This window comes from Onychostoma macrolepis, chromosome 04 (genome assembly GCF_012432095.1).
Source record: "Onychostoma macrolepis isolate SWU-2019 chromosome 04, ASM1243209v1, whole genome shotgun sequence".
In the NCBI taxonomy this organism is placed as follows: domain Eukaryota; kingdom Metazoa; phylum Chordata; class Actinopteri; order Cypriniformes; family Cyprinidae; genus Onychostoma; species Onychostoma macrolepis.
Genome location: NC_081158.1, coordinates 34,158,924 through 34,447,281, shown reverse-complemented (window position 1 = coordinate 34,447,281; position 288,358 = coordinate 34,158,924). Strand labels below are relative to the sequence as shown.

General features: G+C 35.9%; 20 protein-coding genes, 1 long non-coding RNA gene and 1 other non-coding gene across 36 annotated transcripts in view; 10 read left to right on the top strand and 12 right to left on the bottom strand.

Moving 5' to 3' along the window:
* The window catches only part of LOC131538696 (zinc-binding protein A33-like), a 5,956-nt gene extending 1,151 nt beyond the window's left edge, over positions 1-4,805 (top strand). Inside the window, exons 4-6 of the mRNA XM_058772728.1 lie at positions 1-17; positions 107-222; positions 560-4,805. The exon at positions 1-17 is cut by the window's left edge and continues 6 nt beyond it. Coding sequence (XP_058628711.1) covers positions 1-17; positions 107-222; positions 560-1,092 — 666 coding nt within the window. The 3' untranslated portion in view covers positions 1,093-4,805. The remainder of the gene's footprint in view (positions 18-106; positions 223-559) is intronic.
* The window catches only part of ptn (pleiotrophin), a 63,832-nt gene extending 58,894 nt beyond the window's left edge, over positions 1-4,938 (bottom strand). The window contains exon 1 of the mRNA XM_058772733.1: positions 4,805-4,938. The gene's annotated coding sequence lies outside the window, so the exon portion shown is untranslated. The remainder of the gene's footprint in view (positions 1-4,804) is intronic.
* A 4,637-nt stretch (positions 4,939-9,575) lies between these two features.
* On the top strand, positions 9,576-12,251 carry trim35-14 (tripartite motif containing 35-14). Its single transcript, XM_058773454.1, has 6 exons — positions 9,576-10,150; positions 10,231-10,326; positions 10,569-10,799; positions 10,889-10,911; positions 11,001-11,116; positions 11,722-12,251. The coding sequence occupies exons 1-6, from the start codon at positions 9,755-9,757 to the stop codon at positions 12,243-12,245; spliced, it is 1,386 nt and encodes a 461-aa protein (XP_058629437.1). The 5' UTR covers positions 9,576-9,754; the 3' UTR covers positions 12,246-12,251.
* Positions 12,252-18,444: 6,193 nt separating this feature from the next.
* On the bottom strand, positions 18,445-24,741 carry LOC131539585 (zinc-binding protein A33-like). Of its 3 annotated transcripts, none has more exons than XM_058774209.1 (6): positions 24,704-24,741; positions 22,161-22,849; positions 21,682-22,080; positions 21,520-21,542; positions 21,317-21,432; positions 18,445-21,151 (listed from the first exon to the last, which is right to left on the bottom strand). In XM_058774209.1, the coding sequence occupies exons 2-6, from the start codon at positions 22,554-22,556 to the stop codon at positions 20,622-20,624; spliced, it is 1,464 nt and encodes a 487-aa protein (XP_058630192.1). In that variant the 5' UTR covers positions 22,557-22,849; positions 24,704-24,741; the 3' UTR covers positions 18,445-20,621. The 3 variants fall into 3 exon arrangements, with proteins under 3 accessions (XP_058630192.1, XP_058630193.1, XP_058630191.1); XM_058774210.1 differs by lacking the exon at positions 24,704-24,741 and having other exon boundaries at positions 21,682-21,912; positions 21,985-22,080; positions 22,161-23,041; XM_058774208.1 differs by lacking the exon at positions 24,704-24,741 and having other exon boundaries at positions 22,161-23,042.
* A 2,575-nt stretch (positions 24,742-27,316) lies between these two features.
* On the top strand, positions 27,317-34,383 carry LOC131538869 (zinc-binding protein A33-like). The gene is made up of 6 exons (XM_058773002.1): positions 27,317-28,118; positions 28,199-28,294; positions 28,398-28,628; positions 30,156-30,178; positions 30,266-30,381; positions 31,044-34,383. Exons 1-6 carry the CDS (start codon positions 27,723-27,725, stop codon positions 31,565-31,567), a joined length of 1,386 nt encoding a protein of 461 aa, XP_058628985.1. The 5' UTR covers positions 27,317-27,722; the 3' UTR covers positions 31,568-34,383.
* Positions 34,384-36,627: 2,244 nt separating this feature from the next.
* Positions 36,628-62,658, bottom strand: tulp3 (TUB like protein 3). Of its 2 annotated transcripts, XM_058773000.1 has the most exons (12): positions 62,534-62,658; positions 55,705-55,746; positions 55,235-55,286; positions 50,821-50,983; positions 48,454-48,639; positions 47,131-47,264; positions 45,865-46,056; positions 45,670-45,782; positions 44,544-44,661; positions 44,369-44,467; positions 44,109-44,280; positions 36,628-38,609 (listed from the first exon to the last, which is right to left on the bottom strand). In XM_058773000.1, exons 1-12 carry the CDS (start codon positions 62,548-62,550, stop codon positions 38,476-38,478), a joined length of 1,422 nt encoding a protein of 473 aa, XP_058628983.1. In that variant the 5' UTR covers positions 62,551-62,658; the 3' UTR covers positions 36,628-38,475. The 2 variants fall into 2 exon arrangements, with proteins under 2 accessions (XP_058628983.1, XP_058628984.1); XM_058773001.1 differs by lacking the exons at positions 55,235-55,286; positions 55,705-55,746; positions 62,534-62,658 and adding an exon at positions 53,909-54,165.
* Positions 62,659-74,336: 11,678 nt separating this feature from the next.
* slc38a4 (solute carrier family 38 member 4) lies at positions 74,337-108,565 on the top strand. Of its 2 annotated transcripts, none has more exons than XM_058774359.1 (16): positions 74,337-74,484; positions 87,457-87,581; positions 87,770-87,857; positions 87,940-88,055; positions 90,687-90,760; positions 90,839-90,931; positions 91,017-91,098; positions 93,091-93,173; positions 93,247-93,305; positions 94,619-94,876; positions 94,977-95,056; positions 95,638-95,738; positions 95,900-96,024; positions 104,730-104,874; positions 104,977-105,074; positions 105,791-108,565. In XM_058774359.1, the coding sequence occupies exons 2-16, from the start codon at positions 87,478-87,480 to the stop codon at positions 105,893-105,895; spliced, it is 1,611 nt and encodes a 536-aa protein (XP_058630342.1). In that variant the 5' UTR covers positions 74,337-74,484; positions 87,457-87,477; the 3' UTR covers positions 105,896-108,565. The 2 variants fall into 2 exon arrangements, with proteins under 2 accessions (XP_058630342.1, XP_058630341.1); XM_058774358.1 differs by lacking the exon at positions 74,337-74,484 and adding an exon at positions 82,353-82,503.
* On the bottom strand, positions 90,233-90,307 carry trnaa-agc (transfer RNA alanine (anticodon AGC)). The gene has a single exon. It is a non-coding gene; the product is annotated as a tRNA-Ala (tRNA).
* A 6,961-nt stretch (positions 108,566-115,526) lies between the features above and the next one.
* On the top strand, positions 115,527-130,014 carry LOC131539673 (uncharacterized). Its single transcript, XR_009270939.1, has 4 exons — positions 115,527-115,578; positions 115,847-115,987; positions 116,068-116,199; positions 128,218-130,014. It is a non-coding gene; the product is annotated as an uncharacterized LOC131539673 (long non-coding RNA).
* Positions 130,015-133,828: 3,814 nt separating this feature from the next.
* slc38a2 (solute carrier family 38 member 2) lies at positions 133,829-146,364 on the top strand. Of its 2 annotated transcripts, XM_058774356.1 has the most exons (17): positions 133,829-134,699; positions 135,994-136,122; positions 136,990-137,118; positions 137,210-137,294; positions 137,376-137,491; positions 138,516-138,589; positions 138,671-138,763; positions 139,677-139,752; positions 140,165-140,247; positions 140,996-141,054; positions 141,187-141,324; positions 141,402-141,481; positions 141,593-141,693; positions 142,774-142,898; positions 142,983-143,127; positions 143,931-144,028; positions 144,111-146,364. In XM_058774356.1, exons 2-17 carry the CDS (start codon positions 136,022-136,024, stop codon positions 144,222-144,224), a joined length of 1,617 nt encoding a protein of 538 aa, XP_058630339.1. In that variant the 5' UTR covers positions 133,829-134,699; positions 135,994-136,021; the 3' UTR covers positions 144,225-146,364. The 2 variants fall into 2 exon arrangements, with proteins under 2 accessions (XP_058630339.1, XP_058630340.1); XM_058774357.1 differs by lacking the exon at positions 135,994-136,122 and having other exon boundaries at positions 133,832-134,699.
* Positions 146,365-149,671: 3,307 nt separating this feature from the next.
* scaf11 (SR-related CTD-associated factor 11) lies at positions 149,672-160,081 on the top strand. 6 transcript variants are annotated; one of them, XM_058773515.1, is made up of 15 exons: positions 149,672-149,902; positions 150,249-150,309; positions 150,484-150,629; positions 151,797-151,874; positions 151,963-152,045; positions 152,118-152,188; positions 152,343-152,377; positions 152,506-152,567; positions 152,669-152,785; positions 152,925-152,998; positions 153,794-155,872; positions 156,165-156,490; positions 157,190-157,348; positions 157,429-157,548; positions 157,837-160,081. In XM_058773515.1, exons 2-15 carry the CDS (start codon positions 150,288-150,290, stop codon positions 157,945-157,947), a joined length of 3,483 nt encoding a protein of 1,160 aa, XP_058629498.1. In that variant the 5' UTR covers positions 149,672-149,902; positions 150,249-150,287; the 3' UTR covers positions 157,948-160,081. The 6 variants fall into 6 exon arrangements, with proteins under 6 accessions (XP_058629498.1, XP_058629496.1, XP_058629497.1 ...); XM_058773513.1 differs by having other exon boundaries at positions 152,467-152,567; XM_058773514.1 differs by having other exon boundaries at positions 152,340-152,377.
* A 6,307-nt stretch (positions 160,082-166,388) lies between these two features.
* Positions 166,389-186,353, bottom strand: arid2 (AT-rich interactive domain 2). Of its 2 annotated transcripts, none has more exons than XM_058772583.1 (21): positions 186,213-186,353; positions 186,024-186,117; positions 185,277-185,374; positions 179,641-179,774; positions 177,521-177,739; positions 177,370-177,437; positions 177,224-177,293; positions 176,833-177,083; positions 175,782-175,878; positions 175,483-175,692; positions 175,167-175,331; positions 173,780-173,855; positions 173,562-173,696; positions 173,238-173,434; positions 169,723-171,953; positions 168,734-168,876; positions 168,511-168,649; positions 168,297-168,379; positions 168,090-168,216; positions 167,909-168,000; positions 166,389-166,981 (listed from the first exon to the last, which is right to left on the bottom strand). In XM_058772583.1, the coding sequence occupies exons 1-21, from the start codon at positions 186,302-186,304 to the stop codon at positions 166,870-166,872; spliced, it is 4,833 nt and encodes a 1,610-aa protein (XP_058628566.1). In that variant the 5' UTR covers positions 186,305-186,353; the 3' UTR covers positions 166,389-166,869. The 2 variants fall into 2 exon arrangements, with proteins under 2 accessions (XP_058628566.1, XP_058628567.1); XM_058772584.1 differs by having other exon boundaries at positions 168,734-168,873.
* Positions 186,354-187,448: 1,095 nt separating this feature from the next.
* gas2l3 (growth arrest-specific 2 like 3) lies at positions 187,449-210,743 on the bottom strand. 2 transcript variants are annotated; one of them, XM_058772587.1, is made up of 10 exons: positions 210,525-210,743; positions 205,129-205,229; positions 204,669-204,724; positions 202,105-202,282; positions 200,261-200,370; positions 200,028-200,166; positions 197,281-197,344; positions 196,156-196,291; positions 194,884-194,991; positions 187,449-193,014 (listed from the first exon to the last, which is right to left on the bottom strand). In XM_058772587.1, the coding sequence occupies exons 3-10, from the start codon at positions 204,693-204,695 to the stop codon at positions 192,025-192,027; spliced, it is 1,752 nt and encodes a 583-aa protein (XP_058628570.1). In that variant the 5' UTR covers positions 204,696-204,724; positions 205,129-205,229; positions 210,525-210,743; the 3' UTR covers positions 187,449-192,024. The 2 variants fall into 2 exon arrangements, with proteins under 2 accessions (XP_058628570.1, XP_058628568.1); XM_058772585.1 differs by lacking the exon at positions 205,129-205,229 and having other exon boundaries at positions 210,525-210,742.
* Positions 210,744-211,727: 984 nt separating this feature from the next.
* Positions 211,728-214,704, top strand: fgfr1op2 (FGFR1 oncogene partner 2). Its single transcript, XM_058773474.1, has 6 exons — positions 211,728-211,879; positions 212,235-212,371; positions 212,443-212,560; positions 212,648-212,790; positions 212,870-212,983; positions 213,963-214,704. Exons 2-6 carry the CDS (start codon positions 212,237-212,239, stop codon positions 214,098-214,100), a joined length of 648 nt encoding a protein of 215 aa, XP_058629457.1. The 5' UTR covers positions 211,728-211,879; positions 212,235-212,236; the 3' UTR covers positions 214,101-214,704.
* Positions 214,705-215,867: 1,163 nt separating this feature from the next.
* tm7sf3 (transmembrane 7 superfamily member 3) lies at positions 215,868-229,275 on the bottom strand. The gene is made up of 12 exons (XM_058773812.1): positions 229,058-229,275; positions 225,426-225,580; positions 224,297-224,447; positions 224,064-224,184; positions 223,265-223,436; positions 220,919-221,096; positions 220,629-220,715; positions 219,360-219,440; positions 218,054-218,206; positions 217,813-217,910; positions 217,566-217,728; positions 215,868-217,104 (listed from the first exon to the last, which is right to left on the bottom strand). The coding sequence occupies exons 1-12, from the start codon at positions 229,128-229,130 to the stop codon at positions 216,851-216,853; spliced, it is 1,686 nt and encodes a 561-aa protein (XP_058629795.1). The 5' UTR covers positions 229,131-229,275; the 3' UTR covers positions 215,868-216,850.
* Positions 229,254-234,517, top strand: med21 (mediator complex subunit 21). Its single transcript, XM_058773813.1, has 4 exons — positions 229,254-229,412; positions 230,546-230,660; positions 230,740-230,840; positions 233,094-234,517. Exons 1-4 carry the CDS (start codon positions 229,371-229,373, stop codon positions 233,271-233,273), a joined length of 438 nt encoding a protein of 145 aa, XP_058629796.1. The 5' UTR covers positions 229,254-229,370; the 3' UTR covers positions 233,274-234,517.
* Positions 234,518-240,479: 5,962 nt separating this feature from the next.
* pmpcb (peptidase, mitochondrial processing subunit beta) lies at positions 240,480-248,979 on the top strand. Of its 2 annotated transcripts, none has more exons than XM_058773801.1 (13): positions 240,480-240,638; positions 240,902-241,018; positions 242,195-242,281; positions 242,363-242,492; positions 242,571-242,769; positions 244,843-244,922; positions 245,019-245,125; positions 246,358-246,501; positions 246,577-246,737; positions 246,809-246,894; positions 247,647-247,735; positions 248,605-248,680; positions 248,808-248,979. In XM_058773801.1, the coding sequence occupies exons 1-13, from the start codon at positions 240,558-240,560 to the stop codon at positions 248,870-248,872; spliced, it is 1,422 nt and encodes a 473-aa protein (XP_058629784.1). In that variant the 5' UTR covers positions 240,480-240,557; the 3' UTR covers positions 248,873-248,979. The 2 variants fall into 2 exon arrangements, with proteins under 2 accessions (XP_058629784.1, XP_058629785.1); XM_058773802.1 differs by lacking the exon at positions 240,480-240,638 and adding an exon at positions 241,887-241,920.
* Positions 248,921-258,958, bottom strand: dnajc2 (DnaJ (Hsp40) homolog, subfamily C, member 2). The gene is made up of 17 exons (XM_058773800.1): positions 258,707-258,958; positions 257,371-257,561; positions 257,214-257,289; positions 256,339-256,437; positions 256,104-256,245; positions 255,946-256,026; positions 255,784-255,849; positions 255,154-255,245; positions 254,959-255,080; positions 253,529-253,678; positions 253,362-253,450; positions 253,185-253,254; positions 251,874-252,058; positions 251,184-251,284; positions 250,994-251,104; positions 249,931-250,091; positions 248,921-249,113 (listed from the first exon to the last, which is right to left on the bottom strand). Exons 1-17 carry the CDS (start codon positions 258,759-258,761, stop codon positions 249,045-249,047), a joined length of 1,860 nt encoding a protein of 619 aa, XP_058629783.1. The 5' UTR covers positions 258,762-258,958; the 3' UTR covers positions 248,921-249,044.
* Positions 258,959-259,632: 674 nt separating this feature from the next.
* nudt4b (nudix (nucleoside diphosphate linked moiety X)-type motif 4b) lies at positions 259,633-269,933 on the bottom strand. Its single transcript, XM_058774271.1, has 5 exons — positions 269,517-269,933; positions 263,323-263,433; positions 263,147-263,191; positions 262,947-263,034; positions 259,633-261,905 (listed from the first exon to the last, which is right to left on the bottom strand). The coding sequence occupies exons 1-5, from the start codon at positions 269,610-269,612 to the stop codon at positions 261,706-261,708; spliced, it is 540 nt and encodes a 179-aa protein (XP_058630254.1). The 5' UTR covers positions 269,613-269,933; the 3' UTR covers positions 259,633-261,705.
* Positions 269,934-273,619: 3,686 nt separating this feature from the next.
* ube2nb (ubiquitin-conjugating enzyme E2Nb) lies at positions 273,620-277,997 on the bottom strand. The gene is made up of 4 exons (XM_058774255.1): positions 277,875-277,997; positions 276,574-276,820; positions 275,600-275,740; positions 273,620-274,409 (listed from the first exon to the last, which is right to left on the bottom strand). The coding sequence occupies exons 1-4, from the start codon at positions 277,902-277,904 to the stop codon at positions 274,363-274,365; spliced, it is 465 nt and encodes a 154-aa protein (XP_058630238.1). The 5' UTR covers positions 277,905-277,997; the 3' UTR covers positions 273,620-274,362.
* Positions 277,998-278,921: 924 nt separating this feature from the next.
* Positions 278,922-280,236, bottom strand: mrpl42 (mitochondrial ribosomal protein L42). Of its 2 annotated transcripts, none has more exons than XM_058773704.1 (5): positions 279,930-280,236; positions 279,627-279,687; positions 279,382-279,466; positions 279,132-279,295; positions 278,922-279,042 (listed from the first exon to the last, which is right to left on the bottom strand). In XM_058773704.1, exons 1-5 carry the CDS (start codon positions 280,108-280,110, stop codon positions 278,997-278,999), a joined length of 537 nt encoding a protein of 178 aa, XP_058629687.1. In that variant the 5' UTR covers positions 280,111-280,236; the 3' UTR covers positions 278,922-278,996. The 2 variants fall into 2 exon arrangements, with proteins under 2 accessions (XP_058629687.1, XP_058629686.1); XM_058773703.1 differs by having other exon boundaries at positions 279,627-279,690; positions 279,930-280,233.
* Positions 280,237-280,933: 697 nt separating this feature from the next.
* pwp1 (PWP1 homolog, endonuclein) lies at positions 280,934-287,209 on the bottom strand. The gene is made up of 15 exons (XM_058773341.1): positions 287,051-287,209; positions 286,897-286,955; positions 286,568-286,743; positions 285,676-285,761; positions 285,484-285,580; positions 285,287-285,397; positions 284,056-284,183; positions 283,823-283,887; positions 283,646-283,742; positions 283,262-283,323; positions 283,065-283,176; positions 282,898-282,988; positions 281,809-281,930; positions 281,632-281,737; positions 280,934-281,547 (listed from the first exon to the last, which is right to left on the bottom strand). Exons 1-15 carry the CDS (start codon positions 287,114-287,116, stop codon positions 281,465-281,467), a joined length of 1,461 nt encoding a protein of 486 aa, XP_058629324.1. The 5' UTR covers positions 287,117-287,209; the 3' UTR covers positions 280,934-281,464.
* Positions 287,210-288,358: the final 1,149 nt, after the last annotated feature.

Below are 288,358 nucleotides of genomic sequence, written 5' to 3'. Positions count from 1 at the left end.
AGGGATACATTAAAAAGGTGAGTCCCTCCCAATTAGCATTTGGTTACAGCTGCAACCCCATTTTACCCAGTGAACACCAAATATCTTACTGTTTGTTTATCTACAGACTCCAGCACCCATCAGCACCAAACGTGACCCCTGAGCTACAGGAATATCAGCACTGTCCCATTCAAACAGTGATCTTCACCACCTGGGCCAGAATGCAGAACCTTGTGCAACAGCGTAAGTAACAACGCCTGCTTAGATTGTGTACGTAATTCATTTACACAAATGTTTTTCATTGGTAGTAGTACACTGATACTGACTGATGATTGGTTGGTTGGTTGGTGTTTTGGCTATTTTTATGACGTGTTAAAAGTTGAAAACCTTTATAAGGTGTTTATATATAGCGGTGTATGTCATTTGATATTATTAACAAATGATATGTGATTCTGTAATTTTCCATTCGGCATCATGTATATGAACTGATCCCAGCGATTACTGAAAATAAATGTGACTTTTACCCCAAGTAAGGTTGACTTCTGAAAGGCTCTGTAGTTTACGGTCATCTGTGTTTCAGCTGCTGTGACTCTGGACCCAGACACAGCATCCAGTACACTGCAGGTGTCAGAGCATTGCACCAGTGTTCAGTATGTAGAAAAGAAAATGTACGTGTCTGATAACCCAGAGAGAATGTATGTGGGAGTGCTGGCCTCACAGGGCTTCAGCTCAGGTGTGCACTGCTGGGACGTAGAGGTAAGAGACAACAGCAACTGGACTCTGGGAGTGGTGGGGGAAACGGTGAACCGCAAAAAACATTACAAATTGTATCCGAAGAAACATTTTTGGTGTTTTCATTACATGAATTCTACATACAAGCAAGGAAATAATCCTGTCAGCGATATTATATACAATGAGAGGCCAAAAATCATCAGACTTCAGCTGGACTTTGATGAAGGAGAGCTAAGATTCATCGATCCCCTCAGAAACAAAAGTTTGTGCACCTACACGAATGGATTTCCAGAGAGGGTGTTCCCATATTTTTGCACTGGAGATGTGAGCACACCACTTAAAATTTTCACATCAGATAATCAAAAACCAGAATCAGAATGAGCTTTATTGCCAGGTATGTTTACACATACGAGGAATTTGTTTTCGTGACAGAAGCTTCCACAGTGCAAAAAAATGACAGCGACAGAACAAAAAACACAGATAATAAAAAGAAGAATTTAAAAAAAAGAATAAGTAAATAAGGAATGAAAATATACAAATTGACGATTGTATGTACAGGTATATTATGTGCAAATTGAAATGTAGACTAAGTATGTGTGTTAAATAAATAAGTGTATAAATGGTGTGTTCCACAATTTTTGTCAAAATTGAGTTATTCACATATTCTTATTCTGTGACAACTTATTTACATTGTGTGATCTACGAAGTCGAACTCTAACTTGGTTCTATAAGGTTCTATCTGTGAATCAGCCAATCAGCATTTCGAATGCACGCAAGAGGACCAATCAGGATCAACGTTCTTTGTCATGTCACCGGATTGCTCCGTAACAGCAGGAAAGATTAAACATTAAACAGCAATAATTACGTGTATCAATAAGTGCAATTCACCTTTATTCCACAAAGCGGCACAGTTTAAAACATAATGATGATGTGATTTTTCACTCATAATTAGGGCATGCATAAAACAAATAATCATCTGCAAAAATTGAACTGGCTTGAATGGCTTTACTGCAGAGCAATTACTGTACATAATGAAATATAGGTGTCACTGTCGTTTGATGGTGGATGCGGTGAAAAGCGATCAAAATGTTGTTTTTGAAGATGCTGAAAACGATAGTTTTGAGAATATATTGAGATCATGAATACGAGCCAGATGTTGAATCACTGGGGAAATGAGCTCTGACGATGGCAGTGATGGTAAAATCATCTGCTCAAATCGAACCCTTCTAAGTTGTAAGGTCTTAATTACAACAATAAACGTCAGCATGTTATCTCGGCCATACTGATCTAAAGAGAAAGCCATTTTCCCACTTTTTGTGGAATAAAGTCCTGGTCAGATGGATTAGAGTAACAGCCTTAACTGTTCCCTCAATAATGTGTGTTTAATTACCCAATAATCCTAGCTAAAATTAACATTAGCACTGAACAAAATATTTAGTATTGCCCTTTGTGCCTAACTTAACCAAGAAAAAAATATTTGTTCTAAAATATGGAATAAATGTGATTAAGAAAGCATTAAATTTACCTTCCTCATACATATTGACATATTGTTACAACACTAATTTTATGTTTTAAAACAAATTATAAAAAAAACTATTTGTATTTCTTGAAAATTGTTGCTTCAATTAATGTTTTGCAAGATAAAACCTTATAATTCCAAGCGGAAAATGACTTTTTAGAATTAGAAGGTGGCTGCTGGCTCCATTTTCCAAAAATCCCCATTTAAAAATTTGAGAGGATTTTGATATTGTACATTTAGAATACATTTAGTTAACACTTGTATATCATTTTTGCTATATGGAATGCAAAAACTTTGAAGCTCAATATCTCAAAACCACTCATGGTGCGTTCACACCAGACACAAATGAAGCGTTAAGCGCAAGTGATTTACATGTTAAGTCAATGCAAATACGCGAATAGACATCCTGCAGCGCGAATTGAGCGTTTCGGGCGTTTGACGAGCGTGATTCGCGCAAATCTCGCGAGTTGAAAAATCTGAACTTTGGCGAAAATTCGTGCCACGTTAACCAATAAGGAGCTTGCTCTAATAGTGACGTGATTACGACGTAGCGAAGGAGGCAGAAATCCGAAACAACAATGGAGGACAAAATCATCGTCTCTGTATGTGGATACCCGGAGCTGTACAATACATCTTCATACTTTTTTAGAAACAGGAATAAAAAGGATCTTGCTTGGTGTGTTACTTTGTGCACAACATAGTAAATCATAATTTATAGCCTATTTGTTACATAAAAATATTATTTCTATGTTAAGACTAGAATAGGCTACTTACGGCAAACATTTGTACATTCATTATAATTATATCCTATTGCAAATACACTCACAATAGTATAGTAAAAAATAGTTGTTTGTGATTGGACCAGTGTAGTGTAATGAGACTGGAGCCTCCTGGCAGAAGCCCCTCCTTGACGCGAATTCGTGTCTGTTGTGAAGTGAATTTCACGCGCGAATGAAGCGAGTAAACTCAAAATGTTCAAGCGTCCAACTATGTGCGAATAGTGCGATTTATTGATGGATTGCCTGAGGGAAGAAACTGCTCCTGTGCTGGTCGTTCTGGTGCTCAGAGCTCTGTAGCGTCGACCAGACGGCAGCAGTTCAAAGAGGGAGTGTGCTGGATGTGAGGGTCCAGAGTGATTTTGCCAGCCCTTTTGCTCACTCTGGATGAGTGCAGTTCTTGGAGAGCGGGGAGGGATGTACCAATGATTCGCTCAGCAGTCCGGACCCCCTTCTGTAGTCTTCTGAGGTCAGATTTGGTAGCTGAGCTGAACCAGACAGTTATTGCAGAGGACGGATTCAATGATGGCGGAGTAGAACTGTTTCAGCAGCTCCTGTGGCAGGTTGAACTTCCTCAGCTGCCGAAGGAAGTACAACCTCTGCTGGGCCTTTTTAACAATGGAGTCTATGTGAATGTCCCACTTCAGGTCCTGAGAGATGGTGGCGCCCAGTGTAGGGAGTGAAATTATTTCCTTATGAAATTAACTCCTCATAAAGTCAAAACTCAGGAACAGATGCCATGCAATAAAACCATAAAACTAATCTGGGAAAGGGATCTCCAAAGAAAGCAAACAACACCTCTCTCCATGCTCATTTACGACCCCATTCTCCCGCTTATCCTTTCTAAATTGGCTTCTAATTGTTTCATTATGTAATTGGCATGATACAACTTTACCTGATTAATAATAAATTCTTATATTTGATTTATTCTGAACTGTCCTGAAATTATTCTGACTATTAGACTGTGAGGAGGCTTTTGTTACCGCAAATCTACGGCAGGGATAGGTCAAACTGAAGGCTCATGAATGAACGTAGGCATGTCATCTGAGATCTTAGATTTCTGTCTATCACTGGTGCTAGCAAGTTGTACGGGAAAAGACTAAGTAAACTACACTTTTTGTCATAAGCAAGCAGTTGGCGGCAGACAATGATCACTTGAAATCGGTGTCAGATTGAACATGGCGCTAGACTAAAATTTAAACTAAATCCAGAATAAATCCAGATAAATTCAGAAGCACAAGTAAAAGACCGAACATGCATTAAACCTTCGACCAGGCCACTGGCTTCAAACAGCACCGCTGCTCTGCCAACTACAACGTTCAGCAAAACATCCGAATAATCGAAAACCGGTGAAATATCGGGTGGTGTGTACTGCCGAATGTCCAGCAATTTGTCTCTGGTGAAACTGATTGCAGGGATATAACTAAAGACAGGACAAACTAACAAAAACATAAAAACAACTGTGGACGACACTATGGAGGCTGCCATCTTGGATCAAATCCAAGTAAACCACAACTAATAAGACTTTTTTTTTTTTATATATACACGTTGTGTTTTGTACATGTGCCAAGATAATAATCAAATGCAATGACCTTCATGCAGTGAGTGTTCAAATACTTTTAGGGTACACTGTATATAAACCTATTGTTATTATTTTATCATGTAATGTTTAAGTGTATAGGGTGAAGCATTAAAAATATGGCAAATTTTAATGTGATAATCAATGTAAAAAGCAATAAAGACTATTTGGTGTACCTGTGTGATATTACTAAAGTGAAATACAGTGTGGTGACGTCACCTCTGCCAGCTGATTGGTCCAGGGTAATGTGCTCAACCTCATTGGGTGGTGTTGATGCTCCGGTGGAATTCCTCCTGATTGGACTGTGGAGGATGACACACACCTGCAACACCTGCTCTGTTGAAACTCTCAGGTCATGAAGACAATTAAATGAGCTGTCAGAATCAGAAATATGCCTACCTGAGACTGTATATCAATATAATCATCTTCTCATTCTCCAAGGCTTGCAGATACTTTGTGCGGCTTATTTATCCAATGACTGTAAGGAATCTTTAAAGCATATGTGACCCTGGACCACAAAACCAGTCTTAAGTCGCTGGGGTATATTTGTAGCAATAGCCAAAAATACATGGTATGGGTCAAAATAATAAATTTTTCTTTTATGCCAAAAATCATTAGGATATTAAGTAAAGATCATGTTCCATGAAGATATTTTGTAAATTTCTTACCGTAAATATATCAAAACTTCATTTTTGATTAGTAATATGCATTGTTAAGAACTTCATTTGGACAACTTTTAAAGGTGATTTTCTCAATATTTAGATTTTTTTGCACCCTCAGATTCCAGATTTTCAAATAGTTGCATCTCCGCCAAATATTGTCCAATCATAACAAACCATACATCAATGGAAAGCTTATATTCAGCTTTCGGATCATGTATAAATCTCAATTTTGAAAAATTGACTGGTTTTGTGGTCTAGGGTCACATATGTTAAGCAAGCTTTACTTGCGACAATTCATATGTAGAGTATTAATCAATCCAACTAGTAAGTTTGACCTGAAGGTAAGTTAAATGTTCATTCATGAACTGAAATCGTTTGCCTGAAGAGGTAACCATATATATGGTTAAGTTAACGTTACCTCTTATGGGTATGTCTGGGACAATCAGAGCATTACATAACCTTACCTAAATACGGTCATTGTTTGTAACTTTATTACATGTAAATATCACAAATATATGGCCAAAAAACGTTAGTGGTCTGTAAATAAAGTAATCTTTAGTAACTGAAGTTTGGCTAACTATGCTAGCAACACCGTAAACAATTAAGATTGCGCGGGATGAACAGATTACTCCAGAAAACTTCCTATAGACATTTCTAAATCCACATTTTATATCTCCATCTTATTGTATATTTTCCGAAACACCATGATATAATTATTTAACCGTCAGGTAGAAGTGACTCACCTCAGAAAGCGCGCCAGACTCCTGTTACGTCACTCGCCGCTCCTGTCAGTAGTACGCATGCGCAACTGTACTGCGCAAAATAAAATGTTTTCCTAAAATTTTGTGTTTTGTGACATTTAATTTATCTTATTAAATGATTAATACACTCCACTAGTATTACCGTGCTTAACAGATTAGAATGAAGATTATATAGACATGAAAATTGAGTAAATTTTGTATTTTTAATAGAAAAGTAAGTTTAGTTTCAAGCCCATGTGTCACATGATCAGGATCCAAAGTAATGCATTTGTTTTTTTATATTTATGAATTTGAATTACTGTATTTTTACCAACAGTGTCATCATAAACAGGTTATTGGTTTAAAATGAAAACAAAAATGTTTTGCTTTTTTAATAAATAAATAAATATATATATATATATATATATATATATATATATTAGTATACTCTTGGCTGACAGACACACAACATATGATGAATATCAACACACACATCAATCATATCAATAGGAAACACACTAAACAGGAACAAATGTGCTTGAGCTTCCCTTTTTCTGCAGTTTCTCAGGATGTAAACGCTCTTCTGTGACCCAGCATTCAGACGCAATTAATGAAGGAGAGTAAGTTTTCTTTTTTTGAGTGAACTAACCTTTTATGCATATGAGCAACTGCAGGACCCCACTGTGATTAATAAGTGCCATGCAATGAACTGATCTTCTTTAGCTGTAGGACTCTCAGACACCATATGCAGGAGAAAAACAAGCTAATGAAATAAAAAGAAACACACACATGAATGTCTTTTTGCACACCATCAAAAAGTGCGGTTGTTTGGGAACCACTTGTGGGTTTTTAATCTTCTTGTGTGAAATACCTTCTGATGTCCCAAGGTTAAATTACATGGATGCATACTGCCATCTAGTGATAATTTTATACAACTCTGATCTTTACCCTGTGGTCACCGCGGCCCCAGCTGATTTGAAAAGAGAGTTCAGAAATGAAAATTCAGCCATCATTTGCTCATCCACAGGGCTTTTGTCTAGCTGAACCATGGTCACTAATGCATTACTAAATATTGGTGCATTGCTCTATTCATTTTTGGGATTTTTACTTACGCAACCTGACTGTTGCACTCTATTACCCTGAACCGATCAACTGGTGACAGGGGTGAAATCAAAATTTAAAATTAAATCATATCACACTGCTAGACCAAATAAGTCTTTATTGCTTTTTTCTTTGTAATATATTTACATTAATAATTACAATCAAATCTTAGAATTCAAACATTGTAATCACATAGCTTGAAATACAGTGAACCCAAAAAGTATTCCACTACTAAGCCAGACTCATAAATGTATACGGCCATAGTATCTGATAATTTATCAAACCAAACCGTCTTTGTTTAAAGAAAGATGGTACAAAACACAAAATACTGATGTCCATCTATGGTGGGGTTTTTTCGGCAGGGCCGTCAATATCAACAGTCACTTACTTTATTATGCAGGGAAAAAAACATCATGTTATTAATTTTGTTTGTTTGCCGGAAAAAGATTTAGTGGCTTGAGAAAATCTCCAGTCTAAAAGCCAATAAATTGTACTTTGCTCTCCTGTTGGAGATACTGTGAAACCTGCTTTATCTTTCCCCACACACAAACATTTCTGTTCAGTCTGGTAACTTTAGTTTCAGTAAAAGCTTCAGCTAACAATTCCTCTCTCCAGGATATCACATTATAACCAATAAAAACCAGGACATGATCACATGGGACGGCTGCACCTGCTCAGCATAAAGTCAAAGTGGGGCATACATTTAACAGAGGATTAGCGAAGACTAGTTAGTTTGTAACTAACTTGTTTACCTAATTTGCTTGACTCTTCTTTTAAGGCAAGATTTTTATCAAGTAATGTGTAGTCCCATAATCACATCTAATTTTATGCAATAAACTTGTATTTACATTTAATCATTTAGCAGATGCTTTTATCTAAAGCAACTTACAAATGATGGCAATAGAAGCTATCAAAACAACAAAAGAGCAACAATATATGTGTTGTGACAAGTCCCAGTTAGTCTAACGCAGTACACATAGCAAGTTTTTTTTTATTATTATAATAAATAAAAAGAATAAAAAGTAGACAAGGGTGTATGTCAACATCATCAACTTCATATTCTCCAAGGCCTGCAGAGACTGTGTTGGGTTTGTTTATCCAGTGACTCTAGGGAATCTTTTGAAAACATTATAGCATCTTTTAATGCAGTTGTTCAAGTTTTCCTTCTTGTTAGATAATGACAGGTTAAGGAAACGTGAAAGTATAGAGATTTTTATTTCAGTGGTCTCTTGTTGTCAGGGATTTGGCGTTCCGAATGGGGTTGGGAAGATCATCCCACCAGCATTGAACAGTAAACGAAAATAAAGTGCAGCGTGCACTGTTAGGAAGGGCCTGATCTTCCTTGATGCTATGCAGTGCAAACTTGGATGATCAAGCTGATCAGCTGGTCATCAAAGATTTCTCCAAGGTTTCTGGTGGAACTAGAAGGGATAACTCTAGTGAAATCGTGCTGTACAGTATGAGTGGCAGGAAAAACCAGAAGCTCAGTGATGTTCTCTCAGTCATGCCGAGATGTTGCACAGGCAGTCTGAGATTTGTGCGTGAAATGAAAAACATGTGTCATCATGTAAGAGAGGAGAAACCATGTGCCTGTACGTCAGTAGGTCCCAGTGATGTAGTGTATATGAAGAAAAGGAGGGGTCCTAGAACTGATCCCTGAGGAATCCCCTAACCAGTTGAAGTCCTTTGAATACCTTCCCACTCCAGGCAACCCTGATAGACCTACCTGTGAGATAAAGACTTAAACCAGTGAAGTGGAGTTCCTGTGATGTCCATTGATGAGAGGGTGACAGAAGAATCTGATGATCTACAGTATCAAAAGCGGCAGATAGATCCAACAGAATGAGAACTGATGATTTGGAATAAGCTTTCGTAATTTGCAGGGCTTCAGCACCCAACAGTAATGCAGTTTTGAATGAGTAGCCATTTTTGAAACTTGTTTGGTTAATGGCCAATTGGTTATTCTGTGAAAGGAAGGATGATATCTGCTTGAAAACAACTCATTTAAGTGTTTTGACTATGAATGGGAGGAGACAGGTCTGTAACTATCTACAAGTGAAGTGTTTAGTGTGGGTTTTAAGGAGGTGAGGCAAGGCTAGTGTACCGTCAGCAGATTTTTATGTGAAAAGCAGCCCCTGCTGGCGTTAAAGAAATTAAAACTCTATCATCATTTACACAACCTCAAGACATTTGCCTACTTGTATCATATCATGAACAGTAAAAAATTACTAAATATTGGTGCACTGCACTATTAAACTTTAACACATATAATCAGTGCAAGTGACTAGACATCATTACATGTGCATTCTTAGATTATGAGAGTATACATTCAGCCAAATTAAGTAAACAAGTCAAATGTATGCTCTAATTTAAGTAAGACTCCATGCTGAGCAGGTCCAGCTGCACTGTGTGATCATGGTTGTTATTCTTTGTAATCTGATATCCTGGAGGGAGGAGATGTTCACTAAAGTGTCTACGGAAACGAAAGTTAACTACACGAAATGAAAGGGTTTGGGTTTAGAGGGGAATGGTAAAGCAGGTTTTGCGGTACAATAAAAGAGTAAAGTAAATTTATTGGGTTTTAGAAGTAAACGAAGCAACTATTACTACAGTTCCTGTCAAAACTTTAAGCGGTCGAGTGTTTCTACAGAGGATTGTTTACAGTCATGGCAGACGCTCTGTCCTTCCTGGAAGAGGATTTCACATGCCTCATCTGTTGTGATATCTTCACCGATCCGGTCACTCTGAAATGTAGCCACAGTTTGTGTGAGGAATGTCTCCAGCGTTTCTGGAGAACTCAGGACGTGCCGCAGTGTCCGGTCTGTCGGAAGAAATGCTCACAAGACGAGCCCACCAAGAGCCTGGCGTTCAGAGCGCTCTGTGAGTCCTTCAAGAAGAGAAAACCCACAGCTGTTTCAGGAGATGTTTGTCCAGAACATAAAGAGGCTCTCAAACTCTTCTGCTTTGAGGACCAGCAGCCCATCTGTGTCGTCTGTTACACATCAAAGAAGCATGAAAATCACAAGTGTTCTCCTCTCGAGGAGGCTGTAGGGAATTTAAAGGTATGAGGAGTTTGGAATCTGATCTGACTGACTTTTGGCCTCTTCATCCTGATTATTAAGAGTTTATCCTGTGATTCTAGGAGGATCTCAAGACAAAAATAGACAGACTTCAGGCAACCCACACTGAACTGAAGAAAATTCATGAGAGCTTTGTGAAAGTGGCTGAAATCATTAAGGTATGTATGGTTATGGCACGTTCAAGTCCTCCTGGGAATTTGTATTCAGGAGTCGGGAAATCGTAATTACTGTGTCAGGTGTATTCAAGTTACTTTGGTTGGAGCAAGATGGTGGATTGTGGTGGTGTTTATGTGGTTTCAACTTGTAAATACAATCTTTCCAACGTCACTTGAATGCACCATTTGTGTTGCAATCAGTAGTGAACATTTGCATTTTAAAAGAAAGGCTTAAACTATTTCAGGAAGACACCAATGAGGAAGAAAACCAGATCAAGAAGGAATTTGAGAAGCTCCATCAGTTTCTTAAAGACGAGGAGGAGAAACAGATCAGATCCTTGCGTAAAGAAATGGAACCTCAAGATGAGAAACTCAAGTCCATAATAGACGAGTTGTCTGTACAGATATCGGATCTGTCTGAGCGTATGGCAGCTGTCTGGCAGGACATGGAAGCTGAAAACATCTCATTTCTCCAGGTACAGATCAAACACTCAACGATGTCTGGTAATCGGCATTCATGATGTTTGTTCAACTGAGCGCTAATTGCTTTTTATTTCTCATTCAGAATTACAGGGATACATTAAAAAGGTGAGTCTTTTTCCCAATTAGCATTTGGTTACAGCTGCAATCCCATTTTACCCTGTGAACACCAAATATGTAATTGTTTATGTGCACAGACTCAAATGCCCATCAGGACTGAACACAACCCTTAAAACAGAGGAATTTCAACACCAACCCACTCAGACCGTGATCTTCACCACGTGGGCCAGAATGCAGAACCTTGTGGAACAGCGTAAGTAATAGCATCTGCTAAGACTGATTGCTTCAATAATTTGTTTATCTAAATGTTGTTCCAAATTGTATGCTGTTGTGTTTTTCCATGGAGTACAAATGGAAATGTCATTCAGCACTTTTACATACAGTTCATATTGACTAAGGTCCAACGTGGACCAAAAACACCTTGAAATGCCATGAAATACAGTTTACGGGCATGCCGTAATTACCTTAATTACGGGATGATAACATATGACATACTGTTTGGAGCTGTTAACGTTCTCAGACTCTAATTTATCTATTCAATTATCAATTATTCGATGCCAAAATTAATCTGTGTAATCAATAGACACATTGTACTGTATGTCTTATTTACAGAATATACTTGCATTATTAAGACATTAACAATAGTGAATTATATTATTAAACAGAAATGTTACGAAATAACTGATCAACTACATTTTACTACTGAAGCCATCGCCATATTAAGTTGTAATAATGAGTTCTATGATAACATGAAAGCTTTTTACAAACCGGAATCTCATAATTACGATGATTCTCATAAGTAGTGCATTGGTACTGACCGATAAAAGGCTCTGTAGTCATCAGTCATCTGTGTTTCAGCTCCTGTGACTCTGGATCCAGACACAGCCTCCAGTAAGCTACTAGTGTCACAGGACTGCACCACTGTTGAATATGTAGAAATGAAAATGCATGTGTCTGATAACCCAAAGAGGCTGTATGTGGGAGTGCTGGCCTCACAGGGCTTCAGCTCAGGTGTGCACTGCTGGGACGTAGAGGTAAGAGACAATGACCACTGGACACTAGGAGTGGTGGGAGAAACGGTGAACCGCAAAAAACTTTTCAAAATGGATCCGAAGTGTCGTTTTTGGTGTTTTCGTTACGTGGATGGTGAATACAAGAAAGGTAATAAACCTGGCAGAGATATTGATGATGATGAGAGGCCAAGTATCATCCGGCTGCAGCTGGACTTTGACAAAGGAGAGCTGAGATTCATCGACCCGTTCAGAAACAGAAGTTTGTGCACCTACACGGGTGGATTTCCAGAGAAAGTATTCCCATATTTCTGTACTGGAGATGCAGACACACCACTTAATGTTTTCCCAGCAAATAAACAAAAACTGTAAACTGCACCTAACTTTTTTTCTTTTTCTTTTTTTTTTTACACACTGAATTTTTTGCACTTGCCAAGATAATAATCAAAAGAAATGCTGTTCATGCAGTGTGACTTGAATGTGTACATAATTCTTGGGGCCACTGTGTGTCAATTTACATGGCTATGTGATTACTTAATCATGCAATGCTTAAGTATAAAGGGTGATGCATTAATACTAACGCAATTTTTTTTAATGTGATTATCAATGTAAAAAGCAATAAAGACTAGTTGGTGTACCTATGTGATTTAAAAAAAAAAATTTCTTTTTATTATTGTTTAAATCAAGAACATACAAAACTGTACAAAATGCAAAACATCCACATAACACTTGAACAGACAACAACAAAATAAAACAGTAAAAAAAATACACAAAATAAATAAATAAATAATGAAAGGAAAAAAAAAATAATAACAAAATTTAATAAAAAAGTAATAATAATAACAAATGCAATAAAGGGCCATTGTTTGACATAAGATTCCCTACACTAAACACCTGACAGTCTTCATAGCTTTCTTATTATTAAATACTGAAATCAAATTAATATAATTCTCAATGTCTCTTAAAAAGACCACAAAGACAGGTTTACAATTTGAGAATTTGCATTTATGAATATAAACGTTGCTTAAGAAAAGAATTAAATTTAAAATAAAACAAATATTTTCTTTTGCAGGGTCTGAGTCAAAAATACCCAAATATAATAGTTCTAATTTTTATAGAAAATTCTGGCAAAAGCTTCAACTTAACAAAAGCACCAATATCATACCAAAACTCCTGCGTAAACTCATCAGCATTCAAACAAAAATAGCATGATAGCTCTACATCAGCTCTAAACTTTTGTATAAATGTCTTGACAGGATGAAACCTGTGGATCAGTTTAAAAGACACTTCTTTCACCTTATTTGTGAGAAAGAATTTTTGCTGTAGTGACCGTACTTTTTTCCAGTTGAGATTATCAAATAAATTATTCCAAAAAAAGTTCTCAAGAAATAATGATCTTATTTTATAGTTCTTGTTTCTTGATGCAGAAAAGCAAATTTGACCAACAGGAGTGTCACAGGGATTGAGAAAAGATGCAGAAACTGTTGAAGAGTACCTAGTTTTTAAGAAGCATGCACAAACCAGAAGGAAGAGCTCCCATAACTACAGCGAATTCTTTTGGAGTTACAGGTATTTCGAAAGAAATTCTGAATACCTGAGCAAAAGACCTTGATTGTTAAACAACTGCTGCACCAAAACCAAACCATTACTAAACCAATTATCATAATATAATTAATTAACCGTCAGTGAAGTGACTCACCTGAGTCACCTCAAATAGCGTGCCAGACTCCTATCACGGCATGCGTCGGCGCCGCTCCTGTCAGTAGTAAGTTAATATAGAAGAGTTTTATGGAGCGAATTTTGTGCCAATATTCATCAAACAAATCCAGTGTTTTGCAAACAAACGCAAACTGATTTGCAAATACAAAACTATCTGAGAGAAAATGCAGATGTATGGACAAATATGTATTGTGTGTTACAACTGTGAGACTCATTTGCCTTTTTATGACGAAATGTGACTTGATTTTCTCACAAATGCGGCGGATGCAGGAGACACCCCTCGCTGCAGACTGTAGCGCGGTGACGTCAGGTATCTACGTCAGGTATATGTTTACCGCGCATGCGCAAAGTGACGTATGGTATGTCTATGACACGCATGCGCATTGCGTGTGTAATTTGCATTACGTGGTGACGGTAGGTGTTTTTGCGTCGTGCGTGACGTAACACGTCATAAAAACGCATGCGCATACTTAACAGAATACTCTAATAAAATGTAAAAGTATTAAGAACCCTAAGGTGGAAAAAAAATAAAACAATAAAATGTAATACAGCACATATCCATGATTTTAACTATGTTTCATCTCAGGTAAAATGATACGGAATTACAGAGTTTATTCTGTAATATCTGTGTAGTATTTTATTTACAATTTATTAACATTCTGTTGCACTTTACTTCACTGTGTATTGTAATATTACCCTTTAACGGCGCCTTATATATTTCTTATTAGGCTAGTTAAGATCACTCATCAGCTCTAGTGGTGCAGATGGTAAAACGTATGATTTTCACATTTTGAAGCGATCGATGCAGGTTCGAATCCGCCTTTTAGCAAAGTTTTTTCTCCCTTTTCAAATTTCAAATCACATCAAAAAAGCATTTATTTTCAATAAAAATTAAGGAAATAATCAAAAAGTTGTGAGGGAGGGCTTTATTGTCCCAATAAGGTGATATATCCATTTAATAATTTGAATTAAAATTATAATTTACACTCAATACGTTATTATTGCATAACGTTAATGTTTTATAATGTACTACAATACTGAGGTAAAGGTAATTACCACTGTTTGCAATAAGTAGTTTAAATAGCAGAAACTCCTGCTATCACTTAGTGCAAATAGCTGCTGCCTTTCTTATTTTAATCTGTCCTCTGTCATGGTTCTTGTTTATTTATTTATTTTGGATAATTTTGGACATTTTCCTTTTGCATTGGCAATTCTGCATGTGAAATATTTAAGACAATAAAGTAGTTTTAAATTCAATTGACTACATACAGTATATTTTCAGTGTCTGCATCCCATTTTATGCATGGTGCCTCCAAAAAACCCAAACTGATAACAGTGATCTTTTTTTAAATTATTATTTCAAAGAACAAAACAGAAAATATAATTGTATATACAAATATAGATTAAGACTATAGACTATAAACATGACACAGGAGAAAGAAAAAAAAATTGCATCTGCTCATTCTGAAATTCACCTCCATCACTGATAAAACAATCAACCGAGCAGTAGCCCTCAAATTCTTTGAATGAATAAAACCCACACAGGACTCCCCTCCTGTCAGTCCTGACATACCTAGGTGTGCAGTCTTTAAATACAGAATCTCACTGCACCGTAGGCACTGGGTCACTCCTGTCTGTATTGTGCAGAAAATGCACTCCAGTTCACGACACCTAATTTACATAAAATAACAAACAATATTAAATCATTTTGAGGAAAGGCAAAAGAGCCATACAAGGAAAATATTTTAAATGTATTTTTAAATATTATAGGATGGTGTTAGAAAAAGAGTGTTGTTTGCTTTGTCTGTAAAGTACCTAAGAGATTTAATTTATAATCATCATTAACCAACTCAATTAAAAAAGTTTGTCAAGTCAAAATTTAGGTTGGCTTGGCTTGAGAAAGCATAGCCTGAAACAATTTGAAAGTTTTACAGTTGAGGGCAATACAGTCTATCAGGGAAAAAAAAAAAAGTTTAGTATAAACTTAAATAGTTGAGATGAGACAGACAGAAAGATGAGAAGAGAGACAGACACTCAACTACTTTTTACAGTATTCACTACATGTTAAGGAGTTAAAGAACGATCTGTCTAGACATATGAAGTGGGCCTCTTCTCTGAATTTCGTCTCACTGATAATGTCCCTAAAAAGTCATATGAACATGAAGGTAAATTTAAGAGGTTACACTTTACAATAAGGTGTCATTTGTTAACACTAGTTAATGTATTAATTAACATGAACTAACAATGAACAATAAATTTGTTACAGTATCTATTAATTTTTGTTAATGCAAAAGATGACAAATATGAGAAACATACATACATACATACATACACACACACACACACACACATATATATATAAATGTATGTATGTATTTATTTATTTTTTATTTTTTTGCAATGCATGCAATTCATTACTTTATTAATATAAGTATTTCTGCTCTATTTTAATACATCTTTAAAGGCTAATTTTAGGCGAAATAAGACTTTTAAAGACCAGCAGCAGAATCCCTGTCGCGTCGAATACTAACACATATCATAAAACATGTCATAAATGTTTGAAATCGCACACATTTGCAATGACACTCTCTGTGATTATGACCAAAGCATCCTTACAATTAAAAGCCAACACAAACACACATTTTAAGAAAACAAAAGTAAGTAAATGTTCTGGAAGTGAATGAACCATTATTGAACCTGCGATTTCACGGTAAATACATAGGTAACGTGAGTGCGTGGCGTCACCGCGCTACTGCGCCTGCGTTTTATAGATATACCATACGTCACTTTGCGCATGCGCGGTAAACACATACGTGACGTAGGTACCTGACGTCACCGCGCTACAGTCTGCAGCGAGGAGTACTAGCACATTTTTGTGAATATTTTATTATATCTATTCATGTGACAACACTGAAGAAATGAAACTTTGCTTCATTTCAAACAATGTAAAGTAGTGAGTGTACAGCTTGTATAACAGTGTAAATTTGCTGTCCCCTCAAAATAGCTCAACACACAGCCATTAATGTCTAAACCGCTGGCCACAAAAGTGAGTACACCCCTAAGTGAAAATGTCCAAATTGGGCCCAATTAGCCATTTTCTCTCCCCGGTGTCATGTGACTCGTTAGTGTTACAAGGTTTCAGGTGAGAATGGGGAGCAGGTTAAATTTGGTGTTATCGCTCTCACTGTCTCATACTGGTCACTGGAAGTTCAACGTGGCACCTCATGGCAAAGAACTCTCTGAGGATCTGAAAAAAAGAATTGTTGCTCTACATAAAGATGGCGTAGGCTATAAGGAGATTGCCAAGACCCTGAAACTGAGCTGCAGCACGGTGGCCAAGACCATACAGCGGTTTAACAGGACAGGTTCCACTCAGAACAGGCCTCACCATGGTCGACCAAAGAAGTTGAGTGTACGTGCTCAGCGTCATATCCAGAGGTTGTGTTTGGGAAATAGACGTACGAGTGCTGCCAGCATTGCTGCAGAGGTTGAAGGGGTGGGGGGGTCAGCCTGTCAGTGCTCAGACCATATGCTGCACACTGCATCAAATTGGTCTGCATGGCTGTCGTCCCAGAAGGAAGCCTCTTCTAAAGATGATGCACAAGAAAGCCCGCAAACAGTTTGCTGAAGACAAGCAGACTAAGGGCATGGATTACTGGAACCATGTCCTGTGGTCTGATGAGACCAAGATAAACTTATTTGGTTCAGATGGTGTCTAGCATGTGTGGCGGCAACCAGGTGAGGAGTACAAAGACAAATGTTTTGCCTACAGTCAAGCATGGTGGTGGGAGTGTCATGGTCTGGGGCTGCATGAGTGGAAATACCTTCTGATGTCCCAAGGTTAAATTACATGGATGCATACTGCCATCTAGTGATAATTTTATACAACTCTGATCTTTACCCTGTGGTCACCGCGGCCCCAGCTGATTTGAAAAGAGAGTTCAGAAATGAAAATGAAGCCATCATTTGCTCATCCACAGGGCTTTTGTCTAGCTGAACCATGGTCACTAATGCATTACTAAATATTGGTGCATTGCTCTATTCATTTTTGGGATTTTTACTTACGCAACCTGACTGTTGCACTCTATTACCCTGAACCGATCAACTGGTGACAGGGGTGAAATCAAAATTTAAAATTAAATCATATCACACTGCTAGACCAAATAAGTCTTTATTGCTTTTTTCTTTGTAATATATTTACATTAATAATTACAATCAAATCTTAGAATTCAAACATTGTAATCACATAGCTTGAAATACAGTGAACCCAAAATGTATTCCACTACTGATGCGAAATCAAATCCACGTCAGACAATTGGGTTGAAGGAATATGCAAAATTATTTTAAAGCTTCAGAAATAATAAATGTAAAACATAACTCGAAAATGAAACATTAAATATTAATAATCATATGCAAAACAACATATGCACTTGTTAGTACAATTTAGTAAAAGACAATCATAACTTAAACTAAACATATTTAAAACCAATTGAAAGGATGATAATTAATCTAGAATTAGCAATATGTATTAATAATGAATAATTTCCTCTTGAAAAGACTACTAATATTCTAAAAAGAAACAAAATCTTAATAAAAGAGTAACTCAATCTGCAATGAATAAAAACCATCATAAAAAGTTATAAGGTGCACTCCAAGTATTTGAAGAGTATGGAAGTTTTTTCCTAACAAAATTAAAATGAAAATTCAAATGCCTGAAAAGATCAAATAATAAATCAAACTCTCAAAACAACTACTCAAATGATAAATCAAATGCTCAAACTATCAAATGATAAATCAAAATGGCTTCTCAAATGAGAAATCAAATGCTCAAATGTATTTGATATTTAATTTTCATGATCAACTCAGTATAAACCTGTCATAATTAAATGATAAATCAAATGTTCAAACTATAAATCAAATGCTCAAACCAACATCGCAAACGGCAAATCAAATGCTCAGATTGTTTGCTCCAACGGAAACCGAAAACGGCCACTGATAAATCAAATGCAAATGACGAGTGCCAATCAACTAGCGTGGGCGGAGCTTTAAGGCAGAACTGGGTACCTCATCCACTGTTGAGTAACTTGCTTTCTCCTGACTCTTTGTACCTGCAGTTGCCTCAGTAACTCGTTCAGGTTTGCAACCGCCACCCTTTATTTTTTGCCAAATAACACATACTCACAAACATGAAAAGGTTAAACTGTTATATTAAGCCTCAATAAGCATGCTTACAGAAACAGACACACACATACAAAGACATACATGCACACACATTTTGTTGCAGATATAGATATTTGAAATAAATTATAGTTGACAATAGTTTTTGCAAGTCTTCTTTTTTTAAGAGTCTATATTTCTTTGATCATAATATGGCAAAATTGTAAAAACTGACAAAATGGTAAACTTGAATTAAATGTGATTTTAAATGTTATAACAGTGATTTTATAATATCTCCATGAGAAAAGCTATGAACAGTTCTGTTTGAGAGTTTAATAAGCCCATTAGTGGTCTTCCGCTGCCATCTAGTGGTTATAAATAGCAATTTCTCATACAACAGTGTTTTCTGGGTATATTTGGCTACACCCTTTTATTAATGACCCTGTTACAGCTTACCAAATGACAACATTCAACATTTTTTTTATAATTATTGATCTAGAGAGTCCAGAGAACATTACTATAGTGGTTTGATTGAGATCGAGCGAGAAACCAGGGACTAGTTCGCAAAAGTAGGTTTTCAACATCATTGAGAATAACTAATGAACGATTTGATTGACAACATTAGTCCTAGAGGCAAAGTTGTTCACAATGAGGAGCTCTATCATATGTTATGAAGATCTAGTGTTAATGTATGAACATGTTCTACAATTTGAGGTCATTTTATACAGAAATATTGTGTTTTTGAGGCCTTTTTAACTGTTATAGCGCCAACTAAGGTCAGATCTCCATGAAACGTTGCATGGCTGTTCAGAGTCATCTGACACGTTTTCACCAAGTTTTGAGTTTTCGTTTAGGTTTTATAGGCTTAATTTATCAATGGCCATTTTCGGTTTCCGTTTGAGCAAATCTGAGCATTTGATTTGCCGTTTGCGATGTTGGTTTGAGCATTTGATTTATCATTTAATTATGACAGGTTTATACTGAGTTGATCATGAAAATTAAATATCAAATACATTTGAGCATTTGATTTCTCATTTGAGAAGCCATTTTGATAGTTTGATTTATCATTTGATAGTTTGAGCATTTGATTTATCATTTGAGTAGTTGTTTTGAGAGTTTGATTTATTATTTGATCTTTTCAGGCATTTGAATTTTCATTTTAATTTTGTTAGGAAAAAACTTCCATAGAAGAGTGAAGCCTGAAGTATCAAAGAAGACAAGAAAAGAGAGAGCGTGCACACTAACTAGGAGGGGTGCAGTACATCTTTTATACCCTTACAAAGTCTAAATATAACAATTAACATAAAGCTGTTGCCACGCATTAAAAGGGCAGAAATCTATCATAGTCCAAAGTGTGACTGCTAACTCAGCCTAAACATACATATGGGTAGTTTCACATCCCCTTTTCTGTTATTTACTGGCCGCTCGCTTTTGGCTAGACAGAAATATGAACTTGGCTTTAACTCCAGACAGTGGTTAAAAGAGAATAAAGGTTTTTCTGTAAAGGCCATCTCACAGAGCCAAAACCCCTAGACCTTCTGCATAATATATATTATTACAAGTATATGTAAAAACATAGGATATGCATAAAGTCTGACTACTTCAGTTATTTAAAGACAAATATCATACACATAAGCATAAGTCATATTTGAATGTGTCAATCATCCTTATTCAAGACACCAACTACTAAGCCACTCATAAATGTATACGGCCATAGTATCTGATAATTTATCAAACCAAACCGCCTTTGTTTAAAGAAAGATGGTACAAAACACAAAATACTGATGTCCATCTATGGTGGGTTTTTTTCGGCAGGGCCGTCAATATCAACAGTCACTTACTTTATAATGCAGGGAAAAAAACATCATGTTATTAATTTTGTTTGTTTGCCGGAAAAAGATTTAGTGGCTTGAGAAAATCTCCAGTGCAGAAATATGGGAACACCTTCTCTGGAAATCCACCCGTGTAGGTGCACAAAACCCTGTTTCTGAAGGGCTCAATGAATTTCAGCTCTCCTTTATCAAAGTCCAGCTGCAGTCTGATGACATTTGGCCTCTCATCATCATCATCATCATCAATGCTTTTTACAGGTTTATTACCTTTCTTGTATGTCAAATCTACATAACGAAAACACCAAAAACGACTCTTCGGATCCATTTTGTAAAGTTTTTTGCGGTTCACCGTCTCTCCCACCACTCCTAGTGTCCAGTGGTAATTTTCTTCCACCTCTACGTCCCAGCAGTGCACACCTGAGCTGAAGCCCTGTGAGGCCAGCACTCCCACAGAAAGCCTCTTTGGGTTATTGGACACATGCATTTTCGTTTCTACGTATTCAACAGTGGTGCAGTCCTCCGACACCTGCAGTTTACTGGATGCTGTGTCTGGATCCAGAGTCACAGGAGCTGTAAACACAGATGACTGTAAAGTACAGAGCCCTTCAGCTGTCAGTACCAGTGTACAGTAAGAGCTGCATGAAATTCCTTTTTGCATCCCATTGAAAAAAACAGCATATGGTTTGACATAAGAGTAAGCAAGGAATCAAAGTCTTAGCAGACATTATTACTTACGCTGTTGCACAAGGTTCTGCATTCTGGCCCAAGTGGTGAAGATCACGGTCTGAGTGGGATAGTGCTGATATTCCTGTAGTTCTGGGGACGTGTTTGGTACTGATGGGTGCTGGAGTCTGTGTAGATTAACAGTGAGATATTTGGAATTCACAAAGTAAAATATGATTGCAGCTGTATCAAAATGCTAAATGGGAAAGACTCACCTTTTTAATGTATCATTGTAATTCTGAATGAGAAATAAAAAAAGCAATTAGCACTCAGTAATGTGGTTGAGCAAACATCATGAACACTGATTATCAGACATGTTTGCTTTAGGTTACAGCTCTCTGATGGACTTTGGTCCCTTGCATGTGTTTACTCTGTACCTGGGTAAATGAGATGTTTTCAACTTCCATGTCCTGCCAGACTGCTGCCATACACTCAGACAGATCCGATATCTGTTTGGACAGCTCCTCCAATTTGGCCTCGAGTTTCTCATCTTGAGGTCGCATTTCTTTCTGGAATGATCTGATGTGTTTCTCCTCCTCCTCTCTAAGAAACTGATGGAGCTTCTCGAATTCCTCCTTGATCTGGTTTTCTGTCTTACTGATGTGTTCCTGAAATAGTTTAAGAACCCTTTTTGTTAACATAATCTTCACAAGTCTTACAACACTAACCAAATACAGCACCTTAATGAGCTCAGCCTGTTTGACGCAGTTCTCACGGGCTTTCTTGAGGTCAGCGAGTGTTGCCTGAAGTCTGTCCATTTGAGTCTTGAGCTCCTCCTAGAATCGCATGCTAAACTCTTAATAATGAGCTTAAAGATGCCAGAAGTCAGTCAAATCAGATTCCAAACTCTTCATACCTTTAAGCTCCCTGCAGCCTCCTCGAGAGGAGAACACTTGTGATTTTCATGCTTCTTTGATGTGTAACAGACGACACAGATGGGCTGCTGGTCCTCAAAGCAGAAGAGTTTGAGAGCCTCTTTATGTTCTGGACAAACATCTCCTGAAACAGCTGTGGGTTTTCTCTTCTTGAAGGACTCACAGAGCGCTCTGAACGCCAGGCTCTTGGTGGGCTCGTCTTGTGAGCATTTCTTCCGACAGACCGGACACTGCGGCACGTCCTGAGTTCTCCAGAAACGCTGGAGACATTCCTCACACAAACTGTGGCTACATTTCAGAGTGACCGGATCGGTGAAGATATCACAACAGATGAGACAGGTCAAATCCTCTTCCAGGAAGGACAGAGCGTCTGCCATGACTGTAAACAATCCTCTGTAGAAACACTCGACCGATAAAAGTTATGACAGGAACTGTAAAGAACCAGTTGCTCTACTTCTAAAGCCCCATATATTGTACTTTGCTCTTCTGTTGGCAATAAAGCATGTTTTGCAGTATCTTCCCCAACACATTTAGCTATCATTCGTTTCAGTAGAACCAAACAGCTCCTCCCTCCAGGATATCACACTAAAGCCAATAGCAACTAGACAGTTCTGTTCTGCATGAAGTTTTGTTTACTTAATAGGGGTTATGGGCAACACATTTCCGCATTCTGTTGATAAAAGAGAAATAGAAGCTGTTTTACTCACGATTGCTTTAAAGTATCATAACCAATGTCCATCACATATAAGGATTGGTATCTAAAAGTTTTATTTTTAATCTTTTCACTGACATTTAGATATTAAAAAAAAGGAATAAAACGTCAACAATGATTTAACCTTAAAAGTCTATAGATATCGCCATTATTTAACACGGCTATTTTAAATAATAGCGACTTTTTATATATATATATATATATATATATATATATCAGTGGCGGCTGCTGGTCTTTCAAAGAGGGGAAGCTCATTTTCGGCCTACATCATAAAAATTGTCCATTTATTTATACTTAAATTCTGCCCTATGTTCCTTTTCAAGAAAATGCTCTGTGACACTGTCGTATCAACTAGGCGTCTTTTCCAGTGACGCTAGCCTAGCCTACTGTATGAATGAATGAATGAACAAACAATCTAAAAAAAAAGATATTAAACTCGACGGAGGAAATGTGGGAATTAGGTTTAACTGAAACAAGGAATGTGGTGTATAATAGGGTTGTCACGATACCATAAAAATGTCTTACGATACTATACCAACTTAATTTATAATTCAATTCTACAAAATTAATCCAAAATTAATAAATAAATAGATGTAAATGAAAATAGACAATATTATTCTATGAATACTTAATTAATGTGAATGAATGACTGGCTATTGTTATCCATGAAATGATCTAAACAAAACTCATCTTAGCACTGCACAGAAGCTGCATGAAGTGACATTTAGATGTGGCATTTATTCATTTAGACTGTATTTATAATTGCATAAATAATGTTATGAGATTAGTGTTTTAAATACTAAATTCTGAATATAGAAACATGTTGGAAAATAATGTAATATGCCTACTTTTAGACGGGAAACTTAAAAACGGCCAGCAGGTGGCAGAAGTTCGTGACTGAATCACTGAGTCATTCAAATGATTCTTTCAAAACGGCTGAATCCTTCAGGAGTGAATCAAATGACTGTTTTTATGAATGGCTCAGTGAATCAGTGATTCGCCCAAGACAACGCAGATTTGGATTCGAACACAAACGAAACAAAACAGCACTCTTGCTCGTGTCCTATTGTGTCAGGAGCATTTTTTTTTTGCTCGCATATCTTGAAATTTCCGAGTTAGCAGCATGTATATTAAAACATAACATCATAAATGAATAAAAAATATATATAATGATTGACAAGAACCAAGTGCAAAGCAGCGATGGGACTGAGCTCCAATAGCTTCAGCGTCAGCGACTTTTTATAGAACAAAATCGCTGTCAATCAAAAGGAGATATAGACCCTCCAATCATCACGCAGAAGCCCGGAGTCCAGGCTTCTGGATGTATTTTATGAACATAAAATTCATTAAAAAAAATTTTTTTTAAATCATGTTTACCAATGATTTTTTAGCAAAATATACACCAGAGAATGTGACAAGCAAACCACGCCAAACACTGTTTTACATACATAACGTTAATCATTGTGTTTATGATAATTCATGTGGTTGTAGTTATTTCCCTCATTAAAGCTGTCAATTATACGGTCTTGAACATTTGCCTATTTTGAGAATTGAAATGCTGTGGTTCACCTAGTAGCTGAACTAAAAACTTTAGTGGTCTGTATCTAAAATTTTACAACTGCCGCTTGGCTAACCGTGCTAGAAAAACAATTAAGAAAGCGCGGGATGAACGTTAATGTTACTCCAGAAAACTTTATATAGACACGTCAAAGTAATTCGCATATTTTATAATCCCCATTTTATCGATGACATTTCATAACTTCTCGAAACTCTATTATATATTTACTTCATCGTCAGGTAAAAGTGACTCACCTCAAAAAACGCGCCAGATTCCTGCCACGCCACGCAGCGGCGCAGTACGCATGCGCAACAGCTACCGTACTGAGAAAAATATAATAAAAAAATAAAAAATAATAATTAAAATTGATATTTTAATTAACACGCTCCACTGATTTTATAGTTTAACAGATTAGATAATAAAAAAAAATACTTTTGAATAAAATACTTTTGTATTAACTAGAAAAGTAAAGTGTCAAGACAAATGTGTCATGTTTGCTTCAGTAAGTTTAAAACAGTTTGAAGGTTTTATGGGCCTTATACAACTTAAATACATTTGAAGGCTATGTGGGCTTTGTTAATTGGTTTCTAGGGTGCTCTGGGTGGTTGCTAGGATGTCAACATTTTTAATGGAAAAGATTTGTGGGATATTTTATCTAATTATCTGGTGCAGAAAACTTTAAGTCCAATCAGTTTGAAAAAATAGCAACTCAGGTCGAAAAGGCTAAAACAAATTACAGCTTAAAAGCTATGTGATTTTTTTATATATAGTTATAAAAATATATAATTTTTTATATAACTGTGGAGCATGTGTCACATGATCAAGATCCAAAGTAATGCAGTATTGTTTAATGTTTATGACTTTTTATTACTGTATTTCTACCAACAGTGTTATCATAAAATACAGTTCGTGCAAACAGGTTATTGGTTTAAAACAAAACAAAAATGTTTAGTTTTATATATATATATATATATAGTATATCAGTATACTCTTGGCTGACAGACACACAACATATGATGAATATCAACACACACATCAATCATATCAACAGGTAACACACTAAACAGGAACAAATGTGCTTGAGCTTCCCTTTTTCTGCAGTTTCTCAGGATGTAAACGCTCTTCTGTGACCCAGCATTCAGATGCTATTTACACTACAGCAACGTGTTAAGGCAAGGTTCACCATTCAAGAACCGGAAGTGTGCGTCAGTTTTTAAAGGTTAACAAAGAGTCCAGCGCTTCTCCTCGTTTATTAACATGCAATGTGTTTCCTCAGGGACTTTTGGTGAGCAAAGACTAGTGAAAAGACAAATAACGGACCACGTTTAAAAACAGAAGGTGTTAAAAATGTCATATTTGAACATGCAGAATGCAAAAAATACATCAACATCATCCAAATAAAAAATGTAAATCTCATGAAGATACATTTAGGACACATATCACCTTGATAACAAAAAAAAAGAAACTATACTCTACCTGAAGAAAATGAAGCATATTTTTAGATATGAAAACTTTCACTACCATAATGCATCTGGATAATTTACTGTAATTCCCAATTGCTCTGTTACATGATTCTTTTGTTTAATTTTCTTAATGCACAATATAATTTTTTCTTTTAATTTCAGTGGTGAAGTCTATGGAAGTTTGTTTCCTCGGGATTAAAAAAAAAAAAAAAAAAAAAAAAAGTAATTCTGAATTTATCTAGAAAATTCTGATAGAAAATCAGAATTGTGCGATATAAACAGATATTGTGATATAAACGCAGAATAGCGAGATATAAACAGAATGTGAGATATAAGCAGAGAATTGCACAATATAAATGCAAAATTGCATGATATAAACTCAGAATTGTGAGACATTAATGCTGAATTGTGAGTTATAAACTCAAAATTTTGAGAAGAAATGTCCAAATTGTGAAAGTAATGCAGTTTTGAATGAGTAGCCATTTTTGAAACCTGTTTGGTTAATGGCCAATTGGTTATTCTGTGAAAGGAAGGATGATATCTGCTTGAAAACAACTCATTTAAGTGTTTTGACTATGAATGGGAGGAGACAGGTCTGTAACTATCTACAAGTGAAGTGTTTAGTGTGGGTTTTAAGGAGGTGAGGCAAGGCTAGTGTACCGTCAGCAGATTTTCATGTAAAAAGAAATGTCTTCAGGGTGATACAAGACCCCACTGTGAAAATATCTTACTTATTATACGACTATTTGCCACATATGTAAATAATTGAACACAAAATATGAATTACATCATATTTTATTACCTCAAGACAGCTGGCAGTAAACGCTCAAGAAGTCTGTTATCAGTTGTAGCGGTTCTTATCATAAAATAACAGACCACTAGATTGATGAATCAGAAATGAGTATTGCCACTATGTAAAATTGTGAATGAATGATGCACAGTAGTTCTGCTCTAAGCAGTGCTCGAAGAGGGCCGATGTTCAAAAGGAAGTGATTTTGGTCTCGATGTTGCCCAGACGCTCTGAAGGGGAAACAGGGGAACTGAATTCTCCAGAACACATGGTACACATGTCTAAATCACCTGAAAAATGCAACAGAAGTCGGTCTACCACGTTAGTAAAAAAAAATGTAGTAATTATTGATAACTAAATTGAATCAGTACATAATAACGAAAACAATATCTTAAATTACTATTACTACAAACATGACAAACCTTCCAGAGGCAAATGCTATCTATTGACAATTTTATACAACTCTGCTCTTTTCTCCTAATCTGCAGTCACAGCAGCCCCATGCTGGCATTAAAGAAATGAAAACTCTATCATCGTTTACACAACCTCAAGACGTTTGCTTAGTTGTATGCACTATTAAACGTAAATGTATGTAATCCGTGCAAGAGTTGTGACTAGACATCATTACTTGTGCATTCTGAGATTATGACCAAATTTGCAGTCAACCAAATTAAGTAAACAAGTAAACTCCAAACTAACTAATAGTTGCTAATCCCCAAATGTACAATGTATGCTCTAATTTAAGATTTTTTTTTTGCTGAGCACATGCAGCATTTCCTGGCTGTTATTCATTGTGACATCCTGGAGGGAGGAGCTGATAAAGCTTCAAGTGAAACGAGAGTTAACTAAAAGACATGAAAGTGTCGGGTGTAGAGGGGAACGGTAACGCAGGTTTTGCAGTATATCTCCAATAAGAAAGTGAAGTAAATTTATTGGGTTTTAGAAGTAAAGCAGCATGCTATTACTACAATTTCTGTAGGAAATTTTATCGGTTGAGTGTTTTTACTGAGAACTGTTTTCATGGCGGATGCTCTGTCCTTCCTGGAAGAGGATTTCACATGCCTCATCTGTTGTGATACCTTCACCGATCCGGTTACTCTGAAATGTAGCCACAGTTTGTGTGAGGAATGTCTCCAGCGTTTCTGGAGAACTCAGGACGTGCCGCAGTGTCCGGTCTGTCGGAAGAAATGCTCACAAGACGAGCCCACCAAGAGCCTGGCGTTCAGAGCGCTCTGTGAGTCCTTCAAGAAGAGAAAACCCACAGCTGTTTCAGGAGATGTTTGTCCAGAACATAAAGAGGCTCTCAAACTCTTCTGCTTTGTGGACAAGCAGCCCATCTGTGTCGTCTGTTACACATCAAAGAAGCATGAAAATCACAAGTGTTCTCCTCTCGAGGAGGCTGCAGGGAACTTAAAGGTATGAAGAGTTTGGAATCTGATTTGACTGACTTCTGGCATCTTTAAGCTCAATATTAAGAGTTTATGATGTGATTCTAGGGAGACCTCAAGAAACAGATGGACAGACTGCAGGAGACCCTTGATAAGCTCAAGAAATCCAGTGAGAGCTGCATCAAACAGGCTGAGCTCAGTAAGGTATGTGGTTATGGTGTGCAAATTAATGATTAGAACACACCATTAGTGTTGTAATCAGTAGTCAACATTTACATTGTTAACAGAAAGGGTTAAACCATTTCAGGAACACACTAGTGTGGATGAAAACCAGATCAAGAAGGAATTCGAGAAGCTCCATCAGTTTCTAAGAGATGAGGAGGAAAAACAGATCAGATCCTTACGTAAAGAAAAGAAACTTCAAGATGAGAAACTCAAGGCCAGAATGAAGGAGTTGTCCAAACAGATTTCAGATCTGTCTGAGAATATGGCAGCCATCTGGCAGGACATGGAAGCTGAAAACATCACATTTCTCCAGGTACAGATCAAATACTCAAAGATAAAGATGACTAGGGTTGGGTAAAGGAAACGCGGTGACCAACTTCCTGGTTCAGGTCTCTGCTCCAGATGTGATGGAACGACCGCAGCAGATTCGCCGATTCTGCAAGCTCAAACTGACGTGATATTAAACAAATATAGACGGTTTCATCGGGCGCACGCGCCTGGACCTAAGTTAACTTCCGGTCTGTGTTTGTTTATCGGTCTCGTTAGTGGCGCCGGCTACAAACACAGTTAAAGTTAAAGTGATGAGTAATGAAGTTGGGCTCAGGTTGTTGTGCTGTTGGATGGGTTTCACATACATTTATTTATTTGTGGCGACCTGCAACGATATCAAAACTTACCGATTTTCTTCTTTTTTTTTTTTTTGAAACCGTCTATATTTCATACTTTTAGAATTAATCGGCCAGTGAACGCAATTCACAAGTTTACAAAGTATTGCATTTATACAGATTTTCGATCACAGAATAAAGTTTATATTTTACATACTTGTATGATCAAATAAAACACCAGCTGGTGAACTCAGATAACAAGTTAACACGTTTAATGTAATGTTCATAAGCATTTCAACTAGAATTTTTCGATTCACTACAATAAAGAAATCATTTAAGTGACATGCTTCCAAAGTGTTTCTGCGAGAAAATAACGGCAAAACAGCGTAGAAATAACGTTTAGTTTTTATATTAATCAAACGAGCCATCAGCTAGTCTCTGAGGAAAATGTACCATGTTTTTACTATAGTATTTGCTCTGAGGCAGCAGTTAGCCCTCCATTAACTAGCTAAGCTAAACATTCTTAAATTAAAATGCCTAAAGCTAAAATTCTCTTGTATTCACGTTTTTAAACCTGTTGTCCAACAAAAGAGAACATTATAACCTTTTTAGTCCACAACACGAGTTAAATGCTTCCTTTTGTGATCTGATGTAGCTTCTTGTCACAGAATGAGGCAGAAAATATGTTCCATAGGCTACTAATACATCGATTGGCAATGGATTATAAATATACTTAATTATTATGAAAATACCAGAGATGGCTTGAATAACACAGATAAACTATACATTGTCGTGGTCGAGTGTTTATTGTATTTGTTTTATCATTCAAAACGTTTATATCTTGTTTACTCAGTTACATCCATAGCAATGCATTTGTCCATATTAGGGATTTCCTGGAGCTTCATGAGTTCTGCTACTTCTGTGACTGGATATGTGGATTTTTTTGTGCGAGGGCGCCCTCTGGCATCCAGTACGAATAAAAAAGACATCATGTGTTTAGTGCTAATGGCCAATCCAATTATTAATTTTTATTATTTAATTTTTATTATTTAAAAGTATCGATTTGGCACCGGTATCGAAAAAAACCCAAACGATACCCAACCCTACACATGACGCCATAGACAAAAGTCCATCAGAGAGCTGCAGTCTGATGCAAATGTGTCTGATAATCAATGTTCATGAGATTTGCTCAACCACATGACTAAGCACTAATTGCTTTTTTATTTCTCATTCAGAATTACAAGGATTCATTAAAAAAGTGAGTCTTTCCCAATTAGCATTTGGTTACAGCTGCAATCCTGTTTTACCCAGTGAACACCAAATATCTTACTGTTCATCTACACAGACTCAAACGGCCATCAGTACCAAACACAACCCCTGAACAAGAAGTAAATAAGCACCATCATATTCAGACAATGATCTTCACTACCTGGGCCAGAATGCAGAACCTTGTGGAAAAGTGTAAGTAATAACGTCTGCTTGGACTCTGATTACGTACATAATTTGCTTACCCAAATGTTTTTTCCAAATCGTGCTATGCTGTTTTTTTCCCCCATGGATTTCCCTTGGATTATTTCCCTTGGAAATTACACTCCGTGCAGCTCTTTTTCATACAGTTCATGACATGACATATACTGTAAAAGATTTTGTGTGTGTGTGTGTGTGTGTGTGTTTTTGGACCAATCCACTGGTCAACATCCACTTTCATTGTGTGGAACAAAAAAACAGCATACAGATTTGGAAAGACATGATGGTGAGGAAATAATACTTTCAATTGCAACACAAAAACATATTCTGACACTGGCTGTAGTACACTGGTACTGACTGATAATTGGTTGGTTGATGTTTTTAACGTCATGCCAGCTTCCTTGGCTAGTTTCATGGTGAGTAGCAAGGTGAAATACTATTAAAAGAGCAATTTAAAAAAAAAACTATGTAAGATTTTTTTTATACAGTATAGTGGTGGATCTTCATTTGATATTAAGAACTTGAAATGTCCTATTTGGTGGTGTTTATGTATATGATCTGATCCCAGAAATTATTGAAAATAAAGATGCAACTTTTATCAAAAGTTAGGTTGACTGATGAAAAGCTCTTTAGTTTAAAGTCATTTGTGTTTACAGCTCCTGTGACTCTGGATCCAGACACAGCCTCCGATAGACTGCAGGTGTCACAGGATTGCACCAGTGTTGAGTACAAAAAAAAGAAAATACATGTGTCTGATAACCCAAAGAGGCTGTATGTGGGAGTGCTGGCCTCACAGGGCTTCAGCTCAGGTGTGCACTGCTGGGACGTAGAGGTAAGAAACAACAACAACTGGACACTGGGAGTGGTGGGGGAAACGGTGAACCGCAAATATCTTTACAAAATGGATCCAAAGAGTCGTTTTTGGTGTTTTCGTTATGTGGATTATGAATACAAGAAAGGAAATAAACCTGTCAGCCATATTAATAGCAATGAGAAGCCAAATGTCATCAGACTGCACCTGGACTTTGAAAAAGGAGAGCTGAGATTCATTGACCCGTTCAGAAACAGAAGTTTGTGCACCTACACGGGTGGATTTCCAGAGAAGGTGTTCCCATATTTCTGTACTGGAGATGTGGACAAGCCACTTAATGTTTTTGCAGCAAAAAAACAAAACTTATAAACAACTTTTTTGTTACAAATGTTGTGTTTTCTGCATGTGCCAAGAAAATAATCAAATGCATTGACTTTCATGCAGTGTGGCTTGGGGCCAGTCAAGCTACTGTATGTGACTGTTTAATCATGCAGTGCACATATTGTGATGCATTAATAGTTAATGAAGCCAATTTTTAATGTGATTATCAACATAAAAAAGCAGTAAAGACTATTTGGTGTACCAATTTGATATTGAAATTCAAGTAAAACCAAAGTCTCTTTAAGACAAGTCATGCCACTCGGCGGCCATCTTTAAAACGCCTCTGGGGCATGCAAGTGCAGCTCCTATCTCTTTTTTGTTTTTGTTTTTTTACAGATTTTAAAACAAAGAACATACAATAGCAAAGCTCCTATCTCTTTCAATGGGGAAAAATAAAATTCTCAAAAACTGTTCACTAAGCTTACGATTAAATTTCATATTTGAAATCACCAAAGAAATCTGACAACAACTGTATCATCTTTTGCTCAAATAGCGTTATAAAAAGCTTATTTCTCAGGCTAGATCAGCCAGTGCGCATGCGCAGTCCTGAGCGCACGTCTAAGAACGCTGACTGTTTCTATAGCAACCGGGACTTCTTACTGCAGCTGCAGTGACACGCTGACTTTACTGATTAGCCATTGGCTCTTTCATCCAGAAGGCGGGGCTTCCTGCGATTGAGCGGCTATATTGTATTGGCAAGTGATATCTGCCACATCGAAGACTTGCCCTGCGTCCCAGTGTGCATACTATCCACCCTATCTGCCCTAAATAGTATTGAAAATTACTAATATCACATAGAATTTAGGGTGGATAGTATGCACATTGGGACGCAGGCTTGGAAAAGGAGCAGTCTACCCTTCCGTCGCCGTCAGTCCGTGTCGATTTTTGAATGGGATCGATAGGGAGGGCAGACGACAAACCCGCGGTGACATCACTGTAGAAACCAATCATAGGCGGCGAATGTAAGAAAATTACGTCTGAACTAGGTACGTCACCTGATGTGTACGTATTGTCTCCATGTACGTCGCTTGAAACGAACTTTAAAGTTTGCAGTAGTAGATGTATTTGTTATAGCTATTTCTTTTAGTTATTTCCTAACAAATGTTAATAGTGAATAATAATTATAAGTTTATTTCATTTTAGATAACTTTTCTTTTTTGGCTGTTACATTGGTGTAGGACCGCAAACTAACTGTTCTTACTATTGTGTTAAAACACGTGTGCACTGATTCTTCAGCAGACATATGATTTTGGGCATTGTGCAGTCCCCACATTTTGGGGTAGCCTGACGGGTTATTCATATTGTTGTTGTTGTTGTGTTTTTTTTTTTTTTAACTTTTTTAAACTTTTTTATTATTCATGTTGAAATGTTATAAAATGTTTGACAACATAGCCTTTTTTTAACTTGTTCTGGTGCTTTTTGTTATTCATGTTGAAATATTATAAAATGTTTGACAGCAGTATTTTTAATACTAACAACAGTATTTTTTTAAGTCTTCGAATTAAATGTTGGATAACAATCCAAATGTACTCTGAATTTTATTCTTAATATTTTTAGCTGGTATTGTGATAAACCAAAACTTCAAATGAATTGGTTGGTAATGATGATGAATTTAAGACATAGACAACTTGATTCAACAACATTCAATAACACAACAAAGCAATGCCAATTTATCATTACTATTGTACTTTATTCCTGAAAATGAGCAAGCAGTACAAACAGTGGCTTGAAATGATGACAATTACCAAAATAGGCAACAAGACAAAAACATAAATAAATGACAGTTTCACTGGAAAAGAGACACAATAAAATGGAAAAATATGAGTTGTATTCTAAATGTTAATGGTTTCAGAAGTTTTCAAAATTTTAGTAAAATAAACCATTGTGTTTATCCTACAGGCCAAAAGTCATATTTTTAAGGGACATGGAAAGGTTTTGCGTCTCCATACATTTTTATGTTCTAAAGAATAAAGAAAGAAAGAAAGAAAGAAAGAAAAAAAAAATGTTTGGAACAACATAAAGATCACTATTCCTTTAACACTTTGGTACTGTTCATTTTCAGTTCATAAAAAAGGTAAATTCAGGGTATCCGCGAGGTCTTGACGAGATCTTGAGCCTCACGATATTACAATGTGTGGATATTTCTTGTCGAGGTGAAAATGTGTCTCGCGATATCAGCATAGTTTGTGGCTAAACATTTTACAAAGCTTGCATTATTTTATTCTGAATTGTACTGTTATCTGTTTGTTTCTACATCTCCGCAACTCAGTCAACAAACTCATCTCTGCATATGCTAAGAGTTTGGGTTAAGTTCATCTGTGGACGAAAGGTGGGCTGTTGAAAACATTTACTGTATAACAAATATTGTAACGCCAACACAAAATATTGCATCAATATAGTTCTAAAATGCAACCTGTCGCAATCACTGGGCCGCTGGCGTCCTCTGTAGGCATTTTAATAATACATATTGTACATATGTTTATTGTTTATATGTACCTTTCTTTATGTATTTTAACAGTGTTGTTCAATGAAACCATGTGATTACTAGCTTTTGATGTTTTATTTAAACCAATTATTATTGCCTCATCGTTACAGGTATTTTAAGTCTATTTTTAAAGACTTAAAGTTTAAGCTACTGTTCATTTAAGTCTATCTTTATTACATAAAAAACCAAATCATCAGTAGATTGCTCATTTAACAAAATAATCGTTAGTGACAGCCCAATTTAAAATGTTTCAAAATGCGCCTGCATTGTTTATACACTTCTTTAAAAAATTCTATTAAAATACTGTTTCATCACCTTCTCTTGACCAACATGATGTATTGTATCATCTCCTGAGCTAATGTATTTGCACATTTTATGGTCAACATGACTCAGCAAACAGGACAACTGTGAGCACCATACCAGAGTGTTAAGTAAAATTATTAACATATACCCAATATATCAAATGTAAAACCTCAGAATGGCACATATCAGAATAATATGTTAAATAATTAATGAATTTATGTGTCTGTAAAGTTGATGTTATTGAGAAAATACAATTAATTTTCAACTCTGTTGATGGTGTATAAATTGTAGTAAAATAATTACCAAGTTAAGTCTGTCATAACTTAAATATATTGGGTTTCTTCTGCGTGTATGTGTATATATATGTGCATGTGTGCATATGTGTATGCATATATATATATATAGTAAAAACTTAATTTCCTGTAAAGCTGCTTTGCAACGATTGTATCATAAAAAGCGCTATACAAATAAACTTGAATTGAATTGAATTGAATTATGTAAAACCGAAAATAATTGAATTGAACACTCCCACTAAACATTGGACGTCGGATAGACGTGCAGATCATGTCTATATTGGGTCCGTCGGTCCATGACCAATTCTGGACATCTATTCGACGTCCAAACTAGGTCCTCTATTTGGACGTCTAACCATGACCCAAATTGGACGTCAGATTGACGTTCGACATTTGACCTTTGAACTGGGTATTTTTTTGGACGTCATTTGGACGTCTAGGTGTAGGAAATTTACATGATTGTATGTAATATTTTTTTTATTTACAAATATCAACATTGTTGTTATCAACATGATTGATACATATGAATACAGATTTTTTTTTAATAAACAGTCACGATTTATTATGTGTATGCCAAATAGGCCATGTTTTTTTTTTTTACATTTTCCTGTTGAATCTAGCTGCTGAGCCAAACAAAACATAGGACTACAGTTATAGAAGTTAAGTCAAAATTATATATAAAATAAGTCTAAATTTGACGTTGAAAAGACGTCCACAAACGACCACATTTGGACTATAAATAGCCCTTACACGGAAGTCCCACGGACGTCAATATATGATGTGCTGTAGACGTCGAAAAAAGAGGTCGCCTGGCGTTACAAAACAACCCCTTCAGTGGACCTAAATTGGACGTCCAAAAATAACATGGAAAAGACGTCACATGGCGCAGTGGGTATTTGAGGTATTTGGCGCCACAGTCTGTGGAGGCGAAATACCCTTCTATGTTCTATCTTTACACGTACCAAATAAAGGCGGCAAAAATCGCCGCCTTAACACGGCCAAAATGTGCGTGTCTATATGTACAAAAGAAACACGTTTAAATTGGCCGCGTTAACGCAGACAAAATGTGCATGTCAACACGGTTCAATTTCACCGTTTTGTTTGAAGTCTTTTGGCCCCGTCGGCCTTCCATATTAGACGGAATATTTAACATACCTAAATACTGTCATTATTTATCACTTTATTATATGTAAATATCACAAATATATGAAAAAAAAAACTTGGTCTGTAAATAAAATTTAATCTTTAGTAACTTACGTTTAGCTAACTATGCTAGCAACACCATTAACTTTACTTTACTTACTTTAAGTCATTTAGCAGACGCTTTTATCCAAAGCGACTTACAAATAAGAAAAAGTAACTAAAACTAAAAGTTAAAACTCTATAAATACTATATATACACATTTAATAAAATAAAGAAATTAAATAAAAATTACAAATGCATACAACATTTCAAAACATTGCTCCTGAAAACTTCCTATAGACATCTAAATGCACATTTTATGTCTCCATATTTTTGTATATATTTCTTAACTAATATTCTTCATAACACCATGATATAATTAATTAACCATCAGGTAACGTTACAAGTGACTCACGCGCCAGATTCCTATCAAGCAACGCGCCACCGCCGCTTCTGCGCATGCGCAACCGCTACTGTACTGCGCAAAATAATAATTAAATGATTAATACACTCCATTGGTTGTACTGTGTTTATGAAAGTTAAGATTATATAGACATGAAAATTGAGATCAATACTTTTGTATTTAACTAGAAAAGTACGTTTGTCAATTCAAGCCCATGTGTCACATGATCAGGATCCACAGTAATGCATTTGTTTTTTTCATATTTATGAATTTTAATTACTGTATTTCTACCAACAGTGTCATCATAAAATACAGTTTGTGCAAACAGGTTATTGGTTTAAAATGGAAAAAAAAAATGTTTTGCTTTTTAATATGTATGTATATATATATATATATATATATATATATATATATATATATATATAGTATATAATCTTGGCTGACAGACACACAACATATGATGAATATCAACACACACATCAATCATATCAACAGGTAACACACTAAACAGGAACAAATGTGCTTGAGCTTCCCTTTTTCAGCAGTTTCTCAGGATGTAAACGTTCTTCTGTGACCCAGCATTCAAACGCTATTTACACTACAGCAACGTGTTAAAGGGATAGTTCACCCCAAAAAGGAATGAAATGAAATGTTCCCAGGTCCAGAAACGTAGTAAATACATCAGTATTTCAGTTGTGTTGCTCTCTATGGAGGGTCCGAGAGATCTCTGATTTCATCAAAAATATCTTAATTTGAGTTCCGAAGATGACCGAAGGTCTTACAGGTTTGGAACGACATGAGGGTGAGTAATTAATGACAGAATTTTATAACTATCCCTTTAAGGCAATGTTCACCATTCATGCAGCAGTAAGCAGTAAGAACCGGAGGTGTGCGTCAGTTTTTAAAGGTTAACGTAGAGTCCAGCGCTTCTCCTCATTTATTAACATGCAATGTGTTTCCTCAGGGACTTTTGGTGAGCAAATAACGGACCACGTTTTAAAAAAGAAGGTGTTAAAAATGTCATATTTGAACATGCAGAATGCAAAAAATACATCAACATCATCCAAATAAAAATGTAAATCTCATGAAGATACATCTAGGACACATATCACCTTGATAACAAAAAGAAGAAACTATACTCTACCTGAAGACAATGAGGCATATTTTTAGATATGAAAACTTTCACTACCATAATGCATCTGGATAATTTACTGTAATTCCCAATTGCTCTGTTACATGATTCTTTTGTTTAATTTTCTTAATGCACCATATAATTTTTTCTTTTGATTTCAGTGGTGAAGTCCATGGAAGCTTGTTTCTTCGGGATAAAAAAAAAAAAAAAGTAATTGTGACAATTTTTACAATTCTAAGTTTGTCTCACAATTTAGACTTTTTTTCTTGCAATTCAGAATTTTGAGAAATAAAAATCTGAATTACGAGATATGAACAGAATTGAGAGATATAAACTCATTGTAAGATAGAAAATCAGAGATATGAACTCAGAATTGTGCAAAATAATCAGAATTGTGCGATATAAACAGATATTGTGATATAAACGCAGAATAGCGAGATATAAACAGAATGTGAGATATAAGCACAGAATTGCACGATATAAATGCAAAATTGCATGATATAAACTCAGAATTGTGAGACATTAATGCTGAATTGTGAGTTATAAACTCAAAATTTTGAGAAGAAATGTCCAAATTGTGAAATATAATCTCACAACTGTGAGAAAAAAGTCAGAATTGTGATTCACAATTACCTTTTTTATTTTTTATCCCATGGCAGGAACAAGCTTCAATAAAATTCTGAGCAGAAAATGTTCTCAACGGTTTGTGAGATTCTCCCTAACAACAACATACTCTTCAAATCCATCAGACACTTACAGAACATCACGGAAAACATCATAAAAAAGCCTAAATAAAATCTCTCTCATTTCAGAATATTCCTCAGTCTCTTTTCTATCGGTCCATTAAAGCATAAATCCTGCGTATATTCTCTTTTTTGAGAAAAAGTTGCAGGATCTTCTTGTCAGTTATTCCAGGTAGTAAAAGGTTAAATGATTTGATGCGTTTCCTTTACAAAACGATTAATTTGGTCCTTTTGTTTCTAATTATTGTGATATAGCACAAATCCTCTTCCTGAGGACGACTGTGCTTTAGTGTCCTGAGTGAAGAGCCGTGTGTGTGTGTGTGTGTGTGTGTAGGGGTGAGGCGTGTCACATGGTCACTCGCAGGCCAGTTTGCTGTCGAAGCTGGACAGGCCGATAGCGAAGGCCTGCAGGGCACACATGGGGTAGTTATAGTCCAGAGTGAAGATGTCCTCCGCCACACGGCCAAACTGCATCACGATGTAGTCAGCTGAAAACACAATCACAACAACAGAACAAAACGTAAAGACAAACCTTAAATGTAAAGTCCGTTATATGAAGAGAGCAATATGATTTTGATTTGATTTATTATTAAAAAGAAATGTACAAGAAGAAAATCATCCCATACTATATATATATATATATATATATATATATAGTACAATATACTATACGATGCTGTTTCATGCATTCGGAGTTGTTTAGACCAGTGCAGGGTTCCCACACCTTGGTTAACTTCAAATTCAAGGACTTCATGTGGGGACACAGTTCAAGTGAGAGCAAGGTTACATCTCGTCACCTTGTAAGATACATTGTTACAGCTTTAATGTGTCAAACACAACTATGCAAAAAAGCTTCTTTTTTTTGCATTTATTTTTGGCCACATGACAGAAATCTGATATGCTATTTGTCGTGTTTCTGTTTTGCACAAAACTGAATAATACTTTGTACACACTATACTGTATTCTAAAATGATCCGATATTAACTTTTGCATGGATTTTATTGAAAAGAGCTTAGGCTCATGTAACCAGAAGTTTTGAGATATATGAATATGCTTAAGTTTTTCTTGCCTCATGGCTTGTCATTATTTTAACAAGCAAAGCAATTCAACATTACATCCTTTGGATCTCTGGCAAGTCATTCTTTGTAATCTTCTTTGGTGAGCCAAACATCTTGAAACTTGCATTTTCCAGGCATCACGTTTCAGCGGTTTCAGCCTATTTTTCAAAGTTTCACGGTGTGTCTGTGACGCGTTGAGGTACCATCTTAGTAGTTTCGTGTGCGTGTGAACGTCATGGCAACGAACAACACAAAGTACCTCACATAGGAAACACTTAACGTAACGCATAAATGTGCATAACTAACGTAAATCAAGCAAGCTAGTATGCATATGCCACAAAGTGTTGGTGAAATAACACATTAGCGGACCGGAGGGAATAATATGGAATTTTCAAGGACCTGTATCTATGTTTGTTTATTTTCAAAAACTTTCCTGGCCCTTGAAAATTTTTAATCAGATTCACAAACTTTCAAGGATTTCAAGGAGCCGTGGGAACCCTGCCAGTGGTTTTCAAACTTGTTCCTGGGGACCCACAGCTCTGCACATTTTGCATGTCTCCCTTATCTGACACACTCAATAGAGTTCATGGAGCCCTGTCCTTATGAGCTGATGATCTGAATCAGGTGTGTAAATTATGGAGACATGCAAAATGTGCAGAGAGTTCCTCAGGGCAGGGGCTCAAATGTAAAAAGGGGAATAAAATTATAGGTCAAAAGTTTGGATACATTAGAGGTCACTTATAGTCATCAAGCCTGCATTTATTTGATCAAAATCTTTAATATACTTTATTAATTTACTTTATTTACTTAATGCATTTTATGCAATGCTGATTTATTAATTTGAATAAAAAGTTAAATAAGAACAGCATTTATTTAAAATATAACTTCTGTAACAATATACACTACCGTTCAAAAGCTTGATGTCAGTACTTTTTTTTTTTTTTGAAAGCAATTAGTTTTTATTCAGCAAGGATTTGTTAAATTGACAGAAACAGTGATATTAAAGATTGATATTGTTAGAAAACATCTCTATTTTGAATAAATGCTGTTCTTTTTAACTTTTTATTTATCAGTGAACCCCAAAAAAGTATCACAGGTTCCAATAAATATATAAATAAAAATTCCAACATTGATAATAAATCAGCATATTAGAATGATTTCTGAAGGACCATGCATTGAAGAATGGAGTAATGATGCTGAAAATTCAGCTCTGAATCACAGAAATAAATGATATTTTATTAAAATAGTATAAAAGTATATTAAAATAATAATAATAAAAAAACAAAAAAAACAAATTCTATTAAATTTTAATAATATTTCACAATATCAGGCTACAGTTTTTTTTCTGTATTTTTGATCAAATAAATGCAGGTTTGATGAGCATAAGAAACATTCATAATGCTGCATAAATATAAAAAAATGGTAATATTTAAAGTCCTTTCACGTCACCGTTTCACCAGCCTGCACTTCACATAACAGGCCTGTAGGTGGCACTTGGACTTAAATAACTATGATGGTTTCATCAAATAGTGAACGGTGTATGTCTTACATAAATATAAGTGAACTGAATAGCCTACTGATTATTGCGACTTTTGGCGCTGCACGGTTTTGTGCAGTGCTTTTGTAGTCATCTGTTTTCTCAGCGATGTAATTTGATCTATAAAATTAGACAAACCACAGATCCAGATCGCTCCATAAATAAGCTCGTCTGTCACATGTCATTTTCAACCGTTTATGAATAAAAACGGAAAATAACCGCTCCACTTCACATGACTGTCCAGTGAAATGTGAACTTCTTGTGTCAGATCATGATTGGTTGGTGTATTATACATAACAAATGGGCATTATTGAATTAGGCCTATGTGATAGCTACTCTAAAATATATAATATATGGATTATTAATTAAAAATGACACACTAGCTTTGATTACTGATGAAAAATGTTTAAAATATTGTTTAATTTATTTAGAAAGAACCATATATGTCTCAAGAGCCTGGAACAGACTGGAATATCAGTCAGTCGAGCAAAACGCACACAGCTACGCCTCAGATTGACAGATATGTAAAAAATACACAGGAATTTTCCGATTTGAGCGATTAGTTACTGTTTTGTACAAATTGTCATGTTAATTAGAATTCAAATGCATTTTGTTTTATTGACCACAATATCACTGCTATTTGTCCGAGAGGGGCACTTTTGAATAATTTTGAAAAAGGGCAGGGGCTCGAGCCCCCGAAATGGATTTGCACATGGTTTAATACTGAAAGATGAAGCAGTCCCAGCTATAAAAGATCTCGGTCATGATCTGGAACTGCAGACGGTAAGTGAAACAGCATCAAATGTCTGTGTTTTGTTGGCGATCGGCACTCAAGTGCTCATCACTCTTTAAGCTCCGCCCACGGCGCGCCTCCAGGAGCTCAGCTTTTTTCGGAGAGAATCGTAAAGCTCTATATTTCTTTTGTAAATATGATAAAACTTTTTGGAGATATGAAGGATGCAGTACTACTCTATAGGTACTCAAGATTAACATGAGATTGGGTGAAACTGTGTGTGTTGTGTCCTCGTGATGTACTATACTAAAACTAAAACCGAAATAAAAATTATTTAAAAAACTATATAGACAATAAAATATTTTATAAAAAATAATACAAATTATTAAAACCACTTTAAAATTACAAATACTTCAACTAAAATGAAAATGAAAACAGACAATATAAAAATAAAAAGGCAACATTTCTAATTTTCATTTCATCTTGATGTACAATAACTAAAACTTATTATTATTATTATTTTAGGTAAAGAATTAGTCATTTTGAAGTTGTCATTTTTATTTTTAAATATGTATTTTATTTTTTATTAAGTTTTAATACACAAACACACACACACACACACACACACACACAAAAGACTTCAAAATATTATCTATATGTGATGTTCTAAAATAACTACAGGTGCTGGTCATATAATTAGAATATCATCAAAAAGTTGATTTATTTCACTAATTCCATTCAAAAAGTGAAACTTGTATATTATATTCATTCATTACACACAGACTGATATATTTCAAATGTTTATTTCTTTTAATTTTGATGATTAGAGCTTACAGTTCATAAAAGTCAAAAATCAGTATCTCAAAATATTAGAATATTTACATTTGAGTTTGAATAAATGACCATCCCTACAGTATAAATTCTGGGTATCTCTTGTTCTTTGAAACCACAATAATGGGGAAGACTGCTGACTTGGCAATGATCCAGAAGACGAACATTGACACCCTCCACAAAGAGGGTAAGTCACAGAAGGTCATTACTGAAAGGTGTGGCTGTTTACAGAGTGCTGTATCAAAGCATATTAAATGCAAAGTTGACTGGAAGGAAGAATTTGGGTAGGAAAAGGTGCACAAGCAACAGGGATGACCGCAAGCTTGAGAATACAGTCAAGCAAAGCCGATTCAAACACTCGGGAGAGCTTCACAAGGAGAGAACTGAAGCTGGAGTCAGTGCATCAAGAGTCACCACGCTCAGATGTCTTCAGGAAAAGGGCTACCAAGCCACTTCTGAACCAGAGACAACGTCAGAAGCGTCTTAACTGGGCTGTGGAGAAAAAGAACTGGACTGTTGCTCAGTGGTCCAAAGTCCTCTTTTCAGATGAAAGTAAATTTTACATTTCATTTGGAAATCAAGGTCCCAGAGTCTGGAGGAAGAGTGGAGAGGCACAGAATCCATGTTGCTTGAAGTCCAGTGTGAAGTTTCCACAGTCAGTAATGATTTGGGCTGCCATGTCATCTGCTGGTGTTGGTCCACTGTGTTTTCTGAAGTCCACAGTCAACGCAGCCATCTACCAGGAAATTTTAGAGCACTTCATGCTTCCTTCTGTTGACAAGCTTTATGGAGATGCTGATTTCATTTTCCAGCAGGACTTGGCACCTGCCCACACTGCCAAAGGTACCAAAAGCTGGTTCAATGACCATAGTGTTACTGTGCTTGATTGGCCAGCAAACTCTCCTGACCTGAACCCCAGAGAGAATCTATGGGGTATTGTCAAGAGCAAGATGAGAGACACCAGACCCAACAATGCAGATGAGCTGAAGGCCACTATCAGAGCAACCTGGGCTCTCATAACACCTGAGCAGTGCCACAGACTGATCGACTCCATGCCACGCAGTAATTCAGGCAAAAGGAGCCCCAACTAAGTATTGAGTGCTGTACATGCTCAAACTTTTCATTTTCATACTTTTCAGTTGGCCAAGATTTCTAAAAATCCTTTCTTTGTATTGGTCTTAAGTAATATTCTAATATTTTGAGATACTGATTTTTGACTTTCATGAGCTGTAAGCTCTAATCATCAAAATTAAAAGAAATAAACATTTGAAATATATCAGTCTGTACAAGTTTCACTTTTTGAATGGAATTAGTGAAATAAATAAACTTTTTGATGATATTCTAATTATATGACCAGCACCTGTATACCTGAAACTGAACTATAAAGTAATATAAATTATAAATTATATTAAAAATGATAAAATGACTAATACTTCACCTAAAATTAAAATGAAAACATCAAATATAAAAATAAAAACCATGAAGTGCATTCAAATCGTTTAATGCACAGCTAGCCGTTGATTATCCCGTTTATGCCATGGTCATTTCCCAGCATTCACATATTAAAGATGTTAATAATAGTCGCGCTGCAATATTTGACCGGAACGATAAACCATGTTACTATGGTTACCAATGTTTATAGGAAGCGCATTAATATAGAACGTGATTAAACTGACCTGGAACTACCTGTGCAGTTCAACGAATTTAATCAACATCTGCCAGCCAATCAGAATCGAGTATTCAGACAGACCATGGCATAAATATATATATATACACATACACATATACCTCAGACTGGTGGACGTGTGACGGATCTGAGGTGACTTACGGTCATTGTCGTGGACGATCTGGAAGTTCTTGACGGAGGCCTGTGTGACTCTGCCGTGGAAGTTGAGCACGTAGGACTGTGTGTCGTCGTTCCACACCGGCGCTTTATTGTGCAGCTCGATCAGATTCTCCAGCGAGTGATTCTGCCATTTAATCAGCAGAGACTCCTGCTCCTGAAACACACACACACACACACACACACACATCAGCTGCTGCGCTCACAGTGATGATCAGACTGACAGCTCCAGAGGAGACACTCACACACGCGGGCCGAACCGGAACCCGCTCGAAGTTCATGTTCATGCCGGGAATGATCACTGTCATCTTCCGCGGCCCTTTGAAGCCCAGAACATTGGTCTCCTAAAAACACACACACACACACAATAAGAAGTGGGCAAAAGCACTCAGAAACAGAGAGAAACAGAGACACACTTACGTAGCAGATGGCGGCGAGCTCCTGTCGAGTGTTGGTTTCCTCCAGCAGTGCTCCGGGGGTTTTCGAGGGGTTCGTGCCGTTATCGTACACAGTAAACTTGGTTCCCATCAGATTAGACCTGCGGTGAACAATGAACATCATCAACTCATCATGTGACGAACGGCAGAACATCAACTCACACAGACTCCAAAACAAGCTAAATGTGATTTCAGTCATGGAGTGGGGCAGCAAAGGCTAAAAGCTTGTGTTTTTAATACAGCACATTAATCATTCGGTAAAAATGTTTATTAACTAACTTTTAATCTTTTAGACACTATCATAAAATTCAAAAGGCCGCTATATATTTTCATGTATAAAGACCCAATTTATATTTTGAAAAACTCATATTGGAAATAATGTGTAAAATATTATTTAGAAAATATTTAGTTCCTATTACATTAATTTTTATGCTTTTTTCTACTTACTATAATACTTATAGTTGGCTGTATTATTTATCTTTTGTATTTTAATATTATTTTTAAAATACTTTATTATGCATTCAGTTTAATATTGTATTACATTATTTATTTATTTATTTTAATCTATGTTACAATTTATTTATTTTAATACATTTTTATTTTTAGTTATTTAAATATAACTTTTAATGTTTATTAATTTTAATACAATTTCTTGTTTTTAAATATTTTTATTTATTTTATTACAATTTTCATTATTCATTTATTTTAATACAGTTTTCATTGTTTATTTTACTATATTTTTATTATGTAAATTTAATTATTATTTATGTCTTTTAATTGTATTTTTATTTTTCAAATATTTCAATATAATTTTTTCTTTTTAATTATTTAATTAATTTATTAATTTATTATACGTGCTTCTATTGTAAATACAGTATTGAAAGTACAATTTGTGCTTTTAAAAAAAGGTGGGAAATTGTTTCCTGTGGTAACTGACTGGGTGTCACAAATGCTGTCAATGGTGTCTTGATTTCATATTGAACCGGAAACATCCCATCGATCGTAAGTTCACAGTGTCAGATATGATCCGAACATTTGAAGGTCACTTGTGACTGAATCTTCCGAGACGAGACGAGTTAATACCAGATAAAAAAACACCAGAGAGGCACCTCAGCTTTCCTATGAAGCTCTCGCCCTCACGGGACAGATCTGTGGCGTCTACAGAGATCAGATAGTTGGATGTTTTGCTCTTTTTCCTCTTGCGTCCGGCCAATAAGAACACCTGAGAGAGAGAGAGAGAGAGAGAGAGATGAGCGAGAGAGCACTAAAGTGAGCAGAAGTGATTGTGAAGGATCAGATCAGACCTTCTTGCCGTCTTCTCTCTCCAGGTGCATGAAGTACGTGGGATAGAGGCCGCGGTCCATGCCCTTCTTATCCCGCGAGATACGGCACTTGACGGTGACCCCCCGCGGAGCCGGACGGAGAACAAACTCCTCCAGATTATCCACCTCAACGGAGGAGCCCTCAGCCGACGGAGAACCCACCGGGAGACACTCCTGACGGGACAAGAGACAAAACTCACACATTTAGTCCTCAGACATGACTGAGTGATGAAAACAGAATGAAATACCTTCCCGTATCCCAGTTTAATATCCTGAGTTTAATGGACTCTATGCACAATTGCTTCCAATGCAACGCAGTGTATGGAAATTGTGAGAAAATTAAGCAAAAATTAAATCTTGTTGCAGTGTTACACAACAGCATTATTGATATGTTATTTTATTTTTATTAAACAGTTTTTTATTATTTATTTATTTTATCAATTAAATTTTTATTTTTTATTTTTAATATTTAAATTCTTTATTTATTGTAATCAAATTTATAACATAATAATTTAAATGTATTATTAAACGTATTATTTATTTAATTTAACTATTATTTATTTTTAATATTTTATTATTCATTTATTTGAATTACTTTTTATTTTTAATCTAATATTTTATTCATATATATTAATATTTTTCCATTATTTATTTATTTTAAGCAATGTTTTTAACAATTTTTATTTTTGTATTAAATTGTACTAGTTACATGTTTAAATATTTTAATCTATTTTCCCATTATGTATTTATTTCTATCTTTTACAAATATTTTTTATTTTAATTTGTTTCATTATTTTTAATCTATTTGTATCATTTATTTATTTATTTTAATTGTAATATTTATATTTTAATCTATTTTTAATATTCATTTATTTTAGTATATTTTCCCATTATTTATTTATTTATTTTAATCAATTTGTTTTATTTAGTTTAGTTTTTTATTTATTTTATTTTTATTTTTTTTATTTAAAGCTTCTGAAACTCATTTCTGAAATGTTTATGGTTTAATATAAAATAATGTTATGTTTACTGTAGTTATATAATAATATATCTAATATATTATATTGTAATGTAATTATTTATGAATCGATAGTTATATGATAAGACAGAAAGAGTTTGCAACCATTTATACCAATGCTTGTGGAGCACTGAGACTTCAGCAGAAATACACAGACAGTCAGTGTGCATAGAGTCCATTTGCCTCAAACTGTGACTCTGTTTGTGTGAAGGTTGTTGTGTCTGTCTGACCGTGGTGGATTTGGTGCTGGAGGCCGACGCAGGACGAGTGCTCTCTGTGTTCGGCGACAGCGATCGGCTTCGCTCTTCGGCTTCATCATCATCTTCATCGCTGACCTCGTCGTAGTTCATGCTGCCAGACAGTCCTGAGAGAAACAGAGTTTAAAGAGCTGGAGATGAGAAACAACAGCTGCTGCGCCGAGACCAGGACTGCCATTTACACACAATCTCCTGAGACACACACACACACACACACACCAGACTGTGTGCTCTTCTTGACATTTTTAAAAATGTCCCCAGTAGACATTCAGTAATATGATTTATAGTAATGAACTCTATTATTGTTCTTTATAGTTTTGTTCTTTTTGCAAAGTTAAATTGATACATTTTGTGTACTGTTCAGCATATAAATGTCCAAAGTCCTTTTTGTTATATAAATATTGTTTTAGTATCATCGATATACTATTATAAATTTTGTTACAATTTTTAATTAGATTTAATTCTTCTATTTTCTTTTTTCACTTTAATTTTAATTAAAGTTTTGGTTATTTTGTTGTATGTTTTTATTTTTTATTATTTTATTATTAAGTATGTTTATTATTATTAAAATAAGTATTCATTTTATTTTATTTGTTGTAGCTTACGTAGTTTCAGATTTTAACAAAATGAGAAATTATTTATTTAACTGAAATTATTTTTAATATTTTATTTTTAATATTTTATTATTTATATATTTGAATCAAATTATTATTTAGTTATTAATTGATTTATTTGAATCAAATATCGTATCTTTTCATCTTTTTATTATTCATTTATTTGAATAAATCTTTTATATTCATTATTTTATTTCAGTTAACATTTCTTTCAAGTAACATTTTTTAAACATGAATGTTTTTATGGTTTTAGTTTCGGTTAACGTCCTCAGAAAAGAAAGAAAAATCACAGAACTTGAAAAAAATGTCCTGAAGTCTGTGCAAATTAAATAAATATAGCTAAAAATGCCAAATTGTATTTAATGTTTTAATGTATTAATTTGATTTTAATATACATTTTTATAGACCCCTTTTTATAGTTCCCTTTTCAAGTATTATTTATTTATTTTAATAGTTTTTATGTATTTTAATATCTTTTTTAAGTATTTATTTATTTTAATCTCATTTTTAATTATTCATTACTTTTTTATGTTTTATTTTAGTTCAGTTATTTATTTTATTTCAAGTAACGAAAATGTTTTTATGGTTTTACTTTTAGTTACCGTTACCCCAGAAAAAAAGGTGCATTATAAACAGCGCTCGCCTGCATCGGTGTATGCCTGTGTGTGTGTGTGTGTCTTACCACGTCTCTGCAGTAGTGTGTGTATGTCAGTTTTGGGCTCCAGCAGTGTGTCGGTGTCAGCGTCTGTCTCCGGCTCTTCTGCGGCGGGCGGCGAGGGCTGCTGCGGTGGACTGACCGACAGAACCTGGATCTTACTGCCCAGATCTGGAGCTTCTGAACCCAGCAGAGCCGCGGGGCCGTCGATGCCTGATGGACAAACACACACACATTCAATCATTCACACACAAAACACATACAGCCGCAGGGCGTGGTACTGAATGCAAATCAAAGCACAATATTCAATTCTAGATCTATTCAGCAGGCGGAGATTTCATTTTTGTTTGATAGAGGAAACTAAAAAAGTCTGACTGCAAATGAACGAAAAACCTTCTCAGAGAGAGTGAAGGACGAACAGCAGATATGAGTCCTGAGAAACAGATAAGAGAAGGCAAAACTATTACACAAATGACACTGAAGCAAAACAGAGGGATGAATAATAAAAAGCATAGTGAGGAGTGTCAAGATTTAAAGGCATAGTTCACCTAAAAATAAAAAAAATTGCTGTTAATTTACTCACCTTCAGGCCATCCAAGATTTTTTTCTTCAGTAGAACAATAAAGAAGATTTTTAGCAGAAACTGTGCTCCTTGGTGTTTCATACAATGCAAGTCAATGGGTACCGGCACTTTGAGAGTCAAAAAAAGCAAATAAAGGCAACACAAAATGAATCCCTGTGGCTCCTGATGATATATTGAGGTCGTATGAAGCAAAGCGATCGGTGTGTGCAAGACACTGAACATTATTTACAACATTATTACCTGTAATCCAGAGCCTCGGGGGGCAAATAGGAAGTATGATTCTTTTCAGTGAACTGCTTGTTTCAGACAGTTCATTTCAATCAACTGGTTCAATTCACTAGTTTGTTTATATGATCATGCAATGATGTCACATATATGCAATTACATTATTAAAGCACCCAATACTGATGTGAAAAGTGGATGTTTTACATGTTTAAAGCATATAAAGTGAATAAACTAGTCTTCATCAGCTCACCTTTTTACCTAAAACGTATTAAAATGTTCATTTCACTGGAGCGCTGAATGAGTTCATTCTTCATAGCATCAGATATGCCTCTATTTTGGCTCATTTCGAGTCGGAGTGACTGTCAGGCGTCTGAAATGAGTTTTAATTGAGTAGATCTGAGCTGCTTGAGCTGTGAACTGATTCAGACGATTCTGATTTGATGAACTGCTTCAACTAGTTCACTAAAAAGAATCGGTTCAAAAGAATGATTCGTTTGTGAACCAGACATCACTCAGGAGACTCTGGATTACAGGTTGTAAATAATGTTCAGTTTCTTGCACAGACCAATCATTTAGCTTCATAAGACCTCAATATATCATCAGGATATAAATTTTGTGTTGTTTTTTATGACTCTTAAAGTGCCATTGACTTGCATTTTATGAATCACCAAGGACCAGGGTATCAGCTAAAAATATTCTTTACTGTTCTACTGAAGAAAAAAAAGTCACCTGCATCTCGGGTGGCCTGAGGGTGAGTAAATTAACTGGGCGATATGGCAAAAAAATTAAATCTCGATTTTTTTCAGAACATTTGACTGATTCCCGATTTTTTTAGATTTTTAACTAGTCAACTTGAAAATGTAACTACAACATGATTCAAGTAACTTTTTCTTTATTAACCCTCGAGTTAAAGGAAATTCTATTCCGAGTGCAGCACACATGAAGTAGTCAACATGATGTAAATGTTAAACAAATCACAAACAAACTTGTCTTATACATATTACATGTTCAGAAATAATGTGAGGAAAAATGATTTAAATAATTTGAAAAAAATCTCAAAAGTCAAGGTAACTATAAATATTCTGTAAAAACAACAGCAGCTTTCAGCCTGTAACCATGATGCAAACATGAAATATCAGACATACACTAGTAGCGCTGCTTTTCCATTGTTTTTTCTATGTAAACATGGACGCATTTGACTGTTGCGCTCGTGTCATGCAGTCTAAAATCGCGGTGCTCAAGTTGAAAGAAGTTCACTCCCATCTTCTTGCATATTTTTCCTATTGCACTGCCTGAGTCGCATCTTTGTCAACACAAAAGCGAATTCTGTGTGATATGAGCGCGTCACACGTGAGCGTTTAATCACGTGCGCCGACTTGCGGTTGGATCATTCTTTTCTCTTTACTGTTATCACCGGCATATTGTGTCTAATTTTAACGTTTGGTAATATTTCTATTCAAAATCCCGATTCCTCGATTTCTAAAACACGAAATCGTGGCAAAATATTACATTCGAATGACTCGATAAAATCTGAAAAATCGCAGCAAGTCTTCATTTTTGGGTGAACTGTCCCTTTAAAGCCTCACCGTCTAGGATGATGTCACTGGCAGTGCTGAGGTGCGGCTCCACGAGCGGCGCTTGTTCTTCACTGCGGCGGGGCCGAGAGCGCCGCGGACGTCCCTCTGAGTTCGGCTGGACCATCAGCGGCTCCTGACGCTTCCGCCGCTGCTTCTGCTCCAGCAGCGCCCTCTGCAGACACAATAACACACACTCACATCATTCATTATTCATCACTAACTAGATGCATACAGTGCATTTAATAGAGGGTCAAACCATTAGAGCAAGTATAAAACGAGGGTGTTGTCTGTTAATGTGGCTTTTTAGAGAATATGCAATCAGATCATGAGACACATGGAGCGACTTACTGTACAGGAATCATCATTCTGCTGTAGTGTTTCTTTTCCAGCGTTGTTATTATTAACTACTTACTTACTAATAAATCATTTTCAGTCATTTAAATGAAGATGTTTTATGTTAGATGAATAATTTTTTTATAAATATATATATATTACAAGAAAAACTTCAACTTTAAAAAATGAATGGGAACTTTTTATTCCAGTGTTACTTTTGTTAACTAATTTTGGGTAATTGAAATAAAATAATATAAATATTATTTAAATATATATATATATATATATATATATAATCATGATTAATCGCAAATTTAAAATACTAGGATTTAACTGTAAATGTGTTGCAAAAGAAATGCATGACAAACTAGTTTAAGGAAACAGAACCTTTCACACTTCCGCCAGGTATGAGACATAATCATCATTATTCTTTCGTTTTTATTCAGCCATTATCAGCCTTTAAACTGGCAATAAAGATCTGAGGTCTTATATCACTGTATTAGTTCACTGAGGCGCGTTACGCGTCGTTGGGGAATCCTGGAGTGTGACGTATGAGGGGAACCCCAGTATTACAGCACAGCGTCACACAAGCCATGATACAAAGTTACAACCGAGAGCAATATATGTCTTCCTCAGATGTAATATTAGTTCTGTACTTCAGCGTTGGGTATAAGAGCATTATAATCTCCTTTGTGGTAGAGAAAGCTGCTTGCATGTATGCTACGGGAAACAGCGAAGATGCTGAATTAAACATACACACAATCAGCGTTTCCACATGTTTATACTGGCCCCGATAATCAAAACTTCTAGCGCTTGCTCCATTTCTGCAAATCAGTTTTTGTAAATGAATGACTTGATCCACATATGGCCTTCATCAACAGCTGCTTGCGCCACCTGCTGGTGAGAGGCTGACATCAGCTGGAGATCATGCATCGGTGCTCCACTGCTATTCCTGCGGTTCCCGGATGTGCAACGCTGAATTTTCTGCCAAATTTTAACCACTGAATTTGTGGCAGCGAATTTGGAAAGTAAAATAAAATGACTGAAATTTGCCTGTCGAATATTATACATCGTATTTTTAAACAGATTGAATATTTTGGAAGTGAATTCTGGAAGGTGAATATGAATTATTGAATTTTTAATTATGAAAATGTGTGTGAAATATTTTGAAATTCAGGACCTAAAAATGCAAGCCCTGGAAATACAAGGCATTAAAATGCAAGCACTGTTAATTGCAATGCATCTTTTTTTTTATTTGTGGAATTCAGCATGCTTTATGTTTCAAAAACTATTGTCATTATTCTGCTTCCATACGGCTGAAACTCACGTTGTTTGTGATGTTCTTAAGTTGCCAGGGATACATTTCAAGTATAATACACATTAGTAAAAGGATCTATTTTAATTTTTATTTGTCTATATACACTTTGGGCGGCCGCGGTACATTATAAAAGTAGCCCAAAAAACCGTAACTCACGTCTCTATAATTTTTCCCGCCACTGTATTTTCAAAATAGCCCACTTGTGCCGTTACCCTGGCAACACTGGTGCTGTACCCTCATCACACAATGATAGATAACCTTCCGCGCTGCGATGACGGGAAGAAGTTGGGGGTCAAACCATATCAAACGATTAATTTGCGTTAAAAAAATATTAACGCGTTAAATTTTTTTGATTAATCGCATGCTGTTAACACGTTAACATTGACACCCCTAATATATATATATATATATATATATACTGTATATACATATACATATAAATAGACATATATACACACATATACACACACACACATATATAAAAACTTGAATGAAAACTTGAAATGTTATTTCTATTCCAGTATTGTTATTCTAAACTTTAACTATTAAAAATTATTTGTCGTTAATTGAAATGAAGCTGAAAAAAATGTAAATATTACATAAAAATTTCAACCTATAAAAACATGAACATAAACTTAAAATGTTGTTTTTATTCAGTGTTTTTATTGTCAACTCAAACAATTAAAAAATGTTTCTGGAAAATAAAATAAATAAACCTGTAAAACGTAAAATGTTTTTTCTATTCCAGTATTGTTATTGTTAGCTAAAACTACTAAAAAGTATTTATGGTAGTTGAAATGAAGCTGAAATAAAATAAAATATTACATAGAAAAATTAAACTTATAAAACTTGAATGAAAACTAGAAATAATGTTTTGGCAACTAACTGATACAGGGGTCTTAAGACTAGTCCTAGACTAAAATAAATGTTAGAGATGTCTAAACTGAAAAAAGCTCGCACTGACATATCTTAAAATACATCAGTGCCATTGTTCGGTCTTAAAATGCACAGAAGTAATGCTTTTTTTTAAGGCATGTTTGTAAAAACTACTTAAATGTCCTAATTTAACAAAGGTCTAGTCCTGGCTTAATCTCAAGTTCAAGTTGAAGTACTAAAATTACTGAAACTGAAAGCAAAATTAATCAAATCTAAATGCAAAAAAAACTGACAATATAAAAAAAAAGCCAATTCAAATGATTAAAAAATACTAGTACATTAACAGTATTCATAGTTTTGATGATTATAAACTATGAAAAACAGTTATATGAAAGAGCAAGTAGGAGTAATCCAAACATGTGACAGCTATTGTGACACAAAGATAATCTACTAGAGCTGAGATAAAAACAGCGAGAGCTCTGTATGGCACAGGAAGTGAACGATAACAGACAAGGATCAGGAGGATGAGCAGAAAACACACACAATCCTTCCCAGAAACAAAACACTCACAGAAAGATGAAGAAGTTGACGCATACTCGCTAGAATCATCCTTTCAACAGCAGAACCGAACAGTGTGTGTGTGTGTGTGTGTGTGTGTGTGTGTGAGAGAGGGAGGATGAAATGACAGCAGTAGGCAGACAGGAAGAGAAACGAGGGCTGATGACACAATGAGAGTTTCACTTAAAGTCAGATGGTGACGATAAGCTCACGCTGAGGGGCGGAAACACAGAAAACAATCAACTTCTTCACAATGGAAAGTAACATCCATACTGTGTATTATTGTGTGCTATTGCGTTTTATTGTGTTTTTATAATGCTTTGATGTGTTACCATGTACCATGTACCAAGTTATTGTGTATTACTATGGTTTGATGTGGGTTTTGTGCTTTATTGTGTTTTGACGCATATTATTATGCATTTTTGTGTTTTGAAATGTGTTATTGTGCATTTAATTTTTGTGGTTTGAGACATTATTGCGTATTATTGTTTTATTGTGTTTTTGAGTTTCGATGCATGTTGTTGTGTATTATTCTGTTTTCACATGTGTTACTGTGTATTGTGTTTTATTGTTTTAATGCATATTATTGTGTATTGCTGTGTTCTGAAATATGTATTTTTGCGTTTTATTGTATTTTGATGTATATTATTGTGTTTTGGCATGTGTTATTGAAGCATGTTATTGTGTTTTGACAAGTGTGATGATAAATTTAGTTTTATTGTTTTGCTATGTTTGATTGTGTTTTCATGTGTATTTTTTGTGTTTTGTTGTGTGTTATAGTGTATTATTGTATTTTGATGTGTTATTGTGCATTATTGTGTTTTGATTCATATTATTGTGTATTGTTTTGTTTTGAAATGTGTTATTGTGCACTGTATTTGTTTTGTGTTTTGACACATTATTATTGCGTTTTGATGTCTTTTCGTGTTTAGATGCATGTTATTGTGTATTACTGTTTTAATAATAATAATAATAATTTGTTACGTTTATATAGCGCTTTTCTGGGTACTCAAAGCGCTTTACATGAAGGGGGGGGAATCTCCTCAACCACCACTAGGTTTTCACGTGTGTTACTGTGTATTGTGTTTTATTGTTTTAATGCATATTCTTGTGTTTAATTTTTTGTTTTAATGCATATTCTTGTGCTGAACTTTGTGTTGTGTTCTGAAATGTGTTTTTTTTTTATTGTATTTTAATGCATATTATTGTGTATTGTTGTGTTCTGAAACATGTTTTTTTTGTGTGTGTGTTTTATTGTATTTTAATGCATGTTATTGTTTTGATGTGTTTTTGTGTTTTGATGATCGTATTATGTCTTGTCGTGTAAATGTGTCTCACCTGTTTCTCCAGTTTCTGCTGTCTGAGGTTCAGACTGTCGTCCTCCAGCGTACTGAAACACAACAAACAACATTAAAAACCCATAAACACATACCATCCCATTCAGTAGATATAAGTTCATTATATTCACCAGCGGCTGAATCAGAATCTAAAACACATCTTTTGACATGTTGAGACTAGAGACTGAATGCTGCAGTGTGAGTGTTTTAGCCACCATCAGTCATCTGTCAGTCATTGCGTTGCTAGGCAACTGATAAGACACCCAAACGAAAAAAAATCAATTTCTCGTAAACATCCTCACGTACACACATCTATACATGACTGTGTGTCTAAAAATACACACACACACCTACATAAACACTCACACCGCAGAGACTGGAGAAACATTTCAGATCTGCATTAAAAGAATAAGTATAAAGCTTGTTTTTTTGTTTAAAGCATCACAGCATACAGTAGTGAGTTTGTTGTACCTGGTCATGGCGGCGGATGCGAAGCTGGAAGAACTGGAGGCTCTTTGTTTCCATGGCGATGACAGACGGAGCGAGAGGAGAGAAACACAAGAGGAAGAGTCAGTGATGAAGATGACGAACGAACACACACCTGAATGAATGTTTCATGCTCACAAGGGTAAGGTGACACAAAAGCTGTCTGATGTGACACCTGTGTTGCCGTGGTTACCAGGGTCAACATGACAACCTGAGGTAACACCCCCCCCCACACACACACACACACACTAGCAGATGCTCTCCAGTACAAAAGAAAGAACATTAAAAACACACCTATTTCTTACATGAATTGAGTAAAATGAAGTTCATTATCTACAACAGAGCACAGCATCCCTCCAAAACACCAAACATTCACAAACATTTCAGTACAGGACGCAGCTTTATAAAAAACTAAAATCAGTCAACAGTGTTGACTTTACAATGGCATTAAAAATTGATACAAGATTACATTCCTGATTTTATCTCTCCTACTCATGCATGCATATTGCCATTTTTCTTTTAGCCAAAACTAAATTTAACAACAGATAATCTCTCTGTCGTCTTCTCCAATATTTAACACCAACAATAAAGGTTTGTGCTGGAAATTTTTCACGAAGCAATTCAAACAAATTAGAAAGAAATAAAAGAAAGAAGGATCAAATGGATGAAATGAAGGTGTATCTATCCATCCAGCCATCTATCTATCTATCTATCCATCCATTTGTACCAAATGTAATATTTTTAGGAATCAATCACAGCAAAACATGTTTTCCCATCAATGTTTATGATGTCAATAAATGTCAATTAACCCTGCATCCGTCCATCCATTACTTTATACTCATTTACTTAACATGCTATCTTTAATTACAGAGGAATCAATATCCATATTTGGAAACAACAGCAGCATCATTCAAGAACTGAAACACTGAGTGCAAACTTAATCAGTGCAAACACACAACAGAGCGACGGTCCTCGTGTGAATCCAAACCACACACTCCTTTATACGAAACACAAACTTTCAACACTAAACCTCTGTTCTGTCTCTCGTGTGTGTGTGTGTGCGTACCTGTATGACCAGCGGCTGTAAGCGGGCTGAGAAGAGCTCTTCACCATCTCCATGTCGAGTGTGTGTGTGTGTGTGTGTGTGTGTGTGTCTGGGTTTGGGGCGTCTCTACCTGTGCAGGTCATGAGGGAACACACGCATGACAGCCGCAGGTGAGCCCTCAGGGCTGCTGCTGGTTACTATGGCAACAACATCCCACAGACGCCCTTTGAAAAGTATGACGCTGCCGAGCGTTTGGTGTCACTCTGAAGTGTGAACTCTGCTCCACGTGAAACCCACCAGCTGACAACTACACACACGACTGCAGAAATGTTTGACATTTGCAGCATAATATACAACTATTTAACTCTAATGTGGTTTTATTGTTTTCCTCAATCGAGTTGGCTCATGTTTTAAAACAGTCCCAACCTTCTCTAAACTGTAAATGCAATGGTCACAACTGTTTTATGGGACATCACATCTCTATTGCATGTATGCATAGTAACTCACCTAAAACATCTACAGTTTTTCTCAGTTTTCCTCGCTTTGGCTCAAATGAGAATTTTGTTTCTCAAAACAATACGTTCAGATTTCTGAACAATTCATTTATTTTTCCAGCTAACTTTATATTTCTAATGCATTTAAGCAAATTGCATGCGTTTTGGCACAAAGGTACATTTGTCTACAATTTACATAAATGCACACGGCATCAAAACCGATGAGTGCAAAATTTCTAAACATTTTTTCATCATGGGAGCCATCAAATGCAAATGATCAAAATCTGTCCGAAATACGTGTATATTTCATAAATAAGCAATTATGATTGTGATGTCTGCTAAATTTACAAATGTTTGTGTGTGCTACAGCATTGCTTTTCCCAGTAAACTTTTACCTACTGTTAAAATCTGGATCTAAAACGTTGAACATCCAGACAACTTCATTATAGACTAAACCTAAGCAGTCAGTGCAAACAAAAGAGAAGATATTGTTATACAACAAACATTTCCAGAATTGACTGCCATGCTGAAACAAACATCAAAACATTCTGAACATTTATAGACCAACTTTTCATTTTGGTGGCATTGGCCAATTTACTGACACAATAACCAGGTTATTAAAGCATGAGTTTAATGTTTTGGTTGAGTAACTGCATTTTAAAGACATGCAATTTGGCAGTTGTGACAAAAATGACAAATATGGCCAAAAATGAGCCAAAGCATTTGAGAAAAACTGAAAAAACTCCTTGCTTGAAGTGTGCAAATAGTAGAAAGTTGTACTTGCTTTTTTGCACATATGGGCCAAAATATGTTCAGAGATGTGAACTTTACTGGTTTAAGGGGAAAAAATAGAGAACAGAGTCAACACAAATAAGAAAAATGAACTTTTTTTGTGTGATGTCTCATAAAACATTTGACAATTGAACTTAAAGTTTGTTGAAACAGTTTCAAAAAATAAGCCCAAGTGTTTGAGAAAAACTGGAATTCATGCTTCAAAATTGTGCAAATTGTAGAAAGATGTACTTGGCCTTTTGCACAAACGGGCCAAAATGTGCAATTTGCTTTAATTAATAAGAAATTCAAATCTGGTTTGAACAAGAAACTAATTGTTTAGAGATGCAAACACTGTTTTGAGAAAAACATTGAGGTGAATAGAAAAACTATTAAACAATTATTTTGCATGCTCTCTCTGAAATATTAATTTTAAAAGTTTTGCAGTGATCTGAAAAAATCTGTATGTCGACTTTATGCATCAAATTGTACATAATTGTCATAAAACTATCAGACTAAATAACGGTCTCTATTTTACTTCCTCCTTTTTAATCTCATTGTGTTTGGATGGAAGTGTCATGGATTATCATGTAGATATCATTGACATGTAAATGTAACGGTGTTATTGCTTCTGCTGTTTAATTTCAATCAATGTTTTTTTGGACTGAGGAGGAAGTTCTTAGGAAGTTCTGAAACTCTTATTTAAAAAAAGAAGAAAATGTGCTACTTTAATGCTATGAACAAGTATTGAAAATACGCTCTAAAACCCAGACTGCTGTGTAAGTAGCTTTGGCAAGCAAACATCTGTTATGTAAATTATTATGAATGTAAATGCAAACCGCAATTGTGTCATCTGCAGCGTGTCATTTCCTCTCACGGCTCTGATAATGATGCCAATCTCAGGCTGTGCTGTACTTCCACGTTCATCTAATGGCTACCGAACAGACCGTAATTGCGCCATAATGACACTCTCAGACTTATTCATCAGGTCTGCGAATGGATGGACCATTTTCAGGCTTTGTGAACGAACTCCTTGAAAATGCACGCTGCAATATGTGAATTCAGGCCAGCTGCACTCATCAAAAGAGATTTAGGAGACACACATGTGCAAATAAACACGCCAACATGCATGCAAACCTATGGTGGAAACACACTGCAAGCCCAATGCATTCTGCGTCTCAGTGCTGTTGGTTATAACAGACCACAACAGTCGGGGTCCAGAAGTAAAAACCATTCATTTTACCAATTATCCCGAAAATTAAAGCTTTCAAGACAGATCCAACATGTGACAATTTGACAATATACAGTGAATGGGTGCCGTCATACAAACAGGCTGATAAAAACATCACAATAATCCACACCACTCCAGTCCATCAATTAATGTCTTGCGAAGCCAAAAGAAACAAATCCATCATTAAGACGTTTTTAACTTTTAACTGTCGCTTCTGGCCAAAATATGAATCCATAATTCATAATAACGCTTCCTCCAGTGTAAAAAAAGTCCATCTCCTGCTGTCCTCTCATATAAAAATCCAGCCACATATTTGTTTAGAGCTATTTTGGCTTGATCTGTGCAGACTTCTCTCCTGATTCAGACCAGACAACTTTTTCACTGGAAGAAGCATTATTATGGATTATGAATTTATATTTTAGAAATTAAGTGACAGATGTGGTTCTTACAAGCATGCAGCTTTTGTCTTCTCGAGATGTTAATTGATGGACTGGAGTGGTGGGGATTATTGTGACGTTTTTATCAGCTGTTTGGACTCTCATTCTGACGGCACCCATTCACTGCAGAGCATCCGTTGTTGAGCAAGCGATGCTAGATTTCTCCAAATCTGATGAAGAAACAAACTCATCTGCATCTTGGATGGACTGAGGGTGAGACATTTTAGCAAATTTCCATTTTTTGGATGAACTATTCCTTTAATCTTGAAGCAAATCCACCAATTACAGAAGTCATAGTAACCATAGAAACAGGAATCACAGCAGAAACGTTGTGCAATGATCGCCCACTCCAATGAAGCAATGCAAATGATGTAATAAATTCAGTCTCCCTTCACTCTCAAACAGCTTATATCTTTGAATGCTTTTCATTTTTGTGCTTACAATCTATAAGTTAGTTTCATATTGTACTATGCATAATATGCAGATGAGCAGTTCATTACCTCTAAAAAATATATTTTACCTTTAACTCTAAAACAGTTTTAACTTTGAATCAATTTTGTGGCTTATCTCAAAGCTGGCTGGTTTGAGAAAATGTAAACATTTAAAAAGCCACTGTTCTGACTCTACTGCTCAGAAACTCAAAGGGCACAAGAAAATTGCAAACAAGAGGACCAGATCAGATAAAACAACCTCATCAGATCACAAGAAACAATCCAGAATCCCATCCATCCAAACCGAGAGATGAAATTAGGAGTCAAACACAAGGCAGAAGCCAAAATAGAAGCTGGTTCATCATTATAAGAGATGTGACTTCAAGAAAACTGCGTCAACTCTTCTCAGAAGGCGGCTGAAAGTTAAACAAAAGCTGCAGATAAATCCAAACCACTTCCTGTCCTTGTGCATCAGACCAAACCACACCGAATTCCAGCTCAGGAATCGTGGGAGGGTGGTTCTGATAGGAAGAAGCCCGGTCACGTCTGGAGGACAAAACTTACACAAAGAAACTGAGAGCAGATGTCGAACATGATCTGAGTCCTGACAACACACTCGACTCAGGACAGAGTCAAGGACGGCCAGAGATTCCAGCTGCAGCGCATCCTCACAGCTGTCAGAACAGATTCATCAACAACACTGCTAAACGATTATAACGAGAGACTGTCTAATTAATACCTCCATATGAGAAGCATTAACAGCAGAACAGTAAAGAACAACACTGAAAAAAAAAAAAAAAAACTGGTGCACGACTGACTTTGAAACAACTTTCATTTAAAAATTGCTAGTAAATTTCACAAACTAGAAAATGTAAAAAGTATTTTTGGAAGCGCAGAGAAAAAATAAATCATCATCTTCAAAATAATAAGTATAAATATATAATCAATATATTATTAACACATTTTAAAAATGCAATTAAAAATAATTTATAGGCCTGGTTTCACAGACAGGGCTTAGACTAAACCAGGATTAGGCCATAGTTCAATTAGGACATTTAAATAATTTTTATAAACGTGCATCTTGAGACAAAACAAAGGCACTGATATATTTTAAGATCAATCAGTGCAAGTGATTAAGCTCAGACTTACATTTTAGACTGGGACTAGGCTTAAGCCTTGTCTGTGAAACCAGGGGATAAAGTTATAAAATAAAATAGATTTTATTAGATTATCAGTTCGTGCTAACATATTTTATTTTTTTATACTATTGTCTATTTATAGAAAAAAAAGTCTACATTCATAAACATGTGAATTGGTCATTTCACCTACATAATCAAAAGAAAATAAAGTGAGTAGTTTGCATTTATGTTATAAGTGAAAATATTTAAATGAACACCTTTAATAATAATTTACTATATTAATACTTTGCTAACATCAATATCACGTTGTTTACTATATGGTTGTCCAAACCTAATCTTAAAATTCATGTGAATTTGTGATGTGAAATTATTTGTATAACATTTAAGCAATTTCCCCCCTCATATTCTAATGATTCTAAATTATGATGTAAAATTTGGACATGTTATTATTATTTTTAAATCAGTGAAAATGTAAAGGAATTGCAACAAATACCTGATTAGTGCATAAATACTTCACAATTAAAATAATAATAAATTATTTTGGCATTGCAACAATTAGAAAGGGGGCTTAATTGTTATGAAAACAATGTAAAAATGGCAGAAACCTTAAAGATATGTGTAAATATGTGTAAAAGCGCAGTTTTCCATATAGTAATTACGTACAAATTACATCACATGACCACATCAGAAGCGTGAAACCACTGGCAATTTGATGATATATATATATAATTATGCATACTCTCATCTGAGTGATTGTTAATGAATTACAGCCTGTTGCACTGATTGATCAAAGATTTTTCCAATCATAAAGATAAATTCAGCCATGATGCGTTTGCTGTGATTTACAGATGAGTAGCTGATCGTCATATTTATTCATTTAGCACTATAATGTCGATCATACAGCGATATTTTCATCTGTTTTCCCTGCTATTATCCTCCAGCTAACCGCTGCTCCACCGTTACACGCATCAAATCCAGCTGACTGCGTTCATTCGCACTCTCCTGCTTCATTTTCACCTCATTTCTGTTCATAATTCAGCTCTTTGATTGGGATTTGTGTGTTTGTTCAGAGTCTGCGTGTGTTGTTTTGTGTTTTTAGCTTGGGTTGATGTTACAGCACGCGCAAAACGCAACAGGACCCACCGAAAAAACACAGCAAAGTTACGAAAGACACGAATGTAAGCACACATGCACGAGCGCGCAATGCTCCCCAAACGGACGTCGCTTTTGGATTATTTCTAAGAATTGTTTCCATCGGTGTCTTACCTGCTGTAGTAACTCATGTTTATCCGCCGTTGCTATGGATTCCTCCGCTGCTGCCGCGTCGCGTGCGTCCCCGTGCGCAAAACCCGCAGCGGCCGCAGGCGCATGCGCACACGGTTACGCGTCAAATGACGATCCTTCCTCAAGGGGGCGCGTGATGGCCCAGAAAATCTATTCCTCAACGTACGATAAAAAAATTATATACTTTTAATCTATATATAAAATCGATTGGTATTTAATTGCATACAAATGGAAAGCCCCCTCTGAAATCTCTATAAAATCATCATCATCAAAAAAAAATTTTTTTTTTTTTAAATCCACTCACCATAAACGACTGTGATTGGTCCATCTTTGAAATGCGCTGTGAAAGTAACATATATTATGTGGCAGCGCCGCTTATTCTCTCTGAACAAGATTACACTGGAGTAATGACACTAACAATATTTCAGATCCACTGAAGATATAAATCATCAAAGTGAGAGAATTGTTTTTATACCCATTTTATGATAATTAAAGTTAATTTTCTTTCCAACTTACGCTTACGCTGACCAAGTCACATAAAATCCCCGATTTACTGTCGTTATAAAGCAAGCTTGATGTGACAAATGTCACAGGTACCTTCAATGAACAATATAAGATAATATTTAGGCCCGTTCCTCAATTATTGTGGGAGGTGTACGCCCTCTTCTGGTGACTTACTTTAAACACAACTGCTTTGGCTAGTCACCGGTCTCCAGCTAACTCAGAACTTTAGCTAACGTTCTCCACAAAAATTGAGAAAAAAGTTTTTCCAGTAGCGTTAATAGAAAATTATCTGGTTTTTAATAATGTTCTCAAAATGTTAGCACAAAAACGTGATTTATCATTTTTCCTGAAACATTTTTCCTGAAACGTTTTTGTTTTTTAATTTAGTTACTAGGCTACTTGTTCCAGAGAACATTTAAAAATAACATTCCCATTTGTTGCTAAATTATCAAATGGAATGTTCCCTTAACAAACGTTCATATAGGCCTATATATATATATATATATATATATAAAATATTTGGAATTTTTGGAATTTCAGAGAACATTTCCCTGCTAAAAAAACAAACAAACAATAGAAGCCCAATAGAAACCATCACAGAAATTCTAATGGTTTCCATTAAAATGCCATTGTAAACCATTAACTTTTTCCATTAAAACCATTACAAAATCCCATTTTGTAGTGTGTTTTGGGCATTTTTCCAATAGGATTTAACATCCCACCAATAGAATCCATCACATACCAGTAGACACCATTATAGTTTCCATTAAAACCAATACAATTCCCATTATAAACCATTAAATCCATTACATTTTCTATTGGTTTTTTCAGCAGGGTTATTAATATTATTTTCGTAACTTAACTTAACTTAACGTTCTTAAACCAGAGCTGGTTGACTAAGAAAGTTTTACTGATTGTGTTAAAATAAGTACGTACACTTTAACAAATGAATGACATATTATGTTGAAGTGTGAACGAGGTGAAACTGCTGTTTGTGCCAATATAAAGAACAGACAGCCCTAGGATATTTAAAATAGGCCTAAATTATGATCCTAAAATCTCTGAGTGATTTTTCCTGTTCATCTCAACTGTCATTAACCTACACTTGCTCTCATCTGTTATAAGGTTTGTAAGTTCTGTGATGGTTTTGAATCTTAAACATATGAGTATACAGGGGAAAGAGTGAATGTGAGAAAACAGGCTGTCATTTAATAATTTGGTCATCTCACCACTCAACAACTGTTGAAACTGCCTTTACTGTACACTACTTTTAAGTACTTTGATTAGCAGTCGATTCATATATATTTTCTGAGCAGCACCTGTGTACACATATTGCTTGCAAAATAGCCCAAAAATAGTGGCACGCCGGGGGTCTATGGCGTAGGTGTTTTCTGAACCCTTCATTCTCCATCAACCACAAGAACATGAGAGAAGACATGAAGGTGGACGAGGTTACGCTGAGAAAAACACAGCTGCTCATCCATCTGACCGCTACGTGGACATACATGAGATTATTTATACAGATCATCTAAATGAAACAGCCGAAAAAAACCATCCCGCCTCCACAAACAAACACAATCTGACTGTGAACAGGAAGCGCGTGATAAAACGAGGCGAATAAAACCTTTGGGAACATCATGATGCTTGCATTGCACATTTTTTAGATGCATAAACATAATTAGTATAAAAATAGTTTTGACTGAGCAACTCTTACAGAAAGCAACATATATAGACTAAGTGTGTCATTTAGGAGATGTGTTTTGCTCTAAACACACAGTCAAATGATATGATTAAAAAGTCAAACTGCATGTTTTTTCTATTACTCTAACTATTCAAAATCATTTAACCCATTTCAACTTCATTTGTTAAGTTATGACATTCAACTCAATTTTTTATATCAGATTAACATGATTTAAATTGAAGTGACTTCAATTGGGGATAGTTCACATAAAAATAAAAACACACACATTTATGGAATTTTTTTTACAGTAGATTTTTGTCAAATGCAGAAATCGTGCATCTCATTAACTGCACATTTTAATAGGAAATGCATAAAAAAATGAAGAAAGAATTGTGCTCATCAAACTATTGCATGAGTTTTAATCCCATGAGACGAGACGCTGCACGTCTGATTTGTGGCTTTGCCTCGGGCTCTGTTTCTCGCCGCTGTTGATTCAGGGCAGTGTGGATTGAGACGCTGGAAATAAAGCAGTGAATTTCTCGGCCTGAGTGCCAGAAAGTTGTTTTTGAAACCATTGTGGGTGGACGGTGCATGAAGTCTCCGCTGCTCTGTGGAAAAATACAGGGAACACAAACAACAGCAAATGAGTGTTGTTTGTGCATCAGGAGCCGCTTGGAAAATGACTGGCACATGACGGCCTCCATGTGAATCACCTCTGCAGCGCAGAGAGCCCGTCCACTGCTTCAGATCCTGCCGTGCTTAAATCCACATCAATTCATTTACAGAAGTTTGTGGATCTCAACATGACATCAAAACTGACCCAATACATGCTGTTCTTGGTGCGACTGATTCAACAGTTATTCTTCATAATCTTTCATCAAAAAGAAATATGTTTTTCCACCTCTTAGGCTGCTTTCATTATCAGCCATTACTTAAATATTCAGTCATGCATTTTGCAGATTCTTTCATCCAAAGCAAATTACATCACATTTAATGTATATGAGCAGTTGCATTCCCTGGGAATCGAACCCAAGGCCTCAGTGTTGCTAGCACCATCACAGGTAACAACGTTGTGGGAACATTGTTTTGAAATGTTTCTAAAACATTAAAACGTCCAGTTTTCTTGTTGCGATTAGAACATTATTTACATTATTTACAACATTCTACTAACTTTATTTTCACCCAAAATATAACGGTATTTGAACAGTTACTTTTAATACTCTCACATTTTAAAATATCAAGTTTTCTTGCAGTGATTGTAATGTAAGGTTACAAAAACGTTTCAGCATTATGAGAACATACAGTATATCAGATATTGATAAAGTAACGTTCCATAAGCATTAATTTAAGAATGCTTTGTCCTAACTTTAAAATACTTTCCCCTCTATTTTAAGCCATAGTCAGTTCAAGACAATTGTATTTGCGCTTTTCACAATCATGATTTTAATGTTTTTATTATTATCTTCACGCCTTATAATTACAATTAGCAGATCAGAGCTGGGTGACAATACAGTTTTTTCATTTTGATATGAACAGTCACACAGTTACGTGCTGTACTGTATATACTATCTATTATGTTTTGCGACCAGAAGCCACATTGAGGACGTTTCTAATGAGAGCTTCTCACTGTATTTGAGATGCATTTGTTGAGTAAAAGACAATGTTTATGTTTTCTTTGCAGTATATGGCATGCTCTTTGATATTTTGCATCAATGACATTCAGATATTTTGAAGTGCCACTTAAGTGTCTGTTGTTTGGGGATCACTGAACGTTCAGTTCCAGCTCTGCAGTGTTTTCACGAGTACATTCGTTGTGCCATCACACTATCAGGTGGGCTCTGTTTTGGATGTGATGCTTGATGAATCAGTGTGTGTGTGTGTGTTTGCGGGACAGTATGGAATGTGAACAGCAAAATTCCCGCTGTGCAGGGCATGATGGGACGGCTGTTTTTACTGTCCGGTGTAATTATTACTGGACATTCAGTCATCCAAACAGCCAGCAGCAAAACCTGATTATACCAGATCTCCCATTCAAACCATTCACTGATATCAACCCAGCAAACAAATTCAGCTTATTAAGACGTTGTGGGAACAATGTTTCTAAAACGTTCAGATGTCCAGTTTTCTTGTTGTGATTAGAACATTATTGAAAATGTTTCTACTAGGTTTATTTCCTACCCAAAATATAATGTTATTTGAATGTTTATTTTTAAAATTCTAAGACTGTTAAAATTTTGTTGTGTTTATAATGTTATTTATAAAATCACCCAGCTACCAAAATGTGTTCTAAGACCGTTTTGCGAACATTAGGTTATGAAAATGTTATTTCTGAGTGTTCTGTGAACGTTCAAAACTCCTTGTTTTTTGAATGTTTAAAAAAAAAAACAGGAAGGAAACATTCCATTTGATCATTTTACAAATGTTATGGAAACGTTACTTTTGAATGTTCTCTGAACATTCCGAAACAAGTAACACGTTAGATGAACGTTCCAACTAAAAGGTTTCAGGAAAACATTCCATGCCTGATGTATAAATTGCTGGTTAATTTCACAAATACAAAGAAATGGCAAGTAACACACTGAATTAAACATGAATTTTTGATACTTTTTGGTACTTTCTTGTAAAACATACTCCAATAATCTTTGTTTTATTTGCAGCTTTTTTGCAGTGTGTCCATGACCACTGTTGAGTTGATGTTTCTGGACTTCTGCTTCATCTGTGTTCTTGAAGACTAACGAGCTTCACATGCCAGCGTGAGAGTGGCTTTTCTTCACATAGGCAGTTAATGAGGCTTTGTTAATGGCAGGCGAGGAGCGTCCGTCTGTGGCCATCAGACCAAAACACCCCTCAGAAGACACCCACAAACGCTCTAAACATGTTACATAAGCAGTTACGTAACGACTATAAAGACATCAGTGGAGCAGAAGAATCTGACAATTACATGAGACAAAACGACACACTGTAAGATGATCCATAAATACCCAAATATCTGATTCATGACTTGCATTACACTGATTGATTACCTGCTGCTGGTAATTAAAAACAATCAAATTATCTGATTAAAATTGGAATGTATTTTCAATGCAAACTCAAAAACATATCCGGTCTCATGATACACAGAAATGTGCACAAACATGCTGGTGTCTCACCTGTGAGAGATATTTCACAACTGGACAAACAAATCCTGATGCATGGGAAGTTCATCGCACAAACACACACGTGATTTCTGGGCAAAAAAAGTCCAATTTTTCACAGCCATTCATATGATGTACATTCTATCATTAGCATTTCTCCTTTACTGTTTCCGTATGAATTATTGATTAGTTTGATAGAAAGTGGGTTATATTTATAATATTATAGCCTATATCAAAATAGTTACTGCTATCAATTAGTGTTATGTTTTAGATGCTATAGTTTTTAATAATATTTTAATTGTGAGTTTTTATTGTTACATTTTCTGTTTATATTTTAATTTTAGTTAAAGTTTTAGTCATTTTGTTTTTGTCTTTTTTAATTCATTTTTTAATATGTCTATAGTTTTTATTAATTTTATTTTCAGTTGTATTTTTGCCTTCTAAATGTTTCTGTCATGAATTATGTCCATAGACTTCCATCCGACTGCCACAAGAGGTCGCCTCTTCATCATATCGACTCTTGCACCACACTAACTGTTGCACTTCACTCCGGACTACAGTTCCCATCATCCATTGCACTGATTACACATACACAGCTGAATGGACTGAGTACACATACACAGCTGAATTCAATCAGACATGCTACATAAGCCATGGACTTTCTCTTTCTCACTGCCGAGTATTGTCTAGTGTTTATCACTCTCGTAGTGTTAGCTGCCTTACCGAGCCTAGTTTCGAGTTCTAGTTTAGTCTAGTCTTTCCATGTTGCCTTGCGAAAAAAATCCAGAGGGTTTGACAACATAGGTAATCCAGAAACATGAGCAATAGTCCAGACGAGGTACAAACAAAGTCCGAGCGGCGAGACAAGGGTTAATCCAAGATACACAGGCAGGAATCAGGAAACAAGGCAACATGAAAAGACTAGACTAAACTAGAACTCGAAACTAGGGTCGGTAAGGCAGCTAACAGTAGGTAACTGGACAGACAGTTCAAAATTAGACTCATTAGGCGATATGGAACAGACAGACAATTCAAAAACTGATTCATAGGTTGATCCTGGACAGACTGACAGTTCATGATCAGACAGATTGACAGAAACGGGCAAGACAGAGAGTTCAAAATCATCATCTAGACAGACAGATCAGGACGAGGATTCATAGGTGGCCTCCATAGCCGTGACAGGACAGGCAGAGAGTTCACAGACGCCTCCATAGCCGTAACAGGACAGGATTCACAGACTGATCTGTCTGTCTAGATGATGATTTTGAACTCTCTGTCTTGCCCGTTTCTGTCAATCTGTCTGATCATGAACTGTCAGTCTGTCCAGGATCAACCTATGAATCAGTTTTTGAATTGTCTGTCTGTTCCATATCCCCTAATGAGTCTAATTTTGAACTGTCTGTCCAGTTACTATCAATGAGTCAGATTTTAAACTGTCTTCCTGTCCAGTTCCAGTCAATGGGGCTCTGTCATGAATTCTGTCCATAGACTTCCATCCGACTTCCACAAGAGGTCGCCTCTTCATCATGTCGACTCTTGCACCACACTAACTGTTGCACTTCACTCCGGACTACAGTTCCCATCATCCATTGCACTGATTACACATACACAGCTGAATTCAATCAGACATGCTACATAAGCCTTGGACTTTCTCTTTCTCACTGCCGAGTATTGTCTAGTGTTTATCACTCTCTAGTGTTAGCTGCCTTACCGAGCCTAGTTTCGAGTTCTAGTTTAGTCTAGTCTTTCCATGTTGCCTTGTTTCCTGATTCCTGCCTGTGTATCTTGGATTAACCCTTGTCTCGCCGCTCTGACTTTGTTTGTACCTCGTCTGGACTATTGCTCATGTTTCTGGATTACCTCTGTTGTCAAGCCCTCTGGATTTTGTTCGCCGATCGATGACCTACGCCAGCCTTAGGAATACTCCTTGTCTTGCCTTATACATATCTGTTTGCTGATGCTCCACCCTGCCTGTGTATGACCATGTCTGTGAATAAAGCGTTGCGTATGGGTCAGCACGCCTCACGTCTCGTTCACCCTGTTACAGATGCGTTGGCAACTATTTTTTTTACATTTTATTTTTAAGTTCATTTTAGTTAATCCTTCTTTTTTTCTTTTTTTTATGGTTTTAGTTTTAGTTAAATAGCTGAAATCAGGGACACTGAAAAAAATTGTAGGGATTACTTTTTGCTTTAACAAATAATTGCAAAAGAAGCAAGTAACACCTTCAATTAACTGACATTCTGAAGTAGTATTTTCTTGTAAAACATAGTCTAATAATCTTTGTTTTATTTACAACTTCAAAAAAAAAAATTTTTTGTTAGTGGATTTAGCACAGATTTGCTAATAAATGATGTTCTCAATATAGCTTCCTCAGGTGAAGAGGACGTGGTCCGTCTGTGTGTTTTGCTCCAGGATCTGTGATTGTCTTTATGTTGTGCTACAGAACATGTTTTGCATCCATCTGTGTCAACACCCTCCCATGAGCGGGACAGGGCAGATGTCTCTACACTTGTTATTCTGCTCCAGTGTCCTAATAAAACAAGGAGCAGGAAAATACATGCAGCTGCAAACCTTACAGCTGGAGCATCACCTCTGGACCTGACGAAAACACGTTCAGCGCAGATACAGCGCTTCATCTGTCCACGAATCTGCCTTTATCCAGTGTTCAGATTTCATACCCTCAGATTTCATCAATGGTTCCACAAAGAACCTTTACCTTTTCATTCCACAAAAGGTTCTTTAGATTATTAAAATGTTCTTCACACTACGAAAAAATGATTATTTTAAGAACTGTTCACTGAAAGGTTCTTTGGAGAACCAAAACTGATTCTTCTATATGGCATTGTTGTGAAAACCCCCTTTTGGAAGCTTTATTTTTAAGTGAATATACAAAAAGAATGCATATTTAATTATATAATGCCACATGTCCATATTTAGACACAACATTTCAGAAAATGTGTAATAAAATAAAAATACTTAATGCATTGTAATTAATCAAGTGCTATAGTTAAAACTTTGACCCTATTCACCTGTAGTGTCTTGCCTTAAAAATAGTTAACCACAATTAATCTCATGTTAAACAACAAAGACAGATCAGATTAATGTTTACAATTATGTACAGCTTGATTTATGTTTGACCCATTTTCTTCAATCAAACCTATGAAGTGTATGTTGCTGAAGTGTGTTTTGGGACTGAATTGAACAACTGATATGGCTGTGATGAGTCATTTTTAACATATTTTTGATAAATTATTTGGAAGAGAAAGTGGGAATGAGATCAAAACAAATCAAAGGCCAGTTCAAACATGAGCACCACGACTCAACATGTCTGGACGATGAGCGCAAACACCAGACCAACACAAAAAAACACATTTATACTAATATATATGGTGCATTTATAACAGTTTTCCTCCTGGAAGATGAAGATAAAGATATTATTAGATCAATCAACTGCCCTTATATATGTTAAATGTTAAATAAAATCATTGATTTGCACCATCCCAGCTAATGAAATATATTCTATATTCTATTTCTGATTCAAAACGTCCAGTTTTAAAAACGTTTACTCTCGGTTATATGAACGTTAAGAGAACATTCCATTTTATTATTTTGCAAACACTATGGGAATGTTACTTTGAATGTGAACGTCCAACTAATAAACAATTTTGAGAACATTATTAAAGACCAGATAACTTTGAACTTTGAGCTTTCTATTAACAATTACTGAAAGGATGTTTGTTCAAGGCTATTATATAACAATAAAAGGCTTTTCAATCAACAGCACTGAATGTTTTACTGAATGTTTTACTCCAATCCTGCTGCTCTCAGCCCGACATATGCAAGTATCTAAAGGGTAAATCATTTGTCTGCTGTTTGTTTTAGTAAACAATGTGAGGAGTTGAAGGTTGATCTCATTATATAAGAGAGGCATTACAAAATGACCACAAAACTCTGACCTCATTTTCTGTAAGAACTGAGGAAAACTGAGCAGAATCCCGTGTGTAGAGATGGCTGGCGAGCGCATACCTGTGCGGTGAGATCAACACGTTCACACTCACACTCGTACACTCACATAAAGCCTGTCAGCCGCCTGATTGATGGCTCTTCACGGCAAAAATGGCAGTGTAAGAACAGAACGTACCAGAACCTTAAACAAGCGCCGGGAGAATTCGTTACTGCTGAGATTGATGATGATATTGTGGTCATTATATCCAGCATTAAATGTAATCCTTCTAAATACACTAGAGAGAGAAAGGTCAAAGTCATCAGACTCTGTTCCAATAACCAAAAGTGCTGCCTACCTAGAGAGATGCCTTATCAGGGAGCACTGGAACTATACTTAAAGTTTAAGACAATTCATAGCTGCAAAAAAAGAAGAAAGCTTTACTAATCTTTACCCTTACGTTAGGAAAACATTATTTCTGAATGTTCTCTGAACATTCACAACATCCAGATTCTTATATGTTTTATAAACGTTTTTTCTTGGTTATGCGAATGTTAAGAGGACATTCCATTTGATCGTTTTGCAAACATTATGAGAACGTTACTTCTGAATGTTTTCTAAACATTCTGTATCAAGTAGTAACATTTAGACGAACGTTTAAAACTAAACTGTTTTAGAAAAACGCATTCCATGAAATAATGTTTGAGTGCTAACATTTTGAGAACATTATTAAAGGCCAGATACTTTGAACAAATGTTCTATTAATGTTACTGGAAGAACGTTTGTTCAACCTTGAGAGAACGTTCCCTGTTAGCTGTAATAATGCAACGTCATGGAAAAATTCATCCAAGAGCAGGTGAAATGTTGATTTTAAATATACAATTAGTATATTGAGTTGTTGTCTTCAAAACATTGGAATGTCTTTTTTAAATGTTTGTTTCAGAACGTTCAGAGAACATTTAAATGTAACATTCCAATAATGTTCTTTGCAAAACCAAGAAAAAAATCATTTAAAACATTTTAAAAACTGGTCATTTTGGAAGTTCAGAGAACATTCATTTTAAAGAACGTATTGGGAACGTTAACAAAACGTTCTCAGAACACATTTAGGTGATTTAGGATCATATCATAGATGGTGGACACTCAGTTTGATCCACAACAGTCATGTCAGTCTGCTGTCAGTGCTTAACGCCGAACAAAGATCTATTTCTGCTATGTGGGTCACTCACTAATGTAACATCCATCCAAAAATACCTGCAGTCACTTCCAGTATGCTGTCCACTGACCTTCTGCTCATCTCAACACTTCTGCGTTCCGCTACGTTTGGAACAGCATACTACTGTATATTGCCATTTATGCAGTATGTATTCTCGCATCGAAAATGTGCTTGATGTTCATTTGCCAAAATGTGCAGTATGCAAAGAGAGCACACTGCATCCCACAATGCAATGCACTCAACCTCACACTGCATTTCCAAATCTGTTCATTAGCATGATTTGAATTTTGAAATTTTTGCATTCTATCTCACTTCGGGTGCAGAAGCTTTGCATGCACTTCAGTCAGGAGGAGTGTGTTTGATTTCGCTCAAGGACACGCACATGTATTCACATGAGTGAAGCTGGCGGAGAGATCAGTTCACTCATAGAAATGCGAAGTCATCTGAATCCATTTGGCAATGTCCTTCTGTTAACAAACTAAACATGATCATCACTCAGCAATTAAAAAAAGATCGCAAAAACCTTGTGATTTATGAATATGACACACTGATGAGACTCGAGATTGATAAATTGGATCAGTTAGTTCTGGCCTGAAGCTGATCTACAGCTGGTCGATGAAAGAACAGAACAGAATTAGAATTTATAATCAGATAAGTTGCACCTGTGATCAGAGATAGTTCAACATTAAACTAAATAAATAATAGTGCAAGAGTATTAACCCCATCAATGAATCAATGAATTTCTTAATAGTACCTGTTGGAATTAAATTTTTACATTACCTACAATATTGCTAAAGCATGCAAAATTGTGATTATTTGTGAAATTTACTAGCAATTTCAGAGTAAAAATTGTTTCTACAATTTTTTCCAATGAAAGTAATAAAAATAAGACAACATACTTAAAATAGAGAAAGTAAAGAAATAAAAAGGCAATGTAAAAAATAAAAATAAAAATAATAATAAATCAATGTAAAATAAAATGTGAGGTCAAATAAAATAAAAGATAAAAAAATAAAAAATAATAAAGCAATTTAAGGTAAATCCAATAAAGAAAATGTATGAAATAAAATTAAGCAAAATAAAATAATAAAATTAAATATAGCAATCTAATTACAACAAAGAAAAGTTATACAATAAAATAAAACAATTTAGTTGCAACAAAGAAAAGTTAAAATAAAATAAAGCAAGAACACAAACTGCCCAAACACACTTGAGGACCACGTACACACTCACGCAGCCCCTCATGAGGACCTTCTCTGGAAGAGACCCCAGACCATTACCGTGTGTGTGTGTGTGTGTTGTTGCTGTAATTTGATGCTCGTGGAGGGTCTGCCATCATCACATGGTGGAAATTTCCACGCGCTCCTCCCAGTCAAACGGGTTTGATCTCGAGGAGCGACGCCAGTTTCTCTCCATCCTGCGAGCTTTCCGCTGATTCCTTGAAGGATCCAGGTGGGTTCAAACACACACAGACACACATTTATTACCAGAATGAAAGTGAAACATTGATGTTGCGCCTCTGCAGCATCACAGTTTGGCGCTGGCGCGAGGTACAAATGATACATTTGGAAGCATCTCTAAACCGCTCTGAATTGCTATTATAATCACAGAATGATTGCTTTAAAAAAATATCTATCTATATATACATGCAATTTAAACATACTAATTATTTCAAGGCTGCTAAACGACAAAACGTAGTAACGTTTGCATGTATTTTTTGCGCAAATCACAAACTGAGTTACTTTATCAGGCACGCGCGTGCAAACGTGAGAGCAACATGTTTGGAACATTGATTTTAGTGCTTATTTGAACGATATACGTATTAAAAACTGCTTTTGAAACGTGCATTTTGAATATTTTGGTGAACAGTATTGTGGTGGTGTCACGCACACAAAGCGTTTGTGTTTGGCGCGCGCTCGGAGCTCGTGAATCAGTCGATCAAACCTACAGCTTTAAAGGCTTTAAACACACACAATGCGCACTTACACTCACATCAAGTGTTTAACAACATTTGTATCATTTTACGAGGTCTGAGGCTGGAAGAAAGGTGGTGCATGTCGTAGTTTGTGTATACTTGCATGGAGGAAGCGGCATCCAAAACAAACGAGCTTCATACAAGGGACACGTGTGAACTTTACTATTGTTTTCAGAGGGATATATTATTCCTGTTCCATTTACATGTACACATTTAGCAGACACTCTTATTCTTTATGCATTTAGCAGACCCTTTTCAAAACAGGAAGACAATCCACCTATTCATTGATGAGTATTTCTGAGAAGTTTTAGTAAATCCACTCTCTTGATTGCAAACTACATTTAAACACTAAACTGGCGAAGTAGCAATACATGAGAATGAGTGACTCCTGTGCTGCAGTTGTATTGTGTATGCTAATCCAGAACATTCTATAATGTGTGAACCGCCCACCAATGCTCAACTCATTCTCTCTCTCTCTCACACACCCTACACTGAATAATTATTGGTATTTCATGCATGCATTTAACTGGTATGTTAGTAGGTTTATTGTGTTCTTTTGATTGTCTTTCAATGCGATGAAAACATTTACTAATGTGCATCAAAACATATTTTAACAGAACAGAACATCATGAACCTCTTATGACTAACAGGGAAGTGTTTGTAAAGTTTTTTTTTTGGATGTTCTAGATGACAACAACAGTTTATGATCAAACTCCCAATTCATACACATCATGGTGCCGCGGCTGTCCATAATATTCCTAAACGTTTTGTGTGTTCGGGTTGTTTGAGGCCCAGCATAGTAAAACTGGTAAAAGTAAACTTTCCCTTGTTCACTTACACAATTTAAACAGTGACTCTACAATGTCACAATTCTGAACTGTAATAACCTGCTTGCCAGGTTTCAGTCAGAGGTGAATGATAACCGTCAATCATTTGAGTCAGATAGTGTACTCTGTTGTTCAGAATATTAGAAATAACTCTTCTGTTCTGATTTGCTGCTCAAAAAACATTTATTATTATTATTATGTTGAAAACAGCTGAGTAGATTTTTTTCAGGTTTCTTTGATGAATAGAAAGTTCAGAAAAACAGCATTTATCTGAAATAGAAATCTTTTGTAAGATTATAAATGTCTTTATCATCATTTAAAGCATCCTTGCTAAATAAAAGTATTAATTTCTATAATTTATTTTCCAAAAATAAATAAATAAATACATTATACTGACTCCAAGCTTTTGAATGGTATAGTGAATAATGTTACAAAAGTTTTTTATTTCAGATAAATGCTTTGGATGTTTCTATTCATCAAAGAATCCTGGGAAAAATGTACTCAACTGTTTTAAATATTTATAATAATAATAAAAGTTTCTTGAGCAGCATATCAGCATATTAGGATGATTTCTGAAGGATCATGTGACACTGAAGACTGGAGTAATGATGCTGAAAATACAGCTGCGCATCACAGAAATAAATTACATTTTAAAATATAAAAATATTTCACAATAAACATAAAACATTAAAAATCTTGCCGTTCAAAAACGTTTGTCTGGTAGTGTATGTCACATTTTCCCAAAAATATGTTCTAAGAACATTTTGCTAACGTTACATTTAAGTTATGAGAACGTTATTGTGATGTTCTGTGAGCATTTTAATATTTAAAAAAAGGTTTTTTCTTGAATATATGAATGTTATGAGAACATTCCATTTTATCATTTTGGAACCGTTAGGGAAACGTTTCTTTTGAATGTTCTCTGAACATTCTAAAGCAAGTAGCAACATTTAAAATGCGAACTTCCAGCTAAAACGTTTCAGAAAAAAATGTTCCATGAATGATGAATAAATAATGTTTTTATGCTAACACTTTGAGAACATTATGAAAGTTCTAAAAAATTAATCAAAGTTAATTATCGAATTTATCAAAACTTTGAGCAAATGTGCTATGTATGTTACTGAAAGAACATTTGTTCATAACTTTGAGAGAACCTTGCCAGAATGTTCTGAGAACATTCCCTATTAGCTGCGTTATTTTTACATTCAGAAATGTAGCTTAATTTTATTTCAAGTGAAACTGAAGCTAGCTGTGTGTGAAATGCGCTGAGCAAATAAACTCAGGCTCATAAACTTCTGTCATTCTGCATGAGCCTTAAAGTTTGGGTCCTTGATGTAAGTTGCATTATAATGTCGTGGAAAAGTTCATTTATTTCAGTAATTCAACTCAAATTGTGAAACTCGTGTATTAAATAAATTCAGTGCACACAGACTGAAGTAGTTTAAGTCTTTGGTTCTTTTAATTGCGATGATTTTGGCTCACATTTAACAAAAACCCACAACAAATCTCAACAAATTAGAATTCTTCATAAGACCAATAAAAAAAACATCCTACTGGAAAATGAAATCAGCATCTTTAAAAAGCTGGTCAGCAGAAGGAAGCATGAAGTGCTCCAAAATTTCTTGGTTGATTTCTTGGACTTTGGTTTTCAAAAAACACAATGGACCAACACCAGCAGATGACATTGCACCCCAAATCATCACAGACTGTGGAAACTTAACACTGGACTTCAAGCAACTTGGGCTATGAGCTTCTCCACCCTTCCTCCAGACTCTAGGACCTTGGTTTCCAAATGAAATACAAAACTTGCTCTCATCTGAAAAGAGGACTTTGGACCACTGGGCAACAGTCCAGTTCTTCTTCTCCTTAGCCCAGGTAAGACGCCTCTGACGTTGTCTGTGGTTCAGGAGTGGCTTAACAAGAGGAATATAACAACCGTAGCCAAATTCCTGGACACGTCTGTGTGTGGTGGCTCTTGGTGCCTTGACCCCAGCCTCAGTCCATTCCTTGTGAAGTTCACCCAAATTCTTGAATCGATTTTGCTTGACAATCCTCATAAGGCTGCGGTTCTCTCGGTTGGTTGTGTATCTTTTTCTTCCACACTTTTTCCTTCCACTCAACTTTCTGTTAACATGCTTGGATACAGCACTCTGTGAACAGCCAGCTTCTTTGGCAATGAATGTTTGTGGCTTACCCTCCTTGTGAAGGGTGTCAATGATTGTCTTCTGGACAAGTCTTTCTTCCCCATGATTGTGTAGCCTAGTGAACCAGACTGAGAGACCATTTTGAAGGCTCAGGAAACCTTTGCAGGTGTTTTGAGTTGATTAGCTGATTGGCATGTCACCATATTCTAATTTGTTGAGAGTGAATTGGTGGCTTTTTGTTAAATGTGAGCCAAAATCATCACAATTAAAAGAACCAAAGACTTAAACTACTTCAGTCTGCGTGCACTGAATTTATTTAATACACGAGTTTCACAATTTGAGTTGAATTACTGAAATAAATGAACTTTTCCACAACATTCTAATTTATTGAGATGCACCTGTATATGTTGCTTTAGAATAGAAGTCGCAGCACATTTTAGATGATAGAAAATAGTTATATCACAGTGCAGTTATTTTTTATTTCAATTCAAAGAATGAATGGTTTAATATCATGGGAATCATTGGGTTCAGTGTTTTTTCCAATAATGAAAGCGCTTCAGAAAAAGAACTGATTCTTGGACCCAACTGTAATTTTGGCGCAAACTCAAAGACTGAAATAACCTCGAAGAACAAACACAGATGAAGCCACGGTGTTCCTGCCATACACCCAGAATGTCACCTTTTCAGTATCGTCCTCATCGTCTTCGTCAGCAGCTTCAAATTGGACATGATGCTTATGCTAATTATGATCAGAATTATCAGGAGGTATCTTTGTGAAACTAGATTTTTTTTAAAGAACAAGAGTGCCCATGGAAAACCCACCGCAACGCTACAGTGTTCTGGATGGTTGTCAGAACGTTGATATATGGTTACTTATTGTTTTTTAGCACAACACTAGGGTTGTCTGGGTGTTTTCTGACTGCCTCACGTGAAAATAGTCCATCTTCACGTCTCTAGATATGGCTTTGTCGTCATTCATCCTCATCTTTCGTTATTTTCAACGTGAGCAACTCAGGTCAGTCCATTATGTGTTCTGCAACGAGCAAATCAATAGACTGATAAGATGTTGGACAGAGAGATGAAACCAAGGACATGACAACCAAAAAATAAACATTAGAAACTCTTTGTCAGGCTTTTGTATTTGCAATCTATTTTTTAATTCAGTCAAGCAGTTTTTGTAGAGGGCAAGCACCTAAGGTGTGTAGCAACATATTTTCTTATTTGTTTCTATCATTTCTTCTGGCGGTAAATCTGAGGAGGCCCAAAGATTTTACGATTAAAAGTTGTGAAATTTGGCACGTTGATAGAGCAGCATTTCAGCTACTCTTATGCCAAATTTGGGTTTTTTATCTCAAACTGTGTAGTGCCACCATCAGCTCAAAATTGCAATCAACATTTCTGTTAACAATGCCTGAATCTAGGAACATAATGCTTTTTATTATTCAGTTCAGTCTCAACGATGGTTTAACTTCTAAGCCAACTAGATTTTTCATCATTTTGAAGTCAAAAACATTATTTTAAACATTTCCTATTGGATTATTTAAGAATGTATCAAATCCGTCAAAAGTTACTCACTGGTTTTTGATACTCAATCCGTTTGCATGTGATGCATTAACAAATTTATATTTGTAAAACTTGCATCGAAACTAAACTTAGATGTTATCATGGCCAACAGCACCTAAAAAAATTAAATTTTTATATAAATCAAATTTATATATAATATATATTTAACGAAATAATGTAAAGAAAGAAATATGTTGAAAATGCAAGTATGAGAGTCTGGTTTCAGATTTTATGGAGCAAAGGTGAAACCGCGTTGTGAGATGGTGGAGGTTCCTGGTGTCTTGTCTTTCTGCTGCTTGATATATTTGTGTAATGTAATCTAGAGCTGTACGGAGGGTCGGGCTGGATAATCTTAGAGCTGAAGGCGAACATGAATCCTGCTACGAGCGCTCCAAGAAATAATAGCGCTGTTGAGATCTGAATGTCACACGAATGTAAATCGTGTGTTGTTTGGGACGGTTTGTCCAATTTTTGGGTTGCTGGTCTCAGGCGGGAGTGTGGAATGTTGCTTCCCAGTGTGGCATCTCTCTCATCATTCCTCTGTTTCTATGGCAACCACTCCCACATCGACGACAGCGCAGACGATGATATTTTGCATGTACATGCTGCTCCAAGATACCCTGTCCTAGAAGCCACGATAATACCATGAGAGTTTGAGCCATGTTTCCCATCCCTGTTCCTGGAAGCACATCGGCAGTACACATTTTGGACGTCTCTCCTATCTGACCCGTCTATTTCAGGTCTTGAAGTCTTTACTAATGAGCTGATGAGTTTGAATCAGATATGTTTGATGGACGCTTTTCATATGTCTAGGGTTCTCAGAAGCGGAAGTCATTCTAAACTGTGGGTAGCACAGGTTGGGTAAACTTCTATAGTGTTGAATTGAAACTACACCAAAAATAATTTTTGTGTGCCAATTTGCAATTTGGAAAAAATCTACGATAGCACTTCTGTGACTCTTCAAAAGAGGAAAAAATATCAAGAGATTGATTATATTGGTCAGAGGAGAGAAAAATGTCAAATTTGAACATTTGGATGTATTTTGAGGTTGAAGGAACTAGATTTTTTTCTGTAAAATTAGAATGTTTAGCTGCATTTTTAGCAAATTAGTAATTTAATTTTTTTTTATACAGTTCTCTGTGAGTGTGAGGTAGAGGTGTTGTGTTTCTGTGGAGCGTTGTGTATTTGACCCTTGAGCCAGAGCTGCTGATTGGCTCGTGTTGTTGAGAGTGTTGAGTGTCTCCGTATAAGGAAAGGCCTGTCGGCACAGGAAGACTCTTTCTCCTTGAGATTGGAGCACCTGCATCAAGACAGTAAGATTGGCTTTTACTATGACTAGCATTTTACAGTCAATAACGTGACGACATTCAGACGCAGTCATGTTGTAGGAGTTTATTGATTTATTGGATTCTTACTTGCAATGAAAAAGTAACTGTCTGTAATTTGTCTTTTTTTGTGTTAAATGCCTCATCTTGAATGGCTGGATTGGTTTGACTGGGATTATTTGTTTGGGAGGATGTGGCGTACTGGTTAAAGGTTGTTGGTTAGATCTTCCCAAGATGCAAATTATCACAAACCCAGCTTCAGGGTGGTTTAGCTGGTTTACCACTTTGCATAAAGCAGCTGTTAAATGGCAAGTTACAGTACTACTACTACTAAGAATGTAGCACACAATTATATTGGTGGTCAGTATTTCAATTGGGACTGGTGGATTTTTTGATCAATATTGATATCTAAAGATTTGGAGTGTTGTTATTGGATATAATGTTGATTTATAACTATATAACATACAAAAACATTATCTGAACACACATTTTACACAACATTTACTTAAGTATTTACCAAAATTCACCAATAATTGGGAATGCAGAACTATTGATGGCCAGTATTTCAGTTGACACTGATGGATTTTTCAATGGCCGTTATTGATTTCTAGAGATCTGGAGTGCTGGTATTGAATATAATATTGATGCTGTAGACATATTAAGCATGGTTATTACCATAATTATTACAAAAACTTCACCAATAATTGGGAATGCAGTACACTGGTATATTGGTGGTCAGTATTTCATTTGGAGCTGGTAGATATAATGTTGATCTTTAACTACATACTGTAATACAAAAAGATTGGCTGAACATGTATTTTATGCAATATTTACCAACTTAATTGGGAGTATATCACACTAGTATTGTGGTCAGTATTTCAGTCTGCGTTGATGGATTTTTCAGTGGTTGATATTAAATATCTTACAAAATTCACCAATAATTTCATTTGTTGGTAAATTTTTCCAGTATTTCAAGTGGTATTTCAATGGCCGATATTGATATCTGAAAATCTGGAGTGAAGGTATCTGATGTTATGATGATCTATAACTACTTAATAATAATAATAAAAACATGTATTTTACTCAATATTTACTTAATATTTTACAAAATATCCCAATAATTGTGAAAGTAGCATGTCTTTTAATCTGTCAAGTGGACGTGGTTGTTGGCTGATATCTGCAAATTTGGTTTCTGATCAGAGTTGAGTGAAGTTTCTGTTCATCTTTGGGTTTTTGATCATTGACCCCGGAGTGTGTGTCTGTATGTGTGTTTGCACATGCCTCAGTCGCGTATGCAGATTGGCGGCTGCTGGTCGGCGTCCCAGAGCGGGTCTTCAATATCTGCGTCCGTGAGGCCGAGCAACCCCAGATTCTTGCCCCAGTGCAAACAGAAGTTGATGCAACGCGCCGCCTTATCTCAAACTCATTTCTGGAAGCCTGTGTGCCCTTCAGTGACGCAGGTGGAGGGGAGAGGGGCGGAGCCTCCAGCTGAGTGGTTGACTTAGAAGCGTCCTGATTGGCTGAGGTGGGCCCTCCCAATGCTCTTTAAAGCTTCCACTCACCTCCAGGGCTAAAAACCGAAGCTCATCCTTGATCTGTGAGCACATCTAGTGTCCTGCATCTGACTGACTCTCATTGTGAGTAACCAAACCACCATTAACACATTATAATCGGGTTAAAGCTAGAGGAGATCTGTGGGTTTTGCATTTGGTTGCTTGGTGTTGGTGCTTCTGTGTGTTTGTGTGTGTGGTCTGCGTCCAGCCGACAGCTTGAAGAATGCTGGTTCAAGCACAAACACAGACATTCCCTTTGAAGAGCGAGTGTTTCTCGTCGTAAAACACTCATGTCAGCTTCAGCTGCTTGGAGGCATTCACGAGGACAGCACAACTAACTTGGACCGGTTTAAAGCCAGTCCGCACAGGTTTCACTCAAATTGCATCTGAACAGTTTGGTTTAGATGGTTTATGTTGTTGTTACTCCAAAATGCTGCTGAAGCTCTAGAGGAGAGATGCATGAGATTACCGGAGAAATGTCTGAGATGCAGAGGTTCTCTGTTTAATGTCTTTGCTGTCAAGGACAGCCGGTTGAGGTATTTCGTCTACTGTTTTTCTACTTCTGCTTTTGGTTGTAAATCTAAAAGAGTTTTATTGTGTTGAGAGCTGCTGCAAATCAAGCTGCATTAGTCATGTGTGTTATGAGACTGTCAGATCTCAGTGTTTCTCCATGTGTACTGAAGTTAAAGGTGTGGTCGTGTTTCAACAGGGTCTGTTTGGGTTTGTTGCTCAGGTTGATATGCTCTCTGCTGGTTAGGCTGGTTTTACAAGGCTGGAGTTTGTTCTTAGACTTGATGTCTAACAGCTGAAGTTACATGAATGGTGTTTAAATGCTTAGTTCAGGATCTTCTATCATGCTATGCTGCACTCTGTGTTATTTACATTTCTTCATATAGGATAAGATCTAAAGCTACCTGCAATTGAGGAATGTTGATTAATAGTTTAATAAATAGTTGTAATAATAAATAGTTTTGGTTTTCATTGGAAATGTAAACAAAAATGATAATTGCACATTAAAAGAGAATGATTATCAAAAATGCCTATTTTTGATAATGCAGTAATTAAAAACTTGGTACAAATAAATGGTGCACTGAAAAAAAAGGTATAAAAACAGTTTCTAGTACATTTCATAAATCATTGCCAAGAAATGGCAAGTACGTTGAATTACATGACATTTTGAAGTCTGAAATAGTATTTTCTTGTAAAACATACTCCAAATCAGGTTAAATAAAATAGGTCATAAAAGCTATAAATTGTCTAAAAAAGTATCTTGTATATGAAAAGTAATATTATTATGTCTCTGAAATTATTCTAACAATTGTTTTCTATGATTTTAGCTAATAAAAGTTGTTAACATTGCAACAACAACAACAAAAAGATTGTTTTTGGAGTATTTTGACATTTCTAAAATATTAAAATGTCCAGTTTTGTTGTCACGATTATAATGTTATTTAAAGGTTACAAAAACTTTCTTACAGTGTTCTACTGACTTTAATTTCACTCAAAATTGTGTTACTATAACGTGATTATTTGAAGGTTACAAAAACATTACTTACAGCATTCATCAAGTACAATAACATCATAAGGATGTTTTGGGAGTGTTTTCTCTCTCAAAGTTAAGTTATAAGAATATTCCATAAACATTACTTTAAGAACAATTTGTCCCAAAATGTATATAACTTTTAAAAAATGTTGTGAGGATGTTCCCTGTTAGTTTGCTTTTTTAACAACTTCAAAAGTTTATTTTTTAAAGCGTGCTTCAGTAATTCGATCGGGTTATTTGGATGTTGGTGGACACAGACCAGCATCAGATTATTCTTTTCAAATGAATGATTAAAAACAGTTTCACATTAAAAAACTCAAAACAGTCAAGCTAAGATTATACAACAAACATTTCTGACTTAATGAGATGAATTGCTGTAAAATCATTCTATATTAATGCATTGATTTGCAACATTGCATGAGCAGCCAGATAAATTAATTATTAATATTATTATTATTATTAAATGAAGCATCGGTGTGTTTAAACATTATTGCTGTTGTTTTAAGAAGCAGTAAGTGTCTATATGTCTAACAGTCCAGCCGTAGTATGAATGCACACAGTAAAAACAGTTTACTCTCTGTAAAACTCTTCTCATGTGTAAATCCAGTAAATTTATCTGCGTTTATTCCCAGTCCTGTGGAATATTTCCATGAGTCTATAGTTCAGCAGTTTCTCTGGCCACGTTTATGAATCCGATCAATGAGGGCTTTGTGTCGGTGAAGAGGAGCATTGTGGGTAATTGGGTGTAAGAATGGTTTGGCGGTGTTTTGGCTTATTAACTGGCTCATCGGAGTCTTATGTAATGTTCTCCGTCCTGCTGGACGCTCAGGAAATGGTTTGTGCCTTGCATGGGCTGGAAATAGCTGACCTGAGGCCTGTGTGCGGTGTGCGCTCGTAACAGGTGTGTGCCGGAGCGCGGCTAAACACGGCTGATTCCAGAGCTAGTGCGTCATGGAGCGGATCAGACACAGATACATGAGTCCTCAACCCAAACACTGAACAAACACAGCCTTTATGTGGAGCTGGAGCAAAACACTGAGGCCTGCAGTAGCACTCAACAGGGAATAAACGCCGAATCCAGCAATAGTGACGTGTGTGATTTGTTAAAGATCTGAGCTGCTAACTACAGACTGGAGTTTTAGTACCATTGAGAAACTGTTATAGTTTTTATTAATATAAAATAGTCAACATTTTATATAGTCATAGTCATACACCTAAAACCAAAATGTGCTCTTGTCTACTTTGATGAACTTTTTTAGTCCACTTCAAATGTTGACTACTGTATTTTCTGTTTTTAGTTAAAGATTTTGTTGTGTTTTGTCATTTTTATTTTTTATATGTCTGTATAGTTAAATTTTTTCAGGATTTGTTTATTTTAGTATCATTTTATTATCAACTGAGAATGAGAACTAGCTGAAATAAAATTGTTTATTTTACGTTGTATTTTATTTCAGTTAAAGTTTAATTTCAAGTTGCAAATAACAAAACAAAAAAAGTTTATAATCATAATAGCCCACGGAAAGGCCAATTTATTACTGTTATTGTGCATTTTTCAGAGTTGTTGTGCTGTAGTAAACTGTACTATATATCTTATATATGAAAAGTATTATTATTATGTCTCTGAAATTATTCTAACAATTTTTTTCTATGATTTTAGCTGTTAATATTGCAACAACAACAACAAAAAGATGAAAACTTAAAAAGTTCTAAACTAAAATAATTGGATGCACTGAATCATGACTGAAACAGTCATGGAATGAAAATGGAAATAGTGAATAAAAATTTGACTAAAAATGTATAGAAACAAATATAATATTTTATATAATATATATATATATATATATATATATATATATATATATATATAAATATAGAACCAAAAATATAGTAAGTAATATATAATATTATATAGATAATAATACAATATAGAATATTATATAGAATAAATTAATATATGATAAAAATAAAAGAAATAATAAAAAAATTATTAACCTTGCAACTGACAATAGTTCAGTGTTTCTCTCTCTATTAATGTGCAATTAACATGTTAGCTCAAACTATAGGTTAGGGTAGGGTCGAACTAGTGACTTTCTGAGCCTGAAAATAGAAACTGATAAAGACAGAAGATCTACATGTTCTTTTATGAACCACCATGATGTTGGAGCCATGGCTTATCAGTTGTTGAGCTCATGCAAGCTCAAATCTGGCTTGTAGCATTAATTCATTTTGTTTAATAAAAATGTCAAAATGGCCAAGTGCCATAACAGTCCGCTCTAGACGGAGAGTGACGTCGAACTGTGTTCACTGTCCATGGGTGAAAAATCGTGTTGCTGGCGGTCCTTGAAACTGGTGGGCAAAGAATCAGCAGAATGTCAATATTGTAGCACTAATTTGTCTGTCAAAAATATGTTTTTGCCCAATTTGTACTGTCAAAAGACAACGACAGCAATGGACCCAGTATTGTATTGCTTGTTGAATGTTAAAATGGCAATACGTTTAAAAACAACCAACCCTGAAATGGGTGGAAAACAACATCATGACGTGTTTTACGTCTAGAAAAGGCCAGGTTTGTGTTGTGTTGAGGTTATATTGATTGATTTATCACATGCTCAAGAGTCCCAGTCAGTACATTTGGCTCCAAATGTGGTTGACTCGTTTTTCAGGGTCAGATGGCGTAAACATATGAATAGTTAATCTGCCAGAATTTGGACGTATAAACTCATTCTTCATGATTAAAAAAGAAGACACTGGGAATAATGTATCAAGATTATATGTGAGCTGCTTCTTGGTGCTGATTCTAGCTAGGGGCGGTCGATATACTGGTAGACACTATTAACCAGTAGAGATTTTTGACTATCGTCTTTATCGCGGTTATGCACTCACTCACGTTGTGGTGTGCCATGGTCACGGAAATGTATCATTTGCACACATTTTTAAGCATTGCGGTTTAAAAATTAGTGATTTGAGCATTTTTAATGCAAACAACATTAAAGAATGAATGAATCCACTGCTCATAGAGCGCATGAATATTTTTGTTGCTTTATTGGCCGTGAGTAGTTAAATACACATACTTATATGTTAGAAAATGCCCATCTTTGTAAGTATCCTCATAAACACAGTCATTTAAGTCTTAAGTGAATGTAAACAGCTGAGAAAGAAAAGCATGTGTAACAGTGTATTGGATCCGGATATTCAGTCTTAAAGTGACAGCAGTCTAATATTTATTTTCTCTTTTTTCCTTCTTTTTTTTAAGCTTGTATTAGTTTTTCTGTGATATTGACAGTGGTGACAAGAATTATGAAAATTCTATGGTATCAAAAACTTTGATATCGTAAAAACCTTATTAAAAGCAAATATAACTATATTGTGATATATGTCGTTATCGTGATATAAAATTGCTCATATCGTGATATAAGGTTTTGGTCATATCGCTTACCCCTAATTCTAGCTCTAACCAAACTTCTCTGGTTCTTCTTCCACTTCTTTTCCCAAAGACGAAATCCTTATCTGTAAACATGGAGCGTATGGAGCTGAAGAAAGTGATCATGGAGGCGGACGATGAAAGCAGCGTGGACGAACGCTTCACGCCCATCGATTCAGAGAAGGCCACCATTAACAGGTCAGAGTCACTGTTGTGTGTTTAACCCTGAAGCTGTTTGATGTCCACATCTAGAACATTGTGATGCATAGTTTGACGGGAAATGACAACATATGCTGACATATTTATGCATCGATTCATCATGTAACAGCAAACATACAGAACCTGCGAAATGTCTTAACATGGTGTGTTTGTGTCGTCGACTGCAGCTCACTTCTGGATGAGGATGACACAGAGAGTCAGAAGTTTCTCACCAATGGCATCATGAAGAAGAAGAAATATGAGGAAGAAGAATATGTAAGATCCTTGTTCTGAAGCTCATTAGCATATTCATTCTCTCTCTGGAGCTGTTGGTTAACTCTGTCTCTCTGTCTTGCAGCACCCGGGTCACGCGTCGTTTGGGATGTCCGTCTTTAACCTCAGTAACGCCATCATGGGCAGTGGTATTTTGGGACTGTCTTTCGCCATGGCCAACACTGGCATCGTACTGTTTGTGTGAGTATCTGTGCTCAGAATGATGTGGAAAGTGGGAGGGGCATGTATCAGCTTGGCTCATGAATATAAATGATGTGCCAGAACTTTCAGCCAATCCTAATCCTAGACGTGAAAGGCACTGGTTAGCGTCATTGCTTCTTTCTTCACTAAATAGTTAGTGTAATTTAATGTAATAAAATAAAAATAATACAAATTTTAAAAGAATTAAAAAAAAATACATATAATAATAAAAATGTATAATGATTTCAAAAGTTTTAATAAACTTGCTATGGCCTGAAAATGTTATTTATTTATTTATTTATGCATACTACAATAGTTCAAAAGTTTTAACTTAAAGCAGTAAATAAAAATGTAAATAAAAATACATAAAAAATAAATATATATATATATATATATATATATATATATATATATATATATTTAGTTAATGATATGATCATTATTTTTACTGTCAGGACGTAGCAAAAAAATGTTTTTATAAATTTTACACGGTTTTAAATTACCCAAAACTGAAATAAAAATAAAATAAAATAAAAAGAATAAACACCACAGCCCTGTTTGTAGCCAAAGTGGTACTTCCAGAAACCCCTGGAGTGGTTCTTATCAAAGAATGTGCTGGCGATCTCTCTGTCGGGACGGCAGGATTTCTGTGACACACTACACTGCACATATCATTAATAAACTATATGGCTATATTTAGCTCAGCGTCTGATGTTCAGTGAGGGGTTAAAGTGAGTGTGTGCGAGTGCGAGTGTGTGAGTGATGGACAGCAGTCAGCTGTGAACGGCCAGCAGGAGGAAGCACCTGAGCGTCACCTGAGCGTTCAGAGCTAAACCTCGCATCGCTCATTCATTCTCCAGCGCTCGTGTCAGACGGTTATTTCTGTTCGGTGAGCCGCGGGAGGCCGGTGTCGAGTGACCGGACCATCATTAACCGATTCTAGAGATCCATCTTTCTTTCGCTCAGTTTGTGTCTCGCTGCAGCTGAGCGTGAATTAGACGTGACAGTGCTTTATGGGTTTATATGTCATTCAGACGGTCTCTTCCTGTCCAAGCTGGCGGTCCTTGGCTAAAATAAGCTGAATTGTGGACTAGATTTGCTGATAATTAAAAATCCTGCTTTAGAAAAGCTATATGTTACCAATGCATATCTTCGACTTTAACATCCACTGTTGTTGCGCAATATTTCGAGTCTCGTCTGTAAGTCAGATGTTCTTCAGCATGTCTGGGATCGTCTTATATCGTCTGTAACATGTTGTGACATTAACTGAGGTTTATTTTTGAAGCGCTTTCTAAATGCAGACTGCACATATGTGTCTATGCATTGACCACACACACAGTGCTAATGCTAACACGCTAATGCTAACGATCCTCTCAAAATAAGGTCAACAGATTTCTGCAATGGAAACCATCAGTTGTTGAAATATCATTGAAATCTGACTTGTACTGCTATCAAAATGAATAATTGTTATGATCTTTGTGGTTCAAATTGGTTTTAATGCAAATCACTAAAATAGAAAATAGTAACCACTGCAAATAACAAACACATCAAAACGGTATTTTATGAAAGCAAAATTATGACCGTACAAAACTGTAACTGTATAAAAAATTGCATGATAAATAGTTTAACATAATAATAATAATAATTTAAAATATTTAACATTTTCTAAGAACGTTAACATGTCTGTGATTAAAGGTCACAAAACAAACATTTCTTACAGCATTTTATTAATTATTTCTTTATTTTTACCCAAAATATAGCGTTATTTTAATGTTTATTTTTAATATTGTGCAAAAATGAGATTAGAACGTTATTTAAAGGTTACAAAAACATTTCTCACAACATTCTACTAACTTTATTTTTACCCAAATTATCATTTATTGTTCCTGTGGCTCAGTGGTAGAGCATTGTGTTAGCAGCGCAAAAGGTTGTGGGTTCAATTCCCAGGGAACGCACATACTGATTAAAAAAAAAAAATGTATAGCCTGAATGCACTATAAGTCGCTTTGGATAAAAGCGTCTGCTAAATGCATAAATGTAAATTTATTTTCAATATTCTACAAACGTTATAATGTCCAGTTTTACATTTACATTTACATTTATGCATTTAGCAGACGCTTTTATCCAAAGCGACTTACATTGCATTTAAGTTACAGTTTTTACATTTGATCAGCTCTTGCTTTCCCTGGGAATCGAACCCATGATCTTGGCGTTGCTAGCGCCATGCTCTACTATTTGAGCTACAGGAAAGCCTAAAATAGAAAAAGTTTTCATGTGATTATAACATTATTTTAAGGTTATAAGAACGTTTTTTACAACATTCTACTAACTTTATTTTTACCCAAAAACAAAATGTTATTTTTTATGTTTATTTTTGCTATTTTAAAATGTAATAAAAATAGAACATTATTTAAACGTTACAAAAAAGAATGTTCATCTGATACAAATAACATCATTCCGAGAATGTTGTCAACGTTGTGAGAACATATCAGATATTAATAAAGTTACAAGAATGTTTAGTTGTAACATTGCTATAACATTTAAAAAGCGTTGTGAGAACGTTCCCTGTTAGCTATGCATTTGAACACATGATATTTTAAGTTTATTTTATGTTTCCTTCTGTTTTTCCAGCATTCTGCTGCTTGGAGTCGCTATCCTGTCGCTGTACTCTGTTCATCTGTTACTAGTGACGGCCAAAGAAGGAGGTGAGCTTGTCGAGAGATCATAAACACACATCAATATATGAAACGTGCATTTGATGCTATAATATCCTCTGGCTACAGGCTCGCTGATCTATGAGACGCTCGGGGAAAAAGCGTTTGGATGGCCGGGAAAAATGGCAGCTTTTGGATCAATAACTCTGCAGAATATAGGAGGTAATGATGCTGTATTTAAAAGTAGCTTGAATCTTTAGTTTTTAGTGTGAGTGATGTGATATTAATGTGTTTGGCTCGTCTTCAGCCATGTCCAGCTACCTGTTCATAGTCAAATACGAGCTGCCGGAGGTGATTCGAGCTTTTCTGGGGCTGGAGGAGATCTCTGGGTAAGACTCAGTGATGATTAATGAGGGTTTGTGTCTGCATAACAGAAGATAAAAGCATAAGAACTGATTTATGATGGAAATTTGTAGCAGTGTGAGTTGATTGGACAGAAATATGGATCGACGCATCAATCAAACGTGTAAAAAAACCCGCTACATATATTTAAATTATAATTTTTTTAATTATTTGACTATTATTTAACAAAAACTAAAATGTGTTTTTGTTGTGGATCTCTCAATCGAGATACATGATTTGCACTTTTCAATTAAATGTTTGTGAGTTGTTTAAAACTACGTTGCAAAATTGATATCTTCCTCAGTGTTTGCCATTACAAATATCTAAACGTACTTAAATCAATCAATCATCCTGAAGTCTTGATTTCTGAAAAGTGTATTAAAATGAAGTTTATTTTTTTTAAGATCAGATTACTTTTTAAGAATACACTTTTGTATGTTAATTAAATTAATATTTACATTTTATATTTATTTTAAATAGATTATAATAATTTGTTTATGTAGTATTGTTCTACTTTAGAATATATTTTAATAAATATATAAAATTTAAATATATTACGACTGAAAAATGCATCAAAATTAACTAAACTAATTTATGCTTAAATATTTTTCTGACCCCATTGGCAGATATTTTGTCTTGTTTTAATCATAAACTCACTCAATTCTGATGCATTTCTAAGAAAACTGGACTTGCGGTAATATCTGATGTCATTTTGCTTCTCACTTAAATACATCTTGATTTAAGGATGTTTAGATATTTGTATCGGAAAATAAGACAAAATACTGAATAATGACACTTTTGTCTTTTGTAGAGCTTCTTTAAAGCTGAAACTGAATCATTGTATAATTTTTGACATTTTACAACAGTGCTTTTTTACTGAAGCAGCTTTGAAACAAGCTATGGTGTATAAAGCGCTATAGAAATAAAAAGCATGATATCAATACAATCACAGACCTGAATCTACATTGTACAATGTATTTAAAATACATTTGTGACCCAGGACCACAAAACCTTAAGTCTTAAGTGTAAATTTTTCAAAATTGAGATTTATACATCATCTGAAAGCTGAATAAATAATCTTTCCGTTGATGTATGGTTTGTTAGGATCTGACAATATTTGGCTGAGATACAACTATCTGAGGGTGCAAAAAAATCTAAATATTGAGAAAATGGCCTTTAAAGTTGTCCAAATGAAGTTCTTAGCAATGCATATTACTAATCAAAAATTAGGTTTTTATACATTTACGTTAAGAAATTTACAAAATATCTTCATGGAACATGATCTTTACTTAATATCCTAATGATTTTTGGCATAAAAGAAAAATTGATCATTTTGACCCATACAATGTATTTTTGGCTATTGCTACAAATATAACCGTGCTACTTAAGACTGGTTTTGTGCTCCAGGATCACATTTATTTCATACTAAGTACAGTTCAAATCTATTAACATATTTACTAACAGATAACTCGAGACTTTAAAAATTATAATGAAACTTTACTTGGCATATTACTTGTGCACAATGCACTTTTTCTTAATATTTAGTCTAAAATGTGTTTTAATGTCACTTTTGAAGAGGATCTTTAAATAATATCAGACTTGCAATGCAAAATATTTAAAGTGTACCTGAAGTATACTTTAGCACAATCAAATGTACTAAGTATATCTTTAATTGGAGCACTTCTGCACAATTAAAGTGCATTAAGTACAAAACTAGTTGTTCCGGTTTAGCAGACTTTAAGTATACCTATATATAATTGCAGGAGATTTTATTAAGTATGTAAATATAAAATGTATTTGTAGTATACTTGGCATGAAATAAATGCATTATGCATATTTATTTTTCAGTAGTGTAATCAAATCGCAGTCGTATTGCGGCATGTTTTGAGATATCGGCAGATATCATATTGCTGACTAAGAGCATTGATGTGGGATTGAATGGTGTCATGCTGAAAGGCCTGTTCTGGTTCTCTGTGCAGTGAATGGTATCTGAACGGGAATTACCTGGTGGTGTTTGTGTCTATCGGCATCATTCTGCCGCTGTCTCTGCTGAAAAACCTCGGTAAGACTTTGCTCTCAGAGTTTGTGTTTGTGATGTTGTAAAGTGTGTGTGACTCTCGTTCTCGTCTCATCAGGGTATCTCGGGTACACCAGCGGCTTCTCTCTCTCATGCATGGTGTTCTTCCTGGGAGTGGTACGTTTACTCAGCTTTACATGCCATATGATTTACAACGTTTCCGTGTCAGTAAGAATAGTTCAGTAAAATTGAAAATCATTTACTCAAACCAGTGCTCATTTACTATTATTGAGATATTATTGTTTTTTTAATTTTTTATTTAACTTTTTTTAGTGCGAAGCATGGCAGATTAGAGTTCACTATTAAACATCACTATTAAAGTTTAGAAATTAGTTTTTCTTTTGATTTTTTTAATGTTAATTTTAGTTGACATTTTAGTATTTTTTATTAGTTTTTATTTCTATGAACGTTTTTTATTTTAGTTATTTTAGTACATCAAGTTAAACTAAGTGAAAGTTTTTATTTTATTTCTAGTAATGAAAATTATTTTTATGCGTTTAGTTTTAGTTAACTGTAATAATCCTGCTCAAAACCATCAATCACTTATTTTAGTTAACATTTCAGTCATTTTGCTGTTTTTCATAATAATAATAATAATAAAGTTATTTTAGTACATCAAGAAGCTAAATTTATTTTATTTTTTTTCAAACAACGAAAATTTGGTTTTAGCTTTAGTAAAATATGTTTTGAGTTTTAGTAAACTATAATTACTCTGTTCAAAACCTTTAATAACAAATTTTAGTTAACATTTTAGGATTTTTGTAAATATTTGTAGTGTTTTTTATGTCTATGTATTTGTATTACTTTTTATTTTATTTTGAGAACATCAAGCTAAACTATATATTTTTTAAAAAGTATATTTATTATATTTTATTTCAAGTAACAAAAATGTTTTTTTAATGTCTTTTAGTTTTAGTTAATGATGATAACCCTGTTGAAAATGATAATAACCCTATTCAAAACCATCTAATTTTAGTTTAACATTTTAGTAATCATGTTTTTTTTTTCCATTGTAGAAGTTTTTCTAACTTAGAAAAGCTAAACTAAATTAAGTTTATTTTTTTATATTTTATTTCAAGCAACAATTGTTTACGCTTTTAGCTTTAGTAAACTATAATAACTCTGTTCCAAAGCTTTTATAACAAATGTTTTTAATGTCTAAATAGTTAGTTTTAGTTATTTTAAGAAGGTCAAGCTAAACTCAATTGAAAAAAAGTGTATTATATTTTATTTTATTTAACGTTTATTTTATTTCAAGTAACAAAAAATGTTTTTTTTATGCTTTTAGTCAACGATAATAACCCTGTTCAAAATCTGTTTGAGTAACTTTTATTCTCTGGACCACAAAATATGATAAAAACGATGGCAGGACTCTCTTTCAGGTTGAGCTATTTCTTATTGCAGTGTTTGTGTACTGTTGTCATTCTCAGCTGATCTATAAGAAGACGATCCTGCCGTGTCCTCTGCCGTTCTTCTACCAGCACGAGTCAAACATGAGCATGAACGGCTCGGAGGCTCTGGGTCTGTACACGCTGCAGAACGCCTCGGCGCTGGCGTATATCTCTGAAGCTCAGCCGGATCCTCACGGTCCGGCGCACGACCCGCTCCACAGCGCCGTCCAGTTCACGCCTCACCCCGACGACCACCAGGACATGTGCACACCCAAATACTTTGTGTTCAACTCACAGGTGATGCCGCAGACCATATTAAACAAACATGAACCTGTCAGACGAGTCGCTGTGTGTGGAAAGAGCCTCACGGCGTTTGCTGTGTTTGTGTGTATTTCAGACCGTATACACCGTTCCCATCCTCGCCTTCGCCTTCGTCTGTCATCCTGAAGTTCTGCCCATCTACAGCGAACTCAAAGAGTGAGAAAAACTTTGTACATATGCAAAATAAAAATAAGAAAGCATCAGTGTAGTCAGATTTATACTGTCCAATAAATTAAAGACTAAAACATAATGCACCAATGTAGAAAATTGCCTAATTACAGGTAGTTATTTAAATAGTGTGTGTGTGTGCATGTTTATGTGGTTTACGGGGACACAAATTTGTATAATGACATGGGTATGACAGAGGTATTACAATGTGAAGGTGGTTTATGAGGACACTGCCTATGTCCCCGTAAATCAAAAGGCTTAAAAAACATACTAAATGGTGTTTTTTTTTATCTAAAAATGCCTGTAGTCTCCTGTAAGGGGTAGGTTTAGGTGTAGGGTTGGTGTAGGGCAATAGCACATACAGTAAGTACAGTATAAAAACCATTACGCCTATGGAGAGTCCCCGTAAACCACATATACCAACATGTGTGTGTGTGTGTGTGTAACACACACACACACATACTTGAGACATACTTTAGACATTTTGAATCACATAGAAAACACATTTTCCTACCCAGTTCTTCTCATATATTTTCTAAAATACTCACGTGACTCCTCGTGTTCCTCAGTCGCTCTCGGAGGAAGATGCAGACGGTATCAAACCTGTCCATCCTGGCCATGCTGGTGATGTACCTGCTCTCCGCTCTGTTCGGCTACCTGACGTTTTATGGTACGTTACAAACACACTCTTCTCATACACACCTCCAGCGCCCTTCCATCATTACACTTACATTTATCCAAAGCGACTTACATTGCATTCAAGTTACAGTTTTTACATTTTCTCAGCTCTTATCATCATGACACATTCCACACTCTCTGTCTGTCTGTCAGATCATGTCGAGGCAGAGCTGCTTCATACCTTCACAAAGGTCTACAAGTTTGACACGATGCTTCTGCTGGTGCGTTTGGCTGTGCTGACGGCGGTGACGCTGACCGTTCCCATAGTGCTGTTCCCCGTGAGTCAACATGCTGTCCTTCATTTTGATACAAGTGTGTCTGATGCATTATGTTGTTGTATTCATGTCCTCTTATTGAGGTTGTAAATGTCCACCAGAGGGCGCTGCTCTATTACAGTGATTTTGTTTTTTTCAGCTGCTTACACACATTTTCAAAACTTTGCCTCTTTTTTTTCAAAACTTTACAAACAAATCCAAGAATTGCACTCACAAAATGCAAAATGCCTCACGTCTCTTGCAAAATGAAGCACTTCATTCAAAATATCACAATCTACCTTTCATAATACCTTTGCTATAATATTAATTCCTGTTAGATTTTTGTGTGTTACATAGAGAATTGTGTGTTGTGTTTTGCAAAAAGAGTTTTATGAGAGTCAAAGGGCGAGAATTAGCGTATGGTTTTGCAGATTTGGTGTGTGCTTCTGCTGTTTCAGAAACTGTGACAAGTAAAGATTTTTTGTGTAAGCAGTTGAAAAACCTTTTAGATTATTAGTTTTGGCAGCCTTCAGTGAGAAAAATATTTTTAGTTAATTTCCACAGTTTTAGTGCATGTGTCTTTTGCTACCATTAATTAATGACACCATATTAATCAGTATCATATTGGCCATCGGTCACCCTGTTCATTAGAGATCAGAACCAGCAACAACTATTGAAATATCAGGTAAACTCTTTTAAACACATTTGATCATATTCTGCGCATTTCAACCTTGATTCAGCACAGAAAAAGAGTCACAAGCTGGATTGGTCCAGGGTTATTATAGTTAAATAAAACTAAAACCATAAAATCATTACTTGGAGAAAAAACAATGTTAACTGAAATAAAATATTAAAAAAACTAAAACTTATTTAGTTTCAGCTGGTTGACAAGGTAACGTTTTTTGTTTTTGTTTAGTGTAACTTTATGTACTAAAATAACTAAAACTAATAGAAAAACAAACAATTTTTTTTTCATTTTATTTGAACAAGAAAATTTAAGTGAAAACAGAAAAACAAAATATAATTCAAAATATTAATAAAAACTATAAATATCAATGATACTAAAACTATAAAAAATACATAAAAATAAAATGAATGTTATAAAAATAAAATATAAGAACACCTACCAACTTTTTACTTTTTAAGGCAACATTTCTCATTTAACTTGATGTACTAAAATAATAAAACAAATTTAAAAAACAAATTAAAAAACGTATTAATTAAAAGTATTAAAATATATAAAAACTTTAAAAAAGACAAAAACTAATAAAAATGACAGAAACTAGAAACATTATAGTATATCAGTGACACTAAAATCATAACATTACTTGAAATAAAATAAACGTTAACTGAAATGAAATATATTAACGCTTAAACTAAGCTAGTTGCTAAGGCAACATTTCTCATTTTTAATCTAACTTGATGTATTAAATAAGAAAAAATTAGACATTTAGGGAAATAAATAAATAATAAAAATGACAAAAATGCACAACAAAATCAAAACCTTAAATAAAATGAGTGAAAACAGAAAATAAAATCCAATTCAAAATGTTAACAAACTACAAAAGTGTATCAGTGACACTAAAATAACATTTTAGTTAAATGAAGAATGTCATGTGACAGGCAGAGGGCGATGGAGAGCTGCTTTCGCTCAAGCCCCGCCCACCCCCTCCCCTCCCCTCCCCTCTCTCTCTCTCTCACACACACACACACACACACACATGAGGGAGGAGCGATCAAAGCCAGTGGAATATTACCTGATGCAGTGCAGTGAGCTTTATGCTGTTGCAGCATGTGTCCACCGGAGGCGCTATAAACACACAACCCTCCTGCAGCTCCGAGTCAGATCAGCTTTTCACTGGAGACTGACATGTGCTGGTGTTATTTGATTAGTTTGTCGCAAGCCATTTCATCTGGACCAGGGAAACCGCTTCGCATCAGGCGGCCTGTGTAAAAGAGCACAGTTGAGCTGAGGCCTGTTCAGGGGTCGGAGAGTTTGTGTGGTGTGACATTTAGTGTTTCCAAGGAGTTCTTGGCCTTCGAGTTGCTCTTAAATGTCACGGCCTTTGTGTGCAAGATTTCTTTTGTTTTGTCTGAGGGCCAACGGAGACCTTGAGTCAGATGCGCAGACGACACTCACTAACAGAAACAAGACGGGCAGCGATACGAGTGAGCTGTTTTATTCTGAATGAGGCGAGCGATGATGAGCGTTTGCTGATTATATAAACCTCATTCAATCTCAAATCATGTGACTCATGCGCTAATGAAGTCATTCAGACTCTAATTAGCTCATTATTCACAAAGGCTTGCTAAATTCTGGATTTTTGCATGAATAATCTGTTCAAATTATAAAATTAGCTTTAGTTACTCATCTTTTTTTTTCTTGTCTGCTCAATGAAAGTCAATGGGGACTTGCATTGTGTGCATAATAAACATGGTTATTTTAAGGTGTCCTTTTCATGGTTGTTATCATTAACTAATATTAATATCTTATATATATATATTATTAAAATAAATGTAAATGTAAAATGTAATGAAATGTAGAAATGCAATGTTGCAACTAACCAAAATAAATTGAAGCATTAAAATGTCTAAATGGAAATGCAAAGATAACATTAATAATAATAATACATGTAATCTAAGTATTAAAATATAAACATTTTAATGTAAATATTTAAACGTAATAATAATAATACAATGAAACACAAAATTAATACAAATTAAAATAAAAAATATAAAAAACAAGCATTAAAATTACTAACTGAAATCAATCAATCAGTTAATCTGCACTAAAGCTTAAAATAATATAAATTAAACCTAAAAAGAAATATTTTTATTTTTTATTTGAAAAATAAAAATTACAAATGCATATCAAACTTACTAAAAATTGGAAATATAAAAATAGCTAATCCAAGGTAATAATAAAACTATAATAGTATATAAAAATACTAATATAACCCTGGTTCGTGTTGCAGTGTAATTCTATACTTTAATACTGAGTAATATTGATTAACAGTGTGTAATTACTGTAAGGTTAGGGTTTGGTTTAGTTGCATGCAATTATGCATAATTTACTGTTATTACTATAGTGAGTACATGTAACGTGTAACATGGACACTTTAAAATAGTGTTAAACGCATTTTTCAAAATATCTTTGTCAGCCATGTTTTTTGTTTCCATTTTCTCAAAAACTCCCTTTATAGTCATATTAGCAAATGTGTAAAATGACTGACAGGCCCAGGGTGTTTCTGATTGGCTGAGACAGGGTGGGCCGCTCTTAAAAGCTCCATTATGAATTCAGGACTGTATCAGTTTCCTCAGGACACATGTTGGATTGACATTCGATGCATGCTGTTCCTAAAACTCTAGCACTGTGCTCTGAATCAAGGCTCTTGGTCATCAGCACCACATTTGCTACACAAGCAGCGACAGGTGCGCCGCTTTTGTGCCCTTATAAAGGACCCCGGGGCCCTTCAGCTCCGGTTTCACTTGTATCAGATGCTTGATTCAATGAGGCCACGTTCTCGCTTCTCCTGATGAACGCATCTGTAGATGGACAGTTTGATTTATTACACTTTCAGCAATCTGCCGTTACAAATGGGTTCAAGGAAAATATATAAATTGTTTACATTTTTTAATATACATTTTTAACATATTATCTTTTTTTAATATCTACTTATTATTTTATTAATTTATTATTAATTAATTATTCAGAAAAATTTAAAGAATATATTAATATTTTTTAATATTATTAAAAATACATATATAATTTTGTACATTTTAAATACATTTTAGCAAACAAGTATGATACAATTTTTACTATTACTTGATATTTAAATAATAGAATTAAATGATTAAAAAACTATTAAAATAATTTAAATAATAAGGTTGGATTATAAATATATTAATACATTATTATATGAATGCATATATTTTAACTTATAATTTAAAATATATCTATATTTATTAATTTATTAATATATTTATAACATAATATTGGCATATAAAATGTATAATCAATTACATAATTCAAGAAAAAACTTTAAAATGTAATTATAAATTCTATATGTAAAGTTTAAAAAAAGTTCTGTATGCATTTTATAAAATAATGTATATAAAAATATAAAATGTAAATAAAAATATAATGTAATTATATATAATGTTATTTTTTTAATTATTAAAAATATATTTTTTGCCATTTATTATTAAATGTGTATATATACTTTTTAATTCACTTTTTTTAATATATATTTTTATTTATTTTTTGTTATATTTATTACGTTAGTTTGTGCTCTGACCTTTTGAGGTCAGTGCAGCCTGGGGTCAAAGGTCACGTCAGAGCCTATGAGGGTCAGTGAGCTTCAGTCACATGATCACATATGATAGTTTACACCCGGCTGAGAGTAATACTACAGCTCCATACGTGAGGCAGAGGTTACGGCTTTGCTTGAGTGTGAAAGCGGCTGCGCTGTTCCTCCTCCAGAACCACATGGGTTTCTCTGACAAGAACTTTGTGTTGTTCCTCTGCAGTGGCGCTCGTCTTCTTCTGGTTTTGTGGTTGATGACTGATCTCTCTACTTCTGTCTTTGTGATCTCAGCAGCTATTTTTGGAGCAGTTTCTTTGAAACTAGCATGTTAAGCTACTTATTCCAAGTAATTAAACAACACAGAGGCTGGAAATGTAGTTATCTGCACTACAATCAACAGGCAGATAACTACACTGAAGCCATTGAGGGCAACAATATCTTACAGACATGTCTTAGATTACAGTATTTGTAAAGGTGGTCTGTTTTCATGCCACAAAAACAGTGACCTCAGATTTGAATTTGGACGTGTAAATTAACACAACATACTACTGTATTATATTACTATATACTCTTGTAACAAGGGACACACTGTACAATACTGCATTAAAAACAGCATTTAACTACTAATACTCAAAAGTTTCGGATTAGTAAGATTTTTAATGTTTTGAAAGTCTTCTGCTCACCAAGGCTGCATTTATTTGATCAAAAATACTTTAAAATTGTGAAATAATATTATAATTTAAAACAACTGTTTCTGATGTGAATATATGTTAAAATGTAATTTATTTCTGTGATGCGCAGCTGAATTTTCAGCATCATTACTCCAGTCTTCAGAGTCACATGATCCTTCAGAAATCATTCGAATATTTGTTGCTCATTTCTGATTATTGCTAATGTTGAAAACAGTTCGTATGTTTATGGAAACCGTACTTTTAAGATTCTTTGATGAATAGAAATTTCAAAAGAACAGGATTTATTTGAAACAAAATCTTCTGTAACATTATAAACGCCTTTGCCGTCACTTTTGATCAATTTAATGCATCCTTGCTGAATGAAAGTAATAATTTCTATCAGTTTGCTTGAGATTAACCATCTAAACGAACTGAAACGAGTTGAACTTCACTTTAAAGAACGTGTGAAAACAGAGAGCTGCTGCACTCTTAAAAATAAAGGAGCTTCACGATGCCATAGAAGAACCTTTTTGTCTAAATGGTTCCATAAAGAACCGGAAGAACCTTTCTGCTTCACAAAAGCTTCTTTATGGTGAAAGAAGGTTCTTCAGATTATAAAAAGGTAAGAAAGAGATGGTTCTTTGACTGAATGGTTCTTTGTGGAATCAAAAATGGTTATTTTATGGCATCGCTGTGAAGAACCTTTTAAGCACCTTTATTTCTGAGAGTGTGTCGCTAGTTAAGTTTAGAGGTAAACAGGAGAGACGTGACAGTAAGTCTCAGACGGGTCACTGGGAAAATGTCTGCGGTCAGCGCAGGGCTCCAGATGCGAATGCTTTGAGGCCGGACTGAAATGTGGCACCCAGGTGAAGGCTAGAAAGCTCAGCTTTATGTTAGAGTCACAGAGCAGTGTCTCTGTTAAAGGACCGTCTGATCAGAGATGCTTCTGCAACACTACCGCTCTTTAATGGACTCCGTCTGCTCTACGCTTCTCTAATGATGTGTTATGAACCCGAGGTGTTTTGAGAGGCTACAGATCAACCAACCTGTACTTATTAAACCATATCGGAGAAATCGATTAATCAACTTTGTCTGCTAAAGCGCTTCTGATGAAATGAAATGAGTGCACGCAAAAGAACCACCATATTTTACCGGACTGCAGTTTATAATGGAAATAGACATTTTTACTCACAGATATGATTGACTGATGTATTAAAAAAAATGTTTTGTATAGTTTTTTTTTTTTTGTTAATTGTATGATGCCATTAATATAACATTAAGTCTTGCTGCTAACGTGATGTAAATAAATAAATAATTGCTGCAGCAAGAGTTTAGAGGTATACATTGCAAAAAAAAAAAAAAGGCTTGTTTTTCAGTAAAATATCTGAACAATCTTAAATCAAGATAATTTTACTAGAGAATCAAAATGACAAGATATTAAGTCAAAAATACATCAAAAAAAAAATCTGCTAGTGGGGTCAGAAAAATTAAAATTTCCTATTTCTTGATTAAAAAATATTATATAATTTAATATTTATTGTTTTAATATGATATTATAATCTAAAATATATAAATACCTATTTTAATATAAGATTTGTATTAATTATATATTATTATTATAAGTAGTAGTATTCAATTAATTATTTAAATAATTTATTTTTAATACATTTTAAGAATATCTATTAAAGATAATATATTTCCTAATTTGTTAATGTTATTAAAAATACATCTATTTTTACATTTTTACAAACATTTAGTTGAATATTTGCTTCTTAACTAAATGTATTTTGATTTAAGAGTGTTTAGATATTTGTACTGTAAAACAAGTCAAAAATATTAAATGAGAAAATATTTTTTTTTGCGGTGTGAAATTGTGGACAGCAACTATTCAGAGGGAAAAACTGTGAATTTGAAAGTTTATTTAGTCCATTTGTCAGGAGTACTAGATGTGCTGAACATGAACTGAAAGCAACCAAACGGTTTCACAGGATCTTAAAAGGCTCTTGCTGTCATTCGAGGAACATCTGATCTGTGTTCAGTGGCTTCGCTGAAAGTGTATGTTTAGAAGTTGAAAGTCCGGGCTGGTTTAAAGCGATCTCTGCTCGAGTGATCCGTGTCAAGCTCTGTCAGTCAGATGGTTATCCTGCTGCGGCTGCTGCTGCTGCTGGCTGATGCAACTCTACCTCACACTTACACTGGTAATCCTGTCTCAGGCTCCGCCCCCGTGTGTGTGTGTGTGTGTGTGTGTGTGTGAACTTTGGCCCAGTGTGAGCTGGTTCTCATGCTCTGAGCGGATCAGTCCGGGTCCTGTGACCTGCACTCAGATAATTCACTCACCTGCTGGGTCGTACAGTTCTGCTCCATTCAGACTTCTGTGTATGTGTGTGTGTGTGTGTGTGTGTGTGTGTGTGTTTGCAGTGCTCTAATAAAGCAATAAGCCCCAAGAAGCTGTGAAGCCACGGGGCTTATTGCTTTTATAAAACGGTTATTCCATATACTTAGTAAGGTTTCACAAAATAAAACAGCAAATAAGTGTAATGATATTAATAAAAACAGTATACTTCCACCAAACCATGTAGTTCCTCAGAAACATTTGTGGTTGGAACCTATGGTTGGAACAAAGTGGTTGCCAAACAACACACAAAGTAAACAAAGGCGTAGTGTAATTTACAGCGGCTTCGAACGTGTCTCAACCAATCAGAATCAAGGACCGGAACTATACGTTTCATTATAACTTTAGAACATAATATTAGTTCTCAAAGGCATTTGATTAAATCTAAACAGAAAATCGTGTTCATATATGAAGCTGTTTGCTTTTCATTTGTTTCGAATCATCTGTAAAGCCGCAGGACGGTTGTTCTGGAACAGACTGGAGCAGTATTTCTGATGCAGATTTAGCATTTCATGGTGTAAGGCTTTCAATTACAGATATTTAATATGGTCTTAGATTTTTGGAACGCGGTGCATATAAAAAAATGATGTGTATTATCCCTTTATTACAACAACAACCACCCACATTACCTAGTTTTTTTTTTTTTATAATTTTGAAAAGTTTATAAAATACTAGATGTAGCATTTATATATATTAGTGGTGTCAATCGATTAATCGCGATGAATCGCATCCAAAATAAAAGTTTTTGTTTACATAATATATGTGTTTTTACTGTGTATATTTATTATGTATATATATTTAAAGACACACATACAGCATATATTTGGAAAATATTTACATGTGTATATATTTATATTCATATAAATTATATCATAATATAAATACATTTAATATATAAACGTAACATATTTTTCTTAAACATACATGCATTTTAATTTTGGATGCGATTAATTGCGATTAATCGTTTGACAGCACTAATATATATATACTGTGTGTGTGTGTGTGTATATATATATATATATATATATCTCTAAATTAAGCAACCAATATTTTTACATTTTGTTTAAGTGTATATGTTTATATAGAGAGAGAGAGAGAGAGAGAGACAACAAATAAACAATAGATAAAATTCTTTTAAATGTGATGTATATGTATATATATATCACATTTATTGTTAAAACTAATATAAATTGAAAAGTGGAAATTTATATATACATACAAACACTATATATAAACAATAATAGTGTTTGTATTTCCCATTTCACTCACAATATTGTAAAAGAAACTGTGCGCTTTTGTTAAAAAGTGAATGATTTAGTGGCCTTTTTCTAAATTCTGTGTGTTAATTTGTGTTTTCAGATCCGTTCGTCAGTCATCACGCTATGTTTCGCTGGAAAAGAGTTCAGCTGGATCCGACACATCCTCATCGCTGCTGCCATACTGGCCTTCAACAACCTCCTGGTGATCTTCGTCCCCACCATCAGAGACATCTTTGGCTTCATCGGTCAGTGCTTTCATACTGTTAGTAGATGTGGCTCCTTGTGCCACTTGAGAGGAGAAATAAACGTGATCTCACACACATTCATTCCTCCTCTTCCTCCTGTAGGTTCGTCTGCAGCCACCATGCTCATCTTCATCCTGCCGGCGGCGTTTTACCTGCGGCTGGTCAAGAGTATACCCTTCAGATCGCCTCAGAAAATATCTGTAAGTGTAGACTCTATTCTATTCTATTATTCAGTGCTGGGTAGATTACTTTCAAATTGTGGTCCTTTACTGAATACTGTTGAAAATTGTAATTTGTAACATAATGTGTTGCATTACACATTGTAGGTAATATATTCTGACTACTTTTTGATTACTTTTGTCATATTGATTTGAATAGAATTATGATGTACCACATTCATTAATGTAAAAATACAAAGAGAGAGAACATATATATTTTATTCTTTATTATCATCAACATGAAGTGCATTAAACAGCAGGGTTTCCTAAACTGGGGGGGATCTTCAAGGGGGGTTCGTGAATTGATAAAAAGCTAATTAATTAAATCCTAAAAATGTAAACTTAAAGTAAAAATGAAAGCTAATAATAATAATTAAAATATTAACTTAAAATCTCAGGGGGACTTCAAGTAAATATTAAAATGATGTGTAAAAATGTAATCATTTAATACATAAAGAAAGTATTACATATTATATATATATATATATATATATATATATATATATATTAAATATTAACTTGAAATCTCAGGGGGACTTCAAGTTTTACTTTAAAAAAATTATGTGTGAATAATATGTAATTATATATTTTTCATAATAATAATTTTATTGTATTTCATTTAAATAATAAATTTCCATAATTATTATTATATATTACGTTATGTATTTTTCTTAAACTTAATAAAATTTGATCTACAGGCAACCATTTTCCTGGTGGTCGGCATCTTCTTCATGATCGGCAGCTTGTCTCTGATCGTGATGGACTGGATTCACAACCCGCCGGGCTCGAAAGGTGCTCATTAAAGCGGCGCCGGTCGTCTGCTGAAGCCGTTTCATCCCAGAGATCATCTCTCGCGAGACACGGACGAACCCTGTGCCTCTACCTCTCTCTCCTCTCATAAACTCTTGTTTCTTGTTTTAACTTCTCCCGTGTGTTCTCCCGGCTCTCACATCGCTGTGTTCACGAGACTCGCTCATTACGAAAGATGGAAAGAGAGAGAGTTGGGCAGAAGGGTTCCTCAAATAAGCACTTGAGCATTTTTATCAAGACATGCCAACAATCACGTTTTCTTCCTGTTTGCCTTCATTAGCTGGTCATAGATAGTTAGTTAGTTTGTTATTAGTTCACTCAAAGATGGCATTTCAGTCGTTTATGCTGAGGAAGATCTTCGACGTACAAAATGAAGGCAACTAAACGATGCTGATTTCCATTTCTGAGTGAACCCTGTGTTTAATGCTATCACTTGAATCAGATTTCCTCTTTGAGAGGGGGAAAAAGGTCCAATTATTGCATTTTTGTACCAAAATGAAGTACAGTTGGTCCACAAAAGCGCAGCTTTTTCCTCTCAAACTGATCCGTAAGCATCGACTCGTTAAGAGGATTTTCATCGCAAGACGTCTCAACAACTGCATTCAGCTTTCTAAAGCAGTTCAGATGATTTTTAACCACACCAAACGAGCAGAAACCTCTGCTTCTGACTCATTAATCACCGTTTAGTCATCGCACACAGGTCCTGACCTGACTGTTCGGCTTGGCTTTACGTTAGCAGACCGCGGTCTGTTCGAATCAGCGTTTACTGTCGAGATCTGTGCCTTCTTTCTTTTCTTACACTGCCTCACTGGAGAGAAACGTCGAGGTTTACAGAAGCCAGACGGTCACGCCTGTTTCTCAAACAGGTTTCTGCATGCGCCGGTCCAGCCAAGGTGGACGATATTTAAAGATCCTTTGGTGATCTATTTACTCATAAAGCAAGTGAATATTTCAAATGAAATGGTTATGATATTTTTGCATGTTTTAAATCACAAACATGGTCTTTTTGGACGTTGTATATGGTTTGTAAATAGTCTAATTTGTTGTTTTGCTCACTGATGGGTGCTGGAAGGGGCGGACACATGCTAGAGTTTGAGTATTATATTTTAGATGTCGGTGCCATCATGTTTTCTTTTGTAAATTTGTAGAAAAGCCATTGTATTTCTATTGTGCCTCCTTGACGGTTTTTACGATGAACTGAATAATGGAGTTGCGTGGGTTTTTTCTTTTTTTGTGTGTTACTTGATTAGTTATCAGCTGAAATGGTACAGAAAGACTCGCAGACGAGCGTTTGCTCACGTTTGACATCGAGATATGCTTGAAAACCATCAGATTTTGAGCAGTATTACCTCTGCAAACCACGTACCGGACGTGTTCGCAAGTGCGATTTATATATGTATTTTAAAGTCGACGTGAAATCAAAACGGACCCTATTTGCTTTTTTATTAACTCTTAAAGCAATACATTTATTACAGTATTTTTATTTTTTTTGTTAACGTTATGCATACGGCAATTTTTTATTTTTTATTTTTTCTGGCCAAAATGTGTTTTAAATATATGTTGTAAACGGTGATGTTAAAAGAGGTATATTTTTTAAATTAAAAACATATTTAGTTTCAATCATCATATACTAAAATGGTATTTCAAAATGTATTTTAGGGACAAGAAATTACATTTCCAATTCGTTAATGTTTAACTTTTTTTTTCTTTTTATAAATTCACGTGTTATTGACAACAAATACACTTTTTTTCAAATGTGAACATGTTTTCTTGGATTGATCTCAGAAAATGCATGGATGCAAAAATAATTATTTTAAAAATGTATTTATATTTTTAAAATATATTTTTAAAAATATACAAAAATGGGCAAAAATATATTGGTCGAAAACTAATTGACAAATATAGTTTATATATATATATATATATATATATATATACATATATATACACATATATATACACACACACTTTTCTTTTGCCGTTTGGGTAGTTAATAAAAAGATGACTGTTAGTTCATGTAAGTTCATGCAGTAACATTGATAATGTATTAGTAAATGTTGAAATTAACATATCATTATTATATTTCATATTACTGGACTAATGTTAACAAAAGAACCTTATTAACACTTTCTTTATACGTGTTCCAAAGAAAAGCAATGTCTGTTTACAGAATTTTTTATCAGAATGTAAAAATCACTTTCCTTTTTTCTCATTTCTGACTCATTTCCACTCAGTTGTCATATTTTCACATGTGATTCCGGAAGCAAAATGGTTTGTGAATGTGTTTTCATGTCGACTTTAAGCGTGTTTACATGCAGACATCCACAGCCTCGTGCCTGTCGCTTCCTTCAGGGAAAATATGCAGGAATTGTTACGTCTTTGAATGTACGAACTGTAACAGTTTACATGTATTTTGGTAATGTGAAATGAACACAGAATCCCAGTATTTTTCTGACTGTAGAGGAACAGTTGTGAGAAACGAGGTGAAACCTCATCTGCTCACAAACTGCCACCATATCCTATAAAACCACAGCCAATCGGCTGCGGCCTCCTGCGGCTCGACCAATCACGAGCTGCGTATCTGCCACGTCACTGGGGGATTTTTGTATCACTGAAGCTGTTTCCATATTATGTAACATGAAAAATAAAGAAATGTGAAACGACATCCTCCTTTGTGTTTTCACTGATGCAGAAAGTCTTCAGTTGCCATGGTGATGTGAATATGAAAGAAAATATCAGAGATTTAAATTATGATAATGAGATCAGAAATGATGTGATGAATCTTACTTAAACATTCATAAACATTACATTTTTGCAATTGCAACAACACGTAACATCGTGAAAATTATTTCATTAAAATGAATATTTATAATGTAAGTTACGTAATTTGGATAAAAGCAAATAAATAAACTAATTCGTAAAAATTATTTTTACTAAATTTAGCACTAAAATCTTAGTCCTAAAAATAAGATTAATTTTCTTTAGGCTAAATATGTCTTTTTTTTTTTTTTTTTAGTTTTCATGAGATTTCATCCACATGTTCAAGAACAGTATGTAAGTCACTTTGTATAAAAGTGTTTGCTAAATGAATAAAAGTAATAAATGTAAATGAAATTACTTAAGTTATGACTAAATTATTAGTAGTCCTAAAAATAAGATTAATTTTCTTTGAAAAATACAGTGTTTTGTTTCTTGATTTTGATTGATTGTGTTATATTTTAATGTTTTATATGTAAATAAGCAATATAAATTTGGTTTTACATTTTTCAAATGTATAATTTTATTTAAAATATTTAAAGCTTTTTTTTTTAAGGGAATTTTGTGCATTTTAAAACAACACATGGCTACATAAGAAATATTTATCATCATACTCTTCAAAAACTCTCTTTGGCTGATCTGTTAAATTAATAAATGAAAATTAAATCACTAAATTTCGAACTAAATTCTTAGTAGTCCTTAAAAATTTCAGCTAAATATAATGCTTTATTTCTTGACTTTGACAGTTTCATCCACATGATTATTTTTTGTTTTTTAATAATATTTTATAAATATTATTAAACAATATAAATTATAGAAATATAATTTTATTCAAATATATCATTTCATTTAAAATATTTGGGAATTTTGTGTATTTTAAAACAGCACAAGAATATTTTAAAACATGAAATATAAGATTTTTTAAATAGGCAATATAACCTGCATCAGATTATCTCTGATGCTGTTTATTATTTTATTGTGATGAGTCATTTCCATTTTAATTTCATGGATACACACCTTTAAACTGCAGGGCAATAAAACACCAGTGTGTCATGATCTTCAAACACACCAACACTTGATCTGACAGGCTACAAGCACACACACACACACACACATGATCCAGAGCTTTATTGCAGTGCTGTGAATGACTGAACACAGCGAGCAGACTGTGTGTGTGTGTGTGTGTGTGTGTGTGTGTGTGTGAGAGCTCTCAGTCAGAATGCAGGTCACAGGCTCAGTGTGAATCAAGTCAACAGCTGCTTACATAAGACCACCACACAAGCACATCTGGGCGCCGGTCACCCGCGTGTCTGTGTCTCTGTGCTGCTGCTGCTGCTGCACTGACAGATGCTTTTACAGCATTACAGCCTGTCAGGATGATGCTCACTTCAGTCTGTGTGATGCTGTTTTCATGTTTCAAGCAAATGTAAAAATTAAATTGATTCACAACATTTAATAGTATTATCAGATTAAATCAGTGTTATTTTAGTATATAGTATATATATATATATATATATATATATATATATATACACATAGTTTTATTTATCTTTATTTTAGCTCTTTTAGTACAAATTAAACTATATGAATTTCTTTTTTTTTAAAGTTGCATTGGCAGCTGGCTAAATATACATATATATATATATACATATATACTAAATATACATATATGTGACCCTGGACCACAAAACCAGTCATAAGGGTAAATATTTCTGAAAGCTGAATAAATAAGCTTTCCATTGCTGTATGGTTTGTTAATATTTGGCGGAGATACAACTATTTGAAAATCTGGAATCTGAAGGAGCAAAAAAATCTAAATATTTAGAAAATCTCCTTTAAAGTTGTCCAAATGAAGTTCTTAGCAATGCATATTACTAATCAAAAATTAAGTTTTGATATATTTACGGTAGGAAATTTACAAAATATCTTCATGGAACATGATCTTTACTTAATATCCTAATGATTTTTGGCATAAAAGAAAAATCAATCATTTTGACTCATACAGTGTATTTTTGTCTATTGCTACAAATATACCCCAGCGACTTAAGACTGGTTTTGTGCTCCAGGGTCACATATACTATATATATATATATATATATTCTATTGAAATTGTGGAAAACTACATTATTTGTTATGATTTCATATTTTTTTTACATGCATATAATAATTAAAAAAATAAATAAAATAGGCCTACAATTGATTTACCAAACAAGCAAGTCATGGCAATATATTGATTTACAATCACATTTTTTTCTAGTGCATTTTCTTTCAGAAGAAAACACTAAAATAAAACCCAAGTCACGTGTGAAACTAAATTTCAGAGTCTTTAATGTTCATTTGAGGAATTTGACTGGGTTAATCTGGGCACACGGCACACTACACAATAAATACATTCAGCACACATTACACAATAAACCAGTCAGATCTGAGGCAAGAATGCAGCATATTGAGTTAAGAATGTGAAGGAGTGTCTGCTTTGGTTGGTTGGTATGTGTATTGGCGTGAGGAAATGAAAGCTAAACATTAGCCAGATGGTAGAGAATGTGAGCAAGAAAGTTCTAATAATGAAAAGAATGTTTTGTAGTATGCTTTTATGTCTTATAAGACTGTCTGTGGATGGATCATAATGTTTATTAAAGTCAAAAGCATCAGTCGATGTACAGAGAAATAAGACAACACTTCATCAGAGAAAAGATGATGCTCTGTTAAAGCAAAAACTGCACAAATATGAACTGAACGGCAGTTCTCTGTGCATTTCTGATGTCTCAGCATCAAAACAGCGTGTAAGTCAGCATTATAGAGCCCACAGAAACAAGTTTTGAGATTTTGCTGACTCATAATGCATTGCATTCGACATGCATTGCATTCAATTAAACACTCTCTAGAGCGAAAACAGGGAAATCTCAGGGCCATTCCTCTAGGAACGTATTTAAACAAGCATCTGCAATGGCCATAACCAATGTACTTTCAAAATGACATGTCAACACAGGAAAGAAAACTGTGCATTTAAGGCAGATTTGTGTTCGGAAGTAGCAATTAGAGTGCTTTCTTTACTAAATCCTTTAAAAACTGAGGTACAGCCCTGAGAAAACTCGCTACTGACCTGAAAAAGACATCCTTCACCTGTATTATGTTCACTCGATACCTTTATTCATGCGATAATGGTCATAAACGAAGCTCTGAGGCTTGTAAAGAACATTAGGTGCCTTGAGGTGGCACTTGATAAAAATACAACCACACCTGTCTGTTGGCATTTTTATTAGACAAAGTTTTTCTCAAGTGGAATCAATTAGCAGCCCATTTGCTCAATTAGTGTTGCTCATACTCTGGGTTTGGTACATAACACGTCCAGCAGCGTTTATGCTCCAGACGTAAATCATTTTGAGAGGAGTGTGCTGGTACTTTACTAACGGATCAGATGCGCCATTTTCACCATGGTGAAAAATACGCCGAGCTAAATCTAGAGCTCTTTTGACTTGGCAACCACAACACAAATGTGCACTGAACAGGTAGAACAGCAGCATTAAACTGTCTGTCTAAAGACACCTAAATGCCACTTCAGAAGCACCTCTGTGCCAGCTTTGCAATGTAAATTTGGCAACAGTGAATCCCAAACAGGCACAATTTAGTCTGGCTTTTATACAGCATTTCATCTTTACACTGAATTCTGAGCAGGCACAGAGCAGCCTTTAACTTGACCATGCAAAGATGCTGTTAGACTGCCTTCCCAGAACAATCTAGAATGGTGTCAGTGAGTTTTGGTCCAGTGTGATGATAAGGTAATTTGCTTTATGCCTGCGGAGAGTGAGCTGTGCTTTAATTATGCTAAAGGTGTTTGATGAGTCATTGTATAGCGGGCAGTGCTCGATTTACAGCACAAATGACCTCACAAATCTCAATCCACAGGGATTCTGCTGTCGATGTAGAGTTAAACATCCAGAGAGAGACCAGTGAGGTCATTTAAGGATTGCGTTTCCTCACTTGACAGGGCACGTCAGCGGAACATGTGTACACAAGCAAACTAAAATGACCTGAACTAAACACACACTGGCATTGAGAAGATTCAGGAGACATTTAGAAAACAAAACTGCTAATATCATGTTTACAATTGTGCATATTGTTTGGTCTGTGTGGTTGATGATGATAACAATAAACTTCAATGTTGTAGGGAAATTTTATTTACTTTTTCAAGATAGTGGTACTGTTTTTGTGTCACCACTTGAAGTCCGATGTGAAACTTGTGTCCTGGAGCAAAAGAGAATCAATCAACAATTATGAATTGTGATGAACTGAATCAGGTGACGCCACATACGCATGTAAATCCACCTTTGATCATGATGACTTAGGTGATTTGGACCCCACAGCAACATCATGCATGAGAAAAGCTTGCACTCTCACTCTCTCTCTCTCTCTCAGACACACCCTCAGGTTTAAGGATACGTAACTATGATCCTGGTAATACGTGCTTTCAAGCCCACGTAAACAGAGTAGCAGCACAGGCCACGTGAGCAGCAGAAGGCTGTGTCAGCTTGACTCAGGAGCTTTTGAATGTCTTGTTTCAGTCATTTTAACACGCATCTGTTCAGCCTGTCTTTGAGCTTCAGCATTGCTGCAGAGTATTCATTTCTTGGTATGTAGATAGCTGCACACAGCACAAAGGCTTTCTGTTTTGTTTTGTCAGTGTTTTGGACTAGCTATAGAAATTGTAAAAAAAAAAAAAAAATTAAACATTTATGTGGATAAATTATTCAAAATGAGATCTATAACATGCATTTAGAAAACAGTAAATCTTCATTTCACTTACATCCCATTCACCAGTGCTGGGTAGCAACTGATTACATGTAATCTGGATTATGTAATCAGATTCCAAAAATTAAATACTTGGAATTAGAGTATATTACATTTAAAAATGCTCATAATCTGATTACAGTTCATTTATTTATGGACTACATGATTCCATATTATTCACACAATGGCAGTAAATTATTCATAATGTAAGTCTGGACAAAACATTTCAAACCTGAAAGACTTTGGGCTGTGTCATTTTCATGTTTATTAATGTTTTTCCCATATGTTTTGTCAGCCGAACCCCTTAAAAAAATATAGGCTATACTTGAAATATCTTATTTAATATTCAAATAATATTAGTTAATATTTCAAATAATTTAATAACACATTCTCATGTTTACAGTTCTCTGATGTCTGTTAATGGGCACATTTACATGCAAGTAAACAAAATATTAATATTTTTAGTGTTCAAGGGTTTAAATTATTTTTATTGTAGCCTACATTTTTATGATTTATTAATTGTTAGCTTTTTATCAACTCACAAACCTACTTCAGTTATTGCATTAAGCTCAGTTAGTCAAAGTAGTCGAATTAGGCTACATTAGGCTACCTAAAATAGCTAAGTAACCTAGATTACATAACTAACTACAGTTTTCATCATGCAATCTGTAATCATAACTGACTACAATTTGTAAGTAATCTACCCAGTTTTTCCGTTCACACAACAAGAATGAGCAACCGAAGTCAATCCTCTTTTGTTGCGATTGAATCACCATAGCAACATACTGAAGTAAACAACATCAAAGATGGCGACGTCCATATTACTGAAGAGTCGTTTCACAGCTTATGCGACACAAGCCCAACCAAAGCGCGTCAAATCGTAATTAACCACAGTGGCTTTTATACCAGAGTTGAGACTTAACTAAACGCGACACGACACGCGATAAAAGGCATATTTTTCATGTTAATCAGAGTTTTTGTCCCAAACTGCAACGGTTATATATGCTAATGCTATGACAACGCTAATCTTGGGTATTAGCCTATGTGCTTCATTTAAAAGCCTATTAAAGGGTTTAATGTGAATTCCAGTATCATTTTGCATGTTTGTAGCCATACTGAAAGCAACAGTTGATATTTTACCTCAGATTTTGAATATAAATTAAAGGAAAGAAGACTTTGTGAACTAACACGTGAATTCTATTAAAATCGTTTACTATTTATTAATTAGCCTATAAGGCAGTACAAGTTAAGTGAGCGGTTTATTTGGCCGACTCTACAGATTTTTGAACAAATCTCTTCTGCTTTTGGCTTCAGTTAGTATCTTGGGTTACAAAAAAAAAAAACAATAGAAGCCCAATAGAAACCATCACAGAAATTCCAATGGTTTCCATTAAAATACCATTATAAACCATTAGCTTTTTCCAGTAAAACCAATACAAAATTCTTTTTTGTAGTGTGTTTTGGGCATTTTTCCAATAGGATTTAACATCCCACCAATAGAATCCATCACATACCAGTAGACACCATTATAGTTTCCATTAAAAAACAATACAATTCCCATTATAAACATTAAATCCATTACATTTTCTATTGTGTTTTGGGCAGGGTTCTGTCAGTTGACTATTTGATCTTCATTTTCCCACGTTCCTTATTTGAAGTAAACTGTAAAACAAAACAGAGCATGCGAAGTAGGCCTATTACCAGCCTGTAATACATTATCTTGATATAAAATATCTCAAAAAAGTTAAAAATAAATCAAATGCAAATGCTTCCTCATCTCCTGTACATCTTAGTGTCTTAGCATGGTTTTTTAAATATAATTTAACACGGAATATCAAGAGTTGAGAATTATTTCTATGACACTGGATCTCACAGCACAATGAATGTTTTCAAGTAAAAATAAAGAAGTTTGTTGAAAATTCAGTAAGCTTCATGCTGATTTGTATAGTTGGTTTTTTTTTTTTAAGTCAGGCTATTGTTACTGAGTTCTGACAAAAGGAGAAGTGGGAAAAAAGAGGGGAAACTCTATTACCACTTTTTACCAAGTTTTAACTCACAGTTCTCCCTCCATTCAGTGCAGCAGCATCAGCTCGAGCTCTGAGAGGATTTCTGTCGTCTTCTCTCTTCTCTGGTAAGTCATTTACACACAACACAGTAAAACTTACTCCTGTAGTTTTGAGATTTTGACACATTAAGTTTTGAAACATGTACAAGATAAGCATGTCCTGTTTTTTTAAATATTTAGTATTGTTCTGCATTCTAGAAATAGAAGAAAAAAATATCTAAAAATGTAATCTAGAAATTTAGAAATACTGAGTTATACCAAAAAAGACCTATAAATTCATATAAGAGAGAAATAATTTATTGTTACTCAATTATCAATTTTATTGTATGTACAGGACGGCTTGCTTGCAGAGAGAGACTCTGCCCATGTGCTCTTCTGATTGGCTGTGATTTTTATTGATTTTGTCAAGTCTGGACAGAAAATATCACATCTTTGTGATATTCTGGTCTCCACTGGCTCGAGTCCTTCCTTCAGTGTAAGTCTGTGAGATCTTTTTGTAGGTTTTATTGTGCATCTTATCATTGACCAGTAAATTAATAGCACACCTCTCCTCAGCAAGACCCGTGGTTTGAGGACTCATTCACATCTGGAGCACAAACACTGCATGATGAACAACAGTAATACTCGCCATGACGGTGACCTGTGACTTCTCTGCATTTCTCCCCTCTTTTTGGAAACTCCGATTAGGTAACCATGTTAATAACTCACACCTGTGCTAGAGGGTTAAACACCTCACTTGGCACCCGTGCATGAAACACATCAATTAAACCTCTGACAGTCAAGTGCAAAATTACTTCATCATTCTGAAATAGTCACAAATACTCATAAAGAGGTAAATCACAACTCTATAAGGCACATTGCACACTAGTCTAAATAAATAAGCAGCAAATATTTTGTTTCAGTGCCCATGTTATCATTCACACTTCACACAGAGGCAGTGCATAGTAGGAGCAGAGCATTTTTTGAGTCTATTTTTGTTGCAAAAACCACAAATGCATGTTTAAATTATTTAAACTAGAAGTATAAGTTAAAGTCTGATTTTATCATATAAACTACGCTACACAGCATGTTATAAGGTGAAACCTGCTTTATTTCTTCCCAAATTCCATGTTTTCTGTTTTCTTTTTTTGGATTCCATTTTAATGTGAATGGTCTTAATAAAATTAAATAATCCAAAAGGGTCTTTAACTTTAACAATTTAATAGTTTATTAAAATTTTAACAGCAATAGTGCCTCATGAAAAGTGTTTTATTTTCAAGTTTCTAAGTTTATTTATCAAAAACAGTCGTAATCTAATAAATCCATAAAACTTATTTAACCTATTTAGATCATTACAGTATACAAAGTACAATATTTTAATTAGTACAATATTGCATTAGTATTATTGTTATTATTTGTTAAGCACGTTCTATTGTACAGTAGTAGTATATTTCTGTCATAATTTCGTCAAGTTATACTGTGTGTTCCTGTATGCATCTGACAATAGTTTTGCAATATGAAATGGTGAAATGCTGGTGAAGTGACTCTCAGAGTTTGTTTAGTTAATGAAACTTCACCGCTTATGCACAACATACAGACTTCATATTTAAATAGTGGTTGGACTTTAATATTCACAGATTTTAGTCCATATCAAAATTTGATTTAGTGTATAGCCTGCTTTTGATCTCCAGGAATTTCCATCAATTTCAAGCATTCCCGGGGATGATGGCCATTATAAATGTATCTGTACTGAGTGTAAATTTATTTGTGTTTGTGGTTAACATGGAGGAACACGATCTACTTTTACACTAAATGATCAAATATGTTGTATGTTGTCTTTCTGGTAGTGGAGATCAACACCTGCAGATGTGTTCCCATTGTAAAAGTATGTTGTGTTCCTAAATAATAACCGTAAACACAAACAAATATTAAACCAAGTACAGATGCATTGAAGATGGCCACCAGCCCATCATTTAGATCAAGTTTGACAACCAACACAATGTCATGTTCATAGTCATAGTTCATAGTGTCCCATAACAGCCAACAACTGTCTTTGATTATCGAATTAATTGCCTATTGACAATGGAAAGAAGCCAATGACGTGGCAAATGGTGGAGTCACCGCTTTGTCACTTATACTGGAAGTGTTTTGCACATTTGAGGCAGTGCTCGCATCACAGTTTCAAATTTATTGTGCAAAGTGCCTACAAACCACCTGTGAATTGTCGTTTTCACACATGCCCCTCTGAAAATGAACTGTGAAATGGGCTTAATTCAGTCAAGAATCTTGTTCATACCATAGCGTTGAAATCAAAATGTCAGTATATAGAAGTCACATCTTATGAACAATCTAAAAAAAGTATATGTTGGCTGAGTTATGGCTCTGGAACTACAACCCGAATTCCAGAAATGTTGGGAAGTTTTTTAAATTTGAATAAAATGAAAACTAAAAGAATTTCAAATCACATGAGCCAATATTTTATTCACAATAGAACATAGATAACATGACAAATGTTTAAACTGAGAAATTTTACAATTTCATGCACAAAATGAGCTCATTTCAAATTTGATGCCTGCTACAGATCTCAAAATAGTTGGGACGGGGGCATGTTTACCATGGTGTAGCATCTCCTCTTCTTTTCAAAACAGTTTGAAGACGTCTGGGCATCGAGGTTATGAGTTTCTGGAGTTTTGGTGTTGGAATTTGGTCCCATTCTTGCCTGATATATGTTTCCAGCTGCTGAAGAGTTCGTGGTCGTCTTTGACGTATTTTCCGTTTAATGATGTGCCAAATGTTGTCTAAAGGTGAAAGATCTGGACTGCAGGCAGACCAATTCAGCACCCGGACTCTTCTGCTATGAAGCCATGTTGTTGTAATAGCTGCAGTATGTGGTTTTGCATTGTCCTGCTGAAATACACAAGGCCTTCCCTGAATAGACGTCTTCTGGAGGGGAGCATATGTTGCTCTAAAACCTTTGTATACCTTTCAGCATTCATAGTGCCTTCCAAAACATGCAAGCTGCCCATACCGTATGCACTTATGCACCCCCATACCATCAGAGATGCTGGCTTTTGAACAGAACGCTGATGACGTGCTGGAAGGTCTCCATCCTCTTTAGCCTGGAGGACACGGCGTCCATGATTTCCAACAAGAATGTCAAATTTGGACTCGTCTGACCATAGAACACTTTTCCACTTTGAAACAGTCCATTTTAAATGAGCCTTGGCCCACAGGACATGACGGCGCTTCTGGACCATGTTTACATATGGCATCTGCAGATGGCACGGCAGATTGTGTTTACCAACAGTGGTTTCTGGAAGTATTCCTGGGCCCATTTAGTAATGTCAATGACAGAATCATGCCGATGAGTGATGCAGTGTCGTCTGAGGGCCCGAAGACCACAGGCATCAAACAAAGGTCTTCGGCCTTGTCCCTTACACACAGAGATTTCTCCAGTTTCTCTTAATCTTTTGATGAGGTTATGCACTGTAGATGATGAGATTTGCAAAGCTTTTGCAATTTGATGTTGAGGAATGTTGTTTTTAAAGTATTCCACAATCATTTTGCTCACTCTTTCACAGATTGGAGAGCCTCTGCCATCTTTACTTCTGAGAGACTCTGCCTCTCTAAGACATCCCTTTTATAGCTAATCATGTTACAGACCTGATGTCAATTAACTTAAATAGTTGCTAGATGTTCTTCCAGCTGAATCTTTTCAAAATTTCTTGCTTTTTCAGCCCTTTGTTGTACCCGTGCTAACTTTTTCGAGACCTGTAGCAGGCATGCAATTTGAAATGAGCTCATTTAGTGGATAAAAGTGTAAAATTTCTCAGTTTAAACATTTGTTATGTTCTCTATGTTCTATTGTGAATGAAAGATTAGCTCATGTGATTTGAAAGTCTTTTAGTTTTCATTTTATTAAAATAAAAAAAAACCATTTCAGGTATTCGGGTTGTATTTAATCTTATCTATTTTAGTTAAAATCCACAGATAACATAGCAGATGTTAAACATAGCTTCTTTAGCATGTAAATGTAATAAATGTGTACAATGTTACTTGTCAGTGGCATTAGCAGTCATTGCTAATAGAATCAATGTTTACATTCATGTGGTCTACTCTTCAGCACAATGGTAAACAGAAAAACTTCTCTTTTAAATAGTCTTTTAAACTCTTCAAACTCTTTTAAATGTCTAACATAACAGCATTAAACTGGTCTTTCCCTTCACTAAACATAAAATAACAGTTAATTTCAACATTTACTCTCATTATCCAATCCTATGCAAAGCATGCTGAGAACAAGAAATCCACTGCCCAATTTCCAAAGTTAACAAGACAATTTCATTAAGTTACCGCAACTTAATTTTTAAAGAAATTCAGTGACGCAGAAATTTGAGTTTAAATTACACACCATATCATGTAATGATCAACATTATTTTATGTCAACTGAATTTAACAAAATAATGTTGCATCTTAAAAGTTTTAATTAAATCAATAAATTTGAATGTTTAACTTGCAAACACACATTTATTTAAGTTGTGGTAAAAGGTGCCCTGAATTACTTTTTAGAGTGTTTTTTTTTTTGCCAATTTTCTTGACATTCCAAGACTGAATTCCATTTTTATGACTGGCCATTATAAATACATCTGTACTCAGTGTAATATTTATCTGTGTTTGGGGTTAACGTGGAGCAACACAATGTACTTTTAAACGATCAAATATGTTCATGTTGTCTTTCTGGTAGTAGAGACCAACCCCTGCACACGTGTCCGTCCATAGTCTTTCATTTTCCCAGTGTAAAAGTATGTTGTGTTCCTCCATAATTACCACAAACGCAAACAAATATTATGAGTGCAAGTACATATGCACTGAAGATGGCCACCAGCCCATCATTTAGATCAAGTCAACACCCAATGTCATGTTTATAGTCACAAACTGTTGTCTTTGATTAATTGATTTAATCGCAATGGGAAGATACCATTGACATGGCAAACGGTGGACTCAACACTCTCTCTTGTATATTGGAAGTGTTTTGCACAGTTGAGGCAGTGCTCGCATCACGGTTTCACTTTCATTGCGCAACATTACCTACACTGTAAAAAAAGTTGCGCAAAATTTACGGTAAGAAACTGGCAGCTGTGGTTGCCGGAATTCTACCGTAAAATATACGGTAGCAACATTTTAGGTTTTACGGTTTTAACTTAAATTTACAGTTAAATACCGTAATTTCATTAACTGATATAATGTTAATATACCAACCAATTGAACTGAAATCTGTTTTGTACCTTTGAAATACACTGATAACCACCAAATGCAGATGGTGATGAGAAAGTCACATGATGAACCAAAGCCTATCACAAGCAGCTTTTAAATAATAACAGATATAGAAGGTGCACAGTGTCGTTCACACAAACACTAAACACCATCATGGTGAGACTCATTAAACTGAAATATGCAATAAACATTAATTTAACAACATTAGATGTAACATACAACCCTAATAAACATAACTGATAAGAAAAAACTTAGAAGAAACCTAGTTATTTCAAAGAAAAAACATCAAATTCAAACAAAATTTGAAATGCAATGCAGAGAATTCTGGGAACGTCAATTTACGTTTTTTCCCTGTAAATTTTACATTCTTTTTCACTTCCAAAAGCGGTATTTCACTGTAAAATTGTCTGAAATGTCTATTACAGTTTTTCACCGTATATATTACGGGAACTTACCGTTAACCATTTAACAGGTTTTTACCGTAGCTTCTTCACAGTTTTTTACCGTTAAAATCACGGCCATTTTTTACAGTGTACATTCTATAACTTTTGCTGGACTTTGGCACTAAAAACCACCTATAAATTGTTGTTTTCCACATGCCTTTCACTGAAAATGCACCATGAAATGGCTAAATTATTTTAAACCAAATATAGTGAGTTAGAGGAACCTAATAATCTGTAACAAACTAATTTTGTTAAGTTGATTACTCCAAAAAAAATAAATAAATAAATAAAAGTTGCTCCAAGTACACTGTAAAAATGATAAGTTGACTTAACTTAAACAAATTGAGGAAACCCGTTGCCTTAAAATTATTAAGTAAATAACTGACAATGACAATAAAATGACAATTCACTTACTAATTTTTTTAAATGATTATTTACTTAATGAGGGCTGCAGCCCTCCAGGAACTGAGTTTGACACCCCTGTTTTAGATTGTAAATGTAGTAAATGTGTACAATGTTACTTGTCAGTGGTATTAGTGCGGTCATTGCTAATATAGAGTCAATGTAGTGTTTACCTTCATGAGCAGTGTTGGGGGAAGTTTTTAAAAGTAATGCAATATTAAATTGCTCCCTAAAAAAGTAACTAATTGCATTATTTAGTTACTGTTTATGGAAAGTAACACATTACGTTACTTTTGCATTGCTTTTTCCTCATCTGGCCTGAGATTGTTTGTTTGTTTTTAATATAAAAAAGTTATATTTCTGGCAAATGCAAAAGCCCTTTCACACTAAAAGTGAAATGAATAAGCCTCAAGCTGAAGGTAATGTTAATTCCAAAAGCTCAAACAAATCTTTCAGCTGTGCTGCCATTCTGGATTGCATGAAGAATAGGACGCAAGTGAAGTAAGTTCAACACAAAAAAACAAACAAAAGACAAATCTTATGTTTATCTGAAGTCATATTTTCGTCTAGAACTACAGTAACATCATGTTTACACAGCGCGCACAACGCCTCTGAACTTACTCCAGATTTCTCTCAACGTGGCAACACAAGTGCTGTCAATACATAGGAAAAACAAAGTAATGGTGTCATTTATTTTTAAAAAGTAACTCAGATATTTTCTTGTCAATTAAAAAGTAATGTGTCATTAGCTATACTTGGAAAAAAAAGTAATCTGATTATATAACTTGCGTTTCTTGTAAATGCGTAACCTACAGTGGTAACCACAAAAACTTCAACATTACCCAAACTCTTTCAAATGTCTAACAGCTTAGCTGGTCTGTCCCTTTACAAAAAAAATAAATTAAAAAGCATGAAATAACAGTTAATTTCAACAAGAAATCCACTGCCTAATTTCCAAAGTTAACAAGACAATTTCTGCAGTTACTGCAACTTTTATAAAGAAACTCAGAAATTTGAGTTTAAATAACACACACGATATTAATTTCATGTAATGATCAACATTATTTTATGTCACCCAAACTTAACAAAATAATGTTGCAACTTAAACGTTTTAATTAAATCAATAAATTTGAATGTTTAACTTGCAATCACACATTTATTTGAGTTGTGGTAAAAGGTCCCCTGAATAACTTTTTTTTGTTGTTTTTTTGCCAATTTTCTTGACATTCCAAGACTGAATTCCATCTTTATGACCTACCATTATAAATGTGTCTGTACTCAGTGTAATATTTATCTGTGTTTGTGGTTAATGTGGAGGAGCACAATGTACTTTTACACTAAACGATCAAAAATGTTGTATGTTGTCTTACTGGTATAGTGGAGACCAACACCTGCACACGTGTCCGTCCATAGTCTTTCATTTTCCCAGTGTAAAAGTATGATGCATTCCTCCATAATTAACACAAACGCAAACAAACATTACGAGCACAAATACATATGCACTGAAGATGGCCACCAGCCCATCATTTGGATCAAGTGTGACGCCTGAGATCAACACACCCAATGTTATGTTTATAGTCATAGTCACAAACTTTTGTCTTTGATTAACTGAATTGATTGCCTATACTGACAATGGGAAGATACCAATGACATGGCAAACAGCAAATCAACACTTTCTCTTGTATATTGAACGCATATTGTGTAGTTGAGGCGTTGTTCACGTCACGGTTTCACCTTCATTGTGCAACGTACATACATTTTTTAGCTTTTGCTGGATTTTGTCAACCATGAAAAACCATAATTTTGCACATGCCTCTCACTAAAAATTAATGGTGAAACAGCCTAAACTCAGTCAAGAAAGACATAGATTAAGAGTGGAGTTTTTCTGTGCAAAACTGTACTGCTTGAGTGCTTCAGCAGGTATAGTTCTTACTAACCCAAGTCAAAAAATTTAGAAAACGCAAATTTTGAAAAATTAAAAATGCTGTTCCAAAGCTGTGACTTTATTATTTTTTTTTTAAGAAAACCAAAGGAGATGCAGATTAGCTGAATGTTCATGTTACTCTTTCCTTGCAATGAAAGGACTGACAAGTTCCAAAATGGACAATCGATCAAGTTCTGCATGTTTGAACACGCATTGTCAAGACACATTACACCCGTTTGACTAATCTGTGACTAATATCAAGACACTAGATTTAATAAGCAAAAACACACATGAAACTTAGATTAAATTTGGCTCTGTTCCTCAAAAGTAGTGTGTGAATTATCTTCAGAAGACATGAAATACTGAAAACAAGCACATGCAATTTCTTTTGCCTGTGAAAGCATAATTTATCTCCTTTCACTGAAAGGAGAAGAGCAGTTCTGCTTTCTGAGGTTGAGTAAACGATGATAGGATGTTCATTTTTAGGTGAACTGTTCCTTTAAACCAGCAGCCTGTGCTCAGATACCCAGAATGTGATTGTGAGATACAGGCGAGATGAATCCTGATCAAGCCGTCACTTAATGTCACAGTAAGCATCTGATCAAGGCGTTCATGTCTTTGGCCTCATTTAACAGGAAGAGAGACACAGTTAATCCACAGTCCTGTATAATAGGCTTAAGTGTGACCCAGTGTGGTGCTTTTCTTACATTTGCGTAGGTAACGGGATAGTAACATCGTGTCTGCTTTCGGACCGTGGGCGATCATTGAATTACAAAAACATAAAGAGGCAGAAGGACGCTCGGTGGATGGCTGTGAACGTAACCTTGAGAAAAGCAAAGCAGGGAATGGAAATTTCCCAAATGCACAGGGAAGGGTGGGATGGGATGGGCTGAGCTGTCATGTGATTCGGATGAAAATGAAACACAGCCCTTTTTTATCTGTGTGTGCAGCACCTGGGTCATTAGGATGTCACGTTTATTAGCTGATGACGCCCGTCTTGTTGTGACCTTCCTGATTTCTCTCGCAAAAACAGAGATAAATGGCACGACTCAGAAACAGTTTCTGATAAAAGTAGCTATTGGAAAACACATGGTTGCTATACTTTGATAAATCGCACTGAACTGCACACAGTGTGTTCTCGGATGTTTCTCTCAGGCGAAAGTGAATAGATTTTAGGACAATGTTATGCAGTCATTAGGATGTTTTGGATGGTTTTTCACCCTCATGTCTTAATATTCTGGTCCCTCATGCACATCTCATTTTCTAATGTAAATAAGTTCAAGATTAGTTTGTATTAGTGTTTTATCTTTTTAGGCACCAATGACACCTTTAGCATGTTCAATAATTATTTTGCACTTGGTAAAGCTGTTTTGGAACACTGTTTATTATGAAATATTCCATACTAATACATTTAAGTTTAAATTTTGTTTTTTTCTCCCTTGGAACAAATGGACTGAAAACTTTAAACCCACACATTCAGACTTTCCTTCGAGTCATAAATCTGATTCTGCAAGATAGTTTTTAAAGCATTATTTTTTAAAGCCTTTGTATGTGTTATGTTGTATATAGTCGCTGTAAAAAAATTAGGAGAATACTAAAACATTTGAAAGATTTAAGAATTTCATTTCCAGGATTAATAGCATATCTGGTAACAATTTTGTAACCATATTAATATTAATATTTTTGTTTTGTTTTATAATTCCTATCTTGGTCATTGTAAAAAAGAACAAAATGTCTCTTACATTCTAAAATTATGTAGAAAAAAATGCTATAATGTTATATTGATAGTGGCTGTTAAAAATACAAGATATTTGAAAAATATAAGAATTTTGTTTCCAGGAACGATTGATAATTTTGTAATAATATTACTGTTTTTGTTTTCTAGTATAATTCCTATCTTAATCAGTATATAACAGAAAGAATGAGACAAATATTTCTTATATTCTAACATGTCAGAAAATATAAATCAATAAATCAATCAATCAATCTGTCAACCTGATACAAAATACTTTTTTCCAGATAATATCTCCATAATTTGTTTAGGCTTTAGTACAATGGTGAATAATGACTAATATGTTTTATGTTGGAAACAACATACAATATTCTCTTTAATATTTGTATAAATATTATATAAATGAGTCTTGAAAATAAATAGCTCCTTCATTACTGTTTAAAAATTGATCTCATTTTTATTTACTGAAATAGTCAGAAACAGTTTAGTCCCCTCAGAATGAACCTCACGCTCCACTTTACAGTCCAAACTCAGTTTTTAGCTCATTGACTGACAGTTTCGATGAACAGAGCGAGGATGGAATGGACTGTACAACGTTAATGACCATCTCGTTTGGTCAATAATATGATGTAATGTCAACAGAGTGACACAGAGCTCTGGCATGTGTTGTTCTTCCTGTCTGTGGGCATCACTTCCTTCCTGATGTTTCTGCACAGGAAACTGTAAGAGCATTGTTATCCGAGTTATTCGCCTTTGTGAAGTATATGAGGCACCGCGGAGCTGCAGTTTTATAACGACATTCAGACCTTATTTCCTGTGGGAATTAAGGGAATATGCTTGGCATGGAGATTAAATCACACTCCATCCCTGTTATACAATCATCTCACAGCAGGATTTTATGATGCACAGAGGACATCTCTGCTCTCTGTGGTTTTATGGGTCTCATGTACAGTGTGCAGTGCCGGTGAGAACAGTTTATCCAGGAGACCCTCTGTAATCCCGTTCCCCCACCTCTCGCTAGAAGTCAGCGGGTTCATGTGCTTTGGATCCGGGTTGTCTTTTACAATATTAGTGGAAAGTTTTGATGCCATTTAGAGGTTCATCTCGGCTTCTCCTGCAGGTCCAGGAATTCAGAGCTCTTTCAGCTGTAAGCGGATTACAGGCCCAAAGCTTCATATCAAAAGATGCCCGTTTTCCTCCCCGCTCACACCGCCTAATTTCTGCTGTTCATCTGGAAAATTCCCTCGATTTATGTCATGGTTCATTGTGGTTACATCCTGGCCATGGTGGTGGCGATGTACTTCAATAGCACCAGTGTTATTGTAGTATTATATATATATATATATATATATATATCATTTTTAATTATTTTGAAATTGCATTTACTTTTATATTTACTGTTTTCATTTTTAATTAAATTTTTAGTGATTTACATGCTTTTGTCATTTTTACGATTTAGGTCTAATATGTATTTTTTTAATTTTATTTAGCATTTACTTATCTCCAGTGCTTCGACTTAAACTTAGTTCAGTTTTCATTTCGTTTATGTTTTTCATCTAATATTTAGATTTTATTTTATTTCATATTTATTTAAAAAAATATATAAAAAATATATTAATATATTTTTTAATGAGCTCTTTTTAATTTTAGTGCTTAATTGTCACTTTTATTAGTTTTTGTTCTTTTTAAATATTACTGTTAAGGTTTAATTTGTTTATATTTTAGTTTTAGTTTTTATTTATTTGCAGTTAGTAACTGTAGTGCTTAAACTTTTTTCTGCATTTTTATTTCAGCTTTATTTAAAATAATTTTTATTCAAATTTTAATTATCTTTTATTTTTATTGCTTCTGTCATTTATATAAGTTTTTGTTCTTTTTAAACAATATTGTGTTTTTATTTCAAGCTTTAGTTTTAGTTTTTAATTGTTTAACTGAAGTAATTTTGTATAGTTTATGTTTTTCATCCAATATTTATATTTTATATCGATTCTGCTTTATTTCAGTTAACAAAAATTATTTTAATAGTTCAACTGACGATTATAATCCTGACTAGAATCACTGTAGAACATGCAGTACAATCTGAATGATCCATTCACCAAATACTCTCCCTCACAAGCATCTTAGCCTAAACCATTTACATTCATTCATTCAGCAGACGCTTTTATCCAAAGTGCCTTGTATTGCATTCAAGATACACAGTCCGTGCATTCCCTGGGAATCGACCCCCATGACCTTGGTGTTGCTGCTATGACTCTGCGTTATATTTTAGTCCACCAGTTAAACCAGCATCAGCCAGCCTGAACCAACAGGGATTCAAACTTTCACACATTGAAATGTATACTGTCACAGATGCTGATGATACGATTGTGAGCATCGCAGATGCTAAACTGTATCTCTGCTAACCTCTTATAACCCAGTGACCTAAATATATCTAAATATATCAATCTCATCTTACTCGGTGTAGAACTTGGCTTGCAGTTGTTCAGAAACACACATGCAGGCACATCTAGAGCAATCATTGTCAAATGCATTGAGCACCTCTGCACGGTTTCACATGCAGATGAGCATATGTGCGTTTCACTTCCTGTCTGTGTCAAGAGCGTTTGTTTTCCAGTCTGATAACTCTGTTATAAACACACGGAAGCTTCCCACCACAGCTGTACACATTGCAAACATGATAACACAGACACAAGTGATGATAGTCCATGAGAAAGAGGACATGTGTGCCATCATCTTCCTGGTATAACGCCCCGATGCACTACTTTTTATTTTCTTTCTCAAGGATTTCCTGTCAGTATTACATCAGTTAGCATACTCACACATCATGAATTTTATTTTATTTCATAAAGTACCCAAATGGCCTCAGCAGGGCCTGTTATGAGCAATGGCAGGTGGGCATTATGAAGTTGAAGTGAAGTGCATAGCGTGATCTCCGTGTCGGACTCTCTCGGCAGGTTCCCATGAGTGCGGACAGCGGGCGGCTGTTTGTTTAATACGAGGGGATAAAATGATTATATAAGAATGAGCCAGGAGCCGGGGGAAGATGAGCCGACCTCTGCCCCGCTCTGTGGGAGACCGGCGGGATGTCTTCTCTCTCACGGACCCCCGCGATCCGAACATCAAGAAATCCTCAGACATTCTCCAGAACCTTCTCGTCTGTTTTCCTTTACATTTTAATTTTCCTTTCATTTCAACAATGCAGTCGGGTTCTGAAGTTTACCTGGCCATTCGCCACGCAGACTAGTACAGAAGATGTTTTATTGAAAATGGAATTAGGCTTGTATAGCATAACATAACATATGATTGTTGCGATTAGCTTTTACAACTTAAAATTTGGTGTTACACTGGAAAAAAACTAAAAACGGTAACTCTAAATAAACATGTTTTTATTACAGTAAAAATGTTATGTAACAAAAAAAAAATTTTAGGGGTTAAATCAACAGATTTTTAAGGTAACAGTTGCAAGTTACCACTTTTTTATAGTTTACAATAACTTTCCCGGATTTTCCAAGCGGTCACACCTTCACATTTCAAGTTGACTAAACTTAATTTTGATTTTTAATTAACTTTAAGGCAGTATGAATGTTTACTTTTTAAGTTGAAACAACATTGTTGTTTACAGTGACTTGATTTTAGATCATTGAGGCATTTCTGAAATCATATATATACATATAACTATTAAAATATACTGTAGCTTTAAGTTTTAAAGGCCTATTGTTGTTGTATTGTAACTAAGCTGCAAGTACATCTGGTAACGAAATTTACATCTGACCACTGACATTTACATGTCAATGATACCTGTTTGGTGTCCAAAGTCTGGTCCACTCAGTTGTGGTGAAGTGAAGTAGTTGCTATTATTCCTAAACAGCAAAAGAACTAAAAATAAGAGTTAAAAATGTCAGTTTACATACAATCTTAAAAATAAAGGTTCCAAAATGGAGCTTTGGGCAAAAAACTTTTTTTTTTTTTTTTCCTTTCAGTGAACAGATCTGAAAATAAACATTTTTCTTACTGTAAAGAACATTTAAAAAATCTAAAGAACCTTTTGTGGAATGAAAAGATTCCATAGATGTTAAAAATTATTTTTGGAACCATCAGTGCCCATAAAGAACCTTTATTTTTAAGAGTGTAGCGTTTACAGGATGAAATATACTCTGTAATTTAACTGATGATTTGAAAAGATTGTAAAAAGGTTAATTTGGACCAGTGTAATTAAAGAAATCAACCACGAACCTGCGTAAACGATTGAGTAAACAGAACCTCCCTTGAGTATTTACAGAACAACGTTTAATTTACTGTCAAGACCAGCTGCAGCTCAGAAAAAAGCCATGGGATTAGTTTGCCCTTTCACACACTAAACATTTCGGTTACCTGCTTTTTTCAGCTAAATTCACTGTGATCCAAGTACTCAGAAGAAGAGGTGAACCAGTTCAGAAGGCTGTAAGGGTTTACAGATATACTTGGGCCTCCTTTATTCCACTTTCAGGCAGATAGTTTACCAAAGGAAGAAATTCAGCACCAGTACACCTCACTCTGGGACAAGACGCCCTACAAAGATTGGTGTGAGGGTAAACTGTAAAAACCTCAAACAAGTGACACAGAACCATAGGATGACAGCGAAAGATAGGCCTTGATTAAGATATCCAAACACATGATAACACCAGTCTAGCGAAAGAAAAACACTGACAAAACTGTGTTCATGGGAGGCTATCACAGAAAAAAAGCACTGATTTCCAGAAACAAAACATTGTTGCCCGTCTCAAGTTTACAGGAGACTTTCCAGGATGTTCTTAAACTGTACTAGAAAAATATTCTTTGGACAGATGAGATGCAAAAGAACATTTTGGTAACATTAAATTTCTCTTACATTGGAACTTTCCCCTTAAACTTAAAATTCATGTCATCGACACTTATTTTTCAAAATATCTTCTTTTGTTTTCCAAAATACTTTTGTTCTACATGATTCACATACTTTTGTTCTGCATGATTAATGATCTAAGAAGGTAAAAGCATTTGTTCAATAAAGATAGGAACATTTTGAGACCATATTTAAGAAACAATTCCTTCAGAAATCAATATATTCCCAATGGATTGACAGTTGAAAGCATTTATTCACTAAAATATGGTACAGAAGAACATTTTGAGACTACATTTCAGAAACAATTCCTTCAGAAATCAAGATATTTCCAATGGATTGACAGGTGAAAGTCTTTTTTCAATAAAATATGGCCTGAAGAACATTTTGAGACCATATTTAAGAAACGACTTCTTCAGAAATCAATATATTTCCAATGAATTGGCAGGTGAAAGCATTTATTCACTAAAATATGGCACTGAAGAACATTATGAGACTACATTTCAGAAACGATTTCTTCAGAAATCAAGATATTTCCAATGGATTGACAGGTGAAAGCTTTTTTCAATAAAATATGGCACTGAAGAACATTTTGAGACCATATTTAAGAAACGACTTCTTCAGAAATCAATATATTTCCAATGGATTGGCAGGTGAAAGCATTTATTCACTAAAATATGGTACAGAAGAACATTTTTAGAGCACATTTTCAGAAACAATTCCTTCAGAAATCAAGATATTTCCAATGGATTGACAGGTGAAAGCTTTTTTTCAATAAAATATGGTACAGAAGAACATTATAAAATTACATTTCAGAAACGATTCCTTCAGAAATCAAGATATTTCAATGGATTGACAGGTGAAAGCTTTTTTCAATAAAATATGGCACTGAAGAACATTTTGAGACCATATTTAAGAAACGACTTCTTCAGAAATCAATTTATTTCCAATGGATTGACAGGTGAAAGCTTTCACTAAAATATGGCACAGAAGAACATTATAAAATTACATTTCAGAAACCTTTCCTTCAGAAATCAAGACAATTCCAATGGTTTCACAATACATAGGGTGTTATTTGAATGAATGAGTAGAAAATCTGTATCTTCAGATAATGCATCTGATGGTTTCCCCATTTAAAGAGTGTCATTTCTCAATGGTTGCTACTAGTTTCAAAGGCAGAGCTGGGATTTCTTCTGTCCGTTTTTCACACAGTGTGGAGACAGAAAAATGCTTTTGTTGATCCAGTCTTACCTATGGAGTCGGGGCGTCGCCTGGGGCCCCACGGCCTGTTTCAATAGGTCAGACATTCCAGCATCCGTGTTCTTTTGTGAACTCCAGCTCAGAGGCTGCAGTGGCCTTTAATCCGAGGGTAAATCACCGTAGACCGGAGTCCCGTACGGCCCTGCTCCACTTCCACTGGGGATTTGGCTGATCGGGGGGTGACGAATAACTTCTGTGCGAAGGTGGTCAGGCGAGTGATTCGTTTAAGTTATGCTGGGAGCTAAAGAAACAACAAACTCGACTCGCTGCCCTTGTCTGCCGTGACCCAAAGCCGAGCGCGCTCTCCCAGCGTGGGGCCGCACTCATTCCCGACTCGTTTAATATGTCACTTGTGTCTAATGTCAGAAGTTCCTCTTTTTGTAAAATTCCTCCTTTTGCTCCCCACATAGTCATGTGGTCCCATGATCTTATTCACTGACATGGAAAAGTCACTGTCTTTGACGTCTCAGTAGACACGAATAAAGTGTTTCGCTCACAATCGACTCATTTAGGAGGAACTTCTGAGACAAAGGTGATTGCTAATTGAACTTTGTTTCCTCTCCTGAGCAATATTAGGCAACCTCTATAACATTTCCTCGCTTAAAATAGGGCACAGGGTGGGTTGTGGTGTATATCTGTGGTTCCTCTGAAGTCAAACTGTTTAACACAAAACCTAGATATTCTTTTACTGCAGAGGAATATGTTATTGTTTAGATGCTGATTTTAAGTAAACTTAGTGTTATTGTAGTAAAAGTGTAGTAAACATGTTTTTTTTTGGGGTATTGATAACCATTTTTACTACATATACCATGGTTAGTGTAGTAAAACCATGGTTAATTCGTGGTTTAAATATAGCAATGGTTTTATTTAATTTTCTTAAGGGGAAGAACCTTTAACATCCCTAAAATCTTAAAAACTTTTCACAGTGATGCCACAGAAGAGCCATTTTTGTTTCTCAAAGAACCTTTCAGCGAACAGAAAAGAACCTTTTGTGGCATGGAAAAGATGTTCTTCATGGAACCATCGATGCCAATAAAAAACCTTGATTTTGAAGACTGTAGAACATTTCCATTTCACAAATGGTTCTTAAGATTATTAAAATGGTTTTTAAGAACTGATCACCGGAAGGTTCTTTGGAGAACCCAAAATGGTTCTTCTATGGAACATTTATTTTTGAGAACTTCTGATGAGACATTAGAGATTAAAGTACTTGTAATGCGAGATTACTCTGGTTTTAAGCTCTTAATTTGCTCTCAGTGCTGTTTAGGAGACACAGCTGTGATATTAAAGGTTTGCAGTTTATATTGAGATCTTTGACTTGTTAAGCAGTTTGAAATGCTTAACTCTTAAATCTTTATTGGAATCTCAGGTGCCACGAAGAACCTTTAACATCCATAAAATCTTAAAAATAAAGGGAAAAAAGGAAGAATTTTCACAGTGATGCATACAAGAACCATTTTTGTTTCTCAAAGAACCTTTTAGTGAACATGGAGAATATGTTCTTCATGCCACAAAAAAAAAAAAAAATTTCCATTGCACAAAAGGTTCTTAAGATTAGAGCCATTTTTGTTTCTCAAAGAACCTTTTAGTGAACAGAAAAGAACCTTTTAGTGAACATGGAGAATATGTTCTTCATGGAACCATTGATGCCACAAAAAAAAAAAAAAAAAAACGTAATTTTTTTCCATTGCACAAAAGGTTCTTAAGATTAGAGCCATTTTTGTTTCTCAAAGAACCTTTCAGCGAACAGAAAAGAACCTTTTGTGGCATGGAAAAGATGTTCTTCATGGAACCATCAATGCCAATAAAAAACCTTGATTTTGAAGACTGTAGAACATTTCCATTTCACAAATGGTTCTTAAGATTATTAAAATGGTTTTTTTAAAGAACTGATCACCGGAAGGTTCTTTGGAGAACCCAAAATGGTTCTTCTATGGAACATTTATTTTTGAGAACTTCTGATGAGACATTAGAGATTAAAGTACTTGTAATGCGAGATTACTCTGGTTTTAAGCTCTTAATTTGCTCTCAGTGCTGTTTAGGAGACACAGCTGTGATATTAAAGGTTTGCAGTTTATATTGAGATCTTTGACTTGTTAAGCAGTTTGAAATGCTTAACTCTTAAATCTTTATTGGAATCTCAGGTGCCACGAAGAACCTTTAACATCCATAAAATCTTAAAAATAAAGGGAAAAAAGGAAGAATTTTCACAGTGATGCATACAAGAACCATTTGTGTTTCTCAAAGAACCTTTTAGTGAACATGGAGAATATGTTCTTCATGCCACAAAAAAAAAAAAAAAAATTTCCATTGCACAAAAGGTTCTTAAGATTAGAGCCATTTTTGTTTCTCAAAGAACCTTTTAGTGAACAGAAAAGAACCTTTTAGTGAACATGGAGAATATGTTCTTCATGGAACCATTGATGCCACAAAAAAAAAAAAAAAAAAAAAAACATAATTTTTTTCCATTGCACAAAAGGTTCTTAAGATTAGAGCCATTTTTGTTTCTCAAAGAACCTTTCAGCGAACAGAAAATAACCTTTTGTGGCATGGAAAAGATGTTCTTCATGGAACCATCGATGCCAATAAAAAACCTTGATTTTGAAGACTGTAGAACATTTCCATTTCACAAATGGTTCTTAAGATTATTAAAATGTTTTATTTAAGAACTGATCACCGAAGGTTCTTTGGGGAACCTAAAATGGTTCTTCTATGCAAGAAATTCTGAAACTAGACATTAGAAATGACTGTGGCTGTAATGCGAGATTACTCTGCTCTTAAAATCTCCATTTGCTCTGTTTGGGAGACACAGCTGTGATACTGAAGCTTTTATCTGTTCATTTTATTTCTCGTGAGCAGGAAGAAGCCGGTGAACGCCTTCATGAGGCTGGGAGAGTCTCTCGTCTGGGTCAAGGCAGGTCTGTTTGTATACAATCACGTCAGAGGCTCCACCCCAAGTGTCCGCCGGCTGATGCAATGCGACCGGCGAATATAAACCGATCTCAGCAGCATCAGAACACGACTGTGATACCGGACGCGCCCAGAGGACATCTCCGTTAATCTCCAACATTAATATTAATGTTACAGATTTTAGGGTTTATAAGTATTACAGTGTTTCTATTTATGGTTAACATACTTTAATAATTTTAGGATATTTATTTAACCTATTGTCTACCGCGGTACATTCTTTGAAGGATCAATCGTTATCTGTTTTGTAATTGATCACTGGAACATTCTTCACGGTTGGGAGGGTTTGGTCATTTTTTTCCATTCACAGCGGAGCTGAAGAAACGGATTTGTCTTTTTTTTTTAATTCTCGAGGTAAGATCTCTTCCCGGTTTAACGTTATTTAATGTTTCAGAACAGTTATGATTCCCTGACCTGGTTTTAACCTGGTTGCACTATTCTTGGCGTTTATTTTATTGTTTTATTTTATTCATTTTGGGTTTGTGTTTCTCGGCGTGACTCACTCGTGTTTCATCATCTTATTTCCACACATCCGTTCAAAAGGATGCATTCGTTAATCAAACACACTCATACTTGCGCATATCTAATGATCTTAAATATTGATATTTTAGAAAACGCTATCAAAGGCTGGATATGTTAAATGAGGTGATTTAAAGGGTTTTATTGGCGTTGTTTGATTTTGGTTGTTGATAAATGCGGGGGCGTCTGCTTCACACACACTGAGCACATGCATTTTTCCTTTATTTTTATCAATATTATCATTATTATTTGATGTTATACAATTATTCACGTAGTTTGGGAGTTTAAACGGAAATTTAATACCTAAGTTTCCTTGTCACGGTTTAAAATGGTCATCAGAATCTGATTAAATAGCCTACATTAACAAGAATAAATACCTTAATTGGTTATGTTCAGTCGTTTTGTTCCGAACATATAAATATAGACTGATGAGACGTCGGTATTAATACTTGATGACGATGCGGCGGATGCGGCGGATGCGGCGCGTGCTGATCTGTTGTCGGTGCCGGTTTGTAATTTTCCACTCAGCTCTCGGAGGGTCACGTGACCTGATGCCCAGTTTGCGGAGCTGAGGCGCGGCTCCGCTGAAGCAGTGCGGGGACGCGCGTTTGCTAAACCGCAGGAGCGCGCATTGACGATCCTTTAAAGATTTCTGGAGATTGTTCAATAACCATTGTAGAGATAGCTTTACAATTTCTGCTTTATGAAACAACAAACAAATGTTTGCATAGCATATTTGAGGTAAAATGCGTGCAAATCTTTGTTTAGGCTATATTTAACTAATAATCTTAACATGCAAAAGTGTTTCGCTTGAGGAGACGTACAGTATATCATTCAAACATTTTCCTATGAACGTTTCCTCTTGTGTAAAGATGTTTGTGCAATGCTGTTGTTGGTCTTTAGAGACTCACTGATTTATCAGCTAGGCTACATAGAAAAGAGTGAATGTTGGTAAACAGTAGCCTATCAGTCAAACCAATTACCTGAGAATTTCTCTCACAAAACACCAAATTAAACCCTCGTGGGTGTGTTTGTCCCCCAAAAATACCCAATTTTTTACCACTATGGTAAAGCAAAACCTAAATCCTTGCTTAATAAGGAGTCAATATTTCATTGTTTTACATTACAGAATAAACAAAGCCCCTGCAATTAAAAAGATGAGTCGTTTTGAAAATGCTCCAGACATGGACAGCAGCAGTTACTACAGCAATGAGTTCACAAAGTCTCTGGACAATCTCACCAGTGTCTCCCTCAACGGGTAAAACTTGCTTCATTTGATCTAGACGAGTCACTAGTAGTGACTAAATCCTCCCTTATAGGCTATCTAGATAGACTAGGCCTAGATCTAATGCACTGATGTGTTTACAGAATGCAGTATACCAATGTTATAATGGCATCAAGAAATTTTAACATTTAGAATATTTAATAATAATAATTAATTTGAGGTAAAATGCTTGCAAATCGTTGTTTAGGTAATATTTAACGAATAAACTTAAAGTGCAAAGTGTTTCTCGCTTGAGGAACGTCGAGTAAAATAGTTAGACAAACCTATGCTTAAATAGTAAGGAGAACATTTAATTTTTTTACATTGCAGAACAAACAAAGCCCCTGCAAATACACAGATGAGTTGTTTTGACAACGCTCCAGACATAAACAGCAGCAGTTACTATGAGTACATGAGTTATCATAATGGGTAAAACTCGCTTCATTTGACCTAGACGAGTCACTATAGAATCTTGTATAGAAGATTTTTCTACCAATCTCAGAAAATTATTAGAATATTAAAAATAAACATTCAATAATGTCATATTTTGGGGTCACTTGACCCGATGCCTGTTTGTGGAGCTGATGCACGGCTCTGCAAAGCAATGTGTGAACATGCACTTTTTAAAACGATGGTGCGCACATTTATGGACCCTTCAAAGATTTCCGGGGACACGTGATCGACTGTCAAATAACCAGTTTGGTTATTTCTGGTTTTGAGTCAAAGAACAGCCAAATTATAATTAGACTGCAATGAAGATGTGTTTTTAAATGTTCCAGTAATAATAACTAATATGAGGTAAAATGCTTGCAACTCTTTGTTTAGGTTATATTAAACTAACAAACTTGTTTTACATTACAGAATGAGCAAAGCCCAAGCAAATACAAAGATGAGTCGTTTTAACATCGCTCCAGACATAGACAGCTGCAGCTCCAACAGCAACGAGTACACAAGCTATCAGGACTGTCCCACCAAAGTCCCCCTCAACGGGTAAAACTTGCTTCATTTGACCTAGACAAGTCTCTATTAGTTAATAAATCTTCTTTTATGTTGATCTAATGCACTGATGATGTGGTTACAGAATGCAATATACCGACGTGGACGCGGAAAGCCAGAACTTCCTCCCTGATCATCAACTGGGGAAGAAGAAATATGAAGCTGAATATGTAAGTGGTTGATCTGGTCTGAAGCATTTCATCAGATATTGCCGTTTTACACGTATGAATCTCACTGTTCCTGTTTTGCAGAGCCCTGGTTCGGCGTCGTTTGGTATGTCAGTGTTTAACTTGGGCAATGCCATCATGGGAAGTGGAATCCTGGGACTTGCCTATGCCATGGCCAACACTGGCATCGCCATGTTTGTGTGAGTATCGAGGTGCTTCAATATATCCGTGCTGCCAAAACATCAGTTTTAAAAATTTACATGCACATTTGCATGAGCAGATACCACCCGACTTTTCTAGTTTTAAAAGAGTTAGCAGGGAGTTTAGGGCTTTTGTAATCTATGAACACAATGTACATAAACGTCCCTGATTAGGATAATTAGTGCTGTTAATGAGTACAGCAATTTGCCCCAGATTCTTCGATGTAAATCTGCTGCAGCTGATCTGAGTCAGTCGGTTCGGCTCTGGTGAAGGAAGTAAATGCAAGTCGTGCATCTTCTTAGTGTTTACAAACAAAGCCATATGTGTTAATCTGGAGATAGAGGAGTTTCTGCCGGTTATGTAAAGGTGTTGCAGGTGGAGCAGTGCTGCGTTTTTGATGCCAAATCTCCAGGAAACCATCAAAGAATGACTTCTTACGCAACCGAAATGGGATTTCCAGTGTGCACAGTAAAATCCTAATGCTTTTAAACCAGAATTTGAGTCAGTGCGTTGCTTTGAGTCAGAAAACCTTTACTGTGCGGTTGAGGAATGGGTTAAATAGCAAAGATGTGACCGTCAGCTCCAGGCATGTGAAGTGGAAATCTACTGAAGGTCAGGCAGGTTATAACGGGATCAAGCGAGCTCCAGACAATGGAATGAATGAGTGTGTGAGAATATAATCACGTCTAATCCATAGTCACCTCCCTCTATTATGAACACATACGTGTGTGTGTGTGTGTGCGTGTTCATAACGTGACTCATTACAGACATTCAATTATGTCCAGTTGTCCGGGCGAGCAAATGGTTGAGGTCATCTTGTCTAACACTGAGAGTCAATAAGAGCTTTCTGTTTTTCTTAATGCATATTTCTGTGCACAGTTTGTCTATTGTAATCTCTAATGAAGTATATGAAAATGCTTCATGTTGACTTTAACGTTTGGTGGTTAAAGAGAGCATTGCAACCCATGACAGAGTTTGAGAGCGATTTGAATAATTCAGACTGTGTATTGTTCGTTTCTGCAGGATGCTGCTGGTCGCCGTGGCCATTTTCTCCCTCTACTCAGTCCATTTGCTGCTCAAAACGGCCAACGAAGGAGGTTAGCTTCTCTCTGTGTGACTATGTTTCTATTTTTAACCGTGATAAGTATGAGTTTTAATGCTCTGCCCCCTCCGTCCAGGTTCTCTGGTGTATGAACAGCTGGGGTACAAGGCCTTCGGGATTCCCGGCAAACTGGCAGCGTCCTGCTCTATCACCATGCAGAACTTTGGAGGTACGACTAGTAATGTGAATCCAGCTAACAGGGAATGTTTTTCATAAATTTGAGGGCAAAATGCTCTTAAAGGAATGTTTATGGAATGTTCTTGTAACTTTACTCAGTATACGCTCTCATAATGCTGAGAGTAAATTTGTAGTTGATAAACATTCTAAGTAATGTTTTTGTAGCCTTTAATCACAACAAGAAAAGTTTTAGAAATATAAAAAAATAAAGGATCAAATAATGCATTTTGGGTAAAAATTGAATTTTTTTAACCTTTAAATAACAATATAATCAAGAGAAGAAAACAATAATGATATATTTTGGGTGAAAAAAATTTGTAGAATGTTGCAAGAAACGTTTTTGTAAACTTTAAATAATGTTATAATCTTGACAAGAAAACTCAATGTTTTGACATTTTAGAGTATTAAAAATAAACATTGAAATAATGTTATATTTTGGGTAAAAATTAAGTTGGTAAAATGTTGTAAGAAACCTTTAGATAACATTATAATTGCATCAGGAAAATTATAACATTTTTAGAATATTAAAACTAAATGTTCAAATAATGTTATTTTTGTGTGGAAATAAAGTTAGTAGAATGGTGCAAGAAACATTTTTGGAACGTTTAAATAACATTATAGTTACGAAAAGAAAACGGTATGTTCTAACGTTTTGGAACTTTAAAAATAAACATTTAAATAACGTTTTATTTTCAGTGAAAATAGAGTTAATAGAACATTTGTAAGAAACGCTGTCACCCTTAAATAACGTTTAAAGAAAACTGTGCATTTCAACATTTCAAAACAATGTTCCCACAACGTTTTTATAACCTACACTTGTTACCTGTGAATGTGTTGGTATCAAGTGATATTTTGGTTTGTTTTAAGGTGCTAAAGTGTTTTTTCAAACTCTCTTTCAATCCCAGCTATGGCAAGCTACCTCTACATCGTGAAGTACGAGCTGCCCATCGTCATTAAGGCCTTCTTGGACACTAACGACAAGTAAGATTTCATTGATTGCTGTTCATTGTGCGTCCGTTTGGCTCTTAGATGATGGAGCTGTGCGAGGACTGGACAGCACAGGCCGATGTTGTTGTTGTTGTTGTACTGGAATGTTTTGCAGCTCTGTGTAGAACAGTGTGAGCGCTTCATTGTACAGCTGTCCGTTCAGGGGGGGTCTGAACGTCTGTTCAAAGACGTCGATTGAGAGCTTTGTGACAGTGACCTAATGCAACAAACACTGACATCAAAGATTCAGGCCCCTACATGGAGCCCAAAGGCCCCTGCAGACAAAGCCACATGACAAAACTGAAACACGCTCTAGAGTTTTGTGTTTGTAAAACAGGATGTTGCAGAACACCTGCGTGTCATTTCCTCAGAATGCTAATATCGATGTCTGTGGTGTTTTTTCCAGCTCGTGGTACACTAACGGAGATTATCTGGTGCTGATCGTCACTTTGGTCATCATACTGCCGCTCTCGCTGCTCAAAAACCTGGGTAAGTGTTCCTAAATGAAGGGCAAAATAATAAAAGAATACCCCAAAATAATTAATAAAACTATATTTTGCACACAGAAAATTGAGCCCATTCTCTGTAAAAGCATAAAATACTGTAACATATGCTTCATATTCTTTATAAAAAATTTTAGACTAATAAATAAAATTATAAAAATATAAAAAAAGAATAAAAAATATATAAAAATCGAAGTTATACAGTTTTAGAAAAATTATTTATGTAATATATGAGGCTCAAGCGACAGTTTTCAGATGATAATAATAGATTATTAAATTATTAATAAAATAAGTAGTATTAAAATGAACATTTTTCTAATTATTTTTGTTTTATAATATGATATAATTATAAATAAATAAAATTATAATACAAATTAATGTAATAAAATGAAATGTGACCGTTTTCATGTTAATAAAAATAAATACAATTATTAATAAATTATTCAATGCAAATATTATTATTATAATTATTTATCACTATTATTACTATTACAATGTTAAATTCTAAATATATAAAATGAGAAAAATGCGTTTTGTGGAAATTATGAATAAAATAATAAATACAATCATTATTATAATTAATACATTATTATTATTGTTATTATAAAAATTGTTGAATTGTCTATAAATATAATGAAATAATATATAAATAAATTGAATACAATTTTTAGAAAAATGATATATAAAATATAAGTGGGTGACTTTTGTGTTGATCCTCATGATTTGTGTTTCAGGATATCTGGGATACACTAGTGGTTTCTCCTTGTTGTGCATGGTGTTCTTCCTGATTGTGGTGAGTACTGAGACATTCGCTTTAAATTGCTCTTATTTAACATAGAAATAAATATGCAAATGAAAGCTAGAGTGTCATTCCAGCTGCTATTGTTAGTCTGATGAGACGATTTCTCCTGCTGTTGTTCTTCAGGTGATCTACAAGAAGTTCCAGATCCCCTGTCCGTTACCGGAGAACTTCATTAACATCACAGTAAACGTCTCTCAGCCGCAGGTCAACACTACAGATGAAGAATGCTGCAAACCCAAGTACTTTGTCTTCAACTCACAGGTACGAGACGGATATTTGCATTAGGATATTCGAGTGAAAGGAGTGTGCGGTGATCTAACTTTATTGTTTTATCTTAGACTGTGTATGCGGTGCCCATTCTGACCTTTGCATTTGTGTGCCACCCGGCTATTCTGCCCATGTACGAGGAGCTCAAAGAGTGAGTGCGACTTTAACGCTTCCATATAAAATACTTAATCGCTAGAAGTTGCATTTTGTGAGTTCAACCTCGCTATATAAACTAACTCTTTCTCTGACTATCTATCTGCAGTCGTTCCAGAAGGAAGATGCAGAACGTTGCAAATGTCTCGTTCCTGGGAATGTTTGTTATGTATCTGTTGGCTGCTCTCTTCGGATATCTGACCTTCAACGGTGAGCAAAACGCAGACGCACGGCCACATCAGAGCCTGAATGTCTTCCAAACACGTTACGACACATTTTATAGTTCAATGCCAGGTTGAAATATACAGTGAGGCAGTGTTTGTTTTAAACGGAGGTGTGTCTGTTAGAATGCACCGGATTGAACCGGCAGATAGCCAGCGTTGAATCTCTACACGGCTCCGGACGGTTTCGCAAGTTTTGGGAAAGAGTCAGAGACGTTCAGCTGTTTGCCGCAGCAGGAATAGAACATCATGTTTGATGTTTTTACGTTTCCCCGATAGACAGGAATTGTTATGTAACGCAGGGATTTCTCAGACTCAGTGAAGGGAAAATAAACATTTTTGTGGGATGGTTTGTTTGATGTCCTGGACAAAGTTACAGCGAATTTGTTGACAATAAAATGTGTTTTTCACCACTCAGAGGAGGGCAACTAAAACTAAACCTTAAAAACATATTTGTTACTTGAAAAAAAAAAAAAACATTGACTGGAAATTTTTTTTCAAATGTTGGCAGGGCTACCTTTCAAATTTTCATTTGGTTAATTTATTTCTTATTTTTTATTTTTTTTTTAGTTATTGAAGTACTAAAACTACATCTGAAAAATGACAAATAGCTCTACAAAATTACTAAATCTTAAAAAATTTAATAATAAAAACTAATTCAAAGATTAATAAAAACTATAATCCCATCTAACAAAAAAATGTTCTAAGAACATTTTGCTAAAGTTTATGAAAATGTTATTTCTGAATGTTCAAAATGTCATTTTTTTACATTTTAAAAAATGTTTATCCTTGATTATGCAAAAGTTAGGGGAACATTCCATTTGAACATTTTGATCATGTTACTTTTAAATGTTCTCTGAACATTCTAAAACGACATTTAACATTTAAAAAATGTTAGGCGAAGTAGGAAAAAAAAGCATTGATAATGTTTTTGTGCTAAGGTTTTGAGAACATTATAAAGACCAGATAACTTGGACGAATGTTTTATTAGCTGGGATATTATCTCAATGGACTGAAATAACACTTCACTTCTATCGTAAGTCTAAAGACTGTGTTTTTGATTCCGCAGAGGCCGTTGAACCCGAGCTCCTGCACACTTACTCAAAGGTCTACAGCGTTGACGTGGTGCTTCTGATCGTGCGTTTTGCCGTCCTGACCGCCGTGACGCTGACGGTGCCCGTGGTTCTCTTCCCAGTGAGTATTCCAGCACATTTACAGGCCTGGAAACTTACGTAAACATTGCAGGAGTGTTGAACGAACGTTTTTTTAACGTTTCAGATCCGCACGTCAGTCAACCAGCTGCTAGGCGCCTCTAAAGACTTCAGCTGGCCGCGTCACATCTGCATCACCGTCGCTCTGCTCGTCTGCGTCAACATCCTCGTCATCTTCGTTCCCACCATCAGAGACATTTTCGGATTCATCGGTAAGTGTGACACAGGAAGTGATGTCATCACATGTGTGTGGCAGTATTATTGTAATATCATGTTACGCATTTTGTACATATACGTAATTTCATACTTATTTTGTAGTAATTTTATATTTCAATATTCTCAGTTTTATTTTAAAACATTAATATGTAACCTCTGAACTGCATTGTACAAGTTTAGCATCATTAATATAATATTATAGTTTTTAATTCAGATTCCTTTATTTGTCATTTTTATGCTTCACATAAAAAACGAAATTATGTTTCACACGTCCACACCTCAGTAATGCAGTGCCCAAAAAGATATTATACAAATATCTAATAAAAAGAAATGAGTAGAGTCGAGACACCAATCATTTCATATTCATATTTTGAATTTGTTATGATCTTATGATTTTATTTTAATTTCAATTAAGTTTAGTAATTTTGTAAAACTAAATAGTAGTTTTTCTTTAAAAAAATAAGTCTATATACTTTTTAGTAAACAAAAATGAGAAATGTTGCCTTGTCAACAAAGTGAAATAAAATTATTTTATTTGTATTTTCTAATAGGTTTTAAATATTTGATTTGATTTAATTTAATAATGTCTTTATAGTTTTATTCATTATTATTTTAGTTTTAGTTATTTTAGTAATAACAAATTAGAAATGTTACCTTGTCGACAAACTGAAATAAAATAAGCTTACATTTTTTTATATTTATATTTAGGTTTTTAATTACATTTTTTTTTTTACATTATTTGTTCAAATTTATTTCAGTTCATTTTTTTTAATTCAAATGTTTTTTCGTCTCTCTGTAGGTGCGTCCGCTGCTGCTATGCTGATCTTCATCCTTCCCTCGGCCTTCTACATTAAACTGGTGAAGAAAGAGTCCATGAAGTCAGTCCAGAAGATCGGGGTAAGACATGATCTGACCAAACACGTGTGTTCTTGACCTGCGATCGACTCAGTATGTCTCATCACACTCTCTTTCTTCTCAGGCCACTTTGTTCCTCATCATGGGATTCTTGGTGATGACCGGCAGCATGGCTTTGATCATCGCGGACTGGATCCACAACGCAGGATCTTCAGACGAGCACGCCGACGGCCACTAGTGGGCGTTTCTTAACCCTGATTGACAGGCAGATGGGCGGAGCCGAGCCGCTTACGCTGCAACTGAGAACTAGAAGAAGCTGCTCTATTTTCAGCGCAGAGCAAAGACAAACATCCCATTCTGAGAGAATGTCCTGAACTTTGTACAGTATGCTGTTAGGCCACACAGATGGTGATCCACTCGTATTGTTGTGCTTCTTTTTTTTGTTGATTTGCTTTTCTTTTGTGTTGTTCTTTCGGTACAGCTGAGTTTTCGGTGGTACGTCGCACAGGAACACGTGCATCATTCTCCGTATTCAGGTTAGGCGTTTCGTACTCACAACCAAAACTGATTTCACGATCAACACCGAGCGGAGCGCCACCTGCAGATGCGTGTTCAATCCGTTTGTACCTTTGCCAAAAATATTGGTGTTTGTATGTAAAAAAGCACTTACTCTTTTTCAGCAAATGTGAAAAAACTGTAATTTCGCACATTTTGGCTGTGCTTTAAACGCATTCGTTACAATGCCATTTATACTGTACTACTTGAGTCACCTTTACCTGTCGTGTAGATCTACTAATGAACAAATATTGATTTGTAGTTGTTGATTTCAGACAGGAACGGCTGAGTAAATTTACTGTAACTTATTTAAACCTGGACGACAGCGATAGGTGCTTTAAAGTCAACATGAGACGAAGCAAATAGGGAATGTTTGCAGATCATTCTGGCAATGTTTTCTCAAACACACTTATTCTAGTAACATTAATAGAACGTTTGTTCAAGGTTCTCTGGTCTCTCAAAATATTAGCGTAAAAACATTATTTATATGTTGTTCATAAACGCTTTAGTTGGACAGTTATCTGGCATTTTTTAAACACTAAAATGCAACATTCTTTCTGAATTTTAAACAAATGTAACATTAATAGAATGTTCATTCAAAGTTGGACGTTACTGTAACATTTTTTAAATCTTGCTACTTGTTTTAGAATGTTCAGAGTAACTTTCCCATAATGTTTGCAAAATTCTAATTCGAATGTTCCCTTGACGTTCGCATAACCAACAAACAAAGTTTATAAAACGTTTATAAAAATAGACATTTTGAATGTTATAATCAAAACTACTCTTGGTCTAATTATGAACATTTCGCCATTGCACAGTATCTGAAACAACTATTCAACTGACGTCACATCAAGACGATGTTTACCAATAGTCAAGTAACTATTTAATCATTGTTTTAGACTATCGTAGGTTATTCAGCCTTTCTAAAACATTAAGAAAAATGCAATAATAATGAATAATGATTAAAAAAGAGTCCTGTTTCACTCTGGAATACGTCACTTTAATGAAGTAAACGAGTTGCTGGTTGTCATTTCATGTCGACTTTAAAGCTTCACAGTATGATTGTCATTTGTTTTGCTTTGTAAACTGCAGAATTGAATGGCAGATCGTTGTTGCCGAGGGGAAATGAGACTGTTAGTGTTCAACTTGACTTACCATTCAGTGTTTGCCATCGGCAGCTTGAAGTTATTCCCTGAACGAGAGATAGACAGACTGACAGACAGACAGAGGAGTGTGTGTCGTCCACTAATCAGCTGTTATGAGTGTGGTGAATGGAGAGGTCACATGACCTCTCACACACACACACACACACACACCTCACTGTGCTTCCAACGGTTAAACCTCATGTGTCATCCAACCTGTTACTCTCCAGCCGTTATTTATGGAAAAACATCAGTGTAATTTAATCTATTTTACTATATTTATATATATATTGTATATATGTGAATATACCACAAAATGAAGTGTATATATGCTGTCATTTATTCTTGTTTTTTTCTCAATTTTGCTCAACATGTTTGAAATATGAAAATAGCTTTAGATGTCCCTCTGTGTCGGGGCCCCTGATCGGCCCCTCTTCATCTGGCTGTGAATGTCATACTGAGCACAAGGTTCCTATCGTCTTGTGATCGGCCCCGACACACACACACACACACACACACACACACCTTTTACATTACTACTAAAATGCTGTACTCAAACTCGAGAGGGGTGAAGCGCTCCTCATGTACAAGAGGCCATTCCTGCGAATGATACGCTCTTGTTTCAATGAAACACTATGTATATCATGTAATTAATGTCTATTAAAGGTTCATGATAACCCATCCATGTGTCATTGATTTTATTTGATAGAAAACTATTCTTTCATATTGTTTAGATACGAGACTGGTCAAGCACACATACAAGGTCACACAAGGTCAAATCTGTCAGGATGAGTCACACTGTTTTAGTTAATGATTTTATCAGTGGTTACACATATTAAAAACTAAAAGAAAACTGAAAATGTAATAAAATAATGAAATTTAGAATGTATTAATATTACATTTTTATTAATTTATTGTATTACATTTGAACAGCATACATCAATATTTTAGTGAATATTGATATTATACTATATTTAATATTTATATTTATATATATATATATTAGTGCTGTCAAACAATTAATCGCGATTAATCGCATCCAAAATAAAAGTTTTTGTTTACATAATATATGTGTGTAATGTGTATATTTATTATGTATATTTAAATACACACATACAGTATGTATTTTCAAAATATTTACACGTTTATACATTTATATATTAATATTCTTATATTTTATATTATATATAAATATATTTAATACATAAACATAACAAATTTTTCTCAAATATATACATGCATGTGTTTGTATTTATATATACATAATAAATATACACAGTACACACACATGTATTATGTAAACAAAAACTTTTATTTTGGATGCGATTAACTGGCTGATCTGATCACAGAGACTGAACAACAGCACCCGGACTCTGTTTTAATCATTCTTCGGGACTTTAATAAAGCCAATCTCTCCCGTGAACTGCCAAAATACAGACAGCACATCACATGTCCCACCAGAGACAGTAATATATCTCTTTAAATTTTTACAGAAAATCACAATAACTGATCTTGCACTGTTGCTTCAACACTTGTTGACATGTAACAATAATTTTTATTGGTCTGAGTTTTTTAAGGAGGGCAGGGCAGAGTGTTACATGAAGCTTGTCAGAGAAATTGTAAGGTAATTGAGCCTGACATTAATCACTAATAAGGGTACTAAAGCAATAATAGGTTAGCTTACCAACAAAGCAAAGGTTTATGAACAATGTTTTGACATGCTCTTTCAAATAAAAAAGTTAAATTTATTAAAAAAACTTAAGGTCATTTTAGGTAGAAATGGCTGGTTAAGCTAAAATGGGCCACAATTTTCAGCTAAAATGGGCTGCATACACACACACACTTTTAGACAGAAATTGAGGGTGAATATAGGTTTATAGGCCTATTGTAGGTATGTACGACCAGCACTGGTGCACCTCAGGGCTGCGTTCTCTCCCCACTGCTCTTCTCCCTCTACACCAACGACTGCACATCTAAAGACTCCTCTGTCAAGCTCCTGAAGTTTGCAGATGACACCTCAGTCATCAACCTCATTCGGGACGGTGACGAGTCTGCTTACAGACAAGAGGTTGAGCAGCTGGCTGTCTGGTGCAGTCTTAACAACCTGGAGCTCAACACGCTCAAAACTGTGGAGATGATCGTGGACTTCAGGAGAAACCCCCTCTGCACTCCCCCCCACTCACCATCATGAACAGCAGTGGAGTCATTCAGATTCCTGGGCACCACAATTTCTCAGGACCTGAAGTGGGACAATCACATTGAGTCCATTGTTAAAAAAGGCCCAGCAGAGGTTGTACTTCCTTCGGCAGCTGAGGAAGTTCAACCTGCCACAGGAGCTGCTGAAACAGTTCTACTCCGCCATCATTGAATCCGTCCTCTGCAATAACTGTCTGGTTCAGCTCAGCTACCAAATCTGAGCTCAGAAGACTACAGAAGGTAGTCCGGACTGCTGAGCGAATCATTGGTACATCCCTCCCCGCTCTCCAAGAACTGTACTCATCCAGAGTGAGCAAAAGGGCTGGCAAAATCACTCTGGACCCTCACATCCAGCACACTCGCTCTGAACTGCTGCCGTCTGGTCGACGCTACAGAGCTCTGAGCACCAGAACGACCAGCACAGGAACAGTTTCTTCCCTCAGGCAATCCATCTCATGAACACCTGACAATAAACGTGGAACACACAACACTATTATACATTATTTACTTAACACACATACTTATTTACATTTCAAATTTGCACATATCATACATAATTTGTCTTCTGTTGCACTGTGGAGCACTATAACAAATTCCTTGTATGTGTAAACATACCTGGCAATAAAGCTCATTCTCATTAATCATTTTTATTTTATTTTTATGTTTCATATTTTCACACAAATTTGGCAAGGTTTTGTGATAAATTGACAGAACTTCTTGTGTGTGTGTGTGTGTGTGTGTGTGTGTGTGTGTACCTGTTTTTCTATTCAGGTGGGGACTTAAACCTGAATACACACAGACTCATGGGGACTCGTGTCACGGTGGGGACCTAAATTGAGGTCTCCACGGGTAAACAAGCTAATAAATTACACAGAATTAAGTTTTTTGAAAATCTAAAAATGCAGAAAGTTTCCTGTAAGGGGTAGGTTTAGGTGTAGGGTTGGTGTAGGGCAATAGAATATATAGTCTGTACAGTAGAAAAAGCATTACGCCTATGGAGAGTCCCCACAAGGATAGCAAACCAGACGTGTGTGTGTGTGTGTGTGTGTGTGGACAATGCCGTCCTCTGATGGATACTTTTTGTAATGCTTGCATGTTGTTGTTCAACTGAAGTCATGCCGTTTGGATTATATAGTTTATATTGTAATTTTTTAAAAGTGTAATCAAACTCGATCGCTTTAAACAGAAACATTACAACAGTAATCACCACTGATCAGATCAGTGGTAATCACATTCAAACACTAGCTTCGAGTTCAACGACCGTTAGAAAACTATTTCGGTGGAAAGGAACTAAGCCCACCCTATAGAGGAGGAGCGTTGCGGCAGCGACGTGCTCTCTTATTGGTCAGATTTATTATAATTTATGTTTAAGGGACCAATCAGCTTTATTGATGCAATTAACATAATTTTAATCGATAAAATATCCTGAGATCTAAAATAATACTCAAGGAAGGATTTATTCTGGCTCTAATACTTAGTATAATATATCAGAAAAATAGTATAGAAATTAATTAATAAAAATATTTGATTGTTGTGAAGAAATGGTTTCATGGATTGCTTTTATATTATATTAAAATATTATTATAATTATTATAACGTTTTATATTTCAGCTTTATCATTTGTTTTCGTATTTTCATTCCTCGTTTTTATTTATTTAGTTATTAAATTATGTATTGTGTAATTTTAAATATACTGAGCAAGCGAAACTCCCTCTGGTGGACTATTTAAATTTTTTTATCCACAGGAAGAAGCATCAGCCGCTCTACCGAATTCTTCTTCTGTGAACCTTAAACCCTACGTGATGACGCGGTGAGTCTCCCATCATGCCCCGTTGCAGCGCCACCCAGCTGTGAAGAGGCGGAACTGCAGCTTCTGACCCACATGTGGCCGGACGCCTTCAAATTTATCGCAACTACGAGCGCAAATGCTCATGAAAGTACACGAAAAGTGTGTGTTTTTGCGCTGAGGAGCGTCCTGCGTGCTAATATATGATCTGAAGTCCGTGGAAGGACGCGCGCGGAGGTGAGTGTGCGCTAATGACAGCAGATGCTAACACAGCTAGCCGCGTCACACTGATAAACAAGAGTCTGAACTTATAAACATGGCATGTAAGCAGCTCGATATGTGTCTATGTGTGTTACCCACAATAATTATTCATATAAGACTAACTTAAATGAGTATAAAGCGCTGTAAAGGCCTCTATTATCGCTCAAAGCTGCTAATCAGCAACTTAAACTTCAGCTGTTCTCAGTAAATAAACAAAGCAAATAAAGACACAGTGACTGAGTTGCGCTGTCATTATGATGATCTTAATATGTCTGCGTTGTACTTTATTACACATGTTTCTTCTTTAAATGTGCTGGTACAGTAAATCAGGGCTCAGAGCTGCTGTTACCCGGAGCCAGAGATGCAAGAGGGGCCAGGAAAGGGTGAGTGGGGTTTATTCATATCTGGACATGCTGCATTTCTAACTTTACATACGCTAAAGTGAACTAGGCATGTAGGACTGATTTGCATCCCATATTGGCTGGGATGCATTTCATATTTTAATGCATCATTCTATAAAAGGTATTTAATAACTTTGTGATTTTTTTTTTTTTCAGGCGGGCAGAACTCTGATGAGAGTTTGGAGGATGAGGAGGCTCCGCGGTGCCCGATTTGTCTGAACCGACCCAGACGGATGGATAGAGCCGTACCGGACTGCTGCAGACACGTCTACTGCTCGGCCTGCATCCTCCGCTGGGCTCAGGTCAGCTGTCACTTCTGATTTAAAACGCTTATACATACACATATATAGAGTTGAGCAGCAAATCAGCACATTAGAAGTTGTAACAATTTTTCACAATATGACAGTTTTTACTGTATTTTTGAAGAACTACATGCAGACTTGGTGAGTAGAAGAGACTTATTTCAAAAATAAAAAATCAAACTAACATTTAAGATGACAACAGTAATCAAAAATCAAACAATAACTATATACAGTACTATATATAACAATATAACTATATATATATATAAGTTTTTGTCGTTGCTTTTTCTTATTCTGAAGTATTTCTATCAGAGTTCCATCATGTCTTACTTTATATTTGTGATATTTGCTCCCTTAAATTGATTTCTAGGACACTTTTTACCTTTATAAAGAGCTATTTTTTCTTAAAGGCAGGGTAGGTGATTTGGTTCAAAAGCATTTTTTGTTATGCTGGCTGAAAATCTCTTCACATCCCAATGGCAATCACTAACTTAAGTGGTCTAAATGTATTTATATTTATTTATATCGGCTGTGGAAGGTGTAGGACCATATATTCGACTGATCAGATTATTTGACCAAACAGATTATAAAATACGAGTTATCTTTCATGTCAAATTCTTAAATTTGATCTATAAATTCAGTTAGAATAATAAGACATCATTAATATGTAATCAGTATCAACAAAATATGAAACCAAACCACCAGTAAGTGGAAGCAAGTCACTCAATGAAGCATAAGTGAATGAATGAGTCATTGAATCATTGACTCACCCGATTTGTTCAAAAACGCTGAATGATTCAGTAATGAAACTGTGTGTTGCTTAGAGTTGGCAACAGTTCTCCTGTGGCTTTATTTGGAACTATTTTCACAGGCACAAAAACAAGAGAAACTTCTTTCTTACTGTCAGCCAGTCGGCGTTTACACTGAATGTAGGAAAATTAAGTCAAATCAAATTTCTTTCACTTGGCCCGTAAAAAAATATCCACTTGTCGCGGACAAGCATTAATGTCGTGCCCTGATATATATGTGTAAACCAGAGTATCTGTGAAAGCTTGTGCATGTGGTTTTTGATCACGTGATCAGTTTCTTAAAAAGCTGCACGAAACCTGCAAAGTTCAAACTCAATGTAATGTTGTAATATGTTATGTTGTGTGTGATGGGCTACAGATGGTTCAGTCCTGCCCGGTGGACCGCAGACCCTTCAGCGTGATCTACCTGCAAGGCTCCTCGCAGCAGCGCATCAAGGTCAGACGTCCTCCTGATGTCCTGTACGTCTCGGTAAGAGGCACTTGTTCCTGATGAAACTGAGCTGAGCTTCTCCTTTGTGTTTCAGCTTCCTGTGAAGGCGCCCAGACTGTTAGAGTCACGTGACACGTGCTGCAGGCAGGATTGGCCACGAATGTGTCGCGTCTCTGTGTAAGTGCAGTGTGATTGTGTTTGCATATGCTGTTTATCTGATTATTAAATAGGGAATTGTGTCGTTAACAGGGGAGAGACCGGAAACACGGAGAGAACGCAAGAGAAAAGAGCTACCACCAAACAGAAATGCCACAGAAAATGTATGTGCTTCGATATGGATTCTTTTTTTATTTCATCTTACACGGATTTATTTATTCAATTGATTGCCGTGATGAGCTCTGTATAACAGAACAGAAAAGTGACTTGAGAGCTCTCCAAATTTATTGAAATAAATGTCTTTTTTCCCCCCAGTAGGTGATTTGGATGCATCTGTGGATAAAAAAAGAAAGGTGAGTCTTTAACTAATTGTGTTTGAGTTTGGTCTTATTTATCTCACATGAACGAAACAGGAAGTGTTAAGCAGTATTTATGTGTGCAGGTGAATGGAGACTCATGCCACTCTCTTCTGCTCACTAAGCATTTTCACTCATCACTGCCCAGCCAGCAGGGAGCGACGGTTGGCACACTGACACAGATCATGTAAGCACACACTGACCTAATGGCAGAATGTGACTTTTGTTTCTTTTTCTGAACAGTGTCTCTTGGATGCATGTTAAAGTGGTTTCTGTTTTGCACTCTAGGACAGGATCTGTTGAGGTTTCTGAGGAGGGACCAGACGGCATCCAGTGGAGGAGAATAGAGAGAAAACGCAGGTGGCTTCCTGCCTCTGTACCTGTCCTCTCTACAGGTGTGCCCAGGTGAGAAGCATGTTTTTGGTCAGCTTTTGTTTTGAAAATGTTCATTTGAAATATAGTATATGTACAGTTTGGCTGCTATATCCTTTTGTGTGCATGTCCCTTATTTTGGCTTATGGACCTTCTACTTATCGACTTTAAGGGTATCACTCCGCTCGCACCTGTTTCTGTCAGCTGTCTCCGCCTCTCTGAATCTACTGCTTTCTGAAAACACAGGTAAGTCCACTCAAAACCAAATTTTCTTTTATTTATATTAAAGAACATACATAATTCTCAAGTTGTTATTTGAAATTTGCTCTTTAGTTTTTATTAACTTTTTTTCACCTTGTCTTTTCAATTGAGTTTTGTTTTTCATTAGTTTTTGTTTGCTTTATTCTTAGTTTTTTCTTAGTTTTCGAGCTTCAGCTTATTTAGTCTTTATTTTATTTATTTTAGTTTTAGGGCTGCCAAAGTTAATGTGCTAACAAGTATTATTAAAAAAATGTTTAATGCTATTAAATTGTATTTTATTTTGATAAAACATTCAAAATTATAATGATAAAGGTTTTATCTATAAATAAAATTAAACTAAACTTGAAACTCATTTAAAATTGAGCTAAAATTTAAGATACCAAAAAATGTTTTAATTTGGTGATGTCTGGGTTAATTATTATTTTTTTGTTAGATTGAGACTTATCTAGTGTATGTAATAAATAAATAAATAATATATATATATTATTTATTTATTTATTACACACACTAAGTCTCTCTCTCGCTCTCTATATATATATATATATATATATACACACACACACACACACACATAGAGAAAAAGAGGGAGATTCCGGTAAATATCTTACCTTTTTTAAAGGTTTCAACTTTATAATAATGGAAGTTTTATGAATTACGTATTACAAATGAAAACTAAAATGAAGTTGTGCCCATTTTAGTTTCAATTCTTCACAGTTATGTTACTTTTTAAATTTCTTTTAGTTTTTATTAACACTTATTTTGTTTTCCTATGTTTATTAGTTCCTCATGGCATAGTTTGTGCCGTTACCTGCCCCAAAGGTGAAGAGAAAAAGGGAACCAGGGGTTCTGGGTCAAAGACCTCAGTGAAACCAGCAGAAAATGCTGCTGCCACCAGGCGCTCCTCTAGACACAGTCGCTCTGAGGCTGAGGATTCCTCAGCCGCACAGTCACAGCAGACAGATTCAGATACCACGTCTTCTACACCACAAACCATAAATGATACTCATGCTTCTACAAGCAGAGGGCAGCAGGGGAGCAATCCGAGGTCTGGAGCAAAGACGAGAGGACGTCCAAAGAAGGTGAAGATGGAGAGACATGAGGATGAGAAGCAGGAAACTGAGGTTCGAAATCATGATGAAGATGGAGTCACCGAGAAAACGGAATCCGAGGAATCAAAACCGGACCAGAAAGCAAGTTTTGATCAGATCGATAGTGACCAAGAGCTAGACGATGCGGAGGAGAAGATGGAGGTGGAGAATCAGACGAGTCCTGCCGAGGATGAATGTGCTTCCCCTGATGCCAGTAGCCCGGAAGAGGAAACGGCAAAAGTAGAAGAATTCGTAACCGAGAGTATGGTTGGAGATGAAGACAATCAGATACCACAAGAAGATAGCAAGCAAGAAGTGGAGACAAATGATGAAGACCAAGTAGAATTAGTGAATGTTCCACCAATACAGGAGCAAGATTGTCCATCTCCTTCCTGTGCAGAACTAGAAGAGTCTCAGTCTGATTCCCAGGATGCTGAATCATCTCTGCAAGCAGAACCAACAGCTGAACCTCCTACAGATGATTCAGACCAGATTGTAGATCTGAAACCAGAGCCTGACACCACAGAAGACTGTTCGGACGAGCAGGAATCCAGTAGTCCTCCACCTCTCAAAGAGGACCATGTCTCCGAACCATTGGTTCCAGAAGAGAAAGGCGTGCCAGAATCAAAGGACACTAATGCAAGTAGTCCTCAGGATAATACTGACCTCATTCCTATGGAGTGCGATTCTCCTGCATCCGAGATTGAAGCCCACATTGCTGAAGCTGAAATGGATCCCACTGCGAACGTGCCTCAGATGGACGATCCAACGCCCAAACTTGACTCTTGTAAGGAGGAAAAAGGCTCAGATAAGAGGGAGCGGGAGGGACGATCCCGCAGGTCTCGCTTTCACTCGCCTACGACCACCTGGTCTCCCAACAGGGAGTCTAGGAGCGAAGGGTCTCGCAGATCAAGGTCTCGATCACGGGATCGTAGCCACAAGAGCCGGTCCACGTCTCAAAACCGCGAACAGCAAGAGGAGGCACGGGATGGCCGGCGGAATCGGAGCCGGAGCCGTAGTCGTAGTAGGGAGCGGAGTCGCAGGCGACGTAGTCGTTCCAGAAACAGAAGCCGACCTGGACGCCGGAGCCCGTCCCAGGAACGTGCTGATCACGGCGGCCACTCTCCTCGCAAGAGAGAGTCTTGGGGCGGGGATGGATGGCGGAGCAGGGGCGATGGTCGAGGTTTCCGCAATTCCAACTGGAGGAACAATGCGGAGAAACCTGGGCATTGCTCATCAAGAGAGCCCGTTTCGTCTGACAACGGCAACTTCCATGAGGCATCGCCCGACCGAGGCAGGAGCGAGAACCCGGATTGGGTGCAAGAGAGGGAGAGGCTTTGGCCAGACAATGATTCCAGAGGACGTGAGCCACGAAGGGACGAAAATGCAGGTGATCTGCCTGGAGAGTCCTGGTCTCGAGGCGGCTGGAATGCTGGCCGCGGCAGAGGAGGCGCACACTGGTCATCTGGCCAGCAGGGCGAGCCATCCGATAATTGGAGGCAACGTAATTCTTTCTCAGGGACAGCAAACAATGCAGATTCTTATAATCGCTTCAACGACAATAGAGCCGTAGGGAAGAGAAAAGAATCCGAGGGCGCCGAGACGCCACTGGATCGTTCCGGGTGGTCATCAGCGTCCAGCTGGGCCGTACGCCGCACTCTCCCTGCTGATGTGCAGAACTACTACTCGCGCAGAGACAGGGGAGGCGGGAACAACACCTGGAACAGGCAAGAGGAGGATCAAGGTGCACCAGGAGTCCCGAAACAAGCAGGTGTGTGCCTATCCAAATAAAGGCCATAAATCCAAATCATTTTTATTTTTTCGTAAATTCCATTTCATTCCATTTTACCCAATTCCATCAAAAGTACTTTATGGGTTGTTGACATTTTTCCCCCTCTGTTTTCTCTAGTCAAATAACACTGATTTAACAACAAATTTTTGTTTCCAGTGTATAGACAGTCAAGTTTATTAAAAGCCCATCTTGCCAGCTGTGCATTCCCACTTTAGCATGTTCAGGTCACTTTAACATCTCCACTACATTCATGTCTGTTTTTATATTCCAGATCCCCCCCAGAATGAGCCAAATGCACCGCTGCCAACAGAGGCGGTGCCAGCCATGCCCCCTCCCCTGATGCCCCACCAGATGGGAGTGATGGGGGTCCTGCGTTACCCCATGGGGCCTCTGCTGCCAAGACCTCCAGCCGTGGGTCTGCAGCCTCCTCCCCAGTTTAGCTTGCCCCCTCCAGTGCCAGTGCAGCTGCACCCCACTGGGCAGCTCATCCAGGTCCCATCCATAGCTGTGCAGGCACTGCCTCCACCTCCACCACCTCCTCCACCCGTGCAACAGGGCGGCTTCACAGCAGTACCATCTGAAAGCCACCCACCTCAGGTGAGCACAATGATTGTTATAATTTAAAAAAAAAATTGTTTAATATTCATCCATCCCTAACTAGTTAGTTCACCCAAAAATTCTGTCATTAATTACTCGTTCCAAACCCGTAAGAACTTTGTTCATCTTCAGAACATAAATTAAGATATATTTGATGAAATCCAAGAGCTTTCTGACCCTCCATAAACAGCAAGGGTACAACAATTATCAAATCATAGAAACATTGTAAGGGCATCATTAAAGGTCCATGTGACCATGGTTCCACCGTAATTACACAAAGCTACCTGAATACTTTTTCTGCACAAAGAAAACAAAAATAGCGACTTTATTCAAAAAAAAAATGTTTCTCTCCCGTAAAGAGGCGGTCACATTATCAGTCCTCCGCCATTATCGACGTATGCATGTGATGCTGCTCATGCAGATTCTCGTAGCTTCGTAAAATTACGGATTAACCACTGTCCATGTCACATGGACTATTATAGACGTCCTTACTACGTTTCTGTGCTTTGACAATGGTTGTACCCTTGCTGTCTATGGAGGATCAGAAAGCTCTCGGGATTTCATCAAAAATATCTAAATTTTTGTTCCAAAGATAAAGGGTTTGGAACGACATGAGGGTGCATAGTTTTTGGGTGAATTAACCCTTTAAATGAATTAATGTATGTGCCATTTTGGTTGTAACATATGCATACTTTACAGCAGGTGATGCCCAGTTTTCCTGTACCAGGCAAAGGTTCGTTCAAACCCATGCCAACCAAAGTAGTTACTGGGCTGCTCAATGCGGCCCAGCCATCCTCTACCACCACCCAACCCGCCTCTCACAGCAAGGCCCACGCTGACAGCTCGAAAAAAGAGAAGGCAAGTCTTGCACATTTAAGCAAACTACTCCACGCTAATGTTGATATTGGTTCCTAAAATGCATTTTCCTTTTCAAACAGAAATTGCAGATCCAAGAGCGGGCCGTCAATGAGGTGAAAGCAGCGATTAAGCCATATTATCAGAAGAATGAAATCAACAAGGAGGAATATAAAGAGATTGTACGGAAAGCTGTGGAAAAAGTAAGTTCATTTTTAGAAAAAAATAATTTTTTATATATATATATATATATATATATATACACACATATCTTTATATAAGATATATTTACATTGTTTACTCTTCTGTCATATGCTTTTATTTTTCAATTGTATTATATAATTTTATTTTACATTTATGTAATCATACATTTTTATATACTCCATATTGACTGATTGTCTCTGCCACTTTCAAATCCCAGTTTATTCATATTAATTTTGTGCAAACAGCTTTACAAATGCACACAGTAATTGTTTTTCTCCTCCTCTCAGGTGTGTCACAGCAAAAGTGGCGAGGTGAACGCCGACAAGGTGGCCAACCTGGTGAAAGCGTATGTTGACAAATACAAGCGCATCCGCAAAAGCAAATCCGAGAAGAGCTGAGGGTCACTGATCTGCTGACTGCACAAGTGCAATTCCTCCAACGCGGGCTGCTGCCGGTGTCACTGACTGGAGCCGTTCTTAACACATTTACATACGAGAATGAAGATTTTTCTAGAGATGACATATTTTGTTTAATTTGGATTTGATATAGTGCAAATGCCCTTTATTGGATTGTGTTTCATGGGTGTGTGTATGTGTGTGTGTGTAGGGGTGGGGGGGGGTTAAAGATCTGTAATGGTGTCGCTCTAATTGCATTTTGCTTCGAAGTTTAAAGTAGCAAAGATAATGAATAATTAAGGCAGATGATTCAAGTGGTACGACTGGACCTGTCCTGTCTCTCTCTCTATGTCTCTCTCAGTAGTCGAACATAAAGACTTTTCCCTTTAGAAGCATCGAAACAATCTGGAGTACATGTGCATTAGCTTTATTATTCCCTGCAGATGCCGAATGCGTGTTTGAGTGTGTGCGATTAAACATAATCTTACGTGGAAAGAACACGGGTAGTTTGCTGGTGAGCTGAGATGATTTTGTTGTCATATCCAGGTTAAAGTCCTGTACTTCTGTTTATGCAGTTCAATCACTGTGTCTGTTTACCCTCCCAGAAGCAATGAAATAAACCAGCTCTCTGAATCTCATCTTTTGTCCTTTTACTGAGGTCAGATCAGTTCACTGAGTCGAATCAGACTTTTGATATCTCAAACACTGTCATTAACCTTAACGACGGCTCGTTAACTCAACTTACCTAGCTTTTTGTTTGCCTGAGGCTCAAAATTGTCAATTGTTCAACTCAAGAGTAGCAAATCCTCTGTTGCGTGTTGAATCATTTCAATGTCTTGAACTCTACATTGTGGCTAATGGTCAGTCTGGATTTGAATCACTGTTTCCTGAAGTGAAGCCCGAAAACCCGCAGAGATCCATCAGTGTCTGAAAACTGAATCAGTTGAACCATGAGGTGAAAGTGATTTGGAAGTATGTGTGAACTAAGCATCCATGCCTTGTGTTTTGATGTGTACAGACAATCGCCTGACAGAAAGACGAGTTCGGTTTTACTTGTATAGTGTGAATGCGTGGTTCTGGTGCAGGTTGATGGGTGAAATATAAGTTCCAGCACAGTCAGAACAAAGAGATGTGTGGCACAGTGGTGTGAGCTCTGCTTCATGGGTCAGAGGCGCAGTTTCAAATCCCAACCAGAACCAGGAATTGAAGGCGTGGTGTGAATGGCTTGGGTCGTGGAGTGGTGGGTTACCCAGAGTCCACTGCAGGGAAACTGTTGACTTAGTACAGATCCTGGGTATTTTTATACAAGTTGACAGCTTGACATGTATAACCGCTGCTGGACTGGGCGCCTGGAAATTAAACAATTTTTCCTTTGCAAGAGTGAGATTCGAACTCGGGTCGCTCAGAGGAGGGCGTGACGCGCAGACCACTGAGCCACAAGGGCGAAGTTGTGCTGCCCTATTTTTTGGAGGGGGGTTCTTTTTTTTTTTTTATCAGTCTATGGTTCTGATACGTCCTTACATAACATTTTTGGCCGTTTGAGTCAGTAAAAACTTATATTATAGTCGCTGTTGCGTCTGACAGCCTCATGTGAGTTTGGTCACCAAACTAACAAACATCTTCGGAGAGAGCTCCTGACTGAAGCTCTTCTCATTTACTCTGTGAGTCTTACAGCTCATTATATTCAAGTTAAATCATGTTCATATTCAATGGAGTCAGACTCGAAAAGAAAGGCTCGATTCAGTTGAAAGCAACCAAATTTCCTGTGTTACATTTTTATATATTACACTGATTCAAACTAATTTGATAAAGTGTTGATTCTTTGAAGCAGCAGCAGCAAAATAAATAAATAAAACAATTTGTTCTTTAAGAATGTTTATTGACTGCACAATTCTGTTACATTTTTTAAGCATGCAAATTAATTTAACATGAGTTGTGTGTATTACACTGCTGCTTACACATGCTTCTCATATCTAAAAAAGTCTGAATGCCCTCCTGTGGTACTTTGTGTGAATTACATTACTGTTACTTCTAGCATTTAATTATTTTGCATTGATTTAGTATACGATAAATTGTTTTTTACCAGTTGTTAGGCAGTGAAATGAACTCCGTTATATTTAGTAAAAATATATTTTTACATTTGTGGCACACATTATTGGCAAATTTCAAGTTTAATCGCCCTCCTGTGGTGAACTGCTGCAACTTATTTTTATTGCTAAAACTCAAGCCAGAAGAAAACGTTGCATTAAATTATTTTTAGTTGATTCACATTTATTCATTATTTTTTGTTTAATCTGTGCACCAATAAAACACCTGGAAAATTGTCTGTTTTTGCTGAATTTAGTAGAAATACATTATTATGTCTGTAAAAAAAATTATTTTTAAGACCATATGCAGCATAACAAAATCTGCCAGTTTACCTAGAAATACTATATCTGTACGTCCTCCTGTGGTGAACTGAATTACACAGCTGTTAATTATAACTCGAGTGAGAGGAAATTGCATTGAATTATCTTCTATTGATTTAATATTTAATACATAGTTTATTACCGTGTGAAGCAGCAAAAAGCCTTTCAAATTACTCCTTTTATTAAGTAAAATATATATATATTTTTACACCTGTAATATACATTTTCACTTCGAGTTTAAACGCCCTCCTGTGGTGAATTTCATAAATGCAACGTATTTCTCCTGCTGAAAATCGAGTTATAATGAAAACGTGCATTACATGATTTTGTGTTGATTCGGATTAGTTTTTATAAATGAATGTTTATTCTGAGCAGTGAAAACGTTCCTATTATTGGGAAAATTAAGAAGCAAATTAAACAAAAAAAAAAAAAGAAAAGAAAGAAAAAAAAAAAAATATATAAAACATGCCAGTTAAATGAACTGAGCGCCCTCCTGTGGTGAATTGTGTGAATTAAATTACTGCTACTTAGAAAATTTTACGTGCACATTGATTCAAAATTATTTAATAAATTATTGATTATCTTGTGCGGCAACAAAACATCTCATCGTTTTTTAGAAGAAATATATTGTTAGATTTATAATCTTAGGGTAAATATGACAGAAATCATTGTTTAGACTATATCATTTTCATTTTATTTAGATTATAATAATACTATTAATATTAATAGTATTATTGTGTTATACCTCCCATTTGCTAAAAATGAACAATACATAAAATTAAATAATTAAATAAAATTAAATAAAAGAAAAAAATAGTAAAAAGAAAGAAAAAAAGGCACGTCAACTGAACTTGAACGCCCTCCTGTGGTGAACGAGGAAATGTAATATCTAATAAATTGTTGATCATGTTTAGCCAAATGAATAAATAAATAAACAAATATATATATATATATATATATATATATATATATATATACATGTACAAAAAAATCTGGCAAATTACTTATTTTCATTAGTAGAAATATACTATATTTGTAATATACATTTAAAAATTCGAGTCTGGGCGCCCTCCTGTGGTGAACTGTAGGAATAACACTAATGCAATTTATTTCTGCAGATATAAATCGAGCCAGATCTTGAATTACATTATTTTGTTGTGATTTAATGTATTCTAATAAACTGTCGACGACAAAAACAACTAGCAAATGAACTATTTTGTTCAGCTGAAATATATTTATATATCTGTAAAATACATTTAAAATAATTCGAGTCTGTCGAATCTTGTGGTGAACTGGTTGAATTATATTATTTTCTGTTGATCCCCTCATAGATGTATTCTATGGAATAATCAGAATGTGCTGCGTGGAAAAAAAAAATCTATCTTTATTAAAAATTGGTTTGACAAAGGTGTCATTTTTGTTTTAGATTTGTTGAAAAAGGATGGTAACTTCTATTCGTATTCAGAATTTTCAGAACTCTTTGAAGTGGATACCTCACCTAGAGTGTATGAATGCGTTATTAATTCCATTTCACCCAAATTGTTACATTTGGTTAGGGCTAATTGTTACAATTCTTTAAAATGTGAAATCCCAAAAAAATTTATTGGAGGTCTGGAGCTTGGTAATATTAATATTTTAATATTAAATTTAGTTGTCATCCTAAAGCATTTTATAAGTGGAAATTAAATGACCCTTTTCTTCCTATTAAACTTTGGGCTGGTATTAACAAGTTTCTGTTACCTAACAAGATGAAAGAACTTCACTATACAATTATTCATATGTACTATCCCTGCAATTCTTTACTCTCAAAATTTAAGTTGGACATCTCTTCACAATGCACATTCTGTAATTCTAATTTGGAAACAATATCACACTTATTTTTTTAATGTGACTATGCAAAGGATTTATGGAAAGAAATGTCTTGGCTTGTTTTCTCAGCTTACAACAAACTTTTTAGTTTTGAAATAAGTAATGTACTGTTTTTGATTTGTGAATCAGGATCAAAGGAGCTGGATGATATGTTAAAACTCTTGACTCTTTGTGGCCTATTTCATCTTCACAAATGTAAAGTTACTGATTCTATGCCCAATTTTAGGATCTTTTGTATTGATTTGAAATTATTTTATGAATCTCTCTGCTCATCGCTTAATAAGAAAGCTGTTAAAACAACAGTTTTGATGGAAAAAAATAATGACTGTGTTGTAAGGGTTACCTCCTGAGTATTCTTTGAAGTTGATATTTTATGTGTAACTTGTTTAATTATTATTATTATTATTTTTTTTTTTTGTTACTACTTTTGTTTAGGTAAATAATTTGTATTTTGACTTGTGTATGTTTTTTGTTTTGTTTTTTGCCTTGACTGTATCCCCTGTGAATGTTATTTGTTTAATAATAATAATAATAAAAAAATAATAATAATAATTTTCTGTTGATCGGAATGAATTAATTTATTTTCAAATATTTTAGTCTTTATTATTATTAAACTATCCAATGACAAAAATAAAATAAAATATGAAATAAAATGTGATAAACAAATAACCTCCACAAACACCGGAAGTGGAGAGACCGAAGCGGTAATCACGCGCACCTGCCGGAAATGAACCGCATCATTGGACAGGTGTATAATCCCAGTCAATTACTCTGAATTTACTTGTTTTCCACGTTCGTGTCTTATTCCTCCCGCCACAATGGAAGAACCTGATGATGCTAAAAATTGCATGCAATATTACACACTTTGTATGCGTCTTTCTAATCACACACACCTGATTCATCTCGTAATGACGCGTTTGAGCGTCACCGTCATGTTTAGGCACACACTCATGTTGTTTAAAAGTTCTGTCAATCAAATGAATCGATTTCTATTCAGATTTCTGAGTCTCATATGAGCTGCTTTATGAAGCAAGAGTCACCAAAACTTCCCATCAGCTCAGACTTTATTCACATGTGCAGAATATGCAAATATTTATTTACGGTATTAACACATTACGTTTTATGTGCAATGCATATCCCCTTGCACACATCTGTATCTTCTTCATGCACCTGTTCTGTATATTCTAATGTAAAAATGTACTGATATTGCCACGTTTGTTCAAAGATAATTGCTTAAAAAAATAAAATAAAATAAAAAATGTGACCCTGGAGCACAAAACCAGTCTTAAGTCGCTGGGGTATATTTGTAGCAATAGCCAAAAATACATTGCATGGGTCAAAATTATCAATTTTTATTTTATGCCAAAAATCATTAGGATATTAAGTAAAGATCATGTTCCATGAAGATATTTAGTGAATTTCCTACCGTAAATATATGAAAACTTAATTTTTGATTAGTAATATGCATAGCTAAGAACTTCATTTGAACAACTTTAAAGGTGATTTTCTCAATATTTAGATTTTTTTGCACCCTCAGATTCCAGATTTTCAAATAGTTGTATCTCAGCCAAATATTGTCCGATCATAACAAACCCATACATCAATGGAAAGCTTATTCATTCAGCTTTCAGATGATGTATAAATCTCAATTTTGAAAAATTGACACTTATGACTGGTTTTGTGGTCCAGGGTCACAAATCTGTATGTAGTATCAAAGTCCCGTGGTAATATCTGCAATTTCTTTATTTTTATTCCTGCTGAGAGGTCGATAAGCTTACGCCGTCTAGTGGAGCGGAAGTAGAGCTGCACTTCAGTTTCTACCATAAAAGTCCTATTATAGCGCGTGCCAACAGTTATTCAAATTTAATCGTTGACTATATAAATAAATAAAACCGAGAACTCAAGGAGGTCAGTCATATGTGAGGCTGAGATTAAATTGTTTTTCAACAAATCTTTGATTTCGAACAGCAATGCAACATAGATCTACCAGTTATTAATGAGGTAAGATGGATAGAATTAATTTGTTTTTTGTTTTTTAATGCACTGCATCCACCGTATTTTACCGTGAGATCGGGCGTCCATTTGTTATGTGAATGTGCGAGACTTCCGGTGTCACTGGCGTCCAGTTTATTTTAACTGATTATGCTGCTTGATATTGCAAACTGGTATTTCTTAATTCATATTATATTATTGTTGTGATTATAAACACACTATTATGTAGAGCAAACAGTTTACTGCACTTCGTTATTCTCCTAGTGGTTTACTGTCTGGTAGCCCTAAAGAGTCGGAAGTCTCACACATTCACAGGAAATAGCTTTTGTGTTGCAAAATAAGGTGGACATGTTGTGTAGCTCTCTGTACTCCAATAAAATTCTTAGAAATATAGAGATCAAATTATCTAAATATTTATATAAATATTTGTAATTTGATATTGGAATAATAAAACGGATTTTTTTAATACCTTTCTTTTTATTTTAAGATGAAATAAGACCCAACAATGTTTGAAAGAAACGTAAAAATGTAAATAAATAATTACATAAAGATATTATTTGCATTGTTAAATTTGACAGGTAAAAATTGCTCGCGTCAATCTTACATAAATGGATCCATTTCTGTAAAGAAATGGAAACAACAACAACAACAAAAAAAAAGTAGAAATGGTTTTATAATTACTGCAATGTAGATTTTTTTTGTACTGCACTACAAAAAAACATTAATGATCAAATTATCTAAATATTTTACATATATGTGTAGCTCTAGTCTGCACCCCAATTTCTCTATATGCATAATAAAAGTCACCAACTTTCTATCATTAAAAAACCCTAATCAAACACACCTGAAACATTTCAATCCAGATGACTGGGGGGGGGGGTACCCAAGGAAATAAAGGCATGTCAACAGTATGTCAAAAATGTTCAGTCTTTTATTTAAAAACTATAAACAGTCACCAAAGTAAATGAAGCCAATCTATATCAGACTGTTAGATATATGTATCATCGCACACCCTACAGACACTGCAGAAATGGTGAGGGGGTGGGGGGGAAGGGGTCGTGACCCCGCTGGGATGCTAACACAACAGGCAGTAATAAATGTTACACAACACACAGCAGAGAGGACAGCCTGGGGTCCGGGAGCCGGAATGTGGCGTGGTCATAAGAATGGATGAAAAACAAAAAAAAAAAAAAAAAAAAACAAAGAAAACGCAAAATAGTACAATAAAATCCCACACTATATTAAGATAGAAAAAAGGTCTGGGAGGAAAATATCATACCTGCACGGAAAGCAAAGAACACAGGAGAAAACCTGTATAAAACTCCATGTATTTAAACCAATTTACAAATACAAAAAGAATCACGTACGGGCGGTCGGGCTCGTACTCTGACGCTTACAGTGAATACAGGTTGAGGGGAATACCTTCAATATGTTTTGTCTCTTCTACAAAATGACATATGATATATTATTTCATACTCTTTCAGCCAGCAAAATGAGTTCTACAAGTTATAATAGTACAAAAAGGGAGGAAAAAAACAAAAAAAAAAAACAAAGAAAACGCAAAATAGTACAATAAAATCCCACACTATATTAAGATAGAAAAAAGGTCTGGGAGGAAAATATCATACCTGCACGGAAAGCAAAGAACACAGGAGAAAACCTGTATAAAACTCCATGTATTTAAACCAATTTACAAATACAAAAAGAATCACGTACGGGCGGTCGGGCTCGTACTCTGACGCTTACAGTGAATACAGGTTGAGGGGAATACCTTCAATATGTTTTGTCTCTTCTACAAAATGACATATGATATATTATTTCATACTCTTTCAGCCAGCAAAATGAGTTCTACAAGTTATAATAGTACAAAAAAGGGGAGGAAAAAAAAACAAAAAAAAAAAACAAAAAACAAAATCACAGTTCCACAAAGAAAAACCTGTAGCCCTCCGCCAGCCCTCCCAAAATTTTACAGCATCAGTACCTTCGCAGAATATTTACAGGGTTTAAGTACATTCATCCACTGCTGAGTATAGAATCACATCTCAAACGAGTAACCAGGGGTTGAAATAAAAAAAGTGAGTCTGAACCTACTAACGTAACGCTTCTGATACCAGTGGGCAGCAGCGGCATGAAGGAGGGTGATTTAACTTTATATCTATTCACAAATATTTACACTTTTTTTTTTCTCATTTACTCATATTGGTATTTATTTCAATAATAAATAAGTGAAAATATAATCGGCTCAAGTAAGAAAACCAAGCTATCAAGTTATAAAGAAAAAACAAAATCTAGCCACACCTCCGCCGCCCCGCACCGTTGTCCACTTGCCCCGCCCACAGAATCCCCCCACACTCCTCTGGGACTATAAAAATGTGCTCGTCGGGCCAGGCGTGAAGAGGCGGTTAGAAGAGTGAAATGGGCGCTGGTTTCTGAGTGGCTGGTGGAAGACCCGTGGCAGTTTGTAAGGGAGGTGGTGGAGAGGGACTGGGTGGAATGGAGAGAGAGAGAGAGAGAGAGAGAGAGAGAGAGAGAGAGAAGGGTGTGGGAGGAGGGTTTAGGGAGACGACCCAACGACGCTGGCGACCTGTGTGGCAGCAGAATGGGGAAATGGGCTTCTCGTCTCCTTCCGAAGGTTTTTTTTTGGGTTGAGCTGAGCTCAGGCCTGCAGAGAGCGCGTGAGTTCGTAAAGGCATTTCGCGAGCGTGGTGGAGACCTCCATAGTGCTCAGCGCCAGCACAGAGAGATGATTTTCATGCCGCCTTACCAATCTGAACAAAAAAAAAAACAACAATCAGACACTGATTACGTTTATGAAGTCTACTTGGTTGATTTTTTTTCTTTGCCAAAGTCACATTTCACCCCAAAATAAAAAATTTTTACTTGCATTAAGAACAATAACAGTATTAATAATTACTACTACTAATTAATAATAACAATAACAGTAATAATAAATTACTATAATTGAGTCTTTTTGCATTGTTAAATTTAACAAAATTAAACATTTCCTACATTATTCTTACAGAAATATCAATTTTATTAAAAAAAAAAAAAAAATAGTAATTTGTAAAAATATAGAAATTATACTATGATTTTCATTACTGCAGGGAAGAAACTTTTGTACTGTAGTCTGTACTCCAGTAAAATTCTTATAAATATAATAAATCAAATTATCTAAATATTTCTATAAATATTTCTATTTTGATATTGTAATAATAAAACTGATTTCTTATACCTTTCTTTTTATTTTAAGCTGAAATATGACCCAACAATATTCATGACAATGTTTTAAAGAAACATAAAAATGTAAATAATTACATAAAGATATTATTTGCATTGTTAAATTTGACAGGTAAAAATTGCTCGCGTCAATCTTACATAAATGGATCCATTTCTTTACAGAAATTAAAAAATTAATTAAATTACTGCAATGTAGAATTTTTGTACTGTACTACAAAAATAAAGAAAATGATGAAATTATCTAAATATTTAATGATATGTAAATACTTTACAGTAAATATAGGCTATTACATTACTATTAATATTAGAAGAATAAAAACAGTTTCTTATTTTTATTTCTTGAAATATGACCCCAAAATGTTCTTGACAGTACTAAAAAGAAATGTGATTATATATTCCCTTTTGGCATAAATTATTGATTTTACGCCACAAATTACAAACAACCACACTTTACTTACTTCCGCCCACAATCAGAGTACTTGGCGATGCTCTTTAACGTTAAGGCAGCAGTTAGTCTAATGTGTTTGGTCATTGGTCCCTCTTTATCGTCCTGAGAAGGAAAAAAAACAATGTTTCAAGCTTTACACTTCTAAAACCAGCACATATGTCATTGATTTGGCATGATGTAATAATACCAACCGTGAAGTCCCTGAACACCAGGTTTCGCGAGCCCCTACGTAAAGCCATCAGAGCTGCACTGGGGTGGTTGACGAGCGCTTTCTGTGGTCTGGGAGGTGGAGGACTGCTGACCGCCGCTGGAGGAGACCTGCACATCAACACCGTCACAATCTCCATCACAATCATCTACTACCTTAAACCAGCATGAGCTAAAGAAGTCATACACACTTGGAAGTGTTGGGGTTGCTGCCTTGCGTTTGCTCCTCCAGTTTGAGAGCGGCTAAGAGCGCTTCCCTCGAGCAGTGCTTATCCTGCAAAACACACACTCTGATTAGTCAAACACACACACACACACACACATATATATATATATATATACAGACAGCAGGGATAGATGTCATTATAACTGCATCAATAGAAAGAGAGAAAGATGGGATCTTGCCTGCAGGTGCGTGATGAAGGATAGTCTCTGGCGAGGAAAAGGTTCACAGCCCTCCCATTGGCACTGCCCTGGGTACGCGTCTTTACCGCCATGATGGGTAGCTGCATGGTAAAACACCTGTGATGGCGTGTCAAACCACCTGAAACAACATGTTAAAGTTAGCATGAACCATCCTTCTCAAGACAGGCATCTATAAAGCAAAGCACATCACATGCGTCCTCACCGTTTGCATGCCTGCCACAGACATCTGAAGTTCTGTCCAGGTTTACGTGCTTGATCTGGAGAGAGGGCGGGTGCTGGAGAACTCTGATTGGTTCCCTGTGCAGCCGGATCCACTGGAGGCGGAGTCTGCACTGACACAGGCTGCTGCACACATGAATAATCAGTGAGTCATGTAGAAGGCTTAAAATTAATCTTATAAAATGACAAGCATGTTGTGAATTTGCAATTTTCCTTTTTCTTTTTACAGTAAGCGCAAGAAATAAAAATATAGTGCCATGCACGCTGAATTTCATAAATGCATCTAATTTTTTTCTTGCACTTAAACTCAAAATAAATTGTATAAATATTGCTTCCTATTCAAACTGGGCACTTCATTTGGGTCCAGAATTATATTTGTTTTCTTTGATTATTTTATCATTATTTCTCTCATTTTGATTTCTCGATTGCAGGTGTGGCCTTTGTCATTATTAACAGCTCATAATAGAGTAATTTTTACTAGTTAATTTTTACATATCCAACTTAATTAGATATGAAAAAAATAACGCGATTAAAATATTTTAACGCAGTTAATGCACGGTCCCCGTCCCCAGACCTGTACATCATCTTACATTTCGTATAGTTGACTGTTCACAAATACGATGCAGAGCAACAACTCCATAAATGCAGTTATACCATTAGAATATATTCAGTAATAAAACTGTAAAGTTTGGTGTAAGTGCTGAAAAAACTCACAGCCTTTAAGGATATGTATTGTAACTGTAATCAACAGATGTAAATAGATACAGTGTAATAAAATAAACACTTAAATGTGTATTTTGGATACTTTCTTTCCACTAGTCTGAAAGAAGACAAGTTATGGAAGCAAAGTAGCCTAAAATCTCATTGACCAGTGCATAAAAAAACAATGGTTTTGTCTACAGTGTTGTTATAAAAAACAAGCATTAGGTTGTAAAGGCACAATTCTGTAACCATGAGTCAAAAACACATTACCTGAGCATTGGTTTCAGGAAGCGGCGAGGGCACACATGGTCTCTGCTGCGCTGCATTCTCTATTGCTACTTTTGCTACTGTGCTTGGGTCTGCGCCCGCCGGAACGGCCACCATGGTGGAGATGTTACCAGCATTGTTGGGGTCGCTGATGGTCACTATCCGTACGCCCATTTTGGTGGGGATTCCGGAGGTACCTCTGTCCCCGTCCTCCAGCGGTCTCTTCAGCGGCCGGCTCTCCGAGGTGCCGTTAGCGGGAGGCAACGGCGGCGGCTCAGAGACGGGCGGAGGTGGGGAGTGGTTATGAGGTGGGTGCTGTTGCCTCAGGCCCAATGTCTCTGAGTTAGGGCCGTTGGAGATCTCAGCGCCGTGGCTTGGCCCGTTGGCCAGGCGTTCGGCCTGCTCTGCTTTGGCAGTGTCCTGCTGAGGAGCAGCAAGAGAGTCCGTGAGGCCCAAAGCTCCATGCGCTTTCTGAGGTGACAACACCTCGCCGTTCCCCATGTGTTTGGAAGCCTTGTGATTTGGAATGTTTTTGCTCGGATGGGTGGCGTCCGACCGGTCAAAGTCGCACACCCCATTTACCATTAGCTTTTTAGGGTCAGAGGGCGTCTGCTTCCCAGGGCCGCCGCTGTCACCGCCTTGCGCCGCAGGGCCGTTTAGTGCCTCTGCTTGGCTGTTCCCTGAGTGGTATGGAGGTAGACTCGAGTCAAACTTCCTCCCGTTGAGCAGCTTTGCCGCAGGTCCATCCACCTCTGCGGATTCACCATTGCTGGCTTTGGCCGAACTGTCGGTGACGGAGTTGTTCTCCATGACCTCGATCTTGCGTTCATGGATGTGCAGCCCCGTGGCGTCCTTGGCCTCCTCCTCCTTTTGGCAGATGATTTTGTCACCTCGGAAAGGCGGAATGGGCGTGGCTCCTGCAATTGGCAGAGGCGGAGTCAACTGCAGGCCGATTGTGGGCGGGGTTTGCGCTCCCTGGCCGGGGAAGCCAGAATTTGGCACTACTGTGAAGGTAACTTGGTTGCTGGGCGTAGCCTGCAGAAGGGTGCCAGGGGTGGAGGTGGAGATGATCTGCCCTGGGAGGATGGAGATGGGAACGGCACCGGTTGCCTGCAAGGGACTCTGCATAATTTGCACGTTCAACTGAGGTTGAGACGGCATCGGACCACTGTTGGTCACCTGGTATACGACTTGCGGGCTTGGCGCCCTCGTGCTCGCAGGAGCGGGAACTTGCGGAGCGGGGAGTATGAGTTTTCCGCCTGGGGTGGAAGGACCACGTTTCGGAAGCAGTAACTGTTTGATCAGACTAGATTCTGTGGAGGTAGGTTGGGCTGGGGGTGGAGGAGGGGGCGGAGTCTGCTGAAACTGCCGCTTGACGGACAGCATGTGGCTGACTGTGTTGGGCGTGGCTTGCTGCACAGGGGCGGGGTTAGGGATCGGTGCATTGGGGGAAGCGGGAGACTGTGTGGGCTGCGTTTGGATGGTTTGAGAACTGGGATTGGTCAGTACGATTTGATGGATGGCTGGGGCAAATGCGGTGTTGGGTTGTTGATTCTGACTGACGATGACTAAGCTTTGCTGTTGCGGTTGCTGAGGTTGAGGCTGTGGCGACTGCGCTTGTGGTGCAGGTTTGGGGGCGATATTTTGAAACACGCCGCGGTTGCTAGTCACGCCTGAGACAGTCACGACCTGCCCTCCTGCCATCAGCGAAGTGCAAGGTGCACTGACATACTGAGGCGGCGCGAGCACCACAGCCTCTTGGGAAGGGGCACCTTGCTGTCCCTGAGGGGCTTGCAGGCGCTGTTGGGCCACCGAAGGACAAACACCTTGTACTCGACCTGTAAAAACGTGTCCCTGGGGCGGCGGCCCCTGATGGATCAGTGTAATGGGAGCGTGACGGAGCAAGGGCTGCTGGGTAGGTGAGCCGCTGTGGTTAGGAACAGCAGGTGCAGCGGTGGCCGTGGGGATGGAGCTCTGGATCATGGCCGTTTTGAGAATGTCATTGGGTCGTATGAGAACTGGGGCGGTGGCGGGAGGGCATGGAGGAGGAAGTGCAGCTTGTCCTGGTGGGTTCATGGGGAGTCGAGGAACAGTCGGGGCTGGCGCAGGAGCACTGGGAGCGTTGGCGTGCGACGTTCCATGCATGGTGAAGGCCACCTGTGGTGCTGCCTGGCCGGCAGTAAGGCTTGGTGCTGGTCCCCGGACAAGCTGCCCTCCCACACCAGGAGGCAGCGCTGCATGGACAAACAAGAAAGAACAAATCAGCTATAAATGTGACTGGCTTATCGCATTGAACACTGCAAGGGCTTTTGTTTTATTATTACACCTGGGTAAATTAAATTTGGTGTTCAAGTTCAGCACTGCACGATGGGGTTAACTAGGGTCTTATGATTTTCACTTTGCAGAAAATGTGGGAGGAATTGCAGATTCATAAAAATGGAATTGGCTATATAACAGAATTTGGCAAAATCTAATTATGGCACAATATGGACTAATGTCTCTTTTTTCTTTCCTTTTGTAATGCCACGTCAGCTTCTATGGCTATGTTGTTTTGTGTTTCTCCTTTTACAATTGCCCTATTATTTATATATGTTTATTGGTATTCTGCTATTGAAGAGCTGCTAAACATTTTTTTGTTGTTCCTTTTACTATGACAAAGATCTATTCTATTCTATTCTTTTCTATTCTATTATTTTATACAAAAAAATTTAAAGGACCATCACATCCCACAATTCATCCATGCATCAAATTGTAAACCTGTAAAGATAGGAACAGTTCAAATGTAATTTGATTACATTTTAAAAGATGAATTAAATTGTAAAGTTTTATGCATCCATTTGATTACCACAGTTTCATAGTAAATCTGTTTTTAATCATAAAACAAAGAATACGGAAATTCTGTTGTTTTTCTGAAAAAATAAAATATTTAATATTGTTATATTGTTAACATTTTATGAATTCAACTGATCAGGCATCATTTTTGATTATTAAAATTTAAATTGAGTTCAAATGGAATTCAGAAAATTTTAAACGAAAACAGAATTTGGGAAAAACTAAAATAGAATTTGGGGGGGGATTAATAGAGCCCTAGGTTAACATTCTTATTTATATATTTACGAGGGTAATAAACTTAAATTGTTGTCTGAAGTCTTCTGAAACAGTTTTATAGCCTTAAATTTCTTTCTGTACAAAGTGAATGCATATTTCATGAGGTTAGCACTGAAGCAGTTCATGATAGGTTGTCTGTTTCTAAACAACTCGCACATTACAACTTCATTTTCACACTGTATAGTTTTCGCACCACAATTTATAGCTTGTGAAAATGGCCTTTCATAAACCAGGGTGTTAAAAGCAGTGCTAGATTCTGTTTATAATAAGTACAAAGAATTTAAACTAGTTAAAATGGGTTTTTAACCAGGGTTTAAAAAGCTTAAACCCAAGATCAAATGTAGTGCAAAACATCTTTCTGAATTGTTAGAATGGGAGTTCTTGGGCCAATAATAAAACAGTATCTCTACCTGTCTGGGGCTGAGGGGTTTCTGAGGGAGCTTCGTGTTTAGGAACTGGTGCAGGACTGGCCTGCTGCTGCTGCTGATAATAAAGCTGGACGGGGAGAGGAATCGACCTCTTCCGCACACCAACCACATGGATCTGAGCCTGTCCACTCAGCCGTGTGTCCTCCACACGCTTCACCGTGTGATTAGGAAACAGCGTCCTGAGAAACACACAAGCACAGCGTTGATTTTGTGTTTGAGTGGTGAGTTTCAGCATTCAACATTTACCATTTGGGACGGCACAGATACAACTTCACAGCATCTGCCCAACAGTTCCACTGATCTCACCTCAAGCATTTGTAGAAGTTATTGGATGTTAACACTCCACCCCGCGCCATCTTGCTGCAGGCCGCCAGATATTCAGAGTACATCTCAGAGCGAGAGACCGAACCGTCTGGATGAACCTCAAAATGAGCATTTAGCCTAACAAGAGCAGAAAGCATTCATAAAACACTAGAAAACATAACAGATTTGAGAAATGCAAGGAGGAAAGATGTAAATCTTACCACTGAGTTGTGAATTTCTCTCCATCTACTTCCACAATCCCAGGCGGAGGCGTAGACTGCACAGGCGCCCTGTTCACTACAAAGAAACAAACCCAAACACACTGTAAATACAAATTACATAAACTCCTTTCTTATTACTTTTCCATTTCAACACACATTTTTTTGTGCGATTTTTTTAAACCCTACCTTGAGACTTAAAGCAGTTGTAGCCAGTTTAAGAAAAATGATCTTCTATTTTGTGATTAATATTACTCAATACCATAAACACTGATGAGGAAATCTATTTTTGCGTTTTATCATAATGCGAGAAAAAAAATCGGTGGTAAAAGTAAAACCTGTAAGATTGGGGGTCAGTAAGTTTTTTTTTCTTTTAAATAAAAAACCTTTTTCAAGAGTATCAACAGAATAAAACATTTTATAAAAAAAAGGAGTAGAAATAATACAATTCAATAAAATATGTTTGATAGACAATGAGCTCTTGATGATGTAAATGTGCATTTTGTTTAACACTTCATTTTACAGTGCATTTAAGTACTGATTAATGTACTTACTATGGGGCTGTTTACACCTGGTCACTTCAAGCGTTTTGACTGATCGGATAGCTATCCGATCGTGAAAAGACCAGATGTAAATGCCCTCCGAAACGCATTTGAGACGGATATAAATCCGATCGCTCAAACCACTTCAGGAGGTGGTCTGGGCCGCGTTATAGGCTATATGGGATGTGACTGCGCTAATGCAACACGCATTGCTGCGGACGATTAGCTGAGCATCCCTTCAGCAAGCCGATGCGCAAACTGCCCTGAATGAAACTGAAAGTAAGACGCAGACGGTCAACACACAATCATCTTCATTAAAAGTAGTAAGACAAATTTATCTTTCCAGTGCTGATGCCGCGAGCTCTCCTATTGCGGTCTTTGATCTTGAAATGAGCAGATAATGAATAAAATGCACCGCTTATCTTTTGATTTCGTTGACGTGAACTCATTTAAATGTAAATATAGCGCGGGAATTGAAGATCGGATTTATATCCGTTTTGCGACTACATAATTATGTGGCCAAGTATAAATGGAAAGAAACATTTTAACAAATTGGATAGGTATCCGATCAGCGAAAACGCATGAAATGACCAGGTGTAAACATGCCCTATAAGGTCAGGATGAGGGGTTGGTTGCGTGTAATTATGCATACTATAGTAAGTACATGTAATGTATAACAAGGACACCGTAAAATAAAGCGTTACTGCATTTTGCATCAGTCCTATCCTGCATTGTGTGTAAATCACTCACTCTCAACGGTTATTAAAAGAGAGAAAGTACTTCTTGTGATATCTGAATATGTTATTTTGTACACACAAAATCCGACAGCGGATACATAGGCCACTTACCAGCGCCAGGAGTGCCTTGTGTAGGTGGAGGAACGTGCTCGACAAGCTGCGGCCGAACCTCTGAGACCTGACTACTTGAGGCCTGATGCTCGATGAGTTTTACTGCCGTCAGGGCATCCGGTCCGAACGTGTGCAGGTCCACTGACACCAACCGCACTAGAAGATCTGACATACACACATGCAAACCATGTCAGTTCACTGCTCCTGAAGGTTAGCGGTGCCACAAAATTCAGCAACCGAATTTTTGGACTGAAACATCAAAATAAATGTATGGTTTTGGAGGGTGGAAATCGTTGACCTAAACATAAACATGTACCTATGCTTCTCTCCACGGAGGAGATTTTAGAGCATGTGATCTCCCCAAGCTCGGCCAGCTGGTACAGGACCTCCAGCGCAGAGATGACCAGCATGATGTCCGGTAGCGTCAGGAGGGCGATGACTTCTCGGTACGACTCCTGATCCACATACTCGCAGATCAGAACGCCGTTATCCTCCACTTTACTCAGGTTCCCGAGAATTTCCATGGCTGCAGGATACAATGGAAATAATTAGCAACTCTCAAAAGGAAAGAACGAGGTTTAACTGCATGAATGGTTCACCCAAAAAGATGCTTACCCCTCATTTTGAGAAAACGATCCCGTGACAACAAACACTTCGTGATGGTGTGAAACATCAGATGCGTTGTTCGGAAATCAACTGGATCCAACTGAAGCTGAAAAAGGACAAAGAGACATTTAACAAATGATACAAGTGGCCAACAGATCCAGACATGAAGCCTATAGAGTGCAGGGATAACATTTATAACTTAGAAACAAGAATTTTAGCACTTCTGGTTCCATCGTTTTAAAGTAAATGGGTTATCTGAATGAGTTTTTGGTTAAATGCTTAAATTAAGGTTTGTGGTGAACCAAAGCTCAAGATTTTGACATTTCATTCAATGACATAAAACATATCAGTAATACCTCTTTGTGATTTTTTTTTTTAAGCTTTTACTTTTCTTAAAATATCTAACAAGCATCTAAATGAGACTACAGATGTTGTCTGAGAAATTAAACGTCATCATGCGAAACAGGCAAATTCATCTACTTGCTATTCCACTTTTCCACTTTATAACTGCGCTCTGGCAAACTATTCTAAATCAAACTTTGAAAATTAAGAAGAAAGAGTTTAATGGTATTGATACTGAAGTCATGTGATGATGGTGTAGCTTCTGCTGATTTGTATTTAGGCCTTAAGGTGCGTTTCATTTGTTAAGATTATCATGATGAACAAAACACATAAGTTGGTTAGTCGGTGTTTTAACGTCATGTCAGCTTCTTTGGCTATTTTCATGGCAAGTAACAAGTTGAAATAACGTAAAAGCTATGCAAAAACCTATGTTTGCTTAAGAGAGACTCTAAAATGGATTCAGATTTGATGGTGTAAAATTGGATTTGAAGGTGTTTGTGGAGTAATACAGTTTCCTAAGAGATCTTAAACCACAAAATGTCTAAGAATCATGAACATTTGTCGTTCACAGAGCTTATTTTCTGCAGTAATCCAAAAGCCAATGGAAAAATCCTGTTGGGTTTTTTGTAAAGGGAACTTGATGTAAACTTACATGTTGGCTGACAAAAATGTGTCATAATTGCAGCACTCTAGACAGATGTAGATTGTGGACTCTAACCTCTCCGGCGACGTTGCCGAGCGTGTCGAGACCCAGCTGCCGCAGATGAACGAAGGTGCAGTGCGCACAGAGTAAGAGGAAGCGCAGACATGTGCGATTAGCTGCCAGGAGTTTGATGTTGGCCTCCTCGAAGGACAAGTTCCTCAGAATCATTGCCACCTGCAACACCCGCTGGCCCTCGACGTCTCCGATGCCTACGGCACGTGCCGGGTGGAAGAGAGGAGTGCAGACGCCCCTCGTCTCTAATCCAACTGAAAAAAATGACACAATGCATGCTTAGTGTGAAGTAATGCTCGGTTATAACATATCGACTAATCAAAGCGAAACTACACTTCATTCAGCGCCTTCACCACATCAAAGGAGAGTAGTCGGAATGTAAATAACCACATACTTTGGGGTGTGCAGCTCTTGTCTGAGATGAGATCTTTGACTTCATTGTCTTCAATGACATCTTTCCAAAACTAAAATAAAAATAAGAGTTAAGAGCACAAGAAAAGATACCATGCAAGAAATGCAAGTTGACATCTTTTTTCTTACCCTCACAAAGTCTCGTGACGTTTTCTCCTGCCAGTCTGTCCCAAACAGAGCAGAAAAGCTGCCTAATGCTGAAAGACAAACATATGTAACGTTAGCATGCTCATGCAGTCCCGAAGTGCAGATACTCTAGTAACCGCAGTATTAAACGTACAGTCGTCGAAGACTCCCGCGTGTGCCAGCAGCAGCGTGACGAGTTTGGGCTCTTTTTCTAGCTGCATGGCGTGCTTGCTCTCGTTGGACAGGAGCGTGCACACATTAATGGCAAAGTCCACTTCATTCGGGAGCCCAGACAGGAGAGACAGCACCAGTTTGTTGTAATCGGATGGAGGGACGAAATCCGTCGACAGCCCATAGCTCTGGCGGAGATAGTCTGTCAAACAAAGGATAAGCAAAAGATAAATTGTTTTATATTTCTAGAGATTTCCTGAAGAAACTGTGAGCCGTAATTGGCCATGTGTCTTAGAGGTGGCTTGAGACTTATACAAAACTAGACTCAGCCAAGTATGAATACATCTAGTTGTTCACACCACATATGTAAACTTCACTTCTCCCAAAAAGATCTATATCAGCATATGGAAGTTAGGGGTTTGGCCCTATGAAATATTGATTGCATTTTATTTTACAATCCTGTTCTGCATGTACATACTTGCATATCTTATGTGTATCTCACACATACTTACTGAAGTACTGCAACTGGGTAATAAATAGGTACCAACCCTAAACTTACTCCTTAAAGTGCCCCATTATGCCTTTTCGAATATTACCTTTCATGCAGTGTGTCATGTAGCTGTATGTGAACATAAACTATCTGCAAAATTGTGAAGCTGACGGTGCACGATAAATAATTATTGTCTATCAAAAAAAAAAAAAAAAAAAGTCGGCTCGCAATCGCCATAACGAGTTGTCAGGAATTCGAATCCTATTCCGTTACGGTGGTACATCACAAAGTAACACATTTGCGTTTCGTTTCCGACATACGTTGTACACGGTAGACCAATCACAAAGGACAGCACCATCTGACCAATCAGAGCAGTGAGGGCTCACGGGAAGGAGGAGTTTAGAGAGACTGATTCTTTGAACTGCTTTGCACGAGTCGTTTACGAATCATTTAGAAATGAGGTCAAATTAAATTGATTTTTTTGAGAAAACTAAAGTGTTTTTTGACGTTGGATGCATGTAAAGCTGTTTTAGGAGACTTAAAACAATATTAACAACCTTAAAAATGGCATAATAGGGGCACTTTAACATATTCTTGACCGAGTGTAGCTATATTATATTACTCAGTATTTTATTAGATAAGTACATTGTAAATACACATACTCTAAAATAGTGCAACCTTTATATAATGATCAAAAAAGATGTCTCAATAATTGAATTCATAAAATGTAAAATTTTAACAACAATGCCCTATGAAGGGTTTTATTTTTTCAGAAATTTTGTCGTCAGTTTAATTTTTTCTGGATTCTGTGCTTTAAGATTTAATACAAATATATTATGAAAAAAAACCTCAAAATTAAATGCATAAAACTTTCATTATTTACCTTTTTTTTTTTTTTTTACCATATCAGCAAAGACTATATTCATGGCAAACTCAAGAACAAAAACATTTAAAACAGTCTTAATTACAACTCTTCAGATGAACTGTACACAATTTAACTAATTTAATATTATTTTCAAAAAAAAAGAAAGAAAAAAACAATTCCTTTTTTTCTTTTTAGCAAATAAAGTGCTGCACATCAGAGGTTTATTGTTAAAATTAAAACATGGACGAAAAAGTGTGTTATTGTGTGATATCCCTTCAGGAAATAATGCTTTATTGATTTTAATTAATACTCTTTTTGAATTATTATTACTTTGAGAAGTACAATCTACTATACAACAATAATCCGTGTCAATTTTTTTTTCCAAATTAAACCAAACTTATTTTGGCAGGTTGTCACGAAGACCTTTGAGTTTGTGTGTATCTGCTCATAGTTTAATCAAATTGTCAAATGCTGGTGAAGTGACTCTCAGAGCAGCTCTGGAGATGAAGTTCACGTGTTCATGTCCTCATACAGTCAGACTAAAACCTACCCCAACCCTTATGTAAAGGGAAATATCATCTGTCTCTCTGAAAGGAGTACTATTTCCTTCATGGCATTAAGAGTTTTCACAGGTGCAGCTCCAACGCACACTAACCCTTTGAGCTAGCTGTGTGTGTGTGTGTGTGTGTGTGTGTGTGTGTGTGTGTGTGTGTGTGTGTCTCAGAGAAGCAGATGTGCTCATCTGTACCTGATACAGTGTGTTGCTGGTAGTTGTATGACGTGGGTATTGCACCAATTGGAAGCAAATGTTTAGGATTCCCAGGCTGCTCCTCTTCATCTTCCTCTCCAAAGTGATGCACCTTTTCATACTTCTCTAGATAGCTACAGAGAGACCAGAAAAAGACATCAGCACACAGAATGACAGACAGATGGATAATCACTCATGATCCCAGGGGAAATTTAAGAGACACGAAGATTTAAACATCCAGACACATTTATTCACCGACCGGTGAGCACCTGTTTAAAAGATCAAGTGGTTATAATATCATCATATACATTTCATAGCATGTTTTAAACGGGCAGACATCGGTTTCTGCATTAAGACTGTTTGGTGGGTTAATGTGTGAATGTCATTCATTTCCATGAGCAAATTAAACAAACAAACCTGCGTGCCTCAGGGACTGAGAAAATCCATTAGCATTTTAGTTGCTACAATTTTTTAAACGGTTGATGCCAATAAAACATATTTAGAGAGTAGAAGGGAAGACTGCCAATATGATAACCATACATAGTAAACAATTTAAATGAGACGTACACAAATCTGCTTCAAGGAACAGTATTTTAGCCAGAAGAGACGGTTTAACTTAGCCTTAATGATGGATTTGGTTCTTACAAACATGCAGCTTTTGTTTCACAAGTCATTAAATGAATGGACTGTGAATGGTGTGGATTAATGTGATGTTTTTATCAGCTGTTTGGACTCTCATTCTGACGGCACCCATTCACTGCAGAGCAAGTGATGCAATGCTACATTTCTTTAATCTGATGAAGAAACAACCTCAACTATGTCTTGGATGGCCTGAGAGTGAGGACATTTTATGCCAGTTTTAATTTTAGGGTGAACTATTCCTTTAAGATGTTTTTTTATACATTAATTTAGATTTGACAAGATTTCAGAAGTGACACTAAGAAGAAATTATGTTAGTCACAGACATTGACACAGATTAATCAGTCTGTCAAATGCAAAGAGAATATATACATGCAAAAGTTGCAACCTAACATAAACACACTTGATTAAATCCCCATTAAAAACACTTAAAACAAGGTAACTGCACACTTTACCATCTCACACAGCTCTGTAACCTCACATACTGAAAGACGGTCAGAAAGCACAAGCTGTTTATTCCAGAGAATCAGGGATCAACCATATTGTGAGTCTAATAGTAATATTCACAGTCCTGCTCCGTGTGCGAGTATGACTCATGAGTGGTTCCCTCAACTGAATGAGCTTTCACTTACACACACACACACCTCCCACGGGCTACAATACAAACACTATAAATAGCTATCTGCACACCATAAACACTAGAAAACAACACACTGTACTGGACACACACAGCGTGGACAGACATTCGCTCACCGGACTGTGTAATTGTAGGATTTTAATTAGTGATAGCTGGTATAACCAAATCCACCTGAGAAATGCTCTCCCTTTTCAAATGTCAGTTTCATTTATTAAATATTTGTGTATTTTAAGTTGATATGTAAAACTTGTTTGCCGCAATTAAAGGGATCATTTACCAAAAATTTAAACTATGTTATTTTCTCACCCTCATATGCTTCCAAACCTCTATGACTTTTTCTTCTCCATGGAACACAAAAAGAAAATATTTTGACAAATGTTGGTAACAAAATGGTTTCAGTTCCCTTTAACTTTCGCTGTATTTTTTTTGCCCATGTAATGGAAGTCAATAGGAAATGAAACTGATTGGTTTCCAACATAACCATAACTCAAACAAGTTTGGAATGACATTAAGGTTTTAAGGCATTTTTGGGTGAACTATCCCTTTAAATTGTATATCAACGTTATATTCACAACCTGCAAATCTGCTTTTAGCCTGATTACAGGCTGATGTTTCTCGAGACACTAAATGAGGACCTTGGGAAAGCATCAGGTTTATCATGTACAATTTAAGTCAGGGGCACTTAGTCGTGTTTCTGGAGATCTACCTTTCTGCAAAGTTTAGCTCCAACACTAATCAGATACACCTGAACCAGCTAATTAAGATCTTCAGCAGGACTCAAATACAAACAGATGTTGAAGGCAGATCTCCAACAACCATTTCTATCTTTTCTTTCATAAACCTAAAAGGTAAAAGACACCGCAAACCGGGCATATAAATACAGAAATGAAGCTGACATGAGGAACTATGGCATCCAGTCAGTGCTCACGTGAACAGCCCCATTTCTGACTGAGGTCCAGACAGAGAATTACTGCCCTCTACTGGAGACACAGAAGAAAAAGGTCAAGTTTAACCTGCAGGAGTGGCTGAATATATGGACCGACTAGGAGAAAATCAAATAGGACCCGAGACAACAGTTATGCAACAAACATCTTCAAAACTGAGTATACGCAATGCAGCTTCTCAATATTACAGTAAAAACCTAACTAAAGCGGTGCAGGTTGGGGATAACCTAGAATAAGTTAATAGGATTTCTAATATGAATACTTTACCATAACATGACCATGAGGTTCTACATATTTACATGCAAAATTAACACTCAATAAGGTGAGAGCAGACTGACCAAAAACAGATCTGAGCTGGACGGCTTTACTCATACATGAAGAGAAGAATGAAATTATATTCTGTGCACTCAGACAATTTGCATTTAAGGTTAATTTGCATGCAATTTAAAGAGTTAGTGATGTTCAACCTCCAAATAAACATTCACAAAGCATTTACAAATCAATTAACTAGGTATAACTTTGTTTGGGAGAGACATTTGATGCTTATAGCAATAAACATAAGTTTTACTAAAACATCTGTTATTTTAAGGTGTTCTTTGGTACAGTGTAATTACACAATTAATCCATACTTTACTGTTATTAGATGTAACAAGGACACTAAAATAAAGCATTACCAAACATTTCTTAAAAAAAAAAAAAAAAAAAAAGGCACGCAAAATGTTACTGGGAATATTTATATTACGAGCCAAATGAACACAATCAACTGATTTGCTAAAATGAATCAGAGTGAATAAGAATCAGCCTCAGAAAACTAGAACGCATGCTCCGATACGCTGTGCATAAAAAAATAAAGCTGCCCTGTCCCTAAAAACTGACCATTTGCCAATTAAGACATTGACATGTGTTGTTTAGCTGCTCTCCCCTCTTTAGTTGGCAGACGGAGTGCCTGACTGCAGATGCCACATTTAAATGACTCATTTCACATGCTCCGATCGGTGCCGAGCGGTTCAGCGGTAAGCTCATCACACCACAAACCCAAAGACCCAAGTTCAAATCCCTCGCCAGCTCTTCTTCAGCTGCGATGGTGCAAACACACGAACGAATTCCTCTTTTCGGCGTGAGTGATAAAGAGTTAGACTACACAATGGTGTCCTAATGGAGACACCTGTTCATCTGCAATCCATCAAACAAGTGCAAATGAAATCCTTCGTTTTTGTCCGAAGACTCACACTAGTGTTAACCGAGATGTTTTGGAGCCAGCGAGCGTTTCTCGGTCTGCGTGGTGCGAGTGAATCGGACTAAGTGAGATCCGACAGAAATGAGGATCCTGCTAAAGCAAGATCTTCTGAATCCCTTCGGCTGTGGAAAGGCCTGCAGGACTTTTCCCTCGTTTGATGTGCATGGGACGCTCCCGAGGTAAACCTTGAACGCTTCTGAAAAATAATCTTTGTAAAGTACATCTATAATCTGTAAAACATTCCTCCATCCTGATCCAATCAAAACACCTGCAACTCAAATCATGTTACTAGTTTTGAGTGTTATATAGTCGAACAAACAGGCATAATATGTAATACTGCAAAAAACATCCAGAGATTCTCTCTCGTTTGATGCTGCAGAAAAAACATTCTTCATCATGTCTGTCTAAACTCTTTGGCTTCGCTTCCACCAATCGGTTCAAACTCCCTGAGAGACGGATACACCTCAACATGACACAAACCTCTCCAGGATTTCAAAAACAACTGGCGTTACATCAGAATTGAGCAGCACTAAGACCTTTGATTACGAAAATAAAACCCAAAGGGAGCATGCCAATAAAAATATGCATATGCTGCAAATAAAACCAGTTAAAGCTCACGCGATCTCTCCGTGGAGCACTAATTCTGTCCTTCGTACGCCGCTCTCATGAGGAAGACACACAGGAGAACAGGATTTTGCATCCCTCGTCGTCCTGAGCTCTCGTCGCCGACAAACAACCTCTCTTGCAATGACTGTGAGGACGGTAAAAGACACTTTGCAGAATGGTAATTACGATTAGTCCGTTGCATGGCAGGTGTGCGTCTCCTTCTCACGGCCCACACAGCCTAAACGCTCCCTGCTGCCAAGTCTGTCTGTCTCACCCCCCCATAACCTACTAAACTAGAGAGAAACGCACGTGGAAAACCAGCAGCCGCACTCACTGTAGAACAGACAGCAGAGCTACGGCCGTACGCTGCTCACTGCTGATACTACAAAACAGGAAGATTTTGCATGTGTTACAGTTGGTGAAATTTTTTTAGTGGTTTACACACGAATCAACCGTGCGCATTTTATAAAACACCGTTAACCACATTCATAAACACACAGATAACAACCTAGAAAGCACAAAACACGTTCTGTATTGCAAAATAAAGTGACAGTTGAAGTCTGAACACACCAGCGCAGATCCAAAACAATCATCCACCATTGTAAAATTTACTGTCTCTTATTTAAATATACAGAACGCAGCTCATGCATGTTATAAAATTTCTATAAGAAATACTTATCAAACCAGATAAAAGACAAAACTCTGCCTACAAAACAAAAGACTCCTATAGACCAATGCAAGAGACAAAAATGCATCCTTAAAACTGACCCAAATACAAGTACCTGTAACTTCCTGATTTAGACTTAAAAATCCTTCCATATTAAAACATTGAAACATTTTATAGAGAACCATGTGTAGAACTCAATAAGTGGTGACAAACTAAGGCCTCGTTTACAGTTTTCATCTCATATTTGAATATACAAGAATCAGCAGATGCATGTTGTGAAGCTTATATAAAAATACTAAATATCAAATCACAAAAAAACTGCCTTCAAAACAAAAGACTCCTATAGACGAATGCAAATGACAGATGCATCCTTAAAAGTGACCTAAGTCCAAAATAGCCATCTAAACACTGTAAAACCTTGATTTAGATTTTAAAATTCATTCACATTAAAATACAATAAATGTTGCTTTAGAGCATTTTATATAGTGGAAAAGAAAGCTGAAACTAAACAGTATAAAAACCATCTAAACTACATTCTATTACTGAGTTTTGTCCATTATTGAAATATACAGAACCTGCCATTAAAGCAAAATACTTCAGATGCATCCTTAAAAGTGACTCAAACACAAGTCCAGAAGAATCATTTATCACTTTAAAATTCCCTGATTTAAATTGTATTTGCCACATAATGATGCATTAGCAACATAACATGAGCTGACATTAAAAACACTGTCAAAAGTCTGCTTTATGCAATCAACAACACACACATACGATCCTCTAAAACACACGCTTTCGAGTCAGAACCGAGCCGCATGTTTGAGTGCATCAGAGCAGAGAAGCGCCTGTAAACATTGAGCACATGTGCTGGAGCTGATCAGAGAGAGAAACTGAATAAGAAAGACTCACCGAAGGTAGTACTGTTTCAAAACAAAAGCAGCATTCGAGCAACTCCTGGGGAAATTGAAATCCTCGCTCAGTTCGGCCCACTGGTTCTTGTCGGACACCTGTAGGGTGATGAGACAGGTGAGAGGGGTTCGGTTCAGATGCAGGACCGTGTGTGTGAGAGAAAGTGTCTGTCTGTCTGTGTGTGTATGTGTATGTATGCTAACTCCCATTAGCACTCCGGCTAACTTACACTTTCCCATGTGAAATGAATAAATCAAACTAGTAGCAGGGAAACAAGGTACTCCGAGAAGAACCCCTCCGAATCCCCGCGTCTGGACCGCGGATCTGGCGCGGTTTGTGGCTGTATTTACAACGCGGAATACACAGGCCTGAGTGCGGCCTACAGTCGCTCAATCCTCCGCCACACGGGAGGGATAAAGCCGCTGATGTACACGGCGGGTCCGGACGGGGTTCGGTGCCTCAGCCTCGGTACGGGTAATCGATGTAAAAGCCGCCCGGTAATTTTGAAGTGAGTATGTGTGAAAGTGTGTGTGGGGCCAATACACACACACTCACTCACTCACTCACACACACACATATATATACATACTCGCTCACTCACTCACTCTCTCACATACATACATACACTTACACAGGCCGATGCACGGTAGAACCGCAGACAGACCCACCGAACCGAGCCAAGGAGTTGAGTTGGAAGAGTGTGTGTGAGATGAGAAATGTTAAGTTTAGTGTGTGTGAGGAACTTACCTTCGCGAAGCCCCCTAAAGACACCACTCTCATATACAGAGCGCCCAGGTCCAGCTCCTTCCCACCCACCACGGGAACCTTTTTAAACGGAGATCTGTGGAGAAAACAGCCCATATGAACACCGTCCGGACCCCTCACGCGCCCAGCGCGGGTCACCCAAGTTATAATAAGAGCGAAATTCCCGCTCACCCTCTGCTGTGGTGAAATTGCCGCAGCTCGTCCAGGAAAGCCTGTCCTTTCCTCCGCTGCTCGGGGAGGTTTTTCCCCGTCGAGTTCGCCATCGTTTCGCTGAAATTCGGTCAAACCCCCGGCTCAGATTCGGTTCCTAAGAGTCCGGGGATCCCATGCTCCGGTCCGCTCCGCTCCGGCGCGGCTGCGTGTTTGAAAAGTTAAAGAAACGACGGAGGATGAGAGTGGAGAAACCCGCTCCAACGGCAGCTCGAGCAGCCCGCGAACCCGAGCGAGCTCAGTCCAACGGCACCACGGCACCGCTCATGGCTGCACGGGAAAACAACGGTACCGGCTGCGCCTGTGTTGGGGTTTGGAGTGGGTTTTTTGACAGTGCGGGACGGACGCGGCTCCGGTTTAATCGCGCACACTGTGAAGCAGCAGAGGGATCCAGTTCAGACAAAAAGACCCGAGGCCGCGCGGCTCCGCGGCGCCCCCCAGCAGGCAAGCGTCGGTACTGCAACCGCCACAGCGCCGCTCATGAACAATAGACGGAGCTCGCTGGAGCGAAGGGGGAGTCGCGAAACTCCGCCAGACCGTTAAAAACGGAAGCCTGTCATGAGCGTCGGTTGGGGGAAGGGAACTGACAGTTTACACTAGGTAAACAGAATAAAATTGAGTCAAGCAGTGACTCCGTCCCCAATGACAAACTATACACTATGTACTTATTCACTATGTACTCAACCGCATAGTGTATGAATTGCATAAGATTATTTTTGGTGCATCCCAAATCGCGTACTTATGCACTATTCTATGATGTTTTGCAGTATAAATAGTGCAAGTAATGCGTTCACACTGAAAATTCCAAAATGAAAAAGTGCACTTTAAATACCCAGATGATGCACTTAAATAACCGAAAAAACGAAGTGTGGAAAGTTGAACGCTAGTATGCACTCAACTGTCGCAGCTTTAATTATGTCACGAAGGGGGAGGAGCTATCAGACTCTGATTATTAATGACAAAATAACCTTGTAAAATTCATACATTACATGGTTGAGTACATAGTGCGTAAGTACATAGTTATACTTATGTATAACTATGTATACAAGTACACAGTTACGTAGTACATAGGCAGTTCAACATTCCACATTTTTTCGATTATTTAAGTGCATCATCCGGGTATTTAAACTGCACTTTTTCTTTATGGAATTTTCAGTGTGAACACACTACTTGCACTATTTATACCATAGATATACCTAGATCCATCATTAGCGACGGTTCTATGTGCAATAAGTAAGCCATCTGCTATTTTTGGAACAGTCTGCGAACCCTGGAGCCAAGTTGTCTGTGTGCATCTACAACAGCAAGTTATACGCATGTATATCTTTGAATATTCATTGATTATTATGGCGAATGATGTCAAGTTGACCATTCCAAAATGGCGGACGCGTCAACTTATATCTGGATCTGTCGAATGTGTCTCTACAAATCTATGATTTATACTACAAAATGAAATAGCATAGTGCATAAGTACGCGATTTGGGACGCACCAACTAAGTGTTAGGTGTTTTCTGTCCCCCCACAAAAATCTATGAGAAAGAAGTTCAAATGAATATATTTTCAACATTTGTTATTAAAACAAAGTCAGTGTCATTTGTACTACTGAGTTTTGCCATATTCTATATATTTCATAGTGACTTTGTATGACCAAAAGCCTTGCAGTTTGTGACAAAACGCCACATACCTGGCACAGAGCGCTGCTCTGAAATAAACATTAATAGCTTAAGTTAAACCGTGGTGTCTGCAGTTAAAGGAGCACAATCTGCGCTTTGTTGCAGCGGATGGACAGTAATTTACTCCCGGTCCCTTGTAATAACCGCCGGGCGGATATAAACGACACGGGGTGACTACATTCAACCATTACACGCACCCCTCTCGCAAGTTATTCTGCCACAAAATGGCGGAGCTCGACGCGAAAGACCCCATTTTGTCAAGCAGACGATAAGAACAGTTCAAGGAAGCGGAGTTTTGTATTTTTAACGCTATTTCGAGCGAGTTTGGGATGCGTTTTGCTGCGCCTGCTGATATGTTGAGGCGTCGCGCGGTGGAGAATAATGTCCGCGCGCTCTGGGTTTGACGCAGCTCGAGCGCTGCGCGAGTGAAGCCACACGAATATATATATTCATCTAGCTAGATTAGATTTATATCATATTTTAAATAACACGTAATAAACTTGATGGGAAATCATTTTATCTAGAGTCTGGAAGATATTTGATTGTTTAATATTCTGGTTAGTTAGATTTGTAAACCTAGTTTGTGTTCATTTATTATATACTATACTATGTTTCCGTATTTTAATATCTAAAGTTTTGTACTGTTAAGTTGTATATTTATGTTTGGTAAGAAATGCAGCTGGATATGAATGCATAACGTTAGCTGTGTAAACCATGCATTTATGTACCGGATTCTCACGGTGATGGAAAACCTGGAAATGTCAGGGGATTTTTAAAATGTCTAGGCCTAGAAATGTGATGGAAATTGTTAAATATGATCATCTTGTGCTTTTTCTAAGTGCAATGTCTTTAAAATTATTTAATATTTTTTCCCCCCTTGGACATAAATCTTCAAGGGCTGGACATGTCTTGAGGGAACCGTGCAAACATATAGAAATGCACAAGACATAAAGACTGAACTGAAGGATTCAGTTTACATGCAGCTTTACCTTAGCAACTAAAAACCTGCATCATCAGAGAAGTTATTAGACATAAGCCACTCTACCAGATTGTCCACCTAATCTGTTTAATATTAGTCTATCATCTGATGGATACACGAGCAATTATATACCCAGTCTTTGCTAAACTCAAGACAACCCCAGATACGAAGTAGCATATATGAAGGTTTTGAAGGGGGAAAAGACCAGCTTTAAGTAGCCAGATATGATCAATAAAAGTGGGTAGAGTGTGCCATCATGTGGTTAAACATCGAAAATGTTCTGTATTAAATTGCTAAATTTGAACCAAGTTGGCCAAAGAAACACATGCTTACTTAATGTTGAAAATGAGTCAGTCAATATAAAATAAATTTACAAGAATTGTTAGATTTTTAAAAAGTGATTATATGTATCAGCATGACTTTCTAATAAATGCGTTAATGCTTGACGCACCAAAATGCATGTGGACAATTATTTTGGATAGCATTATAGTTTTTATTATTTTGAATCAATTTTTATTTTTGGTAAGTTTGTTGCGTATTTTTAATATCTATAATTTTTTATTCAGTTTTAGTTATTTTAGCACATTAAGATAAACTAAATTAAAGTGAGATTTCTTGGCAACTGTCTGAAATTAAAAAGTTTTGTACATATTTACACTACAAAAACAAAATGTTTCAATTTATTTTTAAGTTACCATTTTATTTCAAGTTTTTAATGGTTTTAGCTTTTAGTTAACTACAATAACCCTGACATAAACAACTGATTAGACTGCACTGGTTAAATAAATAAAAATGCTGTTAACTTTTGAGATTGTAGTTTGTGTTTTTAACCACTAGGCTGCAGCACTATTATAATCTCATATCAAGGCACTGTAAAACACAAGAGACTGATGTAGTAAAACTCATTTCACTGTAATATTATCTTGATATTCACACAATGCCAGTACAGATATTCAGATAAAATAAACTTACCTGGTATTCTGAAACGAATTAGTCGCTGTTGAAGTAGGCAACAATCAAATTATACACTATAGATCTTTATTTGACAGAATGCAAAGACACAAACAAACAAAACAACGAAAATAAGCTACATTCAAAACAAACATTTTCTTAAAGTGCTGGAAGAATATCTCTCACACAATCTGGCGCACAAATATATAATTAAAAGAACCATATCCAAAAAAAAAAAAGAGAACAATTACCCTTACACATAAAATTAATATTTATAATAACCTTTCTGTATAAACCGCAACTCTTGAATAAACTGGAAAATATTTAGCATTGTCTTGGACAGTGTAATAAAATAAAAGCTCAGGTGTTTATGGGCATGACTGAGTCAGTAGTATTTGTGTGGCGTAAAGGAGGTAGCATTTCATTTAATAAAAGCTGGCTGTTTGACCAACTTAAAACAGACAAATTAAACCGCAGTACCTGCCAAAATAACCATCCTGACTAAATACAGTTCTTCAAGGGTGTTTGATAATAAACCACACCTATATTCCAACAAACACACATTTAAGGCACGTAAACCCTAAATACTCTAAAATAGTTTTTAAAATGTGCTCTAAAATGATGCCATGAAAGATTCAAACATGAATTTCGCTTTGGTTGCCATAGAGAGGTGTTTCTGCATATTATGGGATGTCAGATTAGAGTGGATTCATATACCTATGTCTCTTATGTAATACAGTAACAGTGCTCTCAATGTAAATATGAAGTAGAAACAGAACAGCAGACTTTTGCACGCGTTACATGATCATCATACATAAAGACAGACATTAATTTAAACACACACACTTACCGCTTTACCTTTGCAACATATTGCTGGTTTTTCTTATGCGCTCAGAATACATTGAAATACAGTGAATAAGTGATTTACGGTATTACTAAGTAATGCTAATACATTTACAACCCAATCAGGAGTCAAATCAGATCATGTAACAGAAAAGTAACGGATATTAAACACAAAAGATGACGATGATATGAGTTTGTGCATAAACGTGCATAATTTCGAACACTAAACCTATAAATGCTTCTTAACCTCTTAGCTAAAATAATGATAATTACAGTAGCTAAAAGAAGAAATTAAAAACAATGTGTTCATTTGTGTAAAATATATCCGAGGCATATCCTGATGATTTTTAGTATGGCACAAATGAAAGCTTGAGACGAGTATTTTGACAGATGCCAAGAAAACAAACAGATTATGGCACATTTGGTTGAATTTAAATAATACAAAAAAAAAGGCTGTTTAAGACAGATGTGCAGTATGTTTAATAGGTTGTTCTGAATTTTAAAGTCTCATTTTCATAGCTCGGCCACTAGAAACGTATTTTCAATGTTTCGAAACGTATTTGCAATGTTTAAAACACACACCCAATTAAATGTACTGCACACGCATCTGACTAAATTTGTATATGAAGCCTGACCCTCAGTGCCGCAGTCGCTACTATATATCCCACCACAAATGAAAGCCTGTGAAGTTTTGACAGATGCAAAGCAAACAAATCATATTTAACTTAATGTAAATGAAAATCATGAGGCTGTTAAAGACAGATGTGCAGTATATTTAATAGGCTGTTCTGCATTAAAAGTCATCTTTATAGCTTGGCCAGTAGAAACATTTTCAAAGAAACGAAAAAATGTGTTTGCAATGTTTCGAAAACGTATTTTCGACATTTAAAACATACAAGCAATCAAATAGACTGCACACGTCACAGCCTTGTTTTCAAAAATCTGATAAAAATCAGATTAAAAATCTGAAAAAAAAAAAAAAAAAAATCTGTATGTGAAGTGTGACCCTCAGCACCGCAGTCGCAACTAGAGACAGAGGTTTTAACAGATGAGAAGAAAAAAAATACTGATTATGTCATTTAATTTAATGCAAATGAGGCTGGTAAAGACAGATGTGCAGTATGTTTAATAGGTTGTTCTGAATTAAAAGTCTCATTTTCATAGCTTGGCCACTAGAAACGTATTTTCAACATTTAAAAAAACACAACAAATCAAACAGACTGCACACATCACAGCCTCATTTTCACTTAAAATTAAATATGGCATCCGAATAAATCCGTATGTGAAGCGTGCCGCTCCACAGTTGTAACTACATATCCCAGCATTCTTAGTTCTTTACCCTTCTCTTATTGTTCATCTCAAAGTAGGGTTCGTCGCGCTTGCTGGGTTTAGTCCGCGCCGTGTGTTTGTGGGTAGTGCTGTTAGGCACTGGTTTAGTAGTGTTGCTCACAGCGGGCGTTTGGACAGGAGGGTTACTGCTGACCAGAGGTTTCCTTTGGGTTGTTTTAACGTTGACAGACGCAACAGTTCGTGTAGCACCAGCTGTGTTCTGCTCTACAGATTTACTCTTGCAAGGTTTTGCGAGAGGAATCGTCTGTTTGGGGTCATTCGGAGCCAAGCGAGGGGAAACGGGACGGCCCTTCCTGGACTCTAAGTGCAGGGCGGAGGCAGGGGAAGGCGGGCGTCTCTGGGCGAGCCGCGAGCGGACGGGTGCGGGAGGCGGGCGTGTGTCGCGCTGGGCCGGTTTCTGCACAGATGTCGGTGGGGCTGAAGGTTTAGGCAGCTTGCAGGTGGGTTCGGGACAGACGGGACTGCGAGGTTGTGACGGAGATCCACGTGGGCGCACTTTGGACTTGGATGCAGCGGAAGGGGCTTTTTGGGAAACCCCAGTGGAAAGTGGGATTCTTTTGGGGACGGGCGATGAAAGAGGGGTCATTTTTGGTGAAGCGGTGGGCGTATGAAGAATCTTCTTGGGTGCGGTGGCTCTGCGAGGCATCGAGGGCGTGGAAGCGGGCGATTGAACGATGGTGCGGGGCGTAGGCATATTGGGTTTGGACACAGATGTCGTGGAGGATGGCGATGAAGACGATGATTCTGGGAGGAGGTTAACAGCTGCGATGGGGTCCATTGTGGGCGGCTGTGCGGCCTGCACGCTGTGGGCGGGGCCTGAGCCAGACGGGCCTTTCTGATAGGCTAGAATCTTCTGCTCCAGAGTGGTGAACTGCAGCACGCGGTCGGGGTCGTACTTCAGCAGAAACCCTTTCAGAGTGTCCCAACCTCCACCCACACGCACCATCACGTGCTTCCCATGGAGCATCTAAGAGAGAGGACTTTATTTTAGTAAGCAACATAATGAATACAAGTGATGCACCGAAATTATTTTTTATTTTTAATAATCAAATGTACTTAATCAGCACTCAAATGAAAACTAAAGATGTTTATAAATATGTAAATTGCACGAGGCAGTTTTTATTTAGCCAAAAACTGAAAATAAAATGTATTTAATAATCAATTATTTAATAAAATTTAATAATCAACACTCAAATAAAAACTAAGATGTATATAAATAGGTAAATTGCACATAAGGCAGTGTTTATTAGTTTTTATTTAGCCAAAAACTAAATTTAATAATCAATTATTTAATCAAATCTAATAATCAACACTTAAATAAAAACCAAGATGTGTATATGTAAATTGCACACAAGACAGTTTTTATTCGTCTTTATTTAGCCAAAAAACAAAAATAAAATGTAATTAATAATCAATGATTTAATCAAATTTATTTAATAATCAACACTCAAATAAAAACTATGATGTATATAAATAGGTAAATTGCACATAAGACAGTGGTTATTAGTGATGCACCGAAATTAATTTTTACACAAAACGGAAGTTTTTATTTATCAAAAAACTCAAAATGAAAAATTATTTAATAATCTATTAATTACTCAAATTGATTTAATAATCAGCATTTAAACAAAAACTGAGTTGTACTAACATATACACTGCATATTATGCGGTTTCTATATCAGCTTTTTAATTATATAATTATGTTTCAACTCCAATTTGTTGCTGAAATATAAACATTTTAAAAAAAGTCTAATAAAAACTTTATTAGATTTATACATATCAATGAAGTCAACAGGTTAAGTAAAAATATAATGAATATGTAATATAGTGCATATTTTTACCATAATGCTCCTCTCTAGAGTTACTTTTTCTAGCTAACTAGATAATGAGTTTATGGATATTGAATGGCTTTTATGAGGTAAATGTGGCGTTTTTGTTTATAAGCTGCCTTTCTGTGGTGTAAACACTGACTGAACAATTACAAGTAAGTTAGTGAGTTGTACTGTTTAGTTCAATATACATTTTGATGTCCATTCATGTTTATTTCATGCTATAACTAGCAGCAATAAGGAAGAGATGATTTCATCCCTCCAAAACTGTTCAGGCCGAAACAAAACAATTTTGGTCCATCACTATTAAACACACTTGATTTATTGGCATGTAGTTTGACTGCAGTGTTTTATCACAGCATGTGTATGTGCATGTTCTACCTAATCTGGATGTGTGTGTGTCTGTGTGTGTGTGTGTGTGTGTGTGTGTGCGCGAATGTTATGACAGTTCAGCACATGCTGGTTAAACAAACTAGATTGGCTTTAGTGGATTTCTACAGTAGTTGTGAATGAGAGCTCCATGGCAACACGCCAGCTAAAGACACAAGGCAAGCGCGCCCAGATGAGTGTGTTTGCATACAGTTTATCTGCTCTGCTGCAATGTGATTTTAACAGAATGAAAACAAGATAATGTAACAGCGCTGATTCTTATAATCAGCATGAAATGAAAATTCACCCTTCCTACTTTCTAAATGCATGTTATAGATCTTGATCGATGAAGGTGAACAATTCATCCATGCATGTGTTTCTTTTGAATCTCATACTGGATCTTCCAGCGAAAGGACACTTCTGTTAGATGTCTCTAAACATCTAGTGCTCTTAAACCCCGCCTCCACTTTAGAGAGCCACACCCACATCTCAACATCCAATCAACAACTGATACATAGAACCAAGTCCCGCATTCCATTTGATCATTTCTGATCTTTTACACCCAAACGTATGTCACAATATGCAAGAAATGTCACTTTATTGTGACTTTAAAGACTGTCCCTAAAATCTGCTCCTACCCGGATGAACAGGATCTTGTCTCCGAGCCTGTAGCGTCCCTCAGACAGATACTCGATGGAAAACTTCTGTGTGCAGTTACAGGGAGGGTCGTCCTGGTCCGCACGATCCTACAAATCACAAGAGTTTGTTCGGGTGAAATGAGAGGAAAATTCACTCATTTGCAAGATGGAAAGATAACAGCTAGTTTGCAGATAATGTATGAACTTTCAGCACTGAACTCAGGACCCGAGGATGTGCCACTGGTTATTTGGCTGAGAGACAGTGAATGTGAAGCATGTCTCTAAACAACAGCTGCTATTTACACACTCAACAAACAATAAACTCAACTGAAGATGTACGATAACTGGGTCAGAACGAAGAGAGATGCTGAACCTCATCATGGAGGAAAATCTAACAAATAAAACACATTTTCTTAAAACCAGTAATACTTCTGAACATTTACAATATTTCAGATTAAGCCATCATTGAGATACTATTATAGTTTATTTTGAATTAGATTTTATTTTCATATTTTATTTTAATTAGTTAAAGTTTTAGTGATTTTAAAATGTTAGGTTTTTTTTGTATGTTTATACAGTGTTTATTAAGTTTTAGTTATTTTATTACTTCAATTTAAACAAAAATGTGACCCTGGACAACAAAACCAGTCTTAAGTGTCAATTTTTCGAAATTGAGATTTATACATCATCTGAAAGATGAATACATAACCTTTCCATTGATGTATGGTTTGTTATGATCGGACAATATTTGGCTGAGATACAACTATTTGAAAATCTGAAATCTGAGGGTTCAAAAAAATCTAAATATTGAGAAAATCGCCTTTAAAGTTGTTCAAATGAAGTTCTTAGCTATGCATATTACTAATCAAAAATTAAGTTTTGATACATTTACAGTAAGAAATTTACAATATATCTTCATGGAACATGATCTTTACTTAATTTGACAGATGAGAAGAAAAAAAATACAGATTATGTCATTTAATTTAATGCAAATGAGGCTGGTAAAGACAGATGTGCTTAATTTTGACCCATACAGTGTATTTTTGGCTATTGCTACAAATATACCCCAGCGACTTAAGACTGGTTTTGTGCTCCAGGGTCACAAATGAGAAATTTTGCTTTAGCAAAAGTTGTCATCTGGATAATGCATGCATACAGATCCAGCTATACATACTGTATACAAACTCTAAAAAGACTAAGATAATGCTTCAACTCAAACTAAAAGCCTGACCTTAGTGTGTGTGTGTGTGTGTGTGTGTGTGTGATACTCACAGGGTGATACAGGGCTCCGTGCTGACAGCACACAGTGAATGTTTTCACTGGAGATGCGTGATCCGTTATCATTAGACTTTCCTCCAGTTCAATTTCCTTCTCCAGTTTAACCAAAACCGGAGGCTCTATCCCATACCTAAACCAACAAACAAAACACCCCATCAACACACTGTCCTAACAGCTCCCAAATCCTAATGGTTTTACACGTTAGTTTGGGTTTTTGTCCTTATCAGCTTATCACAATTTAACTTAACTATGCTATAATGACCATTAAATGGCATAAATAACTGCTGATTTTCTCACACAATAAAATAATGTTAAACTCAAATCAGAAATTTTACATTTTTTTTGGTAAGTTTCAAGGTAATAGTCAAGATAATATACATTCAGATGGTCATTATTGCAAAATAAACCCCTTTATGATACATTATATCCCTTACTTACAGTCACTGCTGTGTTATTCTAGAAACTCTAGAAGTTCAGATTTGTGACCCTGGACGACAAAACCAGTCTTAAGTGTCAATTTTTGAAATTGAGATTTATACATCATCTGAAATCTGAATAAATAAGCTTTCCATTGATGTATGGTTTGTTAGGATCAGACAATATTTGGCTGAGATACAACTATTTGAAAATCTGGAATCTGAGGGTGCAAAAAAAAAAAAAAAAAAAAAATCACAATATTGATAAAATCGCCTTTAAAGTTGACCAAATTAAGTTCTTAGCAATGCATATTACTAATCAAAAATTAAGTTTTGATATATTTACGGTAAGAAATTTACAAAATATCTTCATGGAACATGATCTTAACTTAATATCCTAATGATTTTTGGCATTAAATAAAAATGGATAATTTTGACCCATACAATGTATTTTTGGCTATTGCTACAAATATACCCCAGCGACTTAAGACTGGTTTTGTGCTCCAGGGTCACATTTCTTTTAGATTCTCTACAGCACAATAGCTGCTCTAAGCGCTGAAGCCAATTCATTTAAATCCTGTAAAATCCATGTAAATTTGCCCTCCACCCAACTTTAAAGCCCCTAAAGCAGCCCCTGACCTCTGACCCCAAAGCACAACCTGACATCTGTCACCTGCGGGATCATCAGGGCCGGTTCTCTTACCTGGAGACGATCCGTCCGATCTCCAGCAGGCACAGACACACCTGCCGTGGCTCTTTATGCAGGACTGGGGAAGGGAGGGACATGTAAATATGCAAATGAAGTAATATTTAATTAAAAACTCCCTTAAAATTCTTGTTTATTGACATAATAGAATTAAAGGTTTTTACAAAGGAGATTATGTGCTTTTGTTCATTTTATTAGCTTGTTTCTAAGTATTACTATTTTAGTTTAATTTATTCATGTTTATTTCAGTTTTATTTTTTATTTATTTCCTGTTAATCATTTTGATTCTTTAACTTAAACTTTTCATCTAAAAATTAAAATTTAATGTCATCCTTATTTCAATTAATAGTTTCAGTAAATGATAATAACCCTGCTTCTTACAGCTGGTTGTTCAAAATGCTTTTTCATAAGAGCATTTTATTTAGAGTAATTGTACTGTATTACAAGTTTTCTGGAATGTTGTGTTTAAATATGCAAATGAGGCATTATATAATTACATATGCACTCGTTTGCATATATTTCCAGAACCAAGAATCTAAATATTGGATAAAGCCAGGTTCAAAATTCTTGTTTTATTGTGCTATATAAGAGTCAAGGTTTTCTAGGTCTCCGTAAAACAGAAAAAAAAATTAATAAAAAAAAATTCACCATGTTTTTAGAAATTGACTTAAATGTGTACTACGTTCCACTAGTTATGGAAGCAAAATAAATGACCAGTGCATGAAAAAACAATGGTTTTGCCTAAAGTGTCTCGACTTGAATGGGTTATATAATGAAAATCAAATCATTAAAAAAAAAAAAAAAAGTGTACATATTCATAATTTTTGTATTAATTAACCTTTCAACTCAGTAGTAAATATTGTTACTCATTTTTACAGGTCAGCCAATTTTGGAAAAATATATCGAGACTTTAAAAAAAAAAAAAAAGTCTCTGTTTTAGCCACATGCACCACTGACATTCGTTTGGGTTTGCTCTCACACCGGCCCGATTACAAGTCACACTGAGTTCTGTCAGATCCCATCTCATAATGCACGGTGACACATGGACTAATAACTGGCTCTCTTCTGGACAACAAGCCTTACGGCCGTCAGGTTAATGACTTACACCCCAGATCGCTCACAGTCATTATCATGGATTTATGGAGAGCCAGGGACGTGCGGGGCCGCAGATCAACTGACGTACACGGCCACAGATCCTCTGAAACGATTACGGCCCGCTAAACAGCTCAAAGACACACACTAGCACAGCAGGGCCACAGAGGATGGACAAGAGGACGCTGGTCTCGGTTTAAATACATTAATTTAACCAACATGATTAAAGTCCAGTTCTAATGGACTGACAGACGCTGGCAAGACTGGACAGATGCAGGTGAAGTCTATCCATTCTGGAGGGCTGGTCTTCATGCCGCTCAAAACCTTCAACCCAGTCTAATTGTTCTTGTAATATTGATATAAAAATAATCATGAATCGTAGCAAGCAGATCTATGAAATCAGTTTAGTTTTTTCCCAAATTTGGTTTTATTTTTTCCCAAATTCTGTGTTTTTTGGTTTAATTCTTTGGATTCTGTTTTAAAGCTTTATTTTTTTACAATCAAAAAAGCATGTCTAATCAAGTGAATTTACACAATTTAATATATTATTACAAATTTTAACATTACTATATATTATTAAAATATATATACATATATATATATATACTATAATATAATATACTATAATATTTTTTCCAAAATTCTGTTTTCCAGTTAAATTTTTCTGATTCTGATTTAATGCTTTAATTAAATTTTAATAATCAAAAAATAAAAATGTGTTTTATTTTTTCCAAAATTCTGTGTTGTGTGTTTTATGGTTTGTAATTGTGTTACCAAAAACCATAAAATAAATGAATGCATAAAATATTATTTTAATTAATCCTTTAATATGTAAATCAAATTAATAATAAAAAAAACAAATACAAAAAAACAGTGAAAACCAAGCTGAATAACAAACTTATGCACAACAGGGATTTATTATGGAAATTAAAATATGGATGGAAAATTTTGAAACATTGATTGATATTCATAAAAAAAAAAAAAAAAAAAAGATAATTATAATATACGTGTCCTGAAGAAGGCTTTGTGCCGAAACGCGTAGATCTACTTTTAACTATTTGTAATGATTTAAGCCCAGCACATTAAAGGCTTTTTATCTTACCACGTGAGTGCCTTGGAAGTATTTCGTCTATATAATATACTGTATTATTATGTAAACTTTTTATTAAGTTCAGAAGTACATTCTACTGTACAATAATAATATATGTTGGTCACAATTTTTTTTTTTTTTAAGTTAAACCAAATTTTATTTTGGTGGTTTGTAGTGAAGGCACGTGTTTTTGTGTGTATTTGATAATAGTTTTGATTTATTAATCCAAAATTCAATTTTTACGACTGGATTCTGCGATTCTGTTCCACATTTTCCATATTGTGGAAATCACATGGCCCTAAGCAGAGCATCACTTCACTTCATTAAGTTTTGTTGCAACAATGAAAGCAACATTGTTTAAAATATTATAAATAAACAATATGTTCAATACAGAGCTATCTGGAGAAGGATTTTGGCATCCAGCATGACAGAAATAGAAACTAGGCAATGCAAAAAACATCCCATTCTGTTCGTGGCTGAATAGTACAATAACTTAACTGTTAACCACTGCGGTGACTTTATTATACATTGCACCTAGACACCTGATGAAAAGTTCTCTCACCCAAACCCTCAGACTCAAACAGATATGTCTCGTCCACTCCTATGTGACGACACCAGGACAGAAAATTCGCTGTGTTGTCCCGAGCGAAAAACGATCCAGGGGAGGCGTTTTTCTTGAACTGGATTTTCTTTGACAGCAGCTGTTAATAAAACAGAGACGGGAATTACACACAAACAGTCCTGCGGTTATCCGAGCTGCATCGCCGCCCACCACGTCACACGTTCCTTACACACCTGTGTTTCCGAGTCCTGTGGGATTTTACTCTGCAGAATTCCAACCAGACGACACAGTTTGACACCGTTGTCCAGCTCCTCCATGAAGCGTTCGGTTGCCACCTGCTCACCTACAAAAACACAGATATCTATGTTTCCAATGACCTCAGAACAACTATAACTGACAACATTACTAAATACCCTTTAACTGAATTAAGCATCATGCCATCACAAACTGGCTTTGATAATCAGAAGTTCAATATCGTCATAGTTTTTATGTAGAGAGCACAACAAGGCTTTCCTGCCAGTTAATTTTTACCAGGATTGTACTACGTACTAATATAATAAAACAGTGACCAGATTCAGTATACGCCTTACTGATAATGCATACTATACACTGTTATGCAGATGTGCCCAGAATATAAACACACGTTATACAATGCGCTCACTTGTACACCAGGCGTTTTCCCATTGAAAACCATTATATAAAACAAAAATCAGTATACACTATATTAATAAATCATATTACATACAGGCAAGCAGATGAGTGCATCGCACTTAAGCATTTTTTATAATAGTTTTCAATGGGTAGAACGCTTAATGTGTTGCATACAGGCTTGCTTGTATATAGCACGCATCATGAATGAAATGTGTATTGAATGTTATCCTTTATTATCACTGTTTAAGAACATGTTAAAGGTGCAGTAATTCATATTGACAGCTGGCGGACTGACTGACTCGACGCCAGATTGAGGATATTCCTATTCCTCTGGTCACAGAGATTTTTAACCTGATACGGAGGGTTTTTAGGTCAGATAGAATCTGCGATCTGGTTTGCAAGGCTGCAACACACTGTGTTCTCCACCAACTGGCAGCCTGGGGTGTCAAAATCAATTGGGTGAACTGGAGTCACACAGAACAAAAAAACAAAAAAAAAAAAAACAACAACAGACATTCCGACACAGAACACACATTTCAAAGTAGAATAACTGGCTATAGCATTGTTTTTTGGAGAAACAAGTATGTGAACCTGGCATGTTTCCTTAATATCTGCAAACATATTATGGTATTTTTATGCTTTAGTACAGTTGAAATATTACTTGGAGCACCTTTAAGTACAAGATGGAACGGGACAACCTTCACAATGAGGCAAAAAGTCACTTTCCAAAACCTTCACTCTCTCGGTTCTCCTCTTCTCTGGCTTGCCTAACCTTGCCTTAATCTAGCTGTCTAATAAACAGCCATTGCATATTATGAATATTGTTTGCCGAATTGTTCCTCTTTTGTGAGTCACTTTCAATAAAAGCATCTGGAATTTTATGGATGTTTTGCCCTCCAAGTCGCTGTGCCGGTCACGTCACTGAAAGCTACAAATAACAAATAAAATTCACACTTATGATGCTGTAATCACCAACACCCTGTCAATGGAAAATGAATGCGGTCGCCAGCACAAAACAGTCACATTTTAGCATTTTGTTAAAATTCCACAACATATTCACTGTATTATCTGAAAGAGGACTATAGGATTACAAGTGCTTAATGTAAAAAAAACAAAAATAGGTTCATGGGTGAGCGTCCTTTGGCCCGGGTGAACATGTTCAGCATGTGGACAGACAGGTAGGGCAACACCCTCCATTATTCTACAAAGACCGAGGGATTGAGTTCTTGTTTCGGGGGTCGTATATCACCGTTATACGAGAGCAAACGTCATTTCCCACACTTCTTTGCTTGATATATGAGGCTTTGGGTTTCAGTTATTTGACCGACGAAAGGAAAAGACATTCAGACTAATAATAGCAGTAATTTTTCGCTTTCGTGCACCGAGAGTGAGTCATAGACAGCTTGTTTTGCATGAGCAGGTTTACCCAGCATGCCGCTCAGCCAGATTGCCAGATCCTCCTGCATGGGCACCAGCGTGGCTTCGTGCCGCACGGCCAACCACTGGTCATACTGGAAAACATCAGCCAGACCCGGGCCGGGCCGCGGAGAGCGCAGGCCGCGAGGACTCTGTAACGGGACATCAAACTTCTCGCCGAACCAAGCCTGAGAGAAAGAAAGAGGAAAACCAGCTCAACATGTGCACACAGAGAAACACACACAAAACTGTCTCGGGGCCACAGTGACCCCTCACACAGATTCCACGCTCTCTCTCCGGAAATACGGCGACTCTGCTGAAGTTTGCAAACACTAACATGACTAATCAAACAAATGACAACTTACACAAACACAGGAGTAATAACATTTATACAAAACAGCACTCTCATAAGTGAACTTGCGGTAAAACTTCACACAAACATGCTGAAGTTAAAAACTTGGGCTTAAGTGTTCAAACAAACCCCTAACCGCGAGTATGAAAAATACTACTAGTGACAGACACTTTTATTGATTTGACTGCACTGAATTGACTTGGATAATGACAATGTTCAACGGTTTTTGTTAACCGTTTTAAAACCTTTTTTTTTTTGAGGGGTATGCAAACGTTAAGGGAACATTGCATTTTATAATTTTGCAAACATTATAAGAATGTTACTTTTGAATGTTCTGAAACAACTAGTAACATTTTTTGTTTTAAAGTTATACGAATGTCGAACTGAAATGCTTTAGAAATAAAATGTTCCATGAACGTTGTATAAATGTTTTTGTGCTAACATTTTCAGAACATTATTAAAGACTAGATAACTTTGAATGAACGTATTAATATTATTGGAAGAATGTTTATTCAAAACTTTGAGAACATTTTTAGCTGGGGAGCTGCTTTATAGCCGAATCAAATTTGTTTCATAATAGATTAATTTTGCAACATTGTTATTGAAGTGAATTGAACCAACACTGACTGAACTTGTCTTTTAGAGCTGTTTTATAGCATAATTTGGATTTGTCTCATAATCTAAGAATTTGATCATTGATTGTTATTTTATTTTAGTTTACTACTTCAAAGTTGCTTTGAAACAATCTGTATTGCATAAAGCACTATAGGAATAAATGTGACTTGACTGAGACTGATGCAAAACATCTGTTTGAAACACAAACCACAAAATACTCTGCACGACCAGATCTCTAAAGAGCCTAATTCACATTGCTGTGCTGGGAATGACTGAAAAACAAAAGCACTATTTTAAAAATCATACACAAGCAGGCCACGCCGAGAGAAATCCCAATAACCCTTTCTGCACATGAACCCTGCTGTTCCTACACATGCATCAAACTCCCATGAGGAACAGCGAGAGCTTCAGGCTCCTACTAACACACATATGGAGTGTTTCTTCTGTTCGCGCACAAAGCCTGACTAATTAAACAGGAAAGCGTTTCCATGTGGGGGTGTTTTATTCATATTATATAAGACATCCAAGATTACCATTCCATAGCAGATTACGGTCACCTCAAACTTTATTGAAATGTACTGTCAGTGTTTGCTTGTGGACCACTCTAATTCTCACTTATGGTTGTTAACTCAATGCAAACAGTCTGGTGTGTTCAATCAATCACACATGCACACACAAATGTTGCAATGGCATTGCATAATGTGGTCTGTTCACACATGACATCAGATATTACAGATGGACTGAATTACCATTCACTTCTGATTCAGACAGGATGATATAAAATCAACAACACGTCTGTGATTATCTATTTGGAATGTTCAGCAGATTATAAACAGATTATCCAGATTCAAACTTCAAATTCAAAGCATTTTAGAACACAAATGGCGGGAAACATTGCCCCAGAGACGTATGGAGTCAGGTTTCCCCTTTAAGAAAAGAGCAGGTGTATCTGAGTAGTTCTTTTCAACAGATAATAGCTTAAAAGTATATGTGTGCATAAAGGAAGTTAGAGATGCACTATTTTTACATTTAGATTAGCTTTGTAGTCACCTAACAATCACTTAGTTTATCTTATAAATACTATTGAATCAATAACACTGCTAAAAGTAACCCATTTTAATCCAAATGAATCGATTTTTCATTACAATGTTTGTTATGTAGCATTAAAAACTTAAAATGTTAGTTTATTGTATTAATTTGACAAAATAAATGATAAATGTCATCCATTCCAATCCAAACTGTACAAAATGTTTGTTATGCAGCATTTAAAGTTACACTTTAGATAATAGAATTTTGATATCCGACATAACATGAAATAATTCTCATCTTATCAAATGTTACATATATAGTCGCACAATAGGACAATGCCATTATTGTTTGACTTATGTCAATCACCCATCTGAATACTCTTCTCTAACTAGCTCAGATCTTGACCCACAACAATCACCAACATTATTTTCTTCTAAAACCACATTCAAACTATCACACTCTGACACAGCGGCTGGCAACACAAAAAAGCTGATCTTGGGGATGCAGGTTTGAAACCACTCTCCATCTAATTCTATAAACATGCAAAAGCACATAAATAAAATCATAAAGTTGCATACCTGCAAACCAGCCTGAACCGCCATCATTAGTTAAAAGAAAGATTCACGTCCACATTCTGAAAGAGAGACAGATAAAACGCTGTTAAAAACAGACACGCATCAGCTCAGACACGCCAGTAATTTCCTGTAAACACAAACACACACAGTTCATGTCAGTTTACTCCACATAAACCCTGTCTGTCCCGTCGCAGGATGGATAATATCGCCTGCAGCTCACTCTTAAATGTTTAATAATGAAAAAAAAAATAAATCACTGTGACCAAATACCAGAGAGCAAACAGCAAGATTAAGACAGTTCAGTCAACATAAGCACAGCTGAGGAAACAAAGCAAACGTCTCCTTTCCTTAAACACACTCACACACACTTAACACTCACACAATAACAGCCACACACACACGCTGTCAGTGACACACTCATGTGAATCCTAAATCTCCATCATCTCCTCAGAGAGACCCTCACCTGAGAAACACACAGAGATGAATCCAGTCCAGCTGCCAGCAGACAATCCACTTGAACACCTCAACACAGTAAATCCCACCACACACTCCTGCAACGACCCGCTGACAGAGGATACGAGTGCGAGAGAGAGAGAGGGGAACACAGATTGACTAATGAAGCCGCTCAGCAAACCCCCATCCAATCCCAGCCAAGCATTTACAATGGTCCTATTGTTACAACCCCCTCGTTCGCTCACACACACACACACACACACACACACACAGTCCAAGGTTCGTTCGCTTGCACTTAGTCCTTCACAACACTCCTCCATGACAGCACATAAAAGAATCTGGAAATTTTTTGAAGGGCACCAAGAGAATAAACAATCGCTTTCTCTCTTCACCCAGACACAAAAAACCACAGAGAGCAAGAGAACGAGTTAATTACTGGAGGAACAGCATGAGAGCTCAAATCAAGCCCATCTTGTGTGCACTTCAAGCCCACAAAATGTCAAGCGGCCGAGAACAGCGGAGGACACACAAACCCAGAATTGATGTCTGTGGGTTATGAAGTGGGTGGCAGTGTGGCTCCGGGTCTCAAGGGCCACATTCCTCTATCAGAACATAACGGCCAGTGGAAAGAGTCCGTCACTAACGGACACGCCGAGAGACACGTCCAACTGCTCTGTGTTTATTTACAACAGAGTGTGCCTCTAAAATGAACCATGTTTCTTTAAAGGAAAATGGGTGTTCGGTCTGAAATTAAAACGCTGTCATCATTTACTCACTCTCACGTTGTTTCAAAACATGCAATTATCTTTTTCAGGCAAGGAGATATTTAGCAGATTCCCAAAAGTAGATGGTGACAAATAGTTTCAAGCTTCAAAGGGACAATGAGTAAATAATGACTTAAAATTGATGTTCTTTTCAGAAGAATTTAAATATGGACTAGATTTACGATGCATGAGTAAACAATCCCTTTAAGACACGACTAATTAAAGTTTAAGCCTAAATGACATAATTCCTTTTATTTGTCAGATTCTCAAAAATAGAAAGTGACAAATAGCTGTCAAATATAAATAGGACAAAAAGGTATCAAAAATAATAATGAATAACGACTAATTAACTATTACATGTACTAGTACATGAGTCTGGTTTGGTTTTATAATTCACTTTTATGTAGCTTAACAGTCCCTGGTGGAACTTTAAAACACTTTGATGGAAAAGTACATGAAAATTCTATTAATTCTCTCCTTTTAAGTTTCATGGAATATCAAAGAAAACCATTTGAAACTACATGGTTTTGCATAAATGACAGGATTACATTAAAACACAACTATTTAATGTTTCAGTTCAATCATATATTTCCGAAATTGAATATAACATGTTAAATTCTCAAAAGTAGACAGCAACAATTAGCTGCAATAAACTTCAAATTAAATAAACAAGTATATTAAAAAAAAACAACAACAAAGAATAATGACTTAAATTAAATTTTGTATGGCTTGACTTCAGAATAATTATATGTACTAGTAGTACATGAGTCTGGATTAGTCTAGAATGCATTTTTTATGTAGCATGACATTCGCTTTGGAAATTTTTAACACTTTTTGGATTACAATTCTATTACTCATGTTTTTATGTATTGATAACTTCTCAGTAGACGATTTGCGCTCATAAACCTCGCCCCCATAAAAGACACGCCCACAAAAAACACAAGAAATAAAGACAGTGACTTTTGCTGCAGAAATGAGGCTGGGCAGAACGTCAGACAGAACAAAACGTTCTAACGTTGTAATCCTACTATAATGAACGTCTGCGTGAGTTACAGTCGATTTGTGGCTTTAATTAAATGCGATGACACAAAGGGAGCAAGGACTGGGGGTGTCCACGAGGCTCCTCGGGTCACCACATAATCACGTAAGAGGATCACGCTTCCAGACGCATCCCCGTTGGCCGGCTGCTCCTCCTCCCTCTAGACATGAGCCGACACGTGGCGTATGCATGTATGCAATGCATGTTTGTTTGCATGTATGTGCACCAGTGGCTTGCACATGGGTCCCAAAAATAGCCGGCCATCAATCAAAGCCCCTCCCCTTCCTGCTCTTTTGTGGCGTTGCTTGTGATCTTAATAGGCCTGTCAGTTGCTTTCATTAGTAGGCAGAGCCATCAACACACACACAAACAGAATTAATGGTCTTGGAGAGGATGGGCGTCCGATAAAGCACGGGTCAGAAGCCCATCCCCCGTGAAGCAGAGTAAAGCCCCTCTTATACACCTGCCACCAGCTCTGGAACAGATATCTAAAAAACCATGCACACGTCACACTTTTAAAGTTATTTTTCTGCACCAACATAGACTTGAAGAAATCACTTGCTCTGTGAATGGGTGCAAAGAGTCCAAACAGCTGATAAAAACATCACAATAATACACACGTACTCCATACCACTCCAGTCCATTAATTAATGTCTTGTTTTTGTAAGGAAAAAATCTTTTAACTTCAAACTGTTGCTAAAATACCATAATCCAGAGTCCATAATGCTTCCTGCAATAAAAAAAAAAAAAAAAAAAAAGTCATCTTGTCTGAATCAGAGGAGAGAATTATGCACAGATAAAGCAGCATTTACAAGCCAAAACAGTTCTAAACAAATATGTGGGCGGTTGTTGTGAGATACAACAGGAGATGGACCTTTTCACTGGAGGAAGCATTATTATGGATTATGGACTTATATTTTGGCCGGAAGGAACAATTTGAATGTAAAAATGTCTTGGTGATGGATTTGTTTCTTACAAACATGCAGCTTTTGTCTTCTCAAGATGGTAACTGATGGACTGGAGTGGTGTGGATTACTTGTGATGTTTTTATCAGCTGTTTGGACTCTCATTCTGACGGCACCCATTCACATCCATTGGTGAGCAAGTGATGGAATGATATATTTCTCCAAATCCGTTGAAGAAACAAACTCATCTAAATCATAGACGGCCTGAGGGCGAGTAAATTTAATTTAACCGACACATGGCTGTGTCTTGAGCTTCCTACCTAGACAGCATTAGGTGCATTCAGTTGCAAAAACGTTCAAACATGCTTGTAAACACCCAAAATGCTGTCTAGTTAGAGAAATGACACACATTTTGGGACACAGTCAAGAATGAGACCAAATAATTGAGACAGGCTTTAGAGAATCACTTCACACAGTTTGAAGTATAATCCCTATTGAAAAGACAAGAGGAAAAACTATGTTCTCATGCTTCTACAATTACAAAACAAAGCTGCAATTCACCACAAAGCGATCAACGCAACTCAACATAACAATGACCTCACCGCAATGATTCAGAAATAAAAGATTTAGAATTGCACGCCAATCTAAAACATAAAACGAGAGCTGTTCACACTCATTAAAATAAAGGCTCCAAATGTTTTTTTTTGCAGCAATGCCACAGAAGAACTGTTTTCATTTTCCCAAAGAACCTTTCAGTGAACAACAGTTCTTGAACCATTTTTTTCTTAGTTTGAAGAACATTTTTAAAATCTGAAGAACCTTTTTCCATCATAAAGAATCATGGAAAGGTTCCGTGGATTTTAAAGGTTCTAAATGGAACCATCAATGCCAATAAAAGAACCTTTAGATTTCAGGACACCAATGCAGGCAAAACCTGCACTTAAAACCAATGGAGACACTCCATGGCATAATGTAAACAGAAGCCGTTGTCATGGTGATGGAATGACTTGTTATAAGACACTAACAATTAAGCAGTCAGCAGCAAGCACAGAGGGTCTGCCGCACCCCCGTCCCACTAATCATCTGCTCTGGGTCATTAATAAACTAACAGTAATCCAAGATTCATAACAATGACCAGCATGTGCACCAGAGATCATGGGAAATTAATCCCAGCATTCATTTATTTCAGGATTTACCCCCTTCTCCCGCCTCTCAAGCTCAAGAACCCCCTTGATGCCGTGTATCAGGCAGATGGTCGCTAAAGTTGCAGAATATGGGGTGTTTTTGGGGAGGCTTAAAATGTGCTAGTGTTCGCGAAAATAACAATCATAGAATTAAACAGTATGAAATTCATACTATATATTTTCTAAATGCATGTTCAAGAGCTTATTGTGAACAATTCATCCATGCATATGTTTTGTAATGTTAAATCAAAATTCATAACTGGACCTTCTGGTGAAAACGATAGAAGATATCATCAGAATATGTAAAGTAAAGATATGTCACTATTTCAGTTTCAATGCAACTTTAAAATAAAAACTCAAGCAAACTGGAGCAACAATAGGTAAACAAATGCATTTCCTTATGCAGTTATAAAACATTAAAAAAAAAAGAACAGTTTCCTTATTAGTGGTTGATTAATATGGGTTTTCAATGGCCAGTGCCAACACCGATATCTTGAAAACAGGTTTGCGGATAAAACTGTTAAAAATTACATAATTTATAAATGAGAACAGTTTAATCATGGCAACAAAAGTATGGCAACAGACACCTGTTTTACCCAATATCTATAAAAAAAATTAATTGCTATGGTTTTAAAATGTCCAAATATCGGTTGGTTTATCGGTCTTTCACTACTTGCGCTATAGTTTTCTCATTGTAAGCTGCTTGGCATCAAAGTGTCTACTCAATAAATAAATGCAAGTTATTCACAACATGCCATAAAAGAATAACTCAGCTTCCTGAAATGTTTTACTGGCACATTTAATCTGTTAACAGCACTTCAGCATGACCAAGAAAATCTTTGGCGATAAACTGAATTCCCTGCCAGAGCTCAAGGACATGCTGAAAACTTTATAGCTGCAGTTTCCATCAGGAAACACCTGCAGTTTTCCCCTCCTCTGGTGCTGGATGTATATTTAGCACACATCTCTGAGAGATGAAGCTATAACATTCAGTCTAAAGCTCAGATGATCATCATAATGAGCAGTTTTAATGAGATACGTGGATGAATATGAAACATGTTTGGGCAACATCTCAATGTCCCTGTAGAAACATGTCTCTCAATCACCACTGACACATTCAGAGACAGACAGTTCAATATTTTAAGATCATATCAACTCAAACCATTAGAATATGATCCACTATTTCAAATATGAGCGTGGTATTTGTAAATGCTTGCCGATTCATCACGCATTCTCCATGGAAAAGTCATGCAATTTCCTAACAATTCTCATCTTTCAGTGTAAATGCCAAAAATAAACAACAAAAACCGGCTTTTATGACTTAAAAAACAGCTTTGTTGGCATTTTATTTCCTTTTCTAATAAAATTCTCTTTTAAAACATGCACATAATGATCAAATAAACAAACAAAGTCCTCTCTCTCTCTCTCTCTCTCTCTCTCTCTCTCTCGCTCTCGCTCACTCCTGTCTGGTTTCAAGAGTTTGGGGTTGAAAAAAACAACACGAATAAACTCACCAGCGTTAATTGTGTGTGTTTAGTTGTATGTCAGTAACTAGTTGTTTCTCTTCGCTCGGCTGAGGTTCATCCACGTTTCGCTCCGCGGCTGCAGGGGCGTGCGCGCGTGGGTGCGTTCACGCGCATCAGCTGAAGCTGGAGCTGCTTTTCCTCCACGCGTCTTGGAATGTTCAGTTGAGAGGGATTCGCGGTTCAAAACAGCCAATCAGAGCAGAGATCAAAAGACTCAATGGAAAGGGGCGGGGACATGAGAGCAAGTGGGAGGTCCCTGATTCAATGCACTACATTACAGCAGAGAAAGTAGAGAAGACATTAACATGATTATTGTTTTATATACATACATACATATGTGTATATATATATATATATTCCAAGATAAAACCGAAAGAGTGTATAAAAAACATTATATAGTTTACACATAATACAGAAAAGTTCAGTTTAAGTACCAATGATAAAATAAAATAGTTTGTATAATTCCTCAAATCAGTATTTAATTATTTAATCAAAAGGATTAAATGATTATATAAAATAATTATATACATAATATATAAAATATTATTTTATAAGAATGATAGGCTATTAAAATATTTTAACGCTTGAAAAATAAAATAACAACGAAATGTCACGTTATTCTCTTATTAATGCTATAATAAAATGTTTAAGAAGATCTCTCTGTTAAAATAAAATACATAAATGACGGGAGGGGGTACTTAGTTCATTTGATGATTATTTGCTTGTTTTAAAATAACATTTTCTTAGAACTTACATAATTAATTAAATTATTATATAATATATAATGATATAAAAATTATATTCAATAATTAAAATCTTGAAAAGACTAAAATAAAAATTTGATTCTTGTATTAATGACACAATTTCTCCCTGGATCAACCCTGTAATTCATTTCAAAAACTCTGTACCAGTTATGATTGGATATTAGATACAGGCTAAAACTGACTCGATCACAAAGCAGGATTTGTTTGCACAGGTAAAATCTGATTACGCCCTCTGTGTCACACCGGATTAAACTGGCCTCTCTCCATCTATAAAAAACCTCAAACTCAGTTAATAAAAGAACATAAGCAGTCATGCTCATAATGGAATTATGAGGCCAAACACTTAGCGATTAATAAACTTCACCAAAGGAATTTGCGAAAGGGCGGATTTTACAGTAATAAACAAAACATTCATGTTACTAATTGCACTTTAAACATTCAGAAAGTTTGTCCATTGCGCCTCCATGCGGACGGTGTCTGGAAGAAAGTCGGCGACTACATCTCCCAGAAGCACTCGCGCGTGACGTCACAGCCGCAGCAACAGGAAGTGTTCCAACTGAGCCGTTGCTGTAAGATAAGGTAAGCTTTTCTATTCATTTAAAATTATTCGCGGTTTTATTCGGAAATATAATATAACAAAAAGTGTTTTTGGCTTCGTATTCGTTTACACGATCTAGCATTTTATTAAAACAATTAACGTTAGCGTATTTATTTTCGTAGAAGCTAATGCTAGGCATATACCAAAACATTTGACACCTACCTTTCAGTATTTCTGAAATCAAGACATATAATGTGTATAAATAAGCCACAACATAACAGTAGTTGCAGCAAATCAGCTTTCCACTGATCTAATCATTTGTAGAATATAAGATTGTGGGTTTATGAAAGGAATCATGACTTAAGTCACAGTCCAAGTGTTTCTTGTGCTCTTCAGGAATGACCTGTACACTGGAGAAGGTGCTGGCCGATGCCAAGTCACTGGTAGAGCGGCTCCGGGATCATGACAGTGCTGCTGAGATCCTGATCGAACAAACCACGCTGCTGAACAAGAGAGTGGAGGCCATGAAACAGGTATCAGTATTTGTTCTCAGTCTGTCTAATGGGGATGAGAGCTGTTTTACTCATATTTCTTGTTCTTTCAGTACCAGGAAGAGATTGAGGTGTTGAACCAGGTGGCGAGACACCGGCCGCGCTCCACGCTGGTCATGGGCATCCAGCAGGAAAACCGGCAAATACGGGAACTGCAGCAAGAAAACAAAGGTGTTAGGAGGGTTTGCAATCAAAAGCTGTCGCTGGATGTCATTTGAGGGCTGTTTTAAATCTAAATCCACACATTTGTCTCGACAGAGCTGCGCACGTCACTGGAGGAGCATCAGTCTGCGCTGGAGCTCATCATGAGCAAATACAGAGAGCAGGTGTTTCGCCTTCTGATGGCCGGCAAGAGAGACGATCCTGCTATTGTCACCCAGCTCAGAGAACAGCACACTAATGTCAGTCCCACAGACGGTTTTTATGAGATTCCCTCTAATTCTGGTGTCCAAATAGTCATTCAATGTGTTAATGTCGCAGGAGATGCAGGCGCACATTGAGAAAATAAACGAAATGGCCACGGTGATGAGGAAAGCCATCGAGGTGGATGAAGGACGACTGTGTGAGGATGAGGAGAGAATCAAACGTCTGGAGGTCAGACACACTAAATAAACCACATTGTATTCGTTATTAAAATATATTGCAAACAGTATTTTCTATTAGATTACACATTTTAGGTAATCCGACTACGTTTTCATTACTTTTGACCTAACTTGTTTAACACATAGATTTAAAAGTCTTGCATCAAGAATACATAGATAAATTAAATATATTCCATTCTGTGTTAGCAACAGTGCATTAAACATTATTGTATGTAAGGGTTTTCCAAACTGTGGTTTGCGAAGGATAAAAGCTAATAATTAATTAAATCATATAAATGTACAACTAAAATCAGATACAACACTTATTAAAATAAGATATTTTATATTTATATAATTTTATTTATACAGTAAATATTTAGTCATTTTATACATTATACAATTTTTATAAATTAATACAAATATTTTTATATAATTGAATACAAAATATTTAATTTTTCTATAATTCAAAAATATTTTAATATAATTTAATTATAATGTTTTTTACGTGCATATCATTTGACCATTAACCAACATCCAAGAACCGTGAATATGTTGTGGTGCTGTTATTATTGAAATAATAAAATTGTAAAATCTCATATTAAAATATTTAGTATTTTAAGTCTTTCGGCTGACAAAAAAAGCAAATTACTGCTATTGTGTGAAGAATATGTAATCAATAATAAAGGAACTCTAGTCTGATTATTTTATTATTTTTTATTTTATTTTAAAATGTATTATAATTTATTTTTATTTTATTTATCTGATTATTTCATTATTGATTATTTTAAAATGTGATATAATAATAATAAAAATTATTTTTCTGAATATTATTTTATTATTGAGTATTTTAAAATGTAAGATTAAGTAACAGGTAATTTTTTTTTTAATCTGGTTGCATTATCCAGATTACATATAATCATTTACCGCCTAGCCCTATACCGCAATAAACATGACATTTGTAATGGTGTATATGTTGATGTTGTTCTGTGCAGCTGGAGAACGGCGGTCTGCGAGAGCTGTTGGGAATCAGCCGCGAGGCCTTTCTGGTGCTGAAGATGGACGACACGTCTGACAGCACATCTCTCTCGCCGCTGCTCACCAGCACAGACGTCAGTCTGAGGAAGAGCTAAAGGCTGTCAGAGACTCTGAGTTTATAAACCATCGTTCAGAGCTGCCCTACAAATCCCACAATCCCCCATTACAGGGTCACACGCACTCACTGCGCAACCTGGATGTCCATCAGTCATTCCGCATGAGGGGTTTTGCAGGAAGGGCCTGTGGAATCTGTCAAACACTGAGATCCGATTACTTTTACATGTCTCCATCATCATGGCTTCAGTCTGGAAAAGTCAAATCGACCGATTCAGCCAAATGAAAACACGAATCATTTTTGGAACAGTAAAATTGGCATATTGTGAATGATTACTTCACCTGAACATGAGACTTTGTAAAGGGAATGTCACAATGTGCCATTTTAATGAAAAAGCTTGTTTTTTGCTTGTGTAACTGTTTTATGTGGGTATGAGAGGAAGTAGCATTGAAAGTAATTAAAACCATTGAATGAACTGGCTATGTCCTTCTCTAGGTTCATGCACAGAGTGTTGAATAACTACTCAACACTTCAGGTTTTACACCATCTTTAATTTAGTATTCAATTATGTGCGTTATTGCATATAAATTTATATTTTATATAAAATGCATTGCAAATGCTGTTTCACATCGACTTTGAGCTAATTATTAATTCATATAAACATAAAATCTTTTTTTATTTTAATTGTATTTTTCAATTTTTTTTACCATATTTTTATAAATAGTTAAATTTTATTTGAATTATGAAAAATCTAATGTGAAATGATTCGTTTCACAATCCAGTTATTTCCAGATGCATAAAATCAAGTCCTGCCTGACATTTCTCATCATTTCACTCACAATTACGTCACAAAATGCATTGCAATTATTTAATACTTATTTAATAATTTCTCACATTCAATAAAAGCAAAACATCAGGAGCCCGTTCTTCGTACGTCGCTTATTACATCCGAGATCAAATGACACATCCAAGATATCATCGCGCTAATCAGGATCTGCCTGTTGTTGTTGATTAGTATGGGTGGATTGAGTTATCTGAGATAATTGCACGCAACAAAACTACGTTATAATAGATAAATGTTTTTATTTAATTTTACTTTTTTTTTTTTTTTTTTACATGATTCCCAATTATTATTATTCACGATTTCTAGTATTTGTACAGGCTTTATATTTTTATTTCAGTGTAGTAATTAACAATTCATTTAATTTGATCTTTGTAACGGATTTGTTAGGTAACAGCATTAATTAAAGTTCCTTAAGGGTCGAGATCATGTTCCCTGCATCTCCTGCGCTCCAAGCCACTCCAATAATAGCAGTCATCACTCAGATTAATACACGACTCTACATTAACTGTATAGCATGCGTGTAAGACTCTAATACAATTATGAAGTAATTATTTTATGACGAATAAATCTTTCAGTGAGTAAAACTGGCTGTGTCTATAGTATTATAGACTACACAACATTATTATATTATTTTGAAATGATTATTATTTTAAATTATTGTCCGTGGATCAGCAAAATACTCTTGTAATAAAGTAGCAGTGCTTGAGACACATTTTAAGTATCAATTTTGCTTAAAAAGATGCAATCTAATCCTGTTTACATGAAATAAGCCTGCTCCCGAGCAGGTTTAAGCTTATGGACCGGTTGCTATGACAGCAACTCTAGGATGAGCTTCAAGAACCAAACAATCCAAGAGCAAGCAAAATCGTCGAACAATCAAATCCAGCTGAGTTAGCGACGTACGAAAAACGGGCCCCAGATCTCATTCTAATCTGTCTTGGAATAGAAAACGATATCATTTAGGTGTTATGGCACAAATGACAACTTTATTAAACATTTAAATTTCATACAAAACAGAAATAATGCATACTGCTACCACTTAAAAACAATTTTAACATTTCTTCATGTTTTAATGCATTAGAAAAAGTTTGCTTCTGTGAGAGACACAAAGATCACAAGAAGAAACCCTGAGAGGAAACCAGAAGTGTATCGATGAATAATGCAATACTACTGATTCTGCAAAGCTGGATCGATCTTGGGTTTATGTCTCCATAAGAGCTACACATCCAGTTATAAAGCACAGAAAATGACTGAAAAATTCTCAATATCCCTCTTACACTGCATTTAAAATCCTCATTACAAGTGCGTTACACCAGTGCAGTGAAGAAGCGGTCAAACTCCCACAGGAACACAGTCAAAATAAGCTCATTATTTCTAACATGAACTCCAAACCTCGGTGATGATCCAGACTCATACATGTTCAGACACAGAAAACAGTCAAACATCAGCCGCAGAGGCTTACAGTGGCTACTAATGAACACCGGTTCATTTAGTCTGCAATCGCAGAGTGTTATACATTCATTTTAATGGTGAACATCTTTAAAAATCGCTCATTCACTCGTGTACTAACCAGACATAGTAAAAACGTTAAAAGAATCTCCACTAAATGTTTCCTCTAAGCTGCTAAAATGTGTCTAAAATCACACTGTGGCAGCTGATGTATATAGAAGAGGTCAGTTGCTTAACATTTATCTGAAAACAGCAATGAGATCAAGCACTGCTGGGAGCCTACACAAACACACACACACACATAAGTGCACAAGGTCAGTCTCACACAGTATGTGAGCTGCTCTTTTAACCTCCACCGGCTGCTCGTCTGAGTCTTTGGGCTCTGAAAATCGAGCTCAATCCTCATGTATGTTGCTATAGTTCTCCACAGGCTTGAGCAGCCGTGTTCTGGAGGAGAAGGACTAACAGTGAACTGACTTCAAGTCAAAAGTCACAGGTTAAAGCAGTAGAGGTGTGGTTTCGCCGGCCGGTTCTGTGCGCTGTGTGAGCTGGCGAATACGTCCGAGGATTCGGGCTGATAAAGACGGCTTGTGGTGGCTGGGATCCAAAACATTGGTCTTCCTGCGCTCTCGCTCTTGCTTCCACATCACGTACGGGCTCGGTGGGAAAAACTGCCGCGATTTCTCCCGATACAGCTGCACCACGATCCCCGAAACCCCCAGAACAACCCACACGGTGATCATGATGAAATCTGGAGAGGCGAAACATCAGACATGACCAATACATTGATGACTGATATTCTCGTAGACAAAAGTTGAGAAACCATTTATGAATTAACTACAAATTCAAGACTTCAGCATCAAAAAAACGGATCATGATTTCAGTCACTCCCATTATAGTCTACAAAACCTATGAATGAATCCCTTACATTGAAAAAATAAATCCAGTGTTTTCATCAAATTTAACTCGTGACTAAACGCTGCAAAAATCTTTGGTGGATCAAAATGTAACGCACAATCAACACTTTTCATCACATTTCACTTTAATCACGGCAGTTGTAACTGATTTCAACTGTGCAGGAGCATTTTTTTTGGCTCCTTATCTTGGATTTGGGGTGCATTTTTGCTCATTTTAGTAAGCCCCTGTTAATTTCCAACCCTGGTCTGCAGTGATCTCATACATGGCCAACAACTTCAATCCCTGCACACCTACCGATATCCTGCAGCGGTACGGAGATAAACGCCCGGCTGAAGTTGTGGTTGAGGAGGCGTTTGAGGACGTCCAGCGTGATGTAGGACAGACTGGTGTAGGTGTAGGCGTTGACGGCCAGGACTACTGTATACCCACCAACCACTCCACATGTAATTATATTGCCCTGAAACATACAGATAAACGTGTGTATTTTATTTAGGTGAAGGATATGAGCTCATATCAAATTTTTTTTTTCTCTGTATCTCACCTCTCTAGGCCACCTGATAAAGAACAAAGGAACAAACACCATAATGCAAGCGAACACCACCCAGAACGCCACATCATTATGGAATACAGGAAGATCACCTGAGAGAGATTAAACAACAAATTCATGAAATGAAAATTATCGCCCACATCTCAACAATCAACATCCAGCAAGAGTGAGAAAACACACATTTTTAACTGCATGAACTATGATACATGAAGGTTTTTCAAACATGATTTCTTACCAAGTGGAGTAAAGAAGATGATGGATGAGATGAGAAATCCAAGAATGAGTCCCACCACCAACACGCAGGCCATGACCGAACCGAACCGCCACCAGCTCATCACCATGACCACGCCCCCGACCACGCCCATCAGCGCTGTCAGAGCCAATCGAACTGCAGAGAGACGGTCAGTCAACAAACTGTTTAAAGACATAGATATCAGCTGACTAATTAGAGTACATTAAGACATTATTTTGTATTACAAATGTTATATTTAAATATGCAAATGGCGCATTATCTAAATAAATTTGCACTCATTTGCATACTTTTCCAGAACCAAACATGGGTTTATCCAATGTTTCATTTTGATAACGAGTGATTTTGGATCTCTTTATCTCTCCACAAATCAGAAAATATAACAATCAGAAAAAAAGTTAATTTTCACCATATTTTAAGTAGTAAAATGTTATATAGATCAAGCAAATTATATAATGAACAAACCCCTTAGTTAAAACATTCAGAATACAGATAAAACTGTTAAGTTTGATGTAAGTGCTGCTGAAATGGGGAAAAAACTCATTTTGAGAAACTGCCTTTAAAGATATGTATTGCATTTAAAATCCTCAGATGCAAATAGATAAAGTGCTATGAAATTAACATTCAAATGTGTATTTTAGATGTTTTCTATTCCACTAGTCTAACAAAAGACAAGTTGTGGATGCAAAATAGCCAAAAACTGCATGAAAAAACTATGGTTTTGCCTGTAATGCTTTAAGAGCAAACTTGAGCTGAGATTGCTCTGATTAGTCAGCTGTAGGATGAGTCATCAGTTGTAAATCCTTCCTCATTTCAGCCATGCCTGTAACGCGCAAACAGCTGACAAACAGCTCTACATGATGCATTTGATCAGGACAGGCTGGTTTGACACCTCCAGCTGAAATCCACAGCACATGACTCTAATCCTCAGAGAGTTACGGCACAACAATAACCTCAATCCTCTGACGAGAGCTGCTTTCTGCACTCGTGACAGCTGTTGAGATTCACTGCTGGCAGAAGCAGTTTGTGTAGCCAATTTCAGTCCAATTCAACTGGAAAAGTAGTTCTTGGGACATGAACTATTATGGGTATGTAGACATCGGCTCAGTGTAAACAGTACAAATCATCCAGAAAGTCGTGAAACTCTGAGCTGCATTACAGGTCTAAGAGGTTGAGCTGATACAAATACATTAGAGCTCTAAGAGGTGATCGAAAACTTCAGATCGGTTCATCTAACTTGACATTGATTCAGTACATGTGTAACTCTGCAATGTGACTGTAATGGACTCACTGTTGTAATCCAGCGGTGTGGTTATGGTGATCACGACAAAGAATACAAACGCCATGAAGCCAAAGCCCATACAGAACAGCTCTGAGAAAACACAGAAATAGACATTTTTAATGGTAACGATAGGCGTGTTTATCTGCAATAATTTCCATCAGTCTGAATCAGTGTTACTTTAATATCACTATTATTATAGTTATTAATATTTTGAATTAGTTTTATTATAGTTTATTTTATGTAGTTTTTATTTTTCCCCTTGTCCATTTTATTTAGATTTTAGTTTTTTTAAACGTCTACATAGTTTTTAATCATTCAAAAAAAAAAAAAAAAAAAAAAGTTAATTTAAAACTAAATTAAATTCAAACTAAATGAAGATGAGAAATTTTGTCTTGGTAAAAAGCTGAAATGAAATCGTTTCTTTTCTTTTTTTTTAATATTACAATTTAGTTAACATTCATTTCATTTATTTTTTATAACATTTCATTTCAACACCAATTTAAAAAAAAAACATTTAATATTTTGACATTTATTTTATATTTTTAGTTTTAATTTCAATTTTTATATGTCCATTTATATATTTTTTATTTCAGTTTTAGTTTTAGTATATTGATTTAAACTAAATGAAAGTGAGAAATGTTGGCAACTAGCTGGAATAAAAGTTTTTAAAAATATTACAATTTATTTTAGTTAATGTTTATTTTATTTCAAGTAACAAAACAATCTAAAATTCATGAATACAGATCATGAATACAGATCTTCAATGAGTTTAACAAGCCTCCAAATTTAAACGGGTCATATAATGAAAAATCAAAATTAACTAAACGATTTTGAAGCTGCCAAAAAGACCATTTACTGAAACTAAGCTGCACAAATGATTCGTTTTAAACTTCATTGTAGTATTTAGCTTCACATAATTATTATTTCACACGTTCACACAGAAGGCTTAAAAACACAGCTGCAAAAAAAAAACATTTCATTCAAAAAGAGAAAAGCTTGAAATGGTAATAAAACACTGTATAGACTCTTCGTTGTGCAAGAACCCTTGACTAACATTGCGAGTGGACATCAGGAAAGAAATGATGCATCATATGACCCCTTTAAAAACATGCCATCCATTCAGAACTGATGCAACTATATCATCTGTTCACCTCTGACTTTCTAAAGCTCTAGCAAAGACTTTCCCAAACCTAAAATACTTTATATTTAGTAGACCGACAGTTATTAATAGCAGTAACGTGGTGTGTTTCTAAGAAAAGCAAGAAAAACATCTCTCACCACATTTGAAGAAGCGGTGTCCCACAAAACACACAAACAGCCCAGCCAAACCAATCACAGTGAAAAACACTTTAGTAGACACTCTCCCTGAGAAAATGAGAGAGAAAATGCATTTCAATTGTGGATTAAAACACATCAAACCTGTCACAGAAACGGTTCAAAAGCTAAAGACAAAATATATTTTCAAGTAGGATTTAAAAGTGGCAAATGACCTCACAATATGAAAGGAATTTCTGAGTTTAGGAATCAAATAATGCAGCATTAATTTCGATTTTCTTTCATCTTCTCACCTAAATCGCTGCATCTGTCCAGCGTGGAGTTGAAGATGCAGGCGTATGTGTGGACGGGGATGTAGGACGCTGATGTATTCAACACTGGATCTCTCACAATCACAGAGAAAATCACACCCTGGCCGGGAAGAGAGCTGAAGGAGAACTGCGTCCGGTCATGAGAGGTTAAAGACACCACCTGAAAGAGTTCAATTAAATGATAAATGAGTGTTATGCTAACATATAATTGATGTTATTATCCATTAATTTTTAATTTTCTGTTTTACAAGAAAGGCAGAAAAAAAAAAAAAAAGTAAAGCACTTTATTATTTTTTTTTATTCAGATGTCCAATTACAGTCAATAACAACAGAGACTGTGGAAAAGTACATAAAAACAACGCCAGCAAGAATACAAGCTGTTATCAAGGCCAAAAGGAGACCATACAAAATATAATTTATTATGTAAGACTATTTAGTCGTTTCAGTTTGTTATTTGCCTACTAAACGACAATACAACTTTTAGTTTTAAACAAGTTTTGGCAGATTCCTAAAATATTTGTGTTTTCTCCTTATGACAGGTGGTCACTGTGCTTAAATTTAACAGACCGTATTTATTAAATGTAATTGGACATTGAATAAAAAAAAAAAATTAAATAATAATAATAATAATAATATGATGAAGTGCTTTACTATTCCCTCTGCCTTTGTAAAACAGTAAAATCAAACATTAATGGATAACAACAATTATATTTTAGTATATATATATATATATATATATATATATATATATATATATATATATATATATATATATATATATATATAAATAAATGACCATGGACCACAAAACCAGTCATAAGGGTCAATTTTCCAAAATTCAGATTCATACATCATCTGAAAGCTGAATAAATAATCTTTCCATTGATGTATGGTTTGTTAGGATCTGACAATATTTGTCCGAGATACAACTATTTGAAAATCTGGAATCTGAGGGTGCAAAAAAAAAAATAAAATCAAAATATTGAGAAAATCTTACCAATGCATATTACTAATAAAAAATTAAGTTTTGATATATTTACAGTAGGACATTTACAAAATATCTTCATGGAACATGATCTGTACTTAATGTCCTAATGATTTTTGGCATAAAAGAAAAATCAATCATTCTGACCCATACAGTGTATTTTTGGCTATTGCTACAAATATACCCCAGCGACTTAAGACTGGTTTTGTGGTCCAGGGTCACATACATACACACACACACATATATATATATATATATATATATATATTTTTTTTTTTTTTTTTAAATACCATTTACATATTATATTTTTGGAATGTTTGAATATGCATATGAAAGTTCAGGCGATCTTGAACCGATGGTGCAGATCCAAGTGCGATTGTGTGTTCATACAGTATCTCACAAAAGTGAGTACACCCCTCACATTTCAGCAACAAAAATGAGTACACCCTAAGTGAACATGTCAAAACTGTGTCCAAAGTGTCAATATTTTGAAGGGGCACCATTGTTATCTAGCACTGCCTTAATCCTCCTGGGCTTGGAGTTCACCAGAGATGCACAGGTTGTTGCTGGGATCCTCTTCCACTCCTCCATAATGACATCACGGAGCTGTGGATGCCCCGCATGTGCTCCACAGGGTTCAGGTCTGGAGACACACATGGCCTCTCCATCACCTTCAGCTTCAGCTTCATCAGCAAGGCAGTTGTCATCTTGGCAGTGTGTTTGGGGTCGTTATTATGTTGGAAAACTGCCATTCGGCCCAGTTTCTGAAGGGAGGGCATCATCTTCTGCTTCAGAATGTCTCAGTACATGTTGGACTCCATGTTTCCCTCAATGAACCACAGCTCCTCAGTACCAGCAGCACTCATGCAGCCTCAGACCATGAAGCTACCACCATCATGCTTGACTGTAGGCAAGACACAATTATCTTGGTACTCCTCACCAGGGCGTCACCACACATGCTGGACACCATCTGAGCCAAACAAGTTTATCTTAGACTCATCAGACCACAGAACATGGTTCCAGTAATTCATGCTCTTGGCCAGGTTGTCTTCAGCAAACTGTTTGCAGGCTTTTTTGTGAGCCAGCTTCAGAAGAGGCTTCCTTCTGGGACGACCGCCATGCAAGCCGACTTGTAGATATACTAAAATGGTTGCCAAAATGTGAGGGGTGTACTCACTTTTGTAAGATACTTTATATGCCTAAACAAACCAAACTAAGGGAGATATACATAGAGATAACATAACAGGTTATGAAACAAACACTGTAAACTCACTAAAAAAAATAACAGCTACAAGAGATAGCAGAAAGTGGTAAGGAAGGACGGAGAGAGAGATTTCACACACCTTTCTGCTGTTGTCCTGCACGTTCTGCACATTGGCCACTCTTTCCAAACTGCTGATCAGACTCTGCTCCGACATGTCGCCTTCCGGCAGGAAGTACTGATACACCTCATACATCAATCGCCAACGAGTGCTGGAGCCCACGTCCACGTCACACGCCGGTGGAATCACCCCTCTGAAAAACAACATCTGATTTAAACTGATCGACTAATGAACATTTGATCTTCCAGGCCTGGAAGACAACATTTTAAAGGGTCATGAAACACTAAACTGCATTATTTGTGTTGCACATCACAGAAGGCAATATTAGCATCAATTCATTTTAATTGTAGGAGAAAACTGGTCAATTTTGAGCTTTTCTGCACTGTTAATCTTCTAGTTTTATAATCTTCATTAGGATGTGATGTTTTCCCACATTATAGTTCATCAATGACTCAATTATTAAAAGGATGGCGCTTCTCTGAATTATTTATGAAAACACATATTTCCTATGACAGATGCTTCAAACTGTGAGAACAAAATAATAGTGTCAAAAGCTATTATAAAAGAAACCGTGCTTTCATTTATACATGTATTTGAATGCAACCGGGTGTGCATTTATTTGTGCATCAAGTAATATCTGTGTAATTTACTATGAGCTTAAAAACCAATGCATAACACATTTGTTCATTTTGTTGCATGTAAAGGCAAAATACAACATGAATTTTTAAGAACATTTGATGCATTTAACTCAACAACCGATGCTGAAATAAGGGGTTTCATGACCCTTTAAAAGTCCATGATTTTATTAAATTCCTCTCACCTCCCATATCCAATGTTAGCAGGCGCAAAGGTAATCGTGGTCTCAAACAGGTTGTATTGCAGGTAGATGTTTGGATCAATCTCCAGCGGGGATTCCTGATTACAGGCTCCAGGAACTGGATCTGCACACACACATTACACATACACACTGAATGTACTGTATTACAGTCAACAGTCTGTTAATGAGAGTGTATGTGTTGCTCATGTTGGCATGCAAAGAGTTAGTTCTCTAACCGGTGCTGGTGTATGGCAGAATCACACCAATTCCTGCTGCGCTGCTCCCGTCGGGGGTCTTCAGGAACCAGGAGACGATGGTCTGACTCGGTGTCAAGTTGGATAACAGTCCAGCATCTGCTGCTGTGACCGAAAAACCATAAAGTGGGATCTGACCAATACACAAAAAACACAACCTATGAATGGACATCTATACAGTGGGATAAAGGTCAGGTGGAGAATATTATGCAACAAATACAAGCAAAGTGCAACCATTCAAGCCCTGTCCTACATTCACTTCTTGGTTTTACTTGTATTTACACCAGACTAGATCGCAACAGTTAGGTTCTGTTAGTAAAAATCCCAGTCATTTTCTCCAAAATATAGCCTACTGTGAGTTCTGAGGTAATTATTTCAACAGAATTCCAGATGAAAACCTACATTATCCATGATTCTGCAGAGAAATCTCCACCAATCAGAGACTAGTATTATTTATTTACTACTGCAGTTTTTATTAATAATTTGACTAAGCTTTTATTTTTATACTTCCACTTTTTTTTTTTTTTTTTTTTAAATATTACAACTTAGATTTGATTTCTTTTAAATTCAGGTTTAGTGTTTATTTATTTCCAGTTAGTTGTTTTAGTGCTTGTATTCAAACCAAACAACTTCACTGAAATAAGTATTTATTTAAGTTAACAACATTTTTAACAGTTTCTACTTTAGTTTTATTTAACAGTAACTCCATTTTTTAATATCCATGTGAAAAATAAATAGGAAGAATACAACCAGAACCAAGGCCACTGAAAATGTGGGCAGCACAATTTAACATTGACTTCAACTGTGTCTGAACTGGGGTTTGTGCTCAGCGCTCTACAGCTGCATGACTGCTAACGTTATGAACAGAATGCATGGAGGAGAGTGTGTGTGTGTGTGTGTGTGTGGAGATCAGAACTTGTGATTAGACTCTCACATGATGTCTTGCTCGATCAGCCCATGGAACTGGGTCAGCTGGGGGTGTGTGTGTTTCTTTCTTGTGTATGATAGTGCATTACAGTGCTGTGTGTGTGTGTGTGTGTGTATGCCTGTGCAAAAAGCACTGCTTTGTGTGTGTGTGTGTGTGTGTGTGTGTGTATATGTGATCTCTTACCGGTGTATATGAGAGTGTAACATTGCGGTGATGTGTATGAAACTGCAGTGTTAAGAAGGAAACATCAGCAGGAATCCTGGAAACGACAGCTTGAATCGTCCCGTTCACTGGGACACTCACGTTCTGGAAGGTTCCCAGAGAAAACATCACACGGTCTGCAAAACACATACAAGAACACAGTTGCATCAATATCGGATTCTTTTTTGCCAGTATTATAATATAATCTCAATGTTTGACCCCAGGTGCTGTTTTCTCAATTTTTTTTACAACTATTTTTTCCTAACCATAAAAATCATGGCCAAAAATATCGGCACCCTTGGTAAATATGATTAAAGAAAGCTGTGAAAATTAATCTGCATTGTTAATCCTTTTGATCTTTTATTTAAAAATTCACAAAAATCTAACCTTTCATTGGATAATAAAGAATTTAAAATGGGGGGAAATATCATTATGAAATAAATCTTTTTCTCAGATACACGTTGGACACAATTATTGGCACCCCTAGAAATTCTTATGAGTAAAATATCTCTGAAGTATATTCCCATTCATATTCACAATTTTGAGCACTCCAGGGTGATTATGAACATGAAATTATCCAGCCATGGCTTCCTGTTTCACAGAAATATAAATAGGAGGAAAACAAAGCCCAAATTCCTTAATCATCCATCACAATGAGAAAACCAAAGAATATATTTCTGATGTGCAGCAAAAGATAATTGAGCTTCACAAATTAGTGAAGTGGCTTTAAGAAAAGAGCCAGAGCAGTGAAAATTCCCATTTCCTCCATCAGGGCAATAATTAAGAATTTCCAATCAACATAAAATGTTAGGAATCTGCCTGGAAGAGGACGTGTCTCTATATCGTCCTAATGCACGGTGAGGAGGAGAGTTTGAGCGGCTAAAGACTCTCAGAGGACCACAGCTGGAGAATTGCAGAAAATAGTTGAGTCTCGGGGTCAGAAAACCTTTAAAAAAAAATAAAAAATAGTCAAACAGCACCTACATCAGCACATGTTGTTTGGGAGGGTTTCAAGAAAGATTCTCCTCGCTCATCCAAAAACAATCTCCAGCATATTCAGTTATCAGACACGACTGGAGCTTCAAATGGGACTGGCTTCTATGGTCAGATAAAACTAAAAAATGAGCTTTTTAGCAGCAAACACTCAAGATGGGTTTGGTGAACACAGGGATAAAAATATGAAATATACTGCTGTATTTTTGATGTTGTGGGCCTATATTTCTGCTGGAGGTCCTGGACATCTTGTTTAGACACACGGCATCATGGATTCTATCAAATACCAACAGATAAAAAAATCAATAAGTGACTGACTCTGTTAGAAATCTTATAATAGGCCATGTTTGGATCTTCCAACCGTACAATAATCCAAACACAAACCTTAAAAACAACACAAAAATGGGTCACTGAGCACAAAACCAAGCTTCTGCTGGTCATTCCAGTCCTCTGACCTGAACCCTGCAGAACATGAGTGACCTGAAGAGAAGAAGCACCAACATGGAGCTGTGAATCTAAAGGGTCTGGAGTGATTCTGGATGGTCTCTGATCTCTTGTCAGGTGTCTCTAACCTCATCAGGCATTATAGGAGAACATTTAGAGCTGTTAAACTGGCAAACGGAGGTTTCAAAAAGTATTGAATAAAAGGGTGCCGTTAATTGTGGCCAATGTGTATTAGAGAAAAACATTTATTTCATAATGATATTTCCCCACATTTTAAATTCTAATTATCCAATTAAAGGTTAGATTTTTGTGAATTTTTTATATAAAAGATCAAAAGGATTAACAATGCAGATTAATTTTCACAGCCTTCTTTGATCATATTTACCAAGGGTGCCGATATTTTTGGCCATGACTGTATATATATATATATATATATATATAGAAAGCATTTAAACTGAAAAGCAGGCAGAGACACCAGTCAACACTTCAAATAAGGAAGTGGCTTTTGACAGTTGTGATTTGGTGTAGAAAGATGTTGGTTCATGGTTGCTCTGACTTCCTGCCCGACCTTGAAATCTGACATGACAATCAAGTCATCTGGTTTCATAATGACTCACACCTGCTGTACATCAAAACTACTCTGACAAAATCTTGTGGTGTCCAAACCTGCAAGATGTAAAACTCGTTCTACATTTTTAAAATGTTTTAATGTCCCGTCCTCAGTTAATTTGTTCAAGTTTTAAGGTCTGCAGAGATCTTGAAGACTGAAATCCCTTCCCTGCTCTGCAAGAATCTCTCTCTCTCTTACTCCTTCAGGAATGTGGAAATAGTTTCTAAATTGCATCTCATGGATCGTTGCTCTGTTTCATTGTCATCAGTGTCTTACGATGGTAAGCAGGAATGAGGAGAATGAAGAGAGGAAAAAACACTGAATGAAAATACGTCACTGTTACAAAATACCAGAACATTACAAAGAGGCACAAAATTACAACTGAACTATACTAAAAACAATCGGACTCATTTAAATCAAAAACATCTTCCCTAACAGGCAAGAGATCATCAAATGCTCCAAACATCAGAAAAAGACAGAAGCGTTTTACTACAGATCTACCTTTTCCTTAACCCTATAAAGCCTATGGTAACACATTTGATAAATGATTTTAAGGCCTCTAAATTAACAGCATGATCAAAACCTGTTGCACACGATTGACTACATTCCTTCTGTCGTCTGATTGATAGTTTAAACTTTTTAGCAAGTAAAAGGTCTTTTATTGTACAAATGTCCACCTTCAGCTCGTGCTTCACTAGTCTTTTTGCAGTCAAATCTGATTTTTATCAAGCAAATGTAAGAATAACTTTGATATTGTTAGTAATATTTCAAGATGAACACTTACTGGACTGAATCGGCTTATATTTACTTAAATTGTCCAGACATTTTTTTTTTTTTTTTTAGAAAAATCATGTTAAAATGTGAGTCTCGAATATAATCATCAGCCTTTTGAGGAATGTTTATTTGTTCATTCTCAATCAGCATTGGATTGCATTGCATTATGTGTTTTTATATAACATTTATATGTTATATCTTTAAACTAAGCTTTTAAATATCGTCTTACAAAGACATATTATTGGAAATATAGTGTGTGACAACTGACATTTATATCATTTTAAGTATCTACTATATATAGCCATGAAAGCCTAATGTACCAAATATGATACAAAATGCAAATCACATATTCAAACGCCTTTTATATTTTGTCTAAAGGTTCTGTTGCATTTTATTTTTGCATGGTTAAGACCATCACTGGGGTTTAGTGAGCAAATCTGCTCAGCTGATGCTCTCATTCATGAGTTTAGTCTAGTTCCTAAAGAATACAGGCAGTAAGCTAATGTACGAGACCTAAGAAAACATGAATACACCTCAGACAAACCAATTAGTTATTGCAATATCAAACAGAAATAATAGGGGGAATTTAGTGGGAGGTTTACGTTGAAATAAGACGTTGAAACTGAAATCACCCTGGTTAGTTATAAAATCATATATAGTTATAGATCAGCATTATTAAATCAATGCATGTGTCGGAAAATGATGTTAGCTGTCTCGTAATCCAACCAAATGTCATGTTACATGCCTGCGTTTGCATCAGTGTTGATGAAGATGTTTTGTTTACGTTACTCACTCTCATCCTGAGCGCGCATGGAACTGACCCACGACAAGACGAGCAAAACCAAACATTCTCTCTTCAGTGGCATTTTCTCGGATCAGTCCAGTCCATAAACACGCTCTATCAGCAGCGATCAAATTTGAGACTCATGCCGAAGCTTCTCGTTTAGCCTCCGGAAGTGTCACTCGCTCCTTTGGTACGCTGCAATGCAACAACTTTTGAGCGCAACGCGCGTGGTGCCTGTAGTACGCAGGCGCGACTGTATGGCGTCACGTGATGACGCTTTGAACGCGCTCGGCGGAAACGGAAAACGCCAAGAGGAGCCAACATGGCGGACAGGCTAACGCAGCTTCAGGATGCTGTTAACTCCGTAAGACTCATTTAAATGTTAATTTTATGACTTATAAGCTGCAGAAGAGGTCAGACGTGTGCAAATCATATATATCCAGTCATGTGTTACATGAAGTCACATGTTTGTGTAAGAATTTACATTAATGTACTGTAGCGTAAGGAGGTGTTAGCATAGCATGCAGTTGTGAATAAACAATTAAAGTTTGCGCATACATTTGTACAGAAAGAAGCTAATACTGTATTTAAATAAATATATGTTATGTTAAATAGGAAGTTGGAAGTAAGTCAAACTGCTGTTTCAAGAAATTTAAATCGCGGTCAGCACATACTTAAAACTTATATGACATTTTTTATTTATTTATGACATATACCACAATATTGTGTTATATTATGCACCTTTTTTTTTTTAACATATTTTATAAATATATTTTAGATTTTTTTTATTTATGACATACAACAATATTGTTTTATAAGTGTTAAATTATGTACTCTTGTTTTTACATTTAAAAAAAATTAAAATAAATTTATGACGCATTATTTGTAATATTAGCTCTAATACTAATATCTAATTCTAATACTTTTTATCATGTTTAAAGAGCAAAGACAAGTCCAACAAACCGAATGCAAAGTTGGTTTGTTATCAGAATCAGAATCAGAATTAGCTTTATTCGCCAGGTGTGCGCAAACACACGAGGAATTTGTTGTGGTTTTAAGGTGCTCCCGGTACATACATACACATCTGACATGAGAACAGAAAAAACATTTAAATAGTAAGACTTAATAATCATAATAATAATAAGTAAGAATCTGGAACAGTAGATTTATGTACAGATTTGTGCATTATTTACTCTATATACAGCTGTATAAATAAACAGATATGTATGTGTATTTACATAATACTTGAGAAAGAGGCAATAATTAAAGACGGAGAATGAATTACAGAACACAGGTAATGATCCATGTGTTAGCTATTTAAGCTGGAGATGGCATGGGGGAAAAAACTGTTTTTATGCTTAGATGTTCTAGTACACAGAGATCTGTAGCGTTTGGCTGAAGGGAGAAGTGCAAACAGGTTGTGTCTGGGGTGAGATTGTGTATTGGGTTGCGTGCATGCACTGTGTTTGATATATTGCTATGATGGGTGTGTTTTAGTTGGCTGATCAGTTCTGTAATGCGATTGGAGTCCTGCAGCAGTGCGCACCACCTGCCTCCTTCAGCAACATCCAGACCGCCATCAACAAAGACCAGCCCTCCAACCCCACAGAAGGTGCACAGATCTGTACCAAACATCAGTTTACAGCAGCGCTGTTGTTGTTTAACTGACATGTTTTCATGTGTTCTTCTAGAATACGCTCAGCTGTTTGCAGCACTGATAGCAAGAACAGCAAAAGATGTTGACGTGCTGATTGACTCTCTGCCCAGTGAAGAATCTACTGCCGCACTGCAGGTATGTTTATACACAAACAGTGTGACTGGCTGCTTGAAATGTGGATATTTATCCAAGTCAACTGTATTTTAAAATATGGGTGGCATTTCCATATTTGTTAAGTGGCACTCAAAAGATCTGAAAGAAATCATTTCAAATAATGTTACGCTACACGTTATATTTAACTAAAACCAAAATTTTGTTATTTGTAATAAAATAATCTTTAACTGAATTAAAATATAGAAAACGTAATTTTATTATTTTTTTTAATTTCAGCTGGTTCCCTAACTTTAGTGTGCTAAAATAACTATATCGGAAATAAAAAAAAATGCAATATAGACAAAAAAAAAAAATACTAATGAAAGTAAAAAAAAAAATTACAAATTTGTTGTACATTTAGGCCCTGTTTACACTTGGTATTAAGATGCGTTTTGGTCGATCGGATCACAAGTGGGCAACACTAAATACAGGTGTAAAACATTTTGAGCTCGTCCACTTTCAACCACTTCCAGAGGGAGTCGAAAACGCATTTGACTGGATTGCGCTCGTGGTGTAGACGCTAATGTGGTCGAAATGCATTCAAGTAGCACATGTAGTACACATGTAGTCATTGCGAGACGTATAAGGACGCGCGCATATCAGACGGGATTTAAAGTTTGACGGCTGAATCGGAAGTATTATTTTCTGATAACATGAAAAGAACAACAGCAGTAAGTACAAGCAGACATAATATTAGTGCGCGATAACTTTAGCCCTCCCGCTTGTGTTTTGACGCCGACAGAGGGATCCTAATCAGCACCACGGGGGGTAATCTGGTCAGAAGTGGTCGAAAGTGCAGAAGAGATGGATTAAAATGCCAGGTGTAAGCGGGAATGTGTCTTCATTGTCAACTTGTGATCCGATCGACCAAAACGCAACTTAATACCAAGTGTAAACAGGGCCTTATATTAACAATACATATATATTTATAAATTCTTATATATGTGTGTGTGGTTATATGAATTTATATAAATTAAGTTAATATATATATGATATAGTTTATATTATGTATAGATTAATGTCAATTTATGTGAATTTTAGAAATTATTAAATTATTAATTATATTATTATTTATAAATAACATTATTTTGAAGCAATGAACTGCTCATACCATGAAGCAAATATAAAACTTATCAGCACTGAATTCAGCGTTTTTTATTTTTTAATCATGGTATATGAATGGGATTTTTACCTCCCATATATCCCTATATTTCACCGTAAATTATTTATATTGTACTTCTGGCTTACTGTATTGTATGTTATGTGAGTACAGAGCCAATTACAGTTAAATGTAGGGCTGCACGATTAATTGAATGCGATTGTCATGCACATCTTGGCAGTAAAGCCGGTTCTGTGATTAGTAGTAAATCTCCATCACCTGCTTTAAGATGGAGCAGCATTTACTACACAGAGCCGTAGTTCTCTGACAAGCTACGCAAAAAAAACGCAGACGATATTATTGTGCGATTATGAAATCGTTTGCGATAATGACAGCTGTTCGCGTAGCTTCTCAGTGAACTACGTCTCTGTGTAGTAAATGCTGCTCCATCTGAAAGCACGTGAAAATACCACATTTAATAACATGTTTTTACTCCAAACTCACTTCATAACGTCAGCCGAGTGTTTAAAATAAATCATGATGATGTGGCTTCTTACACAGAATAAGGCACGCAACATATTTCATAATATTCTAAGCAGTGATAAAGTCTATGTCGATTAGCATTGCATTATTATATACTTCAAGTGCATCCATCCATAATAAAACATGCCTCACACAGCTCCGGGGGGTGAATAAAGGCCTCCTGTCAATATTTAAAACGTTGTAAACACTATTTAATTTTAGATTGTATAATTTCGAAAATTCTTTGTTTGGATCATGATTAAAATTCAGTGGTTGCCTCTAATTTTAAATGGAAAGAGCACATATTTGTTTATATGAAGAGATTTCTTTTCAGTTGTGTTATTTATTCATTTGGGATTTGTTTTAAGGTTTTAATTTAGTTTTGTTATTTGACATTTCAATTTCACAAAGAAATGTGCAGCATTTTGTCTGAAAAATAATAAAATGACACATTTTCATTTATAATTTGTCTTAAATCTTATTTTGTTAAAAAAATCATAAGAAAATTGTATCGTGAAACCAGTATCGCATCGTGAGTTGAGTGAATCATTACATCCTTACAATAAAGCCTAATCTTGTACGTTTTCTATTCTGTTATTGAATTTGTTTCACAGGCTGCTAGTCTGAGGCAGTTGGAAGAGGAGAACCAGGAAGCTGCAGCCCGTCTGGAGGAAGTAGTTTACAGAGGAGACATGCTGCTGGAGAAGATCCAGTCAGCACTAGCAGACATCGCCCAATCACAGCTGCGCACACGCAGCGGAGCCCCGAGTCAGTCGACACCGCCAGAGTCATGACAGTGACTGACCCCAAACATGGACTATATCATCTGTACACAGCAGGGATTTTATACTCATCTTTCATGGATCGCAGGAGATCTTGTGTTAAATGTACAGTTTGTTTCTGGACTGAAGAATGATTCTGATTTCATTCTGTAAGTGCCCACTGTTTCCCATCGCATGTCTTGTTTATATGACCTCTGACGTTGTTTTCAACCTGATAACCGTAAATGTTCAGCATCCATCAGCATTTTTTAGACCGTCACCATCCGGGTAAGTTGTTTTTTGTATATTTAATGATGTTTTTTCATGCCAGGATCATGCGGTGTTCATTTTATTTTGGATAAAATTTTGTCTTTGTGTTTAACAAATAAAAAATGTTGTATGAAGTGCATGTTATTCTTTGTAAATTGAATTATGAAGGTTGTAATTTGTCTCATGCAATGCCATTGTCAAGAGGCTCTATACTTTTAACAGATTTATACACATAACAGATCTAAAACCTGCTGGTTTTTAATTTTATTTTTTTCCTATCACTTGTCCAACTAAAATGTGAAAACATGAAATGCTGCAATTGAACAAATGCTTTGGTTGGTCTGAAGGGATTATATGCTATAAATGTTACCTTAAATATTTTGTAAGAAAGGCCAACAAGTACAGTACAAATACTTTTAAATGGTTGCTAAATTTGTTTTTTGTTAACATAACTTAACGTAAACAAAACAGTATGGCGGCGTTTGTGTAGTTGGGATTTTTTTACGTTACTTATTTGAAAAAGTAACTCCGATATTTTCTTGTTTATTTAAAAGTAATGCGTTACTTTACTAGTTACTTGAAAAAAGTAATTTTATTACGTAACTCGCGTTACTTGTAATGCGTTACCCCCAACACTGGAAATAACTGTATTGTATAACTACTAAAACATTTAATGATGTTTATTCCCAACAAGCCATAGTCATTTAAACAACAGCCAAACATATATCAACCTTTAGAATGCAATAAAAATCTTATATTTGGAAACATTCAATTAAAATACACATCTGTCAGCTGATAAAATATAGGCGAAAGTCTACTTTCTGTACTGTATCTCTCACAGCTGCCCAGCATTATTGTTATGTGTGTGTACGTCCCCCAAGACGTGTCATTCTGGGGTCCACATCAAATTAAATTTACAAAAGTGATTTCATATGCATAGAAAGTATGTTAAATGCAAGCAAAGTGTCTACTTTAGTGTTTCAAATAACTTTTGTCAAAATGCTAAAATAGGGGTGAAATAATGTTCTATCGTCATTCAACGTAACGGATATATTTATTTTACAATGAAACAACGTACTTATTCTGACATGTACTTATTAAAATATAAGTGATCATAATAAATTTTATTATTTGAAATGATTGAAAACGTGTTACTGACAAATAGGTAAAACCTTGTGGTTTGAAGGATAGTGGCAAAAGATTGGTAAATATTTTAAATTACAGTTAATTAGTATTTGGGGGCTGCACTGTGAAAGAGTCTTTAATGTTATATAATAATTATTGTTCTAAATATGCCTGACATTTTATGACATTTAAGTGGGTGTCTTGTGTAAATAATGCTAAAAATGAATGATAGGCTAGTAAAAAAAACCACACACACACACACACACAAAAACTGTAGCCTATTTATTGTTTTGATATATAAAATTAGTAGCAGAACCTGTAAGACATGCAAAATACAGAAAGAGATCTTCGAACAAAGTTTTGTTTCTACCAGTCCTAAAAAAAAATACGGGAAAGCTGTGACAAGTATGAATACATTGAACACTGACTACAGAATTAAATGTTTTGAGAGGTATATGGTGTCCATGTAAAACCAGAAGAAAACTCAGTACTTGACCCATTACAGTTTGCTATAGTATAGAACAGTTAATTAAACAGTACAGTTAATTATACCCTATCCTTTTCACATTGTATACTAATAAGTGATCGTGATAACTTTATAGTGAAATTCTTACTAACACATGCTGTACACAGCCTTTGTATGAAAATGTATGAAAATACTGATACATAGTAATTTCTCAGTGGAGACAAGGTTTGTACAATGGTGTGATTTATGCTGCCTTCACATGCTATCAAAACTTTCCACTACTGAAGTCATAATTATGAGTTTGTCATGTTCAAGTGTTTTGTTGTCAGAAAGAAGGACACCAGATTCATTCTTGCCTATTGGGGATTTTTTATTAAAGGGATAAGTCACCCAAAAATAAAAATTAGCTGTTAATTTACTCCCCATCAGGCCATCCAAGATGTAGGTGACTTTTCTTCAGGACAGTAAAGAATTTTAGCTGAAACCGTGTTGATTTATAAAATGCAAGTCAGTGTCTGTCTACCTGTATTTGAGAATTAAAAAAAAAAAAAAAAGCATATCAAGGAATTTCCGTGGCTCCTGATGATATATTGAGGTCTTATGAAGTGAAACGATCCAAAGTGGTCCAAACTGTTTCCTCAGTTCAGTGTCTGTTGGAGAAGCTGAGTGAGTTCATTCATCATAGAATCAGATACGCAGCTAGTTTGGCTCATTTCTAGTCAGAGTGACTGTCAGGTGTCTGAAAGTGAGTTTAGATTGAGTATTTGTAGATTTTAGAGACACAAACAGTTTCAGGCGGTTCAGTCTGATTTGATGAACTGGTTTTGGAACGATTCATTTGTGAACCGGACATCACTCCGGACCATTTGCCTGAGGCTCTGGATTACAGGTAAAAATGTAAATAATGTTCAGCTTCTTATGCAGACCGATCATTTTGCTTCATAAGACCTCAATATGTGACCCTGGACCACAAAACCAGTCATAAGTGTCAATTTTTCCAAATTGAGATTTCTACATCATCTGAAAGCTGAATAAATAAGCTTTCCATTGATGTATGGTTTGTTATGATCAGACAATATTATGGCGGAGATACAACTATTTGAAAATCTGGAATCTGAGGGTGCAAAAAAATCTAAATATTGAGAAAATCACCTTTAAAGTTGTCCAAATTAAGTTATTAGCTATGCATATTACTGATCAAAAATTCAGTTTTGATATATTTACAGTAGAAAATTCACTAAATATCTTCATGGAACATGATCTTTACTTAATATCCTAATGATTTTTGGCATAAAATAAAAATGGATCATTTTGACCCATACAATGTATTTTTGGCTATTGCTACAAATATACCCCAGCGACTTAAGACTGGTTTTGTGCTCCAGGGTCACATATATCTTTAGGAGTCATGGGTGACTTGCATTATATGAATCACCAAAAAATCTTTACTGTCCTACTGAAAAAAAAAGTCTGCTACTATATCTTGGATGGTCTGAAGGTGAGTAAATTAACAGCAAATTTTCATTGGGGTGAACTGTCCCTTTAAAGCCTAAATGTACTGAAGATATTCAACCAATACAATTCAAAATTCGGGTTTCGAGTCTCCTTCGTGGACAGCAAGCCAAGTTTGTTAACCATTACCTGGCAGGGCTGAATGGGCAGACGAACTCGTGAATAACACTTAACAGTCACTACAGCAATGGTTTCCTCCTCACCATGTTTAAAGTTTATGGCCTGCCCAACTCGAAAACTCGGGTATCAAAATTTTCTCTTGAGTTTCCCAGTTGTAAATATGACTTGAGGAGCCATATCTACTGACCATTTGTCCAATTTCCGACTAGGAAACTTATATTTACAATATTTCATTTCATTTATTTATAAAGCACAATAAAACAACAATGGTTGACCATTGTGCAGAACAATGGTAAGACAAGACAAACAAGTAATCATTTTAAATAAGCTCCTGTTGGCTCATATAAGTCTTCTCTAAGAGATAGGCTTTAAGCCTTGTTTTAAAAAGTGGTTCTGTGGCAGTTGTTCTAATAGAGATTGGGAGGCTGTTCCACAGTTTAGGGCCAGCTATGGCAAAATCCCAGTCACTTTTTTCTTCAGCCTAGATCTAGGGACCAATAAAAGTTTCTGATTCGATCACCTTAGACATCTGGACTGTGTAAACTCAAAAGGTTAGAAATATACAAAGGTGTCAGTCCGTTTAAAACCTTAAAAACAAAAAGTAAAATTTTAAACACTATTAAAATGGACTGGAGGCCAATGCAAAGAAAGTAGAACAGGGATAATATGTTCATATCTGCGAGTGCCGGTCAAAAGTCTAGCAGTTGCATTTTGTACTTTTTGTAGGTGATTCATATGTGATTGGTTAATACCAATATACATTGAATTTCAGTAGTCTAGTCGAGATGAGATAAAAGCATGTATAACAAGTTAAAAAAAACTCTAAGCAAGGAGTCTTAGCTCAAAAAAAAAAAAAAACTACTGCATTTACTTGCTTTTCAAAAGTCAAAGCAGAATCAAACACAACACCCAAGTTTTTATTTTTTTTATTTATATTTATATATATTTTTTTACAATAATTCAGATAGCTCATGAAGGCAGCATTAAACCACCTTATTTTAAATACAAAAAAAGAGTAGATGATCTTAGACCTCAGGTCAGTTGGAGTTCCTACAAGTACATTCACAAGGTTAATGCATTTATCTGTGTATACAATCTGCTCCTGTGTACTGCAGAGATTGTAATTTCTGCATAGACTTAGTAATTATGGAGTGGACCAGAAATGTCATAGAGAGCATAATTGGATATAGTTTGGTAACCTTAAAGTTAAAGCAATGCAATGTCTGGTAAAAATATCAATGAAGGCCATAGAGAAAAGGGAACATAAGCTCCTTGAGTAATATTAACGATATGAACGGTCAGTTATTAGGGAAGTGCATAAAATTCTAGCTGACCCATTCCTCTGCGTATATTGCACACAGTACGAGTATGAATTGTTGCCCTCTGGAAGACAGTACAGGTTACCAGTATGTGTACAATCATTTTTAAAAATCTTTTATGCATCACTCATATGCAATAAAGTGTTGTTTTATTCATGCAATGGTAAGCATAGGGATTTGTATTTTTATAGGGAGTGTTTTATGTATTATGCATTGTTGTATTTATTGTTTTTGGATCCAATGTTTTGTCAATGTAAACACACTTTGAGTCCAAGACTAATTTCTTTTGGGGATAAAAAGGGCATTTAATTTTATTCCCTAAATGTACACTCAAGATTGAATGACAGAAAATGCTGTATATTTGCATGATTGTTTTGTATCGTGATACTGCTGGAAAGTTGATATCATAATCTCCATTGACACTTATCATGTCTGGATAAAAACAATCAACTTCTTAATGTGTACTTGAAGTCTCTTATACTTGTATTTAGATTCTAGTTTTCTCTTTTTCTTTGTCCTGCTTGCTGACATGCTGCTGTGATTATTAGCATTTCAGAGATTGACAACACTTTATCTGACATGTTTCTGAACTGTTGATTGTATGCATGTGTGTGTGTGTGTGTGTGTGTGTGTAAATTGTCATGTGTGACATTTGTGTGTTAAATTTAATGATGACCATGTGGTGACCAAATATACTTCCAGAAGCCTCAGTGAGTGAACTGGAGCTACAAAGTACTTAAGCTTTGCATCTAGACACACTAGCCCCTGGTTTCACAGACAAGGCTTAAGCCTAGTCCCAGACTAAAATGTAAGTCTGAGCTGTTTCAACTGAAAGAAACTCGCTCTGACTGATCTTAAAACATGTCAGTGCCTAGTTTTTAATCCAAAACTACCACATACGTCCAAGAACTCATCAGAGACAAGCTGCTTTGCATCTCGGCTTAGTTTTGCTGAATGTTTAGTTGTGAGACTAACAGCTTATTTATTTAGTATATTGTACATTGTCTCTCTTTTCTTGATATGAGACACAGGTGTCTCTTACAAACAGAAACACCCAAAAGAAAGCTAAACTGTCAATTAATGCTTTGAGAAAATACTTGTCTCCTTCCAATTGAGAATCAGAATCAGAAAGAGCTCTTTATTGCCAAGTGTGTTTACACACACACACAAGGGATTCGTCTTGGTGTGAGGAGCTTGCAGTACAGAAAGTATATACATTTAATGTGTTTATCGCAACAGTGGCAAACTACTGTTGCACTATAGCATCATTCAGACCTGAAAATGCTTTAAAAAAAGTCATAGTAATTTCCACCTGAGACATTCATGTTTGATTATGTAACTTTTATTAAAAGTACAAAACACATTCAAGATTAGAAAGGACATATATATGCAAGGCAAGTTTACTTATATAGCACATTTCATACCCAATGGGAATTCAAAGTGCTTTACATAAACATGATTAAAAAAAAAACAGTAGTCATAAAGACATGATCAACATGCAAGAACACAATAACCATTAAAATGTGCAACATACAATGACAACAATAACGACTGTAATAAGTTTAATGGAACAGTTTCAATGATTGTCAGTGATATTTATGCCAGGTGCATTTTTTTACATTTATTCAGAGCTACCAAATAAGTGAATTAATATATTGCTATATTAATATTATTTATATCCTATTTTGATCACTAATTATTCCATGTATTGCATGGCATGATTTATTTAAAAAAATGATAATTATTTATTTTCATTTAGAAAATACATTAATTATTTGAAACACAAAATAAAACACGTTTATAAACTTTAGTGACCAGTCATTATTGGATATAAAAAATAAATAAATGAATAAATAAATAAATTTTAAAAACAAGATTAGTTCACTCATATGACCAGCAGATGGCAGCTCCGAGTAAGAAATACAATGTACACTAATACCCATTAAAACAAAGATAAAATAATGAATCATATGCCATTTTTTATTTTAGTAATTGTCATTTTGTTAATTTTAGTAGATTTTTTAAATTCTATTTATTAATTATGATTATTATTTTAATTTTTAGCTATTTATTTACAGTTAGTCATTTTGGTATTTGGTCCTTTAATTTTAACAGTTGCCAATGCAACATTTATGTAATAGCAGTTCAGCTACTATTTGCATAAATGACAGATTTAAAAAAAAGAAAGAAAAAAAAAGCGTGTGTTTTTTTTGTTTGTTTGTTTTTACTCGGAGCTGCCATCTGGTGGTCGTATAATTGAACTTATCTTGTTATTTTAGTATTATTTACATCCAATAATGATGACTGTTTACTAACGTTTATAAATGTGTCTGCCAAATATTCCATGCAGTCTATGGCTGAAACAAATTCTTCATGTGACCTAAATTATCCCACCCAAAAAAGGATAATTATTAGTCTGTGCCGCAAGCACGTTGAATAACGCATGACGTAAGCGTTCTTCTGTCCAATCCGAACGCGTCTTTTCAACAGCGTCATCCAAACAGCATGGCGGCGTCCGTGCAGCGTTTCGGCGCAGCGGGGAGACACTTTATAAAGAATTTATTGAACACAAGAACTATTAACAGGGTGAGAGATTACAAACAAATCATTAATATCTTTTAGGACTGCCAAAATAATGAAAACCAAGTCCTGGCAGTCATTTAAAACAGTCGGGTTGAGACTGGCGTGGTTGCTGGGTCTCGGTGATGAAAACGTATATGATAACATAACATGACTTTGCGAAAACGTTTAATTTTATTAGTACTCAAAATCGTATATTTACCTGTTATATCCTGCTGAGTAAATAATGGTTATGTGGCATGATTTAAAGCGTGATGTCTGTATTTCAGACCAGATCCACTCAGGCTGTCAATCAGGTGCTTTTAAATGTACCTGAGACGAAGGTCACGACCCTTGATAACGGGCTCAGGGTGGCATCTGAAGACTCTGGCCTGTCCACATGCACGGTGAGTTCACCATCAGAATCAGCTTGATTTGTTTTATCTCAGGTGGCTGATGAATCGGAGTATCGAACGTTAAAATTAGGGTGACAAATTTATTGGGTTAATTTCTTAAAAAATGAAGTCTCAAACTGGAACTTGTGTTGGGGATGTGTCTCCTTGTGACCTATTTTTGTGGGAGGATCCCACACGCCCATGTCTGAAATATTGAAAACATAATGCATTTAATTTATTGCATATCATAGTAGAGTCACATCTTAATACGCTAAGTTAAAAACAAACAAATATAGGTGAAATTACAGGCAACAAAAGACAACAAAATATTCCAACGTAACACAATAAAATATAATTACACGTTTTACGTGGTCTTTGTATCAGAATGTGTTATGCAATGTGATGATCAACAATCAATGTTTACCTCCTCCTTCCCAGTGGTATTTTAACATTGTCATCATATAATGTTTTCATATAGTAGTTTTGTTGATTTTATTCGTTTGTTAAATATATCTATTTATGCTTAGTTTATAATATTTATTTCCACTTTTATTTTCCATTTTGATGTTTTAGCCAAGGCAACATTTCTAATTTTTCTTACGTTTTTCATTTAATAATTTTATTTTGGTCTTATTTCATAATTTTAAAATATTAATGTTTAATTTTTTATTTGTTGGCAACCTTTCTAATTTTACTTTGCTTTTCATTTAGTTAAAATATTTAATTTTATTTCATCCTTGTTTAACAAAATATTTTAATAGTTTTAGTTTAGGCGTATGATAATAAACACGTATTTTCATTCATTTTCTTTAGAGCATCTGAATAAAAATGATAGGAGAAATGATGGCTAGATACACTCAATTTTTTATTTTTCTTACAGAATACAACTTGCGGTGAAATGAAAACTTTATTAGGTACAAACTGTGCATTAAATATAGCTGATATAAATATTAACAATAAAAAATAATAAATGTGATAAAATAAGTAATAAAATCAGTAAAAATAATAATAAACAAAATAGCATTAAAGTAGAATTGGGAAAAAATAAAGTTGTGTGAGAGGAAGTAAATGATCACAGAATTTACAAAATATGGAGAATTCAGGTAAAGTACACTTTTTCCATTGAGATGACTGGGAAAAATTTGCCCCATTTTCCTAAATTTCCCCTATTCTGATCACATGATGCAGGTTGGTCTATGGATTGATGCCGGAAGCCGGTATGAAAATGAGCGCAATAATGGTACAGCCCACTTCCTGGAGCACATGGCTTTCAAGGTACGGGAAAACGATAAGAAATATGTCTGAATATTAAAACAATTTAGTGTAGAAAGCATCAAATCTGTTGCTGTGTTTCAGGGCACCAGGAAGAGATCGCAGCTGGACCTGGAGCTGGAGATCGAGAACATGGGAGCTCACCTGAATGCGTACACCTCCAGAGAGCAGACGGTGTACTACGCTAAAGCTTTCTCCAAAGATCTGCCCAGAGGTAAACCATCAAACACAAACTCGTCATGACGGGCAGAAAGGCATTATGGGTGTGCTGTAAATGCATCTCTGTTGGCAGCGGTGGAAATCCTGGCGGACATCATTCAGAACAGCACGCTGGGAGAGGCCGAGATCGAGCGCGAGCGTGGCGTCATTCTCAGAGAGATGCAGGAAGTGGAGACCAACCTGCAGGAAGTGGTCTTCGATTACCTGCATGCTACAGCCTATCAGGAAACACCTCTCGGGAGAACCATCCTGGGGCCTACGGAGAACATCAAGTATGTGTCACTCGTTTACAGTCCAACTGTCCTCAGTTAAGACACCAAAGATGAACAGGTAAAAAAAAAGATAAATGATTAATCTCAGTACATTAGGACAGTTGTTTTGTATTACAAGTTTTCTGAAATGGGTAACACTTTACAATAAGGTGTCATTTGTTAACATTAGTTAATGTATTAACTAACATGAACAAACAATGAACAATGCATTTATTATACTATTTATTAATCTTTGTTAATGAAAATACAGCTGTTCATTGTTTATTCATGTTGCATTAACTAATGTTAACAAACACAACATGTGATTTTAATGCATTAGTAAACGCTGAAATTAACATTAACATTAAGATTAATAAATGCTGTAGAAGTATTGTTCATTCTTAGTTCATGTTTACTAATGTTGTTAACTAATGAACCCTATTGTAAAGTGTTACCCTGAAATGTTATGTTTAAATATGATTCTAATCTATCTAAATGTGCACTAATTTGCATACATTTTCAGAACATAAAGGCAGGTAAAAATTCTTGTTTCATTTTGTTGATGTTAGTTTTTTTTTAAACTTAAATATTACTATTAAAGTTAATTTTAGTTTTTATTTATTTCAAATTAGTAATTTCAGTGCTTTAACTTTTGTCTAGTTGCCAAGGTAAGATTTAAATATAATTTAATTTAATTATTTGTATAATTTCAATTAATAAAAATGTTTTTAATAGTTTGTGTTGAATGTTAGTATTTTAAGAACAGAGATCTGAACATTGGAGATAACCAGGTATTGTTGACACATTAAATGTTTTCACAGAGGGTTTTTTCGTGATTTTGTTAATTTTATAAATTTTTTATTTTATTATCTATCTATCTATCTATCTAATTTATTTACGTATTGATTTTCAGGTTTTGTTTTTATTTATTTCCAGTTAATAATTTTGGTGCTTTACTTAAAAAAGAGACAACTAACTGTTTAAATTTGTCATCTAATAATTATATTTTATTTTATTTCAGCCTTATTATTTCAAATAACAAAAATGTTTTGATAGTTTTAATGATAATAACCCTGCTTCTTACATCTGAAAATGCCTTTTTATTAGTTCTGCAATACACATTTTCTGAAATGTTATGTTTAAATGTACAAAAGAGGCTTTATATAATTAAATATGATCAAATGTATATTCATTTTTAATACATTTCCTAAACAGAAAATTTAAACCCAGGTTCAATATGTTTGATTCTGTTGACATTAAAGGTTTTTGTAGAAGGGATTTTGTATTTCTTTCTATAAATCAAAGTACTGTCAACAGCCTGAAAAAAAAAGCAATAAAATTGAATGCGTGTTGTTTTAGTTATTTATTTTCATTTAGTAATTTTAGTGTTTGATCAAACGTAGTTCAGTTAGTTGAGAAGGCAACGTTTTTAATTTAAAGGGGTCCTATTATGCTTTTTCACTTTTTGAATTTTAGTTAGTGTGTATGTTTGGGCATAAAAAGATCTACAAAGTTACAAATCTCAAAGTCCACTCCAAAGAGAGATATTTCTTTTTTAAATCCCTGAATTGAACCTGAATTGATATGGCAATATTGACGAACTTGCTGTTTTGGCAAGGGGCAGGGCAATACTGAAACACGGTCTAAGCTGTTTGCCAATCACAACGCACTGGGACAGCTAACCAATCACAACACATTTCATTTTCGAAGGCGGGCTTTCATCAAAGCCAGAACTAAACAAGCCTTTTGTGTCAGGCTGGGGAGAAAGGTATTGTAATAATGTAAATTATGTGAAAAATAATGTGATTTTCGAACCACCAAGCATGAGAGCATGTTCTAGTACACCCCAAAACAAAATCAAGACTTTGTAAAAGAGCGTAAAGTTTTTCATCTAATAATTATTTTATTTCAGCCTTTAAAAATTGTAATTGAAATCTACAGATGCATATAGATAAAATGTAATGAACTCTTATGTGTGTCTAGTCTGAATGTTATAGAAGCAAAATAGCCAAAATTCACAAAATTGAGCAGCGCTTTTAAAAAGCTTATGTAGTGTCTTGCCTTAAGCTGTTCCTACATTTTGATGTTCTGCAGAACTATAAATCGAGGAGATCTGGTGGAATACATCACAACACACTACAAAGGGCCGAGGATTGTATTAGCTGCAGCCGGAGGTAAAGCAGCAGAAACACAGTAAATCAGCTTCACTGAATGCGTTAGATCTGTTAGTTTGACTATTAATACTCCAGCACTGTTTCTCTGCCTTTCAGGAGTGTCACATAATCAGCTTATCGATTTGGCCAAATTTCATTTTGGAAAGCTGCCGGCCAGATACAGCGGAGAGACTTTACTGCCCTGCCATTTCACCGGCAGCGAGGTGAACGGACTTACATCATTACATTTACACAACACAATTACAATTCGTTTTGGGTTAATCGAGCTCAAACTCTTGTGACAACCCATCAATTATCATAGAAAGTACTATAGATTCAGTCCTCTGTTTGTTAAAATCATGTTGACAGTTTCTAAAACTTATATCGTAAGTGTATTATTGTAAATACAACTTTATGAGGGACGATTAGTAAAGTGCTGTATTGTGCTCATTTACATCTGAATTTAACGTTCAAAATTATTTTTCTAATACTGTAAATTACTGCAGCACCACTTTTCAAAGCAGTTTGTCTCCCGCCTTTCTGAAAAGCCAAGTCTGCTCTGATTGGTCAGCTGGCCCAGTCACTCAAAGTGTGGTAAAGCCAGGTTCAAAATTTGTGTTTGTTTACATATTAGAGTTAAAGGATTTACAGAGGGGAATATGTGCTTTTGTTTATTTTTATTTCAGTTTTAGTTTATTTCCATTTAGTAATTTTAGTGCTTCAACATCTTAAACCTAATTCAGTTAGTTGCCAAGGCAACATTTCTAATTAAGTTTTTCATCTAACATTTATTTCATTTCAGCCTTAATTCGGTTAACAAATGTTTTTACTAGTTTTTGTCAGTGATGATAATCCTGCTTTCTTACAGCTTGTTGTTGAAAATGCATGGTCATTAGAGCAAGTTTTAAGTTTCCTTAAATGTTATGTTTGAATATACAAACGATTATATAATAATTATACAATTATTGCATGCACTCATTTGCATATATTTCCAAAACATAAATCTGAACATTGGATAATTCCAGGCTCAAATTCTTTTTTTTTTTTTTTACAGAGGGAATTATGTACTTTTAATTTATTTTTGAAATGCTATGTCTGAATATAGAAAACATTATATATTTATTATATGTACTAATCTGCATATATGTCCAGTACATAAATCAGAACACTGCATAAAACCTTTTTTGCATAAAATTCTTGTTTTATTTTGTTGCAGAGAGGGAATTGTGTGCTTTTGTCAATTTAGTTAGTTTTGAATTTTTACAGATATTACTATTTACATTTACTTTCACTAATAAATAGAAATAATGGCAGGACTAGAAATGAGGCAGTAGTTTTCTGTTGGAGAAATGAGCTCATTTTAGAGATGCACAGACACACTAAATTAACCTGTAAAACGGCATAATACAGGCACTTTAAAAGACTTACCTCGAGTTCTGCTCTCGATTCCTCACAGATCCGTGTGCGAGATGATAAGATGCCTCTGGCTCATATAGCCATCGCAGTGGAGGCCGTCGGCTGGTCGCATCCAGACACCATCCCGCTCATGGTGGCCAATACGCTCATCGGGAACTGGGATCGGTCGCTCGGCAGCGGGATGGTAGGAGGCGCTTTCACTAAACCATTACACTGAAAAAGACCTAAAACCCATCTAACCACACCTGTTTTCCGTCAGAACTTGTCCAGTAAGCTGGCACAGATGGCATGTCAGGGGAACCTGTGCCACAGCTTCCAGTCCTTCAACACCTGTTATACCGACACGGGTCTGTGGGGGCTTTACATGGTGTGTGAACCGGGAACCGTCGGTGACATGATACGCTTCACGCAGCTGGAATGGTGAGAGCTCCACGTTCACTGCGCTTTCTGTTGAGCTGAAAGATGAGCAACTAACACCCGGTTTTCTTCAGGATGTCTCTGTGTACAAACATGACCGAAAGCGAGGTGAACCGAGCCAAAAATCTTCTGAAGACAAACATGCTGCTTCACCTGGATGGTAAGAGCAGCGGCGCGTAATAAACAGGGTTCATGAAGGCAAATTAGGACCTTTTTAAGACCGATTAATGAATGGAAAAGTTTAAGGAGAACAAAATGAGTTGTATTAGCAATTTAAAATACAACTTCCAAGAGATCTCCATTATTTTTAATTTTACAGACAGAGCAAACAGAAAAACTAGAATATGGAAATAATTTTTACTGTATCTTCAGATCATACTGCAAAAAGTGTTTTTGTCTTGGTTTCTAGTGCAAACGTTTTCAAATTCTTAAAGGTAAATGTAAAAATTATATATAAGACGTCTTGTTTTCTGGGAAATGTACCAAAATTAAGTGAATTTGTCATAAAAAAGGACAAATATCTGCCAATGGAGTGAGAAAAAAATAAACTTAATTAAGGGAAAACAAGTTTTTATACCCCAATGACAGATATTTGTTTTTGTTTTAAATTGTTTAATTTCTAAAAAAACAAAAACAAACTTAATATCTTCATTTTGCATCTCAAGTAAATGTATCATGAGTTACGGATGTTTTGCATTGGAAAACAAGACAAAAATACTGATAAAGATATATATAATTTTTATTTTTTGTTGCAGTGAATGCAAAAGTTAATTTGTAACTTTACAAATGTAAGACTTTTTACTTGAATTTAAGACCTTAATTTGTGGAAGGGCGATTTAAGATGTTTTAAGACCTGCAGAAACCCTGAATAAAGCGATCAATCTCTTGCATGTTTTTGTTCGTCTCGAGTAGGATCCACTCCCATCTGTGAGGACATCGGCCGGCAGATGCTGTGTTACAGCCGCAGGATTCCTCTGCACGAGCTGGAGGCCAGAATAGATGTGAGTAACATACAAGCTGACCTTTGACCCACATTCAACAGCATCTATTGCTTTATTCAGACAGTAACTGTTTCTCATGGGGATGACTGTAAAATAATTTTGCGTAAAGTGCATTCGATTTATTTATGGTGGGCAAGTGAACTCTATGATCCTGCAGACGTGTTTGTTATGTGGTCGGTCCTGTGATCTGAAAACAAAATGTATGTTTTTGCTTGGACAAATAATTATTACACTTAATATTTTATTTAACAATAGGAAAATAATATCCTATTATTTGATTTAAATAAACTATTGAAAAATAGGAAAACTGACACATTTGCGCTGTCTTCCATTTTCTCTTTTAAAATAACGGATGTTATAATAAAAGTGGAAATTAGCCGAAATAAGTTAATACAAACTTTTATTTGCACGAGGTGAGAAGTTTCCTATTGCTTGTGCAATAATATTTAATTTAACAACAGTAAAATAATTTCCTATTCATATTTAAAAATACGCAAATTCACCTATGGTTTAAATGGTTTTCTGTCTTGCATTTTAAAAATATGAAAATTAGCAGAAATAAGGGAAAAAGTCATTTTAAATGTAATTTTTCTACATTTTCCTAAGGTATATATTTGGCTCAACTACTTTCTTGACTGGTAAAATTAATTGTGCAAGCCCTAATATTAATGTATATGATATTTTAAAATTACTGCATAACATGATAATTATTATCATTATTGGGAGGAAAAACACTGACATTCAAGATTCGGACAGCAGTCAAAACCACAAGACTCACCCATGTAAACGTAGAAATGTCCACATGACAAGCTATTAGTGTGTGAACAGGGCTCTAGTCTCAATGCTGCTGCTTCTCCTCCTCCTCGCAGGCCATAGACGCCACAACCATCAAAGACGTGTGTATGAAATACATCTATAATAAAGCTCCTGCTATAGCAGCCGTTGGTGAGTATTCATATTTTCCCAGCTCTGGTCCTGGAGTGTCTTCATAACCGAACACACCTGACTAAACTCATCAGTGACGGGATACGCTGCTTTCAGTGACTGATAACCAAATGCTTCTGGTTTGCAGGTCCGATCGAGCAGCTCCCGGACTATAACGGCATCCGCAGCGGCATGCATTGGTTACGGCCGTGAAGAAGAGAAGCAGTACAACGTCATACAAAGACAACAGAATTTAATGTGTGCTTTTTTCATGTTTATTTTATTATAAAATAAAGAACAACACAATAAAGTTAAAAGACCATGTTGTGGTTGTGTGTGTGTGCGTGTATGTGTATGTGTGTTTTCTTTCCCTGCGGCACGTTTGTCATTTCTTGCTTTTAGCGGTGACCTGCTCCTGGGCGGCTTTCTTAGCCTTTATCATCTCCACCAGCTCCTGCAGAAACAGAGAAACACATCAACAGCTGTGCGTTGAGATCAGTGTTACACACATTATAATATTAAGATATTTTGTTTAATTATTTATTATTGTTATAACACTAAACATGAATTATTAATATTAAAAAGATGGTTGTTTTTTGTTCATTAATTACATGGCACCTTCTAAACCTACATTAATCAGCATGCATTATAATAAAAGTGTGTTACAGATTTTATTAATTACTATAATTACGGTATCTTTAATTATTAATATTTTTTAAAATAATCTTAATTACTTGGCACCTCATTCTAATTCTACCTTAATTAATCAGCTTGCATTATAACAAGATTGTGAATTACAGACATTATATTAATTTATATAATTGTTTATTATTATTAATTATTTAAATAGATTTAAAAGTGTACAATATATATTATAAGTATTTATTTAATATTAGATTTTTAAATAAGATAATTTGTATTATTATTAAGAAAAATATTTTAATTACTTGGCACCTTATTCTAATTCTACCTTAATATTTGTTATTTCTTGTCATTATTTGTTCTGTGTAATATCCAAGTAGTAAAGTTATTTTCAATTGTATTAATTATTAATAATAATAATTATTGTTGTTAGTATAATTATTACTCATTTATTAATATTTGTTATTGCTTATTTCTTTGTTCCGTGTATTAATTCTTGAGCAATGCTGTATGTAAACAATTATGCTAAAATAGTACGTTGAACTAAGAAAAAAACCCTATAGTTTTTTTTGTGTGTGTGTTGCACAAGCCTGCCAGTTTTTGATGAATAACGATGCAGAAGATCAAACCTTGTATCTCTTCATGCAGTCTTTCTTGGAGCGTCCGGGCACAGCGTCAGAGATCTTCTCCCAGCGCTCCGGTGTGTTCACCGGGAACGTCTTCAGCGCCTGCTCCAGCAGCTTCTGCTCCTCTGTGGTCCAGGGTGAGGGGTTGGACTCGGCACTAACAGCTGGAGGAAACGATTGTGTTCAGAACAGGACTGTTTTTGTGATGACGATAAATCGTATTTTAGTCATTATGCCTGCTGATTATTTATTAAGAAAACATTTCATTTTAATTTGGTATTTACGTTATCTTGCATTGGTAAGAAATCTCCTTTCATGGCTGCGGTTACCAGATGAAAGTGCTTAAATCCTTCAATCAATACATTTTCTGCCCAGTGGTTTCCTTAAACTTCCCAACCTGGCAACCCTACATATGAGCTCTCTCCGTTACAGAAAAAGTGCTGATGAGCTGAAATCACTGTCAAACTTTTTTTCTTACATTTTTTTTTATACAACTAAAAAAAGAAAAAAGTATGTGTATATTTTATTATTAGTTTTTTATTTTTATATAATAAAATAATTATTTTATTATGTAACGGTCAAATAAGTGTAATACAGCCAGTCTTCTTTCATGATATTATTATAAATTAGGGTATTTTTAATTTATTAATAGTAATATTTATTAAAACAAACAAAAAAAATTGCTTATTTTATGAATTACTTGGCACCTTATTGTAATTCTACTTTATTAATCAGCTTCCATTATTATAAAAGTGTGTTCTAAAAAGCATTATTAATATTATAATTAATATTTTACATTTTATTAATAATAATATTATTTGTTCTGTGTAATAATGCTTTGGCAATCATCTTGCATCATAATAAGAGTGTGTGTTACGGATATTATAATTAATATTAAGATATTGGAATTGTACTAATATAAAAATATTAATTAATATTAATATTTTTTTATTCATTAATTAAAGAGAAAATGTTTTACATGCATTATTATTTCCTTGCAACCTTACTCTAATTCTACCTTATCAATACTCATGATTAACTGTTTGACAATTATCATGCGACTTACAATCAAATCTCTCTGATGGCACAGCGTTGTCTACGGTCGGAGGAACAGCTGAATGCTCCTTCTTAAACTTCTCAAAGGCCTTTCGGTTAATCTCGTCTTTCTGGTGAGGATCTGCCATCAAGAAACCAAGCAAATTAGCCGTACTACTCCAATCCAGCGTTCAGCATAAACCCAGAGCGCTGTTACCTACCCAGCTTCTGCAGTGTTTTTGCTTTGTTGATGACGTCTTTGGCGGTTCTCTTCACGCCGCTGCTGGAGTGCTGGTTCATGTAGTTGGCGATCACCTCCCACCTGTCCAATCACAGCACACCTCAGTCAGTTTGTTTGTGTTTAAAGCCATTCCAGCTTCTTTTCATGGCGAGAGATATATATTATGGCTGAATTATATCATGTTTTTCTAATTTATTTTTGCTAAAAAACTCCAAAACTGTATTTGGCTTAACTCTGTTAAAAATCTCGTCAAAAGAGTTCATTAAAAATTCTCAATGAGTTAAAACCAGCACAATATTAAATTTTTTAAATTAAATTTAGTATTAAAAACGTGTGTGTCATCCTGGAATAACCAATTCTACAGCGAGAATAAACAATCTGGTCCCACTGGTTAGAAAATTGATAGAAAATTATATTTTTTAACATTGGGACTAATTTCATGGAGCTTATTCAGTGTATACAGATCTCACACTGTTTGCCATTTATTATTAACATAGGAACAAATGATTGGTTTTAAATCCATAGGAGGTACAGCAGAAATTCAAATTTTGAGATCCTCCATTAATGCTTCTTTTGCAGCAGTCGGCTTCCTCATTTCCTTCGATTCCACAGTGCACACCTCAGTCAGAAACACTGGATCACCTGTACAGTCTGTGATATGGAGACTCACCTGGCGTTGGTTCCGGCGGGAAACAGGTTGACGGCTTTGATGAGCAGCTGCAGATCTTCCTCGTTCCAGCCTCTGTTATTGAGTCCTCCTCCTCCTGCGCTGGTGTGCTCCGCCCCGCGCGCCGCCTGCTGCGCCTGCATCTCCGCCTCCTTCTCCTTCTGCATCTGAACGTTCACCTCCTGCACCTGCAACACGCAGTCGAGGCTTCAACCACAGAAACAAAACCTCGGAGCAACTCACAGGACCATTCAGAAGTTTGGGGTCAGCAAGGACTTCTTTTAAATACATTCAAACTGATCAAAAACAGCAGTAAAGTCATTTATAATGTTGCTAAAGATTTATATTTAAAATAAACGCTGTTCTTTTGACCTTCCTATTCATCTAAAAAAAATCAAAAAATACTAGTGTTATTAAAAGGCTAATTATATTTATTTCTTTTTGTAATTGTAACATTACTGATAATTATTAGTAATACTTATTTATATTTCAAATAAATGTTATATATATATATATATATATATTATTAATAATAATACTAATACTAATTATATTAAATTTTAGTAATTATAATTTTTAATAATAATTATCAGTAGCATTTTGCACTTCCTATACAAAGAATCCTTAAAAAAATCAGTTTCCACAAAAGTATTAAGATGTATATGTATTATACACATTATAATATAAAATATTATTATATTTTTAATTTTATTACTGTTCATAATCATTTAAAAAAATGCTAGTATAATTTTATTCAAATATTTGTATTAATATTACTTGGCACCTTATTCTAAATCTACCTTAATATTTCTTATTGCTTTAATTATTTTTTGTCATTATTTGTTACGTGTAATAATGCTTTGGTATTCAGCTTTCATTACAATAAGAGTACATGTTACAGATATTATAATATTAATTAAAATAATATTAAGATTTCCCGATTGTATTATTATTATTAATAATATTAAATTATAAGTATTAGTATTATTATTTATAATTCTAATAAATGCTGTTCTTTTAAACTTTCTATGCATCAAAAAAAACAAAAAAACAAAAAACGTATAGCAGTTTCCACAAAAATATTGGGCAAAAATCAATTACATTTTGCTTTATATTCACAGAAAACAGTTATTTAAAATTGTAAAAATATTTCACAATTTTTACTGTATTTTGATCAAATAAATGCAGCCTTGATGAAAATAAATGACTTCTTTTAAAAACATTTAAAAATCATACAGACCCCAAACGTTTGTGTACATACACAGATTTATATCTTAATGCAAACGGTGGTTTTGACTGCTTTCTGTTTCTCACCTGTTTCTCCAGAGCTGCTTTACTCTGCTCTTTATTCCCAGAGGCCAAAGCTTCATTCAGCGTCTGCAAACTACAAATCAAACCAAAAAACTCACTATTTCTCCCACATGCAGCTGTGTTTCAGAGCATCAACTCACAAGTACAGCAGTAAAACGTCATCATATTTCCACGCGCTACCTGGTCAGCTCCAAGCGGTCGCAGAGTTTCTCCACCTCCTCCATCATCCTCACGCTGTCGGCTTCATTGTCTGTGAAGTAGTTGTGAGTCTGAGAGAAGCAGAGACAGAGATGAGGACGGGAAGCTCAGAGAGCTGAATGTGTGAGATCGTACGGAGGGTTTCCTGCCTTGCAGGTCGTCCTGAGCTTCTGCCGCTCTTTCTTGATGGCTTTCTTCTGGGCTTCTTTCTCTTTCTTGGCCTGCTGCGCGGCCTGTCGCGCCGCCTCCTCCTCCTTCTCCCTCTGCACCCGCGCCGCCGCCTCCTCCGCCTGACGCGCCTGCACACATAAAACAATGAAGAAGAGAACTTAGAATGAATGAAAAGAGAGCTGAAGGTCCCCAACAGACAATATATACAACAGATTAAAGTGACTCATTTAATTTACAGGATACTTACATAAAGCACTGAGTAATGTAAAGTAACTATAAGTAACTACCGAGACCCTAATATGGGTTAAGATCATTGTAATGTCTATGGTAAGTATATATATTATGTACATGTAAAAGTGATACTGCAGCGTTTAGTCAAAAAGCACTCCAAAATAATTTAAAAAAAGAAAATGTGGTTCTATTAACAAAAAAAATAAAAAACAGGCACAGCTATTGATTGATGGACAAATATCAGTCGATAAACTGGCATAAAAAAAGATTTAAAAAACATTAGTTATGAATATAGTAATATAAATTATGATATAACAATTATGATACATAAAAAAATATATATTTTGTTGTGAATTACTGTCATTTGTATTAGCATTTTTTTTTTTTTAAATATGTCTTTAAATATGTTTAAAGTTTTTTTAATTAATTTTTAATTTGGTTTTGGTTACTTTTGTACATCAACTTGAACTTAATTAAAATGACAAATATTGCCTTGGCATCTAGCAACTTTAATTTCAGTTAAGCTTTATTATTTATTTATATATATATATATATATATATATATATATATATATATATATATATATATATATATATATATATATATATATATATATATATATATATATATATATAATTCTTTTATTTTAATTTTTTATATACCTCCAAAAATATTAAAACATACAATATATTGGCAATGTAATAAAAAAATACATGCGTTACAATAAAAAATTAAACAACTACAAACAAACACAAATAATATATTAAATCTATAATTTTTATAAAAATTTTTGTATATATATATATATATATATATATATATATATATATATATATATATATATATATATATATATATACACACATATATATATATATATATATACACACACACATATATATATATACACATATATATATATATACACACACACACACATATATATACACTTTATTTTTGGATATATCGCATGTTTAAATTTATATATACAAATAAAATTTAACATTTAATCTGTTGATATTTGGTCGTTTACAGCTTCATTAAACATATTCAAAACAGAAAAATGGAAAAACACAAATAAGTGAGGTGTGAAATGCGTTCGTAAGAGTTAAATGAAACATTGTAGCAGAGTTGCGCATGTGTAATTTGTAACAGTGAGCGTTTAGTGGCACTGACCCGATCCTTCTCCTCCTGCTCTCGTTTCTTCGCCTCGGCTTTGGCCTTCTTCTCCGACTCTTTCCTGGCTTTCTCCTCCTCTTTGAATTTCTTAATTCGCGGGTCGCAGTTGTAGGCCGTGTCTGCAGCACATCACACACATTCACACAGACGCTCGCAGTAAGATCATGTCTCTGTGGCTCAGCCCATACTTACCAACGAGTGTCCGTATCCTGTTCATCTCTTCCTTCTTCCTCTGAGCCCGAGAGGCTCGGTTCTGTTTCTCAATCCACCTCCTCTCATCTCGACTGATACAAACACAGCAAAATCACACACAAACACAAAAAGGAAACAGTGTTATTTTAGTATAACTGAGAAACTTTTATAGTTTTAAATTAGTTTAATTTAGTTAACTTTGTTTTCGTTTTCTTTTATTTTTTTATTTTAACCAATTAAATCACTTTAATTAGTGATTTATTTACAATTATTCATTTTAATTAATATTTTGTTTTCAGATTGATTAAATCAAATACCACAAAGTAGAAAACTTATTTGAGTATATATATTTTTTATTTGTTTCATTTGTATATTTTCTCAGTTTTAATTAAAGTTTAAGTCATTTTTATTATTATTATTATTATTTTTTTTTTAAATAATTTTTATTTTGGTTTTTGTTACTTTAAACTCAAATTCAATAAAAATTTGACAACTAGCAACTTTTTTTAAATTTTTAGTGCCAGGTTTTTTTATGGTTTAGTTTAACTATAATAACCGCATGCAGTAATAATTACAATTGTACAAAATGCTAAACCAAAACCAACAACATATGATCAAAGTATTATTCACCATTCAGCTTTTTCCTTTTCCTCTTCATCTAAATATGAAAATTCTCTCCAAGAGTCAAAGTTGTACCTTCAGAAACAAAGGAAAAAAAAAAATTATAATTTTTTTGTTCTTCCAGCATTAATTTGCCTCAAAATCTATGAATAAATTTGATATTTTACTTACCAAAAGGAATAGAAATTATCCACCTCTTCAAAAGACGCGTCCGCGGCTCCCAGACTCGGGATGTGTTTTTTAAAAGACCATCTGATTGAGAAAAATACAGCAGCGTGATCTCCAGCTCTGAACCTGAATCATCTGAATCAATCGTGTGAGACGCTTACCTGCTGTTCCTCTCAAACACCGGCGCAAACACCTCGAAGAAATTTTCTTTGCCTTCTGCTTTTGAAGGAACCATGTTGTCAAAAGTGGGATCCACGCTGTCAAATGCTCTCCGCTTCACGGGATCTGACAGGATCTCCATTGCTGCATCATACGAGAGCAGATAAAGGACCTCAAGACTGATCTTCAAACACAAACAGCTTTATTTCACTTATAATAAAGCAATAAAGTCCAAACCTTTTGTTATGCAAGTGAAATAATCATTATCGCCCTCCACAATCTGCTCTCCTGCAGCTTTCCGCTTGTCCGGGTGATGTTTGAGGACCATGGCTTTATCTGTGGAGAACAGCAGCATGTTACTGCAAAATATCTTGAATATTTTGAAGTCTCTTCTGCTCACCGAAGATTCATTTATTACACAGTAAAAAATGTAAAATATTGTTTCAAATTTAAAATAAACTGTGATTTATTTCTGTGATGCGCAGCTGAATTTTCAGCATCATAGTCTTGTGTTTGTCACGTGATCCTTCAGAAATCATTCTAATATGCTGATTATGAAACACTTCTGATTATCAATGTTGAATTTTTGTGGGAAAAAAATAATTTCAGGATTCATTTATGAATAGAAAGATCAAAAGAACAGCATTTATTTGAAATCGAAATCTTTTGTAACATTAAAAATGTATTTACTGTCACTTTTGATCAATTTCATGCATCCTTGATGAATAAAAGCATTAATTTCTTCAAAAAAACCAAAAAACTTTGACTCCAAACTTTTGAACGGTAGTGCATCACTGTTTCCAGCATCAATAAAATTAGAAATGTTTCTTGATTCTGGCATATTATTATGATTTCTGAAGATCATGTGACACTGAAGACTGGAGTAATGATGCTGAAAATTCAGCTGCGCATCACAGGAATAAATTACATTTCACAATATATCCACATAGAAAACAGTTATTTTAACTTGTAATAATATTTCATAATTTTTACAGTATTTTTGAGCAGCCCTGGTGAGCAGACTTCTTTCATAAACATAAAAAAAAATTGTAATTACAAACTTTTGACCAGTATCCTACAAAGATTTTAAAAACACAAGTAGTCAAACTTACGAGCAGCTTTGATCTGTTTCTGGGTAGCTTTGTACCGGATGTGCGCGAGACTTAAAACAGCGTAGTGATCTTGGTTCTGTAACGTCAAGAGAAGCGTGTCAGTGCATTCAGTTCACAGTCTCACGGCTCTGACACAGAGACGCGTCTCTACACAAACCTTCCAGTCTTTGGGGTCCAGTGTCTTTAGCATGGGATACTCCTCCAGCTGCAGCTCCTCATCCTCCTCTTCCTCAGACAGCTCCTCCTCTTCCTCCAGCTCTTGAAACGAGGCCGACACATTTCTACTCCTGCGCTTCAGAAACGCCTCGAACCAGCGACCCACAGGCTCAACCTGAACCTGCACTGAGGCTGAGACAAAGACACAAGGCAAAAATCCATTTCATAAACAGTATTTTCTTCAATACGGTTAAAACAAACAGAATATTGAAGGTCATTTCAATACATAAATTATATTTATTTTATTTAGTACTTTATTTTTTATTTCAACAGTTTTAATAACAGAAATGTTTTATTGTTTTATCAAAAATGTTAAATTGTTATTTTTTTTTTTAACTTATAATTTATCTTTAACTTTCCTACCCCAACATATATAACAAATTAAAATATTATTTATTACTGTATTTCTTATACTAATATATATATATATATATATATATATATATATATATATATATATATATATATATATATATATATATATATATATATATATATATATATATATACATATATATATAGTTGACAAATAAAATTGGACTGTGTCCTATGGTGTGACATAGCAAGAATGTAGAATTTTTTTTTTTTTTTACATAGAAATAACATGAGAAAAATGTATCTTCATTCTTAGAGTTACAAATAGCATGAGAGAGGTTTATCTTCAATGTTATAGTTTTTAAAAAAAAAATGTTTTCCTTCACACCATAGGACATGTTAATATGTAAACTACCCATATATAATATATATATATATATATATATATATATAATGGAAATCAATAAACATAACACAAAATGCAGTTATTAGTACAGTATCTGCAACTGTTCATTACAAAAAAATTAAAAACACCACATCAGGGATTTTTTCACAGCCATCACTCTTGTATAAAGAGACTCCATCTTAGTAAATCTTATTAAATACATGGACATTTGCTCTAAATTGTATACGCCCGTTTTTCAACAGCAAGATTAGCTTTTACTTCGTTTTCACTATTTTGAGAGGGTTTTAGACAAAACCTCTTTTTCCATGAATTAAAATCAATCCAAAACACACGTAAAGTTTGGTGACAGAAAGGGTGCTCATTTGTTTCTAACTGCGTCTTCATTCATCTCAGCTCGAAACGATTAATGTCAGCGACAGAGCATGACAATACAACCTAATCACAACATGTGACTATGAGAAATCTTTCCAGTATAATGTGTGATGTGTCCAGATGAGTGTATTTCAGCGGGATGATGCAGGTCTGCTGTGTCTCTCATCATTACTGTCACACTCACCGGCGACCGCGTTATAAAGCACCGTAAGCTGCCCGTCTAACGCCTCCTTCAGCATCTTCACTAGTTGACACACACGGATGACCTAAAGAGCTCGCATTAGCGTGAAAGATCGGCTTGATTCGGGGATTTTGAAGCCGCTGTTTCGCTCGTGTCTGCCAGATCCACATGGGCCCTGCACAGCTGTCTGCTAGAGAACGCCGTGTTACACTCACAGCCTTCCGGCGCGCTGCAGCGCGATGACATTTGGTTCCGCTACCACAGAGCTTACACCAATTCACCATGGTAACGACAGTTCCCGCCAAAACACTACTTAATTTTACTACTGTAAAACCATAATAAATAATAACAATTTTTTTTTAATGCAAATCAATGTAAAAAGCAGAATAACATTCTTCTGTAAGACAGGCACTACAGTTTTATTGAGAAATTAAGGCAAACTCATAAATTTTTATGACAATTTGTAAATAGGCTTAAAAACGAGAATAAGTCGTTAATTTTCTACAATTGTTACTCATTGCTGTAAAAAAAAAAAAAAAAAAGTGAATACTGAAATACTACTTTGTAAAATTAAGTAAGCATGAATTAAAGAGTGCAACAGATGATGACGGTATATAAATACAATTTAAATATTACACAATAGTAATAAAAATAATATAAGAAAAAAACGTAAAAATCCTATGTTTATTATATTCCATATTTATTTATTTTTAGTGACCTGTGCATTTGCAAATTATATACTATTAATAATATATAACATAACAATAATATCATATATATATGTGTGTGTGTGTGTGTGTGTGTATATAAATAAAATTATTATTATTATACCCTATAGGGTTTTAAGATGGCAGATGAATGATTAAAAGTTTGCATTATTTGTCTCATGATTCATCAGAAAATGCCATCATAATGCATCACAATTCACATTTCTTCCTTGTGATACAATCTTTATTGACAAATAAAAATATCCATTATGAACATCTGTACAGATTACAGTAAACATACAGAAACTGTGGACCCGTTGGCATCTCAGAACAGGTAAGGTAACAGTTAGTCTGACTCACAAACCTGTAAATCTACCAAAACACTCCTCAGGCCTAATGCAGTTTACAGTTCACGCCTCACAAAGTATCAGAATTCATTGCGAAAACCCAAAATATTAGACTGTACATCTCGTGTGGCGAATAACTTCACCATAACACTCCTGTTTGTTGTTTTACTGAAGGACAAAGTCCAAATGTTTTAGGAAACGTACATTTAGTTTTGCTGTTGACACATCTCAGTGTAATCTAAAGGAAAGTGTTATTTGTACATCCGCTCAATCCCAATGAACGACTGGCACCGACTTGTTTGTTTTCACATATCAAATCAAAACACATACGCAGCACACGCAGACCTAAACATGAGCTGGAGTGACGTGTTGGGGTTCAGTGTGATAACAGCAGATCTGAGATCAGCCCACGCACAGCCAGAGCAGCATCCATCAACAAATATTCAGTGTTTCAAACAAAAAAAACAATGACAGTACAATGTGTAGTTAAAAGTTTTAAAAGAGGAAAAAGGCACCCAATCCTCACATCTGACAGATATTCAAGGCTTTGCTGGTGCCAATAAATTCATTTGGGTTCATCTCACGAAACATTTACAGCTCATATTTCATTTGATATATATATATATATATATATATGTATATATATTTTTAAATGTAATTTTTTTTTTTTTACGTAGCCTATTTCAATGACCATCTCGATTTTTTTATATTGTGATCTATAAAAAAATTTTGCATAAAGAAAATGAAACCTATTTTAATGATTTTGTTTTTTATATATTTCATCTTATTTAAATATATACATACACACACACACATAATTTTTTAAAATTTATTTTGTGATCTTAGTTCGCATTTTTAATCGTTATACTTACTAGATTTTAATTACTGCAATAGTACAAAATATTTGTTAAATTAAATAAGCATGAATTAAGGGAAGTGAAACAAATAATACCACAATGTATAAATACAATATAATTTAAATAATACATCATTCTTTGTGCACTATAGTAATAACAATATAGGAAAATGTGTCATAAAAATTCTAACGGTCTTGAAAATAGGCTGCTTTATCTTTAATCATATATATATATATATATATATATATATATATATATATATATATATATTATTTTGTACTGAAATATGACCTGTGCATGTTCTTGACCAGTTCCATGAGATTTACCCGTTAGCATTTCTTTCTTTTCTCTGACAAAATTCACAGTTCTGTTCTTTTCAAAATCAAAAAAAGAGAAAAAGAAAAGAAAAACCTCATAGAAAGAGTTAAAAGCAGAAAAGATTAATACATTTGCATTATAGTTAAAAACCATCATACATCATTTGTCATTTAGTATATTTACAAACGTTTGTTTTTTAATCAAAGCATAAAATTAGATTACGACCCTCCTGCTCACCAACTAATTCCCAGAAATCTCATCGATCGGAATCTCTGATGCTGTCAGGAATCCAGTTATCCGTTCAGGAGCAGCAGTGAAGGAGGCTTTTAAAGGGCTCGTCTGAGTCTTAAAGGGAGGTCTGGGGTCACGACAGCGCTAAGGACTGAATTCAGAGAGGTCAAATGCTGAATAAGCCGCGTGGAATGAAACTGACATTCCCTACGTCACAATCCCAGAATGCCGAGCTCTGCGGGTGAGAGTGATGGAGGAATAATGGAAGTGCACTTCCATGTAACTGGTTGTAAAGCTGGTCAATAATTATTATTCCATTACAACTAAAACCGATCAGCCGACAGTAACCGACTTCAAAAATAAATGGTTAAGGCATTCTTCACCGGAAATCCCACACGACTTTGGTTTGTCCCTCTACAGAACGTCCCAAAGGTGCCTAAGAGGTGCTGTGAGGGTCATAAAGGCCCTGGAGATGTGTGTGGGTGGTTCATGTAGACAGAGGAGTGTTGATGTGTGTGTTGTACTGTGGGTGTGTGTGTGTCCTATCTGCGTGCGGCTGACGCCGGAGCGCTGAAGAGCGGTGTGAGGGTGCTGGGAGATGTCTGGGGCAGGAGCAGGTTGCCGTTGGTGGTGGTGGATGGGCGACTGATCCGCAGGCGTCTCAGGTACTCGGCGTGAACAGGCTTGTGGCTCTGCAGGACCTTGATGGCCTCGTCGATGGGAAACCACTCGCGCTTCCGGCCTACAGGACAAATACTGCAGCATGAGCAAGATACACTGCAAAGACTGCAAATATTAGAATATTATGAATAGACATATTGTGGGTTCTTGAATCATTCTTAAAACATGGATCATTATCATACAATGGTGTTTTATTATTAAATAGACAATTAATAAAATAGACAATTAATTATCATTGAATACAATTAAATAATAAAATGGATTAAAACGAAACAAATTAAATAAAAAATAATTCAAGTTAAGGGGGTATGGGGGTTAAATTTTGATTTTTGGGAGGGGGATTTTCAATATTTTTGCAATTTGAATTTTGAAATGAGTTTAAGGGGGAGGATGGGATAGCAGTTAAAATAATGTGTAATTTTTTTTAGATTTTATTGTTTTCATTCATATTTTTGAATTGAATTGAAGTGGGAGGATGGGAGGGCAGTTAAAAAAATGATTTAAATTAAATTAAATTACATTAATTTAATTTTAGGGAGCAGGAAAGGATGGGAAGGCAGTTAAAAATGGAAATGTTCTTATCTTTTACATTTTTGTAATAAAGATATGTTTCAAATTAAATTATTAGATAAAATTAAATTACATAAAATTATAAATTAAGGGAGCAGGGAAAGGACGGGAAGGCCATTAAATATGTATGTCTATTGTCTTGTTTTCTTTTATAGTTTTGCAATAAAGATATAGTTAAATTGAATGAAATTGAACTGAACTGAATTGAATTTTATTTATGGGGGATAACAAGGCAGTTTAAAAATATATTTAAATTGTGTGTTTTTTGGAGATCCTGTTATCATTTATATTTTTGTAATAAATATATGAATTATATTAAATTGAAAAAAAATAATTCAATTTAAAACCAAATGCAAATAGATGTATTTTCACTTGTGGTCTCACACTTATAGACTCAACAGCATGAAACCAGTGTGTGTGTGCATTATACACGCAGTCAAAAACAATCAGCCGAACAATCAGGAGACCCTGAGGGTTAAATACCTTCAGATCCATCACAAAAGAAGCAGCACACAAACACACACAAACTCACCAATATTGACCGAGTCCTCCCAGGCATCCAGCGTCTCTGTGACCGTCAGCACATACACGTACGTCCGGTGTTTCCGGTCCTGGTTCTGCTGTTGTTGAAAAATAAACTCTTTCAGTATGAGGGACTGTAATCTCCTCATCTCTTAATACATCCATTCAGGAGTCACAACCGTCCAATCAGGAGCGGGAGAAGAGCCTTACCTCAAACACGCCAAGCAAACGTCCTAATTTACCCTTCACTCCAGCCTGAGGGAGAGAGAGAGATAGAGATCAAATCCACAACATTCCTTCATTTAGCCATGAGACTCCCAAAGTCAGGTAAATAAGACCAGTAAAACCCTGACTGCTAGAAATGATGTTAAAAGACAATGCGGCACCTCCTCAAAGACCTCCCGTATGGCAGCTCCGCACGGCTCCTCCTCCGGCTCCATTCCTCCTCCAGGAACAATCCACTGATCCGGGTTTCGACTGCTGCTGACCAACAGGACCTGCAGAAACCAGCGGAGAACTGATTCAGTCTCAGAGAACTGTGGGATAAATGGCCAGGACATTTCTGCTGCTTTTAAAGCCTCTAGTCTGCTAAGTTTCCATCATAAGTGCTTTACTGTAAACATTTCCACTGCCATGCATCGGGCCTTTATCACACTTCTGCATCCGAAAAGCAGTTATAGCACAGGATTGTAGTGATTTATTGGTGGTTTGTCATAGATACTTCATCAAAACACACCAATCTCTGTTTGCAATCATTTATTGGGATTAAATGTCATGTTATTTTGACGCAAATTTCTTGATCTAGGGTTGCACACAAGCCTACTGTATTTGTATTTGTAATACTTTAGAGTCTGGCCCAGTGTTGTTTTATATATATATATATATATATATATATATATATAAAACTATAGTTTTAATTAATATATTTATAAAAATAAGAACTAATCCAAAATATTATCATTTTAATTTTTGTTTAAGTTTTAGTAATTTTGCTGTGTCATTTTTATTCTTTTTTCCACCAATGTCTATATAGTTTTTTTAAATCATTTTTTTTATTTAAATGTATTTATTTAGTTATTTTAATACATTAAGTTAAACTAAATGAAAATGTTTCCTTGGAATAAAGTGAGTTTAAGGTTTTATTTTATTTTATTTCAGTTAAGTTTATTTTATTTCAAATTAAACTTTTTTTATGGTTTTAGTTTCAGTTAATGATAATAACCCTGGTCTGACTATGTTTTCAGAAATGAGCAAGAATACAATACAAAATATCATGTTAAAGAGCATTAGAAGGTTTTACATCACATAAAACATTAATTACAAGTAAAGTCGGCATGAATTAAACAACAATGTTTGCATTGCTTTCCTGAGCTTAATAGTTTTAGTAGTTAAACGTGTTTAATAGTTTTAGTCAATAATAATAACCCTGGTGTGAGTGACTTCTGACAGATGGATGCTGCAGAAGTGCAATTGTGATGGTACATCTTGCTCTCTGATTGGCTAATCCTCCAGCCGCTGATCGGCCCTCAGGTGTGTCCTGTACTAAGAGGATTGTGGGATTGATGGTGGTGGCATTGTGACATCACGTGCCTCTGTCAAGTTCATGACACTTGCTGTCACCTGGCATATTCTGGGCCAGACTGAGGTTATTTTTATGACATGCCGCATAGCTGACCGCGAGGAACAGGTCACCTGCTTAAAGAGAGCCGGCTTGAGTTTATGTTACAGAAACCACAAAAGAAGGCTTTGTGTACACAGGGTTTGAATATATATGTGGCGTCTTAAAGCTGTGTGCTCAAAACACACTCACAGTTGTTTTCTTGAAACACGTTAGTCCAGTTCTGGTTTCCCACAGATAACCAGGGCTGGTCACACATGACCATCAGCTTAAGATACAAAAGAGCTTATTTTCAACCACTCAATCAACAAAACAACTATGACCTGTGTGTTCTTGTCACTCTGTGATGAAGCACAGTACCATACAGTTCAAGAAAAGTACATGACAATGAAACCTCTTATACAAACAGGTTTGAGAATCAGTCAAACACAACCAGTAATTTACAGTCCCATAATTCCACCCTGCTGAATCTCATGAAAACACATGCATATCATAATTGACCCCAAAACAACAAGTATAAAACAAAGATAATGCAGAGTCAACCAATCATTATTGCAAAATAAACTCTGAAATGGTGATCAGGACTCAAAATTGAGGGGTTTTGTATCTTATTGCATGACTTTAAAAATCAGTCTGGAATAACTTACCGAAAATAAATAAACAAGTAAATAATAATAAACAAAGTTATATACACATGCACACACACACATACCTAGCTGTCAGTGCATTATATATTTGCATTTTTAAATTATTCTCAATGGTGATTCTAATTTCTAACTTAATTCTAACTTTTTACATTAAGTCAGCAAAAGGCAATAAAACAGAAATTGTGCTGTACATATAATTCATTATTTAAATAATATATCGTTGATCGTTTTTAATATATCATTAATTTATTATATATATATATATATATATATATATATATATATATATCATACATAATATAAAATATACAATAGTTTTTCACATTTTCACTTCTTCATAGTCTTAAAGTCAGCTTGAAATCAAAATTTACTTTTTATGATCTATCGATTTGTAATGGACATAATTAAGTCATTTTTTTGTTCAGAAATTCCTCACATTGCTGTAGTCAAATGGATGGTGAATGTCATTTCATGTTGACATGAAGAGGTTCTCAGTGACGCATCAAGGATGTTTGTAATCAAAACAAAGTGGGTGCAAAACATGAATCATCAGGTGTTTCATTAATATGACGAAATCACAGCCACTTGAATCCAGTGGTCAGAACCGGAATTATTAAACACCAGAGCAAAGAAATGAAGTATCATATTGATTTAGAATTAAATGCACAAACATAACAGATCTGACGTGATTTTTTTCCATGTAAACTCACCACTGTCTTTCATATCAGGATGAATAGGATTATATTTTTTAAATCTCATTTTCTCACCACACGACCAGGGTTTTTCGGTTTCTGTGACTTTCACCCAATGTCACCGCTGCACAGCACCATGAACTTATTACAAGGACAAACCCCCTGGAGCAACCCTGAGGTTAAGCGTCCTGTTTAAGGACACACCAGTGCATTTCAGTTGAACTAACCAGCCTTAAACACCACACCACAAATAGACCCAGACAAGAAAAATCTATCATCACTTAATAAAAGATCAGGTGACTACAGTGAACTGCCTGGTTGAAATCATTCTTGAGTGCATATGCATGCGACTATTTTAGCAGTGGAATGTCACAGTTATTCTAAATCTGCTGTATGTACACAATAACTCAGATTCTAGGAAAACAAGCATGTATTTAACAATAAACATGATGCTAAATGGCGTAAGGTACTGATATTTGGCCTGATTTCCTAGAACTAGTCTCATGTTTAAAAAGATTTGCATCACTGATTTTTGTTTATTACACTGTATTTGCTCGTCTTGATTATTTAAGCTTCAATATTCGCAATATCCAAAAATTAATCTCAGCTATATTGAATAAATCCAGTTATGATACTTCTGTGCTACAACACACAGCTTTTTTGTTAATTATAGTAAAACACATTAACATTTGGAATTATTGCAATTAATATTACAATTAATCATCATTCACCCTCATGTTGTTCCAAACCTATGAGTTTATTTCTTCTGTTGAACACAAAGGAAGATATTTCGAAGAATGTTCTTAACCAAATAGTTGCTGGTAGCCATTGACTTAAACAGTATTTTTTAGTACTATGGAAGTCAATGGCTACCAGCAAAAGTTTGTTTACACACATCCTTCAAAATATCTTATTTGTGTTTCAAAGAGGAAAGAAATTCATACAGGTTTGAAACAATTTGTTATAAATAAATAATCACAGAATTATCGCTTTTGGGTGAACTATCCCTTTAAGAGTTTTTTGTGTATAATGTAGAAAGATAAGCTTGCACACAAGTTGATATTTTCTTAATTTATGCGTATATGAAAGTGCAATAATTTTTATGAAACGCAAAAAGAAATTTCTTAAATGAATACAATCATGATTATTAATTGAACCATTATTGTGCAACATTAATCTGTGCTGTATAAAGTGCTATTGACTCTTTAGACACCTGTAGCATTTTGTAGTCATGCATTTTTGAACAACTGTAAGCTTTTGTGTGAGATAAATCACTAGGATGATGTTTAAATTCTGCTAACACGCTCTGTGTCTCGCCGTCGCTGATCGCCGTTGTGGTGAGAGACCGAGTCTATGAAGTGCGCTGAATGGGAGGGATTTTGACTCATGCGATCGCTGATCCTCTGCCCCCTGCTCACCCTCTTTCACTCCGACACAAAGGGCAGCCATTTCAAATGAGTTCCCCCTCACTTACACAGACATGCACTGACTGTGGATCAGTCTGGAGTTGGAATGCAGTGCCAGGACTGTTTGTGGAGCTGCTCTGAGATCAGCAGGCATGAGCGAAGACTAAAGAGTGGATATGAAGCAACCCCAGATTTACACCAGCAATCCCACACGACAGCTCCAACAACTCAGATTCTTCTCTTTGGTTACTTGGATACAAGGAAGTGACAGAATGAAGGATTATCAGAAAAGCAGAAACCACTGAAAATGGCCACTTAAAGGAATAGTTCACCCAAAATGAAAATTTGCTGAAAATGTCCTCACCTTCAGGCCATCCAAGATGTAGTTGAGTTTGTTTCTTCAGCAGATTTAGAGAAATTCAGCATTCTATCACTCGCTCAGCAATGGATCCTCTGCAGTGAATGGGTGCCGTCAGAATGAGAGTCCAAACAGCTGATAAAAACATCACACACCACACCACTCCAGTCTATCAATTAATGTCTTTTAAAGTGAAAAGCAGCATGTTTGTAAGACACGAGTCCATCATTAAGGCGTTTTTGACTTCGAACCATCACTTCTGGCCAAAAATGTATAACTATACTTCCTCAAGTGAAAAAGTCCATCTCCTATTGTCTCTCACCTCAAAATCCACCCACATATTTGTTCAGAACTGTTTAGGGCTGTGAACGGTGCATGATCCATGCGCATTTCTCTCCTGATTCAGACCAGATGACTTTCACTAGAGGAAGCAACATTATGGACTCATAGTTTAGCCAGAAGCAACGGTTTGAAGTTAAATCGTCTTAATGATGGATTTGTTACAAACACACAGTTTTTGGCTTCACAAGATGTTGTTAACTGATGGACTGGAGATGTGTGTATTATTGTGATGTTTTTATCAGCTGTTTGAACTCTCATTGTGACGGCACCCATTCACTGCTGAGGATCCATTGGTGAGCAAGTGATGGAATGCTACGTTTCTCTAAATCTGTTACCTTGAAGAAACAAACTCATCTTTATCTCCAATAGTCAACAAATTTTCAGAAGTTTTCATTTTGGGATGAAATATTCCTTTAAGCACAAAATTCATATATGCATCAACGCTCATATATCTTCAAGTTTATGATGTGATTAATTATTTACAAGATGCACTCAAGGCTTTACCGGTCGCCAACAAGATGATTGTATTTTATCTTTTATTGTCTCCATTCATATCAATCACACATTAAACACAAAAACTCATAAAAAGCAGCTCTCTTCAGGGCTGATACGAGGAACTCAGCAACAAACCCAAAATGTTTTTTTTTTTTCAAAAGGTGTCACTGGGTATTACATGCCATTTAATCTTATGTCTTTTCATGACAGTCCTTTGTCAGAAGTGGATGAATCTGGTGCAGCTGTATACATGCATAAACAGGGGGAATTTCAGGGAGCTGCAGTCTGACGTGCTTTTATTGCATAACTGCACTACGGAGGCCCAGTGACCGACAGTCTAAAGTGCCTTTAAGTCATCATGGGTGACAGGGGACGGACATGTGTGCATTGACAAGATAGATAGATAGATAGGGCAAACGAAAGGTTTGATCCAGTTTTCTTATGGGTTACTATGCAGCTGAAACAGGTTTAGTTGACTAATGAGGATCAATGGGATTTTGGCCAGCGCAAATTTGTGTGACAGAGATTACAGCCCTGGATGAGAATTAAATGAACAGATGTGCTCTAGATTACACTGGGCAGTGATCTGAGCAGTGCATGCTGCAAAAACTTCACTTTCTAAGAACACTTAACAATGATAATCTGATCTCAGATTTCTTTCCAGCACTCCAGATGTAAACAATACTTTGGTGTGTCTGTGTAGTGCATTAATTGTTTTGTGTATGTATTGTATACTGATGCACTGCAAATTTCCAAGTCATATCATCAATCTATGTATCTACGTATCCATCCATGATGAAACACAGCACTGATGTACTAGATGACACTACATGACAGCATACTAGAACCTGATTGATAACAATTAAATATATACATGCAATATATTCATATTTACTCTCCGAATATCTGTATGCTCTCGTATATTCTTGCTAGGCCACAGGTGAACGTGTGTGCGTGCTGATGCACTGATTTATCATCCGAGCATCATGTCTGGTTTAGATAACGACGTACTATCTCCGTACCTCATCCTCCCGTTCGTTCTTGAAACACAGACACGCCGCCCGCCGCTTGAATCCTTCCCGGTCGTACGTTCGCGTCTGGTTCGGTTTGAACTTCATGCTGAAATCCTGTCGGTCCTTCCGTAGATTTATCCGACCGGTCAGCAATGCTCCGTCAACGGCCCGAGCTCCGTGAGTCACCACCGACGGCGAGAGGCAGACCAGTACCGAGCTGGACCGAACCTACGGGTTTGCGTTGGTTTTAAATCCAATTTAAATCATTCCTCCGCGTTTAGTCCAGCAAATTCGATTCTCTAACGACAACTCTGCATTCCGCGGTCCATTCCCAGGTCAAAATATCTCGTTTTCCCCCGGTATATATATACGTGTGTGGTGGGCCGGCTGCGAAACATACGCTAGTATGTTGACGGCTTGGTACTTAATATTCATGAGATAAACCGTCAGCATTGGAAGGTTACCAGGCAACGTCAGCATATATTAATCAACAGCGTTGACCATTGGAAGGCAACTCCTCGACGTCATCACAAACTAATTAATATGCATAAGCGACCCCTTGGCCGTAGTAGGACTTGAGAGACCTCCGTTGATCTGCGGATCCGTGAACTGCGCTCACACTCGTCCGTTACCGCATTACCGCGTCGCCTCCAGTCACATCATATACTGCAGGTAGAATGACATAATTTGTCTTATCTTTTACTTTCACACATATTTATGTATTAACATTAATATTAATATAAAAATAGTTGTTTAGACAAGACACAACACGTACTTTGAGCATCAGATAATTCATATCCATAGACACAAATCTGTTGATCAGACATAAATCAGAACGTTTGTTCAATGTTATCTGGATTTGAACAACGTTCTCAAAACGTTTGAACAAAAACATTGATACATTGTTGATGGGCTATAACGTTTTACCTGAAACGTTTAGTTGGATGTTTATCTATAAGGTTTTTTCCATTTTTGTTTCAGAACGTTCCGTGAAAGTTCAAAAGTAACGTTTCTGAAATGTTTGCATAATGAAAAAAAAAAAAAACAACAACATTTCCTTAAGGTTTTCTCAACCGAATAAATGTTTTTACAACCGTAATATATATATATATATATTGTTTTGTGAACGTTAAGAGAACATTCAGAAAAACATTTTGGGAAACGTTAACAAAATGTTCTTAGAGCATATTTTAGTTAGCTGATTATTTACGTGTGTTAATTATGTAGATGTTATGCATGAAAACTACATGAATGCAGAAAATAATGCATACTAAATAAATGCTGTACACCATTCCCATCCATACAGCATCAATGCATTTAATGTAAATTAAATAAAATGAAGTAGCTAATAATACCATTTGTACATTTTTCATTAATGTAGTGTTGTTAATGACAACCTGGAAGCTGGAGGTTGGACTTTGGCATAGATACTGATCTGATTGAATTACGGTGATGACATTGTTTAACTTTGACAAGAAAAGAATCTGACAACATTTTTTTCTGTTATCACTGTGCAAACATGATGAAGAAACAGTTTGGGAAAGAACTGTCATTAGCAGATTTGAGTGAAACTAGAGGCACTTTTAATGATAAACACTCAAAGACTATTTTCAAGGTAGGTTTACTTGTAATATCATTAGTGTAATTGGACATTTGACTCAAAACCAAATAGTTACTGGGATATAGACCTGTAACAACTTGCACTATAATATTACCGCCATTAAAATTATAGAGATTAATTTTTCTTGGGCGGATTTCGTAACCTAAGACAGGGATCACCACACATGCCTGCAGTCGTCATGTCTTTAATGAGTGAATTACAGACATCTGGTTAGTGAAGAATGCTCTGAAATCTGTTGCATTAGCTTAGTGCTAACATGTGTCATGCTGACGTAGAATACAACCTCAACTCAACATGGGCCAAACTCGTTAAGCACATTAATCAGACAACAGCACAATGGAAATAAATACTGGCCATCGGCTCAACAGATTTTGAGACAGAACAGAGAAGTGTGAATCTGTTCACGGCCTTAATGAGATTACATGGATCTGGTCGAGCAACAGCTGCCAAACACTCACTGAACGTGACTTTTAATTCACATTTATTGAGCTGCACAAGAGTTACCATCTTGTTTTTGTAGAATCAGAAACTTCATAATGAATATGAACGTTTACTGGTCATAAATACTCATCTGTCAGTGCTAAATAGTAAATAGTAATCAGTTCTATTCATAACCATATACAAACACTCTGACATTATTACAAGCTATGCTCCCAAGGTTTTTAGAAATGCCGTAATGGTAGCCATTCAGACACTGCAGACATAACAAACGGCTCATTAGATATGAGAAAACAGAAACAAGAGACTGTTTTGATTGCTCTCGATGTCCCAATCCTATAAACGGCCTGCAGACACACACAAACATACAGGACGGAGAAATGTGGAAGTCAGAAATAACTTGCAGCTCTGCAGCACTGCTACTCAGACAGTTATGTAATATGTGTTTGGTAGAAGAACCGAGTCATGTGGAACAGAAGAGAGATAAGAGGCACGACAGAGCCACCGTCCTGCAGTTCTCAGACAGCTCGATTCATAAATCCAGCAATGAAGCTCTGTCAGAGGTCTCTGCGGCTCAAATCCAGCCAAAATCTGAGACAACACTGGAAATCTGGGATTAAAAGTCCCATTTAAGAGAGACACAACTCCCTTTATATACTGTACTGAAGAACTGACTTTTAATTTAAAGTCTAAAATTATTCATTTAAAATGAAGGAATGTAATTTGAATTAAACAAAATATATGAAGCCTGTATTTTTATACACTTGAGCAGCTGAGTGGATGCACCTTACGTTCATTTTTCATTATATACCAATTTTGCTCTAAATTGTCAAAAAAAAGAAAAAAAAAGAAATGCAATTGTCCATGTGTTAGACCATCTAAATATATTGTAATTATTTTTCAGATGCTTCTGCCACCTCATCTTTGACAAAGTAATACTGTAACAAGTGTAATTTAATCAACAAATTCTCTTTTGTACAGAAAAATATTAATCGGAAACATGTTTAAAGGGACTTCTCTCAAAACCAGATCAATTATTTTCTATTTCATTTGCAGAAGCAAATAAACAAACTAGCAGGGCAGTACAGCCATGTTTAAGCATAATTCATAGTCGTTGAGATTAAACACCTGCAGTGTTTGTATTCATGCCATTCAAACTGTGAATTATATTTTACATGAACTGTATTTTTTATCTGCTGAGAGGTTTCAAGCTACAATCGGTAGATGCCTGTTTTCACCACAGGATAAAAAAAAGGGTAATTGTGACTTTGTAATATCAATTCTGACTTTTTCTTGCAATTCTGAGAAGTCAGAATTATGAGACATGAACTTGCAATGCTAAGAAAAAAGTCAGTATTGTGAGAGATAAAAATTGTAATCACTTTATGCAAGATGCAAACTCAGAATTCCAGGAAAAATGTCAAAATTTGGAGATGTAAACTTAGAATTCCATGAAAAAAGCTAAAACTGTGAAATATAAACTAAATGAAAAATTCCAAGGTTTAAACTCAAAAAAGCCAAAATTGACCATTCGCAGAGTTCATTCACGTTCATTTCGTGCTTTAAGTACATATGAAAGACGATTGGTTCACGTGGCGCTTTAACTGAGGCAATACAGTGATCTGTAATTAAAGAGCCACAAAACGTTATTTATTGTTTGATTATCTTTTTAAAAATGACAAACTTTGAAAGTTGAGAGTTCATACCAGAATTAACCTGCTCTGTCTCTATTTTTTACTGCGTGAGAACATGCGTAGTGTGAGAGCGGCATTGTTTGTCGGAGATAGCAACAGTAACTAAGGAGGGCGGGTCTTTGCGAACAGTCAATTGCAAGATATAAACTCAGAATTCCAAAAAAAGTGTCAAAATTGCGAGATGCAAACTCAGAATTCGAGAAAAAGCCAATATTGTGAGATGTGGAATTTTGAGAAAAGTCTGAATTCAGAATTGCGAGATAAAATAGCTTTTTTTAATTCCGTGGCAGTCACAAGCTACCATAACAATCAGATTGGAAACTGTAAAAAACCCTCAGAAATAAAGAGAACAAACCAAATAACATAACAAAAAATATTTTTACTAAAACTGAACATTTACAGATTTAATTTTCCCAGACAAGTCATACAGATTCCATTCCAGCCGAAACACAAACCTTTACACGGACACTCACACACGTTTCGTTTGGAATACAACAACGTCAGAGCGGGTTCTGTCAGATAGGCAATGATATAGACGGGTTCACCACATGCGTTTAATGAACTGAAGAGTTTCACAGGAAGGAAAAGGTAAAAAAAAAAAAAAAGAAATTCACATCATTTTGTCCCTGACCGAGAAGCAGCATATATGCATCCCACGTTTAACAGGCCCTCCCTCTACACCCCATAACACAAAAATGAAATTAACAAAAATGAACCATCCACCTGGATGCAGGGCCTGGAGCCTACAATCAGTTTCCAGTGAAATCCACTGCGCTAATGACTGTAATAGAGACTGTACTACACATTCTGACAGGGTCCAGTGTAGTGACCACGCAAGGGACGCTGGGAAACCCCAGGCCATCACCACACGTCATTTCCTGGCCGAACCCAGAAGCAGAGAGATCATATAGTGGAGCGAACATTAGCTCTGACCAGGAACACACCAACACTCACCCAAAGGGCTGCAGTAGTTGCTTTTGAATCGTATTTTTTTTTTTTTCGCTTGCTGTTTTAATTTGTCTGAGAAAGTGTCCTTTAAATGCAAAAGAAGACTGGAGGAGATTGTTCCACTTCTCTCACGTGATGCCACCGGTTCCTTCTTCTAAACTTCAATGTTGTTGCCGGCATAGAGCCTGGTCCATGTTCGGGCTGTGAGAGAGAGAGAAACACCCTCCAGGACGTTAATTAAGATCATACTGATTTGATTTGGATGAATCTCATAAAACTTGTCATAATACAGTAATGAGAATCACAAAATTACAAAGAAAAACAAAACAAAAAATCGAAATGGGTTTCATTATTTTTTCCTTTTGATTACTGAGTGAATTGAGCTGAACCCGTTTTTTTTTTTGTGTTTTTTTCAGATTCATCCATTTTTCTTTTATTGCAATATGGAAGCCAATTTCCACAAAAAATTTAAATGTAATTGCAACTTTTTCTCTTGCAATTCTGGCATTGTTTTTACAATTTTGAGAGAGATAAACTGGAAAAAAAAAAAAGATTGTATTGTGAGAAAATATTGCAATTACCTTTTAAATTTTTTTTTATAAATAAATATAATATGGTGGAAATAAGTCAGAGATGCAAGTTTTAAAATAAATAAATAAATACAAATAAAAAAAGTCTATTGTAAGGTGGAATGTTCTTAAAGTATTTTTATTGGAGATTTTAAGTGATGATAAATGTGAATGTAAATCTGAAGCAAATACATGTATCTTGTTTTGTGACTATGGTATTAACCCATCATATAAATGAAGTTTAAGACATCACAATGAAAAAGATCTTAATTACAGAAATACTACTAACTAAAAACTAGTGCTGGGGAACGATTAATCACATCCAAAATAAAAGTTTGTGTGTACATAATGTGTGTGTGTGTACTATGTATATATAAATGCACACAAATGCATGTATATATTTAAGAAAAATGTTGTTTATATATTAAATATATTTATATATAATATACATTATATGAATATAAACATATGCATGTAAATATATGTTTTCTACATATATACTGTATGTGTGTGTCTTTATATATACATAATTAATATACACAGTACACACACACATATTATGTACACAAAAACTTGTATTTTGCAAGCACTACTAAAAACACATAAGGATGCTGAAATATGAAGCTAGAAATGTTTGGAATAGGAACAGAAATAAAATAAGTGAGAGATATTCTTCCCCGTCTTGGCAAAAGGAGCACAGAGGTGAAACATCTCAGTTAAATATTTATTATATGGGCAATAACAATAAATAATAATTTCTTCCAAACAAGTACAAGTAATTACACAACATAAGTCTAGCTAGTGCTGATGAGAAGGTCTCACCTGTTTCAATGGCTTGAGCCTCGTTGCTCTTCCACTGTTCAGCGACATCATTAGCCAGTGGGTCATCAGGGTTCGGAGCGCTTAGTAGAGCCTGGATAGAGAGCAGCACTGTACGGATCTGAAGAGCTGGAGACCATTTATCTACAAGAGAGAAGAGACGGACATGTGACCATGAGCTCTATATAAAGCCTACAGCATTGTATCTGATACATGAAGGGCTCTAAATGATCAACATGATCAAAACGTTGCTGTTAAACCTGTCGCACACAATATACTACATGCCTTCTGTCGTCTGATTGGTAGTTTTTAGTAAAAGCTCTTTTAGTATAATTGTGCAAACGTCTACCTTCAGCTCGAGCGTCATGTGTTTTTTACTGTCAAATCTCGACTGATATTTATCATCTTGAGTAATATTTCAGATGAACACTTACTGGACTGAAGCAGCTCAGCTTTACTTGATTCTCCATCAATAATTTAAAAAAAAAAAAAGATCATCAGGATCTTTTGAGGAACGTAAGCTTTACTTTCACTGTTCCTCAGCGAAGGAATGATCTTCACAAGCATCCAAAACACCTCACATCTTCTGAGGAGCGCTTATTTCTTCAATCTCTCAATCATCATTGGATTGCGTTGTATTATATGTTTTAATCATGTAAATATCATCTTGCTAAGACATATTATTGGAGATACAGAGTGCTGACTGATCATTTTATGCAAGTATCTGCTATACTGTTATAAGAGATGTCGGTTATTTACATTACAAAATTGCATACTTTTTGTCCATATAAATATCAGCATCTCATTCTCATTGTATCATATGCACCATAAAATCCTAATATATCAAATATGATACAAAACATGAAACACATATGCAAATTTAAGTAAACTGCTCTATTTAAAAAAAATAAATAAATATATATATATATATATCAGGCTATTTTTCATATGTCAGGCTTTACAAACACTATAATAACCTTTCAGGATGTCCAGACAGATCCTGCCCAGTTTGTCCACATTAGGATGGTAGATTTTGGTCATGAATCGGACCTTGGGAGCAGCCATGGGATACTCCTCTGGGAGGAACAGCTCCAGTTTGAATGTCCCGCCCTCAAAGGGCGAATCCTGCGGCCCAGCGATCACCACATGGAAATACCGAGCGTTTCCCTCATCAGGCTCCGCTTTGATTCCAGGCACAGGCTCAGCCAATAAGCGCTGCGTCTCCTGTCGAAACACACACATGTGAAACAATGCCAAAATCATGGGTTAGAATGCATGAACTGATCATATGTAAACCTTGAATGCAATGCAAGTAGCTTCACATCTGCCAAATGCATGAATATAAATGTAATGATACTGATTAACTTTATTTGGTTTCCGTTGCATGAAAGCAAAACACATTTAGAAAGTACCTGCAGCTACATTGAATACTTTTTGTCCATAAAATGCTTTAAAAAAAAATGTACAGAGGCACTTAGTAGCAAGCAAACTAATATCCACAAGCAGAATGATGTCTAAGAAATTATCAGTACTTTCTGTAAAGATATTACGTATACTTTTTATGCTCACTTTTCACAATTCATGAAGACTCCTGTCATGCTATCTGACACCAATTATTTGATTTACTGTGTTATAATCCATTAAAGATAAACCAACGCCAAAATGGCACGTGACTGCGTAAGTGAACTGTGATTGGTCTGTTTAACTGTCAATCAGACGGTCTCCTCCTGTCTAAGTGGGCGGTTCTTGGCCAGAATAAACTGCAGTGTGGATCAGACATGCTGACAATTAAAATTCTGCAATGCAAGATTAGAATCGTGTAGACAAAACGCAAACAGTGGTGAAATTCTGTGTACTTAAAAATCACTAACCACATATTTACGACATACACTCTTTGTAAACAGTTCGATTCATTTCCTGTTTGTCATTACACGGAATATTCTGCTAACACATGCACACATTTCCAGAGTGTTTCCCAGCGCAGCGCGTGAGATCCGCATCTGTAAACACACCTAGAGTCTCTCAGCGGACAAACGCGCTTCGCAGCTCGCTTACAAACCAGAAAGCTCTGATGCCACTCTTTCTAAGAAGGCTATTCCCATGTATTTTATGCAGTGTGCATGTTTGAAACAGTGAGCGCGAGGGAGCCTCCCTGCTGCACCGCGAGCTCGGGCCAGCAGCAGCACGTGCCGTTTTCTTTCATTTTTAACGCATTGCTTTCGCTGCGCGCACAAATACCGCAACGGAACGCACAAGACAAACATTATGGGAATCATACCTTAATAATCCTGCGGGGCAATCCAGCCATCTCGTTTTATTAATGCGGTTTGCGCCGTGGCCCGGTCCCTGCTCCTTGCGTTGAGGTTGACAGCGCATGCGCGCAAGTCTTCCGGTAAAAATCGTCATCGTCTGTTCCGAATAGGTTTTCTGGGAAATGTAGTTTTTCCTCTGAGTGCCTACAATTTTGCGTGTGCGTGTCTAATTGTTTAAATGTTTTTCCACCTTAAAACACTGTATAGTCTTATACATGTATTCTTCTATTCCTTTATTATTTGTTTTAATTATTTTATTAATACTTTTTCTTTACTTTTTATTGTTCATGATTTGTTATGGTTATTTTTACATCTTTTTCCTTGTTGTTTAATGCATTTTAAATTAATTACGTTTTTTTTTTACTTTTATATTGTTCATTTTAGTTGTTATGCATCTGTTGATTATTTTAAACCCCTCTTTATGTCTAGCACTTTTAATTGTGTATGTAATGTGCTATTTAAACTTGCTTTACCCAAGTAAATTATCTATTAAATACAAGTTTTAACCAAATTAATGACATCACAAAAATAAGAAAATAAAAAGATAAATAAAACATGTACATGACTTGTGAGACAATTTTGATCAATATTTGAATAAACAACAAATTGCCAGTATTTAATTCTGAGCTTCAGTGCTTAATTTTTAAAAAATTAATAAGTCAGTCACTCAATTGATATGGTTAACATTAACTATTTTGATTTTTAGATTTTCTGTTTTTATTTGAATTCTGTTCTATTTTGTCATTCGTTATGTTTTTTTAAATATCTCTTTATAGCTTTAATCCAATTTTTCCTCAATTTTAGTTTTCATTAATTTAAAACTTCTTTATTTCTAATTTTAAACTAAATGAAAATGATAAATGTTGCTTTGACAACTCCTTTTTTAACTTTATTTTTTATTTCAATTAAAGTAAAATTTTTATTTCAAATATAGATTTTTTTCAAGGTTTAAGTTAATTATAATATGATTGATAACAAATAAATTATAATACACAATACATTAAACCAATAGGTGAAGGAAGGGTTTATTTAATGTGAAGCAGTACATGTACAAAGAACATTAGAGAAGACAGAAGAACCATCCAGGACTATCGGTCTTTGGGTGGATTTGGGTTTCTGCGTCTGTTGTGATACCTGTAGTGAAAACAGAAACACAAACCAGTTCATTCAACTGAACCGAGGCAGAATATGTCGTTTTTGTCCAGTAGAGAATGCAAACTCACTGTCCGACGGGGTACCAGCGGTGTTTGGTGGTGTAAAACATCTTACTGAGCTCCTCTATGGTCGGGGCCTGTTTGTTATTTAAAACCTCTTTACCGAGTCTGGATTTGAGCACCAACTCGTGGGTTTCTGCATGATCTCTGATAGCGTCTGGCCTGACGATCGGCTACAAGAGACAAACAAAACACACACACTTATGCACAACATCTCCACAAACCTGTCTCCTGCACCTTCACAAACCATCATACGCACCTGTGTGAGTTCATAGGGCACGTCTTCTGTCGGATGATAACACACTATTGTGTTTCCATCAGATGTCACTGCGATTTCCACATTACTGAAACAGAAACGATGCATTTTAGAGAAATGAAGCAACACAATGACACTTTATCTGATATGGGTGAAGTCTGACATACAATAACTCCAGATACATCATAGTAACTGAACAATTAAGTGTGCATTGATGAAGACATTATGCATGCACTGGAAACACTGACCTGTTGTCGTTTACGGGTGAACCTCTGACAGTAGATTTGTTGTGAGATGACAGAAAAGTTCCTGCTGAAATCGAGAAACAGCACATTTTTGTCGTTTTGTTATAATCTCTGAGTTGAAAGTAAAAACATACAAGCCAAAACAGCACAAAATCACTCATTCATAAGGTCAGAAATGTTGTAGGTTATACAGTACAGCACAGTCCTACACTCTGGCTGTGTTTGCAACACATTTACAGTAGTTACGCGTACAAATTCATATTATTTATAACCAAAATGTGACTGTTTTTCATTATGAGAGCCCACCTCTGAATTGTCTAATATTTCTGCTGGTGTTAACGCGATTAAACAGGTTAGCCAGTCTGCTGATGTGACCCGACGCCATGCTTTCCGCTAATAGAACCGAATCAGTGGAAGGGAAACGGAAGTTAGAGGAACAAAGACACGTTTTGCAACGTTTTCGGACTATATTATTAGATGAATTCATAATTTTTAATCTTTCTTGTGTGTTTTGTTTATTTCTGTTGTTATAACCCGAACTGTCAAGAAATTCGATTCAAAATACGCCCTGATTTTTTAATGAAGTTCAACGAGGAACTGGGTTTTTGAACTTTAGAGCGCCCTCTAGCGGAACTATTACAGACAGTGCGCTACACAAATATTCCTCCGGGTAGGAAACAATCCTCCGTTCAGGTCCCATTGCTTTATTTAATCGATAAGACCGGAAAAATAAATAAACTAATAAAATAAATAATATTAACAATTATTTACAGATAAAATAAATTGGTGTCTTGCAGCACCTCGCAGCCCACTAGGAAGAAGCGTAACACGCGTTACAAACCACCTTTAGAAAAATAAAAATAATATATATATATATATATTTTTTAAACAAAATTAAACTCCACTGTGACTCAATGAAATTTAATATTTTTATTTCGTTAAGATACGTGGTATTCATTGTTATTATTAATTATTTATTATAATGTATTAACTTTGTAATGCATGGCGTGCCATCTGGCGGCCAAAATATCCAGTTGCGGTTCCAGTTTCCCAACGTAACTATATTAAACGGATTATCACAGAGTATTAGGATAAAATAAATCACAAAACCAATTAGTTTTCACTAATATTTATGAAAGATAGTATTTTAAAGGAGTAAAAAATAAACTTATCAACACTAGCAGTACCGCCGTACGCCACTGGAGGGCAGCGAGATACCGCCACAGAGATCGTTTTATTCAAAAGGATCAAATAAAATCATGGATGAAATAAAATTGAATCATTAGGAAAAAACTAAATCATGAAGCCAATTAGTTTTCACAAACATTTGTGAAAGATTGTATTTTAAAGGGGGAAAAAAAAAACAACTTATCAACACCAGCAGTACCGCATTGGTCCACTGGAGGGCAGCGAAACACCACAATAGAGATCGTTTTATTCAATAATCATTTATGAAAACATTTGTTTTTCAGAACTGATCAGTTCGGAATAGTTAAATGGTGACAGAAATAATTTTGAAATACAGAGTAAGACAAATGCCTTGGATTCCATAGTTTTACATTGGAAATTATGTATCATAATTATTTATACTCTTCTTTAAAAGAAGAAATATGGAGAGAAATTTCAATCATCATTGAGATTCCCTCAAAGGAAAGCGGCTTCAAACATTTGTCAAAGACAGCAAAGTTCTGATATCAGCACATATACATCAGAAGATATCTTTTCAGAAGATAAATCTGTTCTGTATATTGACAGATGCTGTTCATATTCATTATGAAGCACTGATCCATGATTCTGTGTCGTCTGTGCGTCGATGATTCAGTCTTGTGTTATGCAGGTGGTTATGAGACGTCCATGTGACTGCCGGACGCTCCAGATACTGTATTCGCCACCAAACGTTCCCGGCTGCCAAAAGCCTCCGCAACTGGAGATACAACAGATTACAGTTAACAACACACACACACACACACACACACACAGATCCTCACGAGACACTTGAGATTGACACCTGCAGCAACATCGCTGATGTCCCAGACGCGCAGCCCATCCTTCTGTCCTCCAAACGCATAGATGAACGGCAGATCCGGACAACAGGAGCCGCAGAACAAAACGCCCTGACGGAGAGACAGAGCCGTGTTACAAAGCCGCTTTCACGCGGTGAGATGCTCGTGTGTCAGATACGCACCATCTTCATGTCTCTGGAGTGGATCAGGGTGGGTTTGTCTCCCATGATGTCCCAGATCTTCACGTGTTTGTCCGCTGAAGACGTGACCAGACAGCCGCGGATCTGACTGCTCAGATCCATCCCTGAGAAAACATCACGACGCTATTATCATCAGAGACAGCGTTATTGACAGTTTTTATTAATATTTAAGATTAATATTATTACAGAATAATTAATAGGTTGTTTTCATTTTAATTTCAGTTTACGTTTTGTTCATTTTTTGTGTTTTTGTCTTTTAAAGAATATTAAAAATAATATCCGTTATTAATTTTTATTTGAGTTATTTTAGTATATCAACTAAAATCTTTTTCCTTCAAAAAAGTTTTGTTATTTTACTATCAGATATATTATTATATATTTTTTATAATTGACGCATTTTGTTTTGTTGATGTAGTTTTATTAACTATATTTCCTGTTTTAATTTCAATTTTAACGTTTTATTAAACGTTTTTCCCCATTTGTTTTATTATTTTATACACACACACACATATACATATATATATATATATATATATATATATATATATACACACACACACACGTTTTTTTATTTTTTTTATTTCAGTTTTAGTTATTTTATTTCAAGTTTAACTAAACAAAAATGAGAAATGTTGCGTGTAGCTGAATTAAAAGTTTTTTTAATGTTTTCTTTTATTTAAAATGTATTTTATGGTATTAGTTTTAGTAAACAAAGATGGCATTATTTTAGTATCACTGATATACTAATATAGTTTTAATAATATATATATATATTTTTAAATTTTATTATGAATTGTTTTATTACAGTTTTTAAGAAGTTTCTATTTAGTTTAGCATTTTTTGTTATTTTTATATTCATTTATTTATTTTTGAAATTTGTCTACATGGTTTTTAATTTTAATTTTATTTTATATAGTTTTGAGATATTTTAGTACTTCAGGTGAAATACTTCAACTAAATAAAAATGAGAAATGTTGCCTTGGCAACTAATTGAAATAAAATAAGCTTAATTTTTTTTTCAGTTTTATTTTATTGCAAAGCAATGAATATATTAATGTGAGTGCGACTGACCTGAAACTTCTCCATCGTGAGCTCGGAGCGTGAACACAGGTTTATCCGAACGAGCGTCCAGACAATAAACAAAGCCGTCCTCTGTACTCGCCTGCAACACACACACTAATTATTCACATCACAGGTCAGAGTTCAGAGTAAATCCACCAAAGGGCTCGGCCGCTCACCAGGAAGTGACACGGAGAGAAATGATCCCAAACGACGCGCTCCACCTGCCCACTGAAGCGCCAGATCCGATGGCTGTCGTCTGGACTGCGGCAGTCGTACAGGATCACAGACCTGCGACACACACAATGCTCTGATTGGTCAGGCTCAGTCGTGCTGCGCTCTGATTGGTCAAGTCATATTCTACATCATGACCTACTTGTCATATGATCCGCTGATGAGAGTTTGAGCCTCAAACGGGTGGAAATTCAGCGTCTGAACCTGTGATAGTAAATCAGATCAAAATTTATTAAGCAACTGTTTCAAAAAATCTTTAATAGATTTATCAAGGTTTCCAAAAATACATTAAGTGTTTTCAACATTGATAATAATGAGAAATGTTTCTTGAGCAGCAAATCAGCATATTAGCATGATTTCTGAAGGATCACTGAAGACTGGAGAAATTATGCTGAAAATTCAGCTTTGATCACAGAAATAAATTTCACTTTACTATATATTCACAAAGAAAACAGTTATTTGAAATTGTAAAAATATTTCACAATTTTTCTGTATTTGAGCAGAAGAGCCTTCTTTCAATCAGTACCTTATCTGTGTGTTTGGCGAGGGTCGCCGCTGGTTTTCCCTTCTCTATATCCCACAGGATCACCGACTCATCCGCAGACGCGCTCGCTAGAACATTCCTGCACCAGAAACACTCATCAGACTCCGACGACGACATGAAGAAAAACATCTGCTCTTCAGAAACACTCAGCGGTCTCACCTGACCAGTCTGTTCCAGGACAGATCCAGCACAGCGTCCGTGTGTCCTTCGACAGGTTCAGCCGCCTTCAAAACACAAACACGGTACACTTCTGAACCAAGAAATTAAAACATCTAACATCATGACCCTTACAAAGCGCAGCATTCAGAATGCTAAATTCAACATTAACGACAGGACAAAATACCACAATTTAGGTTCTGAACCATTTAAGCGACTTGAGTACAAACAAGCACCTTCTTTGCCTTCTTTTTCTTCTTCTTCTTCTTGCTGCCGAGTGAGAAGGCCGGCTCCAAACAGTCCACAACATCCAGATCCCAGACGTCAATCACAGGCGTCATGTTCCCTACGGCCGCGTAATTCCCTGCAGCACAACACACGCGTGAAAGTGAGAAATGCTGGCTTTGCTGCTCAATGAAATCAAATAAGATTGTTTTTCAGTCTTTTATTTTAGTGTTTATTTTATTTAAAACAACAGTGGTTTTTTTTTTTGTGGTTTTAGTTTTAATTAATTAATATTATTAATAATAATAATAATATGAAATCACAAGAACAAATGGAAAAAGAAAAAAAAAAGGAAAAATTTAGATTAAAAAAAAAAAAAAAAAAATTTCCGGCATTGGCCGATAAGTCAGAAGCAGGACTTTTATTTTGACAGTGCTATCAGCACATGAGTGCACAGAGCTCCCATTCTCTGTCTTCATTAATTTACCTTCTCTGTTGAACAGTTCTGACTAATAAATTATTACACAGAACTTTAAAAAAAATAAATAAATAGTACACAAAAAAGCATTATAGCACTTGCTTTTCTATTATTAGTAACAGATTGGTAAATGCTATAAAACTTTCTCATTTACCGTTAACATTTGGCAAACATGTAGTCATAGCAGATATAAATATCAGATATAAGGTGAATATCTGAAAGATTTAATTTCACAAATCTTCCCACGGCACACAAACTTAGCAGACTACTGAGTGCACAGGCATTTAATTCCTTTTTATTTGTTTTTAATTATTTCTTTATTTGTGAAAAATACTATAATAGGATTACAGAATCAAAAAGTTACCATCTGAAGTATAAATCTTCCTATTTTACAGATTTTTTTTATCAAGTCCTAATTATATGTTATAATTAATTTTCAACTTATTTCTAATTTAGTAAATATTATTTAAAATAAATATAAATTTCAGCAATTATGCATGTGTTTTCTGTACTGTCTTTAAAGTACTGTGATTTCATATATCTTCCCTAATATCACCCTGCTATCCAAGATATTGACTATCACAGAAATCAATATGGGTTGATTAAGATTATTGATTATGATATAGTAGCTTCTTTGCTTTGCTTTCATTTTGAAAATCGTCTAATCCCCTTTCTTTTTGCATCCTTTAAACGCTTCAGCAAATTTTCCTACTACACAAAATATTTACATAAATATCTGATGATTCAAAAATTCAAATGTTCACCTTGTCCTTCCTCTGGACTGGGGTCAAAGTTCAGCCACTCCACACAGAGCGGATACGCAGGCAGCAGGATGTCATGATGCACATACAGAGAGTCTTCCTGGGAGTTAAACACTGACAAAACACAATCAATCAATCAACATCAGACGAGCTCTTCAGTCCAGAGCAGGGTTATACAGTATCTCAATAACACTGCTTACCGTAAACCTCCAGGTTACAGCAGTCTTTCTCGGCCCGTCCTGCTAGAATCAGGTTATCTGTGGATTTAATCTGAAAATCCTCCCGCTCGTACTGATCCTGCAAAACACACCGCGGGTCAGACAGACACAGATACATCAGATAAACTATAAAACGTTCGATTTTTCAAGTTGAGCGTGTTTAGTGTGTCTCACTGTGTCTTTGATGGTGATGTACGGATCCTCTTCATTAGTGCCAAACACTGTCAGTCCTGCCAGACTGTCTCCAAGATTTGACGTAACTACATAAAAGAAGAAAAAGCAAAAAGTGAGTATATGCACCATCTTTATCATCATCAAATATCAAACAGGTTTCTTACATTCCCTCTGTCTGCTACAGATAGCAATAACCAGGTTCTGGAAGTAAAAATGCCATTTATTTTCTCCCTTGATTTTTAACAGTAACTTGAAAACTGTTAAACAAAGATCTACTGTGAGCTCAGAGGCTGTTAATGCTTTTGTTAAAGCCATCAGCCCACATTATTTCTACTTATTTTTTAAATAACCATGCTTAACAGTGGAATCCCTGGTGGAAAACTACATTACCCATAATGCTGTAAAGAACATTCCACCAATCAGAGAGTCTCAGCAAGCCAAAGAAGTGTTGAGCTCCGCCCACTCACATGAAGCACCACAATAAACGTTTCTATATATACACAATTAACCTTACATGTATAATTTTAGCTTTCGCCATCCTTTTTAATTCACTGTCATTAGAACCGTTTAATGTGATTGTAGTTCTTTCCCTCAATAAGGACAATAAAAACGTTTTTGCTTCAAATCCAACTTTGTATTATTGTGATTCACCTGCAGCTGGTTGTTTTGACTTGTTAAATTCAAACGAATGAAAAAATGTGTACAGAACCAGCGACGCTAAAAAAAGTGGGCGGACACTGCTGCATTCTATTGGTCAGGCGAACAGATAGCCCCGCCCTAATCTCACCCCATTGGTTGAGAGATCAATGAGTGACTGTTTTAGTATTTTAACGTTCAAAAATGTAAACACGTCACGAGTTGAAGCCAGATCAATCAATTAGGGATGACATACCGACATCTTCTTCATCATCATATTTCTCCAGTCCGTACTCTGCAAGCTCATCATCCTCTTCCTCCTCTTTTATTTCTTCACTAGCAGACGGAACAGCTGATGCCTCTTCACTGACATCTAGACCACTGACCACACCTTCATCAACCTCCTCCTCCTCCTCCTCACCACCGGGATCCCTGGAGAAATCAGTCAGAAGTTTCATAAAATTAACCTACAGGCATTATCACACTAGATGGGCTGGTCTCAACTGATTTAAGACTGGCGATATTATTGTTTTTACTCGAGTCTGCTATAAAACAGTAGTAAGCGATTCAAACTTCAAATCTCACCCTAACTCCTCTTTAGCCTCCGATATGATGCGTTGTAGCTCTTCTTTGCTCAGCTCAACCTGTAACGATGATTTCGAGTAACGAGTTAAAACCCAAACACGTGTGCGACTCCACAGAAACATGCGCTATAAACACAATCACGTGACAGACTCACTTTATCCGGCGTTTCTTTAGCGACTCCGCGCTTCACCCATCCGACACACGTTATTTGAGAGCTCATGGTTTATTCGTACAGATTTAGGACGATAAAACATCACACGAGGATTCCCCGAGCTGCAGTCGTCACTGCGACGCGCCCTGATGACGTCACACCGGCGCCGAGCCACAGAAATAAATCGTGCTAGAGCGGAACGTTATAGTTCTACTAAACAAAACTAATAATTAGATTAGATTAGATTAGATTCAACTTTATTGTCATTACACAAGTACAGGTACAGGGCAACGAAATGCAGTTTAGGTCTAACCAGAAGTGCAATAGCAGCAAGTGCAGGATATACAATGGTTGAATAAGTGCAGGACAAGGATATGTACTGAATATATGTATAAATATATATAGAAAGATGGTTATTAATATAAACAGAATTTACAGGTGAATATGTATAGTGAATAAATATACAGATGGCTATTAGTATAAACAGAATTTACAGGTGATATGTACTATCAATATAATATATATATACAGATGACTATTACTATAAACAAGGTGTAAAAGTGCAGTGGAAGTGATTGCATATTACAATTAGACATACGGTGCAAAATGTTAATGTAAACATTGATAATGTAAACAACAGTCGGCAGTGCAAATGAGCATAATCCAATTTAGGTATGGTAGTGCAAGATACAAAAGTAAACAGTTGTTACTGTAATAAAAATTTACATTCAGTAGTGCAAATAAGGCCGATGTGAGGTAGGAGAGAAGAGTTAACAATATATGAGGAAGTGGATCAGCGGGGGTTAGAGTTCAGTAAAGAGACAGCTCTGGGGAAGAAACTGTTCTTTAGTCTGCTGGTCCTGGTCCGGAGGCACCTGAAACGCCTGCCGGAGGGCAGGAGAGAAAACAGTCTGTGGGCTGGGTGAGAGGAGTCCGTAAGGATGCTGCGAGCTCGATGCAGACAGCGTTTCCTCTGGATGTGTTCGATGGCAGGTAGTGGAGTCCCTGTGATGCGCTGGGCAGTTTTCACCACCCGCTGCAGTGCCTTGCGCTCCGCAACAGAGCAGCTCCCATACCATACTGCGACACAGTTGGTCAGGATGCTTTCTATTGCGCAGCGATAGAAGTTCACCAGGATAGCCGAGGAGAGCTGATTCTTCCTCAGTGTCCTCAGAAAGAAGAGGCGCTGGTGAGCCTTCTTGACCAGGCTGGAGGTGTTGGTTTTCCACGACATGTCCGCCGAGATGTGGATCCCCAGGAACTTGAAACTGGAGACACGCTCAACAGCCATTCCATTGATGTGGATGGTGT

Excerpts from the sequence above, each read along its gene's own strand:
- tulp3 (XM_058773000.1), bottom strand. Across the intron at positions 50,984-55,234 it reads AGCAGAAACTGGAGAAACAG|AGGGCGCTGCTGGAGCAGAA; the intron begins GTGAGACACATT and ends TTGTGTCTGCAG. Across the intron at positions 48,640-50,820 it reads CAGTGACATCATCCTAGACG|GCATCGACGGCCCCGCGGCT; the intron begins GTGAGGCTTTAA and ends TTTGTCCATCAG.
- pmpcb (XM_058773801.1), top strand. The coding sequence starts at position 240,558 with ATGGCGGCGTCCGTGCAGCGTTTCGGCGCAGCGGGGAGACACTTTATA. Across the intron at positions 242,770-244,842 it reads GGGCCTACGGAGAACATCAA|AACTATAAATCGAGGAGATC; the intron begins GTATGTGTCACT and ends GATGTTCTGCAG. Across the intron at positions 246,738-246,808 it reads CGCTTCACGCAGCTGGAATG|GATGTCTCTGTGTACAAACA; the intron begins GTGAGAGCTCCA and ends GGTTTTCTTCAG.
- trim35-14 (XM_058773454.1), top strand. The coding sequence starts at position 9,755 with ATGGCAGACGCTCTGTCCTTCCTGGAAGAGGATTTCACATGCCTCATC. Across the intron at positions 10,151-10,230 it reads AGGCTGTAGGGAATTTAAAG|GAGGATCTCAAGACAAAAAT; the intron begins GTATGAGGAGTT and ends CTGTGATTCTAG. Across the intron at positions 10,912-11,000 it reads TACAGGGATACATTAAAAAG|ACTCAAATGCCCATCAGGAC; the intron begins GTGAGTCTTTTT and ends TTATGTGCACAG.
- LOC131538869 (XM_058773002.1), top strand. The coding sequence starts at position 27,723 with ATGGCGGATGCTCTGTCCTTCCTGGAAGAGGATTTCACATGCCTCATC. Across the intron at positions 28,295-28,397 it reads AACAGGCTGAGCTCAGTAAG|GAACACACTAGTGTGGATGA; the intron begins GTATGTGGTTAT and ends AAACCATTTCAG. Across the intron at positions 30,382-31,043 it reads GCAGAACCTTGTGGAAAAGT|CTCCTGTGACTCTGGATCCA; the intron begins GTAAGTAATAAC and ends TTGTGTTTACAG.
- med21 (XM_058773813.1), top strand. The coding sequence starts at position 229,371 with ATGGCGGACAGGCTAACGCAGCTTCAGGATGCTGTTAACTCC. Across the intron at positions 229,413-230,545 it reads TTCAGGATGCTGTTAACTCC|TTGGCTGATCAGTTCTGTAA; the intron begins GTAAGACTCATT and ends GGTGTGTTTTAG. Across the intron at positions 230,661-230,739 it reads GCCCTCCAACCCCACAGAAG|AATACGCTCAGCTGTTTGCA; the intron begins GTGCACAGATCT and ends GTGTTCTTCTAG.
- mrpl42 (XM_058773703.1), bottom strand. The coding sequence starts at position 280,110 with ATGAATTCATCTAATAATATAGTCCGAAAACGTTGCAAAACGTGTCTT. Across the intron at positions 279,467-279,626 it reads TCACCCGTAAACGACAACAG|TAATGTGGAAATCGCAGTGA; the intron begins GTCAGTGTTTCC and ends TTTCTGTTTCAG. Across the intron at positions 279,296-279,381 it reads TGCCCTATGAACTCACACAG|CCGATCGTCAGGCCAGACGC; the intron begins GTGCGTATGATG and ends TGTCTCTTGTAG.
- gas2l3 (XM_058772587.1), bottom strand. The coding sequence starts at position 204,695 with ATGATGGCGGTTCAGGCTGGTTTGCAG. Across the intron at positions 202,283-204,668 it reads CGGTTCAGGCTGGTTTGCAG|GCTTGGTTCGGCGAGAAGTT; the intron begins GTATGCAACTTT and ends TCTTTCTCTCAG. Across the intron at positions 193,015-194,883 it reads ACAAGATCCTGTTCATCCGG|ATGCTCCATGGGAAGCACGT; the intron begins GTAGGAGCAGAT and ends CCTCTCTCTTAG.
- fgfr1op2 (XM_058773474.1), top strand. The coding sequence starts at position 212,237 with ATGACCTGTACACTGGAGAAGGTGCTGGCCGATGCCAAGTCACTGGTA. Across the intron at positions 212,372-212,442 it reads GAGTGGAGGCCATGAAACAG|TACCAGGAAGAGATTGAGGT; the intron begins GTATCAGTATTT and ends TTGTTCTTTCAG. Across the intron at positions 212,561-212,647 it reads ACTGCAGCAAGAAAACAAAG|AGCTGCGCACGTCACTGGAG; the intron begins GTGTTAGGAGGG and ends TTGTCTCGACAG.
- arid2 (XM_058772583.1), bottom strand. The coding sequence starts at position 186,304 with ATGGCGAACTCGACGGGGAAAAACCTCCCCGAGCAGCGGAGGAAAGGA. Across the intron at positions 175,332-175,482 it reads CTCCGTGGAGAGAAGCATAG|ATCTTCTAGTGCGGTTGGTG; the intron begins GTACATGTTTAT and ends TGTGTATGTCAG. Across the intron at positions 168,877-169,722 it reads TTCCTGAAACCAATGCTCAG|CAGCCTGTGTCAGTGCAGAC; the intron begins GTAATGTGTTTT and ends TCATGTGTGCAG.
- dnajc2 (XM_058773800.1), bottom strand. The coding sequence starts at position 258,761 with ATGCTGAAGGAGGCGTTAGACGGGCAGCTTACGGTGCTTTATAACGCG. Across the intron at positions 257,562-258,706 it reads GCTTTATAACGCGGTCGCCG|CCTCAGTGCAGGTTCAGGTT; the intron begins GTGAGTGTGACA and ends TCTTTGTCTCAG. Across the intron at positions 257,290-257,370 it reads TGGACCCCAAAGACTGGAAG|AACCAAGATCACTACGCTGT; the intron begins GTTTGTGTAGAG and ends TTGACGTTACAG.
- slc38a2 (XM_058774356.1), top strand. The coding sequence starts at position 136,022 with ATGAGTCGTTTTGAAAATGCTCCAGACATGGACAGCAGCAGTTACTAC. Across the intron at positions 137,119-137,209 it reads ACCAAAGTCCCCCTCAACGG|AATGCAATATACCGACGTGG; the intron begins GTAAAACTTGCT and ends ATGTGGTTACAG. Across the intron at positions 141,482-141,592 it reads ATGTACGAGGAGCTCAAAGA|TCGTTCCAGAAGGAAGATGC; the intron begins GTGAGTGCGACT and ends ATCTATCTGCAG.
- pwp1 (XM_058773341.1), bottom strand. The coding sequence starts at position 287,116 with ATGAGCTCTCAAATAACGTGTGTCGGATGGGTGAAGCGCGGAGTCGCT. Across the intron at positions 283,324-283,645 it reads TCGCCAAACACACAGATAAG|GTTCAGACGCTGAATTTCCA; the intron begins GTACTGATTGAA and ends TTACTATCACAG. Across the intron at positions 282,989-283,064 it reads TCTCTCCGTGTCACTTCCTG|GCGAGTACAGAGGACGGCTT; the intron begins GTGAGCGGCCGA and ends TGTGTGTTGCAG.
- LOC131539585 (XM_058774209.1), bottom strand. The coding sequence starts at position 22,556 with ATGGCAGACGCTCTGTCCTTCCTGGAAGAGGATTTGACCTGTCTCATC. Across the intron at positions 22,081-22,160 it reads AGGCTGCAGGGAGCTTAAAG|GAGGAGCTCAAGACTCAAAT; the intron begins GTATGAAGAGTT and ends ATGCGATTCTAG. Across the intron at positions 21,152-21,316 it reads GCAGAACCTTGTGCAACAGC|CTCCTGTGACTCTGGATCCA; the intron begins GTAAGTAATAAT and ends CTGTGTTTACAG.
- tm7sf3 (XM_058773812.1), bottom strand. The coding sequence starts at position 229,130 with ATGCCACTGAAGAGAGAATGTTTGGTTTTGCTCGTCTTGTCGTGGGTC. Across the intron at positions 220,716-220,918 it reads GGACAGATGCAGCGATTTAG|GGAGAGTGTCTACTAAAGTG; the intron begins GTGAGAAGATGA and ends TCATTTTCTCAG. Across the intron at positions 218,207-219,359 it reads CACACCGCTGGATTACAACA|TTCGATTGGCTCTGACAGCG; the intron begins GTGAGTCCATTA and ends GTCTCTCTGCAG.
- ube2nb (XM_058774255.1), bottom strand. The coding sequence starts at position 277,904 with ATGGCTGGATTGCCCCGCAGGATTATTAAG. Across the intron at positions 276,821-277,874 it reads TGCCCCGCAGGATTATTAAG|GAGACGCAGCGCTTATTGGC; the intron begins GTATGATTCCCA and ends GTGTTTCGACAG. Across the intron at positions 274,410-275,599 it reads GGCTCAAGCCATTGAAACAG|CCCGAACATGGACCAGGCTC; the intron begins GTGAGACCTTCT and ends TCTCTCTCACAG.
- scaf11 (XM_058773510.1), top strand. The coding sequence starts at position 150,288 with ATGCAAGAGGGGCCAGGAAAGG. Across the intron at positions 152,189-152,339 it reads ACAGAAATGCCACAGAAAAT|TAGGTGATTTGGATGCATCT; the intron begins GTATGTGCTTCG and ends TTTTCCCCCCAG. Across the intron at positions 155,873-156,164 it reads AGGAGTCCCGAAACAAGCAG|ATCCCCCCCAGAATGAGCCA; the intron begins GTGTGTGCCTAT and ends TTTATATTCCAG.
- nudt4b (XM_058774271.1), bottom strand. The coding sequence starts at position 269,612 with ATGAAGTTCAAACCGAACCAGACGCGAACGTACGACCGGGAAGGATTC. Across the intron at positions 263,434-269,516 it reads AGAACGAACGGGAGGATGAG|GTCCTGTTGGTCAGCAGCAG; the intron begins GTACGGAGATAG and ends TGGTTTCTGCAG. Across the intron at positions 261,906-262,946 it reads GGAGGACTCGGTCAATATTG|GCCGGAAGCGCGAGTGGTTT; the intron begins GTGAGTTTGTGT and ends TTTGTCCTGTAG.
- slc38a4 (XM_058774359.1), top strand. The coding sequence starts at position 87,478 with ATGGAGCGTATGGAGCTGAAGAAAGTGATCATGGAGGCGGACGATGAA. Across the intron at positions 87,582-87,769 it reads GAGAAGGCCACCATTAACAG|CTCACTTCTGGATGAGGATG; the intron begins GTCAGAGTCACT and ends CGTCGACTGCAG. Across the intron at positions 88,056-90,686 it reads ACTGGCATCGTACTGTTTGT|CATTCTGCTGCTTGGAGTCG; the intron begins GTGAGTATCTGT and ends CTGTTTTTCCAG.